General features: G+C 42.4%; 1 protein-coding gene across 2 annotated transcripts; it reads left to right on the forward strand.

The window, feature by feature from the left end:
• Positions 1-36,617: 36,617 nt before the first annotated feature.
• On the forward strand, positions 36,618-212,206 carry LOC137306421 (regulator of G-protein signaling 20-like). 2 transcript variants are annotated; one of them, XM_067975607.1, is made up of 5 exons: positions 36,618-36,734; positions 152,283-152,431; positions 184,397-184,483; positions 198,018-198,252; positions 211,237-212,206. In XM_067975607.1, the coding sequence occupies exons 1-5, from the start codon at positions 36,618-36,620 to the stop codon at positions 211,423-211,425; spliced, it is 777 nt and encodes a 258-aa protein (XP_067831708.1). In that variant the 3' UTR covers positions 211,426-212,206. The 2 variants fall into 2 exon arrangements, with proteins under 2 accessions (XP_067831708.1, XP_067831717.1); XM_067975616.1 differs by lacking the exon at positions 36,618-36,734 and having other exon boundaries at positions 152,286-152,431; positions 184,409-184,483.
• The last annotated feature ends 21,653 nt before the right edge of the window (positions 212,207-233,859 follow it).

The following is a 233,859-nucleotide window of genomic DNA, read 5'->3' on the forward strand; positions in this document are numbered from 1 at the left end:
GGATTTTGACCCAGCGACGATGAAGGAACGGTGATATATTTCTAAGTCGGGATGGTGTGTGACTTGGAGGGGAACGTGCAGGTGGTGTTGTTCCCATGTGCCTGCTGCTCTTGTCCTTCTAGGTGGTAGAGGTCGTGGGTTTTGCATTACCACTGAAGTAGAATTTCACTCCCATTATGTATAGAAACGAGAAAATCTGACCACATTGCTAGGAGTGTATCCACCAATATCCAAATCAAGTATTTATACAATTTAAAAAGCATCTTGACCCAAAAATAAAATCTGGGGCTATAAAGAAACCTACACTCTTTTATTCCAACAACAACTTGGCATTTATATAACACCTTTAACATAGAAAAATGTCCCAAGGTGCACAGAAATATAAGGAAAACAGATGCCAAGTCAAAGAAAGAGAGATTAGGAGGGTAACCAATACCTAGTTAGAGGTGGAAAGGTGGAGAGGTTTTGGGAGGGAATTTTAGAGAGTGGGACCTAGGTGGCTGAAGGCACAGCTACCAATGGTGATGGGAAGGGAGGGGGGAATGTGCAAGAAGCTTGAGTTAGAGGAATGGAGAACTGATGGAGCCATGAAGTTATGGGGCTGGTGGAGGTTACAGAGATAGAGAGGGGCAAAGCCATCAAGGGATTTAAACACGAGGATGAGAATTTTAATATTGAGACATTCAGGAACCAGGAACCAATGCAGGTCAGTGAGGACAGGGGTGATGGGTGACTGTGACTTGGTGTGGACTTGGATATAAGCAGTTCTGGATGAGCTGAAATTTATAGAGAATGGAAGAAGGGAGGCTGGGCAGGAGCGCACTGAAGTAGTTGAGTCTGGAGATGGCAAAGTGATGAATGAGGGTTTCAGCAACAGATAGGCAGAAGTAGGGACAGAGGTAGAAGGTGGAAGTATAATGTCTTTGTGATGGAAAGGTTATGAGATTGGAAGCTGACCTTGGTGTGGAACAGAATGCTGAGGTTGTGCACACTCTAGACAGTGGCCAGGGAGGGGAATAGAGTGGTGAAAAGGTAGAGCTGGGTGGCATCAGCATATATGTAGAAGCCAAACCCATGACTTCAATTGATGTTGTCAAGGGCCAGTATGTAGATGAGCAAGAAGAGGGATCCTTGGGGGACTTTGGAAGTGACAGTGCAGGAGTGGAAAGAGAAGCTATTGCTGGAGGTGCTTTGGCTATGATTGGATAAGTAAGAAGGAAACAAAGCAACGACAGTTCAATAGAGCTGGACCACGGAGGAGAGGCGTTGGAGAAGGAGCATGTGATCAATTGTGTCGAAGGCTGCAAAGAGGTTGAGGAGGCATAATGCACTATGGTCACAGTCACAGAGAATGTTGTTCCTGCTTATGGCCATTTTGGTGTTGTGGGTTAGCAACCTGATTGGAGAGATTCAAACAGGAAGTTGTGGAAGGGGTTGGCACAGATCTGGTAGGTGACAACATGTCTTGATGGTGAAAGGGAGATTAGAGGTAGGATGGTAGTTAGCATGGACAGAGGGGTCAGGTGTAGGTTTTTGAGAAGGGGATGATGAGGGCAATTTTGAAAGGTGGGGGTTCAATTGCCACGAGACAAAACCTTTTACAATATTGGCTAAAATTGGGGCCACGAAGGGAAGTTGGGTGATCAGGAGTTTAGTGGAAATGGAGTCAAGGGAGAAAGAGGTCTGTCTCATGCCTCAAATAAGCTTGGAGAGGATAGGGCAATGGGGAGACACTAGAGGGAGATGAGCAAGCAGATCTAGAGTAGGAATGGGACTGGGAAGAAGTTTAGCTTGCTTGGCAAGGAAAAGCAATGTAGACAACTGAATGGATGGTCTCTACCTTGGAGGATTTCTCCAACAAGAGAGAGTCTAACCATCTCCCCTTGACATTCAATGGCATTACCATCGCCGAATCGCCCACCATCAACATCTTGGGGGTCACCATTGACCAGAAACTTAACTGGACCAGCCACATAAATACTGTGGCTACAAGAGCAGGTCAGAGGCTGGGTATTCTGCGGCGAGTGACTCACCTCCTGACTCCCCAGAGCCTTTCCACCATCTACAAGGCACAAGTCAGGAGCGTGATGGAATACTCTCCACTTGCCTGGATGAGTGCAACTCCAACAACACTCAAGAAGCTCGACACCATCCAGGACAAAGCAGCCTGCTTGATTGGCACCCCATCCACCATCCTAAACATTCACTCCCTTCACCACTGGTGCACAGTGGCTGTAGTGTGTGCCATCCACAGGGTGCACTGCAGCAACTCGCCATACTTCTTCAACAGCACCTCCCAAACCCACGACCTCTACCACCTAGAAGGACAAGGGCAGCAGGCACATGGGAACAACACCATCTGCACGTTCCCCTCCAAATCACACACCATCCTGACTTGGAAATATATCGCCGTTCCTTCATCGTTGCTGGGTCAAAATCCTGGAACTCCCTTCCTAACAGCACTAAGCTAACCTTCACCACACGGACTGCTGCAGTTCAAGAAGGCGGCTCACCACCACCTTCTCAAGGGTAATTAGGGATGGGCAATAAATGCTGGCCTTGCCAGCTGCGCCCACATCCCATGAACGAATAAAAAAAAGATAAAGAAATCCATTAGCTCCTTACAATTGTTGTTAGAGGGGCAGGCATTGGGGTTTCAGGAGGAGGTTGGTAGTAGGGAAGAGGAGTCTGTGGTTACCTTTACTAGAATTATCCTAGAATGTGGACCATTTTGGCAGAGGAGAGTTAGGCCAGGTAGAGCTTGATGTTGTCCAGTCAGATCTGGTGATGGATGCCTGAACCAGTTATGCACCATGTATACCCTTTGGACTTAAGGAAGTGAAGATGGGAGGAACACCTTGGATGGGAGATGTTTAAGCTTTTACTGGGGACAAGGATATCAAAGAGTGGAGATGAGGCAGTAATTAAGCAAATGAGCAGCTGCAGTGGTATTATGGTGAATGAATGACTTAAGTGACTTGGGGGATAATTTTTTCCCGGAGCAGATGCAGAAGGAAATAGTGTTGAAAGAGGGTAAGGGGATATGGGTGGTAAGGGATACAAGAAAGCCTTGTCAGTGATTGAGACCATGGAGGTGGAGTGGTCACAGGAGATGGCTGTGAAAATGGATAGGAGAGTTTATATGCAGGGAGAAGTTTAGAGAGGACAGGAGGGCAGTGAACTCAAAGGAGAGAGTGCAAGGGGAGCTGAGATAGAGATTGAAATTGATGAGGAGTCGCTTGGTGCAGAGGCTAAGGGAAGAAGGGAAGATATCTCGGAGAGTAACTCGTGGTGGTGCTTGGACGGGCAGTAGACAAAGATTTGTGTACGTACACCCCCAGGCCTCTCAGTTCCTGCACTCCGTTTAAAATTGTACCATTTAGCTTATTTAAAGGAGAGTCAAGAGGGGTGGAACAAGGTGAGGTGCTTGAAGGAGGATAAAGTGCCAGAAGAGTAGGGGCAAAGTCCAAAGTGCTGATAGAGCCACTACTTAAAATATGAGCTTTGCACATAACTTGAAAGGAAGTTAATTTCTGGAGTATTGATAATGACAACATAATAAAGCTTTTAATCTGATCAAATATATTTAAAATTAAAGATTTTTAATTACAATATATTTTCTATAGCAGTTAGCTGGATAGCTACCAAGTTAAATAAGTGGAAGCTGAGGCAAAAGAAAAGTGGGACAATCTCTGTCTGAGGAAGGTTTGTGTTGGTGCGTCCAAAGCACAACATTGGAATTTTAGCTGTAATAAGTAACCTTAAACTACAATGTTAAACTTTGATACATGTTAATATTCAGACAGACATTAGCCCAAGTATCTCAGAAGATAATATATTAATTTCCCACAACAATGGCTAAACCAAAGTGTCATGTTTTTGTGATTAATTTACTGAGAAGTCATCTAATCCAAGATCTCCAAACAGCAGCTTATTTTCAGAAATGTAAACTTGGTCTATTGATAGTACTCTTGCTTTGGAATCAGAGAGCTATGGGTTCACATCTCATGCTTGTGAATTGAGCACATAGTCTAAGCTGAAACATCAGTGTTACATTGCTGGAAGTGTCATTTTTTAGCTGAGATGTTAAACTGAAACCCCATCTGCCTGTTGAGTTGGATGTAAAGGATTCCATGGCACTATTTGAAGAAGAGCGGGGGAGGTGTCGGGCCAATATTTATTCCTCTATCAACACCTCCAAAAATAGACTAATAGCTGTTTGTAGACCTTGCCATGTCCAAATTGGTTGTCATGTTTGCCTACAAAGCACTTTGGATATGAAAGATGCTGTGTAAATGAAAGTTCTTTCTTTTCCAAACTTCCAAAATGCGACCCCAGTACCAAGTGTACAAAACTAGCCTCTAAGGAAGACGACATACAGAATTTTAATAAAGCCTGGTGCTCTCCGGTGATATCAGTTTAAAATTTGAATAAAAACCATTATGTTCACAGATTACAATCTACATTGACATAATTATATACTGTAAACATTATGGGGCTGATTTTTTGGGTGCGCATCGAGGGAGAGGCAGGAGGTGCAATTGCGATGCCTACCCAATGTCCTTGTCAAGAGTCTCAAGGCATTAAAATGGTTCAGACCTCATTTCAATATGGGACTGAGAAAAGTAGAAAAGTCACCTGGTCCGGATGGAATGCAAACTAGGTTACAGAGGGAAGTAAGGGTGGGAATTGTGGAGGCTCTGGCCACAATCTTCCAATCCTCCTTAGATATGGGAGTGGTGCCAGAGGACTAGAGGATTGCAAAAGTTACACCCCTGTTCAAAAAAGGAGATAGAGATCAAACCCGGCATTACACACCAGTCAGCCTAACGTCAGTGGTGGGGAAACTTTTAGAGACAATAATCCAGGACAAAATTAATTGATACTTGGAAAAGTATGGGCTAATAAATGAAAGTCAGCATGGATTTGTTAAAGGAAAATAATCATTGACTAATTTGATTGAGTTCTTTGATGAAGTAACGGAGAGGGTTGATGAGGGTAATGCAGTTGTATATATGGACTTTCAAAAGGCATTTGATAAAGTGCCACATAATAGACTTGTTAACAAAATTAAAGCCCATGGGATTAAAGGGACAGTGGCAGCATGGATACAAAATTGGCTAAGGGACAGAAAACAGAGAATAGTGGTGAACAGTTGTTTTTCAGACTGGAGGGAGCTATCGAGTGGTGGTCCCCAGGCGTCAGTACTAGGATCACTGCTCTTTTTGATATAAATTAATGTCCTGGACTTGGCATAGAGAGTATAATTTCAAAGTTTGTAGATGACACAAAACTCGGAAATGTAGTGAACAATGTGGAGGATAGTAACAGACTTTAGGAGGACATAGACAGACTGGTGAAATGGGCAGACACATGGCAGATGAAATTTAATGCAGAGAATTGATACTTGTTGGTAGGAAGAATGAGGAGAGGCAATATAAACTAAATGGTACAATTTTAAATGGAGTGCAGGAACTGAGAGGCCTGGGTGTATACGTACACAAATCTTTGAAGGCGGCAAGACAAGTTGAGAAAGGCATTAAAAATACAAATGGGATCCTTGGCTTTATAAATAGAAGCATAGAGTACAAAATCAAGGAAGTTTTGCTAAACCTTTATAAAACACTGGTTAGGCCTCAGCTGGAGTATTGTATTCAATTCTGGGCACCACACTTTAGGAAGGATGTGAAGGCCTTAGAGAGGGTGCAGAAGAGATTTACTAGAATGGTACCAGGGATGAGGGACTTCAGTTATGTGGAGATACTGGAGAATCTGGGGTTGTTCTCCTTAGAGCAGAAAAGGTTAAGGAGAGATTTGATAGAGATGTTCAAAATCATGAAGGGTTTTGATAGAGTAAATATGGAGAAACTGTTTCCACTGGCAGAAGGGTCGGTATCAAAGGGAAAAGATGTAAGGTAATTGGCAAAAGAACCAGAGGCAATATAAGGAAATATTTTTTTACGCAGCATGTTGTTTTGATCTTGAATGCACTGCCTGAATGGGTGGTGGAAACAGATTCATCGGTAACTTTCAAAAGGGAATTGCATAAATACTTCAAGGAAAAAAATTATAGGACTATGAACATAAGAACATAAGAAATAGGAGCAGGAGAAGGCCATACGGCCCCTCAAGCCTCTCCGCCATTCAATAAGATCATGGCTGATCTTCAACTTCAACTACACTTTCTTGCCCGATCCCCATATCCCTTGATTCCCCTAGAGTTCAAATATCTATCTATCTCAGCCTTGAATATACTCAATGACTCAGCATCCACAGTCCTCTGGGGTAGAGAATTCCAAAGATTCACAATCTTCTGAGTGAAGAAATTCCTCCTCATCTCAGTCTTAAATGGCCGACCCCTTATGCTGCGACTATGCCCCCTTGTTCTAGACTCTCCAGCCAGAGGAAACAACCTCTCAGCATCTATCCTGTCAAGCCCCCTCAGAATCTTACACGTCTCAATGAGATCAACTCTCATTCTTCTAAACTTCAGGGAGTATAGGCCCATTCTACTCAACCTCTCCTCATAGGACAACTCTCTCATCCCAGGAATTAATCTAGTGAAGCTTTGTTGCACTATTTCTAAGGCAAGTATATTATTCCTTAGATAAGGAGACCAAAACTGTAATCAGTACTCCAGATGAGGTCTCACCAAAACCCGGTACAATTATAGTAAAACTTCCTTACTCTTCTATAGCAACCCCCTTGCAATAAAGGACAACATGCCATTTGCTTTCCTAATTGCCTGCTGTACCTGCATGAGAACTTTTTGGTTTTCTTGTACGAGGACATCCAAGTCTCTCTGAACACCAACATTTAATAGTTTCTCACCATTTAAAAAATATTCTGTTTTTCTATTCTTCCTACTTTCTGTTTTCTGTCCATTAATCAATCGTCTATCCATGCTAATGTGTTACCCCCAACCCCATGAGCCCTTATCTTGTGTAACAACCTTTTATGTGGCACCTTACCCAATGCCTTTTGAAAATCCAAATATACTACATCCACTGGTTCCCCTTTATCTACCCTGCTAGTTACATCCTCAAAAAACTCTAATAAGCTTGTCAAACACGATTTCCTTTTCATAAAACCATGTTGACTCTGCCTAATCATATTATGATGTTCTAAGTGTCCTGTTGCCACATCCTTAATAATGGATTCCTGCATTTTCCCGACGACTGATGTCAGGTTAACTGGCCTGTAGTTCCCTGTTTTCTTTCCGCCTCCTTTCTTGAATAGCAGGGTCACATTTGCTACCTTCCAATCCACTGGGACCATTCCAGAATCTAGAGAAGTTTGGAACATCATAACCACTGCATCCACTATCTCTGCGGCCACATCTTTTGGAACCCTCGGACGTAGGCCATCAGGTCCAGAAGATTTATCGGCTTTTAGTCCCATTAGTTTCACAGAATCATAGAAAGTTACAGCACAGAAGGAGGCCATTCGGCTCATCATGTCCGTGCCGGCTGAAAAAGAGCTATCAAGCTTAATCCCACTTTTCAGCACTTGGTCCGTAGCCCTATAGGTTATGACACTTCAAGTGCACATCCAAGTACTTTTTAAATGAGTTGAGGGTTTTTGCCTCTACCACTCTTTCAGACAGTGAGTTTGAGACCCCCACCAACCTCCAGGTGAAAATATTTCTCCTCAGCTCCCCTCTAATCATTCTACCAATTACTTTAAATCTATGTCCCCTGGTCACTGACCCCCCCCCCTGCGAAGGGAAATAGGTCCTCACTATCCACACTATCTAGTCCCATCATAATTTTATGCATCTCAATTAAATCTCCCCTCAGCCTCCTTTGTTCCAAAGAAAACAACCCCAGCCTATCTAATCTTTTCTCATAGCTAAAATTCTCCAGCTCTGGCAACATCCTCGTAAATCTCCTCTGTACCCTCTCTAGTGCAATCACATCTTTCCTGTAATGTGGTCACCAGAACTGTATGCAGTACTCAAGCTATGGCTTAACTAATGTTTTATACGGTTCTAGCATGACCTCCCTGCTCTTTTATTCTATGCCTCGGCTAATAAAGGAAAGTACCCCTTATGCCTTCTTAACCACCTTATCCAGCTGTCCTACTACCTTCAGGGATCTGTGGACATGGACTCCAAGGACACTCACTTCCTCTACACCTCTCAGTATCCTGCCATATATTGTGTACTCCCTTGCCTTGTTTGCCCTCCCAAATGCATTATCTCACACTTTTCTGGATTGAATTCCATTTGCCACTTTTCTGCCCACCTGACCAGTCCATTGATATCTTCCTGCGGTCTTCAGCTTTCCTCCTCACTATCAACCACATGGCCAATTTTTGTATCATCTGCAAACTTCTTGATCAAGCCCCCCACATTCAAGTCCAAATCATTAATATATACCACAAAAAGCAAGGGGTCTAGTACTGAACCTTGCGGGACCCCAGCCTTCCAGTTGCAAAAACACCCATCAATCATTACCCTTTGCTTCCTGCCACTGAACCAATTTTGGATCCAACTAGCCACTTTCCCTTGGATCCCATGGGCTTTTGTTTTTTTGACCAGTCTACCTTGTCAAAAGTGTTGCTAAAATCCATGTACACTACATCAAATGCGTTGCCCTCATCGACCCTTCTTGTTACCGGCTCAAAAAATTCAATCAAGTTAGTCAGACACGACCTTCCCTTAACAAATCCATGCTTACTGTTCATGATTAACCCGTGCCTTTCTAAATAATGACGTATGCTGTCCCTCTTGATTAACCCGTGCCTTTCTAAATGTTGACTTATGCTGTCCCTCAGAATCAATTCAAATAATTTGCCCACCACCAAGGTTAGACTGACTGCCATTTCCTGTTTCCCCATTATAATTTCTCCTGTCTCAGCCTCTAGGGGACCAATGTTTATTTTTGCTACGCTCTTCCTTTTTACATACTTGTAGAAGTTCTTACAATCCATTCTTATATTTCTTGCTAGTTTACTTTCATATTCTACTTTCTCCCTTTTTAATCAATTTTTTGGTCGTCCTTTGCTAGTTTCTAAAACTCTCCCAATCCCCAGGCTTACTACTCTTCTTGGCAAGATTATAGGCCTCTTCTTTTAATCTAATACTATCCTTACCTTCTTTAGTTAGCTACAAGTGGATCACTTTTCCTGTGAAGTTTTTATTTCTGAATGGAATGTATATTTGTTGAGAATATTGAAATATTTCTTTAAATGTTTGCTATTGCTTTTCAACTGTCATACGCTTTAATTTAATTTTCCAATCTACCTTAGCCAACTCACCCCTTATACCTATATAATTGGCTTTGTTTAAGTTTAAAACTCTAGTTTCTGTCTTAAGTACGTCACTCTCAAACTCAATGTGAAATTCTATCATATTATGATCACTCTTCCCCAGAGGATCCTTTACTGTGAGATTACTAATTAACCTTGTCTCATTACACATACTGATTCTACTTCCTGATCTTCCGAGCCAAGGTCCTTTTTCACCAGTCCTTATGTCATCCTTTATTATTATGGCTATACCTCCTCCTTTTCCATTCTGCCTGTCTTTTCTAAATGTCTAGTACCCTGGAATATTTATTTCCAAATCTTGGTCACTTTGCAACCATGTCTCTGTAATGACTATTAGATGAAACCTATTGATCTCTATTTGTGTAAAATAGCCTGTTCCCTGATAGTTTCCAAGAGCAATACATCATGGAACCAATCTCAAATGCATTCCATGATCTCGTCCTCCAAACTACCTTTGCCAATTTGATTTGCTCAGCCTATATGAAGATTAAAGTCCCCCATGATTATTGCATTACCTTTGTTACAAGCTCCTATTATTTCATGATTAATACTCTTTTCATACTATATAGTTACTATTAGGGGGCCTATAAACTACTCCCACCAATGTCTTCTGCCCCTTGTTATTTCTAATTTCCACCCATACTGATTCTACTTCCTGATCTTCCGAGACAAGATCCTTTCTCACCACTGTCCTTATGTCATCCTTTATTATTAGGGCTACATCCCCTCCTTTTCCATTCTGCCTGTTTTTTCTAAATGTCAAGTACCCTGGAATATTTAGTTCCCATTCTTGGTCACTTTGCAACCATGTCTCTGTAATGACTATTAGATCAAACCCATTTACCTCTATTTGTGCAACTGATTTATCTATCTTGTTATGAATGCTCCATGCATTCAGATAAAGAGCCTTTAATTTTGACTTTTTACCCTTTTGTCCTGCTTTGACCTTACTTATTGATGCTCTATTATTGGTAAACTCTCTGTCTCTTCCTGCTACACTCTGCTTATCTTTACTCAAATCACTACACTGCTTTGTTGCCTTGACTTTTCTTATTAGATTTCTAAATTTCCCTTCACCTGACCCCTCCCCCACTTTTTAGTTTAAAGCCCTATCTACAGCCCTAGTTATTCGATTCACCGGGACGCTGGTCCCAGCCTAGTTTAAGTTGAGCCTGTCCCAGTGGAACAGCTCTCTCTTTCCCCAGTACTGGTGCCAGTGCCCCATGAATCAAAATCCCTGTCTCCCACACCACTTTTTGAGCCACGCATTTAACTCTCTGATTTGTTTGTCCTTATACCATTTTGCACGTGGGTTAGGTAGTAATCCAGAGATTATTACCTTTGAGGTTCTGCTTATTAATTTAGACCCTAGCTCCTCAAACTGTCTCAGCAGCACCCCATTCTTAGTTCTACCTATGTCATTGATTCCTACGTGGACCATGACAACTGGATCCTCCCCCTCATGCTCCAAGTTCTTTTCCAGCCGCGAGGCGATGTCCTTACCCCAGTACCGGGCAGGCAACACAGCCTTTGGGACTCCCAGTCGCGGCTGCAGATAACAGTATCTATCCCCCTGACTATACTGTCACCTACCACTACCACATTCCTTTTCACTCCCCCCACTATGGGGAAAGAGCAGGGGAATAGAACTATTTGGATAGCTCTTTCAAAGATATGGCCCAGGCACGATGGGCCAAATGGCCTCCTTCAGTGCTGTACCACACTTCGATACGATGATATGGGCAGCGAACTGTGAGCACTGAACCAGAGCTCACAGCCAGCTCACCATTCAGGGGAGAGGCAGAAAATCTGCCGACTCCTATGTGAACCTCAGCCAGAAGTGATTACATAAATCGGGGTGGCAAACACAGAAAGAGAGCACAGAGGGGCAATGAATGGCTAGGAAGATTTTTGTGGGGCATGAGGAGGCAAATTCATGCTCCTCTTGGCCCCACAAAAAAAATTAAAAATTTACCTGTCACATTTTTCTGTGCAGCCTGCAGCGGTCCCTTTAAGGATCGCTGGTTAGACTGCAGTACACGCAGTGCCAATGGGCGACACACACCCGGCGTACACTCCGGCCGTTGGTACCTGTAAGAAAAGTGTGATACAAGCTTTCTATATTATTGTAAACCTTGTTAGGGAAAAGCATTATGTTAATTTTCCTGTGAACAAAAGGCTTTCTGTCTATCCAAAACAAGCTTTTTCTGACCTTCTGAAAGAGAAGGCCTCTTTCGGTAATGAGCATTTGGTGTCATCCTCATTGCCTTGTATATAAGTTAGGAAAGGGCAGTTGTCTCTAGATTTATTATGTTTTATGTGAAGATAAGAGTTATTGACATCTCGGAGGCAACTAATCATGAGGGAGGTGGTAAAGCCAAATGTTGTGTGTATAAGGGAGTAGAATTGATAGCAGCCTCATGGGACAGAGAGGGTGATTGATAGGAGGCCCATATGGAGCTAATTGTCTTTAAAACATATAAAGATGGGAGTTTTTTAGTATTGATTAGAACGTTCTTGGAGCAAGGCTGGACCACTCAACTAATCAAGACCTTCAAAAGTGCATTTCGAGGTCTTGGACAGTGATCAACTTTGTGTCAGGTTGTATTCATCTTCCCAGCATGTATTTTAATATTTTAACATCTTTTTTTTACTTATTATAACTTCTTAATAAAGCTATTATACTTTGGAACAAACCACCTTGCAGCCTTTTTGCTTCAAGACTCGAACAGTAAAATATATTACTTACATTACATACATACATCATAGCACCCCAATTTGCTTATGACAAGTAGACTCCTGCCTGAAATAGCTGGGCGCCTGGGCCACCCTTGTGAAGGGGTCAAACAAAATGGCAGAGGAAGGAGCGGGAGCGAGAATGGAGCATAAGTTCAACGCCACGATTTTAGGATAACTACCTCCCCAGTGCAGCCTGATGAAGGCCATGAAAATCAGCCCTATTTTTGATATAGTGACTTGACCCTCCACAACTGCATTGCAATTACTGTCTGTCAGGTTCGGTTCATTTGGTTAAGGGAAAATTGTCCAATTTGGGAAGTGAAGTCAAAGCCAAAGAATAATTCATTTTAATTCAGTTATCCTCAGCCTAAAACTCAAAATTAAAAAAATAAACCCATGATGAGTTTAATATTATTTTTAAAATTATTATTATGTTAGACTGTAATTTGTCTCTTTTCCATTTTTTAAATAAGTGCTCTTCCTTATTACAAAATACAACTTTGACATTAGGCAGCAGAACAAGGCCTTGAAATCACATTGTGTGAATAGTAGCATATGAATGTTTAACGCATTTATGTGACATTCCTTTGGCCTCCGTTTTAAGAGATTCGTGCCTCAATTGAAACAGCAGCCAAAAGAATTTTATACAAACAGGTTAAACATGTTCAGAAACTTTATTTTCAAGGCCCACATAGACAATAAAAAGCAAACTACAAATGTGAGAAAGTAAACGAGTTCCAAGATATTTTGTCATGCAGTTGGTGTCAGCTACTTTTGTTGCAATGTTGCGCACTGCACTTAAGGAAGTACTATAAAATTTCTTAATTTCAAACTTAGTTCATCACTTTGGGGATGAAACTGACATCAATGGAAAAGAAAATTGGACGTGGTATAAAACGGGCTGACGATTTGCTTTCAGCCTGTTTTGCGTTACCAGCGTTACCTATTTCACCCCCGTTCTGTCAAATCTAAATTTATTTTCAGATCCCAGTAAATACAACTTGTCTGCCTCCTTCCATTTAACATCAATCAAGCTTAGGGATGTGCACAAAGAGGGAACTGAGCCATTTCTAGACTACAATAAATCTATCTGTATAATTAAAAGTCTTGTGCATAGCATATCATACATTAATGATATAGCACATTAAATCTGTATCAGAAAACCAATCAAAGGGTAGAAATTGAACCTCATTCTGCGCATTTTACTGGCGTAATAGGGGCATACCAAGGCCAAATTTTGCCGACTAACGTTGCGCCCCCAGGATGCCTGAAAAACTTCCCATCCGAAACTGGGACTGACCATTTTTCAGGCCACCTGATACAGACGATAGGCCTCTTACGTACATAAATGAGAGGCTTAATGCCTGTTTCAGGACCCCCTCGCTGAAATTGGATTACGATGGTCTGCTCTGTTCAGGAATTCTTCATTGATCAGCGCGGCCTAAGCAGCGGCAGCCAAGAAAAAGTACGCTTTAAAAAATAATAATTTTGAAAAACATTTCTGTGGAGCCAGGAGGAGCAGTAGTATTCCTCCCGACTCCACAGCCTACCTGAGGGCTGCTGTTGGCCCACAATCTGACCCCCTATCATGCTCCTTTCCGCCGTCCCCCCACCCCAGGATGTACCTGAGGTCCGCTGCCGGCGAGGCAGATGGCCCAAAATTTGATTCTCCGGTCAGGCAAGCTGTGGAGGCCGAGGTATATTTAGATTACACCTGAGGCCCATATAATGGCTGTCCTTGGGCCTCCCAGTTTGGGCACGCGTTGAGGTTGCATCACCGCCTTCACGTCAGAAACCGGCCTCCGAAGAATTTCTAATCCCAGGTATCGAACGTTTTTTAATGGCTCAAATGAGGAACTTTTAATCGTGTTGACTTGTTGAACTAAAGATCAGGAAAGATTCCATAGAAAATTCAATTCAATTGCTGCAATTCAAGCAAATCACATTGGTAAATCATGATGCCAATAAAGTGAGTCATTTAATATCAGAAATTCCTGCTGGAAGTTTCCCTACATAGATCTTCCTCTCTCAGACATTTTGAACTTTGTGCCAGGATGAATAAGGAATATTTATGAGGTACCTTGATGCTAAGCTTGGACGTGGTGTCCAGAGTCAGTAAGTCAGGCAGGCCTGGGCCCAACAAATGACCACCTGTTCAAAGCCCTGGTCACTGGTCACTCAACAGAAGGAAAAATCTACCTAGTGCAATGATACACCAATAATAATACCCGTAAGAACTACTTATCCACCATGACAAAAAGAATATGTATTAACCATGTAGAGAAAAATGTGTTGGGGAGGGAGGAAGGAAGAATAACCAAATAAATAAAAGTAGTTAAGCAAATGCACTATGGGAAGTAGAGCAAAAAATAGATATTTTATCATGTAAATAATAATAATCAGAACAAGAAATGTTGTTTGTAGGTTTTGACACCAGCTGTTTTTCTTGGGTTCAGTGTCTCAGTCCTGTTCCATAGATGAGCCTACATTTCTATTACTATTTGCCCTTGTCTAGATCATTTGTGGAGACTTTGGCCTGGATATTAACGCAGAGTGGGTTCCGAGCGGGGGCAGGGGAGGGTGGAATTGCAGGCGCGAAACCCGGAAGAAATTTCAGTGGGTTGGAATGTCCGATTTCAACATGGCTGCCTAATAATAATTTTACTTCCAGGTTTCGCGCCTCCAAGCTGCGACAGCGGGCACGATGCGCACCTGCATGACGCGATCTAAACTACAGTATTTAAAGGGCCAATGCAAAAATGGCATTTGGAGAAGCTAGGAGGATTTGGAATGAGACGATAAGAGTTATTGAAGATGGATTCAGGATGAGCAAGGGCAGCACCCAGATTTAACAATACTTCCCTTGAGTTACTTGGATGCAATCAGGAGCACGAGAGAGATAATTTAACTCAGCAATGGGAGGAAGAAACCTGTTGCTCTCACCAAGAAGGCGTGGCTGGAGGTGGCTGAGGACATGCGCAGCAGAAGCATAGTGCCCCAGTCTTAGATAGTGTGCAGGAAGCACTTTAATGACCTAACCAGGTGAGGAAAAGTGAATATAATTGCTGATTCACCTACATCCTGTGGTGTACAACAACCCCCCTCTCACTCTGTCTTGCCAAGTGAACTCCATCACATAATTTCTCACACCCACTTAAGTTTCAAGAGCACCCATGGTTCACTTCTTATGCACTTCCTCACATCCCCATTTATCCATCCACCACTGTCACTCACCCAATCCTTATCCAATGTTATTCATCTGACTCATAGTCACCCTCGCTGAATGCATTGCATCCATCGGGTGAATGCGTGACCTACAGTCACTCATAGGTCTGTTCTTTCGTCCTGTATAGGAGAAGAAAGTACAAAACGCAAGTGAGAGGGAAAGGACTGGAGGTGGCCCTCCACAAATTGTGCAGCTGACAGATGCAGAGGAGGAGGCCATGGAGATTAGTGGCACATCTGAGTCCCTGGTAGTCGGACATGGAGAGACTGGCAACTCGCAGATGCCTGTTGACAGAATTAAAAATATCTCTGACACACGTTGACTTTATTTCATAAATTACTTAACTATAAGAAGCCTGACTATGCTGATCGTCAAGATTGTTACTTTGCCAGGACTAATTCATAACTGTTTCTTCTCTCTTCCAGGGCCTTCACGTGTAGAACAACTGTTTGTGGACATGCCTGACGATGATTCCTTAGAGGAGCTCATTCCTTCTGAAGGTGCACCGTCACAGGATGTACAGCCATGCACCAGCCCAGATACTGGCACTTCAGTGGGTCCAGTTATATAGTTAGTTGGGTTTTCACCTGGTGATTCACAATTCACAAGTGAGCATGAGCAGAAACTGGTGGCAGGGACAGCTGTGGAGAGGTGGCGTCAGTGGGCGCACTCCTCTCCAAACTCTGCTCAGCTGGACATGGATGCTGAATCCTGGGGCCATCTTTGAAAATGAGAACGATAGAAGGACAGGAAATATGCCACGCACACTCTTCACAGTAATGGAGAGGATGGAGGAGTCCAGCTCCAACATTAGTGGATTGTTGTCTCAGGTAATTGCGAGAATGTCTGCCATGGCAGATGGCCGCCTCCTTGGAGCTTCAAGCACGGTCTCAAATAAATCTACGCAGGCCATGACCACGGCCGTGCAGGACATGTCTGCTGCCTTAAACAGGATGACAAATATATTATCTGTGGCCTTACAATGCATCATTGATCTGCACCAAGCTGCTCCCCAGCAGAGTGGTAGGGGTGATGTGGTGCTGGCCCAGGAAAGAGATGATGGCGAAAAGGAACATGGAAGTGGGAACTCCACTCAAAGCGCTCCCACGTCTCACCCGTTTCCCCCCCGATCCAGTACCCGACATGCTGCCTCCTCTCCTGACGGCCGAATCTGCCCCTACACAGGTGTAGGTGGAGCAGTCATTGGCAGGGCTCTTACGGGCTCCAAAACCAAGAGGTCATAGGCCTAAATCATCTCAGCAGTCAGGGCAGGGATCTGAGCAGCCTGCCTCTACCTCTGCTGAAGGCACAGGGGATGTACCACATAGAAGCGGTAGAAAGTATAAGAGAAAGCAATTATAATTCACCAAGGGTATGCACATGGGCGTTTGAAGGAATGTTATGTTGTGAAGTTTCTTTTTTTTATAACGGCACATAAAATTTAATGAATTGCAACGCCTCCCTGTCTTACCCATTATTACATGCTGAGTGCCAGCTCGCCCTTTCACTTGTTTCATGATGAATGTGAATATATGATGGGACCCATTGGGGGATGTGCAATGGGTGTATGCTTGGTTGAAGGACTGTTCTGTGCAAAGTTGGGAGGCGGGAGGGTGGGGGAGAGGGTGGCGGAGGATTTCATTTTTTATTGTTTCCAGTCTGACAAACTAATTGAACCTTTGAGCTATGAGGCCATCACTGGCATCCCGAGCAGCAATATATGCGGCTGGCCGGCGATGAGTGCCCCATCTTCATATTGCTCCTCGTCCTCCTCCTCTTCTTCAATGGTCTCATCATCAGAAGAGGATTGGTGTGCACCTTCATCATCCTCCACCTCTAATCCTCTCTGCTGCGCAAAGTTGTGCGGAAAGCAGCACACCACTATCATTCTGAACACCCTCGCTGGCGAGTACTGCAGAGCGCTTCCAGACCTATCCAGGCACCTGAAGTGCATTTGCAACATGCCGATGGCTTGCTCAATGGCACACCTGGTGGTCATGTGGCTCTTGTTGCAGCCTCATTGGTGGGTTTCCTCTCAGGCGTGATAAGCCAAGTTTGAATGGGTAGCCCTTGTTTCCAATAAGCCAGCCCTTAAGTCTGTTTCCTGGTACGAAGAGGTCCGGAATGTTGGACTGCCACAGTATAAAAGAGTCATGGCAGCTCCTGGGAATCTGGCGCACACCCGCATGAACCTCTTCTTGAGGTTGCACACCAGTAGGAGTGAAATCCCTTGTGGTTGATAAATACTCCTGGTTGCTCTGGTGGTCCTCGGATTGCCACATGCGTGCAATCAATGGCACCCTGTACCCGTGGGAAGCCAGCCAGAGACGCAAATCCAACTGGCCACTCATTCTGGTTATTGTCATTGTGGGGGAAGTTTACATAAGTTGACACCTTGGCAAACAACCTACCCATGTAGCAGACTGAGAGACCCTCAACATGTCTCTGGCTCCATCCAGTGGTGCCCTGGATGGAGCCAGAGGCAAAGAAATTGAGGGCAGTGGTGACTTTTACAGTGATGGGCAATGTATGGCCACCAGGCCCAGCATGGAGCAGCTCTTCTTCTAGGAGGCTGCAGATGTCAGTGACCACCTGTTGTGTCAATCTGAGCCTGAGGAGGCACTGCTCTTTAGGATGAGGTAGCTGATCCTCAGCCTGTACACCCTGTTACGTGGGTAGTGCCTCCTGCAACCTTGGCCCCTCTGTTGCTCTCCTCTCTGCTGTTCTCCACTCTTTTCTCTTCTCTGCCATTCTCTACTCTATTCTCCTCTCTCTTGTGCAGCTGCAACTCCCACCACAGCACGACCTTGCTGCCGTGAATGGTGATTGTCTTCATTGTCCGAATTCCAATCAAAAGCACCCATCCTTATTTTGTCTGTTTGAAAGCCTCCAAACTTCTGCAACTCATGTATCATCACAAGAGCTCTCAGCAAAACATTTGCCAGAGGGAACTGAGAAAGCAACTATCAGCACTGAGCCTTTATTCGTATCAGGGAATGAGAAGTTTAAACATCCCCATGAAATGCTACTCAGTCTTGCCTCTGCTTCACTGACGAGTTTCCCGAGCCCTGGGAAACCCGTGCTGGAAACGTTAATTTTAAAACCCTGTTGAAATCTCTTCAAATGAGCCTTATTACCATATGATAATGCATGACCCACCTTCGGTGAGCAAGTTACTCACACGCACCCAAACGCGCCCCCCTTTAAAACTGGAAGTGGACGCGTTGGAGATGGGTTGGTGTCGGGTTTGAGAATTTTGAAACTTTTACCTTCCCACCTGCCCGCAACCCACCCGTCCTTGGGAGTTAAAATTCCCCCCTTTACAACCCTTTTCACTGTGTTTTCGCTATGGTTACATCTTTATTGACAATAGGGCAGTAGAATAACGTATTCATTAGACCATAGCTGAAAATTATAAACTGCCAAACAGTTTATTAAAAAGTAGATGGATAAGTGAACGGAAGCAATTGAACACTATATAACTACATTAGATACAGGTTTAACTGTCCCTCCTCGTAAGGCAGATAACGAAGAGTTGTGTCGGCTGCCTTAAAATACATGTCATCTGAACCAGACACAAAGACCATAATTTTGACATTGTGCGATAGTATTAAATGGGTAATAGTGAATCGTCAGTCTGTTTTACATCTCTCCCGATTTTTATTTGCATTGACTTCAATCAGCCCCACTCTCGAACACCTGACCAGAAAAAAAATCTGTATTATGCAACTGATGTATCAAAACACTCTGGATCATTTTCTATTAGTGTTCTTTAATCTCCCGGCCTAGAATTTCTTCTTTGGGTAAGAGTTTCAGAGGGACAATACTCACGGTTGCCCATCTGTGTCCGCCCCAGCCCAGCTCATTTTCCTAGGGTTGGGGCACATTAGACAGTGCAAAGCCCTCTTCCTCCATTTGTGTACTTACTGTTGCTTCCTGGGACCTACCACCACTTTCCATATGGCAGTCCTGGAAAGTGGCAGTAAGCATGGTGGGGAGCAGGAAAATCTGAAGCATTACCCCGTTGACCGCCATTTACATCCCAAGGGCAGAGAAGGAATGGGCAGCGACTGTGATAGGCTTCAATGCCCGAATTTTCCAATATTTTCTGCCAAATTTCTGGCGGGATCACAGAGGAGATTTCCCCACCCCCACATGCTGTGACAGAAAGGAAAAAGCCAAGATCATGATCCATCATAGACAAAAATACAAGATGTCTTGTGGTGGGAAGAACAAACCATGTTGCTTACATCTTAAGCAATTTTTAAAACTGAGAGATAAATATCACTACAAATATATCTGTAAGGCCTGTATCTTTCAATATCAATATTTTTACCTGCCGGTTGATACGTGCAAATTTGCAGTATTAAAGTGATGAACAAGTCAGTGTTTTGTCTGGTTACTGCAGAATTGTGGTAAACTACAGGTCCTGGACTACCCAGAAGCAACACCTTGGTAGATCTACTAGTAAATAATAGATAGTTGAGTTTGTTAACTAAAAGTGATGTTTACTTAAATTCTTCCAAATCAATTTTTCAGCATTACAGCACAAATTTAAAATTCAGTTTTAATGCTAGATGTGAGAACCTAACATACAGTAAGGTAACTGATGTAATCTTGTCAATATATTGTTTAGCTCTTTGTAAAGAAGCTGGCATGCCTAGAAACCACTACCACATATTTTTATAATACTGTTACATCTCCTGAGGTTTTTTAATTTTGCAATGTTTTCATCTCCTGTATATTATTTAAAAAATCAAATTCCTCATCAGCAGTTTCACAGTATCTTTTGTATAACTGTTTAGAGCTATGATGCATAAGCTATTGGTTCTTGAAGTTGTTCTGAATGTAGGAGCTCGCTATTGTCATTTTGTATTGTTTACTGTTGATTTTATGGCTTTTTTCTTGTATCTGGTTATTGTGCACAGGATAATTTATTTGATCTCCATGTCATGTCATTTACCATTTGAACTTCTTCACTTAATTCTTCTTGCCAGAAGTCTTCATCCATATTTACAAATATATTATTTTCCAATTTGATATTGAATTTTACTCGGCTATTTTTTTTTGGAGGGAGGAGAGCTTCATTTTAATAAAATCGCCTGATTCAGTTGCTCTAAATTTGCATTGTTTCAATTGGTTCCGTAGTTGTCATGGTTGTGATTTCAGAAATTGATTGGTTATTTAAAATGTGCAGCAGATTGGTAGCAATGTGGTTGCTAAGGGAATATTTATTATTTAGAACAACATTTCACCAGTAGTCAGAGGTTAATCTAAGAGCATGTTCTGTCGCACTCAAATGGAAGAAAGAATTTCTCTGTGTGCTTGGTGTAACAAAACCTGTTAATAAAGAATGGGTTTACAATGTTGTTACACATAGCACACAGAGGGAATCTTCTCCAATAGAGAATAAAAAGATTCCTGTGGCAATTATTTATGATGGGTATCATTTCATGGAGCTGAATGGTCTAATCCACAAAATAAATCATCAATCTGCTTCTATAGAGTTCTTCAAGCAACGTAAGATAGAGACATTTGTGAACATAAGAGAGCTGTGTGGATTTTGTTTCAACAGAAGTGCAGAATCCAGTCCTGAACTGCACCCCCAATTAGTTTCTAACAATTACTGCTAATACAAACCTAAGGGAGCCTTAAAGTGACTTGTCCACAGTAACACTTCAAGGAATCTTTTTGCCTGTGCTTCAGGAACAAAATCATAGTAATAAATATAATTGATTAACTAATATTTGTGATTTTGTCAGCATGGATGCCTTCTATCTGCTAATGCCTGTCTTCTTTATTCCTTTTTTACATACTAATTTCATTATTTTTCTCTATTTTGTTCAAATTCTGTGTGCAATAATATGAACCCTTGTATAAACAAACAATCAGTTGTGAAAAAATACAAATATTGGTTTGTCAACAAGAACCCAAAAACTCATTGCAGTTCTAGGAGAAGTGGAGAAATGCCTTAAAGTTTGGATGCTTAAGAATGCTCAGAAAGAGACTGCTCAAGTTGACCTTGACCAAAAGAGGATTTTTGAGACTGTCATCTTGATTTTTTTTTTGATGCACCTGTTTGAGAGTTTCAGATTGAAGGTGAAGTAAACCCTATGCTAAGCACTGCTGAAGTGCAAGAAACATAACCCGTTGCCTGGCAATATGACAGAAGGGACAGAGGTGTATCACTAGGTACCAAAGTCCTCTGTAATGACATGTACTAAAGACTGTCATTTATCTACAAACTATGACCATTCAGAGGTGAATAGGAACTGTCACGTTTGGGATTGTTGACCTTTTTTTCATCATGGAAAGGGTTTTGGGGTTGAGCTATGTTCTAAAACACAACTCACAAACAAAGAAAAAAAGAAAGACTTGCATTTATATAGCAGCTATCATGACCTCAGGACATTCCAAAGCACTTTACAGCCAATTAAGTAATGTTTTTTTATTATTATTAAGAGTAGTCACTGTTGCAATGTAGAAACTACAGCAGCCAATTTGCAGACAGCAAGATCCCACAAACAGCAATGTGATAATGACCAGATAATCTGTTTCAGTGATGTTGATTGAGGGATGAACATTAGCCAAGGAGAATTCCCTTGCTCTTCTTCGAAAATAGTGCAGCGGGATCTTCAACTTCCACCCGAGAGGGCAGACAGGGCCTTGGTTTAATGTCTTATCCGAAAGACGACAGTGCTCAGTAGTGCACTAAAGTGTCAGTCTAGATTTTGTGCTGAAGTCTCTGGTGAGGAACTTGAACTTTTTTTTAATATTTCAAAATATACTTTATTTCATAAAATGTAAAGATACACACAGTTCAATGTAAATATCACAATTATAATTCAAAACAATACAATACGGATCACATACACTACGATCCCATAATTACAATTCAAAACACAATACATACCTTATAATACATGGTGAACAATACAAAGTGGAATAGCCTTACACGGTGGCCTTTCCTCATAGAGCCTTTGTGTAGGCTGCACCTCGCTTCAGTGCGTCCCGCAGCACGTACACCTGGACCTTGGAGTGTGCCAGTCGGCAACACTCAGTCGTGGACAGCTCCTTCAGCTGGAAGACCAGCAGGTTTCGGACGGACCAAAGGGCCTCCTTCACCGAGTGGATGGACTTTCAGCTGCAGTTGATATCTGTCTCGGTGTGCGTCCCACTGAACAGCCCATAGAGCACAGTATCCTGTGTTACTGAGCTGTTGGGGATGAACTGGGACAGATACCAACGCATCTCTCTCCATACCTTCTGCGCAAAGGGGCAGTCCACTAGGAGATGGACGACGGTCTCGTCCTCGCTGCAGCCTCAAGGGCAGCTCACGATGACGCTGAGATGCCGTGCGTGCAGGAAAAACCGCTCCAGAAGGGCCCTTCTCTCTGCCATCCAAGCAAATCCTGGTGTCTGTTGGTCAGTTCCGGCGATGAGATGTTTTGCCAAATGGCTTCGACCGTCTGGTCGAGGAACTTGAACACACATCCCTCTGCCTCAGAGGCGAGAGTGCTACCACTGAGCCACAGCTTGCAGATGTTTAAAAATTAATGTCATAGGTTGCAGGCAATTGAAGCCTGTGTATTAAGGTCAGAAATGAAAACCATTACCCATGATGATCAGGGACAATAGGAGAGCTGTTATTTCATCTCAGGTGCTCCCAGAAAATATTCACACCAAAAGGGGGATGGAATGTTCCTTCCTGTTATGTTTTGCATGAAACTAGTTTCAAAGGGGGAGGGGGGAACATGGTAGCAGGTCTGATTGGCAGCACTTCTGGCCAACTTCTGGATAGATGGAGGGGTCAGTAACAAGCCCCAACCTCCTGTTGGATAGGAAACAAGAGAACAAAGACTCACATGTTGAGAGGTCAGTTAGTAAGGTTCAGCAAAGACTACAAAGTCAGTCAGGTTTTTAAAAAGCAGGGAGCTGCGCAAGCATTCAAGACCAGAAAAGGCTGTAAGAAGGTTAGCATGCAGGAAAGTAGTTAGTAATTGTGTTGTTTAAGTCAAGCAAGACAATCCACTGATGTGGGGAAGCATAGCATGATCATTATTTTGTGTTAAGTAGGAACAGTGCTAGAGGATGGAGACAAATTAATGATGCTCATGAGCATTGGCTGAGGAGGGTAAGCTAGATGGTCAGGAGCTGGGATGGGGAGTGAAAGAAAATATACTCTTCGATTAGATAAGTCTAATGAGTGCTGAAGGGGAGATGGGGCAAAATTATGGAGTATGGAGGGTCAGATAAAGGATGGGGAAAGGCTACAATCAAGATGGCAGGGAGGAGGAAGCTGAGTGGAGAGATTTGGGGCAGACATGTTTATGTAGGAGAAAGATGAGGCAGTGATCAAAGAAAACTTGCTAAAGATGTGGGGGGGCGAAATTCGATAGGGGCCATTTTTGGATGCAGGTAGCATAATGCGCTAGTACCCTGTGCCCAATGGCTCCTGCGCAGGCAGGATGCAAGTTTCGACCCACCCAAGGACTTACCTGCAACCAGCCTTCCTTTCCAGGCCTTGCATGTGGAATCAATGCAATTTGCACTATCCACCACCAGAGGGAGCTCAATCTCTTAAAGGGAGGATGTTTCTTAGAAATCTCTTAAAAAGGTAGCTGGTACCTCTTATATGCTGAAAATAACAATCTACTGTCTGCATGTAGTCTGAATGGAGATCAGACATCGCACACGTAAAACACAGATGCAAGTCTCATCCCTATGTTTACACACTGATGAGTTATGTTAAAACATTGAATAAAGGTTGCGCTCTACTAAATCCCACATCCTCCAATCTGCACACCAGACCTCACCAATCTGCCGATCTGAGTTGGTACCAGGCCTGCGAGAGTGAGTGCACCAAGGCTCTCTGATGATGCACTAGAGACCTTGGTGCAAGAGGTGGACAGAAGGAATTACATCCTATATCCACAGGGGAGGTGGGGGTGGGGGGGGGGGGGGGTAAGAGGCCATCCAGACATATACTCAAAAAGCAGTGGGAGGCAGCGGGGGACGAAGTCAATGCCAGGTGCACAGCATCATGAACATGGATCAGTGCAGGAAGAAGTTCAATGCTTTGACATGAGTGGTCAAGGTGAGTGAGGTCAACTGTCAAGTGGCGTCTCCTACCAATTGCACCATGCACTACACCCCCATCCCCCACATACCAATAAACTCTTTCCATCAACTCTTCCAATCAGATGCTTTCTCTCACCCTTACACATTACCACTGTTTCAAGCCACCCACCCACAACTCACAGGCCACACACACTGGCAGCTATTCAACCATGACAGGCACATCACCCAGACACATGCCCCGCTTTCTTGCAGGAGAAGGTGGCGCATATCAAGAGGCAGCAAGTGGCAGTGGCATTTAGCCCATCGAGCCTGTTACGCCATTCAATGAGATCATGGTGGACCTGTGACCTAACTCCACATACCTGCCTTAGCCCCATATTCCTTAATACCGTTGGTTCACAGAAATCTATCAATCTCAGATTTAACTTTCACAAGTGAGCTAGCATCAACTGCTGTCTGCAGAAGAACATTCCCAATGGCTCCCACCCTTTGCGTGTAGAAGCATTTCCTAACTTCACTCCTGCACATCCAGGCTCTGTCCCCGCATCCTAGTATTCAAGTGTAGGAGACCTCCAAAAACAGTTACAAATGTCTCGGCAGCCAGAAGCAGTAATCCAGCCACTAACCTGTAAATCTTGCACGGTCCCTTTAAATAGTGCTGGTGGAGCGTCCTCCAGGCATTCTAAGACATGTTCAGATGGTCGGGGTTAAGACTGTGCGTTGAGTTGAGCGTTAAGTCCCAAAATGTTGTCTATCACTTTAAATCAGCGTTGCACACTGATTGAAGCCATTTTCTCCCTACTTTACATGATTCCAGCGTTCGTTATCTGCGCCTGCACTAACTCCTATACCAAGATGGCATCTGGCACACGTCACGCTGGAAACGTGCGTGCGCATCCAAGACGCCATCTTGGATGTCGGAGAGGCCGTGTAGCGCCGAAACAACGGGCGCTACACGGCCCAATTTAGCGCCCAGGATCTCAAGATCATGTGTAATTTTAAGGTTATGTGGATGGTAATGTGCGTGGGTGGGGAAGTCAATGTAGAAAGTGATATTAAGGAAGGTGAGGGTAGCCGGGAAGTCAGTTGAGGTGGTGGCGGTAAGTTAATGGGAGAGAGAAATCACCAAGAATAAGGAGCCACTCAGTGCAGAGACCGACAAGAGAGATGAAATTTCAGTGAGGAAGCTGCTGGGGTGGGGGGGCCTAGAGTTGTAGTATGCATGATGAATTTTGAAGGATGGGTGGTAGAAGGTGTATTGTTCGAATGTGGAAAGGAAGTCAATAACAAGGCTGTAATGTCCTTTGAATGAAATCCTATGAAGGCAATCGGAGTTTGGAATAAGCTTCCTGGTCGAGTTCTGGGGCCAGTCAGGAAGTAGGGAGTTCTTGTTCAGCCTACGATCTAGTACATGGATTGTAGGTAATTTCTGAGAGGAGCTTTTGCATTTGGGTTAATACACATACAAGAAGACCTACCCTTGCATGCCTGGAAAGCTTTGTGGGAGCTGCCACTCTCATCATTTCTTGGCATCCTTTTTTGAATGCCATGTGTCAATGCAATGTTCAGAGGCAGCATGACCACTGCTGGAATCAGGGCAGCAGTCCCAGCTCTCAAGGACAACAACAGGAGTGAAATCTTAAATTTGAACCAGGAATTCCTGAAGCAGCAAACTTAAGAACTGAGTGCAGCTTTCTGGAGCCTTTAAGAGTTGGAGCAGTATTTTCAGGTCTAGAAACTGCATGAGAAAGTGGTTTTGCTCAGAGTGATATACTATTTGAGCATTATTTCATTCAATAGTCCAACCAGCAAACTGTGACCTTCAACTGCACTATGAGTGCTGAGACGCCCACCATCAACATACTGGGGGGTCACTATTGACCAGAAGCTTAACTGGCCAGCCATATTAACACCATGGCTACAAGAGTAGAGCAGAGTCCTGTGCAATGAGTGGCTCACTCCTAACCCCTTAAAGCCTCTTCATCATCTACTACAACAATACCTTGCATTTATATAGTGCCTTTAACGTAGTAAAACATCCCAAGGCTCTTCGCAGGAGCATTATCAAACAAAATTTGACACCCGCTCAGTGTAATGCAATACTCACCACTTGCCTAAATGGGTGCAACTACATTAATATTCAAGAAGCCTTCACATCCAGGACAAAGCAGTCCACTCGATTGATGCCCTTGCCATTCGACTCAGTATTCACTCCCTCCACTACCAGTTCACCGCGGCAGCAGTTTGTACTATCTACAGGATGCACTGCAGCAACTCGCAGCCCTATGACCTCTACCACTAAGAAGGACAAGAGCAGCAAGATTATGGAAAAGCAATCACATCTTTTTTTTTCTTTTTTTAGGCCCCCATTTTATAAGAAGGGAGGGTTAGGGTGTGTTCATGTGCAGAAAACCAATAAACCCAAAAATAAGTGTCAAATAAAAATTTTATTATATCGGTCCAGGATGTACTCCAGTCCCTGCGGAGCTCACCGGTCGCGGAAAGCCTCAAGCGTACCGGCAGACACCACGTGCTCCCTCTCCAGGGCCACCCAGGCACGCAGAACATCCAATGTTAATTGTATCCATGTGATTTATATCAATTAGTGTTAATTGTATTCAGGTGGTGGGTATCAATTAGGGACTCTCTTGTATCCATTTATAGGTGGGTGTAATGTAGAGCTCTGTGAATAAAGGCTTGAAAGCAACTGAAGACTAGGCTCTAATAGTCTATCCTTCATCACTTGGCTATCCAATTCTCCCTCCAAGTCACACACAATCCTTGGACACACATTGCCTTTCCTTCATTGTTGCTAGGTCAATATCCTGGATTTTCCTCCTAACTTCATTGTGTGAGCGCAAGGACTGCAGCAGTTCAAGGAGAAGGCCCACCATCTCCTTCTCAGGGCAGCCAAGGATAGGCTGTAAATATGGCCTTGCCAGCAATCCGAGAACAAATTTTAAAAAGGTATTATAGGTTGATCTGCCATGGCATTGCTCACAGACAGAATAAACTTCCTGTAACTGTCTTTCTGCTTCTTTATCACTCTAATTCTTTTCATATCACTTTCTCTGTCTTTGTCAGGCCAATGAAAGGAAACGAGAGAGCAGGTTGAGCCTGGCCACAGAAGGAAACATGGGGATTCAATGGAACTTCAACAGAAGCAGTGGAACCAAAACAAAGAGGAGATGGGCTTATCATGATGCGATGGACTGCAGGAAGTTGGGTGAAATCAAACCATTGGCAGAAAATAAAAGTTAAGAAAACCTAACTCAAAAGTTAAAGTTCTAGTCAATGCCCCATGGGCTTCCAACACAATAGTAGGCTGCTATGTCCGAATAATCATTTTTATTGGTGTGGAATAACTAAACTGCTTTTATTTCCAAACCCTCTAGAACATTTCTGTCAAAGAATAACAAAGGAATAGAAAAATATAATTGGTGCAACATGCTTACTCCCATCAGAGGACCATCTAGTGTTCAGTTAGCAATATGCAAGTACCATACATATCATAGGTCTCTGCAAGATTTTCTAGTCATTTACAACACTGTACAGGCAATTCTTTGCTTAAGAATATGTATTTTGTTCTGAATTGTTTAACATTTTAGGGTTTCTTCTGTGATAAATCTCACATACATGCGTATATTTCCAACTCAATGAAAAATCAATATGTTGTCTCAAACAAAGTTCACAAAAATTCTTTGAATAATTTGATTGTGCAGGTTTCTGCTGCTTGGTCATTCCTCATTGTACTTGCTAACTGAATCAAACTGCTTGGGGTCAATTTTGTCTCTGGTGCATCTTGGGCAGGCAGTGGGTGGGGTAACTGCTCTACCCGGTGACATTGCCAGGAGGTCTGATCAATTATGGTAGTTAGGCCTCATTTACCTATAAGAGACGAGTTGCCAGTGCTAATTGTGCTGCTTGTAGGCAGCTCGCAGTTTGGAAGGGTAGGAGGTCCACAGGGGCAATGTTCGTCATGGGCCTGCAGCAGGAAACATCGGAAGTGAAATGGAGCAGTGGCGGGGAAATTTTAGCAGCATCCAAAGCAGCAAGGAAATATAATTATGGAAGCCTTTAAGGCTGAAAATACTTAAGAGAATGAAGAAATAAAGAATGCCAGACCTGCTTCCAACTTTCCCCAACTGCATCTAAGGATCCTTTTAAATACCACTGGAAATGAACACCTCCCATGACATTGCTAATAGACAAGATTTGTGGGTGGATTGAGGAAGTAGTGGTGGCAGCATTTGATGAGCCAAAAATGGCATTTCCTGACAACAGAAAATGTTGGCTCATGCCTGTTTCTGTCAGGGGCGTTGGCAGCTTAAATCGAGGTCCTCCCAAAAAAGGGAATGGGGGACCTTCAGTGGTAAGTGTGGAGATTTAGTTTGGATATTTACGCCGAGCTATAGGGAAGCGTCTCACCAAGCAGTCCAAACAGAGGAATCTTTACTTAAGCGTGTCATAAAATAATTCTGTTTGAGGTATATTCCTTATTGTATTTACATTCCGTTACTGCTTGCGGGTCTCTTGGCATAGTCACAAATCATGGCTACAGCAGATAGCCCTGGTCTCCCAGCAGCCATCTTCCCAATCTATGTGAATCTTCAGGCACCATTGACTACCACATAATGAAGGCATCATGGCATTTCCCGGAAAGGGGGGAATTAACTTACATTATGACATTTCTATAGTCAGACATCACCTGCTCATTAATTAAATGAAAGCATTTTCCGTTTATGAAGATCATAGGGTCATTTGAGGAGCCTTGATGTTTATATGGGTGCCATTTACCAGTCCTTGCACCATTGGGAATCCTGGTACCTGGTGAAAGTTCTCTGCCATGTCCACTGGGAAAGTGATGAAAGTGTTGCCGCTAGCAACTTGAATATTAACTCAGAGCCGGGAAGAGAGCGGGGGGGGAGATTGTCGGACGAGAAACCCAGAAGTAAGGATCTTCCACACGTTAAGACGATTTTGACAGTAGGATGTCTTTAAAAATTTTTCAACAGGTTTCGTGCTCAACATCCAGCCAGATTGACAGGCTAGCTGCCCGTCGGGCAGGAAAGCAGCCGGGGGAGACATCGGAGTCTTCGGGGTTTGCATGGGAAAGGTTGGAGAAAGATTGGGGTCTTCAGGGTTTGGATGGGGGGGCCGGTCGCAGGGGGGTTGGGGAAGTCGGACATCGTGGGAGAGGGGCATCGGACATCGTTGCGTGGGGTGTCGGCAGATCGCGAGGTGTTTAACAGGTAAGCTTGGTAAGCCGCGGAGAAGCATTCCTGCTCCTCCTGGACCACAAGCAGTGCAATTAAGGCACTAACCTCCTGGATCCAGCCCTTCTCACCTCCGTTTACCTGCCTTGATTCCTGTGGCCCGGGAAACCCATGCAGGATGCATTAAATTCGAAGGTGTCTTAAATTCAATTTAAAATCATCTAATTAACATCTCATAATCAGGAAAATTACTCTGATAAGTACCTGCCTGCCTGCACTAATTATCGATCCAGCTCCGGCGAGTAGGTTACTCGCACGCAGCCAAACATGCTTCCGTTAAACCCGGAAGTGGGCGTATTGGAGCCAGGTTGTGGTCGTGCTGGAAAATTGTATTATTTTAACTTCCCACCCGTCCTCAGCCCACCCATTCTGGGGGGTTAAAATTTCCCCCATAGTGTCTGTCGCTTGCTTCATATATCTATGGAATGCACATATATATGAAATTAATCTATTATTTCTGCTTCCACCACAAACAAACAAGCACATTTTTCTAAATACTTTCATAGCAGGAAAGTGACTTTAAGAATCCAATCACGGCATGCTGGGCTACTGACTTACTATTACATCCATTTTACAAGGGCATGGGGAACTCTAGGGCCAGAGCTTATACTAACAGGGTGAATTTGGGATCTCATTAACCAACCTCTTCTTTCACAAGGATTCTGCTGCTGGTCGGGAGACCTGCTTCCCTTTAACCCACTTTTTTTTCCTGCCGTGAGTTGCAGCACACAACCCAAAATCCCGACCTGAACTCTTGCACATCGCAAAGTCCTGCTCTGCCAGCAGAGTCTCACAATTTCAAGGCTAATAGGGCCGATTTTACGACGTGGACGTAAAATTGTGGGGAAGCATCCCCAAAATTTCACATTATATGCTCCTGGCAAGCAAGGCTCCACACCAGAAACGTGAATTTGTAAAGTTAGGCCGATAAATAATTTACAAAGGGACCTGTGGGGTCCACCGTTTTATGAATAGTAATGATTACTCTATGGTACATGGAGCCGCAGCTGGAAAATTTGATTTGCAAACGAGTCTGAGGTGAATTATTTTCTAGGTTCATTGAGTCGAAAAATGAATGTACTCATCAGCTTGCAAGTAGCAGAAATTAGTTTAACCGTGATTCCAACACTTCACTGATTCTCTGCTTTTTTGTTGCATTTTTGTCCAATTGCAACTCTTCTGTAAACTCATCATCTGTACATAAAATAGATTTTAATGTTCTCTGTTTGAATTTCAAGTAATGGTACTTGCTAAGTGAAAAGTTAATTTCAGTACCGTGAGGGGGAAAATCCTAGATGCTAAACAGCAAGTAATTATTAACACACTTTGCAAGTGCTGCATGTAACATGGGTTCTTGTGGTAATAGTTATTGAGTAAACATTAATTAGCTATCTTTCTAGGAATTTCCCATTTGCAGAGTTATTTCAGACATGCACTACACATATCATTTTGCTTGCCATAGGAGCCAAATGAGTTCAAGGTGAAGCTGGTATGAAAATGGAAAACATTGGCAATATACAGCAGGTTAGTCAGCATCTGATCTGAGAAAGTGAGGTTAATATTTTGAGTAGGATCAAAGTGTTGTCAAAGTGTTGACAAAGGATCCCACACAAAACTTTAACCTGTCTTTCTTCATCTTGCCTGGATGAGTGCAGCTCCAACAACACTCAAGAAGCTCGACACCATCCAGGACAAAGTGGCCCGCTTGATTGGCACCCCATCCACCACCCTAAATATTCAATCCCTTCACCACCGGCGCACAGTGGCTGCAGTGTGTACCATCCACAGGATGCACTGCAGCAACTCGCCAAGGCTTCTTCGACAGCACCTCCCAAACCCACGACCTCTACCACCTAGAAGGATAAGAGCAGCAGGTACATGGGAACAACACCACCTGCACGTTCCCCTCCAAGCCACACACCATCCAGACTTGGAAATATATCGCCGTTCCTTCATCGTCGCTGGGTCAAAATCCTGGAACTCCCTACCTAACAGCACTGTGGGAGAACCTTCACCACATGGACTGCAGCGGTTCAAGAAGGCGGCTCACCACCACCTTCTCGAGGGCAATTAGGGATGGGCAATAAAAGCTGGCCTTGCCAGTGACACGCACATCCCATGAACGAATAATAAAAAAAGGTGTTTCCAGCATTTTCTGTTTTTATTTCAGATTTCTAGGATTCATAGTATTTCTTTTTATCTCATGTCACAAAAATCCACAATACTGGCTGATGTGGAGCATAAACACCGGCATAGACCTGATAGGTCGAGCGGCCTGTTCCTGAGCTGTAATTACTACGTAATCAATGGTAATAAGATGAAATCATGCAAATTAAACAGTTCAACAACAAAAGAAAACTTAACTTATGTGGACAAGTTGGCAGTAATAAAAAGAAAATGGCACAAATAATATTTTAATTACAACTTGCATCTACATTACGGGCTAGAATTCCTGTGGAGTTTTCCCGATCTCGTGCTGTAATTTCAGTAGAAGATCAGTAGAAATCCTGCAAAAATGGCATAAATGGCTGTTCACACCGTTTCTCCAGGGTTTCCTTCAATCTTCCGCTAAAATTACACAGATGATTGGGAGAACCCCTGCGAAAATTCCAGGCGAACATCTGTAACATAAGAATGCCCAAGCCACTGCATGGAGGAGGTATAGACAGGGAGCATTAGTATAAGAGTTAGGAGAGTTGACCAGAATCATAGGCGAATTTTGAATAGGAGAGGAGAGAAGTAGCAAGAAGGAAGGATTTAGGGAGGCAGTTCCAGAGAGTGGGCAAAGATAGGAGCCATAAGCAATAGGACAGGATGCATATGACAGAGTTTTGGATTAGTTGAAGTTTGTATGGAGTGAAGTTCGTTTGGCTGACAAGGACAGCATTTGAGAGTCAAGACTGGACATATGGGGGCGATTCAACTGCCGGCGAATTAACGAGCAGCACACCAGCATGTTTCCAGTGGAAGCTACTTAAATATACAAATGAATTGGTGGCCGTTCAAGAAAAGGCCCAAAAATTTCCTGGGGAGATTTTTTGTGGGGCCAGGAGGAGCAGGAGTGCTTCTCCTTACTCCACAAGAATAATGCGGACAGCTCCCCTCCCCGAGGCCCCAGCTCAGCATAGGAGCTGGCCAATTTCCCATTCTCCCACAACTGACGAGCTGTAGTGGGATGCCCGCTTGGCACCTGCAGATTTCCGGAGGTATTCAAAAGAGGCCCAAACCCAATAATGGTCAGGCCTTCAGACACTAGCTATAAGTGAGTGGCGCAGTTGCTCTTCCAGCTAAGCACCTGTTTTGGGCAGAAGTTGAAAATCAGCCCCAGAGGTTCTTAAAACCTACCTGATGTGCCGACACTAACTGGGCATTGATATACTTCAGGCAAAAAAGGCTTTAAAAATAAATATGATCTCATGGATCAAAAGGGTTTCAGAGGACTTGAGGAAACTACTTATGATCAAATCATAGAAATTACATGAGAGACGCATGCTATTTGGCCCACCATGCTTGTGCCAATGCTAGTTCTTCTACTGGAGTTAACCACTTTAATGCCATTTCCCTACCCTTTGCCTGTACCATTCTTCCTTTTCAAATATTTAGCCGATTCCCTTTTAAATGATGGTCTATGATTCAACAGCCATTATTGGTAAAGAATTCCATATTCTAATTGCTCGATGTGTGAAAAAAAATCTTCTAACTTTCCCCATCATTATTCTGGTGATAGTCTGAAATTCTGTGTCCCCTTGTTACTGATTTACCAACAAATGGAAACAATCTTTTACTATTTTCTCTCAAAACCATTCATTGTCTTGGAAACTTCTATTAGATATACCTTTAACCTCTATTCCAGTGGGAAAAGCTTCATTTATTCAACCCTTTCTTTATAACTGTAACGTTTCATTCCTGGTATAATTTCAGTAAATCTTCACTGTACCCTTTCCATGATTCTTTAAAGGGTGTCCAGAGCTCTATGCAACACACTAACTGTAGCCTAACCAACGTCTTGGACAAATTTAACAAGATTTCCTTGCTGTTATATTTAATGCCTTTATGTATAACACCCAGACTCTCATTTGCCTTTTTATTGCTTTTCCTACCTTTAATAATTTAGGTATCTGCACTCTAGAACTTTCTGTTCCTTTACTCTAATAAAAGTTACCATTTAGATCATATTTCCTTTCACTGCTCTTTTTCCCAAAATGTATTACTTCACTATCTCTGCACTGAACTACATCTGCCACCTATCTACCCAATCTATTAACCTGTCTTATGTCCTCCTGAAGTCTCCTGTATTCTTTGTTACAGATTTCATACCCACTGATTTGTTATTATCAACAAACTTCAAAATTCCTCTTACACCTATGTCCAAGTCATTCATATAAATGGAAACAGCCCTGGCATAGATTCCTTAAGCTTACTACCATCCCATCAAGCCAACCCAAAAAAACAGATACTCCAATTCGTTACTTTCTGTTCCGTGGCTGTGTCTCTATCCATGTGGCTACATTACCGTTAATGCCATAGAGCATATAATGTGGTTGCAGCACAGTGGCACTGGGACCACTGCGTTTCGGACATTGTGTGCACTTAGGGAACAAGAAGCTGATCTTGCTATAAAAATGAAATGGCGCGGTCATTGATAGATCGCAATGGTGATATGTTAACAAGTGACCAAGGGACATCAAATATGCTGAATGAATTCTTCTTTTCAATATCTTTGGCTTTTAAGTACTAAATCATGAAAACTCATTACAAGGTTAAGTATGGAGGAGGCAAGCTCATTCGAGCATAGAAACCTCCAATTTCCCCATTACAGCATCGAACTGCTTCTTGAATGATCCCAGAGATTTTTCTCTACTATTCTACCCAGAAGGCCATTCCATGAGGTAATCACACCTTGGGGTAGATCTTGACTTTGTGCGATAGTGTAAAACGGGTGATGGTGAGTCGGCAGTGCATTTACATCTCTCACGATTTTTATTTCCATTGTAGTCAAAAATAAAGGGAGGGCCAGGAACCCTCTCTCCTGCCTCATTAGTATCCTAAATGCAGGCGCAGGCCCAGTTCCGTCCATTTTGGGAACCCCCAGAACTCCTGAGGCAGCATTGTGGGGGCGGAGATTGGACGCAGTGGGTCTCTGTTGCTCAGGTGCATCGAAGAGGAAAATCTACCCTATGATGTAAGCAGGTTATTTAGCTTACAAACATATGAAAAAGGACAGGAAAAGACCCAAAATGGCAAAACTTACACAGACTATCGATTCCATGTGGCTATACTTAACATCATAATAGGACCAAAGGAGGTAAGTACAATTTTTTTCAAGTCTCCAAGTCATGAGGTAATCACACCTTGGGGTAGATCTTGACTTTGTGCGATAGTGTAAAACGGGTGATGGTGAGTCGGCAGAGCATTTACATCTCTCACGATTTTTATTTCCATTGTAGTCAAAAATAAAAGGAGGGCCAGGAACCCTCTCTGATGCCTCATTAGTATCCTAAATGCAGGCGCATTATCCAATTCCTTTTCCCCTTCATTTTTCCTTTTCCCTTTCCTCTTTATTGATATCTATTTGCTCTTTCATTGCTGTCCATTTTCCCCTAGTCAATTGCTAACCATTTATCCCCTTTCATTGGCATCCATTTTTCTCCTTCAACTGGACCAGTTGCAGGATTGTGGCCTCGATGTACTGCTGGAGGGAATTGCTGTTCTCGTGTTAGCTCCTGCCTACTGAGGCCTCAATTCCTGTCCTAGGGTTAGCAGCAGCACTGAGGAGAGCACAACCTGGTCCAGTGCATTAGCAGCCAGACGAAGGTAGATAGAGGAAGAGTGGTCCAGTTTCAGCTGATTTTTGTTAGCAAATGCTGACACCTGGATCTGGTAGCCAAAAAGCTGAGTGCTAATAGCCATGGAGCACACAACCAGTATCAGATATATAATGATCCTGATCCTGGCCTAATGCTTTGACCACTGTGGTGGGTGGAAGAGCAGTGTGGGGGTGGGGGTGGGGGTGGAGGCGATGAGGGTTCTATTGTTTCTCTTTTGTCCAGTATCTTTTAAGATGGCCAGATTGCGCTCTGCAGATAACCAGTTGTGCTGTCAGTAAAAGATCATTAAAGTTATATAACACAACAACAAATTGATACATTGATGCAGTGATCCCATCCTACTGAGTATCCATTACACAAAAGAGAAGCAATTCTAAGCCCAATGGAATAAATACAAATTACAACATAAGAGGAGATATTGTTCAGAACACTCGGTGGAAGCTTTGGTCTATGAATATATTTTTGAAATGTATATCTTTTAAAAACAAGAAAAGTGCAGTTCCTCTTTATCTGTCTGAATCAGATTGTTGTCTTATTTTTATAGCAAACTGATATTAATAGAAGGTAATTTTAGTTGGTGTGTTAAATTTAGAAGAAGCATGCTATATGTAGACACAGCTCTCACTAATTTAGTTAAGCTGAATATCTTTAATAATACTGAAAGGATTATCACGTAGACAAGACCATCTGTTCTTGGGAATGTAATAACTCCTAATACTAAAGCAAGGCATTAAAGACTCATGGAGGACAGAAATGGAGTACAGCTCATGATAAGGAGATTAATGCATCATTGTTTTTACTGATTAAACTGTATTGGACATGGCTAGATGTGAAGATAGCCTACAAAAACTCAAGTATATAGATTCAGTTGGAGGAATGTGATTCATTCTTTTATTTTGTCCACATTAAAAAGCTGTACAAAATTGTAGGTCATCTGTAAGCCTGAATGCTGTTCTAATACGCATTGGATAAGGCACATTTTCATTGACAGTAGATAATCCTTTTTTGTCATTTAAACTATAAACAGGTTATGTCGACTCAGCTGTGATATATATGAACCTTTCCTGAGAACGGAGAAAATACAAACAACTATCTACAAATGAAAATTAATGCCAAAGTGCAAGATAATTAAGTGTCCTCTTGTCGATCAAAAGAAGATTATCTGGAGTCCAAGAATACTTCCAGCTTTCTTCAATGTGGAGAAGATTCTTCACTCAGGTCAGAGCTCGGCACTATGCTGAAGGTTACCAAGCAACGGAAATCATCCAAATTGAAAATGAGCAGGAAAAAGAAGAGCTACAGCTACTTAAGGTAAATGTTGGGCAAGACCACTTTAATAATTCAGCAATGAGGTACTCTTTGTCGGTAAAAGCTAAATGGTTAGTCATATGATAATGTATTATTTTTGATATTGCTGTTTTATTTGAAGCCACTAAAATTAACATTTCACACAATATTTTACATATGCTCTCTCAGACCACTTTGTGTTTGAATAAATTGAAATGCATTTGTAAATTTACCAGAAAAAGTAGACCATACTAAGTGGACTTTAATATACTGTGGCTCAGCAGAGGAGATTATATTGTATTGTTCTGGTTGCTACTTAGAGTCATATTTTTCTCTCTTCAATAATGCTAACAAAAATGCAAATAAAAAGTGATGTAATGCTGATAGAAAGTGCTAACATAATGTTTGCCTGGGTTTAGTGCTGCTCTAAGGATTCCTCCTGAATTCATGAACTTTAGCAGTGTTTTTCATTTATTCAGGCCTTGTTATGGCCAATCATGAAAACCTTGTGCATACTTGGACAGTGATGGAAGAAAGTAGAAAAGTGAGTCTTTTACTTCAGATCAGACTTGACATTAGTGAATTTAATGAATGTGAAGATTTTGAACTGCCAGCAACAGAATTGGAAAGTACAGAGGAGTTTTTGGCTCCAGAGCATGGGGGCGGTGACTATGTTGCAGGAACAGAGCCATGCTTGCTCTATGGAGAGATCAGATGGGATAGTATGGAGCTGATAATGTGGTCCCAGCTTAGCGAATTATGTGTTGGCCATGCCTGCATCCAACTGAGTTGACCTAATGTGAGGTCATCACATTTGAATATTTTTTGACGCACCCAGTGTCTAGTGCAATGATGTATTGGGAGTGCCATGGGAATCAAGGGTCAGAGAATGGCTGCTAGTGTACTTTACAGCAACAACATTTTTTTGTTTAAGGTGGTGAACTCCGAAGTTTCTTTTCAGGTTTTGGCAATTGGAGGGCCAAAACAATTGGGGCAGCAAGACAGAGGGTGGTCCTGCAAGGGGGCCCAGGGAGGTCTATGAAGTCATTAGGCTTTTATCCATCTGTCATTGAATTTCTGTATTTCTCTGTATTTGTTGAGTTAACATCACATTATTACTGTTGCTGTATACTGGGGTCACCAGGAGTGCTTCAGCATTTGCAATGAGTCCCTGAGTGTAAGCCAATATTGATCCATGGACCATATGATAAATTGACCACATATAAAATTTTCAGAGCATCACGCTGAATGTATTTATTTTTATTGCTTACATGCAGTAACATTTTTCTGCTGATAGGGTCCATCACTTGTTCCATGTTATGTTGTACAGATATGTACTAGTTTTGCTATTAGTATAAGAGCAGTGTGGATTGAGACAAGGTGATTTGGCCCATGGGAATTTCTTCCTCCAGTACATTCTCTTTGCCACTGCAGTATTGTAGCATATACTTTATGTAATCCTGCTATTTTTGCTTGTACTACCTTACTTGCTACATTCTTGATAACATTCTTCTGTGTGACTACAACACTTTTGCATATATATTTAATGATGGCTTTCCTTCATGTCCATATATGTCATGTGACACTGCTGTAGCATAATATTGTTACCTTACTTTTCTGCTTTTTTTTAAGACATAAAATTGCTATACTTGTTGCCCCTGAATTATATTTGGAGGCTGTCCTCATGCACTAAAAATCTCAATGGGGTTAATTTTCATCTTCACCTTGGCAGTAATCTGGTGGAGCAGATCACCTACCTGTTATAGAACCTGCCTGATTTTTATTCCATTGATTTCAATGGAATGAAAATTGGTCAGGTTCTACAATGATCCACTCCACCAGACAGACAGTAAAGACAAAAATTTAGCCCATTGTATTGCTCCATCACACAAGCACTTGCTGGACCTGGTCAATAAAATTGGCTTTTATCTGTGGATGCTCAGACATTCTTGAAGTAATTTGGTCACTCCACATCTGCATTAATAAGCTTTTCAAAATTGATGTTGGTTAAGTAGCACTTTAGCTGGTTGAGCAGCATTAAACGATCATTATTGCAGGTGTCATTATTAGCTGCTAGTTTCTGAATGGCACCAACAAAATCCTGTTCTCACATCGATTTGTTAATTGTGTGAACTATGATGAACAACAGGCATCTCGCCCATCTTATCACATGATATCATAAAATGTACATCACATCGGGCATCTGAGAAAGAAATTTACGGAAAATAATTTGCATACTATGACAAAAGATGTTGCAATTTAAAGAGACACTGGGGAGGAATTCAACTCATGGTCATCCATTTTGCACGTAAAAAAAGGGCAGCCAGGAGTTGAAAGTTGGGAGGGTACCTCAGCCACCCCGTAGACGCCCAAGGCCCTCCTGATGCTGTATTTAGGCGAGCCTGTAAATGGACGAGTTGTAGGACCCCGGTACAAAATTCAGGTACAAATGGGCGGTGCTTGAGCTGCACAAGCTCTGCGTAGTTGTATCAGGTCTTGAGCAGCCTAACCACCGGTCCTTAAAGTGACCACTGGAGGCTTCACAAAAACAGCCTCAAAACTTTCTCAAAGTTTTATCTTTGTGGAGTCAGAAGGAGGAGGGAGTGTTCTGCCTGGCTCCACAAATATACAGTGGGCTATTGCCGGTCTGAGAATCCCCCCACCACATTGGCTTCACCTCCTCCACCCAACCCCCCATCCCCCGTCCCGGGACCTACCTGCAGGCTGAGCCAGCCAGAATTCATCAGGCCCTGACTGGCGAGCTGCTTTTGGTTGCCTGTTTGGTGCCTGTCGCTCACCACTTCCATTTAAATGAGGCCTGATGATGAATTTGTCTCAGGTCTCAGGCAGGCATGGATCAGTACATGGAGCAATCCCGCCAACTTGCTTGCTGCTTTTGGGCGCGAGTCGAATTTCGGCCCCATCAATTTCTAAAAATATAGGAGACAATTATAGGCATCACTTGATCTCCTGTGCTATTATGCATGGACAAAATTAATTGGCTCCAAAATGCCTCAGAGGTTCCGCCAGTCTCCTGCTGTAATATGGTGGAGTTGACAGTCTCGTGTCCAGGAGCACCACTCAGCGATAGGGCTTGGGATCTGATAGCAATTGGGTGGTTGGAAACTGGCAGTAGGGGGATACCTGGGAATTGGCAGTACTTGGGAGAGGTGTGGGGCTTGGCAGCAGTCCAAGTTCCCAGGGTCTGGTAGCACTCAGGCAGAATGGGGTCTGGGAGAAACTAGAGTCTGGAGGTAGTTGGGGAGATTGATGGAGGTAGTTGGGAGAGGGGGCTGATGGATGGCATTTGGCAGCACTCAGGGAAGGTGGGGGTGGGGGTTGCCTGGGGTCGGGCAGCACTCAGCATGCAGCTGAGCAAGGAGGAAATGGGGAGACTAGAACATATCTTATACATAGAATAAAGTGGACTTGTGTACATTCATTCTGCTGGATGCCTGACCAGGCATGGAGCTCCTGGGAATTTTAATCCCAGGTCTGTGATGAGCATTTTTTTAAATATACTGGATAGGGAAGGAAAAAATGGAGGGGTGGTGGCAGTATTGATTAAGGAGAATATTGCAGTGCTGGAGAGAGAGCATGTCCTTCAGGGGTCAAGGGCAGAATTTACTTAGTTAGAATTAAGAAACAATAGAGGCACCATTACACTACTGGGTGTATTCTATAGGCCACCAACTAGTGGGAAGGATATAGAGGAGCAAATTTGCAGGGAAATTACAGGGACGTGCAAGTACTATAGAGTAGTGATAATGGGGGATTTCAACTAGTAATAGTGTAAACGGCAAAGAGGGGGAGGAATTTCTGAAATGTGTTCAGGAGAACTTTCTTGATCAGTATGTTTCCGGCCCAACGAAGAAGGAGGCTTTGCTGAATCTGGTTCTGGGGAATGAGGTGGGTCAGGTGGAGCAAGTGTCAGTGGGGGAACATTTAGGGAACAGAGATCATAATATCATAAGGTTTAGATTAGTTATGGAAGAGGACAAGGAGCAAGCTAGTGTAAAAATACTTAATTGAAGGGCTAATTTCAGTGGGTTGAGAATGGACCTGGCCTAGGTAAATTGGAATCAAAGATTGGCAGGCAAAACTGTAATCGAACAATGGGCGACCTTTAAAGAGGAGATGGTTCGGGAACAGTCTAGGTACATTCCCACGCAGGGGAAAGGTAGGGCAACCAAAGCCAGAGCTCCCCGAATGACAAAAGAGATAGAGAGTAAGATAAAGCAAAAAATGGGGTCATATGACAGATGTCAGGTTGATAATACAAGTGAGAACCAGACTGAATACAAAAAGTACAGAGGAGAAGTGAAAAAGGAGATAAGAGAGGCAAAGAGAGAGTATGAAAATAGACTGATGGCTAACATAAAAGGGAATCCAAAAGTCTTCTATAGGCATATAAATAGTAAACGGGTAGTAACAGGAGGGATGGGGCTGATTAGGGACCAAAAAGGAGATCTACGCATGGAGGTAAAGGGCATGGCTGAGGTATTAAATGAATACTTTGCATCTGTCTTTACCAAGGAAGAAGATGCTGCCAAAGTCACAGTAAAGGAGGAGGTGGTTGCGATACTGGATGGGCTAAAAATTGGTAAAGAGGAGGTACTAGAAAGGCTAGCTGTACTTAAAGTAGATAAGTCACCCGATGCAGATGGAATGCATTCTAGGTTGCTGAGGGAAGTAAGGGTGGAAATTGCAGAGGTGCTGGCTGTAATCTTCCAATCCTCCTTAGATATGGGGGTGGTGCCAGAGGACTGGAGAATTGCAAACATTTCACCCTTGTTCAAAAAAGGGTGTAAGGATAAACCCGGACAGACCAATCAGTTTGACCTCAGTGGTGTGGAAGCTTTTAGAGACGATAATCTGGGACAAAATTATTAGTCACTTGGACAAGTGTGGATTAATAAAGGAAAGCCAGTTAAAGGCCAGTTAAAGGCAAATCATGTTTAACTAACTTGATTGAGTGTTTTGATGAGGTAACAGAGAGGGTTGATGAGGGCAATGCGGTTGACGTTGTGTATATGGACTTTCAAAAGACTTTTGATAAAGTGCCACATAGTAGGCTTGTCAGCAAAATTGAAGCACATGGAATAAAAGGGGCAGTGGCAGCATGGATACAAAATTGGCTAAGTGACAGGAAACAGAGAGTAGTGGTGAACGGTTGTTTATCGGACTGGAGGGAGGTATACAGTGGTGTTCCCCAGGGGTCGGTGTTGAGACCACTGCTTTTCTTGATATATATTACTGACTTGGACTTGGATCTACAGGGCACAATTTCAAAATTTGCAGATAACACAAAACTTGGAAGTGTAGTAAACAGTGAGGAGGATAGTGATAGACTTCAAGAGGATATAAACAAGCTGGTGGCATGGGCGGACACGGTGGCAGATGAAATTTAACGCAGAGAAGTGCAAAGTGATACATTTTGGCAGGAAGAATGAGGAGAGGCAATATAAACTAAATGGTACAATTCTAAAATGGGTGCAGGAACAGAAAGACCTGGAGGAATATGTGCACAAATCTTTGAAGGTGGCAGGACAGGTTGAGAAAGCAGTTAAGAAAGCATACGGGATCCTGGGCTTTATAAATAGAAGCATAGAGTACAAAAGCAAGGATGTTATGTTGAATATTTATAAATCACTGAGTTCGGCCAAAACTAGAGTATTGTGTCCAATTCTGGGCACCACGCTTTAGGAAGGATGTGAAGGCCTTAGAGAGGGTGCAGAAAAGATTTACTAAAATGGTTCTAGGGATGAGGGCCTTCAGTTATGTGAAGACACTGGAGAAGCTGGGGTTGTTCTCCTTAAAGCAAAGAAGGTTAAGAGGGGATTTGATAGAAGTGTTCAAAATCATGAAGGGTTTAGATAAAGTAAATAAAGAGAAACTGTTCCCATTGATGGAAGGGTCAAGAACAAGAGAACACAGATTTAAGGTGATTGGCAAAAAGAACCAAAGGCGACATGAGGAAAAACTTTTTTAAGCAGCGAGTAGTTATGATCTGGAATGCACTGCCTGAAAGGGTGGTGGAGGCAGATTCAATTGTGGCTTTCAAAAAGGAATTGTATAAATACGTGAAGGCAAAAAATTTGCAGGGCTACAGGGAAAGAGTGGGGGAATAGGATTAACTGGATTGCTCTTACAAAGAGCCAACACAGGCTCGATGGGCTGAATGGCCTCCTTCTGTGCTGTAACCATTCTATGATTCTATGATACCATTTCAACAATAAACACTTTGGAAATGGAGCAGAATGGAGAGCCAAAACAACTGAGAAAAGGGTGGATTGTGAAAGGGAAACTGGCTGGAGATATTGGAAAATGGAATGAGTAAGTTTATGGGCAAATGTTGTGATTTTTTATTTTATTATGTTAGAAACATTATGAGTATATGGTAGAATGGGTATTGAACCAACATAACTGCTTTAAAAAGGACTTTGATTTTTTATTTCATGGATTTGATTAGTTCCCTTTCTTGTGAATTTGTATTTTTGAGAGATAGTCAAGTGTACTGTGTGTGTTTGTGAGTGTTTAAAAGTTTTTTGATTGCCTCAAAATAACATTACTAAAAATCAACCAATCAAGATGCTTTGCTCTCTATGGACACAACAGACACTTTGCCACCCCTTACAAACATGTTGGACACATCAGGCACAAGACATAATTACAAAGATAGGGATAGTAGAATATATTGAATATTTACTTTTAACATTTTAAGGAGTTGATAATCCACCTGACTGTAATTTTAACACCCATCTAACATCATGTGGATGATGTCTTTAAAATAGTGATAATAATGGTGGTTTGCATTTTAAAACATGGATTTAACTTGGCATAAAATTAGGAAGCATCATGTATCAATATGAAAGATTGACAGATGTGTTTTCAAACATTGAGTTATATACTACAAACTTGCATCTTATTGCAATAGTGTTTTTCCAAAAATGTGCAAAATTACTGAATGGACGCACGTGCAACATCTTCATGACGAACATAATTCTGCTTCCACAGCTGACATAAGGCAAGGCAACCTCTACCAGATAAATTCAATATAGTGAGGAACTTAAGAGGAAAGAGTTTGAAAGGTTATGATCTGGAATGCACTGCCTGAAAGGGTAGTGGAAGCAGATTCAATAAAAACTTTCAAAAGGGAATTGGATAAATACTTGAAGTGGCAAAATTTGCAGGGCTATGGGGAAAGAGCAGGGGAATGGGACTAATTGGATAGCTCTTTCAAAGACCCAGCACAGGTACGATGGGCCAAATGGCCTCCATCTGTGCTGTATGATTCTATGATTCTTTGAAATTTGCAATCGCATTCAAAGATGACCCCAAGATGGCAGATATGGTGATTGGAGCTACTGACACTACTGCAGAACAATGTGGCTTCAGAGGTTAAAGTAAAATGTTGGGACAAAGCTGAGGTAACTTTACAAGGATACACTATTCTGTGGAAGGGAGGGGAATGGACAAAATCATTTCAAAGTAAAGTTTTTGTGTGAGTCCACAGCAGCCTCAGGCAGACCTTAGTTCTTATGAACAGGATCAGTTGCTGTATCTTTTGGGTCTAACTTAGGCTGGCTACTCTTCAGATAAAGCGTCGTTGATTTGCTTATTGCCATTGGCTACTCACTGTCTACAATCTCTTCCCAGACGTAAGTCAATGGCTCAGTACCAGGAGGTACTCAAAGCTGGAAACTGAACCATCATCTAAATGCAAACGGCAGTTGATGTTAGCTCAATTGTTAATTTTAAATCTGAGATTGATAGATTTTTGTTAACCAAAGATATTAAGGGATATGGGGCAATGGTGGGTATATGGAGTTAGGTCACAGATCAGTCATTATTTCACTGAATGGCGGAACAGGCTCGAGGGGCTAAATGGCCTACTCCTGTTCCTATGTTCCTATGTCCTGTGTTCCGATGCACCATTTCCAATCAGAAGAATCAGTATAGTGGAGTTCCATGAGCTGGACCCTATGCTACACCTGACCTTGGAGTGCTTGATACTGCCAAGTGCCAAAAATTAGAAAAACATTAGACCCAATTTTAACTCAGGGTGGGAATTGGGCATGGGTGGAGGGAGGCGGCACACCATCTTGACCTCAGCAGCATGAGGCACAGACGATTTTAAATCCCTGGCTTCATCCGCATCCCACCAGTTAGTTGCCCGCCCAAAACCAGCGGGAAGCGGCAGCTGACTGGTGAGCGGGAACTGAAAGTCGGGTAGCAGGAGGCCACTGCCAGAGAGCAAAGGAATGGCAAACAGATGGTAAATAACCAGCCTGAGGTGCTCCTCTGCTGAAGGTTTTTACCAGTGGGGTCAACAGCCATCGATGCAGAGGATAGTCCTGTTCTCCTAAGAACTGTTCTCCCAGTGTTTCCTCTCCTTCAAATACCCCACAATGAAAGCATTATTGTCACTTTCTGGGTAACAGACACTAAAGTACATGATGAGGTTTCTGTCATCAAATACCACATGAAGATTAATTGAGGGCAAACCTTTACTGTTGATGAAGGCCATAGGGTTGATATGAAGAGCCCTGATGCCAAATGGAAAATATGTTCTACTCTTTTCACTTAAGGGAACCCTGCCACTGGGTGAAAGCTGTCCAGTGGATGCTTACTTTCTATAGGATAAGTGATTAAGCTGTAGCGCCTTGCAAATACAACACATGTCACTTCACTGAAACATGTGTGCAGAAACTGTCCTCTGATATGTTCAGGTGCTGATCCCAGGGTAATGACAGTTGTGGCCAAAATGTTTGAGGAGTCGTCGTATCTGTATTTTTGAATAGTTGTGAAGTCCTCTTCCTCATTTCAATTATGCAGCACGTTCAAAATTTCCAAAGGAATACCTACCCTCACATCTTCGTAAGATGTGACATCATAGCAAACAGAAGCCAAAAGTAATAATGAAAAGTACTGGTGAGAAAAAAATTCAAAGTGCACAAAGGAGGCCTTCCCAGCAAAATCAAGTAATGTATGGACCAAAATGTAGGCAAGGGAACATAAAATACAGGAAAAATAAAAAATAAAAAAATAAAACTTACCTACTACCTGTAAGAGGCCTTCTGGAGCTGGTGAGTTCACAAAGATTGTGGTACACCCACTTTTTATGGGTAAGGCACAGGGTGGGCGGAGACTTACCCAAACTTGTAAAATTGGGCTAAAGCTGTTTAAGGGGTCATTTACATATTTTAATGAGGCCCACACACATCTGTAATGGGAGCTTCAATAAGCAACAGAACAACCCATGCATGATCTGGCATTGTGTCCTGGGACCAATTTTGCAGACCTTGCTAGCTGCATGAAAGGCCCCATTGGTAGCACAGGGTCTCATAAGATCAGGGCTAATAGGTCGTGTTGCTTTAATCTGCTGAAATTGTTTGAGGAAGTAACTAAACTGGTGTGCAAGGGTAACTTTGTGGATCTAATTTACTTGAGTTTTCAAAAGGCCTCATATTCCAGGTTTTGCTGTAATCAATTGCATTGCATGCTGCTCATTGTATCGGAGCAATGTTTTCTAGCTCTTCAAACCATTTGGAGTACCTTGTAAGCACCTGAGGCACAATCTTTCCATTGTTTACTCAGAGAAAGAAAGAATAAAGAAAGAATGTACATTTATATAGTGCCTTTCACGACTTCAGGATATCCCAAATATCCTGAAGTACTTTTCAGCCAATGAAGTACTTTTAGGTGTTGGTGAAGGGATAAAAATAGGCCAGGAACCATGGGAACACCCCAGCTCTTCTTCATACAGTGTTGTGGGGATCTTTTATATCCACCTGAGAGGGAAGACAAGGTCTCAGTTTAACACTTTATCTGAAAAACAGTGCAGAACCCTCTCAATACTGCACTGAGGTGTCAGCCTAAATTATGTGCTCAAGTTCCTGGAGCAGTACTTGAACCCATAACCCTCTGACCTAGAGGCAAGAATGCTACCACTGAGCTACAGCTGACTCCCTTTACATTACATGTTTCCAATTACAAATAGCAATAAGTATGAACTACTGGCAGATTTCTTATTTTCCCCTATTTTTAAGTGCTCGTGCTGGGATCTGTTACCGGAATCATAAGGTATAAGATCAGTTAGCAGCATGTTAAATTGGTAATACTGACCACCTTGTTCCTGTACTCCGTTGTCTTTTCGGCTCATGTTTTTCCACAAAGACAAAGCCAAATAAAAACAGGCATTGTTTTCATCTTCAGCAATAGCATTATTTATTTATATAACTGAAGCCATAATTATGATCTGAATTATGCAGCATGCCACCATTTTTTTTACAAAATTCTAATTTTTAAGAGGTTTTACATTGTCTATTTCCCCCGTAGGCTGAGAATACTAATGATAATTCTGACTGTTTTCCATAGCAACAAATGAAACAGAAGCCACACTGGGATAATAATATGCGGGGGAGGGGGGGGGAGGGGACTGATGGATTAGCAGCATTTTTGCTCACAAACAGGGGTAAATCAATCAGGAAGAAATGTCACACTATGGTCTCACAGCTGCTTAATTAATGCAACTTGTTTATGTTGTAGCTTTAAAATGCTGCATCTCAGAGTTGTAGGTTTCTCTTTTGATGCAGTCTAAGCTTCCAATTGTAACTATTGAGTAACTATAATATCCTGTAGAACTGAAATGTGGGCCTAGAAATTGGAACGTACCTGAATCGGGGCATTATCCCAGTGCAGCGATGCAGCTCGAGCCTAATGAGTCCGGCGACAGGACCACGGCAAATTGTGACCAGTACACCTGAGGCCTGGTGAAAGAAATTCTAATGATTATAGTCAGGTGTTTATTCACTATCCCTTCATTTCCTTTGCAGCTTTCAAAAATAGAAATCACAAGCATTTAACAAAGTACCAGGTTGTGAATTGGAAATTCTGAAAGTCATAAAATAGCGGAATATGTAGAATCTTTCATTCAGTAATCTTCTCAAAATTTGAAACCTTTTTCATTTTAGTGTGAAGATTGCTAATGTAGCCTTTGAGGATTAAATGAATAGGACAGCAAAATAAGAAAACACATCTATTTTTCTCTTTTATAATTTTTCTAGTTCAATGAACAGTTACAGGAGGCATTTTCTAGCTGATAAAATAATATCCTTGGGATACATAATATTCCATAAAATGCCAGCTTCACACTGTCATCAAAATATTTTGTTATTCCAGTTTTGGCTGCCAGTCGTACCAATATAATTGTACTGTCAATTTAAGTGTACAGCCTGACATTGACTGACAGTTCAACTTTAACTTTATCTAGGTTTGTTAAATTTTAAAAAATCTAATCTGAAACACCGACACACTAAAATACTGTGGACTGCGCAGTCTTAGTTCGGCGAAGCATTAGATAACGTACAACACAAAATAAGGCTACATGTTTTTATTGGTGCAGAAACCAAAAGAAAAAAATCTGTTTAGTTTACTCCACACTGCTGCAAACCTCCTCTTCTTTTTGAAATATGAGGGTAATAATTGCTGTTGGCGATGTTATTGCACAAACATTTAATGCATTCAAATACCTATCTCAGCTATTTTTAACAGAGGCATTAGTCTCTTTATTTTAAATGGATTAATACCTCCCTTAAAATATCTGAGAAATGAAGTTGAGATGAGTGTGTTAAGCATTCACATAATAATATTGCCAACAGTCATTTGTACCCTATTGTCTTAAAGTTAGAGCTTGATTTTCATAGATCTCTCTAAAAGCTACCTCATAAGCACAATTCTTACTTACAACATGACTGTTTTGAAAAATGTGCCATTTTCAACACATTGATGACTTTTAACCCATACATTGATATTAATACTTATTTAAATTAGGGTGTAACATTGTGAAAGCTGCAAGAAGGCAGTTGGTGTTATACGTTGTGGACAAGACAGGCTATCAAAATCTTCATGTCTCATCTTGTTTGTTGAAATGGGGAATGTGCATGATGTGGGGAACCTAAATAGGAGGGCAAAGCAAATAAAAATTAGATGGAAGCAAATCCTTTAAATCTATATCAGCAGCGGGCCTGCATTTTGATTTTCTTTATGAGAAGTGTGGCACTATTCCTGGACAGGACCTCCAGATGATAATAAATGTTGGAAAGATGTTGGGAACACTGACTTTAGTAACTTCAGACCTTAGCTACACCTTCTGTTTTTTTCACAGCAGTGGGTACTTGTGGTGTAGGGAGAGACTGTTTAGCAGTTTGCAGGTCATTTACCCATTAGCTCTCTCACTGTGATGGTGTATCTGTTTATTCTCTGCCCCCGCCCTTTCCCTTCCTGCCCTTTCTATATTTTTGTTCAACCTAACTAAAATGTCTGTCTATCTTTCGGTCTTCAGTTCTGATGAAGATATGTCCCAGCCTGTCTTTTCCCTTTACAGATGCTTATATTGCGGCATTTTCTGTTTTTATTTCAGATTTCCAGCATTTGCATTTTTCTTTTTTCTTTTATTCTCCAGATGACGGCAGCTGCTTTTCTGGATAGATCCTATAAAACAATACTGATTGCTTCCCAGGCAAACCTTTCTATTGTTACACATTCTGCTTTGTCCCCACAACCCTTTGCTACAAAATGCCATCTTTACCAGCAGATTCGTGCAACATGAATTCAAGTTCTTTCTTTATCTGTAATTTTTCCCTAAAATGTTAGCCTCAGATGGCGATTTTAGAGTTAAATTCTTGTTCATTTATGTAGAGATTTAAAAGGACAAATAGGCTCACTGGGAGCGATTTTGAGTCCCCACCAGGTGGAAATGGGGCGGTAGTGGCCCGAAAATGTTGGGGAATGACTTACTGCTCTGTTCCCGCCAAAGTTGCAGCTGTCCCTATCTTTCCCAAACTTAGCGTTGGGTGGCCGAGCTGCCGGTCTGAGTCAAGTGGTAGGCCCTTTTAATATACAGTGTCCTACAACATATACAGGATCCCAATTACCATTTTAGGACAGTACTGTGCAGAGCATGTGCTGCAAATGTTCTGCCCAGCATCATCTGGCAGTCCAGAGGAAGAGAAGCCCAGCAGGTAAATTTTAATTTATTTTTGTGGGGCTGGGAGGTGCATTTATGCCATTTTCCTGGGTTTCCGTAGCTCTTCTACCAAAGTTATGGAAGACAAGCGGGACAAGTATCATAGAGATTCACCCATAGTATGTCTTGCTTTCAGTGGCACTGCATGAAAGAAGGCATGTCTGAGCAATCAACAGCCAGCATACCCTGATCGGCCACACCAGCCAAGATGTAGCCCGCCATATCTGCCGTCCCTGGCACACCTATGCACCAATAACCAGGGAAACTGCCTGTTTCCAAATACGTCTGCTGCAAAGACACCTGCAGCTACCATGCAGCACAGGCTGTCACATTCAGTGATTGTAACGGGAAACTGTGGCCTGAAATTTGCAGTACTGACCTATACTGTGGAATGGCACCTTGCTCCATCATCCTTGCAGCACTAATTCAATTACAGCAGCCATCGAACTGGTTGTTAGGTTTGGCTGTTCCAACACTTACTCACAGTCTCGTGCTTGCATCTTGGATTTCCTTATCCTTTATTTTTGTCTGCCTCTTCTTAATCCCTTGCCCTTCAGCTTTGAAAAAGGCTGATAATGGGGTCAGGTGCCTTCTGAGATTCTACAAAATCTTTCCAAATTTCTGTCCCCCTATTATGACACATCCCTTTAACTCTCCCCATCCTGTTAAATTTCATTTACACACAATTTTCTTCTCCCACTTCCACTGTGCTCAATACACTATAGAAATCTGGATGTAAACAGTATACTTCCATTTGGGTTTATCTAAAACCCACCACTGGCCATTCAGGTATAAATCACATCAACAGCAAAAAATACAGACTATCATCTTTTCTGAGACAATTGTGTATCAATATAGGCAGCTGTGAGTAACCCTGTAAGTATTGTGCAAAAGAAAGAAGCCAGTAAAATGATCCACCATAAACAAAAGTGCTTAATTTTAGGCACATCAACACCCGCCACTCCCACCCCCCCAAATTTTGCATTCAAGACTCATAGAAACATAGAAAATAGGAGCAGGAGTAGGCCATTCGGCCCTTCGAGCCTGCTCCGCCATTCAATATGATCATGGCTGATCCTCTATCTCAATACCATATTCCCGCTCTCTCCCCATACCCCTTGATGCCTTTTGTGTCTAGAAATCTATCTAGCTCTTTCTTCAATATATTCAGTGACTTGGCCTCCACAGCGTTCTGTGGTAGAGGATTCCACAGGTTCACCACCCTCTGAGTGAAGAAATTTCTCCTCATCTCAGTCCTAACCCTGTATCCTGAGACTGTGACCCCTCGTTCTGGACCCCCCAGCCAGAGGAAACATCCTCCCTGCATCCAGTCTGTCTAGCCCTGTCAGAATTTTATACGTTTCAATGAGATCCCCTCTCATTCTTCTAAACTCTGGTGAATACAGGCTAGTCGACCCAATCTCTCCTCATACGACAGTCCTGCCATCCCAGGAATCAGTCTGGTGAACCTTCGCTGCACTCCCTCTATGGAAGGTGTATCCTTTCTTAGGTAAGGTGACCAAAACGGCTCACAATACTCCAGGTGTGGTCTCACCAAGGCCCTGTATAACTGCAGTAAGACATCCTTGGTCCTGTACTCAAATCCTCTTGCAATGAAAGCCAACATACCATTTGCCTTCCTAACTGCTCATGAGTGCCTTTGATGCAGTGTTTGTGCAGACCGAGGCTGCATTTATTCCAGATCGGAAAGTACATTGGCATTCTCATTCTGTGAGCCATGACAAGGTTTTTTCCCAGCCTTTGCTCAATTATAACAGATATTCATTTTTGTTATGAGTCAAATTCAACCACATTAAGGGAATGTGGGCAGAATACACAGTAAATGCAGTCCCAGTATAAATATGGTTGTAGCTTCTGCAGCACCCTGACGCTTAGGAATTCTTCAATTTCTGAATAAGGCATTTCCTATGATGGTAGCTTGTGACTCAGGTAGATGGCTGAGTTTTCCTCCCCTTGCTTATTTACTTGGTTCAGCATACCAACAACATCCCTATTCGATGCATCAGTCAACACAGGGCCTGCCATCAGAGGGCAGATTTTTCACTTTGTCACAATGGCGGTGGATCTTCAGTGGAGTAGGACTTCCATCTTATCTATTCCTGTGCCCCTCACCCTGGCCGTTTTCCCAGAGTCATGCTACCTATCACATTTTGGGAGGGTGCCAGAGGAGTTGCATCACTACCACGTCACCCACCTTAGATGGGTGGGGAGGGAAATTGCTGCAGTCCCTTGCCCAGGGCTGGCAGAATCTAAAAACATTTTTTTTTAAATTTCTCGTAGTCGATCATGGGCAAAGTGGTTACATCACAGTCACCACCAGACTTTGCAGGATGTTGTGCACAGTGTCAAATGATTCCAGTAGATGATCATGCTCAGTTAGCAAACTTCTGTTATATGAGGTCTGAATCAATGTGCGCTGCAGCTAAGGATGGATGCAAGCTGTTCCTGCGGTCAGCAGGTTTGGTTCCTGCTCCTGCACTGCCACCACCATAATTTTCTGCTTACTTATGCTTTGTAATTTACGCAGTTTTCTCTCCTTAGGGTTCATATACCTTGCCTGCTGCTTGTGACAGATGAAGTGAGTAAGGCAGGGTTGTTCCCTGGGAGATACAGCAGCTTCTTGAGGGATGCCTATAGAAACCGAAGAAGATCATATGTTAAACTCTTAACTGCAAGGCGCCCATACAAACTATGGTTACATATCAAAATATTGTGTCTCATGGTGTTTAGCTTGAGTGTATGAGAGAGAGAGAAAGAGTGACTATGGAGAGAAGAAATAAAAAGGAAAAGAATGGCACTAGGTTTCAGTTTGGGGAAACCTCCAGCTTCATCTTCCCCCATTTCCTCTGCGTTCTCAATTTCAATTATATCCAGAATGGCCTCTTTGAGGCTGACTGAGGACTGAAACTTGAGAATGCTTCTCTCGTCTGCCTTTGCTCCCTCCTGTTATAAGCCAATTTGTGCTCCAAGGCGAGGCGCGCTGTTGGGATTTTTTTAATATATTCGTTCATGGGATGTGGGCGTCGCTGGCAAGGCCAGCATTTATTGCCCATCCCTAATTGCCCTTGAGAAGATGGTGGTGAGCTGCCTTCTTGAATCACTGCAGTCCGTGTGGTGAAGGTTTTCCCACAGTGCTGTTAGGTAGGGAGGTCCAGGATTTTGACCCAGCGACGATGAAGGAACAGCGATATATTTCCAAGTCAGGATGTTGTGTGACTTGGAGGGGAACGTGCAGGTGGTGTTGTTCCCATGTGCCTGCAGATGTTGCAGTCTCAAGTACACCAAAACCCAAGAGCCAACCTTGCATTCCTGCATGCGTATGAGTAAATAAAAGTGCATCAAATGGCTAGATTTTGTTGGAAGAATTGTTCAATGTACAACTTACAAGACTGCAATAGCATGGCAAACAATGAAAGAGTGAAACTGTTGTCTATGGGCCTCATATGCAGCTGCAGGCAATGTATAATATATTGAGAGGAAACATTTTGTGTTATGGATATTTTGTCCATAATCTTACTATAGCGAAATGTTGGGTAGCTTTACTTTGGAACACTTAGGTTGCCCAAAAACCTCTTGTGCACTGCTTCCGTTTGTGCTGTGTGGTACTGTTGACATTCACAATGGCCACCACTTCCTCTCAAGCACTTTGCAATACTCTCCTGTGGTAAAGTTGCCCTAGAATGTCAAAAATGACAACCCTCCTTTCATGTACCTCTCACAATAGTAACTGCAGTTCTGCTTGCAAAAACAATTACATTTTTGGTTGGCTTGGCTCCATCACATCTTTAGCCTGTACCTCTGCAATTCTGCAATAATTAAAAATCATGGTGTAGCCCTTTAAATTCCTGTACATGTGCAGATAAACATGCTCCTTGAAAATATGTAAGCTCCCAGCAGTAGGCTCAAATTATGCTGGGAGCTTGCTCGGCATAGTCAATGAACTCCCACCCAGGAGCTGAGGTTCATTTTCATGTTCCTAATTCAGAAGTGCCAAACGAGAATAAGAATTCTTTGCTGTTTTTCCCTGGTCCAACTATTGCTTTTACTTTTCTAATCCTTCTATCTATGCAAGTGAAGTATCTGATGTTATTTTTGCTGGCATTGAAGTTTCCAATGTATTCTTTCATTAGATCTGGTGTTGCACTTTAATTCAATTTTTTTTTACTTGCATTTATATACCGTCTTTCATGACCTCAGGATGTCCCAAAGCACTTTACAGCCAATGAAGTATTTTTGAAGTGTAGTCACTGTTGTAATGTAGGAAATGCGGCAGCCAATTTGCGCACAACAAGGTCCCACAAACAGCAATGTGATAAATGGCCAGATAATCTGTTTTTGGAGGTGTTGGTTGAGTGATAAATAGAAGAACTCCCGTGCCCTTCTTCAAAAAGTGATGTGGGATCTTTTACACACACCTGTGAGGGCAGACAGGACCTGAGTTTAACGTCTCATCTGAAGGACGGCACCTCCGACAGTGCAGCACTCCCTCAGTACTGCACTGAAGTGTCAGCCTAAATTATGTGCCCAAGTCTTGGGCATGTGGCTTGAACCCACAACTTTCTAACTCAGAGGCATGGGTGCTACCACTGAGCCACGGTTGGTACTTAAAATATTATGAACATTATGCCTGATGTTCTACAAACTTTTGTAAAAAATTTGCATATTGCATAGGGGGATGTAATCACTCTGATGCATCTCTGGCCAACTTTATCCCAACAACAACTTGCATTTATACACTACCTTCTAACTTAGAAAAGCATCACAAAGGGCTTCGCCGAGGTATGAGAGAAAGGATATATTGGTGGGAGGGATAACCAAACACTTGGTGAAAAAGATAGATTTTAAGGAGGGTCTCAAAGGAGGAAAGGGAGGTCAATAGGAGGCAAGGGTTTAGGATTAAAGTAGAACACTGCGATGGGTCTTGATTTCATTATGCTGGTGATATGAGGAGGAAGAAAAGCATAAAACGCTCTATTTGTACATTGTTCCAGAGTGTGGGACCTGAAGACACAGCCACCAATGTTTGGGTGAAAGGAGTGGGGTGGATGCCCAAGAGGCTGGAGTCAAAGAATGGAAAATTCAGGAGAGTTATAGGACTGGAGGAGGTTATACAAATAGGAAGGGATGAAGCTATGGAAGGATTTAAGGAAAAGGCCAAGAATGTTAAATTAGAGGTGTTGAGGAATTTGCAACTGATGTAGGTTTGGTGATGATGGAATCCTCTGCATTGTCTCTTTAATCTCTCTTACTCCCATTGCACTTTTCATCCTTGGAAATTTGCTTGCAATCCTCTAATCCCTAATAAAAGATAACCCTCTTACTTTTTCAATTACTACCCTACTGTCCTTTCCATTGGTGCTTTCTAAAGTTATGGAAGCTGCTCTTTCACCTCTAGTTTCCAACCTCTTCTCCATCACAATCTTTCCTCTCTCTGTTCATTTTACCAATATTACCATTGAAATTTCCACCCTTGATCGTCTTGATGTACAAATAGACTGTTTTATGCTTTTCTTCCTCCTCACATCACCAGCATGATGAAATCAAGACCCATCGCAGTGTTTTACTTTAATTCTAGCAAAACTGTGGAACTCCTTATTTCCCGCAATCTTTCCATCCTCCCACAATTTTCAGTCTTTTAAAACCCAAGTGTGGCATCACCTAATTACTACATCCCAATTTGGCTCATCTCTTTTGTTTTATTCAAACTTGGTGATGTCCTAAACTATGAACCATAACCCTTCACCTTGATTTCTCAAAATAAAATATAAACTGCATGCCTGAAATGGAAAACTTTTTGGGCTCTGCCATTGACATTCCTCACCTCGATGTGCACAATATAGGGCCAATTTTTCTGACCCTTGCCCCCAGGGAATACACAGTCCCCAGGTGCAGAGGTCAGGAAAAAGGGGTGGAAATCTTTTTTGCCAGGTCTCCTCCTGTTCTACATTGCCCTGGTATTTCTGCGGTTTTCCCAGGGGCTTATAGAACTTTGCCTGCCACAAGGTTCTGATCTCGGAGGCCTGACACACAGCCACAGACCTCACATTTCTGTCCCTCCCCCCTTCCAGGGGGCAGGCCTACACAGGGGATGCCTTCGGGCCATGTAACTTGTCTGGAACATGAACTCCAGTCTGGGTCTAGACAGGAGCAGTGCACTTCAGTTGAATCCATCCTTATAAATTTCATTAAGACTTTCTCACAAATTTCTAAATTTTAATTCCAAACTTTTGCAACTTTTTAATTCTTTTCTCAAACCTTGGAGTAAACATGGCAGGTAATCATTGCAATGTGCCATTTCCAGTGCCAACAATGCTACCAATTGTGTGACAAGACCTAGATGTGTTTAGGGCTGTTTATTGTGCTATGATTGGACTGTGTGGGTTCACTAGATGAATACAAATGCCATAACAAACAACTCTGCAGTGAGAGTTGTGACTAATTTGAATTTCAGATTTTCTCTTCAGATTTCCTGGTGGTGAGCAAAAAAAACATACTTTGGAAATAAATTAATAAATAACCTTATAATTAATTTATTTATGGTTTTAATTCAAAATACACTTAATTTTTCTCCAAACCTTTTAAAATATTGTTTCAAATTATACTTTTTTCCCTAATTGTCTTCCTTTTTCTCCGAAAGATACTTGAGTCATGTGATGTGGGGCACCACCATGCCAGCAGCCCTCTGGTGTCTCACACAAGGAGCCGTACTTCATATCTGAAAGTAGACTGTGAGGTCAGGAGGCTTTTTTCCCACCCTTTTATGAGACATTCATGTATTCGCACTTCCAGTGGGGATAACATGATAGTGATCAGCAGGAACCCCTGTTGATTTCCATCCCCCTTTCTTTCCCAGAAACACTGTGGTCAACTGAAGTTCCCTAACTGCTCTCCCAGTTGAGATCAACTAACTCAGAAAATGTAGCTGGTACCTCTTATTTGATGAAAATAACAGTCTACTGTCTGCATGGAGTCTGAACCGAGATCAGACATCACACACGTAAAACACAGATGCAGATCCCATCCCAATGTTTACACACTGATGAGTTATGTTAGAACATTGAATAAAGGTTGCGCACTATTAAATCCCACATCCTCCAATCTGGACGCCAGACCTCACCAATCTGCCGATCTGAGTTGGTACGAGGCCTGCGAGAGTGAGTGCACCAAGGTTCTCTGATGATGCACTAGAGACCTGGGGTGCAAGAGGTGGACAGAAGGAGGGACATCCTATATCCGCAGGGGGGGTGGGGGGCAAGAGGCCCTCCAGATATATATTGAAAAGGCAGTGTGTGGCAGCGGGGGACGAAGTCAATGCCAGGCGCACAGCATCATGTACATGGATGCAGTGCAGGAAGAAGTTCAATGCTTTGACATGAGTGGTCAAGGTGAGCGAGGTCAACTGTCAAGTGGCGTCTCCTACCAACTGCACCACGCACTACACCCCCCTCCCACCATTCCCCACATACCAATAAACTCTTTCCATCAGCACTCAACTCTTCCAATCAGATGCTTCCTCCCGCCCTTACACATTACCACTGTTTCAAGCCACCCACCCACAGTTCACAGGCCACACACACTGGCAGCTATTCAAACATGACAGGCACATCACCCAGGCACACGTCCTGCTTTCTTGCAGGAAAAGGTGGCGCATATCAAGAGGCAGCAAGTGGCCGTGGCACCTCGAGCCTGTTCCATCATTCAATGAGATCATGGTGGACCTGTGACCTAACTCCATATACCCGTCTTAGCCCCATATCCCTTAAATCTATCAATCTCAGATTTAACATTCACAAGTGAGCTAGCATCAACTGCCGTCTGCAGAAGAGCGTTCCAAACGTCTCCCACCCTTTGTGTGTAGAAGCATTTCCCAACTTCACTCCTGCACATCCTGGCTCTAAATGTTAGGCTATGTCCCCGCATCCTAGTATTCATGTCTAGGAGACCTCCAAAAACAGTTACAAATGTCTCGACAGCTAGCAGCAATAATCCAGCCACTAACCTGTAAATCCTGCATGGTCCCTTTAAATAGCGCCGGTAGTGGGTCCTCCGGGCACTCTAAGACACGTTCAGATGGTCGGGGTTAAGACTGTGCGTTGAGTTGACCGTTAAGTGCCAAAATGGTATCTATCACTTTAAATCAGCATTGCACACTGATTGAAGCCATTTTCTCCCTACTTTACATGATTCCAGCTTTTGTTATCTGCGCCTGCGCAAACTCCTATACCAGGATGGCGTCTGGTGCACGTCACGCAGGAAACGTGCGTGCGCATCCAAGATGCCATCTTGGATGTCGGAGAGGCCATGCAGTGCCAAAACAACGGGCGCTACACAGCCCAATTTAGCGCCCTAGGGATCAACCCTGGGACCTTCCAGTTGGTATGGATCAGCACCGCACTATACAGTACATTTACACAATGAGCCATTGGGCAAGCTTAGAATATTTTTTGAGTGAAATCATCACTTGGGGATTCAAGGCTACAAACGGATCCCAGCAAGTTATGAGTTTCAAGTCATATTATTTAAAGAGTTAAAACATTTGTTATAAACCCAGAAAAAGTTATCATTTCTAATTCCATAGGGGCTGAAAGCTTTATCATACTGTTTGCATTTTCTTCTTGTTTTACAAGGTACTGTAGCTTCCTTACGTGTTGTTGGTTCTGAATTGGTCATTATGTTTTTTCTACATATTTCCAGTGGGATATTTCATTGATTTAATGACTCTATTAATATATAACAGCTGCTCTTATATTTCTGATAACTGTCCTCATCTAATCCATCTTTTATGAGCAAAGAAAACAGCAGGTCTTTCACCTGCCAGCATCATTTTTGATTATTTCCTACACAGTTAAATCCTAAAGACTGGTGCTTCTCCTGCTCCTATTTCTTATGTTCTTATGTAAACGGATCCTGGATTGTGCCTGTATTAAAATTTCTGCAAAACTGTTTATAGACATGAGGAAGAATTCTGCACAGCATACTCTGGGCTAGAATCATAATTTTGTATCTCTATGTTGTTTGACTGAATTGTGAATTTCAATAATGCCTTTCACTCGCCTCCACAAAAAAAAGCTCAACTTTTAGATTCTTTATTATTCAATGCTTTGTTTATTTTTATCTTTGGTTTCCTTTCTTTATAAGTTTTCTTTACAAGTGTTTTAGTTACAGAGAAGCATTCTGTTGAAAATGTAATTTTGACATTGGTAATTGAACTGTATAATATTTAGTTTATATTTTTTTCAACACCTACAACATCCTGCAGGAACAGTTTGATCTGTGGAACAGACATGACAAATTACCCAACAACAATGAAATGAGCCTTATGGCAAGTGGAAGGAATTTGGCGCATCACTGCCTCATTCTATTTTTTCTTAGCTATTGTCTACTCAGGTGCAAAATCTGCATTACCTCACTCAACAAGTCCAAAGATCTGTTGGAAATATCAAGGATTTTTAAAAGTTTATTATAGGGTAAGAATCATTTGAAATGGTCAGCATTTTTAGGCACACAATAATACCACTGAAAAGATGGATACTAAACATATTTAGATTCCTAGATAGGGGAATGTTTAGGTTTCCTTAGTTATGGGCTGGGTTAAAAGATCAAAACAGATAAAGTTGGTGGCCCTGAAATTTCACAGGGCTAACTGCCGTAACTGTGGCAGTAAACCGGCAGAACTCCCAAAGAGATGGCATTAATGGCTGAAAATGGCCATTTCTCTGGGGCTCCTGCTGGTCTCCTGCCATAGCTATGATAAGAGACTGGTGGTAGCTCCATCGAATTTAAGGCCAGTACCTTTGACTGATTACAAGAGTGGCTTATTATACACAGGACGAAGAGAGTCTGTTTGAACAATTGCCTCTTATTGTTTTTTTAAATTCATTCTCTGGAATTGCTTGGGCATCGCTGGCAAGGCCGGCATTTATTGTCCATCCCTAGTGTTAGAGAGCTGTGTCTCTACCTGATCCTCTTTATCAAGGAGGCACATAAACCCTAATTTGCCAAAAATGGCTTTCAAAGGACTGCAGCTCACTATTGAAGTGGAAGTTGCGGTGGTGGCAGAAAAGCGGACTAATTGTTCACAATGCCACAGAGACAGTGTGGACAGGGTTGCTCCCTTTGATGCTGAAGAATAATGAAGGAAAGTATCCACAAAGAAAAATCCCAAAAATTCAAAGATGGCAGACTACCCATCCAAACTAACTAATCCATGGAGAAAAATGCAATTGAAAATGTGAAAATAAAAGCAATTTTACCAAAAACTGAGTTGACACATCTTTTAAGAAGCCTACTTGAAGAGGCCAGTTTTCAGAATTCGCCATGTGTCCATTTTCTATGGGTGAAGTGCATGCTGTGGGAAGATCCTTGCCTGAAGTTGGGAGTTGATTTTAATATTTAAATAAGGCACACGCAAGCCAAAGTGCAGCCTCATTGGAAACAGTCAGGAATGACGCAATTCATGCTTGTGAGGAAAAGGCCCAATTTTCTGACCTGCACCTCCAGCAGACCCTCAGAGAATCAGAGCTATTGACTGAGATGAACTTTGACAATGTAACTGTCTATGCAATATATAATTCTAACTTGACTGTGAATTCACCGGCTTGTTAATATGTTAAAATAAGTGACAAGAATAATAAATACTAATGAACACCTCAAGAAAAGTCTATAAAGAATTATTTATCAGCATACAATTTAAATGTGTAACAATCCATTATGAAAATACATTTCTTAAAAAAAATCTTTGTAGGAAATAGCATAATAAATTTTGAGGAAATGAATAGACATGTCATTTGTCTTCAGAAACCTTAATCTATACCTTCATCACCTCCCATCTTGATTTCTCCATCTTGCTGACCTCCCGGGTCCTATCCTACAAAAGCTTCATTTGATTCAGAACTCTCACTTATATTCTATTCCACACTAAATGCTGCACTCCTATCACTCCGTACCGGCCTTCATTGGTTTCCTGTCTCGCAGCACATTGATTTTAAGATCCACATCCTTGTTTTCAAATTCCTCAACTTTCTTTCTCCTTCTTGCCTATGCAATTTTCTACAGCCCTACATTTTAGCTCACACCCTATGCTCTTCTAACTCTGGTGTACTGTGTCTCTCTTCTCCCTCTGTTTCATCATTGATGTGTGATTTTGTTCATAAACCCCTCTGCTTTGCTACCATTTTTGCTGACCTTCAAAAGCTTCCTCAAACTCTGCCTCTTTGACTTTGACCACCACTACCATTTCTCTCCCTCTTTATGCTCTTTCCCCATATCCCTCTGTAAAGTGCTTTAAAAGGTTTCATTTCATGAAAGGCACTGTAAACAGTAAATTGTTGTTATTAGAGATTGTAAAAATGTTTCCTTTTCCTTGATACCACTGCCCTTGATCACAGTGTAATAAAATACTTAGGTCTGGCAATCCTGCCTCTCTGCATGAACACAGTCAACTGCAAGCATCTCCTGATACCTAAACATTCTTCAAAGGCATTGTCTATTGCAAATGCTTTATTTAGAATGTTTTCAATGGGTTCCCAATACAGGAAGTAATTTCATTACATCCCCTGACTCAACAGGTCTACATGACAAATAACCCGTAACTTGCAAATTCGGCAATATTGCACAGCTGAGTATGAACCTGTGACATGACCTTTCACTGATGATTTTAATAGAGTTAAAGTTTCTCTTTCACGTACTTCATATTCAGAACCAATTAGTGGCATGTATTCAAGGATTTTTGGTTGCAATTACATAAAGAATTGACAGGGCCAAATTTTATTCGACATGAACATATGGACAAGAGATCACAGTGAAAGACCAACAGAATGACATCAGACATATGACTGAAAAGGTCAACCTTAAGTAAAGACCATTGCTTAACAGTATGAGATTCCCCACCAAGTTTATGACACAAAAAGCTCATGGCAACACATCACACTGTACCAAATCAAGAAAACTAATTGGATGGAAATAAAAACTCTCCTGACGACGTGAAATTTAGATAATTTAAAATATTTTTTCTATGCATAATTGACTCCTCATTTACATTAATATTAAAATTACATAGTTCTGAGGAAAAATGATAACCACCCCAAGCATATAGCTATACATACAAATTCACAACCACGCACAGAATCCTCAGGAGAGTTCAGACCCCCACCCGTGCACAGGCAAATGTTAATGCAAACATTTATTACAACCAGATGTAAGTGAAGAGTTTACTCACACACCCAGTCCTCAGGAAAGTTCGCACAGGAATGATCTGAGCAGGACTGGATGCAAGTCCTAAGGCCTATTTCTACTGGGTGCACTTCCCAACGAGCGCGCACCAATGAGACAGGAAAATGAGGCAGGAAGGTGATGTTACATCCTCCCACTCCATTTGCATAGTATTTTCATGCTTATGCCTGCTGTAGTCTTGAGTGCACCCCCCACCCTGCCCCTGGGGGATCCCAAGAAAATTCCCGGTAATGCAAAAAGACCTCTGCCCTTTTTTCCTTTGCTTTACACCCAGGAATTACATTGAATTACATAGAATTTACAGCACAGAAACAGGCCATTTGGCCCAACTGGTCTATGCTGTTGTTTATGCTCCACACGAATCTCCTCCCACCTTACTTCATCTAACACTATCACTATATATATTCCTTTCTCCCTCATGTACTCATTTAGCTTTCCCTTAAATGCATCTATGCTATTTGCTTCAACTATTCCATGTGGTAGCAAGTTCCACATTCTAACCACTCTCTTAAAGAAGTTTCTCTTGAATTCCTTATTGGATTTATTGATGACTATCTTATATTTATGACCCTTAGTATTGGATTCCCCACAAGTGGAAACATTTTCTCTACTTCTACCCATCAAACCCCTTCATAATTTTAAAGACCTCTATTTGGTCACCCTTCAGCCTTCTCTTTTCTAGAGAAAAGAGCCCCAGCTTGTTCAGTTTTTCCTGATAGTTATAACCTCTCAGTTCTGGTATCATCCTTGTAAATCGTTTTTGCACCTTCTCCTGTGCCTCTATATCCTTTTTGTAATATGGGGACCAAAACTGTGAACTGTACTCTAATAAGTGTTCTCTGGGCGCAAAGTAGAGGAAAATTGGCCCGTATGTTTCTAAGTACCCTTTGCAAACTCCTCTCAAATACTTGAAAAGGAGGATTGGGTAGATACAACATAAAAACAATAATGATGTTTATTTTGAATAGATATACTAATTGACCCAATCTTAATATTAATCAATATGTAGAATGTCTTTTAATTTGATGCATTCCTGGACAAACTATAGTAAACCCTCTCTGCTCACAGCAGAAGGAAGGTTTATGCATGGTGTTGGGAAAGAGTTAATTCATCAAGTATGTAACCATATCTTCACTCTTACAGGCAAAAATATAACATAGTTGACATAACTTTGTGATTTCTAGACTATTTCAATCAGCCTTGAACAGTAATTGAAGGTCTGTGAGGGGCAAGAATCAGAACTGAACATTCGTACATTCAATGCTGCTCCAGAACTGCCCAAAGGCGCAGAACAAAAAGTAAATTCAGATACAGCAGTTTGCAGTGAAGGTGCCAGAATTCATTATGCAGGAATTTAGTGAACCTGGGAAAAACTGAAGGGCTGCAACAGTTTCTGAAAATGATTGATATAGTTGGATTTTCTTTCCAGTGCTGGTGTATCTGCAAGGAAGTTATAAAGGGACATAGACAGACTAAGGGAGTTCCATGTGAGGAAGTGCAAGATCATCCACTTTGGATCTGAGAAAGACAAATCAGTACATTTTATTAATGGTGAGAGACTAGGAACTGAGGAAGAGCAAAGGGATTTGGGTGTCCATGTGCAAAACTCATTAAAACCTAGTGCACAAGTACAATAAGTAATCAAAAAGGCTAATGGAATGTTGACCTTTATCTTAAGGGGGTTGGAATACAAAAGTGAAGAAGTGATACTTCAGTTGTATAGAACCTTGGTCAGACCCCATCTGGAGTACTGCGTTCAGTTTTGGGCATCGAACCAAAGGAAATATATATTGGCCTTAGTAAGGGTACAGTGCAAATTCACCAGAATGATACCAGGGTTTAAAGGGTTAAATTATGAAGACAGGTTGCATAGCTTGGCTTGTATTCCCTTGAGTTTAGAGGGTTGAAGGGTGATCTAATCGAGGTGTTTAAAATCATAAAGGGATTTGATAGGGCAGATATAGAAACTGTATCCTTTGGTGGGTGAATCAAGAACAAGAAGGCATAATCTTAAAATTCGAGCTAGGCCATTTAGGAGTAAAATCAGGAAGCATTTTTTTACACAAAGATAGTGGAAATGTGGAAATGGCTCAAGATTAAAAATCTCATCCTTGTATTTAAATTCCTCAGTGGTCTGGCATCTCCCTATCTCTGTAGCCTCCTCCAATGTTACAATCCTGCCACTCGAATTCTCTGTTCCTCTGATGTCGTCCCTTGAGCAACATCCTTCTCCCTTCACTCTGTCATCTGCAGCAATGGGAATCTAAGGGAAAAACTGAGGAGAAAATGTTTTGATAAATTATTGAATAATTTTTAAAAATAACAACGAGATATCAATCGTTATTAACATGCTGAAATTGATAACAGTGGGAGCAGTCACTTTCGTGTATGGAAACAGCCTTGAACCTGGTGCTTACTCAGAATAGGTACATGAAGCCAGTCTGAAGGTTAATACAATATGGTGTCACATTTATTTTTGTGGGAGAAAATTATATATGGGACAAGTTAGGAGATAAACGCATATGTGTCAGAGGCAAAATGCTGCCACCCGCTGATCTAATTATCCATATAAAAACCTTATGTCACACATGCCTGTGTTGGTCCCACCTCAGATATTACATTTTGGCATTACATCTTTATACATGCAAATTTTTGTCACAATTGAACAAATTCATATTCATAAAACAGCGGCAAGTCATAACTGAACAGGTATGGAACATCTAAAGAAAACACAAGAAAACCAAAGCAGCAAAACTCCTCTAAAGACATATGAAAATAACAAATCAAGCATCAGCAGCTAGCAAAAGCTATCAATAAAGAGTAAGCTGAATCAATCAATTCACTGCAACATTTTGTGAATTGGTTTGAGATGCTGAAATTCTAGTCATGCCCAAGATTTGTGAGTGGGCCGATCGCTCACATGCATCCAGAATTTGGGGTTGTGGAACCATTTCCGCTGGGATTCCAACCTGCATTTTAGTACCCGCCATTTCCCAGTGATTGAGGGGCATGGGTAGATCTTTCAACCATTCCCCTCCCCATAAGAAGGGATGTTTCTGGGGGAGTTACCAGGTCACCTAGGGAATTTCACCCAGCCTCAGTGGAGCTCTCGCCTGCTAAGACCTGGTGTGAATCCCGTTGAAGCTTTCTGAATGGTCTCAAACCTGGAGGAGATCGATTACTTTAAGCAGAAGCCCTGCTGTCTCCATTGAGAGTTGAAGAAAGCAAGACTTCCTTCTGGTTGGATTTCTCTCTTGGAAGGACATGGAGCCAATCCAAGTTTTTGAGCCTTCAATGGCACATCAGCAGCAACCCCCCCACCCCCACCACCTCCAAATTATGTAGATAACCCCATCCCAGGATTTGGGACAGAGTCTGCCTCATTGAGTCTAGACTGCCTGGCAATCTACTCGGCCAAAATTTCACCAGAGGAGCAGAACTCCCAGAATTGTGGCCCTTTAATACTGGAAATAAGATTTTCAACATAACAAAGACATAAAAAAATTACAAAAACAACAAGAAAATAATTAAACTTTTCTGTGCAGTTGCTTTTTGTGTGTTTAAAATATCTCCAGCAACATTTTCCACTGTAGACATGGGAAGTATGGGCTTGAGCTCATGGAGCTTCTCATTCTGTCATCTGGATGAAGTGACTCAATGAGGTGCCAGACAACAACTCCCAGAATGTGCCAGTGTCACAGTGTAAACACGTTGTGGGCAGTGTAAACACGTGGCCAATGTCATTCTCTGCCAGCAATCCGTGCACCACAATTCTAGCATGCAATGAAGATTTAGGTTAATGAACAACATTGCATTTTGGAGTGGTGGGGGGAGGGGGAGTGCTGCTTAGTATACTAGGATTTATATTGTTTTGTGATTATCAAGGTGAGGGGTGTTCGTGGTGGAGAACGGAACCCTGCCTATTTTAGGGAGCCAGCATCAGCTTCACACACTTCCAGAAAAGGTATAGCATAGCCAGATGCAGAGTAAAGCTCCCTCTCCTCTGTGACAACAACACGTTTCAGCTCTAACCTCAGAAGAGTATCTGTGCAATATTTTATAAATTTTCCAAACCAGCCATCCTGCAATCTCTCTTCGTGAGGTTGCCAATTAAGGGACCATTTTGTGCTGTAGGCCCATTAGGAACTGGATTGATGTTGCCCAAATTCATTTCTTATAGAATCCTTACAGTGAGTAGAAAGTGAAGACTTTTATCCTATTCGTCTGGGCTCGATTGAACCCAAATCCCAAAGATGAAAGATCAGTATTTAATCCACTGCATTATCCAGTATTCCAAGTTCTTTTTACAACTGACAGCAAACTAGCCATTCACAGGTTGTGTCAGGACTCACAGTTTGTAAACCCCATCTCCTCTCTCCTCTCCCCCCTCTTCTCTCCAGTGATGGAAAAGGATTGACAGCACAGAAACCAGGGAAGCCATTATTAGGACTGTGAAGTTAAATGTGAATTTATTTTACTTTTGTATCAAAACAAAGTGAACTTTGTCTTGGGTAATTTTGACAAGAAAATTAATGCAACTAACTATCCTCAAGGGGTTGTTTATTTATGCATGCTACATGCACAGATTTATTAATTTATGTATTTAACTGTGGTGAATAAGAGGAACAAGTTTATTTCTTTGTTTATCTACTTGCAATGGGCAGAGAAACACTATTTATATATTCAATTTAAAAGAATGTATCCATGATCAATGCTATGTGATATACACTACAGATACACAAATAAACACAAGAGTCCAGTTCAGATAAGTAAACAAAAGACGCACTGTCATTTCAAATATTTCTCATCACCTAAATATTAGTTTCACAGAAGGACAAAAGCCATGTGTCATGAAATAGTTTTAAGACATAAAATTATTTCCATGATAACTCATATTATTTAGGCACTAATAGTCCTATTTATTTAGATGGTTGCTGCTGATTCTTCGGTATGCAGCCTCTGAAGACACTAAATGTTATGTTGAAATCATGCTCTATGGTATTCGTAATTAATACCTGAACATGTTCACATGAAATGTCTTTGACTGTTATTTTAGTCCATTACCAGTTAACACCTATGTCAAAAATAAGAACCAGACACTTTAAATGGATAGGTTAAAAGATTATTTGTCAACAGGACCGGGTGCAATTTCAACTAATCAGTGTTTCATTGGTTAAGCTGTTTCATGAGCTGTTTCACATATTTTCAATTTGTTTGAGCTTCTATCTTGGTACTTGTGATTCATCTTTTAATATTTCACTGATAACTATAACCACTGGATGTATTATATGTAATTTACAGTTAGTTAAAAGCCTAAGACAGTATTGAAATTGCATCAATTTATGAAACATTTAGAAAATCTGGGTAATACAGTACTCTAGCCCAACAAAATAAAGGAATCCTTTATCGTCTATTTTAGGATATCATGGTATAAACTATAAAATGTATTTAGGATGATTGCTATAATATATGCAAGAACTGATAATTGACAGGATTGTATTATAATAGTAATAATGGGATATCAATATAAAAATGGTTTGCTTAACAGGAGTTTACACTAAGGGATTTCTTTGTTAGTCATTTGTGTGATTTTATTGATTGTTGCCACATCTTTTTATAATTGATCAAAACATAAATTTAAATTGGAAACCACACTGATCTTTTTAATCTTTGTAGATTTATATCTACAGTTGAAATGCTACTTCAAATTCAGACAATAAACAATTAATAACAGTTGCTCACCTTTGTTATTTTCCATGGCAACAACACCTGTTAAACAGCAACCCTGTAATCACCACCTGGGCCAATATAAATGTAAAGCACTGTGTTGCATTGCCACCTTCTGGTAAACTGGGGCAACTGCATTTCTGACAAATTCATTGCACTATAGGAACATAGGAACAAGAGTAGGCCATTCAGCCCCTCGAGCCTGTTCCACCATTCAATTAGATCATGGCTGATCTGTACCCTAACTCAATTTACCCGCCTTGATTCCATATTTCTTGGCTAGCAAAAATCTATCATTCTCACATTTAAAATTATTAATTGAGCCAGCAGCAACTGCTTTTTGTGGGAGGGAGTTCCATATTTCTGCCACCCTTTGCATGAGGGAGTGTTTCCTAACTTCTCTCCTGAATGACCTGGCTCTTATTTTAAGTGTTTGCCCCCTTGTCCCAAACTCCCCCACCAGCAGAAAAAGTTTCTCTCTATCTACCCTATCAATTCCTTTCAAAATCCTAAAAACCTCAGTCAAATCACCACTTAACCTTCTATATTCCAGGGAATACAAGCCTGGTTTATGTAATCTCTCCTCATCTCTACCCATGGTAACATTATATTGAATCTGTGCTGCACACTTTCCAAGGCCAATATATCCTTTTACGGTGCGGTGCCCAGAGCTGTACAAAGTACTCCAGATGTGGTCTATCCAGGGCTTTGTATAGCTGTCGCAAAATTTCCTCCCCTTTATATTCTAGCCCTCTAGACATAAAGGCTGACGTTCCATTAGCCTTTTTGATTATTTTTGTACCTGACCACTACATTTCAGTGATCTATGTACATGGACCTCTAAATCTCTTTGGACCTCTGCTGTTCTTAGCTTTTCACCATTTAAAAAATACTTGGATCTATCCTTTTTTTATAAGAGTGGTTCCATGCTGCCCCTCAGTGACATCATCTGAAAACACAACGTCAGATTCCATACGTACGCTGACGACACCCAGCTCTACCTCACCACCACCTCTCTCAATGCCTCCACTGTCTCTTATTTGTCACACTGCTTTTCTGACATCCAGTACTGGATTAGCAAAAATTTCCTGCAACTAAATATTGGGAAAACCGAAGCCATTGTCTTTGGTCCCCGCTGCAAACTTCCTTCCCTTGCCGCTGACTCCATCCCTTTCCCTGGCCACTATCTGATGCTGGACCAGACTGTTCGCAATGTTGGCATCCTATCTGACCCTGAGATGAGCTTCCGACCACATATCTGCTCCATCATCAAGACCGCCTACTTCCACCTCCGTAACATCACCCCTCTCTGCCCCGCCTCAGTTCATCTGCTGCTGAAACCCTTATCCATCTCAACGAGCCTTTGTCACCTCAAGACTAGACTATTCCAATGCTCTCCTGGCCGGCCTCCCATCATCCCCCCCTCCATAAACTTGAGCTCATCCCAAACTCTGCTGCCCAGATCCTAACTCGCACCAAGTCCCATTCTCCAATCACCCCTGTTTTTTTTATTCGTTCATGAGATGTGGGCGCATTGGCGAGGCCGGCATTTATTGCCCATCCCTAATTGCCCTTGAGAAGGTGGTGGTGAGCCGCCTCCTTGAACCACTGCAGTCTGTGAGGTGAAGATTCTCCCACATTGCTGTTAGGAAGGGAGTTCCAGGATTTTGACCCAGCGACGATGAAGGAACGGCAATATATTTCCAAGTCGGGATGGGTGTGTGACTTGGAGGGGAACGTGCAGGTGGTGTTTTTCCCATGTGCCTGCTGCCCTTGTCCTTCTAGGTGGTGGAGGTCGCAGGTTTGGGGGGTGCTGTCGAAGAAGCTTTGGCGAGTTGCTGCAGTGCATCCTGTGGATGGTACACATTGCAGCCACAGTGTGCCGGTGGTGAAGGGAGTGAATGCTTAGGGTGGTGGATGGGGTGCCAATCAAGCGGGCTGCTTTGTCCTGAATGGTGTCGAGCTTCTTGAGTGTTGTTGGAGCTGCACTCATCCAGGCAAGTGGAGAGTATTCCATCACACTCCTGACTTGTGCCTTGTAGATGGTGGAAAGGCTTTGTGGAGTCAGGAGGTGAGTCACTTGCCGCAGAATACCCAGCCTCTGACCTGCTCTTGTAGCCACAGTATTTATATGGCTCGTCCAGTTATGTTTCTGATCAATGGTGACCCCCCCTGGATGTTGATGGTGGGGGATTCGGTGATAGTAATGCCGTTGAATGTAATAGGAGGTGGTTAGACTCGCTCTTGTTGGAGATGGTCATTGCCTGGCACTTGTCTGGCACGAATGTTACTTACCACTTATCAGCCCAAGCCTGGATGTTGTCCAGGTCTTGCTGCATCTGGGCTCGGACTGCATCATTATTTGAGGGGTTGCGAATGGAACTGAACACTGTGCAATCATCAGCGAACATCCCCATTTCTGACCTTGTGATGGAGGGAAAGTCATTGATGAAGCAGTTGAAGATGATTGTGCCTAGGACACTGCCCTGAGGAACTCCTGCAGCAATGTCCTGGGGCGGAGATGATTGGCCTCCAACAACCACTACCATCTTCCTTTGTGCTAGGTATGACTCCAGCCACTGGAGAGTTTGCCCGCTGATTTCCATTGACTTCAATTTTACTAGGGCTCCTTGGTGCCACACTTGGTCAAATGCTGCCTTGATGTCAAGGGCAGTCACTCTCACCTCACTTCTGGAATTCAGCTCTTTTGTCCATGTTTGGACCAAGACTGTAATGAGGTCTGAAGCCGAGTGGTCCTGGTGGAACCCAAACTGAGAATTGGTGGGCAGCTTATTGGTGAGTAAGTGCCGCTTGATAGCACTGTCGACGACACCTTCCATCACTTTGCTGATGATTGAGAGTAGACTGATGGGGCGGTAATTGGCCGGATTGGATTTGTCCTGCTTTTTGTGGACAGGACATACCTGGGCAATTTTCCACATTATCGGGTAGATGCCAGTGTTGTAACTGCACTGGAACAGCTTGGCTAGAGGTGCAGCTAGTTCTGGAGCACAAGTCTTCAGCACTACAGCCGGGATGTTGTCGGGGCCCATAGCCTTTGCTGTATCCAGTGCACTCAGCCGTTTCTTGATATCACGTGGAGTGAATCGAATTGGCTGAAGACTGGCTTCTGTGATGGTGGGGATATCGGGAGGAGGCCGAGATGGACCATCAACTCGGCACTTCTGGCTGAAGATGGTTGAAAACGCTTCAGCCTTGTCTTTTGCACTCACGTGCTGGACTCCGCCATCACTGAGGATGGGGATGTTTACAGAGCCTCCTCCTCCCGTTAGTTGGTTAATTGTCCACTACCATTCACGACTGGATGTGGCAGGATTGCAGAGCTTTGATCTGATCCATTGGTTGTGGAATCGCTTAGCTCTGTCTATAGCATGTTGCTTCAGCTGTTTAGGTTGCATGTAGTCCTGAGTTGTAGCTTCACCGGGTTGGCACCTCATTTTTAGGTATGCCTGGTGCTGCTTCTGGCATGCTCTTCTACACTCCTCATTCAACCAGGGTTGATCCCCTGGCTTGTTGGTAATGGTAGAGTGAGGGATATGCCGGGCCATGAGGTTACAGATTGTGCTGGACTAATAATCTGAAGTCATGAGTTCAAATTCCACCACGCCAGCTGGGGAATTTAAACTCAATTAATTAAATAAAATCTGGAATTTAAAAAAACTAGTACCAGTAATGGTGGCCATGAAACTACCGGATTGTCGTAAAACCCATCTGGTTCAATAATGTCCTTTAGAGAAGGAAAACTGCCGTCCTTACCCGGTCTGGCCTATATGTGACTCCAGACCCACAGCAATGTGGTTAATTCTGAATTGCCCTCTGAAATGGCCTAGCAAGCCACTCAGTTGTAAAATCTCATTAAAAAAAGTCATAATAAGAATAAAACCGGATGGACCACCCGGCATCGGACCACTAGGCACTGGACACGACAAAGGCAAACCAAGCCCAGTCGACCCTGCAAAGTCCTCCTCACTAACATCTGGGTACATGTGCCAAAATTGGGAGAGCTGTCCCACAGACTAGTCAAGCAACAGCCTGACATAGCCATACTCACAGAATCATACCTTTCAGCCATCGTCCCAGACTCTTCCATCACCATCCCTGGGGATGTCCTGTCCCACCGGCAGGACAGACAGACCAGAGGTGGCGGTACAGAGATATACAGTCAGGAGGAAGTGGCCCTGGGAGTCCTCAATATTGACTCCGGACCCCATGAAATCTCATGGCATCAGGTCAAACATGGGCAAGGAAACCTCCTGCTGATTACCACCTACCGCCCTCCCTCAGCTGATGAATCAGTCCTCCTCCATGTTGAACACCACTTGGAGGAAGCACTGAGGGTAGCAAGGGCACAGAATGTACTCTGGGTGGGGGACTTCAATGTCCATCACCAAGAGTGGCTCGGTAGCACCACTACTGACCGAGCTGGCCGAGTCCTGAAGGACATAGCTGCCAGACTGGGCCTGCGGCAGGTGGTGAGTGAACCAACACGAGGGAAAAACTTACTTGACCTCGTCCTCACCAATCTACCTATCGCAAATGCATCTGTCCATGACAGTATTGGTAGGAGTGACCAATGCACAGTCCTCGTGGAGATGATGTCCCGTCTTCGCACTGAGGATACCATCCAACGTATTGTGTGGCACTACCACCGTGCTAAATGGGATAGATTCAGAACAGATCTAGCAGCTCAAAACTGGGCATCCATGAGGTGCTGTGGGCCATCAGCAGCAGCAGAATTGTATCACCCCTGTGCTCGCTGACCGACATTGGCTCCCAGTCCGAGAATGTCTCGATTTTAAAATTCTTATCCTTGTTTTCAAATCCTTCCATGGCCTCGCCCCTGCCTATCTCTGTAACCTCCTCCAGATCTACAACCCTCCGAGATCTCTGCGTTCCTCCAATTCTAGTGTCTTGAGCATTCTCAATTTTAATCGCTCCGCTGCAGCCGGGCCTTCAGCTACCTAGGCCCGAAGGTCTGGAAATCCCTCCCTAAACCTTTCTGCCTCTCTGCCTCTCTCGCCTCCTTCAAGACGCTCCTTAAAACCTACCTCTTTGACCAAGCTTTTGGGCACCTGTCCTAATATCGCCTTATGAGGCTCGATGTCAAATTTTGTTTGGTAATGCTCCTGTGATGCGCCTTGGGATATTTTACCATGTTAAAGGCGCTATATAAATGCAAGTTGTTGTTTTTTTGGTCCAAAATTGATGACCTCACATGGACCTGTGTTGAAATCCATCTGCCACAGTTTTGTCCACTCACTTAATCACTTGATCCAGCTACATCTTCCATCTTAAGTGAAGTCATTATCATAAGTAAATAATCTCCAAAGTATATTAACAATAAAATGTGCTTTCTTATCATATCTACTTGCAAAATGCAGTAAACTTCAAATGCAAACAAAAATATATAAACAGCATGATTAGATACAGGTATTAACTATTTTTCTATTATTACAATTGTGAGTTTCAATTTCTTCTGTTAATGTATATTTTCTTTATGTATAATCTTGTTATCATCTAACTTGTGCCCAACATCTTTTATTTAAAATGAGGAATGTTTTGGCAGCTAATTAATTTATTGCAATCACCCAAAATAATAAAAGTACAATAGGGGAGATGAGGTCATACTGCAATGATTCCAACATGTTCACACATTATCCATGAAATGCCTGAATAGGTACAATCTTTTGAAATAATTGAATACTTATTGTTAACAAATTAACCTCTTAAAGGACATTAAACAAAAGGTTGTATATTCACAAAAGACGAATACACAATTTACTGTATTATTGCTGCTATGTATTGATGTAATGATGGAGTGGTCAACACAGCGGATCAGTACCTGTTCTTTTACTTCGAGAAAATCTGTTTCTACAATAGCCAAACTCAGGATCCAGTATCAACTCAGTAAATCATTAGGTATGTCTTTGTAGTTGGAAGTAGATTAATGGATCAACATCTTGAATAATATATTTTGACAAGAACTAATTTGGAAAACAACCCTTCTTGTTTTTTTTCTACCTTTAAAATGAAAGGGATCTGAGCTCCCCGAAAGCTCGGGCTGGGGGGCAGGGGAGTGTGGGGAGGGGGGGTTAGATTTTTCACTTCATTGCCTGGCCAGTAATCTGGGGGAGCAGATCACCCACCCGTTAAAATCAATGGAATGAAAATCAGGCGGGTTCTATACTGCCCACGTAGTGAAGGCAACAATCTTTTTTTTTATTCGTTCATGGGATGTGGGCGTCACTGGCAACGCCAGCATTTATTGCCCATCCCTAATTGCCCTTGAGAAGGTGGTGGTGAGCCGCCTTCTTGAACTGCTGCAGTCCGTGTGGTAAAGGTTCTCCCACAGTGCTGTTAGGAAGGGAGTTCCAGGATTTTGACCCAGCGACGATGAAGGAACGGCAATATATTTCCAAGTCGGGATGGTGTGTGACTTGGAGGGGAACGTGCAGGTGGTGTTGTTCCCATGTGTCTGCTGCCCTTGTCCTTCTAGGTGGTAGAGGTCGCGGGTTTGGGAGGTGTTGTCGAAGAAGCCTTGGCGAGTTGCTGCAGTGCATCCTGTGGATGGTACACACTGCATCCACAGTGCACCGGTGGTGAAGAGAGTGAATGTTTAGGGTGGTGGATGGGGTCCCAATCAAGCGGGCTGCTTTGTCTTGGATGGTGTCGAGCTTCTTGAGTGTTGTTGGAGCTGCACTCATCCAGGCAAGTGGACAGTATTCCATCACACTCCTGACTTATGCCTTGCAGATGGTGGAAAGGCTTTAGGGAGTCAGGAGATGAGTCACTCGCCGCAGAATACCCAGCCTCTGACCTGCTCTTGTAGCTACAGTATTTATGTGGCTGGTCCAGTTAAGTTTCTGGTCAGTGGTGACCCCCAAGATGTTGATTGTAGGGGATTCGGCGATGGTAATGCCGTTGAATGTCAAGGGGAAGTGGTTAGACTCTCTCTTATTGGACATGGTCATTGCCTGGCACTTGTCTGGTGCGAATGTTATTTGCCACTTAGCAGCCCAAGCCTGGATGTTGTCCAGATCGTGCTGCATGCGAGCACAGACTGCTTCATTATCTGAGGGGTTGCGAATGGAATCTGCCCCAGTAAGTTAATCCGGTAAGTAGTTGAGACACATAAACTAGAAAGATCTTAGGTTCGATCTGTGGTCTATGCTGAAATAATGAAAAAATTGATTTAAAAACAAAAGAGACATGAGAGAACAATACAAAGATAGCTTCAGTCTAAAAGTTGGAAATAGCCGCCTTTCTTAAATACTTATACATACTAAATGGTGTTTGTTGCATTAACCGCACTGAAATTAAAAGGGTTCATGTTTAAATTTGGACGAAGCAAACATCTATTTTATGTACTAAACCTAGTACATAACTAATACAAGCTTCAAATTTTGAAACAGGCATGGATCCACTTTACATCACGGGACAGTTCTGTGGCAAAAAGAGAAACCGTACATGTGGATTTGCATCATAATCCTGCACATCAAAATTAAGGGTCTTTGCTTCCCCAACTGTCCTCGCCCTCCTGTAACCAGCTTGAACTCCTGTGCAGTGGCTTTCTCTCCACCTACCACTAATTGTGCTTCTTCACATTTTTCTTCCACATATTATATTCAGCCATTTTACAGTTTACATGACGTGGGAGGACAGCAGTGTTCACCTGCTGTTTTGTGAAACAGCCCTTGTAAAAAGTATATAAGGCAGCTTCATGAGGAAGAGCTTGGAAGCTGGATTCACACAATAAAGTGTCAATGTTCATGGGCTCGATTTTCGCACCCCCGAGCGGGTGCGTTCGTGGCGGGGGGACTGCGAAAATCGGGGATTCCCGGGGCAGGTCTGGAGCTCGGCTCCAACCCGCCCACTTCCGGGTTCCCCAGTGACGCGCTGACATGCGCACGCAGCCCCCGCATGTGGGACTCCCGCCGGCAATTAAAGCCAGCGGGGTGCCACTTAAAGTAATCATTACGATATTTCAGGTCATTTACAGACTGATTAACATAACATTTTAGAAGGGATGGGATATTGCAATGAACTGAGACTGTTTCCCATACTGGGGGAAACACTCCCAGTTCAAATGGACGTGTTGCAGCCATCAGCCTGTGGCAGCTGCAAAGGTCCATTTGACAGGTGGGGGGGGAGACCCTCACTCATTGCAGGAGGCCACTCTGTCACTTTTGGACAAAGTTTGGCCTCCACCACCCTCCTCCTAACAATAAAATTCACAAATTTGCACACTTACCCCGGTGTCCAGACACATTTACCTACCTTGCGGACCCCCTCAAATGTACATCTTCCAGATGGGGGCCGCCGTAGCTGCAGTCATGACCTACTCAGAGGACGAACAGCCTCACCAGCCTCACCAGCCACGTTGTCCATCTCTGACACGTGGAGCCCCACAATACAGTGCTGTGACACATCCACCTGCACAGCAGGAGGGAGGGCAACGGCAGAGAGAGATGCGTCACAGAGGGCACTACCCTCGCCACAGGGTCCACAGACCGAGGCTCAGCTTCCTGGACCTCTCTGAGCAGCAGTGCACACGGAGGCTCAGAGTCACTCGACATGTAGTCGTGGACATCTGCAGCCTCCTTCATGCCGAGCTGCTCCCGTCTGGCCCGAGCACCATCTTCTTACCTGTTGCTGTCAAAGTCACCCTGCCCTCAATAACTTCTCCTTCGAAACCTTCCAGGGTGCCACCAGGGACATTGCCGACCTCTCTCACAAAAGAGCCCTGCAAATACACCTACACCCACTCTGCAGTGGCACAATGGGTGGCATCAGTTGTGGGTCTTCATAGTGATCCTCAGGAAAGGGCATTATTGCACAAACTATACAAGATTCGCAAAGACGTCGCAGTAGTGGTGACAATATAATATGTTATGTGAGTTGATCAGAAATCAAATATAGGTAAACACCATGACAAACACCATTGTGCATCCCCTTCATGCTCACAACATGTTTGCCTTACGCTTCCTACTGCACAAATGTGATGCATGCCTTGTGGCTACAGCACAGGAAGTGGCAGGTTGGGTGAGGCTGACCGTGAAAAAGATGCATGAGAGGGTGAGTATGAGATGGAGCCATGAGATTGTTTGAGGATTGGGTTGAGTGGTAGTGGTGGGATGAGTACTGGCGAGGTGAGTAAGTGCAGGTAAGATTAGGATGAGCTTTGAGTGGGTGTGAGGAGTGATGTGATAGAGTAGTGTTGGCAGTGCAGAAGGAGATGTGGCGTGGGGGTGGTGATGTGGCAGACGGAGTGTAGGGGAATGAGTAAGTGTACTCACTTCGGCTGACCTACTTAGGTCATTGAAGCACCTCCTGTACTGTATGCAGGTGCGCAATATGTTGGCGGTGCAGGTGACCTCCTCTGCCACCTCAAGCCAGGCTTTCTTGGTGGCAGAGGCAGGCCACTTCCTCCCGCCCACCGGGGGGAAGATCTCTGTCCTCCCTCTCCTCCTCACCCCATCCAATAATACCTGGAGTGAGGCATCATTAAACCTGGGAGCAGCCTTCCCCCTGGGCTGCTCCATGCTGTAATTTTTTCTATTTCCTGCAGCCAGTGGAGGACTGCCCCTTTAAATAGGGTTCCTCCAGCTGACAGTCTATGCTGCGCATGCGCAGTCCACCCGCTGTGCAGCTTTCCAGCGTGAAACCCGGAAGCACAGGTAAGTGGATCCAATTAGCCTGCGATTCCGTGCGGAGCACCCTGATTTCACGCGCCCAGTCGACCCCCCGCCGCGAACCCGCCTCCCTCCTAATATCGGGCCCCATGTCTCTGCTAAATACGACATATGGGGCTCAATATTCAAACGGAACCTGGAAGGGGACAGCGGGGGGGGTCAATTTGAGGTTGGGAAATCCATTTGTACGGGTTTCCCAGCCGTCCTTACAATTTTGACATAAGGACGTATTTTTCTTTGTCGGTTTCCCGTCCGATTGACCAGCTGATTGACAGGCTGGTCTCAGTCGGACAGGAGACCAGCCAGGGAGAGGACCTCTGCAGGTAAATCTGCAGGTAAGTCTTTGTTTGCATGGATGGGGGGACGGGGGACGGGGACGGGGGGCATGGGTGGGCACGAGGGAATGGGTGGGCAAGAGGCATGGATGGATAAATGGCATAGGTGGGCAAGGGGCACGGATGGGCAATGGGCATAGGTGGGCACAGGTGGGCCTGGGGGTTGGGAGTCATGGGGGATGGGATCGGGGGTCAGTCATGGGGAGGCAGGATCGGGGGTTAACACGGGGGTCCATGATCGTTGAGGGAGAGGGTAGGGGGTCGGATGATCGGGGTCGGGGTCGCAGGGTCGGGATCGGGGTCAGAGGAATGGGGTCAAGGTCGGAGGATCAGGGTTGGAGGATCGGGATAGGGGCCGGACGTTCGGGGTCGGAGGATCGGGGTCGAGGTTAGGGGGTCAGGGTCGGAGGATCGAGGTTGGGGTCGCAGGGTCGGGATCGGGGTCAGAGGAATGGGGTCAAGGTCGGAGGATCAGGGTTGGAGGATCGGGATCGGGGCCGGAGGATCGGGGTCGGGGTCAGAGGGTCGGGGTCGGAGGATCGGGGTCGAGGTTGGGGGGTCAGGGTCGGAGGATCGGGGTCAGGGTTGGAAGATCGGGGTCAGGGTTGGAGGGGTAGGATCAGGGTCGGCGCTCCATGATCGGGGCGGGGGGGGCGGGTCCGCGATCGGGTGGGGGGGGGGCGGTGCAGGTAGGCTTGTTGGGCCTTTCACGAGGCGTAAAACAGAAGGCCCAGGAATCCTGGCCCCCCCAGGGTTGAAATGGGGAATTAGTTAAAAATGGAGGCCTGAAGCCTCCTTGAAAGGTTTTAAGGCCTGACCTGCCTCTTGAGAGTGGGTTGGTCTCCCACCCCTCGTCCTGCCCCCATGAAAACCAGAAATGGGCGAGTTGGCGGCGGGTTTGAAATGGTGGCAGTTTTCAATGCCCACCTCTCCCAAACCAACCGTTTTTTACTTTTAAAATTGAACCCATGATGTCTGGCTTTCCTTTTGTCTGACTGACTCTGACTCTGTCTCGTCTCTGTCTCTGTCTCGTCTCTGTCTCTGTCTCGTCTCTGTCTCTGTTTATGTCTCTGCCCCTGTTGTTCTCTGTGTTTTTGTCTATACAAATGACCAGTCAAAAGGTATTATAAAACAATGATTGTCATTTGAAGCAGTAATATTAAAAGCTGCTTTGCGGCTTTTTCAATATGTCATTTTCAGGAGCAGTCGCTGTTTTTACGTTACTGAACATCTTGCTCACCATTCACATTACTTTATGCTTGTCTCATGCCTCATATACACTTGGTTTCAAGCAACACTTTTTGGTTGAGAAGCTGGATAAATGAGCTGTGAACAGCTGTGTGACTTCCAGCACTGGTGCTACTGTTTGCTGAGCTGAAGGAAACTAAATGCTGTTAGACCAGATGATTGAAGTGTCAAGGTTCCCCCTCGGGGGAGGGAGGAAGGGTAGGTTACACATCCATCTGATATTCCACCCACAGGCTCAGTTTAAAAACTGATGTTTGTCGCTGGCAGGCTCAACCTTCAACCCCGCTGCCTTTCGATTGGAGTATAATCACCTGGCAATACTCAGTGTTGCCACAGGCCAAAAAGTGCATTCAATGCGCTGTGTGAGAATTACACTATAGAGTTAAAAACACTCACCATTGTCCCAGTGGTTCAGAGAACGAATACGCCAACTAACATGGTATTGAGTCATACAGGCCGGGCAAGATCCAGACCACAGGATTTAAGGAAGCTTTGGAAGGTTGGGAGAGTCTTCGCAACATGGAAGGATTTTAGAAGAGAATTCCAGAATGCATAAAAAGGAAGAAAACCTTGTATTTATATAATGCTTTATCACATTATTAGCACTGAATAATTACAGCGATAAAAAAATATTTCCAGGATAGGTTCTGTTAGTAAAAATAGTGAAAATTGTTGCATGCAAAAATTCATGTATTTTACAGAATATTGGTGCCAACGAGCTAAATAAGCCCAATAACAATCTTTAAACATTTGGAAGGCTGGAGCATTTTTATAATTCCTGTATTATCTAAAACAATGTCAAATTTTACTTGATGCTGCCTCAATAGAGTCTTCAACATGTTAAATTGGTGAGCTACTTAATCTATTTGATCCCTTAAAATTTCAGAGAAGATAACAGAATTAATGTTGATGTTGGACAGGCAGCTGGAATTATAAGAGAAGGTTTCAAGTAGGAATTACAAGTAGGAATGGAACCAGAAGAGGGCGGGGAGGATATACAGTAGACCTGATTCAGCAGAGCAGAGGGTGCGGGTAGGGATGCAGCTGATATCAGAGACCAGGATGGTGGTTAAAGAAGGTGGCTTGATGTGGAAAAGAGAAGTTTGTGTTGCCTTGACCTTCTGGATGATCCTGGAGGTTTAAGAGAAATTGACCAGGAAGAGGGAGAGGAGATGTTATCTGAAGTGGTCGGTAACAAGGCCAGTTATACTCCACATGTGCTCAAGTTACCAAGTGTCCCGTTAGGTGAGCATGGGATCAAGCTCAGCTAAATTGCTCCTCCCCACGTAGTCAGCCCACAAACTCACTGTCCAGCCCCGGGCACGAAGAAAAATATTAAAGGAAAACTGAAAATACATAGTATGTCAGTCAACACATGTAAACAGAAAATATAGATTAGGACATTTAGGGTGTGTACCCTTCATCTGAACTGAAAGCTGCAAAATAGGCAGACATTTTAATACGGTTGGAAAACATGAAGAGAAAAAGGAGTGAGGTGACTGTAAGAGAAGCAACAGTAATCAGAGAGAGGGTGTGGGTTAAATAGTGGCTGTGAAATTCCTCAGAGCTGCTCCCACTTCGCGGCGTTACTTTGCCAGAAGTGCGGTGAAACCCCGTCTACACATGAAAACGGGGTTTCTGATACACATTCGGTGAAATAACGCCGGCAGAACGAGTGCAACTCTGAGGAATCTCCCAGCCGATCAGTGAGATGATGCAATGTCATAAAAAGGACAAATTGCTGTGCAAATAGTGGGGGAGGGGAGATGAAATGATACAGGAGTGGTCGGTACAAATGAAAGCAAGAGAAAATCAGGACAAATAAAGAGGAGGGGAGAAAGCAAGCTGCAACTGCAGCAACAATGAAATTAAAACAGAAAATACAAGCAAAACATGGTGGATCTCATCAGTTTCAAGAGAAAAAGTATAAGTGCACACCATGGCTCACCCGTTTACAGATGCTGAGTGACCTGCTGTGTATTTCTAGTATCTTCTGTTTTAATGAAGAATGCACACCTGATTAAGGTACCAGAAGCCTCCAGGTGCCTCTGCAGCCTTACCCCAGCATGACTTATCACCTTCATGAGAAAAGGGAAACAAGCTGAGGGGGAGAAAACACTGTTGATCACTATTGTTCATAGACCTAGAATATGAGAGAGCAAACACTCTGAAGGTGAATACAGTGTACAGTGCGGTATTGCTTTAATGTGCTGTACCTCGGAGAGGTATGTTATAGATTTGTGCCTGAGATTCACCATGCAGCAAGTCCTCGGTCTCAACTATGTTGTCAGGACTGTCCTCTTACACAACAACACTGGCCACTTTCCAATAGGGAGGAAGAGAAAATGAGAGGATATTATTCTGAAGTTATGCTAAATCTAGCTCAAAAATGGCACTGCACTGGGAACAGATGACCTGCCCACATTATCAGTTGTGGGAGGTGAAGAGAAGGAAAGAACGGACGGAAAAGACGGACGGGGAAAGACCAGCTAGTCCATCGGGCCTGTCCCATACAGTCATGTTGCAATCAAGCATCATGACCTGAATGAACCCACGCCCCAGCAGCCATGTCGTCCCCTGGGAGAGGCAAAAAAAAAGAAAACAAAAGAAAACCCTAGGCCAATTCTGGAAAAAACAATTCTGAGAAATGACTCTCGACTCCCAAAGGAGATCAAAACGAGTTCCAGGAGACCACATGAGACACATTTCCCAACATCCCACCAAACTTTTGTACACAGTAATATCAGCCAGGAACTCATCCAGCTCCCTTTTGAATGTTTATAATAAATCCACACCCACTGGATGAGTTGGCAACTTGTTCCAGAGACTGACGACTCTCTGCGAAAAGAAAGCTCTCCTGAGATCTAGCCTAGTTCTATGCTTACGTATCTTATACATGAGTCCCCGGTTCTCCCTAACCTATCTAATTCAAATATCTACGCACCTGGACGCAGTCCTTTATTTTAAAGACCTCAATCAAATCTCCCTGAGGTCGGTGTTTTTCTGGAGTAAAAAGGCCCGGCTCTTTAAGCCTATTGTGATAACTAAGGGCTTTTAAACTAGGTATCATTCTAGTGGCCCTCCTCTGAACCTTCTCCAGGGCCTCTATATCACTAACCAGGTGAGAGGACTAAAACTGGATACAGAATTATAAATGAGGCCTAACCTGGGTCCTGCACAAGGACATTATAATGCTCTTGTTTTATATTGGATCATCCTTGCAAAACATCCCAGTTCTCTAATAGCCATTACTATAGCCTCACGCACAGGCCGTGAACCTTTAGAGAGTCATGTACTATAACACCCAGGTCTATTTCCCGCCCAACAGACTTTAATTTAGAAGCCTGTGTGGTGTGCATATGTTTGATGCTGCCCCTATCCATGCGCATAACGGTTAAATGTCATCTGCCAGATGTAGTTTTTTTTCTCATCCAAGGTTCTAAAACCAGCACAAATCTTTGCATCATCTACAAACTTACTGACAGTTCACCAACATCTTCATCCAGATCATTAATATAGACAGTGACGAGCAACGGTCCTCGCATTGATTCCTGGCGGGACTCCACTAGTAACCGGTCTCCACGCAGAATTGTGACCATTAGTAACAACCCTCTGCCTACGGCAATACAACCAATTCCTAATGCACCCTCCAATCCCATAGGAAAATTAAAATAGATTTTAAAATAGTAAAAAGCAAAGAATTGCCACACATGTAAACATATTTGCACAGTTACAATGGCTCTTTGTATTGGTTCACACATATAATACCCAGCTAACTAAACAACTTGTTGTTGAATCTCATTTGAAATAGAAAGTAAAGATTGGCTGGCTTGACCAAACAGAAATAATGCTAACAACATCTGCCAACTATTGGCAAAATCTAAATGGTGGATCCAGATAAAGTTCACAAGTGTACCCCAAGACCAAGTTAATCCCTTCACTGTTAAAGATTTTTTGCAACATTCAAAATGCAGAATCAGAGTAAATACTCAAAAAGGAGCTTCTATAAATTCAGAGCTCAGTTTTAACTACCGGGCAGGAATGCAGTAAAATGTGAACAGCCTGTTCATCCGGGAGCGGTAGTAGGGAGGCACGGCTGGTTTTCATGGCTGAGCCTCATTCGCATTCCGCTTGCCACCTTCCTGACCAACACGGCTGGGAAGTTGGCGGAAAGTGACTGCCTGGTCATTAAAATTAGGCAGCAGGATGCCGTTTCCAGGGGTCCAGGCTTCGTTCCCTGGCACAAGGGAAGTTGGGGGAGGAGGGAAAGCCATGGCAGTGGCGGCCCAAGGTTTCCTTCTGGGGAACAGGGGAGCACTCCTGCTCCTCCTGGCCCACCAGGAAAGTAAAAAAAAATGTTTTTTAACTTACCTTGATGGGCCGGTCCTGGCTGCTGTTCCCGGCAGGTTTAGCCTGCAAGAGATACCAGCTTTGCTGCCCCGCTGAGGCTCAGGTTAAATTGATTGGGCCCCGATTATGTCATCAGAGCTCAATCTGCATATTTAAAGAAAACACTGCGGCCTTGGGCCAGGTATCCTTGCCACCTGTAATTTAAAGTTGGGATCAATTTGAATTCGGGGCAGGATTGATGCATGGGGATTCCAAAACAGGTGGCACACACGTAAGTCTGAAAGCTTGCAAGGCCTGGCCGATTTTAGCAACAGTGTCTCGTTTTAATATCTGAAATCAGTCTCCCACCCAAAACCGGCGAGAATGACTTCAAGGCTGGAAACCAGGAGTGTGAATTGTGGTGGGAGGCGGTTGCCACCAGGGACCCAAGCATGAGGTGAGTGCTTGGGGGGAATTTCCAAAAAGGTGCCGGTGTACGGAAGGCTGGACCACGGGAGGCCCAAGAACTCCTCCTCCTCCTAGCCCACAAGGAATCAGCCCGAGGAATAAAAAATGTTACTTCTCTTGGCCTCTTCTGGCCACTAGCCTGCATCCCATCAGGTTTCTCTGGCGGGTTTGACACCACACAAGCCTTCCCCCCAGTCATCGTTAAAATCACGTTGCGACGTCGATGACATAATCGGGCCGCAACTTTTAGATTTAAATTAGGCCCCCATCTGCTTTCAGCAGGAGCCTCGGCCGACATCAAAGCCCAGTTTAGTCTCTCCCATGCACCAATCCCGCCGGTGGGAAGGGGTTAAAATCAATCCCTCGAGTGTGGAATTTGAGAAATTTAGAGGGTAACAGAGAACAATTGGATTGTCAGTTTATGGATAAAATGTTTTTATTCAGAAATAATGCTGCCACATAAAATTGTCAGTTGTAAACTAGTTATAATATGTTAAAGTGTTATATAATGATTATAAATTGTATCACTCTGATGACCTGGGAGTTATTTTTACCAATGTGGGAAGACATTATCAAATCATTGATAGTAGCCACCTATGAATTGCGAACAATTTAGCAGATCCTGTGGGTGGTTATAATTTCCATTGTATAGAGACTCATGAATAAGCCGTTTTGTCTTAACCCAGAATTAGTAAGACTTGGTAGTTTGACCTCCAGCCTTACATTGATCATGCCACTGAAGAGATAAGTTTTGACTTATTTCCATAACTGTATTTATTCCGAATTGTCCAAAGGACTCATTCTTGTGTTGGATATATTAATATATACTTGTGGATCTCACTTGGCATTATTCACAATAAGATAGAGGATATGTTGTTTTATAAGGACAAAGAGTATTATGCTGTGTTATGCACAAAGTGCCATTCTGCTGGGTCTTTTTAACCCCACAAGGCCTAATTGCTGTAAATAAATCCTGAAGTCAATTGTTTCTTTGTACAGCGAGCGGTAATTACTTGGCTCCTCCCCAAGGTCAGAAAACGTAGGTCAGGAAACTCCCAGAGCTTCTCCCACTCCACTAGTGCTACTTCACCAGATTATTTTCACCTGTAACAAAGTGTGATGGACACTGCCAGCTTACAGAGAGATAGATAAATAGATGAATGGATAGACGGATGGATGGGCGGGTGGAAGGATGGCTGGCCAGCCAGACGGAAGAATAGTAGTGCAAAATGGGCGATAGCAAATTGACTTCAATGGAAAAGAAAATTGGGCAAGGAGTCACGTATCATTCCAAAGCTGATTTCACCCCCATGTAGTCATTTTATATATATAGTCATTTTATAAGTATATATATTTACAAAATCACTCTCCTGGCCAGGGCCCTTGCTCGCTGGGAGTGCATATCAGGATTTTGAACATGCACTCGCCACAATTTTCCACCCATCAATTTATAGAAGACAAGAGAAAAGTGAATTGTAATCTAATAGAAAACATCTATTTGAGCACAAAAAGGGATCAGAATAAATGTTTTTACAATGTAGTTATGTGAGAACTAAATGAAGTGATAAGTTGGGTAGAAAATATGATGGAACAGATGACGATAAATGTATTAAATGAGCTCTTTGCATTTATCATAAATGAAGATCATGGAAAAATTTGAGATTTTGTTATCTCAAGAATCTGTACAGATTGGTAAAAGAAGTTTACAAAGAAATTGAATTTTTAGTATATGTGGACTAAATGAGACACATCAAGTTACATCAAAACTATAGGCACAGAAATAGGCCATTCGGCCCAACTGGTCTATGCCGGCGTTTATGCTCCACACTTCCACCCTCCCTACTTCATCTAACCCTATCAGCATATCCTTCTATTCCTTTCTCCCCCATGTACTTATCTAGCTTCCCCTTAAATGTATCTATACTATTTGCCTCAATTACTCCTTGTGGTAGCAAGTTCCGCATTCTTACCACTCTTTGGATAAAGAAGTTTCTCCTGAATTACCTATTGGATTTATTCACAACTATTTTATATTTATGACTTCTGGTTTTGGACTCCCCCACAAGTGGAAACATTTTCTCTATGTCTACCCTATCAAGCCCTTTCATTATCTTAAAGACCTCCATCAGGTCGCCCCTCAGCCTTCTCTTTTCTAGAGAAAAGAACCCCAGCCTGTTCAGCCTTTCCTGATAAGTATATCCTCTCAGTTCTGCTATCATCCTTGTGAATTTTTTTTGCACCCTCTCCAATGCCTCTATATCCTTTCTATGGTATGGAGACCGGAACTGTGCATAATACTCCAAGTGTGGTCTAAACAAGGATCTATACAAGTATAACATAACTTCTCTGATTTTCAATTCTATCCCTCTAAAAATGAACTCCAGTGCTTGATTTGCCTTTTTATGGCCTTATTAACCTGCGTCACTACTTTTAGTGATTTGTGTATCTGTACCCCTAGATCCCTTTGCTCCTCTATCCCATTTAGACTCTTAGGGGGAAAAATTGGATAAGGGTCCGTTTTGGGCGGTGTTAGTGATGCGCTACCACCCCGCGCCCAATGGACCCTACGCAGGCAGGACACAAGTTTGGACCCACCGGAGCACTTACCTGCAATCAGTGTTCCTTTCCGGGCCTTGTACATGGAATCAATGCAATTCACACTTTCCACCACCAGAGGGAGCTCTATCTCTTAAAGGGAGGATGTGTCTTAGAAATCTCTTAAAGGTAGCTGGTACCTGTTGTTTGCTGAAAATAACAGTCTACTGTCTGCACGGAGTCTGAATAGAGATCAGACATTGCACACGTAAAACACAGATGCAAGTCCCATCCCAATGTTTACACACTGATGAGTTATGTTAAAACATTGAATAAAGGTTGCGCACTACTAAATCCCACATCCTCCAATCTGCACACCAGACCTCACAAATCTGCCAATCTGAGTTGGTACCAGGCCTGCGAGATTGTATGGCTACAGATGGTCGGGGTTAAGACCGTGCGTTGAGTTGAGCTTTAAGTCCCAAAATGGTGTCTATCACTTTAAATCAGCCTTGCACACTGATTGAAGCCATTTTCTCCCTAATTTACATGATTCCAACGTTCATTATCTGCACCTGCACAAACTCCGATACCAAGATGGCGTTTGGCGGACGTCACACAGGAAACGTTCGTGCGCATCCAAGACTACATCTTGGATGTCGGAGAGGCTATGTAGCGTCGAAACAATGGACGCTACACGGCCCAATTTAGCACTCTTATTATCCAAGCAGTATGTGGCCTCCTTATTCTTCCTAACAAAATACACCACCTCACATTTATCTCTATTGAAATTCATTTGCCAATTACATGTCCATTCTGCAAGTTTATTAATGTCCTCTTGCATTTTGACGCATTCCTTCTTTGTATTAACTATAACCCCAATTTGGTGTCGTCTGCAAATTTTGAATTTATACTTCCGATTCCCAAATCCAAATCGTTAATGTAAATTGTGAATAACAGTGGTCCTAGCACTGATCCATGTGGAACACCATTTTCTGCTATTTGCCAGTCTGAGTAGATACCCTTAACCCCTACTCTCTGTTTTCTGTTTTGTAGCCAACTTGCTATCCATTCTGCTACATGTCCCCGACCCCACATGCACTGACCTTAGTCATGAATATACTATGCGGTACCTTATTGTAGGCCTTTTGAAAATCCACATATATTACATCTACTACATTACCCTTGTTTACCTTTTCTGATACTTCTTCAAAGAATTCAATATGGTTGCTCAGGCATGACTTTCCCTTCTGAAATCCATGCTGACTATTCTTTATTATATTTTCGTTTTCTAGACGTTTTTCTATTAGATCTTTGAGTAATTATTTCATTATCTTTCTTACCACCGACATGAAGCTAATTGATCTATAGTTCCCTAGATTTGTTCTATCTCCCTTTTTAAATATAGGAATAACATTTGCTGTCCACGAGTCCTCCAGCACTATTCCCTTTTCTAATGAATTTATATATATATATATATATATATATATATGTAATAGTGCCTCTGCTATCTCCTCCCTAACTTCTTTTAATATTCATGGATGCAATCCATCCGCACCAGGGGTTTCATCCTCTTTAAGTTTGATTAGTTTATCAATTATCTCCCCCCTTTCTATCATAAATGTTGTTAATATTTTTTTGATCTCTTCTTCTAAGGTCATGCCCACCTTGTTAGTCTCTCTAGTAAATACTGAGATACCCCAACACTCTTCAATGAAATAAGCAAGTAAATAAGTAAGGCTCTAGCTAATATCTTTGGGGAAATGCCTGAGGATTAGTAGACTGTATTATCTCAGATTCGATTAAGGAGAGAGGCATGGATTGATAAGCCAGTTACTCTGACATCAGTAGTAGGGAAATGCACTGCATAGGATGTTCTCACTCGTTATATAAAGAGTACTGAGGTCTTAAGGTGTAGTCAGGATGAATTTAGTCATGCCTATAAGTCATGCCTCATGAATCTACTAGAATTCGTTGAGGAGGCAACTAAATTAAAGACCAAGGGATATTTAACAGATAACATTGGTATCCATCATTCTCTAAGCCTCAATGAAGCGCCTTTGGATAGTTTTCTATGTCGAAGGTGTTATATATAGTTGCAAGTTATTGTTTCTGGTGTCAGCCAGTGGTAATACTCTCGCCTCTGGATTAGAAGGTTGTGGGTTCATAGTCCCACTGCAGAGACTTGAGTACATAATCTAGGCTGACTCTATAGTGCAGTACTGAGAGTGCTGCACTGTCAGAGGTTCCATCTTTTGGATGAGATGTTAAACCAAGGCCCTGTCTACCCTCTCAGGTGGACGTAAAAGATCCCATGTCACTATTCGAAGAAGAGCAAGGGAGATCTCCCCGGTGTCCTGGCCAATATTTATCCCTCAACCAACATCACTAAAACAGATTATCTGCTCATTTATCTCATTGCTGCTTGTGGGACCTTCCTATGCGAAAATTGGCTGCGGCATTTCCCTACATTACAACAGTGATTACACTTCAAAAGTACTTAATTGGCTATAAAGCACTTTGGGACATCCTGAGGTTGTGAAAGGCACTATATAAATAATATATCACTGCCTGGTGTTCCAGATTCAGACCCAATCTGTCTCAGCATCACTTGATTCCTTAACTTCTCCCAGTTTAAAAACTTATTTTGTCAGAGACTCACTCAACCTCTCACAACTCTCAAAGCCCCTCATTGTATCACATGGGTCTAACGGAGATCACTGAGATGCTGAGGACCCAAAACAATCACAATAGTATCAGAATCAGAGCTATTTTTGCTGATGTACAGCTGTAATATTACTGGTAAATTCTGCTAAGAACAGAAATGAATAGCTTATCTAAATTCATTGTTTGTTTAAATACATCTCTCTTAGTTTACCAAGATACAACTATATGATATAATGGGGCTGATTTTTGTCTACTAGTGCAAATTAAGTCTAAATGGTTAAACACTGTTGCTAATCACATCAAAATGGTAAAGTGCTAATAGCACTCACATTTTCCTGATCAACTGATTTGCATAATTATTCACAGATCCAGGGCCATACTTGGGAAGGTGTAGGGAGAACATCAGTGGTGGGAGTGGAAAAATGCATGTAAGTGAAATTTAATCGGATAGGGACAATTAAAGAGAAGTGTCACACTAGAGTTCTAGGGATATGTAGCAAGGTACTTTATTGTCCACCCCTTGTTGCCTTGAGAAGGTAATAATGGGCCTTCCTCTTGAACCACTGCAGTCTTTGTGGTAATGATGCTGCCATAATGGTGTTAAGTGGCACTGCTGCAGGCTGGCATGGGCTGCTTCATTATTGTAGGAGATATGAATGGAGCTGAACACTGAGGAATTATCAGTAAACAGGCCCATTCCCGACTTTATGATGGAGGGAAGACTTTTGATGAAGCAGCTGAAGATGGTTGGACAAAAGATGCATCCCTGAAGAATCCTGCAGCGATGTGCTGGGACTATGATGATTGGCCTTCAACAACCATGACCATCTTTCATGTCAAGTATAATTCTAGCCATTGGTTTTCCCTTTGAACCCATTGACCTTAAATTTGCTAGGGCTACTTAGTGCCATACTCAGTTGAATACTGCCTTGATGTTGAGGACAGTTATTCTCACCTCTCCTCTGGAAGTCCCCATGTCTTCACCATACTCTTCTTCAAAACACAAGAACAGTGATCTCCAGAATTATAGTAGTTTGCTATATCCTTCATAATTTGGCCATTACAACAGGATTGGGCCTTCCACTCATAGATGAAGAGGAAGATGCTTTTTTAACAGCCTTCTCAACTTGTCTTGTTAGCTCCAAAGATTTGTGTACGTACACCCTCAGGTCTCTCTGTTCCTGCACCCCCTTTAAAATTGTACCATTTAGTTTATATTGCCTCTTCTCATTCATCCTACCAAAATGCACCATTTCACACTCCTCTGAGTTAAATTGCATCTGCCATGTGCTGCCCATTTCACCAGTCTGTTTATGTCCTTCTGAAGTCTGTTACTATCCTCCTCACTGTTTACTACAATTCTGATTTTTGTGTCTTCTGCAAACTTTGAAATCATGCCCAGTACACTCAAGTACAGGTCATTAATATATATCAAAAAAAGCAAAGGTCCTAGTACCGACCCCTGGGGGACACCACTTCCTCCAGTATGAAAAACAACCATTCACCACTACTCTTTGCTTTCTGCTCTTAGCCAATTTCGAATCCACACAGCCACTGCCCCTTTAATCCCATGGGCTTCAATTTTGTTAACAAGTCTATTAGGTGGTACCTTTGAAAGTCCATATACACAACAACAGCTGCACTACCTTCATCAACCCTCTCCGTTACTTCATCAAAGGATATTGATAAGATAATGGAATGTTCAGACAAGTGGTAGATGGAATTCATTGTCAGTAAGTGTGAGATGGTACATGTTAGTAAAAAAAATTAACACTTTGAATGGGGAAAGGATGGATCATGTGGAAGAGCAGAGGGATTTGGGGATTCAAGTATACAAGACATAAAAGCAGCACTTCATAAAAAAACTATTGGGTTTCCTGGCAAGAAGTATAGCATATAAAAGGTGAGATGAAATGGTGTACTGATGCAATGATGTAATCTATATAAAACTTTAATAAGGCCACAGTTTGAGTACTGTGTTCCGTTTTGGGCTCCACGCTACAGGAAGGATGCTGAGCATATAAAGAGGATACAGCACAGATTCACCAGGATTTGCCTGGTATGAGGAAGTACAAATACAGAGAAAGACTTGAAAAATTGGGGCTGTTTCAGTTGGAACAGTGGAGATTATGGCATAATTGATAGAGGTGCTTAAAATTATGATGGAATGGAACAGAGTGGGTAGGAACAGACTATTTACAGTGATTAAGGGTTAAAGATTAAAGGGTAATAAGATTAAATGTAAGAGATCTAGAATGGAGAGTAGGAGAAATCTTTTATACAGAAGTTTGTGAGGCTGTGGAATGCACTGCCAGAGTTAGTGATTGAAGCAGAGACCGTGTCAACATTTAAGAATAGGTGGTCAGGGCTACTGTTTGTATGGAGGATAAACACCAATATGGATTGGTTGGGCCATAGGTTTGCTTCCATGTTGCAATTTCTATGTAATTCTATACTATCCTATGTTGTGTTACCTCAGGGTCAGGACATTGTGATGTTTGTGGCTTAGATTATACTGTTGGAGCCTTCAAGGACATAAGTGGCACTCATCTCAATGATGCGGATGTCCTTGCAGGACCTGCTTCCAGTGTTGTATAGTATGTGCGTCCAGTGCCTATTAGACCCAGACAAGTAGTTCCCTGCTGCCATTGGAGGAATCTACATTGATACAGCCACATTGTAACTATCATGAAAAACAGCAACATCTGTGACCACTCCTTGCAGCCCATTAGTGCTGAGCACGGGCTCAGTTAGGCTAATGGCCAGCTTGAAAGCAGGCAGAATAGTTCTAATTAAGTCATGAAAGCCCTGAGCTATAAGGGCATCAATGGAAGCAGTCATTACTGCAACTCTGGAAGCAACAATTGCCTTAGGACTGCAGAAATCTCCTAGACTGCAAAACTCAACAGGGTGCTCTGCACGTCATGGTGTTGTAGATGTGGTACATGCTCCCAAATCATAGATCTTTTAAAGACTGGGCTCGTCACCTTAGGATAGTTGTTTCTGCCACCTCTCGAACGAGATGGCTATTTCCTCATCAATCCCTTCCAGCTTCTCCTGCTCACTGGTGCTTTGTGATTCACCCTGTGATATACACTCTGTCTTACTGTTTACCTTCTTCCGAGTGGGTGTATTTGGGCTGGTGTTTGAATAAGTAAGATGTTGTGACAGAGTCAGCGTATAGCAATGGGATCTGTGCAGCTGCCAGGCTGCTCATTAGATCTTTCATTCTCTAAACATTTAGCACTTGTGGGGGATACAAAGAACTTTCAATTTAGGAGGGCTCACTCTAATTTGCAAATCAGAAGATGTGACTGAACAAGGATAGGAGACCTTCCATGTAAATGGCAACAATTGACAGTACCATCCCATAACCAACTTAAACCTTTGTAAACAATTTTACAACTACAAGTTATAGTCCAGCAATTTTATTTGAAATTCACAAGCTTTCGGAGGCTTCCTCCTTCCTCAGGTGAGTGTGGAAATGAAACCTTTCAATTTACGATTGCATTTAGATTAAACATTTGGATACACAGGCCTGGGTTTTCCTGAGCCCAGGAAATTACCTATCTCAATTTGCATGTGTAGCATGTATACATGCTTGACATTTGTCAAAAATAATTTGACAGATGTCAGGTGTGTGTATATATGTGGTACCCAAGAATAGGAATATTTGCAAGAGTACACCCTCTGAAATATTTGATTACAGATAAGATACCACCATATCCTATGTAAAGGTTTAGGTATCCACTTCCAGGAACTATATCCTCCAGGTGACACTAATGCCTTCTATTGCTATTGGGATGTCCGATGCCATTGTCTTGGCCCCGCAGCACTAACTCTGTACGCTTACCATCAACTCCATCCCAGCAAAATATGCTCATTTGGGAAGTGAAATTCCCCTTTAAATGACAAAATGTGTGTCTTTCTCAGTAATTATTGAGCCAAGAAGTAACCATGGGGATAGATGGCTTTGAAACTTGTGATTTCTGAGAATACAATTTTTGTAAGTGGGCTAGTTATTGTGTAGAAAAACAGGCATTTTTTTTCGTTAAAATAGGAACTTCACATCAATGAAATAATAATCAATTATCTTTTAGTGCAGTATCAGGAACTGGAATGACTCATCATGCAATCACTAGTGTTTGTCAGTGGACAGATTCTTTACGGAATGATTAAGAACCACGCTAAAGGTTGTAGGATAGATTATGAATTTGTGTTCTCCCAGCTCGGAATTTTGCACACCAGAAGTGAAAATTGGGAATTTGGTGATAGAGATGAACAGGCCCTGCAGAATTTTATATTCATTAAAATTAATGGATGGAAAATCCTGTGGGGCACCCTGACCACCGGGTTAAAATTCCCCATATGTGCTTCCAATATATAAAGCCCATAAAATCTACCCTTGATCTCAGAGGAACTCTGATTTTCAAGTCCATGCATGCACCCAGCATGAGGTCGGTGTGGCAGGATTAGCACCTGTCTGATTGGATGAGTTCTGATCCCTGAAGAACTTTTGGAGGCCACCTCATTTTAATAAATGGAGCAAGCACCTGGCCCATATTGGGAGAAATTGGGCACAGGTCGTGATGGGAAACTTTAAAGAGATGCAACAGTTAAATTCTTAGGTCTTTTCTACTTTTCTTTATTCTCGATTTTTCAACTCTGGTATCTAGATCAGTATCGTGAGTCCCATGTCCCTGTGTCTTTGGGAGTTTCTTCACTAGCCTTAATATCTAGGTAATCTTTGGGTAACACACCCAAGATGAAATAGTAATGTTATTAATAACAACTTATATGGTGCCTTAAACATAAAAATATGTGAAATAGTGTTCAACATGGAGGAGTATTGATTCATCAATTGAGGTGCTCGTAATTAGCAGAGGTTACCTTGGTCTTGTTTGACCTGAAGCCATGAGATTTCATAGGGTCCAGAGTCAATGTTGGGAACAGCCAGGGCCACACCCATATGACTATATATCACTCTGTCACCATCTCTGGTGGGTCTATCTTGTCAGTGGGACTGAACATACACAGGGCTAGTGAAGGAGCAGTCTGAGATGTTGGCTGAAATGTATGACTCTGTGAGTGTAACTATGTCAGGTTGTTGATTGACTAGTGTGTAGGACAGTTCTCCCAACTTGGGAACCAGTTAGTGAGGAGGACTTTGCAGGGACAACTAGGCTGGGATTTCCTGAGCCTTGTCCTGATCCAATGCCTGGGTCATTTCCGATGGGTCCATCCGATATTTCTCTTGTTATTCTGTTCAGTAGCAGTAGTTTTACAACAGAGTGGCTTGCTAGGCCACTTCAGAGGGTGGGTAAGGGTCACCCACTTTTTATGGGACTTCAGTCCATGTAGGCTATATCAGGTGAGGGGAGTGGAGGGTGGGAGGGTGGGGGCAGGTTTCTGTCCCCGAAGGACATGAGTGAACATGCTGGGTTTTTACAACAGTCCGACAGCTTTGGTGATCATTTTTCATGATGCTAGCTTATAAATGATCAGAATTACTGAATTTAAATGTAGTCAGCATGGATTTCAAAAGAAGAGATCATGCCTGATAATCTTCATAGAATTCTTTGAGGAGGTAACAGATATGATAGATTGGGGAAATTAAATGGATGTAGTGTGCATGGACTTTAGGAAAGCATTTTAAGTGTAGGAGTTAAGTATGGTTTTTCAGAGTGCTTGTAAGTGGGTGGTGGTGTCCCACAGGGTTCAGTTCTGGGACCACTTCTGTTCACTGTGTTTATCAATGATTTTGATAGAGGCCTAGAGGGATTGGTGTCCAGATTTTCAGATCATACCAAATAAGACAAAAGGAAGCTGCAAAGGGATGTTGATAAGATGGGGGAATTAGCTAAAAATGGCAAATGGAATTCAATATCAGTAAATGTCTGGTAATTTATTTTAGTGAAAAACATAACAGCAGTAATTATACTCAGAATGAGAAGTAGGCTCAGTGCTGTGGAAGGGGAGGAATTTGGGGGTACAAGTTCACGGGACATTAATGGCAGCACTTCAGGTTGATAAGGCTGTAAGAAAAGCTAATGAAATTCTAGGTTTTATTTCAAGAGATATAGAATATAAATGCCAAGAGGTAATGATGAACCCATATAAAACCTTAATAAGATCTTAGTCAGAGTATTATGTGTAGTATTGGGCTACACACTACAGGAAGAATATTGAGACCTCAGAGAGGGTACAATGCTAGGATGCTGCCTGGTATGAGGAAATACAAATACAGAGAAAGACTTGAAAGTTGGGTCTTTTTTCATTGCAACAATGCAAATTGCTGGGTAATATGATAGAAATGTTTAAAATTATGAAAGATGGGACAGGGTACATAGAAGCAGACTGTTTCCAGTAGTTGAGAGTTCAAAAATGAGGGGCCATAGGTGCAAGGTTAAATGTAAGATATTTAGAAAAGAGAAAAGGAGAAACTTCTTTAATAGAGAGTTGTGAGGCTATGGAATTCATTTCCAGGGTTAGTGGTTGAAGCAGAACCTATGGCCGAATATTTCTTCAGAACTGTTCTCGCTCTGCTGCCATAACTTTGCTGGAAGTGTGGCAGAAACTCAATTTATGCGCATAAATAGGGTTTCTGCAACACTTCCGTCAAAATTTCCATGGCGGAGCAGGAGCAGCTCTGAGGAAATTCCCAGCTGTTGTCAACATTCAAGATTTGATTGGATAGGTGGATGAAGGAAAAGAGGTTGAAGGTATATAGGAAAATGGAGGGTAAACAACGACATGGACTGGTTGGGCCAAATGGCCTGTTTCCATGTTGTAACTTGTATGTATTCTATTTAACTCACAACCTCTGAGTTGCTAGTCCAGTAACATAACTACTAAGCTACTACACCCTTATGACAGCACCCGTGCAGATATCAAACCCAGGACCCATACAAACAGAAAAGGCTTCCATTCAACTAATGTGTAGATGGTTTCTGACCATAGAAACATTGTGATGCAAGCCAATGCCCATTATCCAAGAAGTACCCATGATGACTTCATTATGCAATAGTCAATGGTGCCTGCATTATTTGAAGACTCACGTTGATTGGGTCGATGGATGCTGGAAGGCCAGAGCTATCCTTTGCAGCCTTGGTTGATGGTCACAACAAGAAACCCCCGAGCAGCAGAGGAATTTAAATACAATGAGGCACATTCCACAATCAGAAATGACTGTAGAGTACACTGTTGGCATGGTCAAACAAAGATTCCGCTGTTTGGACTGCTTGGATGGGACTGCTTCTCTATAGCCATGAGTAGGGGTTCAAATTAATCATCGTCTGCTGCATGTTTCATAACTTTGCTGTACAAAGAAGTATCATCATGCAGCAAGTCAAAGAGGAAGCCCATGGAGAATCAACAGCAGAGCAGGAGGAAAATGAGACAGAGGAGGGGGAAATAGAGAAAGTCGAGATGCAGCCTGGAAGATTAGTGAAAATTGGCTTGGAAGCAGTTTCCAGATCTGAGCCCAGCACAATTATTGCAAATGAACGAAACTACTTAGAGTGCACTCAGAGACAACATGCTATACATTTGTATCCACAGTAACTTAACTGCTACCTCACATCATCTTACTGTCTGTTGCAGTCTTAATATGACCAACAGAAACATCTGCACTAAGGAGAAATAAAATGCTCCAAATTTATTAGATGATATTTACATAATGACATGCTTCTATTGCCTACCACCATGGTTTCCTTTTGACCATATGAGATATGCTTCTTCTCGTTTCAACCTTACTACTCCATCTAACTGCTCACTGAGTAGGATGAGTAAGGGCGATGGCAAGCTTGCGTTAGTCAATGCAGGTCTCAAGAAATGGATATTGCATTGCACCTCTGGGTCATGAGATGACCTTGCTATGGTTGAAGTCAAACTGGGAAGGCAGTCGCTGCCAGCGCTTGCCCACTAAAAGGCTTTTCTTTAATCCTCTGTGGGGGAAGGCTGAGTTGAAATGAAGTGTGGTCATCATAAAAGGAAGATGCCTCAGCTGCCCTTTCCCCTGCTTTGTCGATGTGTTGAGCACGCTACAGGAAAACTGGCTAAATGAAAGCAGACCTTAGGATACCTCCAAGGAGTGTGAAGTCTGATATCCTGGCACTCTCAAGCCAGTCCCTCTGCCTATGAAATCCAGCAGTGACAGATTCTTGTAAGTTGGAGCCCAAGATCTGGGGTCCCGGGCACAAAGTTTGTGAGAGAAATTGTCTGGGCTTGGTCCTTCTTTTCTCTGGGACTCCTCTGAAGGTGTCAGTGAAGTAGTCACTTGTTGCATGGTGCACTGGAGTTGTGAAAATCCTTCACCCATTGTTGCAGAGATGTTGCAGGTGAACTGCTACACATTTGCCATCTACCCCTGCAGGGTGTTCAGCACTGCTCCCAAAGGATTTCTATTACATATTTGGGTTTTACACAATATTTTACTTCGGTTCAGTGTCAGTGACTACTCCTGTAAATGGACCTTGCATCCCCTACAAATCAGAGGGTGTCTTTATCTTCCCAATAGCTAGGTAAATGCGACCCAGGGGTCGAACAGAGAACCCTTGTCACAATAATCCTGCTTACTGGAATATATTGTGCAATCTCTTCATATTCCGTTGGTGGATGAATGAACATTCTATCAGACCAAGGTTCAGGCTATAAACCTACAGACAAAATTATTTAATAGTAAAACAGGTAAATGGATAGTAGTCAGTACAAACAGTGTACTTACAGCGGTTACGACCTTTACTGATCTCCTCAAAATGTCAAAACACCAATACTTCTCCAGCACTACATATCAACACAAACAATTGCTCAGTTCTTAAATGGTGAAACTTCACTGCCTAGCTCAGTAGCTCTGCTGGCTTCAGACCAACAGGGATAAAGTCAGCCGCAGATATATAATTCAAAATTCTTTGAAAATAAGCTGAAGCAAAAGACATTAAAACTGTTCCTTTCAACTACCTTTCAAGATCCTTAAATACCTGGAAGAGAGTCAACTGAATATCCTCAGATACTGCTCTGTATAATTTGCAATGCAGTTGACATTGACCTCTCCAGACGGTTTCCCCTTCATTCAGTGCCTCCGCATTGAGTTGACTGACTTTCCTGCATCTCTCATGGAGCAGGAGAAGGTTTGCAAATGCTCCTACAGTTGCCACTTTCTCCAGGCTACCCTGCATTGAGTTGAACCCCTCTCAGAAATTGGTGCACAGCAGGGCAGTGGACTCCACCACTATCCCAGCTATTTGTTGCACATCTTGGGAGACAACCATGTAAAACCTCCATATATATCTGATGCTCTGCTAGTGTCCTTTTCATCATCGCAGGGCCATTTTGACCATCATCCATTTTCTCTGCAGCCAAGATCAGACATGTCTTATGTCTCTGGTCAACTACATCAGGCTCCTCTGGCTTCCTTGTGCTCTATATCTCACCATGTGTCAATTCCTCATCTACACTATCTTTACCCCCTTGCATTAGTGAAAGGGAGAGTGTGAACGAGTGGTCGCCATTGTTGCCAGAGGTAGAGGGACTGCAAGGTCTTGCACTTCAGCAATCTTTTCCGTTGTATCCTGGCTTGCAGTTTCTGGAGGAAAAACAGTACTGTTAACTTTGGTCTGTTTGAGCAGTATTCTAGCTTAATCAGCTACTTTATAGATTTCTTATGAGGAAAGTGGTAGCTGGTGAAGAGATTAAAGATACATAGAAATGTTAAATAAGAAAAGGTATACATTCTCAAGAACACACTGAAGGGACAGAGAATCCTATCTCTCCATCCATAACTACCAGGCCAGAGTTAAAGCCAATTATTGCCATTGCTTCCTTTTCACCTGCTGTTAAATGTCAGATCTTGGCACGTGGTCCTCCAGTGGCCTGACGTTCCCTAGCATTGTGTGTTGTCTTCTTCTGCTGGAGGAATGCACAGTGTTAACTGGCTGCTGCAGTCTCCAGATCCTGCAGTCAGCCAGTCAGGCTTTGTGGAATGGATGGAGCAATCATAATTGTAAGGGAGCAAGGACCTAGGTTGTGAGACTTTAATGTGTTAGCATGCATTACAGAATGTGACACACTTGGCATGACTGCTTCCAGATGATTTTGCTTCTGAGACAAGGAACATGGCACCATGTGATACCCTAAAGGGCAATGCTTGACTATTACTCTTATTGTGTTAACTGGCTGCTGCAGTCTCCAGATCCTGCAGTCAGTCAGTCAGGATTTGTGGAATGGATGACTGAGTACCGCATCAAAAAGTACTAGCAAAACTGAGGTCAAAGGGAAAATCCCCCAGTGGCTGGAGCTGTACCTGATACAAAGGAAGACTAATTGTGGTTGTCAGAGGCCAATCATCGCAGCCACAGGACATCAGTGCAAGAGATCCTCAGGTAAGTACATCCGGTCCAATCATTTCCAGCTGCTTCACCAATGACCTTTCCTCTGTCATAAACAGGAGTAGAGCTGTTTGCTGAAGGTTCCACAGTGATCAGCTCCATTCACAACTCCTCTGATAATGAAGCAGTTCATGGCAGTTTACAGCTGGACCTGGATAACATACAAGCTTAGGCTGACAAGTGGCAAGTAACATTTGTGCCACATGAGCCACATACTAGGTAATTACCATGTCCAACAAGAAAAGGCCCAATCACCTCCCTCTGACCTTCAGTGGCACCATAATTGCTGAGTCCCACATCATCAACATCTAGGGGATTACCATTTACCAGAAACTTAACTCGACCAGTCATATCAACAATGTGACTACAGGAGTAGTGCACAGGCTGAATACCCTGCGATAAGTGGCTCACTTCCTGACCTCTCAATGCTTCTCCATCATTTTCAAGACTTATCAGAAATGTCTTGGAATATTCATCACTTGCCTGGATGGGTGTAGCTGCAAGAACATTTAAGAAGGTCAACACCATCCAGGACAGAGCAGTCCACTTGATTGGTACTCCTGTTACTGGACTCAATATCCACTCCCTCCACCATCAGTTCACTTCGGCTCCAGAAAGTGGCTACAGGGTGCACTATAGCAACTCACCAAGATTACTTCACCAGCACCTCCCAAACACATGCCCTTTATACCAAAAAAGACAAGAGCAGTAAGATCATTGCCTGCTAATTGCCCTCCAAGTAACATGCTATCCTCTCTTGGGTATATATTGTCAATTCTTGATCATCACTGGGTCAAAATCCTGGAATTCCCACCCAACACCAATTTGGAAGTATAAGGACTGCAGCAGTTCAAGGAGAAGTCTCTCCATCTCTTTTTCAGATAAACTGGGAATGTCAATAAAAATGCAGCTTTGCCAGTGTCACCCACATCTTGAGAACAAATTTAAACAAAAAGCTATGGAAAATCTGTAACCAGCTCTGTAATAACCCAAAACTATTTCTCTAAGTCTTTTTTTGATTCCAGTGACCACCGGGAATCAAATCTATGAGATACGTGTTCACATTATTGTTGACTGCGATTAGACCCTATTGTCCTGCGACCTGATCTAAAAAATCAGTAGACACAATAATTAACCAAAGATAGTTCAGACTCAGCTATGTGTTAATTTAGTTCTTGAACACGGTTGCATTCTGTTGCTGCATTTATACTGGTCTGAGACCAGTAACTGCAGTAGAGGTTCCAGCCATAACCTGTTACACTACCTGGCTGAAGCTCTATTTCTTATGCTCAGGAGACAGCTCTGCACATACATGGTTACACATATGCACAGAGTTCCTCTCCCAGCAGTTAATATTTAAAAGCTTTGTGAGCACAGGGGGCAGTGCCCACATTGTCCAAATATTTTCATTAACTAGGTAGGATCAAAAAGTGTCCACGATTTACAAGGCGCCCCAGGCATTTTTTCCCTTGTTTTGACACTTCACTGGAGTTATACTCCATGTGGTGTCAAATCCAAGTAGCAAGAGACCACCTCTCCAGGCTGCCTCACTCTTGCTTTCTCCAGATTTGGGTCAGGATTTATATTGTATCTTTAGCATTGATACGAACTGCTTTGCAGTGACAATACAACTATAGTGTAAACACATCCAGTAACTTCTCCACAGTTATCTTTTTGTTATCAGGACTCATAGGGGCCAATTTTACTCCTCCCCTCCACCCCAGCATAAATCAAGCGGTATGCTTCTGGAAGTCACCCAACTTGAAGAGACCTGAACCATCCATACTTCAGTTTATATCATTCAGATATTATGGGCGAGGACTGAGCCAGCCTAGTGCCTAGGTCTGGGCGCTCACCCAATAGAGGGAAGGAATTCATGTGCTGTTACTAGCCTTAAAGTCCTGCCGCAGATTACAGAAAAAATGGCAGTTTGTAATATTGGCTGCAGAAATTATCTGTGCAGCTGAAGTCATGTCTAATAGCAGTTTGGGGAAAATCAGAGCACCCTGCTTTGATGAGGAGGCCAGGATCCATTCCTTGACTTGCTGGGTATCAGCAGATAATGTTGGACAATCATAAAATGAATGCATCATGACTTGTTGAGGAATCTGGTGTTTACTTGCAGTATCCGATGGAAACGGGAACGCACAAGCTGAATGTGGAGGGTATAAAAGCACTTACGGTTCATGTATAGGGCATTCTTATGTGTATGGTTACATAAGGTTATATGAATGCCAAAGGTGATAGCCTGGACTTTTGGGAATCCTGCCTTTTGAAAAAAAAAAGCTAGGCTCTGTTCTGCTGCTTCATTTATTTAGAATGCAATTTGCGCCGTGCAGCCTTGCTTGTTTCTACTGCAATTTTTATGACCCCCCCCCCCTGATCTATGACTGGAAGTGTACATCAACTACAAACGGAGTGGAGACTGAGCCCAACAGGTCTCACCCTAGATATAGGTACACATGGGATATTAGGGAGCAGAAAATTGGCCCCATTATTTTTTTCTATAAAGGCTCATTGAAACATATAAGGCTCTGAGGGAACTTGACAGGGTAGATGCTGAGAGGTTGTTTCCCCTGGCTGGAGAGTCTAGAACTATGGAGCACAGTTTCAGGATAAGGGGTCGGTCATTTAAGACTGAAATGAGGAGGAATTTCTTCACTCAGAGGGTTGTGAATCTTTGGAATTCTCTACCCCAAAGGGCTGTGGATGCTAAGTCATTGAGTATATTCAAGGCTGAGATCGATAGATTTTTGGACTCTAAGGGAATCAAGGGATATGGGGATCGGTCGGGAAAGTGGAGTTATGAACATAAGAACATAAGAAATAGGAGCAGGAGTAGGCCATCCGGCCCCTCGAGCCTGCTCCGCCATTCAACAAGATCATGGCTGATCTTCTACCTCAACGCCATTTTCCTGCACTATCCCCATATCCCTTGATGCCTTTAATATCTAGAAATCTATCGATTTCTGTTTTGAATGTTCTCAATGACTGGGCTAGAGAATTCCAAAGATTCACCACTCTCTGAGTGAAGAAATTTCTCCTCATCTCAGTCCTATATGGCCTACCCCTTATTCTGAGACTGTGAACCTTGCTTCTAGACCCTCCAGCCAGGGGAAACATCCTCCCTGCATCTACCCTGTCGAGTCCTGTAGGAATTTTGTATGTTTCAATGAGATCATCTCTCATTCTTCTAAATTCTAGAGAAAAGAAGACTATCTCTCCTCATACTCAATCTCTCCTCAAACGACAATCTCGCCATCCCAGGAATCAGCCTGGTGAACCTTTGCTGCACTCCCTCTATGGCAAGTGTATCCTTTCTTAGGTAAGGAGACCAAAATTGTACACAATACTCCAGGTGCAATCTCACCAAGGCCCTATATAGTTGTAGTAAGACATCTTTACTCCTGTACTCAAATCCTCTTGTAATAAAGGCCAACATACCATTTGCCTTCCAAATTGCTTGTTGCATCTGCATGTTAGCTTTCAGTGACTCATGTATAAGGACACTCAGGTCCCTTTGAACATCAACATTTCCAAATCTCTCACCATTTAAAAAATACTCAATATTTCTGTTTTTCCTACCAAAGTGGATAACATCACATTTTTCCATATTATATTCCATCTGCCATGTTCTTGCCCACTCACTTAGCCTGTCTATATCCCCTTGAAGCCTCTTTGCATCCTCCTCACAACTCACATTCCCACCTAGTTTTGTGTCATCAGCAAACTTGGAAATGTTACATTTGGTCCCCTCATCCAAATCATTGATATAGATTGTGAATAACTGGGGCCCAAGCACCGATCCCTGCGGTACCCCACTAGTCACATTCTGCCAACCTGAAAAAGACCCATTTATTCCTACTCTCTGTTTTCTGCCTGTTAACCAATTCTCAATCCATACCAGTATATTACCCCCAATTCCATGTGAAATAACTTTGTTCACCAACCTCCTGTGTGGGACCTTATCGAAAGCCTTCTGAAAATCCAAGTACACCACATCCACTGATTCCCCCTTATTTATTCTACTAGTTACATCCTCAAAGAACTCCAATAGGTTTGTCAAATATGATTTTCCTTTCATAAATCCATGTTGACTCTGCCAAATCCTATTATTATTTTCTAAGTGTCCTGTTATCACATCCTTTACAATAGATTCTACCATTTTTCCTACTACTGATGTCAGACTAATAGATCTGTAGTTCTTTGTTTTCTCTCTCCCTCCTTTCTTAAATAGTGGGGTTACATTTGCTACCCTCCAATCTGCAGGAAGCATTCCAGAATCTATAAAATTTTGGAAGATGACAACCAATACATCCACTATCTCTATAGCCACCTCTTTCAAAACCCTGGGATGTAGATCATCAGGTCTTTGGGATTTATCGTCTTTCAGTCCCATTAATTTCTCTAGTACTATTTTTTTACTAATACTAATTTCTTTCAGTTCCTTATTCTCCTCAGACTCTGGGCCTAGTGAGAATAAGGTTGTAGATCAGCCATGATCATATTGAATGGCAGAGCATGCTCGAGGGGCCTTATGGCCTACTCCTGATTCTAATTCTTATGTTCTCCCCAGATAGCTTAGATGGCCAAGGCAGTGAATAGTTCCACCAGGAAGGTTACAGGTTTGTATCCCCAGTCTGTGCTGAGTTAGCTGATCGCAGCAAGGTACAACAGTATAGGTGCTGCAATTGAATTCAGCATTTTGGTTAGGGAGGGGAATATTAGGTTTGGTTCCTGCTTCTAATCCCTATCCAGCAACCTCTGCACCTCTGTAGACCTTGGCTGTGGTCCATGGTCAAAAGCCCCGGAACACTTGAGGGGTTGGCTTTATCAATGCACACTCTTGATGCAGAGCCTCACTCAACAAGAATGCGTATCGAAAACTCACAGGTACATTCCCCATAATTTTCCATCAATTCATTTTAATGGACAGAGTTATGCAGAGCGCACCTGTGATTTCCCGATATGTTCTCCTGCAAGGCGAGGCTCCCTCATCGGCAGCGCGTTTTCATAAAATTGGCCCTTTACCGTCGAAGTTCATAACACGAAGAATGGCGAGTTGAAGGGTTTCCCTGCCATTGGGTCTGTACCCCAGCGCATACTCAATGAGAAGATCGAAAAAAATGGAGGGGGGGACCCAAGATAAGCAGAAAGAGTAAAATTATATTAAAGTTAACCTTAATTCTACAGAGAAATCCTGTGGCTATATATGCAATTAATGGATGAATTGCTGGATTCGCCAGTATTCACTGAGCCCGGAACTTGTCATTTGGCAAACGTTGGTTTATACCTGATTTGCATAGGAAGAGATTCACCCGGGAGATGTTGAAAGAGGAAAAGGGAAAGGCGTATATAAACCTGATGGACTTTATCACATATTTGTGTACATTTCCGTATTTGGCGCAGGAAAGATAAGTCCTGTGTACAGCGCATGTACTAATCAAATAATAAATGCGCTGAATAAATTGATGATTTGAATGGTTAAGGTGTTTTGCTGAAGACGGCTTGTGTTGTCAGTGAGAAAGCTATTTTTTTCGCCTGCTGTAAAAACACTGCAGGTTCCACTCGGCATTAATAACGACCAAGCATCAAAAGGCGCTGCCAGGCAACCACACGGCAGCACCTCGTCCTCTTATTTCTTGATGTGAGATTTCCGAGACCAAACAAATAGCGATTCCCCTTCTGGAGGCGCTGGCCACTCGATCCGTGAGCGTCCCAACCCACCAGTCGGGTGAAAAAATAAAATAAAAACACTTAGGAAATGTAGTCTCCCTGACCACCTGTACGATGCATGGTTAATTTTCACACTGTTTGTGTTGGTGTGATTGTACATCAAAATGTGTTTAGAAATATAATGTTGATAAATTATTATTGACTGATCGCCCAGCTGTTGCAATATTGACATATACCTTGAGCTCTAACTGGTAATGTGCTCACTGGGCAGATACGGAAAGGTTCCTTGGGTATGTACTGAAGATTTTTACGTTATGCTGATCGCTGTTACTAAAGAATAAGGGGAGGTGGGAGGAACAGCTACATCGCCTTTCTCTGGATATTGCGAACTCCCAGACGGTGACGGTCTCTCTTGAACCATGCATTATTGCCGGATGATCTGACTTTTCGCTGGTGCAATCCCCGCTCTTAATTTTTTTTAAAAAGGGGGAAGATACCCTCCAGGCGAGGTGCCCTGTATTCATTGACGAGTGAACGCAGAGAGAAATCTGTCAATTTAAAGAGAGCTCATGTGCTGAGCGCTTTCGCCGGGCGATATAAATCAAACCAGAGGTGAGTATAGGATTAGACATCTATTCATTTCAGGACTATTCTCGCCTCCATTTCTCGTTTGAACTTCCATTGCTGTTGATATTTAAAAGGCTGCTCGGAATAATATAAAATCAGTCAGTGATTTTACATCTCATGGTGTGTATATTTTGGATCTGATACTATTTAATTTGACATTTGCTTGGTTCTGTCATTAGGTCTGTAACTTGTAACTCTCAGGGTCTGATCTTTGCACTACTAGTGATTGTGTATATATTCTTTTCCTTTTTTTACTGAAATGATCAGCACACAGAGACTCACACAATAGAGAGCAGGTTAGTGAACAGGCTGCTCGGGTCCCAGGCTGGGCTTTGCGTTATCTCTGTAACCAGGGAGCCCCGATCCTAACTCGGGCGAACTCAAGGAAGTGACGTGAGTGTTATTCATGTATCGGGTCAAATTTTTGCCTAAGGAAATATCCTATCATTCTTATATACGTAACTATTTGCCACAGCAACACCCAGGAACAAACGCTGCCCTGAGTCCCACACCGTCCATTTTATGGTTGCCATGTGCCCACCTTTCTGTTCGCGTGGACCACTTGACTGTATTTTCAGTTACATTTTAATTCAGCGGATTTTTGTTGTTGTTGTGATTTTTCAGTTCTGATTTGACAACTGAATGAAAATGTATAATCAAATTAAAAATCCTGCAGTAAAAGGCAGAAACCAGACGCCTGCACTGTTTTGTGTTATGCTGCTGAGCTATTTGTAGAAAATGGCAGGGAGACTCCAATGGATCAGAGCTCTTCAGTTATTTTATTTTGTGAGGGGGCGATATTAATACCAAACACGACATTAGAATGGGACTTCGCCCACACCAGATAGCCACAACATCCGTGCAATATATTTTGGCTGTTCGCAGTTTTTAGTATAATCCTAATAAATTCGATTCTGTCCATGTTTAAACAGCTCGCCTTTAGACAGCTGTTTAAATATGGACAGGTCGCGTAATAATAAACAAGTCTCATCATTTCCAAATACAGGTTGGTCATTGAGATTTGATTTATGTTTGTTTTTGTTTGTGTGAGCTTATTTAGCCTCGCATCAGGTCGGGATGCGATTTGTGAATATTGTTGTTTCAGATTTCCATACATCCCTTACACACAAATAACTACACTGACACCTCAAATATAAAATGCACACAGTTGGGCAATGTAATGAGAAATTCACATAACTTAAGAGAGAAAAAAAAATCTGCGGATACTAACTGAGGGGATTGTAGTCCCAGGGGGTGTGGAATAGATAGTACGATGCTGCGTGGATGTACGAGTGGAGTTGGAGCAGTTTGAATCGGTGTCGATGGCATTCACGGTTCATTTGCCATTTTATTCCCGAGTAGATGGCTGGTTTTAAAGAGACCCGGTTAGGATGCGGAAACATGTTTTATTTAGCAAGCCGTGGACTACATTTCTACAAGAAGAAAGGTTTTGAGATGTAACAAAAAAAGAGAGAAAATATACATGTTTTATTTTGAAAACAGAAAAAGAACCAAATCGGTTTTTGGACCGAAAGAGATTTTACTGTAAAATCCAATGATATTATTTGTAACAACCCGTGCGCATGCGCAGCCGCCGGCCCTGAGCGAGGATCCCGCTGGAAACAGATGTGAGCCGAGGGGGAGAGCCGGCTGCAGCTCCTCGCATTGGTGGTCGGACCGTGAGTACCGCTCACACCTTCACATTTTAAAATCACTGATCGGTAGAAGCCGAGGGCGGTGATGTGCAGGGGGTCGGGACCGGGTGGAAGAGCGCTCCGTGCCGTCTCCAGCTTGTGTCTGGAGCGCCCGGCTGGGAAGGGGCCAGGAGGGGAGGGATGGAGAGGAAGGTGGGAGGTGTTTGCCGCCTTAAAACTGTAACGAAACGGCATGGAAATAGTCGCCGTTAACTGCGCTTTAGCTGTTGTTTACCCCCCTCTGTTTGCGCCTAACTCGGTCTTCAGACCTCAGCTCAAGGTGTTGTGAAGATTGCAGCATGGACCAGTGTGTTGGTGCATGTGGTCCTGGGGGTTGAACTCAATTAAATATGATTTCGTTTCTTTTAACTGCCCTAATGGTTGTTAACGAATCGGATTGCGTAGATAGCCCAGAATGGTGCAACCAGTCTATTGCTTTTGGGAGTGGAGTTGAGCCCGCGTTCAGCGCTGCTTCCCACCGGCTCCCACTTGGTGGAATGGACGTGGTATCAGCGGCTCTTCGACCTTGTGTGGCGAGCAGTTTTTTCCTCCTCTTTAACTCCGGAGGCGCAGTTTTCTCAGATCTGCTGATTCACTTGGTTATATCATCTCAGACGTTGCAGGTGGGCAATCCTTAAGCTTTTCCCCCCTGCTGCAATATTGTAAATATTTGAAGCCGTCCAGTTATAGATTGAATTTCCCCATTCTATTTGTTTATTTATAGCGTTGTCGCCGCGGGAAGCAATTGCGTGCGAAACGCGGACAGCACCCCTTTTCGAGCGCCTTCTATCCAAGGCATGGTAAAATGGTGCAAATCTGTATTTCAAAACAAAAAAAAGAACTTTACTTGAATTACTGTTGCAGCCTAACAATCTATTCTTGATGGAAATCTGAACCCCTGAAAGTGTATTTTCATTTGTGTAAAAGATTCGAGGAGTCTAAGGGGGAAGCGCCTTAGTATTGGAAATCTCCTTGGTTGGGTGGTGTATACTGCACTTCAGAGCGTATTACAGCGCAAGGTCTTAAAATGCTTAGAGACAATCCCTTTTGTGATTACGAAACTTCATCAGTGGTCTCTTCTAAATACCCTACATTAACATCATATATGTCTTGTGAATCAATTGTGCGCATCATCGACGATTGTATTTGAGTTTTCAGATAGAACTGCGATGTAACGCGAAACAGAGCAATCGATGCGGCGGTGGCTTCCATTTCAGTCCCTGGACGCAGAGCGGGTTGGGGTTTGTGTACATTGTAAAAGTCGCATTCCACAGTTCCATGGAAGATGCCTGGGGGCAGAGATATCTGACAGACAGCTTTCCGTGGGTTGGGAGGATGGTGTCAGGTATAACTGTAACTGACACACGTCTGCGAGACAGGGAGGTTGGGGTATTTCTGTCTTTGGGATGAAATACCTGCGAATGCCCTTTATCTCCCAGCTATTGGAAAATTAGGGAACCATCCCATTATCATTTCTATCCAACAGGATTAAACTTGGAACTAATAGTAATCAAACATAGCAGATGTGTGACACTTAAATGTACTGAACCTAAATAATGCATCGAGAACAATTCCCTACCAAAAGCAAATTGTGACCGATCCTCTTTATCAGGGCAGAGATTATTGCAGATTTTAGTGTTTATATATAAATATATACATTTTTCCCAAATCGAGACTTAGTTTATTCCTTACTTAGTAGGTGCTGGCGTGTCAATCATATTTTTGGATATGATACATTCCCACTATATCAGTGGATCAAAATACTAAATAAGATGGGTTAAAAGGTCTTCATGTGTTACATCTGGACTTCAGGGCAGAGATTATTACAGATTTCAGTAAGATGATCTAGTGCACAGCCTACTATTCCCCCATGTAAATGGTAAAAAAAACTTCCACTTTTTAATTAACTTCAGCCAAGGATAAAATAAAATTCGTATGGACTGTAACTTTCAAATTATAATTGGATAACTATTTCAACGATGAACTCTCATTCAAACCGGCCCGATTAGTACTTCATTGCTACAGCAATTAAAAGTAGCTAATATATCAAGGAGGGGGGTTATGTAGCTAATACATTGTGGGTTTTGCAATACACTCTTGCCTTGAAGGCTACAAGAGCATTCATACGATTGAAAACTAATATCTAATGGAAGGGTAGTTAACCAGTTCTAGGTTTAAATTTACAAGCAGATAATAAATATGGACTAAATAATTTTCATTTTAAAGCTCTGACCTATCAAGATGAACAGCCATCAGTAGGTAATTCACCATCTTCTATTGCCTATTGATCTCATTTACTGTTGCCCGTTGGCCTCTGTTACCAGGAATCGGAGAGTACTCTTCTAAAGGAATGGATCTTCAGCCAACCAATTTAGCATTTTGGTAGATAGATAGATAGATAGATAGATAGATATAGAAAACTGGACAGACACGCAGATAGACTGTTATAGACGTAAATGCTGATACTGTAAATGAAAATAAGGAAATAGCGGACATGTTAAATAATTACTTTGCAACTGTATTTACAGTAGAGGAAGAGGATAGCATGTCGAACACCCCAAGGAAACTAATTTTGAATCAGGGACTCACCATAATTAACTTAAGCAAATTAACAGTAATGAAGAAAATAATGGCACTAAAGAATGATAAATCCCCAGGACCAGATGGTTTCCATCTCAGTGTTTTCAAGGAAGTAGGTGAGAACATTGCAGAAACCCTAACTATAATCTTCCAAAGTTCTCTCGATTCAGGAACCGTTCCTTTAGATTGGAAAATTACATGTGTCACTCTGCTATTTAAGAAAGGTGAGAGAGGGAAACCAGGAATTATAGACCAGTTAGCCTAACATCTGTTGTTGGGAAATTACTAGAGTCTATAATTAAGGATAGAGTGACGGAACACCTTGAAAATTTTCAGCTGAGAGAGCCATCATGGATATATAAAGGGTAGGTCGTGCCTGATGAACCTGATTGAATTTTTGAAGAGGTGACTAAAGTAATGGACAGGGGAATATCTATGGATGTTGTTTTTATGGACTTCCAGAAGGCATTCGATGAAGTCCCTCATAAGAGACTGTCAGCTAAAGTTGAAGCTCGTGGAACTGAGGGCAAATTATTGACCTGGTTAGGAAATTGGCTGAACAGCAGGGGACGGAGAGTAGGGATAATCGGCAGGTAGTCAAATTGGCAGGATGTGACTAGTGGTGTCCCACAGGGATCTGTGTTGGAGCCTCAACTATTAACTGTATTTATTAACTACTTAGATGACGGGATAGAGAGCTACATATCCAAGTTTGCTGATGACACAAAGATAGGCAGCATTGTAAGCAGTGTAGATGGAAGCATAAAATTACAGAGAGATATTAATAGATTAAGTGAATGGGCAAAACTGGCAGATGGATTTCAATGTAGGCAAGTGTGAGGTCATCCACTTTGGACCTAAAAAAAAGATCAGAGTACTTTCTAAATGGTAAAATGCTCAAAACAGTAGAGGTCCAAAGAGACATAGGGGTCCATGTACATAGATCATTAAAATGTCATGGTCAGGTACAGAAAATAATCAAAAAGGCTAATGGAATGTTGGGCTTTATATCTAGAGGAATAGAATACAATGGAGTAAAAGTTATGCTACAGCTATACAAAGCCCTGGTTAGACCACACCTGGAGTACTGGGTTCAGTTTTGGGCACCGCACCTTAGGAAGGATATATTGGCCATGGAAGGAGTGCAGTATGGATTTACTAGAATGATACCTGGACTCCGAGGGTTAAATTACGAGGAGAGATTACACAAACTAGAGTTGTATTCCCTGGAATTTAGAAGATTAAGGGGTTATTTGATCGAAGTTTTCAAGATATTAAGGGGAACTGATAGGGTAGATAGAGAGAAACTATTTCTGTTAATTGGGGAGTCTAGGACTAGGGGACATAGCCTAAAAATTAGAGCCAGGACTTTCAGGAGTGAAGTTAGGAAACACATCTACATGCAAAGTGTGGTAGAAGTTTGGAACTCTCTTCCACAAACGGCAGTTGATGCTAGCTCAATTGTTAATTTTAAATCTGAGATTGATAGATTTTTGTTAACCAAAGGTATTAAGGGATATGGGATTAAGTCATAGATCAGCCATGATCTCATTGAATGATGGAACAGGCTTGAGGGGCTAAATGGCCTACTCCTGTTCCTATATTCCTATGTTTCTAGAAAGATAGAGGCAGCTAGAAAGTCAGGCAGATTGGTAGAAAAATAAAGAAATAGATACACTAATGTGCAGTCTTATGGCTACAGTATCATCCATATTATTTTCCAGCTGCTGTGGACTAATATAAGAATTGCACTGAATGTTATTTTGTTGATCACATATTTAATTGATATTAAGTTCATATTTTCTGATGGTGTCCACCTGCTATATACATACTGAGACAGGGGCATTACAGTATAATAGGGTAGGGATAGAGAAGTCCAAGAGATAAATTAATGGTATTCAAAAATCTTGATTATGGACCATTACAGTCTTTAACTTAATTTTTTGGTTGGTACATGTGTCAAAGATATTCAGCTATACTCATTCCCTCACAGTGCAAGTGAAATTAAGCAATCACTTTCAGCAGTGCTGAGGGTGGTAGAACTGATCTGCTGCTAGTGGCAGCAGAGTTTGCAGAAAAGGTAGATGCTTCATGGACAGGCCAGTGGAAAGCTTTTGGCAAATAAGGATGGGCATTCAGGATGGTTGAAGAATGTACAGGTGGGAGGGAGGGCAGGGGAAATTTTGGGGAAACTGTGAAGCAAAAACATGAACGGGATAGTCAAAGTTGGAAGGAGTTTTTTTAATTCCATGGAAATGAGAAGAGATTTTTGAGGTAGAGAGCGAGGGAGAATTCAGATAAGGACTGGGTGAAGGATCAGTTATAGACACGAGAACTGAGTTTCAACTCTGGTGTGATCACCAGCAGAAGCATGATTCCGATTAAGTTTCCAGGGGTAGCATTATAACTGTTTTTGGCAGGCTCCCAGCAGTATTGCTGCCTGCACTTGGGATATGGCTCAATGGAGAGAGATGGGAAATGGCTGCAGGCTTCAGATCCTTGCACAGCAGTTTAAAGAACCTAGCAGCCTCCAGGAAAAAGTTGTGTTTGTTGCCTTCAAATCATATCTAATAATAAAGCTATGTGGCTCTGCACATCAATAGTCCTATGACTGAGTTGATGTCCTGATTTGTCATCTTTAAATATTTTGTGGCATAACCCTTGCTCGGCAAAACTGAATGCCTGTTGCATACAGACCTTTCTAACATCTAGCATTGTCAAGGTGGTAATGTTGGAAAATGTGATGTTTGCATCCACTCTGTTGCTACCAGCTAAAAATAATACTCCCCCATATTTGAATGGGTGTATCTGACATTCCCCATTACTCTTAGTGCAAAATACAATGAGTGCAAAATTTTCCACCCAGTACAAGTATAAAACAATCAAAGAGTGAGAGGAAAAGTCCTGACAAGTATGGGAGATTTTGGATACATGGATAGCTTAGAGAAAACCTGAAAAGGGTGGAGGTGAAAGTCTGCAATATGGAGCAGACAAGGGATCTTAGAGATTCAAGGGTAGATGCAGTTCAGAGAAATTGAGAGGATGGGGATGGGAGATAGAAGAGGGTGGAAGGGATATAACAGACATGAAGGGAGTAGGAATTTTGGAAACACAGGGGGCTGAACCCTGCAGACATCAGAAGATAAGAATGCAGATCTTGAAGGCAGAAAACAGGAGGATTTTAAAAGCATGGAGCAGACAGCAGGAAGATCTTGGAGACGTAGAAAAAGAGGCAGGAGAAGAGATTTTCAAGACATGGAGCAGGCTAGACAAAGGGCTTGGAGATGTAGAGAAAGCAAGCAAGGTGATTTTCAAGACTGGAGCAGACTGGAAGAGGACATTGGATAAATGGAAAAGAAATAAAGATTCCAAAGCACTTCACATGAATGAATAACATTGTGCAGCTTCTGTGGTTATTGGGTAGATGGGAGGGAGAAAATAGTTGTTTTTTGGGTCGCAGCCGCAACCCGGCTTTATTTCCGGGTTTAACGTCGGCGTGTAAAATTACAGGCTTCCCATTGGGAATGCAAAGTCCAAAAATTTTGCGGTTGTGACCCAAAAAACAAATATTTTCAACTCCCACCCGTCCCCAACCCATCCGTTCTTGGGGTTTAAAATCACCCCCTAAGTGCCTGTGTGTGAAAGAGAGGGAAAAATGGAAAGTAAGACTACAGAGAGACACAGCATTCTGGATTAATTAGAATCAATTTTTCTATTCTAGTCCTGTGACTATTCAAATGTATTTAATCATTGGAAAATGGTACAACTAATGTGTTATTCATGTGTTGAACAGACCTGAAGCTCATTATTTTTGCATTTTCCTAGTGATAAACTTAAGACAGAAAATAAATGGCCATTTCCTTCTATCTCAATAAAGTTAGTTGCATGCTGCAGAACTGGATTGAGTCACGCGCTTTGTGCAATAGGTCTTGCTAGTGGATCCACTAACATCCTGTTGAATCCAGTTCTTCCATGTAACTACTTTCAAACACAACACAACAAACACCAGAAAAATAAGGACCTATAGAATGAAAAAAGGGTGTTTGGTCTTTCAAGTCTTTTCCTTTTACACACTATGCATAATCTTTTCTAACCAATGAATTTCAGCTCCCAAGAAAAGTTTTACAAAATTTCTTACTCAAATGTGTATCAGTATCTAATTAATTCTATATCCTACAGCATATATCTTTGACTGGTTCCCTTCCATGATGTAAAACCTATCTGGTCGCAGCAACACACAAAAGCATCATGTTCCACATAGCATTTATAAAACCTGGAGCACACCTCACTCAATAAAGCTCGAACAGTTTGGCTGTATGCATTTGCTTCCTTAGACAGTTTCAACTACTATAAAAAGAAAATACACAGTTGCAGTTCCTTGCTCCACTACTTGATTGTATTGCTCCCCAACTCTGTTGGGTCTTCCTTCATGATCCAGTACATTTTTGTTATCTGACCCAGTGTAATCTCACTTTTCTGTGGTTGAAAACAACTTAGGACGCCCACAAAACACTTTCACTCCATGAATGTAATCAACTTACCTCATACATGCCTCTTTAGGCGACCAATGTGGTAAGTCCTACAGCATATATATTTACAGGATGAGCAGGAGATATGTTAAATAACTACTTCTTGGAGGTTTATAATTGAGAAGAGACTAACAATGTCCAACATCAAATACACATTAGCAAAGCAGAGGTTGTAAATAAGCTCAAGTAGCTGACACAAGGGAAAAGATTTGTGAAGCATTGACCATCATTTGAGGGAAGTTCTGACAGACTGAAACTAGGCAAATGTAGTTTCCTTATTCAGGTAAGGCACCAGAAGCATGCCTCACAACTACAGATCCACTAGATCGACCTCGATAACTGGAAAACTAATGGAATCAATAATCAAGCAAAATGGAAGAGGAATGTATGAAAACATAATAACTAACAGCCAATTTGGCTTCAGAAGAAGTAGATTTTGTTTGACGAATTTTGAGGAAATAACATTTCAAACTGATCACCAGAAGGCATATGATATAGTATACTTAGACATTCCAAATGGTCTTTGATAAAGTACCTTATTATAGACTAATTTCCAAACTAAGGTCAGTGGCTATCAAAGGTAAGACATAGACATGGATTAGTAACTGGTTAAAGGAAAGAAGGTAGAAAACAGTAAGAAGGAGATCCAGGATGAAATGGGAGGAACTATTGAGTGCAGTGCTCCAGACGCCCATGCTGGGAGCCCTTGTGTTTCCGATACACATGAATGTCCTGGATTTGCAAGATAGTTACATTTGCAGATGACACCAAACCAGGCTGAACTGTGGACTCAGAGGAAGCAACCAAGATCTACACTTGGGCTGATCAGTAACAAATTACATTCTTCAAAGCTCATCCTTCTAACGTCAGAGCACTGCTTATATTGGAAATAAAAATAGGTGGTGCATGTATTCTATGGTTGGACATTGGCAAGAAGAAAATGGCACTTAGGGTTGTTGGCTGACTTGTTGTCCAAATAATGTGAGACAGCAATAAGAAAGCAAACATGATACTGGATTATACTACCAAATTATTAATTTCCCCTAGGTTATAGTGAATCTGTACAGTGCACTGGTCAGACCACAACTCGACCACTGTGTATAGTTCTGGTTACTGCAACATTGGGGAGGGGGGCAATCAGATCTTCACGATGGGTGCAGAAAGGAGCAACAAGGCTGATCCCCAGTGTTATAAGGATGAGCTATGAAGAACAACTTTATGAGTTGGCTCTCTCGTTTCAAAAAGAGATATTTCAGAAAGGATTTTGTATGTACTGCAGTGGTTTCGGACTTATACAGAGCTGTTGTGCTGAAAGTGTCTTTGGTCTAAATAATTTCTGTCCACTTTAAAACTGAGAACACATATCATAGTATCATAGTAGGTACAGCACAGAAGGAGGCCATTTGGCCCATCGTGCCTGTGCCGGCTCTTTGGAAGAGCTTTCCAATTAGTCTCATTTCCCTGCTCTTTCCCCATAGGCCTGTAAATTTTTTCCCTTAAAGTATTTATTCAATTCCCTTTTGAAAGTTACTATTAAATCTGCTTCCGCCACCCTTTCAGACAGTGCATTCCAGATCATTACAACTCGCTGCGTTAAAAACTGTTTCCTCATGTCACCTCTGGCTCTTTTGCCAATCACCTTAAATCTCTGTCCGCTGGAAACAGTTTCTCATTATTTACTCTGTCAAAACCATTCATGATTTTGAACACCTCTATCAATCTCTCCTTAACCTTCTCTATTCTAAGGAGAACAACTGCAGCTTCTCTTGTCTCTCCACTTAACTGAAGTCCCTCATCTCTGGCACCATTCTAGTAAATCTCTTCTGCACTCTCTCCAAGGCCTTGTCATCCTTCCTAAAGTGCAGTGCCCAGAATTGAACACAATACTCCAGCTGAGGCCGAACCAGTGTCTTATAAAGGTTTAACATAACTTCCTTGCTTTTGTACTCTATGCCTCTATTAATATAGCCCGGGAGCCCCTATGCTTTTTTAACAGCCTTCTAAACTTGTTCTGCAACCTTCAAAGATTTGAGTATGTGCACTCCCAGTTATCTCTGTTCCTGCACCCCCTTTAAAATTGTACCATTTAGTTTATATTGTCTCCCCTCATTCTTCCTACCAAAATGCATCACTTCACATTTCTCTGCATTAAATTTCATCCGCCATTTGTCTGCCCATTTCACTAGTCTGTCTCTGTCCTCCTGAAGTCTGTTACTATCCTCCACACTGTTTGCTACATTTCCGAGTTTCATGTCATCTGCATACTTTGAAATTATACCCTCTATATGCAAGTCCAGGTCATTAATATATATCAAAAAGAGCAGTAGTCCTAATACTGACCCCTGGGAAACACCACTGTGTACTTCCCTTCAGTCTGAAAAACAACCGTTCACCACTACTTTTTGTTTTCTGTCCCTTAGCCAATTTTGATTCCACGCTGCCACAGTTCCTTTAATCCCATGGGTGTTTATTTTGCTAACAAGTCTATTATGTGGTATTTTATCAAATGTCTTTTGAAAGTCCATATACACAACATCAACCGCACTACCTTCATCGACCTTCTCCGTTACTTCGTCAAAGAACTCCAGCAAGTTAGTCAAACACAATTTTCCTTTAATTTGACTTTCATTTATTAGCCCATACTTTTCCAAGTGTCAATTAATTTTGTCCCGGATTGTTGTCTCTAAAAGTTTCCACATCACCAACGTTAGGCTGATTGGAGTGTAACATTTGCAATCCTTCAGTTCTCAGGCAATGTCCCCATATCTAAGGAGGATTGGAAGATTGTGGCCAGAGCATCTGCAATTTCCATCCTTACTTCCCTCAGTAATCTAGGATGAATCCCATCTGGACCGGGTGACTTTTCTATTTTGAGTACTGCCAATCTTTTAAGTACCTCCCCTTTATCTATTTTTATCCTATGCAGTATCGCTACTACCTCCCCCTTTACTGCTACAATGGCAAGCATCCACTTTTCTAGTGAAGACGGATGCGAAGTATTCATTTAGTGCCTCAGTCATCCCTAATCAGTCCCATGCTTCCTTTGACTACCCTTTTACTATTGTATGTTTATTAAACACTTTTGAGTTCCCTTTTATGTTAGCTGCTAATCTATTCTCATGCTCTCTCTTTGCCCCTTTTATCCCTTTTTTTAGATCTCCTCTGTACTTTCTGTATTCAGCCTGGTTCTCTACTGTATTATGAACCTTACATTCATCATAAGCCTTCTTTTTCTGTTTCATTTTAATCTCTATATTTTTAGTCATCCAGGGAGCTTTAGTTTTGGGTGCCCTTCCTTTCCCCATTGTAGGGATGGGTCTACTCTGTACCCAAACCAACACCTCCTTGAAGGCCTACCATTGTTCAATTTCTGTTTTGCCTACCAATTTCTGATTCCAATCCATCTGGGCAAGATCCCTTTTTAACTAACTGAAGTTTGCCCTCCTCCAGTTAAATATTTTCACATTTGATTGTTCCTTGTACTTTTCCATAACTATTCTAAACCTAATGATATTATGATCACTGATATTAATTATATATATATAACTAAATAATTTATTTGGGTACTGTACCTGAGAATATGTTACATTTGTTGGATAAAAACTATTTTGTTTATCCATAGAAAAGATGTATGATATAAAATAATTATAATTCTCTGGACACAAACAAGACTGCACTCTTTATGGTTATGGTTATCCTAACACTGCACTTCACAGAGTGTCAGACAACAACAAACTTTTCAATCAGTACCCAGCAGCTTAATGCGTACATTTATAATGTAATTTCAATGAATAATGCCAGAACATTTATATCAAATATTGTTAGATAACTAAGTCTAGTTGGAGAACTACTTTCTTAGTGAATTTCATACTGGTGAATTGTGTGAAAATAAGAAATTATGGAACAAGAAAAGATAGTTGGCCCATCAAGCCTGCTACTTCTATGTATAAATGTCACTGTTATGGGCTCTCCTCAATTTATTTGATGTCTTGAGAAAGGTGAACTACCACAAACAAAACTTCCAAGAGCAAACTCTGACATTTTTACTTGATCTCAAAATAATTACACATAAACTGGTGGCTTTATGTTACAATCTAGAATACTTAACCAGGTTCATGTATATCATAGATATGATTGCTATGGCCCATTGAGTATTTGATCATCATGACTATGCTCATCCTTATACTTGTCAATCCTGCTCATAATCAGATGTTTATTCATTTCAAAGAGTTAAATAAAATAGCACTGACTGCATTTGATGGGACTCTGTTCTAATATCTATTCTCACTTGAGACTAATCATTTTTTTACTTATGTCAATATTTTGTTTACAAGATTTATGCCTTTCAACAGATCATGGGCTCGATTTTAGGATCGTGTTTCTGGCGGGTTCCCAGCGGGGTGGCCCCGAAAATCCCGATATCCGGTCACGTGACCGGATCGCGACGAAATCCCGGCCACTTCCGGGTACCGCGCTGACGTGCGGGGCTGCGCGCGCAAGCCCCGCTGGTGGGAATCCCGCAGGCAATTAAAGCCAGCGGGGTTCCACTTGAGAGTACTTACCTTGCTCGTTGTGGTCAGTTAATGAGCTGAAGCAGCTGTCAAAAGAGGAAGTGTGGGATTTTCGGTTCAAGGCAGTGAGTTTCCCACACTGGGGGAAACAGTCTCCCTCCAACCAGGCGTGTTGCAGCCAGCAGCCTGTGGCAGGTGCCAAGGTGCGCTCCACGGGGGAGAGCCCTCACCCACGCAGGAGGCCACCGCGTCACATAGGGCAACCCCTGCCCTCCACCACCCCCTGCCAAGCCAGAGGACAGACCGACAAGAAACCGCAGCCCCAGTCCGAGGAACCACACACCTACCCTGCACAACCCCTCAGACCAACACCTGCCAGTTGGGTGGTGTGTGGAGACCCTCGGAGGACGAAGAGCATGACCAGCACCAGCAGCCTCGCAGTCCACGCCGTCCGCCGCAGAGACGTGGATCCCCCCAACACGGTGTTGTTGCACGCCCACCTGCACAGCAGGAGGGAGGGCTACCGCAGAGAGAGACGCGTCGCAGAGGGCACTACCCTCGCCATAGGGTCCACAGACCGAGGCGCAGCTCCCCGGACCTCTCCGAGCAGCAGTGCAGAGGGAGGCGCAGATTCGCTCGACATGTAGTCGTGGAGATCTGCAGCCTCTTTCATGCCGAGCTGCTCCTGGCTGGCCCCAGCACCAACTGCTTACCTGTCGCTGGCAAAGTCACCACTGCCCTCCACACCTTCTCCTCCGCATCCTTCCAGGGTGCAGCCGGCTACACCGCCGATGTCTCTCAGTCGTCTGCGCGGACGAGCCCTGCAAATACACCTGCACCTACTCTGCAGTAACACGATGGGTGGCATCAGTGGTGGGTCCTCATAGTGATACCCAGGAGCGGGCATTATTGGACACAACGGACAGGATTCGCGGAGACATGGCAGTGGTGGTGTCAATATAATGTGTGCTGTTTGTTGCTCTGAAATTCAATATGGGTAACACCCATGACAAACCCTCAGACACCCTTGTGCACCCCCTTCATGCTGACGAGACGTTTGCCTTACGCTGCCTACTGCACATATGTGATGCATGCCCTGTGGCTGCAGCACAGGTGGTGGCAGGTTGAGTGAGGCTGGCCGTGAGGGAGATGCACGAGAGGGTGAGTATGGGATGGAGCAATGAGATTGTATGAGGATTGGGTTGCGTGTTAGTGGCAGGGTGAGTACTGGCGAGGTGAGTAGGTGGAGGTAAGATGAGGATGGGGTGTGAGTGGGTATGAAGGGTGATGTGACAGAATAGTGTTGGCGGTGCCGAAGGAGATGTGGGGTGGGGGCAGTGTTGTGGCAGACGGAGTGTAGGGGAAAGACTTCGTGTTCTCACTGCGGCTGACCTACTGCGGTCATTGCAGCGCCTCCTGCACTGTATGCAGGTGGGCGATATGTTGGTGGCGCAGGTGACCCCCTCTGCCACCTCGAGCCAGGCCTTCTTGGTGGCAGAGGCAGACCGCTTCCTCCCGCCCGCCGGGGGGAAGATCTGTGTCCTCCCCCTCCTCCTCACCCCATCTGATGATAGCTGGGGTGAGGCATCATTAAACTGGGAGCAGCCTTCCCCCTGGGCTGGTCCGTGCTGCAATTTGTCCCATTGGTTGCAGCATCTGTCAGTGGAGGACTGCCCCTTTAACTAGAGAGCCTCCAGCTGACAGATCGTACTGCGCATGCGCAGCCCGACCGACGCGCAGGCCAGCGCCGTGGACCCCGGAGGAGCAGGTAATTGATTCCTATTAGTGGGTTGCCTGCTACGATCGCGTGGGCAACCCACTAATTTCGCCGTCCGCGTTTTCGACGCTCCCGGAGGACCACCCGCTGGGAACCCGCAGGCCTGCTAAATTCGAGCCCCATGTCTTCTGTCAAAATCCTGGAACTACCTATCTAACAGTATTGTGGCAACACCTTCACCACACAGACTGCAGTGGTTCAAGAAGAAGGCCCACTACCATCTTCTCAAGGGCAAAAAGGGATATAAATGATGGCCTTGCCAGCAATGCCCACATAAAAGATTAAATAAAAATAATACTAAAAGGTGAGTTCCTGTGTACTTAATGCAAAGGAAACCTTAACTCACCCAACATCCCTAAGTTTTACATCATGCATGAGGCAGAACAGCAGTGAGGCAGAATGTCTTGGATAAACAACTCCTCCTCCAGCAGTCTACTGCTGCACATTCACTGAGGTGAGAAAAAGTTCACTTCTTTCAGGCTAACCTCATGACATAAAATATTGAGTTTTGAAAAATCAATATTATAACATTATAGAAACAATTAATGTTATAGCACTATAGAAAGCAGAACAATTGATTTCACTATATATAATGGGCACAAGTGAGTTAGAATTAATTTGCAAATGAATTATCATGAATTGCCTTATTGGCAGATTAAAGTGTGCAGTTCTTCAATATCTAGCTAAATTTCATTTCTGCTGTATGTAAAAGGTACATTTTATAGAATCCCTGTGAAGAACTCCCATAGCCTCAGTGAATGTGCAGCAGTAGACTGCTGGAGGAGGTGTTGTTTATCCAAGACATTCTGCCTCACTGCTGTTCTGCCTCATACATGATGTAAAACTTAGGGATGTTGGGTGAGTTAAGGTTTCCTTTGCATTCAGTACACAGGAACTCACCTTTTTAGTATTATTTTTATTTAATCTTGTATGTGGGCATCGCTGGGAAGGCCACCATTTATATCCCTTTTTACCCTTGAGAAGATGGTAGTGGGCCTTCTTCTTGAACCACTGAAGTCCGTGCGGTGAAGGTGTTGCCACAGTGCTGTTAGATAGGTAGTTCCAGGATTTTGATGCAGCAATGATGAAGAAATGGTGCTATATGTCCAAGTCAGGATGGTGCGTGATTTAGAGGAGAGCTTGGAGATGATAGTGTTCCCATGCATCTGCTGCCCTTGTCCTTTTAGATAGTGGAGGTCATAGGTTTGAGAGGTGTTGATGAAGAAATATAATGTTTGGGATGATGAACTGTGACATTTGAACTTCTCTGTGACATCAGGGAATGCAGTAATGTTTTTATGAGTGGCTCTTTTGCTGAAATATATTATATATAATTATCTCAGTAATGATTTACTATCTTTATAGTAATGGTAATCAGTATTGTCCTAATGTCATACATTAACAATTACTAGATCAATTGTAGACCCCAGAATAAATGCAATTTTCATTCAGCTTAAGAAACATTCATTTTTCTATGTGAAAGCTGATGTTATGAAGTCAAGAAAATGAAAACAATGGAAAATAAAATTCAAATTTAAGGGAAAAAACAAGCAATAAATTATATATTAGCATAATAAAGTGGTAATGATAAACTCAAAACAGTGTATGTATCACAGCCTTAGCACACTAGAGCCTCTTTTATACTCATCAGTGCATCATTGCTAAACAGTTGTTATTGTACCAAACTCACAGCTTTTCATTTAGTATTACCTAATTCTCCTGTGGGAATGCTACAGTCACTAATATTTTGTATGCAGAAAAAATCAATAATAATAATTTACCTGAGTGAAATAACATTTAACAGGATATACAGCTCTCCCTTAATATAGTGCTACTGTTGGGAGCCAAGGAAATATACCGTTGTAATGAGGGGATCATTCTATGTGGAATCCATTAAAAAGAAGTACAGTACTATACATCAAAATCAAGTGTGTTCTTCAGAAGTGACCTTACAGGTTAATTTATTGAAAAGTAAAGCAGAATTCCACAGAGCAATAATTGCACAGGTATGATGGGCCGAATGGCCTCTACCTGTGCTGTATCTACTGTGATACTATGAACTCCACAGAGTAGGAGAGTTAAGATGGAAAATACTTAGTTTAATCTAACACAGCTAAATCATTATCAATTATTTGTTCATTGTAATTGATCAGTTGCAAATGGAATAAGACTTTTGAGTTACAAAATGCTCTGTTTAATTTGTTAAACTGCTTAACTGAAAAAAACTTTCAGTGCCTATTTTAAAACTGAAAAATTGTAGAAAATACTCTAATTTTGGGACCATTTTAAAGTTGAAAACAGTGGAAAATATACTGTAAATTTGGGAGCAAAGCAAAAATAGCATTGCATCCAAAATAGTGCTTTAAGAGAGGGTGTTGTATCTAGGGAAAGCTGCATTAGATATTTAATTGAAGATGGATGATCATAGAACAAACAGAGCATCTCACAGTTCCTGTTGATTTCACTTATACGTCAGTTGTAATAGGTTCTTTGAGTTATGAGTTTTTGTGTTCAAAGACCTGCTGAAACTCACTGGGGTCAATATTTGTCTCTATTATGCCCACAAAACAGGAGAAGATGGAAAGTGACGGAGCGATAAATTTGGCATAGATCAATTCTGCTTGATCTCTGCCTATTTGTGGCCGTGTTGGATTTCCCTGTCAGACAGTGTCCAAAGCTCCCATCCAAAAAAGGCTTCATTAGGATAATCAAAAGAGGTGGGATGTCCTGCAACCCATTTCTTGATATGCAGTATACAGGACATCAAGTGCAACCCATGCCGAGGACAGCTGGCATTCAGTGTTGCTAGGGATTGACAGGTCAGGTGGGAATTGATGTAAAGTTCACTGAATGGAAAAGTAGGGTTTTTTTTAGGCCATTTCTGGTGTTTTTATTTTTAAAACATTTGCTGGCACTAAGGCTGTTCTGAGCCTTTGTGCCAATTGTTCTTAACAATTATTTTCCCCAGCACCATTATTAGCACCAATAAGTTTTCCAATGGGAACCTTTAAGCTGATGTGTTTGGAAGAAGAGGCCCATGGAGAGATGCAGGTTAGGTTCCCTAACACATGCTCTGCATTCTCACTGGCACCCACAGACCCACATTTGCAGACAGAGATGAAGTTACTTCACTTTGGCAGACATAGAGGCTCCTCTTTCCAAAGATAGCTGTGATAACAGATCCCTGATGGCATCACCAAGCTATGTGAAAACCTGACTATCTATTATACTGGATGGTTCTTCAGAAGCACCTGAATCACAGCATATCATGCTTTAGGTGGTACTGCATGATAAAGGCATACTAGAAAGGAATTCTTGAAATGTGTACAAGGGAACTTTCTTGATCAGCTCAACGAGAAAAGAAGTAGTGCTGGATTTAATTCTGGGTAATGAAGTGGGGCAAGTGGAGTATGTATCTGTAAGGGAGCATTTGGGGAACAGTGATCATAATATCATCAGGTTTAGAATAGTTATGGAAAAGGAATAATCAAGTGTAAAAATACTTAACTGGAGGAAGGCTAACTTCAGTGAATTAAAAAGGGATCTTGCCCAGGTGGATTGGAATTAAAAATTGGTAGGCAAAACAGTAATTGAACAATGGGAGGCTTTCAAAGAGGAGATAGTTTGGGAACAGAGTAGGTACAATCCCATGAGGAAGATAAGAAGGGCATCCAAAGCTAGAGCTCCCTGGATGACTAAAGATATCGAGATTAAAATGAAACAGAAAAAGGAGGCTTATGACAAATGTAAGGTTCGTAACACAGTAGAGAACCAAGATGAATACAGAAAGTACAGAGGAGATCTAAAAAAAGGAATCAGAGGGGCAAAGAGAGAGTATGAGAATACATTAGAAGCTAGCATTAAAGGCAACCCAAAAGTATTTTATAAACATCTAAATGGTAAAAGGGTAGTCAAAGGAAGGGTGGGGGCGATTAGGGACAAAAAGGGAGATTATCTTGTGGAGGGAGAGGCCATGGCAGAGGTACTAAATGAATACTTCGCATCGGTCTTCACTAGAGAAGAGGATGCTGTAAATATGTAGCAATAAAGGAGAAGGTAGTAGCGATATTGAATAGGATAAAAATATGATAGAGAGGAGGTACTTAAGAGATTGGCAGTACTTAAAGTAGAAAAGTCAACCGGTCCAGATGGGATTCATCCTAGGTTACTGAGTGAAGTAAGGGTGGAAATTGCAGAGGCTCTGGCCACAATCTTCCAATCCTCCTTAGATATGGGGGCGGTGCCAGTGGACTAGAGGATTACAAATGTTACACCCCTGTTCAAAAATGGGGTAAATCCAGCAATTACAGGCCAGTCAGCCTAGCGTCTGTGCTGAGGAAACTTTTAGAGACAATAATCCGGGACAAAATTAATTGGTACTTGCAAAAGTATGGACGAATAAATGAAAGTCGGCATGGATTTGTTAAAGGAAAATTGTGTTCGACTAATTTGACTGAGTTCTTTGATGAAGTAACAGAAAGGGTTAATGAGGCTAGTATGGCTGATGTTGTGCATATATGGACTTTCGAAAGGCATTTTATAAAGTATCACATAATAGACTTGTAGCAAAATTAACGCCCATGAGATTAAAGGGACAGTGGCAGCATGGATCAATATTGGCTAAATGACAGAAAGCAGAGAGTAGCGATGAACGGTTGTTTTTCAGACTGGTGGGAAGTATACAGTGGTGTTCCCCAGGGGTCGGTATTCGGATCACTGCTGCTTTTGATATATATTAATGGCATGGACTTCAATATATAGGGTATAATTTCAAAGTTTGCAGATGACATGTAACTCGGAAATGTAGTAAACAGTGTGGAGAATAGTAACAGCCTTCAGAAGGACATAATCAGACTGGTGAAAGGGTCAGACACATGGCAGATAAAATTTAATGCAGAGAAGTGTGAAGTGATACATTTTGGTAGGAAGAATGAAGAGAGACAATATAAACTAAATGATAGAATTTTAAAGGGAGTGCAGGAACAGAGAGACCTGGGGGTGTACGTACACAAATCTTTGAAAGTGGCAGGATAAATTAAGAAGGCTGTTAAAAAAGCGTATGGGATCCTGGGCTTTATTAATAGAGGCAAGGAAGTTATGCTAAATGTTTATAAAACACTGGTTAGCCTCAACTGGAGTATTGTGTTCAATTCTGGGCACCACACTTTAGGAAGGATGTGAAGACCTTAGAGAGGGTGCAGAAGAGATTTATTAGAATGGTACTAGGGATGAGGGACTGCAGTTATGTGGAGAGACTGGAGAAGCTGTGGTTGTTCTCCTTAGAGCAGAGAAGGGTAAGATTTTATGGAGGTGTTCAAAATCATGAAGGGCTTTGATAGAGTAAATAAGGAGAAACTGTTTCCAGTGGCAGAAGGGTCGGTAACCAGTGGACACAGATTTAAGGTGATTGGCAATAGAACCAAAGGCGACATGAGGAAACATTTTTTTATGCAGAGATTTGTTATGATCTGGAATGCACTGCCTGAAAGGGTGGAGGAAGCAAATTTATTGGTAATTTTCAAAAGGGAATTGGATAAATGCTTTAAGGGAAAACATTTACAGGGCAATGGGGAAAGAGCAAGGGATTGGGACTATTTGGATAGCTCTTTCAAAGAGCCGGCACAGGCACATTGTGCCGAATGGCGAACTCCTGTGCTGTGCCCATACATGATACTATGATTTCAGTACTATGGATAGTTCCAGCATTGATTCTATTAGCAATCTTTGACCATGTTCCATTTCTATAGCGTTGTCTCTCTTAGTAGTACAGACAAGTCCCTCTGGTTATTATTCAACAACACACTTTTGAAACAACTGGGGTTTATTAAAAGGGCAGTATCTTCAAGAAAAGGTGTTTGGAAAACATTTTTAAAAATGTCTTCATAAGCTTACAATGTGATGTGGTAAATCATATTGAAACTCATCGCCTTTTAACTAGCAAGGGATGTCATTATGATAAGATGATGCACAGCTCTTATGGCAATTCATTCTCCCCAGACTAAAAAAGTATTTATCTCATTATGTTCATGAAGACAGTGCCTCTTTAAGAAGTTGGAAAAAGTGATTCATTAATTTATTCATGTAAACAAGGGGACAAAAGACATCGATATAACACTTTGGGAGGCCTTTAAGTACCGAGGAGCAGAAAAGATGATTGTACATTAAAGAATTACAAGAAGAACAACAGATGTGCTAAAGGAATGAAAAGGAAAACCCGAAGGATATTAAGATTCCTATTCATAGCTCAAGCAGAATTTTCATTTCAAAGCAACCAGCAATGTTGCTATGGGAAAGAAAATGCAGCAGGGAAATTGCTGACCGCTTAAAGAAATCTGTTAGTGTCACTGCATGCCAAGAATTTACAAACTAAGAAACAGGTGTTGGGGGGGGGGGGGGGGTCACAAATAACCCTAAGGAAAATAATTGCTACCTACTGGGATATCAATGAAAGTTTTTATGGCTCTGAATTAAAATTAGAGAGTGACAGACAAGGTGAAGGAATTATTTGAGAAGTTAGAAATCCATAGAATATCAGAATCACAATGAATGAGAAAAAAAGAAAGTGAAGAAACAGATTTGCATTCATATTGCATCGATATATAGGTCATGTATATGAAATAAGAAAAATTTTGAACAGAGATGACATAATAAGTACCCATTGGATATGCATTATATCCCAGAAGTCTGCTAACCTGATAACTCAGTCAAAACTTGAATATATATTGTGCCTTATTTGATCTCTCAAAAACACCTCAAATTGCCTTGAGGTCCAATGGCTGTTGTTATGTAGGTAAACGTTGTAACATATTTTGCATGTAGCAAGACTCCACAAACAGCAGTGACATGAATGACCAAATTTTTTAGTGATTTGGTTGAGGGAGGTATGTTGGTTGGGACATTGTCTGCATTTATTTGAATAGTGCCATGAGGTATTTAACATCCATCAGAACAGGCAAATGGAGCCTAGGTTTAATGTCTCTGACAATGGGATTGCCGGAATAACTGATGAGGAACTGAAAGGTCTGAAGAATGATGAAGTACCTGAGAATAATTATTGCACTATAGGATCTTATAGGTACTTCATACCGTGGATAAGGAAATGCTGTAGGGTGTTTACAATCAGAAACTATCAGGGAAGATGCACAACTTCTTAAATTCAGCTTTCATCTCAACCTTTAAAACAATAAAGACCCTAAAACCTGTGGGAGCTAGTGATTCCTATCATGCTAAATTGTGACAAAGTGGTTCAATGCAGACAATGGCGAGGTTTCTGAAAATGAGACCTGGAATATGAGATGCTTATTTTGCATCTTCCATAAAGCCCAACATTCAACATTGGCCAAATCTTAATTAATATGGAGATAATAGTTGATCTTCATTGGTCACCCAAAGGAAGGAACTACTCGGGACAAAAATAACTGCACCCTAGAGAAGTGATGGACACTCATTACAAATTTCGTTTTTAAAAAAAATAATTGCTCAGATGGAATTTATTACCTTTTCATTTAAAGTACCAGGATTTCTACTTAATTGATTGTTCAGGCTATTCTTGTGAAATGAGAAATCTCCTAAACTGAGCTTAGTCAAAATTGTATGACCATAAATGGAAGGAAAGTCTTGGGATACTTAACCACATGTTATTTCCTACATTGTTAATTAGACATTTATCCAAATGGTTTATCCCTCTGCTTTAAAATTTTCATAGAAGTGTTGGGGGGGGGGGGGAATGTTTCTCCTTAGTTATTTTATATGGAGTCAAGGAAGGGGAAACTGAATGTTGCAGTGCTAGAAGCATGGAAACATCTAATTGAGATTGTGTAAATCACAAACTTGGATTTAGATTCCCTGCGTTACTGATTAACTTATATTTGTTACTGAAAATACCAGATTGATTAGAGAAGGAAATTGACAGTTTGGGAAACCAATTCAAAGACCAAAATCCTTTGAGGAGATGAGGGAAAACATACATTTCAGATTCTTACTTCCTCAAATATTACAAGTGCAGCACGCACATAACGAACAGTGTAATAAAAGGCACAATGTTCTGGGGACTGTATCTAGAAACCTTTCTGGCATTGTGACAAGGGAAAGATCACTTGTCAGCAAGAATCTACTCATTCTTCTAGAATTTGAAAGATAATAAAGTTTAGAGAAGATACAAGTAAAATGCAAGGAAAAGATAGGAGAGATGTTGGGAACAAAGAAATAGGCTACTGTATGCATACTACTACATCTGTATGTAAACCATGCAATTCAATCTCTATCAAACATATCTCATTTGAAATGACTTTTCATTGTATGATATGATGAGAATAATTTGTATTGGAGATAGGAATTACAATAAAGGGAATGGGACTCCTACATTTGTTTAGGGAATGTTGACAGGCTAGAACTTTTGTCATAATCAACAAAACCAATTCCAAACACTTAAGGGCAGAGGTATCATTGAACTTCACCATTATGGAGTCTGGGGTGACTGGCAGTTTGCAACTCCCTGGCCCAGCCACAAGAATGATTGGGACTGTTAGGATATTTTTATTTGCCAAAAAGTGTGTTTTGATAAAGTGAAGGATGGAGGCGCGTGAATACAAGAATGGCTTTCCAGGACTGGGCAATATGGAAAAGGTATCTATGGATTGCTTGGGCTTCCAAAACAAATTTGAAAGCCTATGGTGTTCAGAAGTATGAGAATGGAGTCAAGTCATATTTACTTGTGCTGGCAGAGTTAATGAATTATCGTCAGGTTCATTAAATGGTTTTGATATAATTACTGGTATAATGTTTTACATTTATTATATAAGGATGGCAGGAATTTTGGGTGAAATTGTGACAAACGTTTTTCACTCTAGTGAAGGAAGTAATCTTTCCTAAATTGCAGCACATGATACTGTGTTTAAAAGCCCTTCAAAAACAGAACAGACCCCTTTTTTGTTTTGTTGCTGATTTTTATTTGAACTTATTTCAATCATAAAAATATTTTTTTATGGCCTTTGCGCTCCTGAAGTAAAAATCAGAATTATGCTTCCAAGTGTGTATTATCTTCTCCATCTCCCCCGTCTTAGTAAGCAACTTTCAACAGCAAAGACTGAGTCATCTGTCTGTCACATTTTTGAATAAACACTGAGTCACCACCACTGGTGAAGCATCCTTTAGAAAGTCTTACAATCAGTACACACAGTTTATCAGGGAAAAAAGTGAAAAATTGAGTGAAAGCAGATTGAAGGGGAACTATTTTGATATAATTATTAATTTTAACACTATCTGAAGTAAGAGTACTACCTAAAGTGTCATAAATTATTGGATAATAAGGAGATTCATATTTGTATATTTTGTATTGATTATTATGTTGACCTACTTACTGATCGTGCATAATTTCATAAAAACTTGATTCATATCTACATTTACTCAAACTAACAACACTGTAGGATCTGTATAACTAATATGAATCTGATTTTTTTGTAATTTGAAAATTTTCATTGTACAATTAAACTTATGACTTTCTGGTATTCTTTTAAAAATATGACAGACAGATGTTTCAGGGAGACTCTTCTCTTCATGAATGAAGGAGCATCTGGCACTAACAATGATTAATGACGAATAGAGCATAACAGGAATGGAATTCTTTATTTTGTAAACTTCCATATTGATAGTTTTGGTGTTCAATAATTCCCTAAATGGAAATTTTCCTATGGTATAAATATACAATACTTTATAGGGTACATTTTATGAATTTTCGTTCCCACTGCAGAGCTTCACCTGGTAACAGCGCATACAATGAATTTGGGTGTGGAGTCAGCAGGCCCTAGAGGGATTTTTGTACATTCACTTTAATAGCCAATATGCGCTCCTGGTGGGCGAAGCTGTGCACTCGGAGTGCAAATTTGTGGGGTGCACTTCGTATTCCCATGGGGAAACCTTGCCCATTGGAAATTTGCATATAGGAAATTTGAGCACATGCTACACAAGGATTTGCCAAGGTTCACTGCTGGAAGCCAAAGTCAGTAAATTGTCCCTTCATTACTTAAGTAAATAAAATATTGTAAAGAAAGCCAAGTAGAAATAATATAAAATTCATCTGAGGGGTACCTGAAATGGGAAGTATTCCATTCCCCAACATTAACATCCCACACCCTGATGATCACAAAAAAATGACTCTCTTTACATAAAGTCTATGTATATGGCAGATATATATACTCTAATGAAAACCATTAGTGTACATTAATGCACAATTTTTGTTTTCAAGTGGTCCTTCCAGCGTACTCCCACCTAAACCCCACAGGAGTGCAGCGGAAGGATTGCAAATTAAGTTAGGACCCAGATATTTTGGGTTACTAACAAGCCCGGGAGTTTCCTGTGGCCTTTGTTGAGTATGGAGCCTTCCTGCATCCTAAGCAATGCCATTGACACAAAGGGGGAGAGGCCGGGTGCAAGGACTCCAAGGCCCAGGAATTCCTACATTCTGTATCTCCCAGTGAAAGGAGGCATAATGGCCACTTCAGCAGCACATGGGGTTCAGAACTGGATCATGGCCTCAACTCCCCCCGCCCAAAGAAAAATGGTGAGTTTTCTAAAAGTACTTTTGTTTAATATAGTTCCGTTACAAAGGGAGGGTAAAGGGGTACTTTTGATTTGTTTCCGGAGGACTCCGTGCACTAATCCCCAGATTTGCCAGCAGTGAGTCCATTGTTCTGCATCTTCAATATGGTGGGCACCCGAGATGCACCCTCAGTCATACCGGCATCCGCCATGGCCATGTAAATAAAGTGGCCTCCACCAAACCATATGAACTTTGGCAGAGCCAATGGTGGAGGTCCCCAGAGGAAGTGATCCTAGCATAATTGCAGGGATTGCAGGCCTATGTATTTTCAGGGTTGCTAATTGTGATCTACTGAAGTCTATCATACTTACTATTCATCTATCCACCTACCTGTCTATCTGTATATATGAATCTCGGAATTTCTTATATTAGCATCTGTTATTAGTATACTGAAATCTACATAATTTGAGATAAAATTAGCAGGTATTTCAAAATGCATGGGTTAATCAAGGACAGCCAGCATGGATTTGTTAAAGGAATTGTAATTGACAAATTCAATAGTGTTTTTTGAAGAAATAGCTGATCGAATAGATAAAGGCATTTGATCAGAAGGCATTTGAGAGGTGCATTGTTAGAAAAATTCAGACATATATAAGGGGAAATTTAGTAGCATGGGCAGAAAGTTGGTTGACAGGCAGGAAACTAAGAATTGGGTTAAATAAGCATTGCTTGGATTGGAGATAGGTTGGAAATGGTGTACCCTAAGGGTCAGTGCTGGGTCCAAATTTGTTCCAGGTACATATAGATGATTTGGACTTGCTATAGGAAACACAATCTTAAAATTTGCGTATGTCACAAAATTGAAAGTTTGGCTAACAATGATGAAGAGGACGGTAAAAGATGTATGGAAGACAGAGACAGGTGGCAGATACAATTTAATGTGGATAACTGTGAGGTAAATATTTTGGGAGAAAAACAAGGAATGGAAGTATACACCTAATGGAAACACACTGAAGGGTGTGAATGAAGGCAAAGACTTAGGGATACAAATATATAATTCCCTGATAAAGCCATAAAAAGGCCAATAGAATTTTGAGTTTATAGGGGCATAGAGTACAAGCATAAAGAAGTACAACAACAATAGCTTGCATTTATATAGCACTTTTCACAGAGAAAAATATCCAAAAGCGCTTCACGGAGGCGTAATCGCACAAAAATGGATACTGAAGCAAAGAAGGAGATATTAGAGGGGTAACCTAAAGCCTGGTCAAATAGGTGGATTTTAAGCAGGATCTTGAAGGAGCTGGGGAAAGTGGCGAGATGGAGCTGTTTAGAGAGGGGATTCTAGATTGTGTGGCCTAGATAGCTAAAGGCACTGCCACCAATGGTTGGGAAAAGGTGGGGGGGATGCACAAGAGGCCAGAATCAGAGGAATGGAGAGTTCTGGGGAATTGTAGGGATGGAGGAGGTTACAAAGATAGTGAGAAGTAAGGCATTTAAACACAAGGATAGGAATTTTAAATTGGAGGAGTTGAGGGACCAGGGGCCAATGTAGGTCAGCAAAGAAAGGGGTAATGGGTGAGCAGGACTTGGTGTGGGATAAGATATGGGCATCAAAATTCTTAAGGAACTTACCTAAATTATTATATTCTTAGACTGAAATTCTAAATATGATTGTCTGAAAAACCATGACATTAGAAATCTATGTTTGCTATTGTCCATTAGCTTATACCAGTAAAGAGCAGTCTTCAATAAGTAATATCAGTGGGAAAATATACCGACTGTTGGTCATTTACATCACGAGGCACAGGATCTAGTTTGTATAAAGTGATTTTTTTTAAAGATAAATTTAGTCTAAATGTACTTTATAGAAAAACTGACTGCATTTGTGGAACTTTGAAGTGATCTATTAGGCTGATTGCCATATTGTTAACAGCCTATTTGCACTAGTTCATGGGTTGTAACAACACAGAAATAGGCAGTAGCTTCATAATATAATAATGATGCAGAAGTTTTGTAATTACAGATACTGCAACAATTTCCAGTCATCGCACTGAGTCAGCACCAGGTGTAAATCTCGTCTATATATAATGTACACATAAATGCACAGGGTTGCTCCACATTGAGTTGCATACACCTGTTAGTTTAAAAGGCCTAATAAAAAGATTCATTCAACAGTTTTACAGCCATACCTGACTGATTTTAACACCACTGGAGGGATGCTGGGCAGTTCAGGTTGCATGAGCTGCACCCTGAGCCCACCTGCCAGTACTCACTCATGCATATCTGCAAACAGAGGTGACCACACCTTGTTTTAGCAGACAATTATTGGATGTAAAGGCTTAAGGCTGTGATGCAGACCTGATGTCACTACTAAGGTTTGTGAATGCATGATTAGCTGTAATGTTGAATGGTCCTACAGAGCACCCCACTAACAGTATGCCATGCTTTCAATGGTACTGCTTGAAAGAAGACTTGCCAGGATGAATATCAACCAGCAACGGTATTGTCACACCTACCTTGCAACAACTGTGGGGAATTGTTGTCACAAGGTCCAGGCCAGCAGAGAGCCAGATACAGAACTGTGCCATCTGCTGCAATGACATCTGCAGCTTACATGCAGTACAGAGGTGGTACAGAAAGTTGCAGACTCAAACTTTCCTTCACTTCCATCAAAGCAAAGAGAAATGTTGATTTTGGGGATTAGCCCTGTGGAGTTGCACAGAGGAAAACGCTCTTTACAACCACCTCATACAGCACTACCTCCACTTCAGCAGACAACAAACATATACCTCCAGTCTCATGCCTGCATATTGGGTTTCCTTGCTCTTATTTTTGTCTGTTGCCTCTTAGCCCGCTCCATCTCCCGCTTCAGCCTTGGCAAAGAGTGCCAATGGGCTTTGATGCATTTTAAGTCTTTCAAAGGCTTCAAAGAATTCTTCTCCCCTTATTCTGCCACTTCCTTTTAATTTTCCACATCCCATTAAATTTCAGCTGCTTACAATTCTCCAGTCCCACCACTACCGTGCTCCCTGCATCCATGCAAATCCGCACCTGGAACTGTGAAGAATTACGCAAATGAACTAAGCCCTGACAATTGAGTGTTATTAGTGCATTACAATTCTGGCAAGATTAGCACCAGTTCTTAACCATTTAGAACTAACTTACAGTAATACATGAAAATCAGTCCCATTGTGCACTGGTTCCTGATACTCTAACATTCATCCATTCCCATAATCCTCAGGTCATGAAACATAAGAAAATTTGATGCCAGTAAATGCCATTCAGCCCATCAAGTATGCTTCATCTAGAGTCCATGTATAATTATACTAGCATGGACATCCTCATTCCTCCCTCCTCCATCACTACCGTGGTTGATCTCCTATAAAGAATTCTAATTCCCTCTCCCCAGCTTCCCTGAAAACAAACAAGCAGTGCTATTAATAGCTCAGTGATCCTCAATCCCCTTTCTCAGCAGATTTTAATCTAACTTCCTTTTAAATGTGTCAATTGACCTTGAATTGACCTCAACTATTTTCACTGGGAGTCTGTTCCACATTGCCCACTATCTTGTGGGAAGAAAGTCTTCTGATCTCTAATCTTGCTGAAGACTTATCAATTTCGTACTTGGCTTATGCTAATTTTGGAAAATTTGCAGGGCTATGGGGAAAGAGCAGGGGAGTGGGATTAATTGGATAGCTCTTACAAAGAGCCGACATGGGCACGATGGGCCAGATGGCCTCCTTCTGTGCTGTAGCTTTCTATAATTCTATGATTTTTAATTAAGTAGCTTGCTTACTTCAACTTTATCTAAATCTTTAATTATTTTAAAGACTTTTCTCATTAGTTTATTGACCACCAAAGTAAGTTTAATCACTTGAGTCTTTCTTCATAACTTGGTATGGTAAGGTCTGGAATAATCCTGCTCACTTTTCTTTGAACCCTTTCTAGTTCATCTATATCTTTTTGAGGTAGGGTGCCCTAATTTATCCACATTTAAATCCATTTGCCATATCTCAACTCAACTATAATTTGCTTCAATTCTCTCTGAAGATAATTCATTTTCTTTCTACTCATTATCTGCCCAGATAACTTTGTACCATCAGAAATTTTTATAATACTACCACAACCCCGTGTTCTATATCACTCACAAATATTGTGAACAGTAGGCCCAGAACAGATCCATGTAGAACATCACTAGTTACTTTTTCCCAGGCAGAATATTTTCCATTTATCATCCCTCTCTGTCTTCTACTGCTAATCCAATTCTCAATCCAAGATCAATGGTTTACTTCCATGCTTTCAGTGCAGTTAATTAGAAACGTAAACCTAGCAATTGCTGTTGGTACAAAGCATTATGTCGCTGACAATTCAGCAATACTGACCAGCAATATGTGGTGTCCGTTGTTTTGTCTGATGTTTGTATGCCAGGAAGTTTCTGTTTCATTATTGAGTTTTGGGCCACATCAGTGATTAGACTGTGGATTAGCCTTGTTTGCTCATCAATATCAGAATTGTTGCTTGTTTAAGAGGAGAGGCCACAAAATTCTAATCTCTATGCAATGTGTGAATTCCACTCATATGAAATACGCTGAGACAGTTTCTCACATGTTGGGATTCAGAAGGGCACTGCTGCAATCTCACACAGTTTGTACAGACAGAAAATTCAGCATAATGGCGATTGCTCTCAGTACTTCCCTAGCTTAGTGCAGGAGGATGGCAGAAGCAGAGAAGGGTTGGCAGAGATGTCAAGTAGCACTGAAGGTGTACTGTTCACACACAATGCTATGTTACTCATCACATCTACAGGGCCTGGAAGTGACTGATGAGCACTATCTCCAAAGGCTTAGATTTAACAGGAAGGTAGCTACAGAGTGGTGCCATCTGCTTCAGAAAGGCCTACATAACTTTGAAAATAGGTATGGTCCTACCAGCGTCTTTCAAGGTGATTAAGCTCTGAATTTGTATATTTCCTTCCAGACTAGCACAGGGAACATCAGCGATATCAGCCAATTTGTTGTTCATATATGTATTAAACAGGTAACTGATGCATTTTTCAGAAGGGATATTATCTTCATCCCCTTTTCCACTGACCAGCGACAGCAACGATCCACTGGACTGCTGGCTTTCCAAAAGCAAAGCAGATGACTGATTGCACCCATTTCGCCATTTGGGCTTCTAGCCTAATATAATGGTCCACATAAATAGAAAGGAGGTCTACTTCATTAATCTGTAGCTATTCGGTCATCATCAGCACCATATCATGCAGGTCAATTCACTCTTCCCAGGCAGCACCATAATGCTTTCATTTGTTCCAGTCATCTTTGCGAAGCTTATTTGAAGGTGAAGGAAGAGTGGAATATGGCTTCTTGGAGACCAAGACTACCGTCTTCATCCCTGGCTGATGAACCTTGCAGCAGCTACTGACAGAAGAAGAACACAAACAAATGAAGCCCATATTACCACCAGGATCATTATTGAGCATACCACTGGGATCTAGAAGCAGTGCTTCAGATGTCTGAAAAGACCAAGGCTTCTTACAGTACAGCCCCAGGATCTCCACATTCATCATTGTGTGCTATATTCTTTGCTATACAAAGAGTTCTCACCATGGAGGAGGAGGCCAAATTCAAGGGCAGGGTGGGATGAGAACATTGACCAAGAGCATGTAGCCTTTGAACACCAATGCAACCAGGAGCAGTGATGACCAGGTGCTTATACAAAGCACATTCAGCTAAGGCCCACACTGCCATTTAAGGAATTCCCTTGGTCCTCATGTGAACAATAAAATGGGCCAAAACATCTTCAGTAACACTTTCTTCTGCACTTTTAGAACCAACATCAACACTCATCCTTTACTGTGGTGCTGTTATTCTCCACAGTTAGAGAGAAAAAAAACTCTGTGGACAAAGTTCAAATACAATGCAACAAATTTATTGCCCTAATTTGTGTGACCAATAAGTCATATCATTATCTTATCTCACAGTGCTTCCCCATATTGTTGGTGAACTGACAATACCAGCTAACTCCTAGCTTGCAATTTCTTGCTTCCCGTGTGGTAAGAATAAGTATGTTAGCTGGCTGCAGGGTTTCAGTGGCAGAAATTTGGGATCAGATGGCCTTGTACCTCCATGTACTGGTTCATGAGATTGCCCTGCAACTAATTCAGCCACACACCCTGCTACAGTGGCTAGCTTATCCTGCCCTTTTTCTGGCACATCTACTGATACTTGCTGTATGTGTGGATGCCAGCTCTTTGAAATAACTATCCAATTAGTCCCATTCTCCTGCTCTTTCTCCATAGCCCTTGGAAATGTTTTCTTTTCAAGTATATATCCAGTTCCCTTTTGAAAGTTACTATTGAATCTGCTTCCACCACCCTTTCATTCCAAATCATAACAACTCGCTGCATAAAAAATGTTCTCCTAATCTTTTGCCAGTTATCTTAAATCTGTGTCCTGTGGTTACCGATCCTCCTGCCAGTGGAAACAGTTTCTCCCTGTCTACTCTATCAAAATCCCTCATAATTAAATCTCCCCTTAACCTACTCTGGTCTAAGGAGAACAATCCCAGCTTTTGTAGTCTTTTCACATAACTGAAGTCTGTCCATCCCTGGTACCATTCTAATAAATCCCTGCTGCACCCTCTCCAAGGCCTTGACAATCTTCCTAAAATGTGGTGCCCAGATTTGGACACAAACTCCAGCTGAAGCCTAACCAGTGATTTATAAAGGTTTACCATAACTTCCTTGCTTTTGTACTCTATGCCTCTATTTATAAATCTAAGGATCCTGGATGATTTTTTAACAGCCTATCAAGTTGTCCTGCCACCTTCAAAGATTTGTGTACGTGAACCCCCAGGCCTCTCTGTTCCTGCACCCCCTTTAAAATTGTACTGTTTAGTTTGTATGACCTCGCCTCATTCTTCCAAAATGCTTTAAATCTAATCTGCCATGTATCTGCCCATTTCACCAGACTATCTATGCCTTCCTGAAGTCTATCCTCCTCACTGTTTACTACATTTCCAAGTTTTGTGTCATCTGCAAACTTTGAAATTATGCCGTCTATACCCAAGACCAGGTCATTAATATATATGAAAAAGAACAGTGGTCCTAATACCGACCCTAGGGAGAAACCACTGTATATTTCCATTCAGTCTGAAAAACAACCATTCACCACTACTCTCTGCTTTCTGCCTCAGCCAATTCTGTATCCATGCTGCCCACTGCCCTTTTAATCCCAGGGGCCTAACAAGTCTATTATATGGCACTTTATGAAATGCCTATTGAAGGTCCATCTAGCTAGTGGAAGACCTCCAGCTTTTTCATTCCCTACGCTCTTGATGGTATCATGGCCAATGATGTCCAAGTTGATCTCCTCAAACAGTGTTGAGGGCTTGTAATGCCTAGGTCTTCCTCCTGTTTTGCTGTTTCCTCATTATTATGTTCCATTTTTCCTCGAGGCAGATAAGTAGTCTTGAGATGTTGCAAGTTTAGGGATCATAGACAATAACATACATGCTCTCTATCCTGTCTCATAGTAAATAAACATGCATCACATAACTAAGCTATTTTACAAAGATCTTTGTAAGATCAATTAGTCATAAGTTGCTGCTTGTATTTATCCCATGCTGCATTATGGTTAGTACAGAAAGCAATCAGTTTATCTCATGGAAGAACTGCACATGATAAGCTTCTGATAATGCTTAGGAAGGTGCAGCAAGAAATGATTTTCAGGTTACGTGGGTACGATTTGTGAATTACATAGGCTGTACAGCACAAAAACAGGCCATTCAGCCCAACAGGTCTATGCCGGTGTTTATGCTCCACACAAGCCTCCTCCCTTCCTACTTCATCTAACCCCATCAGCATATCCTTCTATTCCTTTCTCCCTCATGTTTATCTAGCTTCCCCTTAAATGCATCTATACTAGTCGCCTCAATTACTCCTTGTGGTGGCGAGTTCCACATTCTAACCACTCTCTGGGTAAAGAAGTTTCTCCTGAATTTCCCATTGGATTTATTAGTGACTATCTTAGATTTATGGCCCCTAGTTCTGGTCTTCCCCACAAGTGAAAACATCTTCTCCATGTCCACCGTATCAAACCCTTTCATTATCTTAAAAACCTCTATCAGGTCACCTTTCAGTATTTTCTTTTCTAGAGAAAAGACCCTCAGTCTATTCAATCTTTCCTGATAGGTATAACCTCTCAGTTCTGGTTATCATCCTAGTAAATCTTTTTTGCACTTTCTCCAGTGCCTCTATATCCTTTTTATAATATGAAGACCAGAACTGTTCACAGTACTCCAAGTGTGGTCTAACCAAGGTGCTCTACAAGTTTAACATAACTTCTCTGTTCTTCAATTCTATCCCTCTAGAAAAGAACCCCAGTGCCTGGTTTGCTTTTTTATGGTCTTATTAAACTGCGTCGCTACTTTTACTGATTTGTGTATCTGTACCCCTAGATCTCTTTGCTCCTCTACCCCATTTATACTTATTACCCAAGCAGTATGTGGCCCCCTTATCCTTCCTACCAAAATGTAATACCTCACACTTATCCATATTGAAATTCATTTGCCAATTACACACCCATTCTGCAAGTTTATTAATGTCTTCCTGTATCTTGTCGCAGTCCTGCTCGGTATTAACTACACCCCCCAATTTGGTGTCGTCCGCAAATTTTGAAATTGTACTTCCTATTCCCGAGTCCAAATCGTTAATGTAAATGGTGAACAACAGTGGTCCCAGCACTTCCCATCTTTTGCCAATCTGAGCAACTACCTTTAACCCCTACTCTCCATTTTTTGTAGCCAGCATGCTATCCATTCTGCTGCTTGTCCCCTGACTCCACATGCTCTGACCATAGTAGGGGTTAAAGGTAGTTGCTCAGGGTAATGCAGTAGATGTAATATATTTGGATTTTCAAAAGCCCTTGGATAAGGTGCTGCATGGTAGACGCGTGACTATGGTCTACCTCTTCTTGCCAGTTTATTTGGGGATAGTTAAAATCTCCCATTATTATTATTCTATGTCCTGTACTCATTTCACATATTTGCTTACCTATTTCTTCCTCCACCTCTTTTCCACTATTAGGTGGTCTGTAGTGTACCCCTAGGAGCATATACGGGAACTTGGTATTGAAAGCTGCACTTTAACCATATCTTAGCAGTCATCTTGGTGATCTGTATCCTCGATATTCTGCAGACAACATTCATTTTCTCAGCAATCTTACCCAAGATTGTTGAATGAGCTTTTTTTGAGGACGGTGTCAGTGTGCCTCATTCTGGATAGCCCTCCTTTCCCACATCATTAATCAGGACACCCTGTGCATGGTCTTTGAAGCATGTCATTCCAGTTTCCATTCTACAGCAAAATTGTAGAGTAACTGTTCGCTATTTTTTCCGTGCAGATACAGGGACTTAAATGCCTACTCAAGCATTGTAACTTCTGCTTTGCATGTCAATCAATGCTGACGTTTCGTTGGGCAGCCCAATGCAGCAATGAAAGATCGCAAGATTTACACATGCAACTAAAAACGATGTCGGGGTTTAATTGGCAGACAAGAACTCGCCCGAGAAAAACATTAATAATCCATAGTTGGCTCCTGAATAGTGCATCAATTTCTAGCCGTTGGGCAGGTGGAGAGATAGATTAAATGAATTGTTTGTTTGGATGGACATACGTGAATATATTAGAGAGGAGGCAATAGCTGTGAATGGCATTGACAAATCCAAAAGAGAAATTGATCTTTATTTGGCACAGAAACTGATTGAGAAATTGAGTGGTGTATCCACAGCTCTTATGTGCGTTATTAACGTGTCACTAAAAGGCTGATTACTGGAGAACAAAAAGAAGTCGTGGCAGGAACATATGAAAGTACAGAAAAAGAAAGATAAGTTCGTGGATTAATTCCATTCCTTCCTACAGACCGTGTACAGTTTGCACCGTTATAGACCCTACCCAATTTATTTAACCTTAAAGGAGGTGACTAATCACTGGTAAAATGTCCAACAGATAGACCCGATGAAATGTCTCCCTAAACTCTGCACGTAATCTGTTATCAATACAGGATATCAATCTAACATTGCAATCTGCATTATTCCGCTCTGACCAACTGCAATCCACAGATGGTAATTCCGTAGCTTCAGTAGCAGAAGGGGAACCATTCTGATCGGTAGTTTATTTTATCATCTGTGTGTCTAAAAGAATCCTTCTAACCTTCAATACTCCTCGAGTCAAATTCTCAAATAGTTGTATTTTGAGTAATATTTTAACAATCCAGTTTACAGCGAACCTGTGTCTCCTATTGACTGCTATATTCTGTAATGTATTGCATCTGACGAAGTAAATCACATTAACCCAACTTGCCCTAATACATTAGCACCTTGGGGATAGGATATCTTTCATTCGGAACCATAGTCTGTAATTAATATTTTTAGAAAATACTTGATCCAAAAACATCTGTGCCCCAACCTTTGGATATTGCTTTTGAGCCACTTAGCCTTCATAATTGGAATAATGAACAGTAATTAGGCCTTAGGAGGGGAGGTCTCTGGAGAGTGAACTGGATCTATTTCTCTTCTGCCCCTACATTAGGGAAAATAAAGAGAAACATGAATCTTAATTAACTGCCAATCCCTCGCAGCTCTTGCCTTACATAAACCAACTACGAAGTATTTGAATCTTTGTTGTTTTCTATTTAAAACAAATCTTGACAAAGTTTGACATTTTAAAACCATTTCCCAAAAATTGTTGAATACGAAAATCTCCTGATGAACAAACGTAACATTTGTGTGTTTGATGATATTTTACTCTTAATTCGCGTTACCCGTTAATCGTTGACCAATTTTAATAGGATTTCTTAAATTAAAGCGTTAGTGCAGTAATATATTCTGTATGTGTCCAGGCTAGCATGAAAAATAAATCAATAACCTCCTTAGGTGTTTTTAACGAAGGTTATAATGTAGTAAGGAATTCACTTTTTTCAGTTATTGATGAATGCCTGCAGTTTTGCTATTGCAATTTAAAGAGAACATAAGAACATAAGAAATAGGAGCAGGAGTAGGCCAATCGGCCCCTCGAGCCGAGCCCCTCGAAACGGAATGTTTTACCTGTAAGTGAGGGAGAAGTGAGAAATTTCATCATTTATGACCTTGCAAAGAGAATGAGATTTTGAGATTCTCAAAGCAGTTAGAAGCAAATGAAAAACGTTAAATACAAGAAATCCAAAGCAAATGGAATAAATATACTAATCGAAATACGGATGTACTCGGAGCTCCTTTCTGGAGCTTTGCGTCAATGGGTGGACATCGTCAAAACGTCTACAGGGTGGTTTGTTTTTCTCGTCTTTCATAACAGGCTAAATACTCGCCTTGATACATGCACAGTGTAAGATTTCGATATCAACTATTTGAATAAATCTCATTTTCAATATAAATAACCTAATATAGCGTGAACATGGGCAACTAGCAACGAGTCACACCGCAGGCTTTTATTCTTGTTGTTGTGTTATGCGAGGCATGTTGATATAAACCAATATTAAACTATCATATTTACTAATTATTGTCTTTTTCACAGTCTGGTTTCCTGTGGCAGATTGCCGGAAATTCTCTTGTTAAAATGCCGTTTGGCTTTATTTGTTCGATTTTCCACACAGAGTGGCCAGATCCCTCGGGTTAGATCTTTATTTCGAGCTCACTTGGCCTTATTTTGACGCATGGCAATATTTGTCTTATCCGAATCAGCAGCTGCGGGGCAGCAAAACGGCAAACCGTACCCAAGTGTCTGATTTTCAGGGAGAAGAAATCACAGCTTGCAAATGGTCTCAATACATGACTTGTTTTACTGATCTGATTCGATCGCTGATGGAGCGACAACATGGTTCTGTTTGTTCATCAGAACCCAAGGAGATTGCACAACCCAAACAGATACAACCCGCAAGTTAGAAAGAACTATTTCCAGGTGATACCTAGAGGCTTTATAACACAGAAAAACCGTCTTTTACTTTATTAGATTTAATTCATTTTTAACCTGTAAAAAACGAGATGGATTTGTCGATTATGGTGGAAAGTTTGGAAAGGTGTAAAGGAACTTAGCGCCATACCCTTTGAACAAATACTTCTGTCTTCTCAATAGATTTAACTAGATATTTAAAACAGCCAGGGTGCATTGGCAAAGTATCTTCCAAGACCTTTCACGTCTATTAAGGACAGTACATCACAACCGTGACTTTCTTTCAAAAGTGTTTGATAGGGTAGATTTAGAGAAGATGTTTCCACTTGCAGGGGAGACCAGAACTAGGGACATAAATATAAGATAGTCACTAATAAATCCAATAGGGAATTCAGGAGAAACGTCTTTACCCAGAGAGTGGTGAGAATGTGGAACTCGCTACCATAATGGGTAATTGAGGTGACTAGCATAGCTGCATTTAAGGGGAAGCTAGATAAAGACATGAGGAAGAAAGGAATAGAAAGATGTGCTGATAAGGTTAGATGAAGTAGGGAGGGAGGAGGCTGGTATGGAGCATAAACACCAGCCTGGTGGACCTGTTGGGCTGAATGGCCTGCTTCTGTGTTGTACATTCTATGTAATTCTATGTAAACGTGAAACAATGCTATATAAATTCATTTTGTTTTTTACAATGATATGTTGCCTACACAAGGACATAACAGAGTTCATTACATCCAGTACTACAAAGCTTATTATTTTATCTTATAGTCTTAATAACAATTTTTGAAATGAAAATCAGATTGCAAACGGTTCTCATACTTTCAGATACAAGACAGAGTTTTCAGAATACACCCAGCTGTTTCAGGAAGAGATTCCATAAACACCCCAACACCACCCCTTTAAGCAAAGGTTCATTGTAATTTCTATGTCTTAATCATCGAGTACATATAAAAACTGGGCATGATAGTTCACCAACTACAGCAAGAAAAACTAATGGATGTTAACCATTACAATTTGAGGTCAGAAGCACTGATTGTAGAAAGTAAATTCGCTTTTAAAATTATGCATCGTTAAAGAGACAATATCAATGTTTTGAGGAATTTTCCGACAGGTTGTGTTCCTTTCTTATCCCTATTAAAACAACAGCTGAATGTAAAAAGGTGAGGTAAATTGCTGTTTAAAATTTTTATTTTTTTACTTTTTCTTTCTGTCTCTTTTATCTCAGTCTTTTAATCTTACCCTCTCTTTATTTTGCTTTCTCTATCTGATTTTATAGTACATTTACTAATCTTAACTGACAATTTCTAGTTCTCACTCTGCGCAGTTTATGAATTAGATTTGCTTCATGGTTCTCACAAGCATGGCTTGCTTCAAGCTGATTGGTGGAGGGGACAGAGCGATCCTTTCCCCACTCACACAGCCCGGGAAAGAACGCTGCAGTTTTTTGAACTCGCATTTGAAATAAGTTGCTGCCAAAAAGACCACGGTAACTTAGTGGGTGAGTTCAAGTCTAAGGAGTGGCGGGCACCGTTGGTTCGCCACTCAGAGCAATTTCTGGGCCATTGTTTTTATGCAACAGGATTCCCAGGGTACCGCAGAGGACATCCATCAGATAGCCAGTCTGCAGTTCATTCCTATACAAAGGAAGTGACTGATGCTCAGTTTGCGGAGGGAACACGTTTATCATTTTTCCATTGGAAAGAAACATACAGAACATTCAGAGAGGGTTCAGAACTTTTACTGTCTGGCAGATTTGCCAGGGGTCCAGGGCATTACAAGTGGAACCCATGTGACCATCACAGGGCTCCACATGTCAAACCAAGGGGAGGGGCTTGCCTCACAAAATTCAGTAAGGCCAACAATCCCTGCTGCCATTATATGCATGCGTGCACTACAGGAACCACAGTTCCAATTTTGTCAGACTCAGAAAATCACGTTTCTAGGACCAGTGCGTTGTAAAACATTCGCACAACTTTTGTAAACTTGTATTCTACTATTTTGGTTGCATATCCTCGTATTCTATTAGCTTTTTAATTACTTTACTGGACATTTAAAACAACATTTTTTTGGGGGATATTACCGTTGCTGGCAAGGCTGGCATTTATTCCCCATCCCATCCCTTCCCTAATTGCCCTGAGGAGGTGGTGGTGGGCTTTCTTCTTAAAACGCTGCAGTCCGCGTCATGTAGGTACTCCCACAATGCTATTAGGTAGGGAGTTCCAGGATTTTGACCCGGGGACAATGAAGGAACAGCAATGCATTTACTATTATTTGCAGGTACTTTCTAAGTGTCCCTATGCTCATTTTTAATTTTTAAAAAATATATATTTTTTCTCAGGATGTGGGCAATGCAACATTACCCATCTCTAACTGTCCTGAGGGCTTTATGAGTCAACCCTTAGTGTGAGTCCCAGGTAGACGTGGCAAGTTCCTGAAGGACATTAGTGATCTAGTTGTTTTTTTAATAACAATCTGGCACCTTTCATGGTTATTTTATCTAGTACCTGTAAATTACCAGATTAATTCAATTTCCCAACTTTCCATGGTGGGAGTTAAACTCACCACCTGTGGCTGCTAGTCCAATACCACAACCACTAGGCTACCATACCCAATTTAGTTCTAATCATTGTATTTATTACCAGGAAACCCTTATTATGACCTTGTAACACACACCATACATCTATTATTTTCTATGCATTGAATATTTTGGATACGTAGCTAAAATATTATCAATAACTTTAAGGAATTAGGCACAAATATATAAAATGAATGTGTTGCTATCTTTCTCTTGTGCCTCAGTTGTACTGCACTGGTCGGTGAAGTATTAGGGCACGTTTAGCAGTGGTGTCAGTTATACTGCCCACTTGCATCGCTGTTGACCAGGAGAAATGGCACATGTAGCCAAATGCATGCACAAAGCTCCATTCACCAGCCTCCAATGGCCAGTGAAATTTCTAATAAAGAACCAACAAGATAATCAGCTCTTTTCAGTTGTTAGAAATGTTAAGATGGTTCCCCATTCCACCTAAGGATTTTTCAATTTAACTTAAAAAAAAGCAGTTGCATAGCGAGTCACATTGGAGGGTGCCAAATGCTGCCTTTATATTGTTCCTCTTGAGTCAAAGTCACGGTTTTTCCACATGCATCTCATGACAGCATTCATCACTCTGAGGACAGTTATAATACGTATCACACAGAGCTTTCCTTACATCACACTGGCAATGGAAAAACATTTCCAATTTCCATAATTTCTAACAGATCTGCAAAGTAAAACTCAGTAGAAATGTCAATCACTAATTTTAGTTTGAGAATATAACTTATTTTATGTATTGTCACTCCTAAATAGAAACAAATCATTGACTCTGAAATCATGCTGTAATACTAGTGTATGAATATGGTTATCTGAAATTTCACTCACCTCCATTTTACCGAAGGCATTTCAAATAAATAAATAGGTTTGAATAAACTAGCAGAGAGAGGAGCTTCAGATAGTTATCTACAGTAAAATTTCAGGGCCCAATTTATTTAAATAGGTTTGCAATCTGTGTCACTCTTTTTTCATTATAATTCTCACTCTTAAACTTTCCTAGATGTTGACAGCTCTGCCTCTAATATTCTGACCTCTGAGCTGGGTTGTGGGCTATAAAAAGGGAAAATAAATTCCTCTGTGCCTTACTTTTATCTCACAGACAGAGTGATGTAACCAGTTTTTCAGAGAAGTATTAAACCGGAGAGTTCTTTTAGGCTGCAGACTCGAGTTTACTGAGTTCAATTATGCAAACTTGCATATTACATATTATATGTGTCTCTTCCTATAATTGGCTGCAAAGTGGCAGGTGCTGTCACCAGATGCACGTGGAAAATTCTTTTCATTCCCAGGTACTTTTATCCCTCAGTTAAAACCTTTTAAAGCAAACAGAGAGATGACCTTCAGCTCCTATCTGTGTGGGCTGGATTTAAGCCCAGTACTCAGAGGTAGGAAAGGGCAATGTTATTAACAAGATGTACCACCCATTGCTCCTTCTATCATCTTTCCTATTTTACATGTCTGTTGGACAGGAATAATAATACAAAACAATAAATACTATTTGAAAACACACTTATTTTAAATCAAAATGATGCAATTTAGTTGGACAATGCAGGAGCCATGGTTTCAATTTTGGCACATGAAACAGAAGGTGAAGATTTCCTCTTTCATCGTTGTTAAAGTCGTCAAAGGAATGGTGGAATATCCAGTTTAATCCACCAGTGAAATCTTGGTAGCTCACCTGTGATCTCCTTCTCGCACTCAGAATAAGATCAATATTCCCATTCATCCTTATTGTGTATCTTCTATATACAACAAGAACAATATGAATAAAAGGCAAAAACGGCAAGCGCTAGAAATCTGAGACAAAAACAGAAAATGCTGGAAATATTCAGTCAGTCAGCATCTATGGAGAGAACAGAACAAGTTAACATTTTAGATGTAACCCCCTTTATCAGAACTGGAACAAATTACATACAAACAGTATTTAAAAGGAACGGAACAAAGGGAAGAGTGAAGGAAAAAACACATGCACCTGTAAGAGGGGAAATGACCTGTAAAATGCTTAAAAAGGAAAACAGGATATGGTTAAATGGATGAAATAATATTAACATGAGATTACAGGAAGAAGCATAATAAAAAAATGAGAGAACATATGTCTAATTGAGGTGGTGGGGGAGGGATAAGCAGGTCTGAAATGGAAACAGGAAAAGGTGGCTAAGTGGAACTGAACCAAGCAGCCTGACAAAAAAAAAACTAGGCTGACACCAAGGATGAGGACTGCCCCACCAGCAGTGTTCCAATGGAGGGTCCCCATCCCAGGCACTGACCCCTCTCTCCCCTACCCCCTGCAAACACCAAAACAACCATCCCACATCACCACCATCCCCTGTCATAAAGAAAGTGGCAGCTAAGACCCTACATTGAAACACTAAGTTAGTGGACCATTTTGGCAGAGAACAAGGCCTGGTAGAGATTAATATAGTCATGCCATATTTGGTGATGGATAGGTAAGTCAGTTCTGCCAGGTATATTCATATTTGTGCCCCTTGTATTTGAGGGAGTGAAGATGGGGAGGCACCGGGGGAACAACTGGGATGGGAAATGGTGAAGGTTTTGCTAGGAATTAGGGCATCATAGGTAGAGATAAAGGAGTGATTAAGCAAATCAATAACTGCAGAGGTATCATGGTGAATGGAGGGCCAGAGGCTAGGCAGTATAGAGTTTGAGAGTGCAGTTGTAAGTGACTTGGATATACTCCAAGGATAGTCCTTTGCTCTGCTGCTCAATGGAAATGCAGTAATAGAAACATTGAACTTTATCTTATGTCATATGTCTTAATTCTAGGGTGTGTTTTAGTGGACGAGTCCATCTCACAGCAAAGCTGTAGTATAAGTCTGGAATCGAGGCTCAATCTGAAATCTGGAGAGAAGTGGTGTGAGAATCCTGGAGGAGCTGCCTCAGACTGCTTCAGTTTACATTCTTTTAAGCTTTGAACTTAATTTAAATGTTTACAGAGTGGTACGTTGCTATCCACACTCCCTTAACATATAAATTTTAACTGCTGGGAAAAGAGTGTTTAACTACATATAAGCAAAGCTCTCTCTGGACAGGAGAATTGGAGTTCCAAGCCAGGCAATGTAAATGGGCTACTGCTAGGCTAGAACACATACTGCATCTGTAGGTCCGAGAAGGTAAAATAGCTGCAGTATACAAATAGCATTAGCCTCTCCCTGAAGAGACAGTTCAAAGGGATAAATGCAAATGTTTTTTTTATAAAGAATTTTGTTGTGAATGTTCAAACCTTAAATGTTGCACAGAATGCAGATGCAAAACAACATCATTTGAAAAAAAGCAATGCAGTGTTGAATTATGTCATACAAGTTCTAAAATTCCTGCAAATTAAATTTGCAATACCAGTAAAAGACAAACCTGTTTACAAGCACTGCCAGGTTATTCACTAATTCTAATTAGAACAGATCTAGCAGCTCAAAACTGGGCATCCATGAGGCACTGTGGGCCATCAGCAGCAGCAGAATTGTATTGCAGCACAATCTGTAACCTCATGGCCCGGCATATTCCTCACTGTACCATTACCAACAAGCCAGGGGATCATCCTTGGTTCAATGAGGAGTGTAGAAGAGCATGCCAGGAGCAGGACCAGGCATAACTAAAATGAGGTGCCAACATGATGAAGCTACAACACAGGACTATATGCATGCTAAACAGCTGAAGCAACATGCTATAGACAGAGCTAAGCGATTCCATAACCAACAGATCAGATCAAAGCTCTGCAGTCCTGCCACATCCAGTCGTGAATGATGGTGGACAATTAAACAACTAACGTGAGGAGGAGGCTCTGTGAACATCCTCATCCTCAGTGATGGCAGAGTCCAGCATGTGAGTGCAAAAGACAAGGCTGAAGCGTTTGCAACCATCTTCAACCAGAACTGCTGAGTGGATGATCCATTTTGGGTTCCTCCCGATATCCCCACCATCACAGAAGCCAGTCTTCAACCATTTCGATTCACTCCACGTGATATTGAGAAATGGCTGAGTGCACTGGATACAACAAAGGCTTTGGGCCCCGACAACATCCCGGCTGTAATGCTGAAGTCTTGTGCTCCAGAACTAGCCGCGCCTCTAGCCAAACTGTTCCAGTACAGCTACAACACTGGCATCTACCTGACAATGTGCAAAATTGCCCAGGTATGTCCTGTCCACAAAATGCAGGACAAATCCAATCCAGCCAATTACTGCCCCATCAGCCTACTCTCAATCATCAGCAAAGTGATGGAAGGTGTCGTCGACAGTGCTATCAAGCAGCACTTACTCACCAACAAACTGCTCACCGATGCTCAGTTTGGGTTCCGCCAGGACCACTCGGCTCCAGACCTCATTAGAACCTTGGTCCAAACATGGACAAAAGAGCTGAATTCCAGAGGTGAGGTGAGAGTGACTGCCCTTGACATCATGGCAGCATTTGACCAAGTGTGGCACCATGGAGCCCTATTAAAATTGAAGTCAATGGGAATCAGGGGTAAAACTCTCCAGTGGCTGGAGTCATACCTAGCAGAGAGGAAGATGGTAGTGGTTGTTGGAGGCCAATCATCCCATCCCCAGGACATCGCTGCAGGAGGTCCTCAGGGCAGTGACTTGGCTCAAACATCTTCAGCTGCTTCATCAATGACCTTCCCTCCATCATAAGGTCAGAAATGGGGATGTTCGCTGATGATTGCACAGTGTTCAGTTCCATTCGCAACCCCCCAGATAATGAAGCAGTCCGTGCCCACATGCAGCAAGACGTGGACAACATCCAGGCTTGGGCTGATAAGTGGCAAGTAACATTCGCACCAGAAAAGTGCCAGGCAATGATCATCTCCAACAAGAGAGAGTCTAACCACCTCCCCTTGACATTCAATGGCATTACCATCACCAAATTCCCCACCATTAACATCCTGGGGGTCACCATTGACCAGAAACTTAACTGGACCAGCCACATAAATACTGTGGCTACAAGAGCAGGTCAGAGGCTGGGTATTCTGCGGCGAGTGACTCACCTCCTGACTCCCCAAAGTCTTTCCACCATCTACAAGGCACAAGTCAGGAGTGTGATGGAATACTCTCCACTTGCCTGGGTGAGTGCAGCTCCAACAACGCTCAAGAAGCTCAACACCATCCAGGACAAAGCAGCCTACTTGATTGGCACCCCATCCACCACTCCAAACATTCATTCCCTTCACCACCAGCGCATCATGGCTGCAGTGTGTACCATCCACAGGATGCACTGCAGCAACTCGCCAAGGCTTCTTCGACAGCATCTATCAAACCCGCAGCCTCTACCACCTAGAAGGACAAGGGTAGCAGGCACATGGGAACACCACCAACTGCACGTTCCCCTCCAAGTCACACACCATCCCGACTTGGAAATATATTGCCGTTCCTTCATCGTCGCTGGGTCAAAATCCTAGAACTCCCTTCCTAACAGCACTGTGGGAGAACCTTCACCACACGGACTGCACGGTTCAAGAAGGCGGCTCACCACCACCTTCTCAAGGGCAATTATGGATGGGCAATAAATGCTGGCCTCGCCAGTGACGCCTACATCCCATGAACGAATAAAAAAAACTTTCCAACCAGTTATTTTGAACACTCAAGTGGAATGGGGGTCTTTGAAACCTGAGGTTTTTGAAAGCAGGAAAATAGCGTATGGAAGTGAAACAGGAAAGGACCAAATGGAAAGAAGTTACAAATTACATGAGTTACTTATTCAACATCATTCTAATTGTTCCTCAGTACTGTTCAGAAAGTAAGCTTGTGGTATTTAGTTGGGTGCTTTATGAACCAAAATATGGGACATCATAGGGTAGCATATCCCTTTAACGAGCAGAGCTGGCTTTAGGCATCAGTGAAACCTGCAGCTAGAGCTTGCGGCTGGGGTAGAGGACAGGTTTGACTCGTATGTGGTGCCGGCCTGCCAGCTCAGATTGAAGAACCATCACTATACTCCTTGGCCTTTTACTGCACCTCTCATTCAGTCATTCGTTCATCATCACTTTCAGAATCACCTATGTTCTCTATGGAAGGAAGACAATATGAATGCTTGCCCAACTTAATATAAGGTTGTCAACATCGAGGAAACATTAGGGGAAGATTTATGATTATAAAGTGTCAAATATTCCAAACTCATTTAAACAAATAGAGATGTGTTTTTAAGAATGATTTACATCAAGGTAGATTACAGTTTTAAATCTAAAATATTGTAATTCCTGAAGATTAACAGCTAAGGAGTTTACAAAGAGAAGAACATAGAGATAAAGTAGATTTCTTTTACATCAGAAGCCTCAGCTTCCAACTTTTTCTATTTTGTTGCGAGTCATTGGTGTATTCAAGAATAAGAATTTGTTATTAGTCTTCAGCTGTGCTGTTCCCACTCTTTAAAGCCTTCTCTTTTCACATCTTGCTTTCTCCACAGCCCATGGGATCGGAGCGAATGGAGATGCGTAAGCGGCAGACATCGGTGCAGCAGGAGATGCCGGGCTCTGCGCAGGCACAGCAGGGTGCTGAGAACCGTGGCTCGAATGCCTGCTGCTTCTGCTGGTGCTGCTGCTGCAGCTGCTCATGGTACGTCTTTCTGTCTATTTTCTCCCAACTCTGAAGAGTGGCTGGAAGGTAAATACCAGCGCACAGATCTACACTCACATGACTGTAGGCATCAGCTGTCAGACTCCCCTTGAAACCAGTGCTTAAACAAAATATGTATAATTATTCTTTTAATCAAAAAGCATTTTGTGTTCCATTAGTCTAAGATTACACACTGTCCTGTGGGAACCCACTGTTAAACTAAACTAGAATCAGTCAGGAAACAAAATGCAGAAAGGTCTTATTTTTATTTGTTTCTAACAATTGGCTACTGAAATACTCAAACTACAAAAGGAAGGACTGGAATTTAAAAAAAAACGTTCCCATTCCACCAAAGGACCAGACAGGGATGCCACTATCTCTTCTCCTCTTTCCTCTGGTCATAGAATCCCCAGTGATAGGTGACTGGATGAACCCAGGTATCCATGGAGTAAAGACAGGAGGGGCTGAACACAAAATATCCCTGTATGCTGATGACACACTGTTGTACATAACCAAACCAGCCACCTCACCCCCAGCATCTTCCAAATTACGAAAGAATTTAGATAACTCTCCAGCTAAAAACTCAAATATTTTTAAACAAAAGGTGCCCCCCTCGCGCAAGACATCTCCACACAAATACAGGAGTCCTACAACTTTGCAGGCCAGGGTCTGGCTTTAAATATCTTGGTATGCATGTTACCTTGAAATTGGCCACCCTGTACAAAAGGAACTTTCTTACCCCTCTTAATCATCATATACACCCACCTAACTGGATGAAAAACCTGCCCATTTCACGCTCGGTTAGGGTGAACACAGTGAAGATGAATATCCGCCCCAGCTCCTTTACCCATTAAAGATGCAGTTTGTAAACATACCAGCCCAACAATTTCTGGAAGTGACAGATGCATCTTCAAATTCCTTTGGACAGAGACAATGTATATGCCACTGGTGTCTTCAGTTCCAAACAAGAAGGTGACCCAGCCTGCCAAAGATGGACACCATTACTGGGCAGTCCAGATCCAAGTGACTGTGATATAGGCCCTGGTCTCTCAGCAAAACCAATGATTAGGAATGAGACCAAGTCTGCCCTACCAACCCTCCCCCATCCCCAACCCGGCTAAGATACCATTCATACCTCCTCAGAAAAGACCGACAGAGAGCTGGAAGCACCTCATCATCACTGCAATCCTCTCAGCCCGGAAGAACATACGTGCTCTCCTGAAGATTCTAACATGTTTCTGTCCTCTCTCCAGTTTGGACAAAATGGGGAATTCCTAGGAAGGCTTATCCAAGGTGAATTCCCTTACCCCTCAACAGTCTCCTGAAAACACATTTCCACCCTGTGCATCATGCTTCACCTCCATGACCAAAGTTAGGCCAGGCAACCTGAGAGTAAGGTGGGAATGAGATTGCGCTGTTGAAGGAGGAATGGTCGTCAACACAGCCACCTTTTTTTATTTGGTCATGGGATGTGGGCGTCGCTGGCAAGGCCAGCATTTATTGCCCATCCCTAATTGCCCATCCCTAATTGCCCATCCCTAATTGCCCATCCCTAATTGCCCTTGAGAAGGTGGTGGTGAGCCGCCTTCTTGAACCGCTGCAGTCCGTGCGGTGAAGGTGCTCCCACAGTGCTGTTAGGAAGGGAGTTCCAGGATTTTGACCCAGCGACGATGAAGGAACAGCAATATATTTCCAAGTCGGGATGGTGTGTGATTTGGAGGGGAACGTGCAGGTGGTGTTGTTCCCATGTACCTGCTGCCCTTGTCCTTCTAGGTGGTAGAGGTCGTGGGTTTGGGAGGTGCTGTCAAAGAAGCCTTGGCGGGTTGCTGCAGTGCATCTTGTGGATGGTACACACTGCAGCCACTGTGAAGGGAGTGAATGTTTAGGGTGGTGGATGGGGTGCCAATCAAGCGGGCTGCTTTTTCCTGGGTGGTGTTGAGCTTCTTGAGTGTTGTTGGAGCTGCACTCATCCAGGCAAGTGGAGAGTATTCCATCACATTCCTGACTTGTGCCTTGTAGATGGTGGAAAGGCTTTGGGGTGTTGGGAGGTGAGTCACTCACCACATAATACCCAGCCTCTGACCTGCTCTTATAGCCACAGTATTTATGTGGCTGGTCCAGTTAAGTTTCTGGCCAATGGTGACCCCCAAGATGTTAATGGTGGGGGATTCGGTGATGGTAATGCCATTGAATGTCAAGGGGAGCTGGTTAGATTCTCTCTTGTTCAAGATAATCATTGCCTGGCACTTGTCTGGCGCGAATGTTACTTGCCACTTATCAGCCCAAGCCTGGATGTTGTCCAGGTCTTGCTGCATGCGGGCATGGACTGCTTCATTATCTGAGGGGTTGCGAATGGAGCTGAACACTGTGCAATCATCAGCAAACATCCCCATTTCTGACCTTATGATGGAGGGAAGGTCATTGCTGAAGCAGCTGAAGATGGTTGGGCCTAGGACACTGCCCTAAGGAACTCCTGCAGCAATGTTCTGGGGCTGAGATGATTGGCCCCCAACAACCACTACCATCTTCCTTTGTGCTAGGTACGACTCCAGCCACTGGAGAGCTTTCCCCCTGATTCCCATTGACTTCAATTTTACTAGGGCTCCTTGGTGCCACACTCGGTCAAATGCTGCCTTGATGTCAAGGGCAGTTACTCTCACCTCACCTCTGGAATTCAGTTCTTTTATTCATGTTTAGACCAAGGCTGTAATGAGGTCTGGAGCCGAGTGGTCCTGGCGGAACCCAAACTGAGCATCAATGAGCAGGTTATTGGTGAGCAAGTGCTGCTTGATAGCAGTGTCGACGACACCTTCCATCACTTTGCTGATGATTGAGAGTAGGCTGATGGGGCGGTAATTGGCTGGATTGGATTTGTCCTGTTTTTTGTGGACAGGACATATCTGGGCAATTTTGCACATTGTCGGGTAGATGCCAGTGTTGTAGCTGTACTGGAACAGTTTGGCTAGAGGCGCGGCTAGTTCTGGAGCACAAGACTTCAGCACTACAGCTGAGATGTTGTCGGGGCCCATAGCCTTTGCTGTATCCAGTGCACTCAGCCGTTTCTTGATATCACGTGGAGTGAATCGAATTGGCTGAAGACTGGCTTCTGTGATGGTGGGGATATCGAGAGGAGGCCGAGATGGATCATCTACTCGGCACTTCTGGCTGAAGATGGTTGCAAACGCTTCAGCCTTGTCTTTTGCACTCACCTGCTGGACTCTGCCATCATTGAGGATGGGGATGTTTACAGAGCCTCCTCCTCTCAGTAGTTGTTTAACTGTCCACCACCATTCACGACTGGATGTGGCAGGACTGCAGAGCTTTGATCTGATCCGTTGGTTGTGGAATCGTTTAGCTCCGTCTATAGCATGTTGCTTCCGCTGTTTAGCATGCATGTAGTCCTGTGTTGTAGCTTCACCAGGTTGGCACCTCATTTTTAGGTATGTCTGGTGCTGGTCCTGGCATGCTCTTCTACACTCCTCATTGAACCAAGGTTGATCTCCTGGCTTGTTGGTAATGGTAGAGTGAGGAATATGCCGGGCCATGAGTTACAGATTGTGCTGGAATACAATTCTTCTGCTGCTGATGGCCCACAGCACCTCATGGATGTTTTGAGCTGCTAGATCTGTTCTGAATGTATCCCATTTAGCACGGTGATAGTGCCACACAACACATTGGATGGTGTCCTCAGTGCGAAGACGGGACTTCGTCTCCACGAGGTCTGTGCGGTGGTCACTCCTACCAATACTGTCATGGACAGATGCATTTGCGACAGGTAGATTTGTGAGGATGAGGTCAAGTAGGTTTTTCCCTCGTGTTGGTTCGCTCACCACCTGCCGCAGGCTCTGTCTGGCAGCTATGTCCTTCAGGACTCGGCCAGTTCGGTCACTCGTGGTGCTACCGAGCCACCCTTGGTGATGGACATTGAAGTCCCCCACCCAGAGTACATTCTGTGCCCTTGCTACCCTCAGTGCTTCCACCAAGTGATGCTCAACATGGAGGAGGACTGATTCATCAGCTGAGGGAGGCTGGTAGGTAGTAATCAGCAGGAGGTTTCCTTGCCCATGTTTGACATGATGCCATGAGAGTTCATGGGGTCCGGAGTCAATGTTGAGGACTCCCAAGGCCACTCCCTCCTGACTGTATATCATTGTACCGCCACCTCGGGTAGGTCTGTGCTGCCAGTGGGACAGGACATACCCAGGGATGGTGATGGAAGAGTCTGGGACGTTGGCTGAAAGGTATGATTCTGTGAGTATGGCTAAGTCGGCCTGTTGCTTGACTAGTCTGTGGGACAGCTCTCCCAATTTTGGCACATGTCCCCAGATGTTAGTGAGGAGGACTTTGCAGGGTCGACTGGGCTTGATTTGCCTTTGTCGTGTCCGGTGCCTAGTGGTCCGAAGCCGGGTGGTCAGTCCGGTTTTATTCCTATTATGACTTTCTGTTGCGAGATTTTACAACTGAGCGGCTTGCTCGGCCATTTCAGAGGGCGATTAAGAATGAACCACATTGCTGTGGGTCTGGAGTCACATATAGGCCAGACTGGGTAAGCACCTGCAGCAAGATGCATGAAGACCAACTCGAAATCTTACATTGCGCAAAATGTATTGCACACAAGGTCTACAAATGTCATCCCTTTTCCGAGACAGCTGCACTCTGGATACTAGTTTGAGAGACCACCAGGACCATAACCAGTCTTGCATTTCCAGAGGACCTAGCTCAGTGCTTGCAAGGCCAACCCACTGTGAGCAGGCTAGTATAACTCCCTCTACTGGCTGCAGAAGGTGCATCCCTGCCTTTGTGGAGCAGTCCAGCCCTCTCCACAACAAATGTGCTGGAGCATATGTGGGACATGTTCCATTGAGAATGAGTGATACTTGGCCTTTGAAGAAATACCAAGGCATTTGGACCCATTCTTGGAAGCTCACTCAACACAAACCCCCCTCACCAAAGCACAGCAATCCACCCACTGACCTTGAAGAACAACAACCCCAATCGAAATGACCACTTCTGTGCAGGACCTCCCCTCCCCCCATTCCCAGACCAAAAAAAGAAGCCAAAACCAAACAAGTTGCTTCAACTCTTTGATCCCATTACAAGTAGTCATGACATGTTCCCGGTAGGAACAAAAGAACAGGAATACACGAATAAGCTCTAATTTTAAGGTTAAGCCTTCTTGTTCTGAATTCCCCCAACAGAGGAAATAGTTTCTCTATATCTACCCTATCGAATCCCTTTATCATTTTAAAGACCTTGATTAGATTACCCCTCTACCTTCTAAACTCAAGGCAAGTTTATGCAACCTGTCCTCATAATTGAATGCTTTAAGGCCCAGTATAATTCTGGTGAATCTGCACAGTACCCCCTCCAAGGCCAGTATATCTTTCCTGAGATTCAGTACCCAAAACTGAGTGTAGTACTCCCAATGGGGTCTGGCCAAGGCTCTGTATATCTGAAGCATCACTTCCTCATTTTTGAATTCCAGCCCCCTTGAGATAAAGCTAACATTCCATTAGCCTTTGTGATTATTTTTTGTACCTGAGAACTAGCTTTTAGTGATTTGTATACAGGGACACCTAAATCCCTTTGCTCTTCCACAGCACCTAGTCTCTCATCATTAAGAAAATATTCTGATTTCATTGATCTCCATCTGCCGTAGTTTTGTCCACTCACTTAGTCTGTTTATGTCCTTTTGTAACTTCCTGCTTCCATCTACGCAACTTACTTTGTCTCCTAATTTAGTGTTATCTGAAAACTTGGATATAAAACTCTATTTCTTCATCCAAGTCATTAATATATATGTTAAAAAGCTGAGGCCCTAGTACAGATCCCTGAGGAACACCACTTGCCACATCCCGCCAATCAGAGAACGTTCCCTTTATCCCTATTTTACATCTCCTACCTCTCAACCTATTATCGACCCATGTCATAAGGTTACCTCCAATTCCGTGCGCTCTCATTTTTTCAAATAATCTTTTGTGCAGAACCTTATCAAATGCCTTCAGGAAGTCCATGTAGACAACATTCAAAGACACTCACCTATCCACCATGCTGGTGACCGGCTCAAAATTCAACTAGATTAGTCAGACATCACCTACTTTTCACAAATATATGCTGACTCCCTTTGATCAACTGATACTTCTCCAAGTGCTCAATAACTCCATCTCGAATAATAGATTCCAGTGACTTCCCCACAATTGACGTTGAACCGACAGGTCTGTAGTTATCTGGTTTCTCCTTCCCTCACTTCTTAAATAATGGAGTGACATTTGCAATTTTCCAAGCCAAAGAGACTATTCCTGAATCTAGAGAGCTTTGGAAAATTAATGCATCTGCAATTTCCTCACCTATTTCTTTTAATATCCTGGGATAGAAACCATCAAGAGCTGGAGGCTTGTCTCATTATTTTCTCCATTACCATTTTTTACTTGTATCAATGCGCCCTCCCACAAGCACTTTGTAATTAAAATATATAATAGCTGTATAATATATATTTTATATCTATATATGTGTGAATGTACATTTTTGAAATTTCTATTAAAAAGTCACAGTGGTGGATAAAAACATTAATTGGCATTTTATATCCATAATTAAAATATGTTTCATATTGGTCAGTGGAAGTAATAGATAGGAATAATATTTGTATCACTGGTTAGACAGAGTAACATTCTAAATTATCTTTCATTCCTCTTGAACTGTAAAATTGCTTAATTGAGGTAAGTTAAATATTGCAAAATGAATACTGATTTGATAAGATGCGCACATCAGCTTAGAAGATATATTAAATATACTTGAGCCTAAAATCCCAAAGTGATACGACGTCAGCAATTACGCCGGAATTGCACCCGCCCATGGCCTCCGCCAATGACCCTGCTGGAGTATGCAGAAGCAATGGGAAGTCACCCTATTTAAATATTGCCGCTGGGTGTCCGCGTCATGTGGGGCACATCTCATGTTGCAAGGTAGATCCGCTGTGGTTTTCCATTTAAATTTATATAAGCAGCCTCCCTTTCAACATACATTCCCAAAAAATGAATCATTCTATATTTAGAATGATATTGTGTTTAATCAGTGATACAAATATTAATCCTATCTATTACTTCCACTGACCAATATGAAACATATTTTAATTATGTATGATGCCTATGTGTGGAGGCAGAAGATGTGGGTATGGTTCTTAATAAAAACTTTGCATCTGTCTTCACAAAAGAGGGGGACGATGCAGAGATTGTAGTTAAGGAGGAGAAGTGTGAAATATTGGATGGGATAAACATAGTGAGAGGAAGTAGTAAGGGGATTAGCATCTTTGAAAGTAGATAAATCACCAGGCCCAGATGAAATGTATCCCAGGCTGTTAAAAGAAGCAAGAGAGGAAATAGCAGAGGCTCTGACCGTCATTTTCCAATCCTCCCTGGCTACAGGCATGGTGCCGGAGGATTAGAGGAGTGCTAACATTGTACCGTTGTTTAAAAAGGGAGAAAAGGATAGACCTAGTAATTACAGGCCAGTCAGTCTAACCTCGGTGGTGGGTAAATTAATTCTGAGGGACAGTATAAACCGTCATTTAGAAAGGCACGGATTAATCAAGGACAGTCAACATGGATTTGTTAAGGGAAGGTCGTGTCTGACTAACTTAATTGAATTTTTTGAGGAGGTAACAAGGAGGGCCGATGAGGGTAGTGTGTTTGATGTAGTCTGCATTTTAGCAAGGCTTTTGACAAGGTCCCACATGGCAGACTGGTCAAAAAAGTAAAATCCAAGGGAAAGTGGCAAGTTAAATCCAAAATTCGCTCAGTGGCAGGAAGCAAAGGATAATGGTCAACGGGTGTTTTTGTGACTGGAAGGCTGTTTCCAGTGGGGTTCCACAGAGCTCAGTACAAGGTCCCTTGCTTTTTGTGGTATATATCAATGATTTAGACTTAAATGTAGGGGGCATGATTAAGAAGTTTGCAGTTGATACAAAATTGGCCATGTGGTTGATAGTGAGGAGGAAAGCTGTAGACTGCAGGAAGATATCAATGGACTGGTCAGGTGGGCAAAAAAATGGCAAATGGAATTCAATCCGGAGAAGTGTGAGGTAGTGCATTTGGGGAGTGCAAACAAGGCAAGGGAGTACACAATAAATGGGAGGATACAGAGAGACGTAGAGGAAGAGAGGGAGCTTGGAGTGCATGTTCACAGATCCCTGAAGGTAGCAGGACAGGTAGATAAAGTGGTTGAGAAGGCATATGGAATACTTTCCTTTACTAGCCGAGGCATAAAATATAAGAGCAGGGAGGTTATGCTAGAACTGTATAAAATACTAATTAGGCCACAGGTTGAGTACCGCATAGAGTTCTGGTCACCACATTACAGGAAAGATGTAATTGCACTAGAGAGGGTACAGAGGAGATTTACAAGGATGTTGACAGGACTGGAGAATTTTTGCTATGAGGAAAGATTGGATAGGCTGGGGTTGTTTTCTTTGGAACAGAGGAAGCTGAGGGGTGATTTAACTGAGGTGTATAAAATTATGAGGGGCCAAATAGAGTTGATAGGAAGGACCTATTTCCCTTAGCAGACAGGTCAATAACCAGAGGGCATATATTTAAAGTAATTAATAGAGGATTAGATGGGAGTTGAGGAAAGATTTTTTCACACAGAGGGCAGTAGGGATCTGGAACTCACTACCTGAAAGAGTGGTAGAGACAGAAACCCTCATCGCATTTAAAAGGTACTTGGATATGCACTTGAAGTGCCATAACCTACAAGGCTACGGACCAAGTGCTGAATTAGGCTGGGTAGCTCTATTTCGACCGGCACAAACACGATGGGCCAAATGGCCCCCTTCTGCGCCCTAAATTTTCTATGTTTCTATCTCAGGCACCCGTCAGCCCACACAGGCTGGAATGTGCAACACCTGCTGCTATCTGCTGGGGTGACTAGTTCCTTCCCTTCAGAAAGAATATTTTGTGGCAACCTTTGGCCCCATTTGTAAGGGGGATGATAATATCAGTTTTAATAAAACAATCCTGGATGACGTATCTTCAGTCACAACCCAAGATTGGGACCCCTAATTGGAACCCACTTCTACCAGAGCTGCAGCCGCTACCTCTCTTCTCACCAGACTGTTCTTCCAGGCCTCTGAAAGGCGACGGTTACAGGAATTCCCAATGAAGGGAGCCCCTGCTCCCAGCCCCTCCCAATCCATGTCATTGGCCTTGAAAGGGATGGGTAGAGCCTCTGCCCATACAAGGCCACTTGTAAACTCAGTGTGAGGGTCCCAGCTTAGTTTGCAGCCCTTCTGTTGGAATTGTGGCAGGAGCGCACAGGAAGGACATTGGAATTTTGGCCCCATTAAAGTTACATTTCATTACTAGATTAATTAGAGCAATGCTGTAGGGGATCATTCTCCCTCCCCCACACCCACAAAAAAACACACACACACAGAAAAGTTCATGCCATTGCTGTTTTTGTATTTACAAGCTGACCTGTGTGACACTAAGTTGATACCCGCTACTGTGGCCCCATTTTTCTAATGTAACTACTTAGTTATAATGGTTTGTACATCAAAAGCAATGTGACAGGGTTTCACCACTCAACAAAATGAGCAGGACATCTCCATCCATCTAAGATCATATAATGGACAATTAAAATACCCAGACCCTAAAAGTTTCCACTCCTAAGACCAAAGTCTCAAACTGACTTCGTAACCACCTAAATTTGTTTGGTGTATGATTGAAAAGACGTAAATATCAAAATGTATTTCTTGCATGTTTTTTAATTTGTCATTTGATAGATTTTAAATCAGAATTTTAGTTTCAAAAGTGCCCATTTCTACAATTCACATGGAAATTAATGTCCACAATTTCTTTGGAGCCGCTCCTGCTCTGCTATCAGAGTGCGACGGAAACCCCCACACTTCTGGCGAAGTTACAGCAGCAGAGCAGGTGCAGCTCCGAGGTAATTCTGGGCTAATATGTTGGATACAGCCTCACGCGATGGAATGGGCAAAAACAGTGGCAGATGGAATTCACTGTCAGTAAGCGTGAGGTGATACATTTTGTTAAAAAAAATAATAATAATACTTTGAATGGGGGATGGTTGGGCAATGTACAAAATCATAGGGATTTGGGGATCCGGGTTCACAAGATAGTAAAAGCATAGTAAATTTCAAAGAAAGCAAAGTTAACTGAGAAGTATTGTCGAAGTGTACCCGAGTTGAGGGAAAAATGAGCAGATGGGATATATGATAGAGGTGTTTAACGTTATGAAGGGATGGGGTAGATAGAAACTGTTTCCAGTGATTGAGGCATCTAGACCAAGGGGACATAGATATAAGGTTAAATGTAAAAGATTTAGGACAGAGAGCAAGAGAAACTTATTTACATAGAACATTTTAAGGTAGTTTAATGTACTACTGAAGTTAGTGAATGAAGCAGAGACCGTGTCACAATTTAAGAATAGGTTAGATAGTGGTTGAAGGATGGGGGGGATAAAGGAACATAGGAACATGGGAACAGGGAAGATACATGGGATTAGGACTACTGCTCGTGTGGAGGATGAACACCAACATGGACTAGTTGGGCCGTTTTCATGTTGTAATTTCTGTGTAATTCAATGTAATTAAAGGTTACTAAATTACACCTCTCTGCTGTCCGTTTCATTCAGCCTAATTAACCTTTCTAGCAAACCAGGAAGACACTCCAATGTTTTACAACATCACCACGATCGTCAACTGGTTGCTACTCATGACTGCGAGTTTGATCCATTAAGCACAGGACACCTCAGGGTGGTGGGTCTACAGTAGCCTTTTCACATCATGCAGTTTGGGTTTGTGGACTTCTTAGAATCATAGACTGCTTTACAGCACAGAAGGAGGCCATTCGACCCTTGGAGTCCTTATCAGCTCTTTGTAAGAGCAATCCAGTTAGACCTATTCCACCGCTCTTTCCCTGTAGCTCCTTTCCCTTCAAGTATTTATCCAATTCCTTTTTGAAAGCCATGATTGAATTTGCTTCCACCACCCTTTCAGGCAGTGCATTCCAGATCATAACTACATGCTGCATAAAAAAGTTTTTCCTCATGTCACCTTTGGTTCTTTTGCCAATCACCTTAAATCTGTGTCCTCTGGTTCTCAACCCTTCTGCCAATGGGAACAGTTTCTCTTTATTTACTTTATCTAAACCCTTCATGATTTTGGACACTTCTTTCAAATCTCCTCTTAACCGTCTCTGCTGTAAGGAGAACAACCCCAGCTTCTCCAGTCTGTTCACATAACTGAAGTCCCTCATCCCTGGAACCGTTCTAGTAAATCTTTTCTGCACCCTCTCTAAGGCCTTCACATCCTTCCTAAAGTGCGGTGCCCAGAATTGGACACAATACTCCAGCTGTGGCCAAACCAGTGTTTTATAAAGGTTCAACATGACATGTACTCTTTGCCTCTATTTATAAAGCCCAGGATCTCGTATACTTTTTTTAACTGTTTTTTCAACTTGTCCTGCCACCTTCAAAGATTTGTGCACATATACTCCCAGGTCTCTCTGTTCCTGCACCCCCTTTAGAATTGTACCATTTAGTTTATATTGTCTCTCCTCATTCTTCCTGTCAAAATGTATCACTTTGCACTTCTCTGCGTTAAATTTCATCTGTCATGTGTCCGCCCATTCCAGCAGCCTGTCTATGTCCTCTTGAAGTCTATTAATATCCTCCTTACAGTTTACTGCACTTCCAAGTTTTGTGTCATCTGCAAATTTTGAAATTGTGCCCTGTACACCCAAGTGCAAGTCATTAATATATATCAAAAAAAGCAGTGGTCCTAGTACCGACCCCTGGGGAACACCACTGTATACCTTCCTCCAGTCCGATAAAATACCGTTCACCACTACTCTCTGTCACTTTGCCAATTTCGTATCCATGCTGCCACTTGCCTTTGATTCCATGGGCTTCCACTTTGCTGACAGGCCTATTATGTGGCACTTTATCAAACGCCTTTTGAAAGTCCATATACACAACAGCAACCGTATTGCCCTCATCAACCCTCTCTGTTACCTCATCAAAAAACTCAATCAAGTCAGTTAAACACAATTTGTCTTTAACAAATCTGTGCTGACTTCCTATGTTAAATTAATGCCAAATCCACACAGATTCCATTTCTGCATGGGCAATAGATGGCAATGAATGAGTCAATGGATGGCAATGAAGAGAAGAAAGTAGGAATGGAGATGGAAGGAAGAAATGGTTGGCAATAAAGAGGGTGAATGAATGGCAACCGTGGGGGAATTAGATGGCAATGAAAGGGCTTTGGACCTGCTTTTGACTCTGTGGGAGTGTGATAACCTTGGAATACGCTCACCCATCACAATGCTTCTTAGGAGCAAATAGAGCATTCCTTATGGGCATACCTTTGAATATCATTATCATGCAGGATCAGCAGGAAAGAATAGAGGAAAGAAGAGTAAAGCTGTGTTTAAGGAGGATGCACCCCAAAAGATATTACTCTGCTCCTAAAAAATATACAGGCAATGCAAGTCCTGTGCAGATCTAAGATACCAGGGCTTAAAGTGTTAAATTATGAGGACAGGTTGCATTAACTTGGTTTGTAATGCCTTGAGTTTAGAAGATTGAGGGGTGATCTAATCGTGGAATTTAAAACGATAAGGGGATTTGAAAGAGTATGTACAGAGAAACTATGTTGTGGCCAACATGTATTCCACAACCAACATCGCTAAAAAAATAGATTATCTGGTCATTATCTCATTGCTGTTCGTGCTGTGCACAAATTGGCTGACGCTTTTCCTACAAAAGTACTTCAATGGCTGTAAAGCGCTGTACGACACCCTGAACTCATGAAAATGCTATATAAATGCAAGTTCTTTCTTCCTTTCTTTCTAGTGGGAGAATCCAGAATAAAGAGGCACAATCTTAAAATTAGAACTAAGCCATTTAGAAGTGAAATCAGGAAGCACTTTTTCCACAGGAAGGGTTAATGGAAATTTGGAATTAGTTGCCCGCAAAAGGCCATGGATGCTGGGTCAATTGAAATTTTCAAGACTGAGATCGACAGCTTTTTATTAGGTAATGGTATCAAGGGATATGAAGTAAAGGCAGAAAGATAGAGGTAAGGTACAGATCAGCCATGATCTAACTGAATGACGGAACAGGCTTGAGAGGCTGAATAGCCTACTCCTGTCCCTTTGTATGCTCCAAGTTCCTTAGTGAGGAAATGTGTATCAGAAGAGTGCACTTCACCAAAGAATTAATAAGGGAGATGTACCAGTTTCTGCATAAGGACCTACAGTGACCAATCATCTGCCTGGACGGCTCTCTATGGCTATGAAAGTGTTGATCACACTCAACTCTTATGTCAACAGGCAACCACAGAGGATCTCTGTAATATCAACCAGGGTGCTGGTTGAGGCTGCATTTGTTAGGTGACTGACTGACATACTTTTCCACAGAACTAAAGAATTTATCCAATTTGGCATCACAGTAAGGCAGCAGCGAGAGTGGGCTATCCAGTTTTATGGGGCTGCTGGCTTTCCCAAGGTCCATGGTGGAATAGACAGCTCCCACAATGCTTTGTGAACTCTTACTATTAAACCACCTCAAGTTCCTCAACACCACTTGAATGTCCAGATTGTGGGTGACAAGATGTAAAGGATCCTACACATCAGTGTGAGATTTGCTGGAAGTTGCAATGATACATTCAATCTTAGAAATTCAGTCCTCCCTGAGCTCTTGATTGAAGAAAATCATGTCAATGGATGGCTTATTAATGACAAGACCTATCTCCGCTCCCAAGGATAATGACTTCACTAAGAATTGCCCGAACGGCAGCAATGGAGCACTACAACGAGGCACATGTCTGTACTAGAGTTGTCATCGAGAGGACCATCGGGGTTTTAAAAGTGTTTTTGCTACCTTGACAGGTCAGAAAGGGCTGTACAATTTGCTCCCGCTCAAGTGTCCCGCATATTGTAGCCTGTCGAGCCATGCACAACTTTGCCAACCAAAAAGGCCTGGATGTAAACATTCCAGGGGAGGTGGCCTTGCAGCTGTAGAACCAGAAGTACATGGAGGAGAGTGTCAGGACGATTTTCACTTGGAGGATTCTTCAGTGAGTGCTGCAAGGGGCATCAGAGCACAACAGATTACTGAACTCTTCTCATCTGTTTAACACAGTCTACCTTTGTTGCCACTGCAAGTCTGGTGGGGCAGAAAGAATTCCTGGCCAGCACATTCAAATTAAAGGGATGTGCACATCTAAAGCTAAGTATGGGGACAAAAATTTTATTAAGCCTTTATTAAGCTCCAAAATGAATTTCAGCCTTAGCGAAGGCTGGGAAGGGGGAGGGGGAGGAGTAGGGGGAGGGGAAGAAGTGTAAAACATAAATCATTGAATCACAGAATCATAGAAAGGTTACAGCACGGAAGAAGGCCATTTGGCCCATTGAGTCCGCGCCGGCTCTATGCAAGAGCAATCCAGCTAGTTCCGTTCCCCCGTCCTATCCCCATAGCCCTGCAAATTTTTTCCTTTCAAATACTTATCCAGTTCCCTTTTGAAGGCCATGATTGAATCTGCCTCCACCACCCCCTCAAGCAGTGGATTTCAGATCCTAACCACTCGCTGCGTAAAAAGGTTTTTTTCTTCATGTCACCTTTGGACTGTTTGCCAATTACTTTAAATCTATGTTCTCTGGTTCTTGACCCTTCCGCCATTGGGAACAGTTTCTCTATATCTATTTTGTCTAGAACCTTCATGATTTTAAATACCTCTATCAAATCTCCTCTCAACCTTCTCTGTTCCAAGGAGAACAACCCCAGCTTCTCCAGTCTATCCATTTAACTAAAGTCCCTCATCCCTATAATCATTCTAGTAAATCTCTTCTGCACCCTCTCTAAGGCCTTCACATCCTTCCTAAATTGCAGTGCCCAGAACTGGACACAATACTCCAGTTGTGGTTGAACCAGTGTTTTATAAAGGCTCATCATGACTTCCTTGCTTTTGTACTCTATGCCTCTATTTATAAAGCCCAGCATCCCGTATGCTTTTTTAACCGCTTTCTCAACCTGCCCTGCCACTTTCAACAATTTGTGCCAATATACCTGCAGATCTGTCTGTTCCTGTACCCCTTTTAGAGTTGTGCCCTCTAGTTTATATTGCGTCTCCTCGTTCTTCTTACCGAAATGTATCACTTCGCATTTTTCTGCGTTAAATTTCAACTGCCACGTGTCTGCCCATACCACCAGTCTGTCTATATCCTCTTGAAGTCTATCACTATCCTCCTCACTGTTCACTACACTTCCAATTTTTGTAGAACCTATTAGAATTCCAGCCCCAAGACCTAGCGTAAGTAGCAGGTCTGTGCAGAGGAAAGCTGTTGCAAGGATTTACAACATAAAATTAGGTAGGCTTATGGCTAAATTTAGAGATTTATTTGAGAATTTTTCAACGTATATAGTCAATGACTTAAGCAACATGGCCATCAAAAAGAATTGGAGCAAAACTCTTTGAGCAATTTGATTGTTTATTTGCTGGCTTGTGATGGTAGCTTTGGAAAGAAAAAGCGTGACTTCATCACGCCGTGTTGTGCTGATTAACTTGTTGATTTGTAGCTTTTGATACCTGCCTCATGAATGGAATTGCTTTGATTGGCTCAAGCCAATCAGGAAGCTAACTTAACAGGTATGGGGAATTGATCCAATCATGATTTTTTGAGAGATGTGAGTCTATGGACACGTGCTGGACATGACTTTTAATTACATAAATATATCATGGCACCTGCATAAAGTAACCATCAACTACCTGTATTTACAAATGAGGTTAGTTTTTAAATAAATGCTAAATAAAATGTTGTAATGCCATTAAGATTTGCATGATTACATCACTCGAGTTCTTGCAATTTTCTTCACACAACAGCTAAACCTAATTAATGATTAGAGTGATCATTCAGCTCATTCCCTAACAGTAGCCATAACCAGTAGAAATTGTATATAATGGTGTAGCTGAAGACAAGAAGATGCTCCTGTAAACATCTCCTGTGACAGTTTGATACTTGCTGCAATTGCTTTCCATCTCACCTCTTCCTGCCTTAAATGATTTTTTTTCAAAGCATGACAAGCAATTTTAAAACTGAAAAAATAATCCGCAGATTTGGCTGGTAATCTCCAGTACAGAAAAAAATTACTGGAACTTCCAGTAATATTTTATCATCACCCTAAAGGGAAAGCACAATGATAAAAGTCTAATTAGGTTACATGCAATTTGCTCGCATCAGCACCATTGCTTGGAATTGGATATGCAGGTGTAGTTAATACCAGCTTGGAGTTTGCCTCTTTAAATTCATATTTTGCTTCATGAAAGGAAAGGTTAATAGACATAAAATGAAGTCAATGGAAATCAAACAAAAGGGGAATTACGTCTGAGCTACAAAACAGATGCTTCTTTATAATAGAAATCATAGTCCTGTTCTCCTCAGCTAATACAGCACAGAGTCTAGCCTTTAAAGATCAAGTCAAAAATAAAAACTGAAAAGCACATTCATCATATAAAGGGGAATAAGAATATGGATTTTTTTTTAAAGTATCATAGAAAGTTATGTGTTTACACTTCAAATGCTTATCTCCTTCTTCTGCCTTTTTTAAAATCACCAACTTTCCCTCCATTCTACCAAGCAACTTAGTTTCATTGGGTAAGGTCTCCTCCAAAACACTATTCCAATAAGAAATTAAATAGGTAATCTGTGATCAAACCACACAAACTAGTTATCAGGTGATCTCACAAGAGCACCCTGGGTTGACTTGGCCTCTGGACTTACTGATCTGCTTCTAGCAATGTACCCACCTTCACAGACACCTCCTGCAAATTTTTCTCAGCGTTATTTTCTACTTGGAAAACCAGTACCGAACACTACGGTAAAAAAAGTATCCATTGTAAAATATGAAGGACACAATAAACCTGTTCATAAAAATGAATTCATCATTTTGAAAGAGTGATGACACACTGGATGATTTCTTAAATCCTTGTGAGAGCTTCAGATAACAAATTTATTCATATGTGAACATTCATAAATAGCAAAAAAAATTCAGATGAGGGGGAACATCGATACAGGGTAAGTTTTCAAAATTCTGCACAAAGTCCGACAGAACTAGTCTGTATCACCTTTTTCAGCCTTTCTATCTCAGCTAATATTGCGTTCAGTCCACAGCGGTGACCTATGCTCCATAGAATTTACACAGCTCCATGGTGTATCAGACTTGTGTCAAAGAGCACTCTTGTCTAATTTAATGTTCAATGTCGAGTCTAGCCAGCATTGTACTGCACACAGCTAACAGGACTTACCCTAAAAATGATGACATGATGCTTAAATGTATTTCTGTTGAAATAATGAGTTGTTTGATGAAAATAAAATAGTTTGTTCAGTGGCTCAGTGCATTGGTGCACCAATGTCAAAGTTAATGGGAAGGTTGCTTGTATCAGAAGGAGTTCTGGATTGTGGCTTTACTATTTAGGAGAGGTGCCAGGCACAAATGATGAGGAAAAAACAGATTCTTTAGATAAGTAGGAGTGACCCTCTCTATAAGGGATGGATAAATGGACAAGCAGCTGCATGAGGTGCTAGGAGAATTGCCCAATTTGGCAACCCTCCCCAGAGGACATCAGGGCACCATTCTTGACATTAATGGTAAGCAGGCCTAACACTGTGTACATTACCCGCAGGTGGGAACAGATGGAGAAGACGATGGCTCACTTAAAGGTATTTGGCAAGAAAACAACACCCAACAGTAATATGCGTCTCTTGGGCAGCCCAAAACTTGATTTTTGCAAAGAGTAGCCTGTTCTACATGTACTACTCATCTCACACAACCTTACAGCTCGTTCTTTGCCTCTCATGCATATCCATACCCCAGGATGGCATCCCATCAAGATGCAGTGTAGAATAGTAAATCCTGCCACTTTCAATCTTTCATCTTGGATCTTTCAAGGCCACAACACCTCAAGTAACTTAAATCAACCTAGCTGCATAAGCACTTACTGACAGCCAGGTTAGCTGTCACTGTGCATGTGCGTCTTCACCTTCCAACCTCTCATGATGACTTTCCTGCTGATACAACCTTGAGGGCTCAATTCCAACCTGGAGAATAGCCTCCTTCATCAAATCTCTTACGACATGCCCAAGGAGCACTGGCAGAATCAACTTTCTGGCTTTCTGGTTAATGGTGGGTCTGTGCCTCCTGCCTCAGGTACAGCCAGATGTCAGACATCCCTCTGACGAATTCTCTGGAAATCCTCCAAGGGTTGGGAATGGGTCAGGGAGCTGGAGGTTGGGATCGGGGTGCCTGGAATCGCAAGCGGACCTGGATTATGGTCGGTGGGCCGGGGATCTAGGGGCCAGGGGTCAGGAGCATGGGGGATCAGGGGTTGGGGCCGGGGCCGGTGGGGGAGGGAGACCGGCGGGAGGGGCCAGGAGAGGAGGCAGGGCAGTGGGGGTGAGATTTGCCTCAGGGCAAACCAATCTTGGAGAGAGCACCTCAAGCAGGCATTAGTCCCCTTATTTTCATATGCAAAGGGAAAAATGGCTAATTCAGGTGTGGATAAAGGACACCTCTTGTATATCCTTACCCAATATGGTAGGCGGCGCATTTCCAGCCGTAAGTGTCCATGTGCTTCCTGCCCGCCTTTCCCAGGCCTTCAGAGTCCACGCAGCGCCCAATAAACAGGGACGGCGCGATGTAGTTTGCAGGCCATCCTCTTTTTCATGTCCAATATTTTCTCTTCAGTGTATTTGAGTGATAGCGTCCATTGTGATTACTCACCTGAAACATTTTCTGTCTAAATATAATGCTGGAAGTAAATGGGAGTTGATATTTAACTCATTAATTGTATAAAGGGATCAATCATTGTAGTTTATTGAAGGTGCTTTCAGAGAAGAGTTTAAAGGCTTTATTGATGATGAGTTTATAACTGAATGCCAAGCGTCTGAAAAGAAATAACTTGCATTTAAGTAGCACCTTTCACAATCTCAGGACCTCACAAATCATTTCACAGCCAATGAAGTACTTTTAAAGTGTAGTCCCTGTTACAATGTAGGAAACGCGGCAGCTAATTTGCACAGAGCATGGTCCGAAAAGCAATGTGATAAATAACCAGTTAAGCTATTTAAGTGATGATGGTTGAGGGATAAATGTTGGCCAAGACACTCCCCTTAGCTCTTACCTTCTGCAATTGATTGCCATGTGATCACGCCAAGGCTAAGGCAGTCTTTTAATTTTTAAATCCCCTGCCAGCATACCAACCCTGGACACCAGGAACATACACATGTTGCTAGGTCAGTAATGACAGGAAATACATTGAATGACATATTCCTATCATTTACATCATTACACTACACCTTCCCATATTTGGGCAGTCCTATTTACGGCCCCTGTCATTTCCAGTTTAAAATCTCAGAAGTGGCAGAGGACAGCATGGAAGCAAAGAACGGCTTCCAAAATTCTTCCGCAACATTCCATTGGTCTTACCAGCATAGTTGTAATGAAAAATCCTGCCCCTTGCTTTGCAAATTTGTAATATTAAGAAGAGTGAGAAATCAAAGTTGCTTATTGATGCATTGTGATATGTTCTTTTATGATTGTGGAATGGGCATAAAGTTGCACAATAGGCAAATTTTCAAGAAGTTGAGCATTGCACCTGAACCATGTATAAATGCAGCTGATGCTGCTGGTTGATAATAGGTGAAATATATTTATTCATTTATTTTTACTTATTTTCCGTGGCTGTATATATTATATTTTATTTGTATATATATAATTTATTTTCCAATGGAGGCGTAAACATATAAATGCCATTCTCGCCAGGTGTATTATGTTAAAATCAAGGCTTAGAGTTTTGCAATACATGAACAAATAAAAGATAAACATGGTGTAGATAGTAGTTCCATCTCAGTAGTCATAGCTTCATATTTCTTGTATTCTAATACTGCCCCATTGTATTTGCTGTATTTCATTGGACATTCCTTTCAGTTAAATATATCAAATTATGTTCCATTACTTACAATTGACAACTGATTTCAAGAGGAATTGCTACAAACAAACCAAATAGCACCCATCTATTTGATCTGGAATAAACTGGATATGGTTTGATTTAAAAGAGGCAAAATTGAGAGTAAATGGAATTATCAATAATGATACTGTAGCAAATTGTAACTGAAGAAGTGTAATAAAACTGCACCCTTGTAATTGCTTCAAAAGAAATTGGCAGCATTTCTGTCTCAGTCCCATGTGGGTATCAGATAGCAAAAATCAATATTTGTGGCTTGTATTTTCTAAAAGATATCTAATAACTTCTAAACAAAAAAACATATAAAAACAAATACTGATAGCTTCAATATGTGACACTGTATTCCAATGACTGGATGTTATTTACAATTTTACTTTCCAAATATCACAGCTTAGCAACATTTCAAGTAACAAACAGGTATATGTTTGTAAATTTAGAAAGAATTCTCTGCTTTTCTCTCCAGTTTTTCCTGTTCAGCCTGATCACTATATATTGGAATCAAACTACCATAATATATCTAAGGTTAGTATTACACAGGAGAAATGTATCTAAAAATAGTTCCCTTAAATTTCAATATTGAATGGTACAAAAAAGCAAGTAATCATAATAAAAACATAATATACTTTTTGTACACAGCGGAAAATTGTTACCTTTAAAATAGTAACATATACGTAAAATGCGGATTTAACAGACTACAACATTATGACATTTTTTCTATTCACAGGATTTATTTCTTCTAAATATATATTGATGTATTAACAAAAAGTACTGAGGCAATATCACTGTAAAGTAACTCTTAGATATATGTGGGGTGGGGGAGGCAGGTAGAGAATATTAAAAAGTCAACATATTATGATAAATAGTCCATTCATATTAAACAGAAGAAAATGGCAGATAATCCAAAAATATATTTCCTTTTGCCTTGACATCTAGAAATTTCATGTATATCATTGAATTAGCTGACACAGCTGGAGATAATAATGATGCTAATTTTCTTCCCTCCCCACTTACAATTTTTGCAAACACCCTACCTGACCTCCACTGAACCCAGCTGTTTATCTGGGTTCAGCTAATTTAAATGGCTGGACGAGCACTGGGTAAGACTATCACTTTGGAGCTTGCTGTAAATCGTGAACAGGAAGATGTGCACTGCAGCATAAAGTGGCATCACAATTTTGTGTCAGAAACAGCAGCAAAATTTACCTCACCTACACATTGCAGTCCTGTGACACGGAAGATTTTGAAAGATGAACCCCCTAATCAACCTGAAAGTTGCTAGTTGCCCCTTTGAAGATCCCTCAAACTCAAAGTGCAGCCTAGCAATGCTTAATGCCGAATATGCATTGACATTCTTCAATAATACTGGACTCTACTCCTATTTCTTTCCCTCAACGACCTTGAGAACTGATCCACATGAGGTGTAGAGGAAAATTGGCCCCAAAGTGTTAGCTCCCTTCCTCTCGTCTCTGTTACTTTAACTAACTATAGGCCTCCACAGATAAAGCCACCACATTACCTGCAACCTGTTGATACAATACTTATGCACTAAAAGATTAATCCCACCTTTTGCTAGTTGTACTGTTGTACAGTAACCAAGCAGTTGTGTTATTTACTTATAGCACCCAGCACCAAGCATCCTCGGATCAATAAGAGTTCTTTCTCCCTGCCCCAATATGCCTTAACCTCAAATTCAGAAGTGGACTCTCATTATACCACTGTGACATTTTTCATACTGGCCAAGCCAAGCATTCCTTGGAATTCCCCCTTTCCACTGAAGAAATTACTTTTACCCCAACACCACATCATATATTTCTATCACATAGAATAAATGTTGCTATGATGACTCAATTGGCAAAGGCACTGCCAAATGTGGAACTTAGAAAGAAAAAGAAAACTGAATAAAAAGGTCATTTAAAATAAGAGCTCTTAAAAATGAAAGTGTACAGCAGTTTTACAGGCATTTTACATTTCTTACTGAGGCCCTGAAACATTGAAATTTTTTTGGATCAATTTTTTTTACAATGGTTTACTTAAAGTTGTGGCTTTCTGTATCACAAATAGCTATTGGAAAACAATTGCTGTACTAGAAATCTCAGCACTCACTTGTAAGTAATCTGATTGAAATTGAGACAACATCAAAATAATAACCACAACCAGTGGGGATGGGAGTAATAACCATTTAACTTCAGGTGTATTTACATACAGGAAGAACTGGCTGATATTGGGATATAAGCGCACTAAATTAATTTGATATATACAAGGTGATTCTAAGCAGCGCCAAAGGGAGAAAAGGACCGCAGAATACTCACTTTTGAATGATATTAAAACACCTGCTCATTTATAAGTACTTTTAACTTGATCCCATGTTATCAGTGCCCCCACATGGCCATCTCCAACGACAATAACTTGCTTTATATAATACTCCTCACATGTTGGTAGACATCTCAGAATGCTTGACAATAAAGAGGAAAAGGATATGTTGGACACCAAGCATGAGGAAAAGACAAAAAATGGAGAGAGTAGGATTGTAATCTGATGGCACAGTTGAAAAGGAACATTTTGTGAAGATTTCTGAAAGCAAGAAGGGTGGTGGCAAGTTGGAGGGAACTGAGTAGAGTTCCAGAGGGCAGCACTGCAGGGGCCAAATGAGCATCCTACAATGATGGAAGTGGACAAAGCGAAGGGTGAGGCGAAGTCTGTTGTTAAAAGAATGGAGGGAGTGTACAGGGACATGGGCAGGAGGAATCTTGTGCAGGGTTGAAGTGAGGTCAGCAGCTAGAAGGGCATCAGAGAAGTCAGATCTTGAGATGAAGATGATATGGACCACAATTTTAACAGCAGAAAGAGAAAGACGGGTTGAAACCAGGCAATCCTATGGTGGTGGAAGAAACCATTTGGTAATAGAGCAGCTATGAGGGAAGAAGCTGAGGCCAGGGTCAAGCAGAATCAGTGCACCTCTTAGCGGTTGATGGAATCTAGGCCATAGACATGGAGGAGCTGACAGGAGCCAAAGAGGATAGCCTCAGTTTTGTCAACGTTCAGTTGAAGGAAATTCAGTTAATTTTTGACAAGAATAAGGAGAAATTGGTCATCACCAGTAGTGCAAATCAGGCTGATAGCGAAATGACTGCCCGTTTGACTTTAATGCAAACAAAAACTGGGCATTGTGTGAAACGGGCTGTCAATTCGCTATCAGCCCGTTTTGCACTTCTGGCAATGACCAATTTTAACACCCCAAGAGGCTAAATAGAATAAAAATAATGAAACTCCAAGCTCCCATTTGCCCTATATGTTGGGTGTCTTCTTTATTTTTGAGGTAGATACCTGTCAAAAAGCATTTAGTAATCCATCATTACTGAAGATAAACAGTGAAAACAAGTCAAACTGAATTTCAATGATCTGAAAAGTGGTAACATAAATAAGGCATGTACACAAGGCATGTACACAAGTCTGCACACTGTGGACCTCAAACATGTTCTTAGATGATCCTTTGAATCTGAAAATCTAAGTAAATTATAACCACTGAATTTCCATCATCCACTAAGTTAGTTGCCTCCTCATAGAATTCCAGTAGATTTGTGAGGCATAATCTAGGGCTGCTGAAGCCCTGCTGATTATCCTTTGGATGAACGTTAACAGTGTCCATAAACAGCTCCTGAGGGTTTTCCCCTTAGTAGTATATTACCTGGGCTGTAATTTCTGATTCTTGCCTAATTATATTTTTCAATACTTTGATAACATTCGCTCAGATACAGCCCTTACAGAAATACAGAAGTGTAAAAATCTCGACAGCCGAACTTCGACCTGCCACAACCCAGTCCCGAATCTGAACAACATGGTCACTAACATAATTTGGGTTGGGCACCTGCGCTTGTAATGATGTCTGTACATTGTGAAACTAGAAACTCAGGTGCACCCTGCTACTCCAAGAGGGGGAGCCAAAGACTGGATCAACTATTCCAGGTTGCATGTTCGTTATTGTGACTAAGTCAATCATTTGACAAATATATAAGGTTACTCCAAATGGGTGTCATAGAGATTCTGCCACTGATTGTAAAGTCAGCTTTGCAGTAACTTCTGCTCCATTGCAGTAGTCAACAATACCTTGAGGGGCATTTCTATTCACCAACAAATACTAATGCAGGGCACAATATTTGTCTCACTGACCACTGATTTATGCCAGTTCTATGTATAGTTTTAGAAATTCAGTACACTTTAAAATACACTGAATGATTCTCATTTAAAAACAAATTATACTTACACAGGACAGAAGGTCATGTGGTCATTATCATATTTATAATACCCCTCCAGTACATTTTGTATTAGAGTTGATTGGTTACTTATTTTCTGGATGAACTTCTTACTGTGTAAAGAAGAACATTACTGAACAGTTACAGAGTGATATAAAGAAAGAACTTGAATTTATACAGTAGCTTATGTCCTGAGGATGTCCCAAAGTGCATTGCAATCAGTGGGTTACTTCTTTTACTGAATTGTAGTCGATGTTGTTGCATAGGCAAATGCACAGCTAATTTATGCACCACAAGGTTCCACAAACAATATATTAGATGAGTGACCTGATAACCTGGTTTTGGTGATGCCGGTTGAGGGAGGAATATTGGCCAGTGGGCGAACTCCCTGCTTTTCTTCAAATAGTGCCATGTGACCTTCTACGTTCACTTAAGTAGGCATCTGGGGCCTTGGTCTAATATCGCATTTGAAGGACAGCATCTCTAACAATGCAGCACCACCTCAGTACTGCACAGAAATGATATGAAATGAAATAGGGGCCAAAATTCTGACTGGACCTTGAGCACTTCTCTGGTGGAACTGCCAAATAGGGTGCAGAAAATGGGGCAGAACCCAGTGCTACCAGAATTCTGTCCCGTTTCCAGATCTGACATTCTCCAGTGAAGGTAGAAGGCAAATCTCAAGCAAGTCCTGAATATACAGATGACCCCATCCCCATAACTTGGCACAGGGTCTGGTGCTTCCTCCATCGGACGTGTCAGGGGAATTCCCAGTCTACCCTGGGAATTCAACCCATTCAGCCACTTCAAGTGCATATCTAAGTACTTTTTAAATGCTACAAGGGTTTCTGCCTCTACCACCCTTTCAGGCAGCGAGTTCCAGACTCCCACCACTCTCTGGGTGAAAGAATTTCTCCTCAGCTCCCCTCTAATCCTTCTACCAATTACTTTAATTCTATGCCACCTGGTTATTAACCCCTCTGCTAAGGGAAATAGGTCCTTCCTATCCACGCTATGTAGGCCCCTATTGAGTGAATAAATTTGACAAGAATAATAACTCAATTAGCAGTATGTAAGTATTGAAAGTTAAAGTAAACAAGGTTGGTGAGCTGCAGGCACAAATAGCCACATGGGAATACGATGTTGTGATAATAATGGGGACCTGGCTCAAAAAAGGGCAGGATTGGGTACTAAATAGTCCTGGATTCAAGGTGTTCGGGAAAGATAAGGAAGGAAAGAAATGAGGGGGGTGGGGGTGGCAGTATTGATTAAGAAGAATATTGCAGTACTGAAGAGAGAGGATGTCCTGGAGGGGTCAAGGACAGAATCTATTTGGTTAGAGTTAAGAAATAAAAGAGGTGTCATTACACTACTGGGTTTATTCTTTAAGCCACCAACTATTGGGAATGATTTGGAGGAGCAAATTTGCAGGGAAATTACAGAGAAGTGCAAAAGCTATAGAGAAGTGATAACTGGGGACTTCAACTATCCTAATATAGACTGGGATAACAAAAATAATATAAGGGGCAAAGAGGGGGAGGAATTTTTGAAATGTGTTCAGGATAACTTTCTTAACCAATACGTTTTCAGCCCAATGAGGAAGGAGGCATTGCTGGACCTAGTTCTAGGGAATGAGATGGGCCAAGTGGAGCAAGTGTCAATGGAGGAGCATTTAGGGAGCAGCGATCAGAGTATCATGAGGTTCAGAATAGCAATGGAAAAGGACATGGACCACTCTAAAGCAAAAATACTCAATTGGAGGAGGGCCAATTTCAGTGGGATGAGAACAGATCTGGCCCGGGTAAATTGGAATCAAAGATTGGCAGGCAAAACTTTAATTGAACAGTGGGCAGCCTTTAAAGAGGAGATGGTTCAGGTACAGTCTAGGCACATTCCCACGAGGCAGAAAGGTAGGGCAACTAAAGCCAGAGCTCCCTGAGAATAGACTGGCGGCCAACATAAAAGGGAATCCAAAAGTCTTCTACAGGCATGTAAACGGGTAATAAGAGGAGGGGTGGGGCCGATTAGGGACCATAAAAGAGATCAACTCATGGAGGCAGAGGGAATGGCTGAAGTACTAAATGCACCCGTCTTTACCAAGGAAGAAAATGCTGCCAGAGTCTCCGTAAAGGAAGATATAGTTGAGATACTGGATGGGCTAAAAATTGATAAAGAAGAGGTATTTGAAAGGCTAGCTGTACTTAAAGTAGATCAGTCACCTGGTCTGATGGGATGCATCTTAGGTTGCTGAGGGAAGCAAGGGTGGAAATTGCCGAGGTACTGGCCATAATCTTCCAAACATCCGTAGATACAAGGGTGGTGCCAGAGGACTGGAGAATTGCAAATGTTACACCCTTGTTCAAAAAAAGGTGTAAGGATAAACCCAGCAACTATAGGCCAGTCAGTTTAACCTCAGTGGTGGGGAAACTTCTAGAAACGATAATCTGGGACAGAATTAACAGTCACTTGGACGAGGGTGGATTGATTAGGGAAAGCCAGCACGGATTTGTTAAAGGCAAATTGTTAACTAACTTCATAAAGTTTTTTGATGAGGTAACAGAGAAGGTAGATGAGGGCAATGCAGTTGATGTGGTGCATATGAACTTTCAAAAGGCGTTTGATAAAGTGCTGCATGGTAGCCTTATGATCAAGATTGTGGCCCATGGAATAAAGGGGGCAGCAGCAACATGGATACAGAGTTCGCTAAGTGACAGGAAACAGAGAGTAGTGGTGAATGATTGTTTTTCAGACTGGAGAGAGGTGTACAGTGGCATTCCCCAGGGGTCGGTGCTGGGACCACTGCTTTCCTTGATATATATTAATGACTTGGACTTGGGTGTACAGGGCACAATTTCAAAATTTGCAGATGATACAAAACTTGGAGGGTAGTAAACAGTAAGGAGGATAGTGATAGACTTCAAGAAGATATAGACAGGCCGGTGGCATGGGCGGACACGTGGCAGATGAAATTTAACGCAGAAAAATGCAAAGTGATACATTTCGGTAGAAAGAACGAGGAAAGGCAATATAAACTAGAGGGCACAACTCTAAAAGGGGTACAGGAACAGAGAGATCTAGGGGTATATGTGCACAAATCGTTGAAGGTGACAGGGCAGGTTGAGAAAACGGTCAAAAAAGCATAGGGGCTTTATAAATAGAGGCATAGAGTACAAAAGTATGGAAGTCATGATGAAACTTTATAAAACGCTGGTTCGGCCACAACAGGAGTATTGTGTCCAATTCTGGGCACCCCACAATAGGAAAGATGTGAAGACCTTAGAGAGGGTGCTGAAGAGATTGACTAGAATGATTCCAGGGATGAGGGGCTTTAGTTACGTGGATAGACTGGAGAAGCTGGGGTTGTTCTCCTTGGAACAGAGACGGTTGAGAGGAGATTTGACAGAGGTATTCAAAATCATGAAGAGTGTAGACAGAGTAGATATAGAGAAACTGTTCCCATTGGCGGAAGGGTCAAGATCCAGAGGACATGGAGTTAAGGTGATTGGCAAAAGAACCACAGGTGATATGAGGAAAATCTTCTTTACACAGCGAGGGAGTGGGACTAGCAGGATTGCTCTTGCATAGAGCTGGCGCGGACTCGATGGGCCGAATGACCTCCTTCTGTGCTGTAACCTTGCTATGAAAATATGAGTGGTTAGGATCTGGAATGCACTGCCCGAGGGGTGATGGAGGCAGGTTCAATCATGGCCTTCAGAAGGGGACTGGGTAAGTACTTGAAAGGAAAAAATTTGCAGGGCTACAGGGATAGGGCGGGAGAGCAGGACTAGCTGGATTGCTCTCGTATAGAGTCGGCACGGACTCAATGGGCCGAATGGCCTCCTTTTGTGCTGTAACCTTTCTATGATTCTATGATTCCAAATTGTTTAATAGATTTGGTGTAGTGACAGAATTAATAATCGAGGCTACAAAGGCAATTTGGGACAGGATCTAACGCTTTCTCCATCGGTGCACTAAAGTCTCGCCCCACTGCACTACTGCCGTAGAGCAGGGATATCCGAGTAGAATTTAAAAAGAAAACATTCTATTCTTGAGAAATGTTGCTTGCTTCTTATAGATTTTAAAATTTTTAGGTTTGAAGCATAACTGCTGGCATCTGGCTACTAATATTGATTAGTAGCAGCCTCATTCCAGCAGGCTGTTTTTGTTTTATTAGTGCAATCAAAAAGAAAAGCTTTAATTCAGTAATATTTTCAAGTTAGCATACATTTATAATATCAGAAACATGACAGCCATCAATTTGGTTCCATGTTGTAAAAATGTGTTATGTTAATAATTGAGATAGAAAAGCCTGTGGTAGGCACAGAATGGTAGGACACGGTTCGATGTTAGGTTTGGTAGGGATTTGAAGGAGAGGATGAGGAATTCATTGATTTTAAGATTCTTGCCCTCACCTACATATACCCCTATGGCTTTACCCCACCCCATCTCTGCTCCTCCGATATTGGTTTACTCCTTGTTCCCACTTCCTTTGCTCCATCAGCTGCCGCTCCTGCAGCTACTACACCTCCACCCTCTGGAAAGCCTTCCCTTAACAAGTCTGCCTTGTTATCTCTCTGCCTGGTGTCTAAAATCTGTTAGAGCCTTCACCTTGATTGTGCTTTCGCCCTTCTTCCCTTTTCTCCCTCTTGTTCAGTGTTAATTTTTTGTTCATCGGACCATAAAGCACTCTGACATGTCATAGGAACATAGGAACAGGAGTAGGCCATTTAGCCCTTCGAGCATGTTCTGCCATTCAATGAGATAATAGCTGAACTGTGACCTAACTCCATATACCCGCCTTAGCCCCATAGCCCTTAATACCTTTTGTTAACAAAAATCTATCAATCTCAGATTTAAAATTAACAATTGAGCTAGCATCAACTGTCGTTTGCGGAAGAGAGTCCCAAACTTATACCACCCTTTGCATGTAGAAGTCTTTCCTAACTTCGCTCCTGAAAGTCCTGGCTCTCATTTTTAGGCCATGTCCCCTAGTCCTAGACTCCCCAACCAGCGGAAATAGCTTCTCTCTATCTACCCTATCAGTTCCCCTTAATATCTTGAAAACTTTGATCAAATCACCCCTTAATCTTCTAAATTCTAGGGACTACAACCCTAGTTTGTGTAATCTCTCCTCGTAATTTAACCTTTGGAGTCCAGGTATCATTCTAGTAAATCTACGCTGCACTCCCTCCTAGGCCAATATATCCTTCCTAAGGTGCGGTGCCCAGAACTGAACACAATACTCCAGGTGTGGTCTAACCAGGGCTTTGTATATCTGTAGCAAAACTTCTATCCCCTTGTATTCTAGCTCTCTAGATATAAAGGCCAGCATTTCATTAGCCTTTTTGATTATTTTCTGTACCTGCCCATGACATTTTAATGATCTATGTACATGGACCCCTAAGTCTCTTTTGACCTCCACAGTCTTTCTGTATGTGAACAGCACTGTAGAAATGCTAATATATCCCTACACAATGAAGTAACAGTGAGGCGCTAAACAAGCAGAAAAAAATAGTCACAGGGCAGGTTGTCATGAATCACTTGCTTATGCACCTCTTCAATCTCCAGTGACAATGGCATTGGCAAAGGCTGTCCATTTCCTTGGCCAGGAATGGCATTTAATTTGGAGGTTGGAAGATTTAAAGAATGGAGAAAATAACAAAAGAAGTCATTTAATTTAGGAGCTAAAATTTTGTGAAAGTTCAGGATGCACCAGAAAGTAGTCAGTTCACCGAAATTAAACAAATCGAGTCACAAGCACTCCAGGAAACAAGTATGAACTTGCAATATGTATGTGCAATGTGGACCATTTGAGAGGTCCAGTTGTTTCTGTAAAATTAAGAATTGTAGTGCTGTCGAATGGAATCAAGAATTTCAATGAAGATTTTTTGAAGTTCGCTATGAAAGGATCACAAGTTAAAAATGAAAAAGAAATCAAAAAGTGAAGCCTTCTCCATTATCAAATTCCCATCTAACAACATTAACCAATTTTCTTGTTATTGTTTTGCCAGAACAAACCTTTACATGTGTATACTGGCTGAACTGGATAATCAGTGAAGCACTAAAAAGAATCAGGCTGCTGCCCCACAATAGTTAAAAGAATCACATGGCAAGTCATCGAGTAACTTGCTTATGCAACTCATCAATCTCCCATGAAAATTTGAAAGTTTATTATTCCAGTATTGCCGTTGCTCCATACTAATTGTGTGATCATATAGTTACCACCTATACTAATGAATGATTAAGCTGTAGTTAGAATACTTTGTCCAGTTTTGAACACTATACTTTAGGAAGGATGTCAAGGTCATGGAGAATGTACAGAAGACATATTAGGATATCAGGGATGAGAGGCTTTAGTTATAAAAAGACACGGGGTATAAATTCATCGGCTCCCGGATTCAGGTGCAAAGACAGCAATAGGGCCACAACACACACCCGAACAGGGAGGCCGGAGGCCAGCCCAGAATTATGTCTTAATATTAATTGGGAAAGCTGCCGGCACTTGTCGTATCACCACAGGCAGCTTGCCCATTTGAAGAAATGAATTTCAGGCAGCTTGCCTTGCTGGTCATGGCCCGAAGGTAAGTCCTGCGGTGGTGGGGGGGGGGGTGGAGTGGCAACAGGTGGGGTGGTGATCGGTATACTGTGGAGTCGGGGGAACACCGGAATGATTTTATTGGGTTTTTTTGTATTTGTTTGTAATAACACTGACCTTTTGGTGGCAGTCACCCAGCGACCGCTTAGGAATCCCGAGCAGAGCAGGTCTGGCTCCTGATAAGATAAATAAGGGATAATTATTACCACCAGTTGGTGAGTCAGTAACTAGAGGGCATGAATTTAAGATCATCATCAAAAGAACATAAGGGCAAAGTTAGGAGAATTTCTTTATACAGAGGGTTGTTAGGACGTGGAATGCCCTCCCAGAAACATTGGGGGCAACAAAATCTATGCTAGCTTTTAGAACTTAGGTGGATAACAATTTGAAAAAGAAAAATGTAAAAGAGCAGGGGAATGTGACTGAGTGGATAGCTTTGTCAGACAGCAAGTACAGACACTATTGACTGAATAGTCTTCTGTGATGTTAAATTCTATGATTCTATGATTTTAAAGACATAAAGGCAGACAGAGAAAGAGAGACGCGCAAAGAATGACAGGAATTCATAGAGTTGGAGATGTACAGAAGAGAGAGAAGACTGAGGGAAGGACAACCTTGTGCAAAGTGGGAGACAGAAAGTGGAAGACATAGAGACAACAATAGAAAATGAGCGAGTCACAAGAGATCATTACTAGAAGAGGAAGCGAGAGATAGACATAACTATTTTTCCTTTTGTCTGTGAGCAAAGCCAAGGGAGATCAATTAATGCATATTACAAATAATAAAGCTGCTTCCAATTGGCTAGCTTGCTATTATCACAACTGGTAATAAATGATTACTATTTGCAATTAAATTTTTCTTGTACTAACATCAAGGCCAGATAAAATCGCCGATGATTGTTTTTGATTTTGCAAACAATTGCATTAGCCTAGAAAAAACACTTTGGAGATCCCTCCCTATCCTAATTTTCAGTAATCAAGAAGATTACTATTGATCAGCCTGAATTTCTTTTGTGAGTAACACACCATTGCCATCTGCTCCTGTACCTAGATAAAATGATTTTATTTACTACCTTGCAGTCTTACTGTTAGGAATGAAGATGATGAACGAGCAAGAAGAATGTCTCAGGAAGCTAGAGGAGAAAGCCTGCCAAACTGTGAAGAAAGGTACATTATTCTTTAACCAATTTCTACTTGCACTGAAACTATTGTCTTTGTTCTGTGCTCAGTGCTATTAAAACAGAATGAAGTGAAAACAGGTGTATTTTTACACCAGACCGCAAATATTTTATGATGTTGACTGTGTTACAGAAAGTCTACAATGTTTCCCTGAAGCTAAAGCTCCAACTAAATACAGTGAGTAGACATTAACTTTTGGTGGGGGCAGAAAATGGGTGGTAGCCGATCGACCGCCTGTTATATACCTGGCTCGATGTCCCTTTCCATTGACTTCAAGAAAAAGTAAAAAATCTACCCCAGTGTTTCTGTAATGAAAACAGAAAACGCTAGAACTATACAGCACCTGAAAGAGATAAATAGGTTCATATTTTGAGTAGGATCTTTCATCATAACTTGATTTTCAGCCTTTATGTTTCTTTGTATGTCTAGAGTGCTTCTCTGTTATGGCACAATGCTCTTCACTTAGCAGCACCACAGTTACTTGAATGTTTTACTCCCATTCCTTTGTCAAACAGGCAACAGCTCAGAGGAACAAACATGCCTTCCTCAATTTACTTTTCATTTGTTATTACTGATTAGTACTCGTTAGTACTGATCGTGCAGTTTTATTATTTTGTTAACTGCTCTCAACAAGCTGCAATTGGCAGCAGTCAAGATGTTGGGTTCAGAGGTGATATTATAATGGGTGTATATTAAACTGGGTGATGGAGAGAGTCAGTGAGAACAACATTACATAGAGGTCGATTTTAACTTTCGGCGGTGGCAGAATACCACCTCTGAGAAACAATAGAAAGGCCCCTGATACATCCTGCCTGATTTTCCTTTACCGCCCGTTTCCCGTCACTGCCGAAAATGAAAATTGACCCCATTGACTTCAATGGAAAGGAGAATAGAACAGGGTGTATAATGGGCGGCCCATCCACCGCCGCCTGCTTTCCGTGCTTGCTGACAGTTAAAATCTACCCCTATAGCTCCCAAATGTGGCTGAACTGTAATTGGTGGTACAATGAGTGATCAGTGTGAAACATCACATTAAAAACTGAGCATTTTATGTTATATTTTACATGTGTGTATTTTAGTAGTCGGGTAAAAATTAAAAGGTTGTTTTAACTTTCGATGGTGGTGGAAAATAGGTGGTAGCGGATCACGGATGGTAGCGGAACAGCCTCCCATTATACACCTCACCTAGTTTTCCTTTCCATTGTGGAAAATAGGACGGGGTGTATAACGGGCGGTAGAGCCACTACCACTCATTTTCCACTACCACTGAAAGTTAAAATCAGCCCGCAATTGTTTTAATTTGGTATGAAAAATGGCTAATTTTAATGGGTGAAATTTCTCAATAACACGGGGCATAAAATCTTATCTTAAATTATTAGTAAAATATTACCATGGCAAAATCTCATGTAAACATCTGTTGGTAGAAATTTTTAGCTCAGTCAAAACTACTGATTTATTTACTGTGGACTAACTTATTTACTCCGGTAAAATGTGTTTACTTTTTTACCAACTTCCTCAATAAAACTTGTGTTCAGATACACAAGTTTATTTTATTGATGTTCTGGGGGAAACTACTGTTTCCAGGACATCACTGAACAGCCAATACAAATAAGGCATTAGATAAATGGGATACTGTATTCAGGATATAGAAATTTTGAAAAGGTTCACTCGGTTAATCCCGGGGATGAGGGGCGGACATATGAGGAGAGGTTGAGTAGATTGGGACTCTACTCATTGGAGTTCAGAAGAATGAGAGGCGATCTTATTGAAACATATAAGATTGTGAAGGGGCTTGATCGGGTGGATGTTCGAAACTAGAACTAGGGGGCATAATCTTAGAATAAGGGGCTGCTCCTTCAAAACTGAGATGAGGGGAAACTTCTTCACTCAGAGGGTGGTAGGTCTGTGGAATTTGCTGCCCCAGGAAGCTGTGGAAGCTACATCATTGAATAAATTCAAAACAGAAATAGACAGTTTCCTAGAAGTAAAGGGAATTAGGGGTTACGGGGAGCGGGCAGGAAATTGGACATGAATTTAGATTTGAGGTTAGGATCAGATCAGCCATGATCTTATTGAATGGCGGAGCAGGCTCGAAGAGCCGATTGGCCTACTCCTGCTCCTATTTCTTATGTTCTTATGTTCTTAATTAGTGAGGTATAGTAATCTACATTCTTTGTTTGTTATAGATCTGGATCCAACAGAACTAAAGAGAATGATTCAATTATCCTTTTACATTCTGTGTTGCAAGTACCTTCAAGTTATATATGCAACTTAAATAGGATTCCACCGCTAATGGTCCAGTATCATTAATTTTACTTTAACCCAAGTTAATTAACTTCTTTCTTAACCAAGGCTGATGAGGAAGCTTGTGGGAAAGTCAACATAAAAGAAGGCTATAGTATATAATGATAAACATAGAGGTAATTTTCTTTTTCCTTCACACTCCACTCCTTGAAGTATTCTATGGAACCAGCAAGAAATCTATGGAAATCTATATCCTGGCATGGATTTTTCCAGGCCAGATGTCCTGAATGAGGAACATGGAATACAATATGCTTTGTTTGCCAATTCATAAAATCACAGGCTGATTTCATTTTGTTTATATAAAATCATACAGTAGCTCCTGGGAGTATAAAGAAATTAGGTATTGCTAATTACACATGAATAAATTACAAAACAAATGTTAGTGTTTTAATTGTATTAATCATAAAACAGGCAAGTGTGTTTCTTCAATAATGTGGAATTTCAAAGTTATGCAGTATGTAATAGCGACTTTCAATGGCCCAGTTTGAAAATAGTCACTTTTCTTGTCTTCAGAAAATATTTAGTTTCTGTTAGGGTGATGCATAATTGTCTGAAATCAAAGATTGTTAATAAGGTAGCATTTCAACATTGATTTACAAAGTAGAGTAAGTTGGAAGAATAAAGATGCAAAAAAAGCGAATATGCATGAAGCGAATATGCCACAAGTGATAAAAATTAAGTGAGTTAGAAAGATCACTTTTATATGTAGTGTACACTCAATATTCTATTATTTACCACTGTGTATTAAAAACAAATATATAATTTTTATTCAATTTCAGTTAGCCCATAGTAAGCACAGAGTTCAATTTCATATTATGCAAGTCAGTTGTCACTCTCTTCGGGGGTGTTTGATCATCCTAAGGAAGGATTTAAGGAACAGAGAAAAGTTGGGACTATTGCAACTGAAAAGACAGATAATTATTACACCTAAAAGTGAATAATTGTGTATTTTCAAATAAAAATATGCTGCACATACCAAAGCAGTTAATCATCTAAGTAAGTCAAATGATTTCAAAGGCAGAGGCATTTTAGTGACGAGACCATTCAGGTTCAATTTCAACTATGAAATTAACAGAACATCTAATCAACAAATTACACAAAAAAGATATTTTTTAAAATTAAATTTGGCACAGTTAATATACAACATTTTATAAGGGGAAGAAAGAAGTCATTGATCCAATTAGTTTCAGAAATACAAGATCACATAGAATATTAGACCTGATTCAGAGCTACTAGTAGGGTGCAATGCTTGTACGGAGCGAGTTGTGGGTAAGCAGCCCATGATTTCCCAACCATTAAAATTAATGGGTAAAAAAATTAAAGGCCACCTTCGCATGATTTCCAACAATGCACTCCCTGCCAGTACAGGTCCCCACTTAGAGCACAGGATTGCAGAATCTGCCCTTTTTGCTCCTTTTCCCACTGTAGTCCTCCCAGTTAATTCCTGTTAGATTAAAATCCCCATGACAGTTATATTCATGTTCAAATATACCTCCATATTCTGGTCGCATTGTTCAGCATCCTTAGCCTCACTCTGACTTGGTGACTTGTGATCAACAAATAGCTTCTTCAATGTCTTTTCATTTATCTCAATCCATAATGTCTCTACCTTGACCCTACTAACTCCAGATTAAGTTGTTTCCCTTACCTTCAATTCTTCTTTTACATACAAAGTAACAGCCCCTCCTGGCAAAGCATTTAAAGCGCCTTAATATGTTATGAAGGGAGGTCATTGGAGTTGTCAAACATACAAAGTAGGGTATATTCTTAAACTATGTGGTGGATTCCTTACATTGCCTGGCCTGGTTAGGTTATTAAACTTCCTGCGCTGAGAAGGTGTGGGGTTGTGGAGTTCATAGTGTATGCATTGGCCACTGACTTCCACTGGTCTCTAGCTGCCCTCATTGTTGCACTCTGTCTCTCCATTACACAGAAGGCCTCCCTCTTGTGCCTGTCCTCCTGTGGGAGTGCTTGCACATCTCCATCAGTCAATTGAAGGGCTTTGTACCCTGCAAAAAATGTTTCCGATATTGTATGAAATACATTGTTGTTGTGGTCATTAGCAAAAAATCCCCTGATAATGCTAGCACCTTTAAGCTGCTGCAGGTAATTAAAGCCTGGATGAGCACACTATTTCCCACCTCTAACAGATGAGCTCACCCACATTATTCAGGTAAGCGTAGACCCAGAAATCAGAGCAGGATCAGCACTCATCACATTAGACAAACAAAAATTCCTTCTTTCCACACTTCTGGTGGGGATAGTGCCTCCGCAAAATATATGGACAGATGTCTGTCCAGTTTTGAAGCTATAGATAGAAGTACAGTATTGTCAGGCTAATGTCCGCATTTACAATCTTACAATTTACTGATTTAATGGGGGAAGAGTAGAACTTTAATGGTCTGTTTATATCTTTCTCTAAGAATCATGGAATCATAGAAAATTTATGGCACAGAAGGAGGCCATTCGGCCCATGGTGTCCTCGCCGGCCGAAAATGAGCTCCCAGCCAAATCCCACTTTCCAGCATTTGGTCCATAGCCTTGTAGGTTATGGCACTTCAGGTGCATATCCAGGTACTTTTTAAATGTGATGAGGGTTTCTGCCTCTATCACCCTTTCAGGCAGTGAGTTCCAGACCCCCACCACCCCCTGGGTGAAAAAATTTTTCCTCAGCTCCCCTCTAATCCTTCTTTTAATCACATTAAATCTATCCCCCCGGTTATTGATCCCTCTGTTAAGGCAAATAGGTCCTTCCTATCCACTCTATTTAGGCCCTTCATAATTTTGTACGCCTCAATTAAATCACCCCTCAGCCTCCTCTGTTCCAAAGAAAACAACCCCAGCCTATCCAATCTTTCCTCATAGCTAAAATTATCCAGTGCTGGCAACATCCTCGTAAATCTCCTCTGTATCCTCTCTAGCGCAATTACATCCTTCCTGTAATGCGGTGACCAGAACTGTACACAGTACTCAAGCTGTGGCCTAATTAGTGTTTTATACAGTTCTAGCATAACCTCTCTGCTCTTATATTCTGTGCCTCGGCTAATAAAGGAAAGGATCCCGTATGCCTTCTTAATCACCTTATCAACCTGTCCTGCTATCTTTAGGGATCTGTGGACATGCACTCCAAGATCCCTCACTTCCACTACACCTCTCAGTATCCTCCCATTTATTGTGTATTCCCTTGCCTTGTTTGCCCTCCCCAAATGCATTACCTCACACTTCTCCGGATTGAATTCCATTTGCTACTTTTCTGCCCACCTGACCAGTCCATTGATATCTTCCTGCAGTCTACAGCTTTCCTCCTCACTATCAACCACATGGCCAATTTTTGTAGCATCTGCAAACTTCTTATTCATGCCCCCTACATTTAAGTCCAAATCATTAATATATAGCACAAAAAGCAAGGGACCTAGTACTGAGCCCTGCGGAACCCCACTGGAAACAGCTTTCCAGTCACAAAAACACCCGTCGACCATTACCTTTTATTTCCTGCCACTGTGCCAATTTTGGATCCAACTTGCCACTTTCCCTTGGATCCCAAGGGCTTTTACTTTCTTGACCAGTCTGCCACGTGGGACTTTGTCAAAAGCCTTGCTAAAATCCATGTAGACTATATCAAATGCACTACCCTCGTCGACCCTCCCTGTTATCTCCTCAAAAAATTCAATCAAGTTAGTTAGACACAACCTTCCCTTAATAAATCCATGCTGACTGTCCTTGATTAATCTGTGCCTTTCTCAGTGACGGTTTATCCTGTCCCTCAGAATTGATTCCAATAATTTGCCCACCACCGAGGTTAGACTAACTGGCCTGTAATTTCTTGATCTATCCTTCTCTCCCTTTTTAAACAACGGTACAGTGTTAGCAGTCCTCCAATCCTCCGGCACCACGCCTGTATCCAGTGAGGATTGGAAAATAATGGTCAGAGCCTCCGTTATTTCCTCCCTTGCTTCTTTTAACAGCCTGGGATACATTTCATCTGGGCCTGGTGATTTATCTACTTTCAAAGATGCTATTCCCCTACTACTTCCTCTCTCACTAAGTTTTTCCCATCCAATATTTCAGACTCCTCCTCCTTAACTACAATGTCTGCATCATCCCTCTCTTTTGTGAAGACAGATGCAAAGTATTCATTAAGAACCATACCAACATCTTCTGCCTCAACACATGGGTTATCTCTTTGGTCTCTAATAGGCCCTACTCTTTCCTTAGTTATCCTCTTGCTCGTAATGTTTATAAAACATCTTTGGATTTTCCTTGATTTTACTTGCCAATATTTTTTCATGCCCTATCTTTGCTTTCCTAATTTTCTTTTTAATTTCACCCCTGCACATTCTATACTCCTCTAGGCTTTCTGTAGTATTGCGCTCTCGGTGTCTGACATAAGCTTTCCTTTTCTGCCTTATCTTACCCTGTATGTTCCTTGATATCCAGGGGGCTCTAGATTTGGCAGTCCCACCCTTTTTCTTTGTGGGAACATGTTTACTCTGAACCCCTTGAATCTCCCCCTGCTCTGACACTGATTTACCTTCAAGTAGCTGTTTCCAGTCCATTTTTGCCAAATCACTTCTCAGCTTAGTAAAATTGGCCTTTCCCCAATTGAGAACTCCTGTTCTATCTTTGTCCTTTTCCATAACTATGCTAAATCAACTGAGTTATGATCACTAGCACCAAATGCTCTCCCACTGATACTCCTTCCACGTGCCCAGCTTCATTTCCTAAAACTAAATCCAGAACTGCCTCCTCTCTTGTTGGACTTGCTATATGCTGGCTAAAAAAGTTCTCCTGAATGCAATTTAAGAATTTTGTGCCCCCTATACTCTTCACACTATTTGTATCCCAGTTAATATTAGAGTAGTTGAAATCCCCTACTATTACTGCCATATTGTTTTTGCACTTCTCAGAAATTTGCCTACATATTTGCCTCCCTCTGACTGTTTGGGAGTCTATAGTTCACTCCCAGTAGTAAGACTGCCCCTTTTTTGTTCCTTAGCTCAAACCATATGGCCTCATTTGATGATCCTTCTAACTTATCAACCCTCCTCACAACCGTAATTGTTTCTTTAATCAATATTGCCTGATAAAAGAAGATTTTAGAGTCACTTTGAATGTTAGATCCTCGATAGGGACTGCCTTCTGCTTATTTCCATGAATTCAAGAAGAGAAAAACTGACTCAGTTCCTTTGGAAGGGTTGTTTACATCTGCCATCTCCATTGAAATGATAGATGACCAATACTGAGCATTTTTATTTTCTCCTGTTCTAGAAGTCAACATAAATTACACATCGCAAGACAGATATAGAAGAGGAAGGCCATTTGGCCTATATTAACTCATTCATCCAGAAATAATCTACTGTGCGTGCATCATAGAAGTAACTATTTCCTAACTGATTCCACCATTCTGCCCATAGGTCCATTTGTCCATAGGTCCACTTTGTCTAAAGATCTTCCTGACGTAAAGCCCTAAATTTGTTTTTTTACTAGTTTGAATCTTGTCTTCCTATCACAATTTAAGTTTGGAGGAGTGTTCCAGATTTACCTTTTTTATTGCCATCTACTATCTTCTATATATCTATTAGGTCACATTGGTGTTACCTCCTCTCAAGAAAGACTTGCATTTATATAGCGTCTTTAACGACCTCAGGACCTCCCAAAGTGCTTTGCAGCCAATTAAGTACTTTTAAAAAAAAAAGTTTAGTCACTGTTGTAATGTAGGAAACATGGCAGCCAATTTGTGCACAGCAAGCATAGCAATGTAATAATGACCTGATAATCTGTTTTAGTGGTGTTGGTTGAGGGATAAATGTTGGCTAGGTTGTCGGGGATAACTCCCCTGCTCTTATTCGAAATAGTGCCATGGGACTTTTTACGTCCACCTGAGAAGGCAGATAGGGCCTTGGTATAACATCCAACAGTGCAGCATTTCCTTAGTACTGCACTGGAGAGTCAGCCTAGATTTTGTGCTCAAGTCTCTGGAGTGGTACTTGAACCTATAACCTTCTGACTCAGAGATAAGAGTGCTACCAACCAAGCTATGGCTGACTTAGACTCAAGGGTGAAAAGCCCAACTTTCTTCAGTTTCTACTCATAACCCAATCCTTTGATGCTAGGGATCAGCCTTGTGCCTTTTCTCTGCATCAACTCCGGGGCTTGACTGTCTCTTTTGTATTTAGGCAATCATAATTCTGGGGTTTGATTGTCCCCCACTGTGCCTGAGAAACCAGGGGCGTGAATTTCCTTGGAGCTTCTTCTGCTTCACCACCATAACTTCAGCAGACGTGTGGCAGAAATCACGTTTTCATGGTCAGGGTATGTGGAGTCAGGGATCAGGTAGCTGAATGGATTGAAAGATGACTACACAACAGAAAACCGAGGGTAGGAGTTAAGGTTTAAGGTTATGTTTCTCGGGCTGCCAGAAGGTGGGAACTGGTGCCCCGCAGAGATCCATGCTGAGACCACTGTTGCTTACCATATATAGAAATTGGAAGTATGGTGTCAAAATTTGCAGGTGATACCAAATTGGTGGGTACAACTAATAATGTGGAAGAGTGCACCAAAATACAGGAAGATATAAACAGGCTTGCAGAGTGGTTGGATAAATGGCAAATTAATTTCATCATAGTGAAGTGTGAGATGGTTCATTTTGGTAGGAGGAATAAGGAAGTCACTTGTTCCTTAGAAGGTAAGAAACTAAATGAGGTAGAGGAGCAAAGAGATCAGGGAGTACATATACATAAATCACTAAAAGTAGATTAGCAAGTTGATAAGCCCCTAAAAAAATGTAAACAAAGTACTGGGATTCTGGAGGAATAAAATGCAAGTAAATGGAAAGTAATGTTACATTTATATAGAACCTAGGTTAGACCACACTTGGAGTACTGAGTGCAGTTCTGGTCTCCATACTACACACAAGATATTGAAACACTGGAGAAAGTGCAGAAAAAAAATTACAATCAATGTTACCAGAATTGAGAGGATGCAACTATCACAAAAGATTGAGCAGGCTGGGGCTTTTTTCTCTGGAAAGGACAAAACTGAGAGGAGACCAGATAGAGGTCTTTAAAATTATTAAGGGTCTCGATAGGGCGGACATGAAGAAATTGTTTCCACTTGTGGGTGAGTCCAGGATAAGACAGCATAAATATAAGATAGCCATTAACAGATCACATAAATTCATCACACAAAGAGTGGTGAGAATGTGGATCTCACTGCCACATGGAGTAGTTGAAGCAGATAGCATTAACACATTCACATGATGCAAAAATGAGCGAGATGGGAAGAGAGAGATTTGGGGGCAGGGTGGAAAGAGGTCATTAGAGTGAGAGGAGACTTATGCAGAGAACCGGCACGGACTTGATGAGCCGAATGGCCTGTTTCTGTGTAATACTTTCATCTTATACCCTTAGCTCCTTCAACGCTGTTCATGGAATGCTTATGTCATCCACTTTTTCCTCCCATGTGCAGTACTTTAGGTAGGGCATATTCTAGGGTTTGCCACCGTCCACTTGGGATGTCAATTCCTCAAAAGAAAATCAAGGTGGTTGGATCTTCCCCTTCTGAATACATGTTGGCTGCTATTTATCAGGTTATTAACATACATGTAATACTTAAATTTACTCTTATAATCAATTCCACTATTTTACCGGATACTGATACGAGGCTGGTGGGTCGGTTGTTTTCTGTATCTGTTTTGATCTCTTTGAAAACGGTTCACACTTTATGCTGTTTCCAATCTGGCAAGACATTCGCAGCATTCATAACTATCATCAAGACCTGATGGCTGGAATTTTCTGCTTCTGCACTCACCATCCCGGGATTTTCCACCCATACCTTTTAACGAGAGGAAAATTGCAGGCTGGCAAGCACAAAAATGAAAATCTTGGCCTACAAATCTCTTCCTTTTTTTCTCGTAGTATCCCTGGGAATTTATTTGTTTAAATCCCTGTTAAACTGTCTACGACCTCCAATTCATTGACATTGAAGGCATTAATTCTACTTGGATTATCAGTAATTGTGGCAGGCATGTTGCTGTTGTGTTCCTTACTGAATACCTGGAGAAAGTAAGCACTTATGGGGTCATTTTCCATATATTAATTTTAATTCCTAGGGGCATCAAAATAGAAAATCTCCCCTTTAGTACTCAAAGAACTTAGGTGTCCCAATTTATATTCAATTGGTTGACGCCCTCTATTAAAATAGCCTTCCTGTTATCTTGCATCATTCGTATCCCTGCATGGGTGTCAGGATTGGCTCATTGGTAGCACCTGTGACCCAGAAGGTTTCGGGTTCAAGCCTCACCCCAGAGACTTCAGCACATAAGCTAGGTTGAGATTCCAGTGCAGTACTGAGGGGATGCTACAGTGACAAAATGCTGTCTTTTGGATGAGATATTAAATTGAGGCCCTGTCTGCTTGCTCAAGTGAATGCAAAAGATCCTATTGTACTCTTTGAAGAAGAGCAGGGCAGGGGAGTTGTCCTGGCTAACATTTATCCCTCAACTGACACAGCTAAAACAGATTATCTGGTCCTTTACCTCATTGCTGTTTGTGAGACCTTGTTGCACACAAATTGGCTGCCATGTTTGCCTTCATTAAAGCAGTGACTACACTTCAAAAGTACTTTTTTTTTAAGCTGTGAAGCACTTTGAAACATCCTGAGGACATGAAAGGTGCTATATAATATAAGTTATTTCATTCATAGAATAAACTGACTTCTTAGTCTGATCAGGTTGTCCGTGGCAAACTCTAGTGTTAGTTTTTTTCCTATGTTAAATATGTCCAATGGGAGTAGTTCATTGTATAACTTTCCACCTCCCATCGGATCAACTTCTTTAACCTCCCAAGTATTCCTGAGGTATAGAGCCTAAACCACCTTCTTTCCTGTTTACTTTACTAGGCGAATTCACTGAAGCCACAATTACAAGGAGAATCAGGCTTGCAGTGTCAACTTGGCTTAGCTGGTAGCACTCTTGCCTCTGAGTTAGAAAATTGTGAGTTCAAATACTACTCCGGGATTTGAGCATGTAATCTAACAGAATTTGAGAACATAATCTAAGCTGATACTTCAGTGTGGTAGTGAGAGGTTGCTTCATTATTAGTGGTGCTGTCCTTTAAATGAGACATCAAACCAAGACCCTGTCTGGCTGTTCAGGTGCATGTTAAAGATCCTTTGGCATTACGCAAAGAAGACTGGAAGAACTCCCAGTGTTGTGGCCTACATTCTTGCCTCAAAAAATATCAAACTAGTCATTCATCTTATTGCTGCCTGTAAAATCTTGCTGTGCACAAATTGGTTGCCATGTTTGTCACCACATTTCAAAAATGAATTTGTGTGAAGCATTTGAGAAATGTGAAAAAGCATCATACAAATTGAAGTTTTTTTTTCTTACAGTGTTATAGCCCTATTATCTACTCACACTCCCTTTAAACACAATTCCCCAACCCCTTTAAGCACAGCTTTCCAATGGGAGCACAGGATTGGTGAATTTCCATTGATATTTCCTGAACACTCTGTGGGATAAGTTCACTGATCCCACGCTGTCAGTCAAGAGGCAAACCCGAAAGAAGTGTGGGTTCGAGAATCGACACGGTAGAGTTCATTTCCTACCCACGCTTCCTTCGAGCACGACTCTCGCTGGCAGCACAGAATCAGTGAATTTACCTTTACAGTCCTGCAAGCTTCATTTATTAGGTGACATTTTTATGATTAAGTGCAAGGTACCGAAAACAACCACTTTAAGCCTATCAATAACAGCAAAGTTCTGCAATCAAATTCAGAGTTTGAAATCCAACATCAATTTGCAAAAATATTTAACAAACTCAGTTTAAAACATAATACATTGTATTGAGATGATGGTTAGATGACCTAGTCCTACCACATGGAATTTAAAGAAAAAAAACTTCTTTGTTCCACAAATCCCATCATTACATGTGAATTTTATTCAGTGGGCAGGATTTGCACTGGCATAAATCCAGTGGATGGGGGCGAGAAATTAGGTGGGAAGCTGCAACACTGGCTGCTCATGCCCCCCTCCCCCTATCACATGAGTTTTCTGTCAGAACATGCAACAGTGTAGAATATGACTGCCCTAATGTGGGTGCATTTCTCGTAATTCACACCATAGCAACAGCAGGTGCTAGGAATGCTAGTGCATTCCTAATGTCCAGGGTTGCTAGGGGGGCAGATGGGGTTTTAAAAGCTGCTAGTGAGAGTCATGCTCGAAGGAAGCGTGGGTAGGAAATGAATCATGGGGCAAGACCCAAAGGCTGCCAGCCCCGTTATGCTACTGTAAGTGTCCATGGCCTACCACAGCCTTTCCTTTCTCCTCAGGAAGGCTCTCCTTTGGAGCTCTTTGACAATATTCAAGTTACTTTGGCCCCAAAAATCTTCCAGACCTTTTATAAAAAACAGTGAGTATGTTTCTTTCCAATCATCACAGCTGTGACTGGACCTTCTTATGCTGACATGCCTAGGCTTATAACTGCGGATGTACTCTCTTATCGCATTGCATTACATAATGGTATAATCCACAGTCGTAGCAGATTTTACAGCCACAAGACTTAGAAAGATAACCAAAGCACCATATAAATTATGGGGACTCTAACACAACATTTTGTATATTAAAAACATTGTTTTGAAGAAACATGCAAAAACATACATAGGAAATTTTATATAGTCCATCTACTGAAGTTGGAGGAAAAACACCATGTATTATTTTAGAGGATTATTGCGAGGAGCAAACACATACTAACAGTTGAAGGTCAAATCTGCTTATATTGAGTCTTTACTAAGTCCCAATTTTTCTCCTGACTTAATCATCACACATATAGCCATACCCATTATGCAAAAATAGCAACCATCAGGATTTTCCATTATATGACGGGGAATGTTCATTTTCCCTCTTCATTTCCCACTAAAGGTATTTCCTCTCCATGCATTTTCTTTCAGTTCAATGTGTTATATTGACCAAGATCCATGTTGTCCTTGATTGCAGGCAGAGTGATACAGTAGTGTTGTGTTAATTCAGTAAAATTAGCATCCACCAAATTTTGACAATCTTATTTATGAAATTAACTATGTAGTTCTAATTTGTGAATATTTTTAGTTTTTATCTAAAACATTGCCTTTGACTTTCATGCTGTTTTCTGGAATGTTCATAAAAAAGTTTCCCTGAGGTAACCAATACCTTCCTTCACTTGTGATTTTGCTTATACAGTCCAAAGCCAACACTTGAAGAAGTGCAGTCCTGGGGTCAGTCTTTCGACAGGTTAATGAAAAGTCCTGCAGGAAGAAATGCATTCCGAGAATTTTTACGAACAGAATACAGTGAGGAGAATATACTGTTCTGGCTAGCCTGTGAGGACCTTAAGAAAGAAGTCAACAAAAATCTTGTTGCGGAGAAAGCAAGATTAATATATGAGGATTATATATCCATCCTTTCACCTAAAGAGGTGAGTTTATGTTACAATAAATATTTTTGGGTCATTGAACAAAATATAGCAACAATGGAAACCCAGTCCTGTTCAGAACATCTGGTTCAATCATTTTAAACCTTATAAACTCCCTTTACAATGCCGAAATGCAATGGTGAATAGTCAACTTAGTGACAACAATCTAGTAACACAAAAAAAACATAATTTTCCCTTTCGTCCAGGAAAGTGCATCACAGTTGGAAAGGACAGAATACAGCTGTTGATACAGATGGGGATAGATCACAGCTGGCTTTGGGATATTGTAGGCAGTATAGGTCATGGATAGAATAAGGTTGAACCATAGAACTATAACTGGACCAAAGCCGAATGAGTATGGATGGTCATAGACATAAAAAAAATCTAACAGAGATAACTACAGGTGAGTGGTACATCTATTTATAAAGCAGATAATAAACTCTGCTGTATTTGACTTTGGTAGTGAGGTGCATTACATGTCTTTAGTTCCCAAAGGGCAAATTTTAGGTATGAAACAAGAAAAGGCTGTTTTTCCCATTGAGCCCATTCCCTCCACAAATCAAGTACAATTTGATCTCTCATGGACTTTAACCAACTCAATCTCCTGATAGTGCAAGAAACCACAAAATCTCTAAGAAGATAAAGCTTTTGAAATTTCTCCCTAACCCCCAAAGCTAATTGACTGAAATGCTAGCATATCAACCAACCTGCATGCAATGGCTCAGCCCTCGCTCAGCTGATCAATATCATCAACAGTCAGCCTCATGCTCAAAGGAGCTGGGGTGAGATGTTGTAGCACTGTGTCTGGTCCTTCAACTTAGATGCTGCTGCTCCCTTTTATCTTCTGAGGCTTGGGATTTTTGCGAGGCCTAAATCTCTGATTTCTGAGACAAATACTGAAAGGTGAGGTTGAGATCAGAGGCTGGGACCACTGGGGCCACTATTACACATGTCCTAGAAAGTATTGATCACTTATGTCTACACGTATTCTTAAAACCTTTAATCCAGTTCACAAATTGATATTTATCAGGCTCTTTTTTTGTTAAAAGAGTTAACAATATAACATTAAAGGTGTGGGCATGAGGGGGAAAGCAGGGGATTCTTGTAATCACTATCCAGCTAATCCCTTAAATACTCTTTCTACTGATGCAAAACTTTGCTACAGAAGGTCAACAGGGTAATGGTCTGTCAACGTTTTTAAATGTAAGGAGTCGCACAACACCAGGTTATAGTCCAACAGCTTTATTTGAAATCACAAGCTTTCGGAGCTTTGCTCCTTCGTCAGGTGAAGCAGGCTGTTCCAGAAACTAAGCCTATCCAGAAATTCACAATTGAAGCCTCTTTAATTCAAATGCTCCAACTTAGAAACAAAAAAATACCCAGATGCCACTGAAACATTCAAAAAATACTATGATTGTGAAAATTAAAGTGATACCATTAAAGGACCAGGGAGCCTCAATGTGGAATTGTTAGTGAGAGAATTAATTGCTAATATTGTTAACGCTCTACCAAATCATTTTTCAATTGGCTTTAAAAAAAAAGAGTAACCTTCCTGCCCTTTCAGTCTGGGTAGAATGAGGTAGCTGCTGCTATACATTCACTTCCCACCCAGTTTCTCAGACAGAACATGGGTGTAGTACTGACATAACAGAAATAATTGATGCATCCACCGCTGTACTTGACCCAGTGACAAGATAGAGAGCAGCAGCACAGGCTGAGTTGCTGGTATACTAGCAAAACTGTTTAAAAAATTTGAAAAACAAACACACATTTGTAAAATAGAACCAGAAGGAATGAAGGTACACTTAAAGATTTTAAACTGTAAAATAAAACTGCTCTTCCAATCTACACAGCACTTATGACTGGCTGTGTGATAAAACTCTGCCCACCCTCAATAAAGATTTCCTTTTGGCAAATGTGGATGACATTACTCACAGCTGTACCTGTTTAATTAAGAAATATCATTCTTATTTCTTTACTGAGTGCAAGTAATTTAGGAACATGATTTCCTGGATAGCACTTATGCAGAAATTACGCCAAAATTTACACCAGTTTCTGCGGCAAAATCTCAGAATAATGTTATATCCTCTCATATTCCATTTTCCCCATATCTGACACATTCTTAAATACCCTTTTCTATATGTTTTACTCTACTTCAAAGTTGCCCTTTCTCCACTGTTAGAAATATTGCTCTGTGATTCGAATAGGGGAAGATGCTTCTATTGGATGAGATTGGTTCAGTTTTTTCTTCCGTTTGAGGTCTGAAACGAGGAGTATTCAACAGACAGGCATAGCTGGGTCCCATTCATGTTCCCATGGTGACACCTTTTATCTGGAGGAAGTGTGTGGAGTCAAAGGAGAAGTTGTTCAAAGTAAGAACAAGTTCAGCCAGGCAGAGGAGTGTATTGGTGTAAAGAGATTGGTTGGGCCGTTGTTCAAGGAAGAAGCGGAAGGCCCACAGGTCCCAGCTATACCTATCTTTTTGGAGGATATGTTGAATCTCTGATCCAGTCCTACTTGTGCCTCCTTCCTGACCTCTTGAGGACTGTGTTGGTGTTGCTTCCTGCTCTTGCTCTGATTTGGAGAATTTCATTAACTGTGCTTCCAATTTCCACCCATCCCTTACCTTTATGTAGTCCATCTCTGACCCTTCCTTTCTCTTCTGGACTTTTCTCTCTATATATCTAGCGTTGAACTTTTCACAAACATCTATTCCAAGCCCACTAACACTGACAAAGACTTGGATTATACTTCCACCCCACTTTCTGTACGGACACCATTCCTTTCTCGCTGTTTCACTGTCTCTGTTGGATCTGCTCTAATGACTCTACTTTCCACCAGAGCTACTGAAATATCCTCTTTTTTCCTCAGTTGAGGATTCCCCACCACCATCAAAGACAGTAAACTCAATCAGGTCTGTCCCATTTCCCGTGCATCAGCTCTTGGACCTTCTCCCCCCTCACAACTGTCCTCCTGGTCTTCACCTCGTATGTGTGTGTTTTTTTTCCTTAAACTTTCCTGTTCTTTTCCTTTTTTATATACTGTTCATCTTTCATTTTTTCCAATCTTGATGAAGGTTTACACCTGAAACATTAACTTGTCTATTTCTTCCACAGATACTGACTGACCTGCTTCCATCATTTTCTGTTATTGTTTCAGATTTCCAGCATTTGCAGTTTTTGCTTTTTGTTCTTTTGTAAATATGTAAATAATCTCGTGATATAGAAGTCAATGTTTCATACGTTAGACTTAATGGAACGATCTCAGCATGGGTACTCCATTTAAAAATCAAACTGTGAGAAAGAGCTTGCAATTAATGCCAATGTAAACACATTTTTTCTATTAGTTGACTTTTCTTTAAAACAATGCGCTGAAGACATTGGTGAAACTGTCTTGCAGGAGTTACTGACCCTACCTGTGAGAGCTGAATTAACATCAAGATCAGGAAAGACATCATTAACACAGTGTGCTTCAATAACCATGATATTAAACTGTCTGTGCTAATTCAGCCTTTTCATACTGCTGGGTATAGCAACCCATTCAAGCCAGTATTCCATCTGCCATCAGGAGTCACCAATTAAACGAACATATTCAAAAAAATGACAGAAATAGATCAAAACAACATATCATGTTTAAAGTGTAGTGGTATCATATATTGTGTTCTACAGAGTAGTTTTCCTTTGTTTGATTCTAAGGCACTTCCCAAAATAACCACAAGTTAGAAACAAAACAAGCTACATTCCAATGAGCTATTGAAATATAGCACAGTACAGACTTTTTGGTTGTTTAACTTTAGAGATTTGTGTTAATCATCTGGGTGTTGATACAACCACAGGATCAGTCATGCTTACATTGTTACCTAAAGACTGCATAGTCTTTCGACACTAAAATGAAAAGTATAACAAGATTTTTTTTAAACTTCAATACAAGAGGTGGATTACTTACTATCAGGAGCTGAATTTAAAGAATGCCTTATTGTGAGTAATGCACCTTTTTCTTATATCCCCAAAATTGACTTTTTGCAAAATTCAGTGCAATAAAAGTATATATCATATATTCTATGACTGGATCACCTATCAACTGGACAAAAGGGAAATCATAGGGACAATCTTCCATCTAAGAGCATTGAAGAGAAACTATGTGATCTTCCCAATGAAGCCATTAATACAAGGTCATCAATAGCCACAATAAGGACACCAATACCTCAATAATTGAAAAAATACTTTTATGTTAATATGTATATATATTCAAAGATGACTACCTGATTAGAATCAGATCAAATAAGATACATACCCACATACCCAAGCCACTCAAGGGAGAATGATAAACCATCAATTCAACGGGAAGATAAGAATTACGGTATGTTAAAGATAAGTAATGTACCTTCCGTCTCCACTTCTTATAATGCATATCACATGGTTAACCACAGTAATGTCTCAGGAGGCAAGAGAAACTATTTTGGAAGTGCCTGGGGCTAATATGTGTGTAGCCCTGCCACTAAAAGTTCTGCATCCTATGAACGAGCAATGTATGGCAAAAGCCAGACTGCCTGTAGTCCCAATCCATTAAATGCTAGGCTGGTAAGGCATTGGCTTCATGGCCTTTGGCGAACCAGGTATAACCTTCATAGCTTGTCTATAGTGGCTAGAATGTGGAACTCACTACCACAGGGAGTAGATGAGGCAAATAGCATAGATGCATTTAAGTGGAAGCTAGATAAGTACATGAGGGAGAAAGGGTACAGTAGCGTAGTGATTATGTTACTGGGCTAGTAATCCAGAGGCCTGGACTAAAATCCAGAGTCACGAGTTCCAATCCCGCCAAGGCGGCTGGCGAATTTAAATTCAATTAATTAAATAAAAATCTGGAATTAAAATACTAGTATCAGTAATGATAGCCATGAAACTACCGGATTGTCGTAAAAACCCATCTGGTTCACTAATGTCCTTTAGGGAAGGAAACCTGCCGTCCTTACCCGGTCTGGCCTATATGTGACTCCAGACCCACAGCAATGTGGTTGATTCTTAATTGCCCTCTTAGGGATGGGCAATAAATGCCGGCCTTGCCAGCGACGCCCACATCCCGTGAACGAATAAAAAAAAAAATCCCTACTCTCTGTCACCTTTCGCTCAGCCAACTTCCTAACCAAGTCAGTACTTTTCCCTTGATTCCATGGGTTTCTATCTTAGCTAACAGTCTCTTATGTGGGACCTTATCAAATGCCTTCTGGAAGTCCATGTAAGTAACATCCATTGACATTCCCCTGTCCACTACTTTAGTCACCTCTTCAAAAAATTCAATCAGTATAGACCAATTGTGCCGAATGGCCTGTTTCTATGCTGTAAATTCTATGTAATTCTATTGTTCCCAAATTTTATCTAACTTGCTGCCATAAAAGAACAAATTAATTCATGGTCTGGATATCTGCAATTTATAGTCAAGATCAGGGATATGGAGCTCAAATTTCAAATAGAAGTCCGGGTGCATGGGGGGCAGGGGTGCATCCAAAATTGGGAGAATCTGGACTGGGTAAGGAAGCTGGCTCCAACCCACCGACTTCCGTGTTTCACACAAACGCATCTGTGTGTGCGTGCGGTTCAGGAATCTGGAAGTCCCGCTGGCAATTAAAGCCGGCAGGATGATATTTAAAGCAGTCATTAAGATATTTAAACTTGTTAAAGTACTTAATATTATGTGATTGAAGCAGATTTTCATTCTGCCTTGACATGTTTCCTGTGCTCTGTGAAACACTCCATGTTGAAGGAGACGTGTTTCAGCCAGCAGCCATTTGGACATTTAAATCCCTGTTGGACAGATGGGGATAAAAGGTGAGTTATTGCAGCAGGGCACTCAGTTCTCTCAGACAAACTTTCGTCTGGGACATCTTTGTGTTTAGACTGAAAATTCTTGGTTTCCACTTGGAATTGTTCTGTTTACACATAATGACCAACTGTATGGACACCCTCAAACTGTCACCATCAGGATTGGGGGGGGGGTGGGGGGCGCGATGGCTGCATTCACCTCTACATCCGAGGAGGAGGAACATCACCATCCTTGCCAGGCACAGCGTGCACTTCCGCCACTTGGAGCTCCACAACACAGTGCTGCGCCACAGGCACCTGCACAAGAGCACAGAGGGGAACGACAGAGGGAGTGACATCGCAGGAGGCACTACCCTCGTGAGAGGGTCTACAGACCAAGGCTCAACTTCCTGGACCTCTCTGAGGAGCAGTGCATACGGAGGCTGAGAGTGAGTCGTCAGGTGGTCGCAGACATCTGCAGCCACTTTCATGCCGAGCTGCTCCCGGCTGGGCCTTGTGGTATCTCATAACCCGTCGCTGTTAAAGTCACCACTGCCCTCAACTTCTTCACCTCCAAATCATTCCAGGGTGCCACTGGTGACATCGCTGGGGTCTCTCAATCGTCTGCGTACAAGTGCATAAGGCAGGTCACCAACGGCTTGTTTCACAGGGCCTCGCAATCCGTCAACTTCCCCATGGATGACCTCAGCCAGACGGAAAGGATAGTAAGATTCCACTCTGTGGCTGGCTTCCCATGGGTACAGGGTGCAATCGATTGCATGCATATAGCACCTCCACACGAGCCAGGACTATTCATCAACAGGAAGGGCTATCACTCCATCAACACAGCTCGTTTGTGACCACCGCAAAAAGTTCTTTCACATGTGCGCCAGATTCCCTGGCAGCTGCCATGATTCCTTCATTCTGAAGGAATCCAACATCCCGGGCCTCTTCCACGCACCGAACACCCATAAGGGCTGGCTCCTTGGGGACAATGGATACCCTCTGCACACATGGCTCATGACACCTCTGAGGAACCCCATCAGCGAACAACAGCGTCGATACAACGACAGCCACATCGCCACCAGGTCTATAATCGAACATGCGATAGGGCTGCTCAAGATGCGATTTCGGTGCTTCGATCGTTCCGGGGGAACGCTTCAATACGCACCAGCAAGAATGAGTCACATTATAGTAGCATGTTGTGTCCTGCACACATGGTGCTACAGAGAAAGGTACCAGTTGAGGAGGCCCCATCCCCTCATTCACCACCCACATCTGCCATCCCCATTGAGGAGGAGGAGGACGACGAACCCATGGGCAGAACAGCAGCTCACCTGGCTGCTCGCGAGGCCAGGTAGTCACTCATATGTGATCGGATCTCGTAAGATCAGAAAGTGAGAAGAGTCCAGTCCTTGCACCACCTGGAAAGAGCAGTGCCAACACCAGTAACCCTACCCCCGCCCCCGCACAAAACAGTTCCACAACTACACATACACCTACTGTAAAGTGACCCATTGGGTGACATCAAATGTCGCTGTTCATGATGAAGCACATGAAAGGGCGCTATCAGAAAAGCCAGTCAAGAATGGGCAAGACGTGGCAGTAGTGATGAGAATGATAACATTTAATGTGACTTTAACAAACACCAAATATAAATGAAAAACATGACAGTCTGTCAGACACCCTTGTGCATACCCTTCGTGATCACAAATCCTTAGCCTTTCTCTTCCTACTACTTCCATGTGGTGCATCCCCTGTGGCTGCAGCAGAGGTAGTGGCAGGTTGCTCATGTTCATGCCTTGATTGACTACACCCTCTGGGCTTTGGAGCCCGTGAGGGCTCCTCCAAAGACTGCTCCACCTGCACCTGTGCAGGGGCTGACTCGGCCACCTGGATAGGAGGCAGCTTTGCGGGTACTGGTTGAGGGGGGGGGGGCAACGGGTGAGAGGTAGGAGCACTTTGAGTGGCGTCCCCACTTCCATGTCCCCTTTCGCCATCATCCCTCTCCTGGGCCAGACCCACATCACTCCTACCATTCTGCTGGACAACTATTTGGAGGACATGCGTGATGCCTTGTAAAGCCAGTGCTAATGTATCTGTCTGCCTTTCTAAGGCAGCAGAATGTTGTCCACCCTGAGTCCGCACAGCCATAGTCAGGGCCTGAATGGACTCATTTGTGAGCCGTGCTTGAAGCTCAATGGAGGCTAGCCTTCTCTCCATCACAGACATTCCTGCACTTACCTGCGACACTATCTCAGATATTTCAGCAGTTACGTGCGACACTATCTCAGACAGTTGCTCACGTCCCTGTGACTCTATCTCAGAGATTCCCTCAAATACCTGTGCCACATTCCACTCATGCAGGAGTTGGACTCCTCCACCCTCTGCGCTATTGTGGAGAGTGTGCGTGGCACCTGTTCCAGTACCTCGCAAATGTGCTGCTGTCCCTCGATCGTTCTCCTTTTAAAGGATGGCCCCCGGGGTTCAGTACCTGCGTCCAGCTGAGCAGAGCCTGGAGAGGAGAGCGCCCACCGACGCGGACTCTCCACAATTGCCCCTGCCACCAGTGTCTGCTCGTGCTCACGTGTGTGGTGACTCACCATGTGCCAACCCAAGTAACTAGGACCCGCCAAGGTGTGAGTATCTGCGCTGGTGGATGGCTCGCTAAGATGTGACGGTGCATCCTCAGAGGCCTGGAGTTCCTTGGAGGAATTGCCCTCTGCCATCACTGCGGTCGTTGAATGGCCTGTAAGAGAACAGAAGGCAATATTAAGCATCATTACAGATGTGTATTGTTGTGATGAGCATACTGAGGTGATCAACATGCCAAGCATTGTTAACATCTATTCGTGTTGTGTGTGATGAATGTTAAAGTTGTGTCACCAGACGTTTGTGGGATGCCAGTCTCGGCGTCCCCGACGGACAGGCACTCGAGGTACAGCTGATCTCCAGGGCCGCCTCCTCCTCGTCTGTGAGGACCACTAATTCTGGAGGCTCCTCTCCAGTCCTTGCCCTCTCGCATGCATTCTGAGCTCTCTTCTCCTAGAAGGGGAGAAAGTACAGACATGTGAGTGAGTGAGGGTGAAGTGGTCAGCCAGTGAATGCATTGCTTTAGGTCAGGCTGACCGTGAAAGAGGTGCATCAGCGGGTGAGTATGAGACAGAGACATCACATTGGATGAGGATTGGGGTGAGTGGTAGTAGTGGGGTGACAAATGGGGAGGTGAGGAAGTGCTGAGAAAGTGCAGGTGAATTGATGATGAGCGTGAGTAGGTGTGAGGAGTGATGTAATGGAGTAGCATTGGCAGATTGAGTTGTGGGGTGGGGGGGGGGCGGGTGGTGATGTGGAACACGGAATGCAGGAGAATCAGTGAGTGTACTCACTTTTGCTGACCCAATTAGGTCTTTGAAGCGCTTCCTGCACTGGATCCAGGTGCGGCAGATGTTGCTACTGCTGGTGACCCCCTTTGTCACCTCGAGCCAGGCCTTCTTGGTGGCCGAGGCAGGGCACTCCCTCCTGTCAGCTGTGTAAAAAATTTCCCTCCTCCTCCTCAGCTGGGCCTGGAGTGAGGCATTGTAAAGTCTTGGAGCAGCCTTGCCCCTGTGCTGCTCCAAATTGTGTGTTCTTGATCTTTGCTCCAGCAAAAGCCATTGGAGCAAAGGCCTCTGCGTAGATGAAAACATAAAATTACAAAGGGATATTGATAGATTAGGTGAATGGGCAAAACTGTGGCAAATAGAATTCAATGCAGACAAATATGAGGTCATCCACTTTGGATCAAAAAAGGATAGAACAGGGTACTTTCTAAATGGTAAAAAGTTAAAAACAGTGAATGTCCAAAGGGACTTAGGGGGTTCAGGTACACAGATCATTGAAGTGCCATGAACAGGTGCAGAAAATAATCAAGAAGGCTAATGGAATGCTGGCCTTTATATCTAGAGGACTAGAGTACAAGGGGGCAGAAGTTATGCTGCAGCTATACAAAACCCTGGTTAGACCGCACCTGGAGTACTGTGAGCAGTTCTGGGCACCGCACCTTCGGAAGGACATATTGGCCTTGGAGGGAGTGCAGCGTAGGTTTAATAGAATGATACCCGGACTTCAAGTTACGAGGAGAGATTACACAAATTGGGGTTGTATTCTCTGGAGTTTCGAAGGTTAAGGGGTGATCTGATCGAAGTTTAAAAGATATTAAGGGGAACAGATAGGGTGGATAGAGAGAAACTATTTCCGCTGGTTGGGGATTCTAGGAGTAGGGGGGCACAGTCTAAAAATTAGAGCCAGACCTTTCAGGAGCGAGATTAGAAAACATTTCTACACACAAAGGGTGGTAGAAGTTTGGAACTCTCTTCCGCAAACGGCAATTGATACTAGCTCAATTGCTAAATTTAAATGTGAGATAGATAGCTTTTTGGCAACCAAAGGTATTAAGGGATATGGGCCAAAGGCAGGTATATGGAGCTAGATCACAGATCAGCCATGATCTTATCAAATGGCGGAGCAGGCACGAGGGGCTGAATGGCCTACTCCTGTTCCTATGTTCCTATGTAGATGCTCCAGCTGACAGCCTGTCATGCGGGTGCGCAGTCCGCCCACTGCGCAGCTTTCGGACTGCAAACCCGGAAGCCATGTTAAGGGCCACCAATTAACTCGCGATCGCTTGGGGAACGGTAAGTTTTTATTATCCGGGTTTGCTGCGCGCCCATTGACCCCCCCCCCACCGCTGCCATCCCGCTACCCGTTGAAAATTGAGCCCATGATGTCACTGAGGGTAGACCAAACTTCTGTATTGCTGGAATTAGTGCACAATTGTAGCCAGGCCATAAGAGTCTCTGTATGGGACTCAATTGTCCTACCTAGTATATATTATGCACCTGACAGTGATACAAACTCTCAAAGTAGCTTGCAACCCACATTTTTTGTCCTTCAGATACATTTCATAGCTTACTGAATCTGGGAATGTAGATTCTTTCTTGGGGTTGAGAGCACCTTGCTGGTAATTACTCTATGAAAAAACAGTTTGAATCAGTTTTCAAAGTTTAAATACAGCTGCTCTACCCACACAAATTATCAAGGGTAGCTCAGAGGGAAACTGGCCACGGGTGTAGATGGCTCAGGAGAACTGCAAAGTTTTGTATTGGTAAGTATAAAGGTTTGAAATATTTTCTTTTCCTAGAGGAGATTCTGTGGAGTCATTCTTGCGTTGCATACATCAAATAAAATTTGACTTGTGTTACAAATAAAACATTCAGTTCCTGGTCTGATGTTTATAGTGTATTTTTTGTCTTTGTTTTGTGAGGGATGAGTTCCTTAAGGAATGCTCAAGAGCTTATATGTTGGATGGGGTGGATAAAGGTTCTATTCCATGTGGGGAGAAAAGTGAGAGACTGTCTCAGTGCTTCTAGTACAGGTGCCAAAAGCTGAGAATCCTTCAATGACAATGTCTGGGTAATTTGCCTTGTAAAAGTAAGGATTTCAAATACTCATACCACATAGACTTTAAAGGTTAATTCTTTTATAGCTATATCTCTCTCTAGTTTCTCTCCTATCTCCCCTCATGCCCTCTCCGAGCTCATCTTGACCATGAGACCCACCTCCTGCTCCCTCAACCCTATTCCCACTAAACTGCTGACCACCCAACTTCCCTTCCTGGCTCGCATGTTAGCTGATATTGTTAACGGTTTCCTCTCCTCAGGTACTGTCCACCTCCCCTTCAAATCAGTCATCATCACCCCCCTCCTAAGCCCAAGCTCTGGAATTCCCTCCCTAAACCTCTCCCCCTCTCTACCTCTCTCCTCCTTTAAGCCGCTCCTTAGAACGTACCTCTTTGACCACCTGTCCTAATATCTCCTTACGTGGATTGGTGTCAAATTTTGTTTGATAACACTCCTGTGAAGTGCCTTGGGACGTTTTACTACGTTAAAGGTGCTATATAAATGCAAGTTGTTGTTGTTGTATATATTATGGTTTATATCTCTGCACTTAGCTCCATTCAATCTAATATGTACTAGTCCAAGAATTAGAAATGGAAGCATTGAGGCAGCATAGATTTGGTTAAACCACTTCTATGTTGAGTAGAGGCCTTAATCATTTAGGTCCTGGAGCAACAAGAAAGAACATGATTTTAATCAGGATAGAACAGAAAGCTGTCCTTGAATAAGCACATCTAATCATTCTCAAGGCCCTGGTGCAAAACACAGTGGTAATTTAGGAGAGAGGAATGATTGGTCCTCAGCTGATTCAGAAATCTTATTTTCCTGAGCTTTGACTGGCACCAAAAGGCTTAATATATCTTCTTCCACATTTTTCCCTCAGTGACCTACATTGGATCCCTGCCCCCAATGCATTCAATTCAAAATCCATGTCCTTGTCTATAAATCATTCCATGGCCTTACCCCATCCTATCTCTGCAATCTGCTCCAGTTCTATACCCCTCCCAAACTCACTGTTATTCTGATTATAGCTTTTGTGCTCACACCCTTCCCCCCCACCCTTTGACCCACCATTGGTGTGGCAGAGTCTTCAACCATCTCAGTCTTACTTTTTGGAACTCCATTCCTAAATCTCTTCACCTCTGCTCCTCTGACTCTAACTTTAAAACTCTCCTCAAAACCCATCTCTTTGACCTAGCCTTAGGTCACCCATCCTAATCTTCTCCTTCCTGGTTTGATATCTAATTGGAAAACCTGTTTTTTTATATTAATAATATGTAAATAAATAATATGTATAATAAGATGTTCTTATTGAGATCATCTATGCCAGTCTTTTATTACCTGACAGAAGACCCCCAAGGTCTAATAAGTTCATCTATTAGCCAAACATTTCTGCTGTAAGAAAGGGCAAGAGCCAGCCATTTGAGCTATTTGTTTCACCCTTTTTATCGGACTATGCAAGAAGGCAAGGTTATGACCAGGAGGTAGGAATCTAAAAGAACAGCAAGTTTCCTACTGTCTATACAGAACACAAAACCTAGCAAAATGGGGAATGATCATGTGGATCTACCCCAAAACAAACTTTTACTTGTGCTGTATGTTTAGCCAATTTACCAAGGAATTTTCAGTAAAATGCTTTTGCAGATATGTAATAGAAGTAAATTCTGAAAATGAATATTTCACTAGTTAATATGAATAGCACATTATACTCTCAAATAGCTGATCCTTATTTTATATTATTCTAAATATAGGTCAGCCTTGATTCCAGAGTTCGTGAGGTCATCAACAGAAACATGCTTGAACCTACCCCTCACACATTTGATGATGCACAGCTTCAGATTTACACATTAATGCACAGAGACTCTTACCCAAGATTCATGAACTCTGCAGTCTACAAAGCCCTGCTTCAATCCTTAACTGATACATCGTCAGAATCTTAGGTCTTCTCGGCTATGTTTCTGAAAATAAAAATTGGAAATGTCTGTGGGCTATTACTACTCACAGGGACACTGGAGCTCTATGATCTTCACCAGAAAGTAATACTCAGGCATATTTTACTAAGGATTTTAATGTCTATCTGCAGAGGGCTGTGAACACAGGCCAAAACGCAGCTTCAGATCAACACAGCAAGATTCTCCAAAGGATGACTGATGAAATGTTAGTCGTTTTAAAAGCCTGTAGTTGTATTTTTTACATAAAATAGTAATAAGATGTACTCGAAGACAAGAGTTTGATAGCGGAAGTGCCTTGATGTTCCTCTAATGACATCCTCACCTGAGCTACATATGCTATGATACAGTTTAAAAATCTCCTACCATTCCATACTATGACAATGATGCCACAGCCACAATCAGCATCGTTTCGGGTGGTACTTCTACTTGTCTTGGAGTATATATACTTGATATATGTAAACATAATGCTGATGGAAACAATATGGATCAACTTCAAGTATCTAAGCCAACGGTTTGGAAAAATACTGCCTATAAAACATGTTCTGTTGTAAAACTTCTATTATTTTAATTTCAGAGTTTTGCTTAAAATGCAATTTTTTTTAGTTACAATTTGTGAATGTTTAAAAAACTTTATTTTAAAGAATTTATCACCGGTTTTATTTTGCAAATGGAAAACGGACAAAGTGTGGGCATTTCAATTCTTTAAAAAAAAAATAAAGCACAATCATTTTAATTGACGGTTGTTAGTGATCTGTCTAAACTAAATTAATGTACACAGTGTGATTAACATCCTTTAAAAAGAAATATACTGGCAATGTATTGTACATGGTACGGATACTCTACACCTTAACCCACCTTCCATTTGGGAGAAAACTTGGTATTGCTCTCCTTGTTCTGCTAGATGTACACCTCCATTTTGGCTGATCTTAAAGCGGTATTGACAAAAATCTTGAAGAAAAGCATAACCTGGATCATCTTTCCTTCCCAGTTTCAGTAAGCCATGTGGAGCCAAATGGCCATGTGAGGACGTAATAGGGGAAAATGTATATAATGCTTTTGAAGTATGCTCTTATTTTTAAATCAATTGCTTTTATCCTTTGAACAATGACCGACTTGTTTATAAAAAGCACCTGAAAATGCATTTAGCATATAAGTCATACTGACAAAATAAATGCCAAAAATAAAATGTATTACTCTTACAGGTAAAATAATTGACAACAGTTTAATTCCACTACAAGGTAATGAGGTGTACATGCACAAGACAGTTTTGTATACTGACAATAGGGAGAAACCCAATAAAAAAGATAAATTCACAACTTAGTGAGTAATAAAAAGTGACAGTAAGTGGACTCCACAGTTTTCAGTAATATTTTGTGAACAGAACCTCCACTAAAGAGGTTACAAGGTCAAAGTATATTCTATACAAGGCATGGAATAAATTGTTCAGCATAAAAATGCTATGCAATATAAGATCCTGTTAATATTTAGCTACCATTTGCTGTAACCAGTTAAAATTGTTGTGATAGCAAGCTGCTGCCTAATTAATGTGCTTCAGTTCTAAAAAAACCAATTTCCATACTTCCATCCATGAGGTTTTCAATAGCAGTAACCTAGCAAAAGTCGCTATACTTTTAAAAAAATTTCATGTCCTTGTTAACACATTATAACTCTTATAGATAAACATAGAAAAAAAACTAAACACAAGCTCATCACTAACCATTGAAATAGTTTTCATGTTAAATGTTTTTGCAGCTTACATAATAAGCATGTGTTTTCACTGACATCTGGAAAAATGATTGTCTGTAAACTTATAATGCTGACTAGGTAAAAGGAAACACTTTGAATCACAACATTTATTAATTCACAGTATTCTCTGAATAAAATATTTTGGAGTGCCATCTGGTTATATTTTTGACTCTCAGATAGGAGTGCTGCTGGAGTGTTCAGAGGATTAACTCAATATGTGATCATCTTACCTCTTGGATAAAGATAAATCTTCTTGATTTCATTTCATCTTTTCAGTGTTACGGCTAACAAAGCAGGATCTGGATATCCAGATTCCAACACATTACGGTACATTCATTTGGATTGGTCTTTGCAGTTGTAAGCCATAACCATAAAACAAAATTCCTTAAAAAACAGGAATAATGAACTCGATGTCCTGCATAGTTAAGGGAGTTTGTTATACCAATGATGTGGTACAAGGCCCAAAATATATACTTGCTTTTTGTTGATCGAAGCCAGTAGACTATAATTCAAATATTTTCTCAAGCCTATTTCTGTTTTAGCATCTTTATAATTTCAGTCCATAACAGATTTAAGACTTTTAAATTGAAGTGTCAGTTATGAGCTACAATAGTTGAGAAATTAGATTACCTCAATATTTTTCTTTTTCTTCAAATGCTTATCCTTCACAGACCAATGAATAATTCCAGTTACCCAGTGGGGGATATCACAAGGATAACGTCCCCATTAAGAGGTTGGATTTCAGGTAATCCTCTTCCCATGCCATTTACAAACTCCACCTTTCGGCAACTGCTCAGTTATTTTCAAATAAGGAAGTGGGCTAGATAGTATGCAAGTTAACAGCTAAGCAAATGTAAAACTAACTTTACACCTTCTTTCCTCCTTTTCATGTCTGAAGAATAAACATTTGAAGTAAGAGGAAAGCCCTTTCAAAAATAAGAAATTATTCACCATATATTAATGAATACTAACATAGCAATATTCTAAGAGGAGGTGTGAACTCTTGAGTTGGACCCAAGGCTCTGTATTCTCCAGTGGGTAAATGCAAACAACAGCATTCAGTTACAAAAGTACTCCCAAGTACCGTACATATATAAGTAGTAAAAGATTGATCTCAATATTAGCCCAAGAGGTTGCTGCAAATCCTTTAATTCTCACAGAATATTTCCTACCTGCTAAATGGTATCAATGAAGAGCTAGATCTGATAATCTATTCATCACACAGTATTTACCCCTGCAAGAAATAAAAGATTGCCTCAACTTAGATCAAGGTCCACAAATTGAGATGTTCTTTCTACTTCACAAACATATAGGGCTCGAATTTAGCAGGCCTGCGGGTTCCCAGCGGGTGGTCCTCCGGGAGCGTGGAAAACGCGGACGGCTAATCGTGTGCGTCCCCCACGCGATCGCGGGATAATTGGACCGATTAAGCCCTGCTTCCGGGTTCTGCGCTCCCCAGCTGCGTGCCGGCCGGCTGCGCATGCGCAGTACCGTCGACGCGATGTAGGAGCTCCAGTTAAAGGGGCAGTCTCCCAAAGCCCCTCCTGCTACAAGCAAGCGGTTTGAGACGATGGCTCAGCAAAGGGGAAAGGCTGCGCCCCGTTTTTCAGACCTGGCACTGCAGCTGATGCTGGAGGGCGTGAGGAGGAGGAGGGAAACACTCTTCCCAGAAGATGGACGCAAGTTCCCTGCCGCCGCAACCAGGAAGGCATGGGCAGAGGTGGCGGCGGAGGTGAGCAGCAGGGGCAACACCCCAAGGACTTGGGAGCAGTGCCGCAAGCGCTTCAATGACCTGACTAGGTCTGGCAAGGTGAGTACACCAACGCACCCTCCCACATCCCGTCCCCACCATCACGCCAAGCAGATCACAACCCCCTCCTGCACAGCCACCACTGCGCTCCATCAGCAATCCTCACAGCCACTCATTCACCATCCTCGCCGTGCACGCAAGTACCCACCGTCCCTGACCCCACCCGAACACTACCACACACCCCAATCCCCATGCAATGGGATGGGCACGTGGCCCACGCTTCCTCCCATCCGTTCCGCACCACGCTCAACCCAACCACACCGATGCTCGATGCGTCTCACGATGCAAGACGCACCCACTCACACATCTGTGTTTTGCCTTCACAGGAGAAGAGAAGCAAGAACAATAGGGAAAGGGCACGCACCGGAGGTGGGCCGTCGCAAGTGGTGGAGCTCACCGACGCAGAGGTGGAGGCGCTCGACCTCGCCCGCACGCGACATTGCCTGTCGGTGGCCGATGGCGAGTGTGTCGCTGCCGAAACGGCCGGTAAGGGAAAGCTGACACTCAACACCCATGATCGCGAGTTACCGTCTCATCACCTGCCATCAGGCGCACTGTCAAGTTGGTCCACATGCCTCAAAGTGCCCTCTGTTCTCTTGCAGGTCCGTCTTTGGGTGAAGCGATCGTGGAGGGCGATTCCTCAGAGGACATGGCGGTCTCTGAGGGTGCATCGTCACATCAGAGCCAACCATCCACCAGCGCAGAGACACGCACCTCGGTGGGTCCCCCTCGCCAATTAGTTGGGGTAGCACTTGGTGAGTCACCGCGCACGAGTGAGCATTAGCAGACCCTGGTGGCAGGGGCAGCCGCGGAGGGTCCGCGACGGAGGGAGCACTCATCTCCAGGCTCTGCTCAGCCGGACCCAGATGCTGAACCCAGGGGGCCACCAGTGAAAAGGAGAGTCGTTGAGGGCCACCAGCTCATTGCTGAGGTACTGGCAGAGGTGCCGCGCGCATTGTCCACAATAGCGCAGGCGATGGAGGAGTCCACCTCCTGCATGTGGGCATTGGTGGCGCAGGCACAGGAGGGTACCGGCGACACAGTGTCGCAGGTAGGTGCGGGACTGTCTGCGGTGGAGGACAGGCTGGCCTCCCTCGAGCGTCACGCACAGCTCCAGATCGAGTCCATGCAGGCCCTGACAACGTCTGTACGGATTCAGGGTGAGCAACATTCCGACGCCATCAACAGGCTGAGGGATACACTAGGGGTGGCCTTGCAAGGCCTCACACATGCCATCCAAACTGCCGTCCAGCAGGGTGGAAGGGGTGATGTGGGCCGAGGCCAAGAGAGGGATGATGGTGACCGGGGACATGGAAGCGGGGACGCCTCTCAAGGCGCCCCCACGTCCCACCTGTCGCCCACCTCTCAACCAGTACCCGCAATGGTGCCTCCTCTCCAGGTGGCCGAGTCTGCCCCTGCCCCGGTGCAGGAGGAGCAGTCTGTGGAGGTGCCCTCACGGGCACCGAAACCCAGGGGCCGTCCGCCAAAAGCATCTACCCGGTCAAGGCAAGAAGACGAGCAACCTGCCACTACCTCTGCTGGAGCCACAGGGGTAGCACCACGTAGGGGTTCCCGGAAAAGAATTGCAAAGGCCTTATAATCACAAAGGGAAAACACCAGGGTGTGTATTATTTCGTACTTTTTTTCTTATATAATGTCACATTCGAGATATTAAATAGTCTATTCTCACCACTCCTGCCACCTCTCGTCCATTCTTCCGCGGCTTGTGCAATAGGTGCGTTCCGTGGAGGCCATCATGACGGCGAACACCTGCTGCCACCCATTGGGCACACTGCTGTGGGTGCAGGATTACTGGCAGCACTCTTCAGTGGAGGGGGCTGGTATGGCCGCTCGCATGTGCAGGTGAGGAGATGCGAGCGCCTCGCAGTGTGTGACTCTAGGAGAACCGTTGACGTATGAGTGCCTCCCTGGCCCGGCGACCATCCCGGTGAGTCGCGGCTCGGCGCATGGGTCGTCCAACATCCTCTGGCGCGTCCTCCTCCTCCGCCTCCTCCTCCTCCTCCTCCTCGCCCTCGCCTTCCTCAATGTGGGTGGCGGGTGTGGATGGGGCCTCCTCCAGCAGCACCCCTCTCTGTTGGGCCATGTTGTGCAGGGCACAGCAGACAACTATGATTCGTCCCACTCTGAATGGTGTGTATTGCAGCACTCCCCCAGAACGATCAAGGCACCTGAAGCGCATCTTGAGAAGCCCTATGGTCTGCTCAATTGTACACCTGGTAGCAGTGTGGCTGTCATTGTACCGACGCTCCGGCTCGGTGATGGGGTTCCTCAGAGGTGTCATGAGCCACGTGTGGAGGGGATACCCCTTGTCGCCGAGGAGCCAGCCGTTGCCGGCGTTGGGTGCCTGCAGGATGGGCGGGACGGCGGACTCCCTGAGGACGAAGGCATCGTGGCAGCTGCCGGGGTATCTGGTGCACACGTGTAGGAATCTCTGGCGGTGGTCACAGATGAGCTGGGCGTTCATGGAGTGATACCCCTTCCTGTTGATGAACAGCCCTGGCTCATGCGGAGGTGCCCGTATTGCGATGTGGGTGCAGTCGATTACACCCTGCACCCGTGGGAAGCCGGCCATGGCATGGAATCCAACCGCCCTCTCCATCTGGCTGCGCTCGTCCATGGCGAAGTTGATGTAGTGGGAGGCCCTGCGGAACAACCCATCGGTGACCTGCCTTATGCACTTGTGTGCAGAGGACTGACAGACCCCGGTGATGTCCCCGGTGGCACCCTGGAAGGAACCGGATGCGAAGAAGTTGAGGGCAGTGGTGACTTTGACGGCGACAGGTAAGAAGATGCTGCTTGGTCCATCAGGGAGCAGCTCGTCGTTAAGGAGGCTGCAGATGTCGGCGACTACCTGGCGATTGACTCTGAGCCTCCGTATGCACTGCTCCTCGGAGAGGTCCATGAAGCTGAGCCTCGCTCTGTACACCCTGTGCGGAGGGTAGTGCCTCCTGCGACGCATCTCTCTCTGCGGTTGCCCTCCCTCCTGCTGTGCAGGTGGGTGTGCCGCAGCACCGTGTTGGGGGGCCCCACGTCTCCGAGGCGGACGGCGTGGACTGCGAGGCTGCTGGGGCTGGTCATCCTGTTCGTTCTCCGACGATGTCAACGCACCACCCATCTGGCAGGTGTTGGTCTGAGGGGTTGTGCAGGGTAGGTGGGTGGGTCCTCGGACTGGGGCTGCGGTTTTGTGTCGGTCTGTCCTCTGGCTTGGCGGGGGTTGGTGGAGGGCAGGGGTTGCCCTATGTGATGCGGTGGCCTCCTGCGTGGGTGAGGGCTCTCCCCCGTGGAGCGCACCTTGGCACCTGCCACAGGCTGCTGGCTGCAACACGCCTGGTTTGAAAGGTACTGTTTCCCCCAGTGTGGGAAACTGACTGCGTTGAACCTAAAATCCCACACTTCCTCTTTTGACAGCTGCTTCAGCTCATTAACTGACCACAACGAGCAAGTTAAGTGCTCTCAAGTGGAACCCCGCTGGCTTTAATTGCCTGCGGGATTCCCACCAGCGGGGCTTGCGCGCGCAGCCCCGCATGTCAGCGCGGTACCCGGAAGTGGCCGGGATTTCGTCGCGATCCGGTCACGTGACCGGATATCGGGATTTTCGGGGCCAACCCGCTGGGAACCCGCCGGAAACGCGATCGCAAAATCGAGCCCATAGTTAAGTCAAGGGTAGCCTATAACAAATTTAATTTAGAAGTGCCAAGGAGCTTGAAGACACGTACCATTCCTGTGGTATTGCCTGTAGATCTCTCATTCTTTTCACTGACATCGAGGTCAGAAGGCTATTTTCCCAAACAAGAATTATACCTTTCACAAATGTATTGGCTAAAATTGTGCACTAAATTAAGATTCCAAGCAAGCAATTACAGGATGAAGAAAAGATTTTATTTCCATGTTTCATTCAGAAAGCCTGTTATGGTTTCTTAATGGGCCAATAGAAAACTGCAGTAGCCACCACACACACAAACATATAAAACTAAATGTCAGATTTTCACTCAATAGGTGCTACAATGTTCCAAATTAATATGTCACAAATAGTGGAATAAATCTTCTTAATCTATGTACCACAGCATGAGCTTTAGCATTACTTTGCACATCCTACTTTGTGGGCGCACTGTGATACCGATATGGTCTTCCTTCATAGATACTAGGCCTCAAGTTTAATATATCTGTTTTGATGGTTAAACAAAGGATTTGCATTCATAAAGTGCTTTTCATAACCTTAGGACATCCCATAGCGCTTTACAGCCAACAAAGTACTTTTGAATGCAGTCACTGTTTTAATATAGGAAAACACAGCAACCAAGTTTGCACACAGCAAGGTCCCACAAACAGCAATGAGATAATGACTAGATAATCTGTTTTTTAGTGAAATTGGATGAGGAATAAATATTAGCCAGCACACCAGGAGAACTCCACTGCTCTTCTTCAAATAGTGGCATGGGATCTTTTACATCCACCTGAGAGGGCAAACAGGGCCCTGGTTTAAAATCTCATTCGAAAGACGGCACCACCAACAGTGCAGCACGCCCTCAGTAGTCCACTGAAGTGTCAGCTTGGATTATGTGTTCAAATCTCTGGAGTAGGACTTGAACCCACGACCTTATGACTCAGAGGCGAGAGTGTTACCACTGAGCCAAGAATAAAACCTTAGCAAAGAAAAATTGGGTAAAATGTTACAGTATACCTGGAGTAGATTCAAGAACCATAATGTTCATGGCTAGGAAGGAATACCAAATGGATCTCTCCTCCGTCCATCCGAATCTTTTATGAAATCCTAGTATGAGGAGATATGGAGGGGAGACATATGTGACTCTCCCTTTTCAGGATACACAGAAGATTTTTGCAGTAAATGCTCCAAAGTTGATGTCCCATGCTGAATTTCCGTAGCCTCTTGTTATACAAGATTACCAATAGATTGAACTCTGGATAAATCATATTCTAGAAAGAGTTGCAGTCTGAGTGGAGTTTATTGTGTGGATAAACAATTCCACTTACATAATCTGCCACACTGTCCACTCCCAATAGATGGGTTGAGTGCAATTTGGTGGTCTGAACATAGAAAAATTAATTCACTGCCCAGCTTTCACTGTGAAACTCATGTCTTCTCCTCTTTCTCACAGGAGAAGGTAGCCCATAACCACTGGGAATCTCAGGCCACAGGTTCCCCCAAGAATAGATTTCTGACCTTTCAAGAGGAAGAAGCCTTGGAGATCCTGAGATGCCATGCGCTGAACCTGTTAGCGACGGAAACATAGGAGGATTAGTGGCAGCTGCAGGTTTGTCTAGACCATCTGCAGCTTACCTGTATAATGGTTTGGAAACACAAACACATTAGCAAGCTACACGAACAGAGAGCTTCAAAAGCCATGGTATTATAACATTATAGGCATTTGTTATATTTTCTTCTCCACTAGATAAAAAGCAAGATGCCACTGATGAGGAGGAGGAAGAAAGGGGCAAGCAACCTTCGGCCTCTGCCCTACCAGCTATATCCTCACCCTCTCTCACTCACCAGTCCAGAGAATTCCACTTGGGGGTATGTAGATAGTTCTAACAAAACATTTTCACTGGGTGAGACACAACACACATGGGTGCTGGAAGAGTCAGAGGTGAAAGTGGGACCTGACGGTGGGGAGCAGAGATCCCACTGAAGTTAGTTCCTGGCTCAAAAGCCTGCGGACTCAGATCTTTGGGCTCCTGCTCTAAAAAAGGAGGCAGAATGAGCATCACACATACATGGAGATACTGAGAACTAACTCAGAGGAAATGAGATAGATGGCAGAGATCATTGCATAGTCCAATGGCATCCTCAGTACCACTATCTGATAAGGACTCATAAGAACATAAGAAATAGGAGCAGGAGTAGGCCATACGGCCCCTCGAACCTGCTCCGCCATTCAATAAGATCATGGCTGATCTTCTACCTCAACTCCACTTTCCCGCCCGATCCCCATATCCCTTGATTCCCCTAGAGTCCAAAAATTTATCTATCTCAGTCTTGAATATACTCAACGACTGGAGTACTGTGTGCAGTTCTGGTCGCCACACTACAGGAAGGATGTGATCGCTTTGGAGGGGGTGCAGAGGAGATTCACCAGGATGTTACCAGGGCTGGAGCGCTTCAGCTATGATGAGAGACTGGGAAGATTGGGTTTGTTTTCCTTGGAGCAGAGGAGGCTGAGGGGGGACATGATTGAGGTGTACAAAATTATGAGGGGCACAGATAGGATGGATACTAAGGAGCTTTTTCCCTTCGTTGAGGGTTCTATAACAAGGGGGCATAGATTCAAGGTAAAAGGCGGGAGGTTTAGAGGGGATTTGAGAAAGAACTTTTTCACCCAGAGGGTGGTTGGAGTCTGGAACTCACTGCCTGAAAGGGTTGTGGAGGCAGGAACCCTCACAACATTCAAGAAGTATTTGGATGAGCACTTGAAATGCCATAGCATACAAGGCTACGGACCAAATGCTGGAATATGGGATTAGATTAGACAGGGCTTGATGGCCGGCGTGGACACGATGGGCCGAAGGGCCTCTATCCGTGCTGTATAACTCTATGACTCTATGACTGAGCATCCTCAGCCCTCTGTGGTAGAGAATTCCAAAGATTCACAACCCCGAGTGAAGAAATTTCTCCTCATCTCAGTCCTAAATGGCCAACCTCTTATCTTGAGACTATGACCCCTAGTTCCAGACTCTCCAGCCAGGGGAAACACCCTCTCATCATCTACCCTGTCAAGCCCTCTCAGAATCTTATATGTTTCAATGAGATTACCTCTCATTCTTCTAAACTCCAGAAAGTATTGGCCCATTCTACTCAATCTCTCCTCATAAGACAACACTCTTATCCCAGGAATCAATCTAGTGAACCTTCGTTGCACCACCTCTAAGGTAAGTATATTCTTCTTTAAGTAAGGAGACCAAAACTGTACACAGTACTCCAGGTGTGGTCCCACCAAAGCCCTGTACAATTACTTTAAGGCTTCTTAACTCAAACTCAAACCCCCTTGCAATAAAGGCCAACATACCATTTGCCTTTCTTATTGCTTGCTGTACCTGCATGTTAACTTCTGCATTTCATATACAAGGACACCCAAATCCCTCTCAACACCAACATTTAATAGTTTCTTACCATTTAAAAAATATTCTGCTTTTCTACGCTTCCTACCAAAGTGAATAACCTCACATTTCCCTACATTATACTCCATCTGCCACCTTCTTGGCCACTCACTTAACCTGTCTATATCCCTTTGCAGACTCTTTGTGTCCTTCTCACTGCTTACTTTCCCACCTAGCTTTGTATAGTCAACAAACTTGGATACATTACATTCAGTCCCTTCATCTAAGTCATTAATATAGATTGTAAATAGCTGAGGCCCCAGCACTGATCCTTGCGGCACCCCTCTAGATACAGCCTGCCAACCTGAAAGTGACCCGTTTATTCCTACACTCTGGTTTCTGTCCGTTAACCAATCCTCTATCCATGCTAATATGCTGCCCCTAACCCCATGAGCACTTATCTTCTGTAACAACCTTTTGTGTGGCACCTTATCGAATGCCTTTTGAAAATCCAAATACACTACATCCACTGGTTCCCCTTTATCTACCCTACTTGCTACATCCTCAAAAAACTCTAATAGATTTGTCAGTTCCCTTTCATTAAATCATGTTGACACTGCCTAATTATATTCTGATTTTCTAAATGCCCTGTTACCACGTCCTTAATAATCAATTCCAACATTTTACCGACGACTGATGTCAGGCTAACTGGCCTGTTGTTCCCTGTTTTCTCTCTCCCTCCTTTCTTGAATAGCGGGGTTACATTTGCTACCTTCTAATCCACTGGGACCATTCTAGAATCTAGGGAATTTTGGAAGATCACAACCAATGCATCCACTATCTCTGCAGCCACCTCTTTTAGAACCCTAGGGTGTAGGCCATCAGGTCCACAGGATTTGTCGGATTTTAGTCCCATTCATTTCTCCAGTACTTTTTCTTTACTAATATTAATTACTTTAAGTTCCTCACTCTCATTTACCCTTGGTTCCCCACTATTTCTGGTACGTTATTTGTGTCTTCTACTGTGAAGACAGATACAAAATATTTGTTTTTTGAGGATGTAACTAGTAGAATAGATAGGGGAGAATCAGTGGATGTAGTGTATTTGGATTTTCAAAAGGCTTTTTATAAGGTCCCACACAAGAGGTTAGTGTGCAAAATTAAAGCGCATGGGATTGGGGGGAATATACTGGCATGGATTGAGAATTGGTTGACAGACAGGAAACAGAGAGTAGGAATAAATGGGTCTTTTTCTGGGTGGCAGGCAGTGACTAGTGGGGTACCATAGGGATCAGTGCTTGGGCCCTAGCTATTCACAATATATATTAATGATTTGGATGAGGGAACTAAATGTAACATTTTCAAGTTTGCAGACGACACAAAGCTGGGGTGGAATGTGAGCTGTAAGGAGAAAGCAAAGAGGCTCCAATGTGATTTGGACAAGTTGGGTGAGTGGGCAAGAACATGGCAGATGCAGTATAACGTGGATAAATGTGAGGTTATCCACTTTGGTTGTAAAAACAGAAAGGCAGATTATTATCTGAATGGTGATAGATTGGGAAAAGGGGAGGTGCAACGAGACTTGGGTGTCCTTATACACAAGTCGCTGAAAGCGAGCATTCAGGTGCAGCAAGCAGTTAGGAAGGCGAATGGTATGTTGGCCTTCATTGCAAGAGGATTTGAGTACAGGAGCAGGGATGTCTTACTGCAGTTATACAGGGCCTTGGTGAGACCACATCTGAAGTATTGTGTGCAGTTTTCATCATCTTATCTGAGAAAGGATGTCCTTGCCATGGAGGGAGTGCAACAAAGGTTTACCAGACTGATTCCTGGGATGGCAGGACTGACTTATGAGGAGAGATTGGGTGGACCAGGCCTATATTCACTAGAGTTTAGAAGAATGAGAGGTGATATCATCGAAATATATAAAATTCTAACAGGACTAGGCAGACGAGATGCAGGGAGGATGTTCCCGATGGCTGGGGAGTCCAGAACCAGGGGTCACAGTCTCAGGATATGGGGAATGGCATTTAGAACAGAGATGAGGAGAAATTTCTTCATTCATAGGGTGGTGAACCTGTGGAATTCTCTACCACAGAAGGCAGTGGAGGCCATTAGATGTATTCAAGAAGGAGATAGATATATTTCTTAATGTTAAAGGGATCAAGGGATATGGGGAAAAAGCGGGAACAGGGTACTGAGTTAGACGATCAGCCATGATCATTTTGAATGGCGGAGCAGGCCCGAAGGGCCGAATGGCCTACTCTTGCTCCTATTTTCTATGTTTCTATGTTTAACATCCCTGCCATTTTTTTATTCCTCATTATAATTTCTCCTATCTCAGCCTCTAAGGGACCCACATTTACTTTTGCTACTCTCTTCCTTTTTACATACTTGTAGAAGCTCTTACAATCTGTGTTTATATTTCTTGCTAGTTTATTCTCATTCTATTTTCTCCCCCTTCATCAATTTTTTGGTCATCCTTTGCTGGTTTCTAAAACTCTCCCCATTCTCAGTCTTACTACTCTTCTTGGCAACATTATAAGCCTCTTCTTTTAATCTAATACTATCCTTAATTTCTTTAGTTAGCCACAAATGGATCACTTTTCCCATGGAATTTTTATTTCTCAATAGAATGTATATTTGTTGAGAATTATGAAATTTTTCTTTAAAGGTTCGCCATTGCTTATCTACCGTCACATCTTTTAATCTAATTTCCCAATCGACCTTAGCCAACTTGCCCCTCATACCTATGTAATTGGTTTTGTTTAAATTTAAGACTCTAGTTTCGGACTTAAGTATGTCACTCTCGAACTCGATATGAAATTCTATCATATTGTGATCGCTCTTCCCCAGAGGATCCCTTACTATGAGATTACTAATTAACTGTGTCTCATTACACAAAACAAGATCTAAAATAGCCTGTTCCCTGGTTGGTTCCACGACGTATTGTTCCAGGAAACTGTCTCAAATGCATTCCATGAACTCGTCCTCCAAACTACTTTTGCCAATTTGATTTGCCCAGTCTGTATGAAGATTAAAGTCCCTCATGATTACTGCATTACCTTTGTTACAAACTCCTCTTATTTCTTGTTTAATGCTTTGTCCAACTGTATAACTACTGTTGTGGGAGTAATTTATCGGCCCCCTTAGTGTTTTCTGCCCCTTGTTATTTCTTATTTCCACTTCCTGATCTTCCGTGCCAAGATCCTTTCTCAATACTGTCCTTTAATCATCCTTTTCTATCTGGGCTACCCACCCCCCACCGACCAACTTTTCCATTTTATCTGTATTTTTGAAAAGTCAACTACCCAGGAATATTTAGTTCCCAAACCTGGTCACCTGGCAACCAGGTCTAAGTAACGTCTACTAGATCAAATCCATTTACCTCTATTTGTGCCATTAATTCATCTATCTTGTTCCGAATGCTTCATGCACTCAGATAAAGCACCTTTAATATTAGAATTTTTACTATTTTTCCCTGATTTGACCTTGTTCACTCATGCACTATTACTGTTAAATGTTCTGTCCCTTCCTGTCACACTCTGCTTATCTTTACCCAAATCGCTACACTGCTCTATAGCCTTGATTTTTCTCTTTAGATTTATAAATTTCTCCTCACCTGAACCCTCTCTCCCCCTCCCCTTTTTTAGTTTAAAGCCCCATGTAGAGCCCCAGATATTTGATTCGCCAGGACGTTGGTCCCAGTCAGGTTTAAGTAGAGCCCGTCCTAACGGAACAACTCCCAGACTCGAAACAATGTAGCGATACCTGGACTAGGTGGTGGCATGAAGAACATCTGCATTTGTCCTTCCAGACACAGAGCCTCCAGACCAAAGGAGATTCTTTGACCACTGGCCTGGGGGAGTAATGAAAACCAATCTCCATGAGATTTAGGGCACCATCTCCCTGGGTCTTCAGGATCTAACTGATACCATCAGGTTTGACCTTCCGTTGATCAATGGGCACTCAGATCCAGGACCCAGCACAAGTGGCGTTACTAGAATCTGCCTTCATGATTCTGTCCTCTTTCCTGGTGACAGTTCATGCGACCTTTCTAGCCAGGCCCCTCAGGACCAGGCTGCCCATGCACCTGAAGTGGCTTCCTCCTGAGACTTAGAAGCCCTGTAACAAGGCCACTTCAGTCCCAAGAGGCTCATTATACCACAGCACAGCAAAGCACCTCTCGCATCCCTGATCCTCAGATAAGACCTTGGCACAGCACCAGGAGAGGTATAAGAACAGCATAAACAGGCACCAGGAATAGGGATGGTGGTAAAAAGCAGCTGTTGCAAATATATATATGCACAGTAAAACCACTTTGTGATGTGAAGTTCAGTATTCTGAAATAAGTCTGTTCTTTATTTGATTTTTGTGTGTGAGAGGATTTTGGAGTCAATTTCCAACAGAAAATGCAATTCCTTCTATGCCTCTTTAATGAACAGTTAGTTGCCTCCACAGGCAACTGCCTCTGCCAAGACATTCTGGAGGGAGCAGCACGGTCTGTAGAGTCTGTTGGAAAGGTATGTCCTAGTTAGTCTTTTTCTTTGGTGTAATCTTATCCTGCGCATCACTGTTATTTCCTCTTCCTCCTGCTCCTGTTCAGTCTCCACCTTAAGAACAAATATCCATGTCCATATTAAGAACATAAGAAATAGGAGCAGGAGTAGGCCAATCGGCCCTTCGAGCCTGTTCCGCCATTTAATAAGATCATGGCTGATCTGATCCCAACCTCAAATCTAAATTCATGTCCACTTTCCTGCCCGCTTCCCATAACCCCTAATTCCCTTCACTTCTAGGAAACTGTCTATTTCTGCTTTGAATTTATTCAATGATGTAGCTTCCACAGCTTCCTGGGGCAGCAAATTCCACAGACCTACCACCCTCTGAGTGAAGAAGTTTCCCCTCATCTCAGTTTTGAAGGAGCAGCCCCTTATTCTAAGATTATGCCCCCTAGTTCTAGTTTCATCCAACCTTGGGAACAACCTCACCGCATCCACCCGATCAAGCCCCTTCACAATCTTATATGTTTCAATAAGATCGCCTCTCATCCTTCTGAACTCCAATGAGTAGAGTCCCAATCTACTCAACCTCTCCTCAAATGTCCGCCCCCTCATCCCTGGGATTAACTGAGTGAACCTTCTCTGTACTGCCTCGAGAGCAAGTATGTCTTTTCTTAAGTATGGAGACCAAAACTGTATGCAGTATTCCAGGTGTGGTCTCACCAATACTTTATATAACCGCAGCAATACCTCCCTGTTTTTATATTCTATCCCCCTAGCGATAAACGCCAACATTCCGTTGGCCTTCTTGATCACCTGCTGCACCTGCATACTAGCTTTTTGATTTTCTTGCACTAGGACCCCCAGATCCCTTTGTACTGCAGTACTTTCCAGTCTCTTGCCATCAAGAAAATAACTTGCTCTCTGGTTTTTCCTGCCAAAGTGCATAACCTCACATTTTCCAATATTGTATTTCATCTGCCAAATCTCCGCCCACTCACCCAGCCTGTCTATATCCCCTTGTAGGTTTTTTATGTCCTCCTCACTTTCTACTTTGCCTCCCATCTTTGTATCATCTGCAAACTTCGATATGTTGCACTCGGTCCCCTCCTCCAAATCGTTAATATAGATTGTAAAGAGTTGGGGACCCAGCACCGACCCCTGTGGAACACCACTGGCCGCCAGTCCGAGAATGAACCATTTATCCCAACTCTCTGCTTCCTGTTAGATAACCAATCCTCCACCCATGCCAGAATATTACCTCCAATCCAGTGATTCTTTATCTTGAGCAATAATCTTTTATGTGGCACCTTGTCGAATGCCTTCTGGAAGTCTAAATACAATACGTCCACTGGTTCCCCTTTATCCACCCTGTACGTTATGTCCTCAAAGAACTCAAGCAAATTTGTCAGACATGACTTCCCCTTCGTAAAGCCATGCTGACTTTGTCCTATTAAATTAAGTTTGTCCAAATGTTCTGCTACTGTCTCCTTAATAATAGACTCCAAAATTTTACCCACCACAGATGTTAGGCTAACTGGTCTATAATTTCCAGCCTTCTGTCTACTACCCTTTTTAAATAAGGGTGTTACATTAGCAGTTTTCCAATCTGCCGGGACCTTTGCCGAGTCCAGAGAATTTTGGAAAATTATTACCAAAGCATCCACAATCCCCACTGCCACTTCCCTCAAGACCCTAGGATGTAAGTCATCAGGTCCAGGGGATTTATCCGTCTTGAGTCCCATTAATTTACTGAGTACCAATTCCTTAGTGATTTTAATCGTATTTAGCTCCTCCCCCCCTAGAGCCCCCTGTTTGTCCAGTGTTGGGATATTCTTAGTGTCCTCTACTGTAAAGACTGAAACAAAATATTTGTTCAGCATTTTTGCCATCTCCATGTTTCCCACCATTAATTTCCCAGTCTCATCCTCTAAGGGACCTACGTTTGCCTTAGCCACCCTTTTTCTTTTTATATAACGATAGAAACTCTTGCTATCTGTTTTTATATTTTTTTGCTAATTTATTTTCATAATCTATCTTCCCTTTCTTCATCAATCCTTTAGTTACTTTTTGCTGTCTTTTGAAGACTTCCCAATCTTCTATCCTCCCACTAAGTTTGGCTACCATATATGTCCTTGTTTTTAGTCGGATACTATCCTTAATTTCTTTACTTAGCCACGGATGGCTGTCATTTCTTTTACACTCTTTTTTCCTCAGTGGAATAAATATTGAACCCCATAGTAAGACGATAAAAAGATTTCTCTTCCCGAAACTGCTGAAAGGCAGTTTGCAGAATCCTTTCTTGGTTGTATAGCTGAGAAAAGATTTTTTCTAATCACTCCAGTCAAAGCTGATGTTTCAGACAAAGTTTGTGGACATTCAGAGGCTGTGACTCAACCACATCCTGGTTTGACAAGTTATGCACATAACTTGCCCCTCTTTTCTACAGGCTTAACTTAAGACAGTTGAAATTTTGGTATAAATGGTAGAATTGCTGGGACAGCAGCTTTTGTCTTCATTATTCAGTCATTTGAAGCATACACCATTTTGGGGGTGGGCACATTTTTTGCCAGGAATCAATTCTGCCAGAACTTAAATTATAGAATAGATGGAACTTTGGCATATCTGACCTATGTCCCAAATTACAGATTCCGGGCCAGAATAACACAATTTTTGCTCCAAAAAGAATACAGAATTTCGGGCCCTGAATTTGTTGATAGTGGTCGTGCCCCACAAAAGTTTGAGAACGATGAAATATTTTTGGTGTTATTTATTGTCAAAGATTAACACTGCATGAGTAAGCCACAGGCAAAGGCAGGCTTAAACATATAAAAATAAAGGGGCTGAATTTCTGTGAGGATTCTCCTGTTTATCCATCGTAACTTCAGTGAAAGATCTGTGGAAACCCTGCGTTTACACCGTTTGTGGGATTTCTGCTGATCTGCTGAAATTCCGGAGGACGATTGGGACAATGCCGCAGAAATTCGACCCCAAAATATTTTGCTCCAGAGCTTCAGAATTTTGGACCAAGAAATGGGTTGACTACACCTTAATGACCTACACCTCAGTCTCCTCTGACGCTCTTCTGACTGAAAACATCCTCACAACCTGTTCAGCTGTGACATCCTTCACCTGATGCTTCTGGATTCTCATAATGCACCAACTTTGCTGAGCTTTGGGATCTGAGCTGGTGTCCTTTACTGTTCCTAGCCCCAGCACTTACTAAACCCAGTCGCCTTGGCCCCATCTCTTTCCTTAGTGCTTCCAATCTCCAGTTCTCCTGTCAGTTCTTCCAGCTCCTCCCCCACTGCTCCCAGAAGCCATCTTGTCACATTATTGCTCCTGGAACCCTCAAAGCTTCCAGTCATCATCTCCAAGGCTTCTTTGCCATGAAAGGTCAAAGGTCTCAGTGCACCCTCACTCCCCCTCCAGTCCACCTCTCTCCTCCTCCAGTACCTCTACTTCCCAGTCCACCCATCCAACTCCTCCCATCCCTTACTGCCTCCTACTGATCCTACATATTAGCACATCCAGTGTTCTTTAGTATCCTTCAATTCCCTTAGACACTTCCCGAGTCTCCCAGTCTTCACACTCCTGCTTGAGTGCTCTACTATCCTTAAGGGTACAGTGTCAGTACTCCCAAGCCTCATAAATCACCCACAACTAATACCATGTCACACAGCCCCAACATTTTCCCCATTCTCTTGAAGGCTACAGCCTCCTCCAACTCTAACCCTTTGTTTCTACCTGGCCACAGCCCAAACTGTAGACCTACCTGCTAGACCCTTAGCTGCATCTTCACTCTCAACCGTTCATATTGCAGCACCTCTTCAATAGCCTCTCACACTCCACCTCCATTCTGGTTTATATCGTCTCCTGTCTTCGTGCATACCATAGGCTTTAAACAAAGTGAGATAGAAATCAGAGCAAATTTTTCACAGCCTTGCTTTACAGGAATGCAGATCAGCAAATCAACTGTATAATAGAACATTATGTATTAGGTAATATAATGCTCCCATCATAAAATAGTGTACCTTCTGACTCACAGTAAACAATGCCACACAAGATCCACTAGTAATGTTAAAAAAATTGCAGCATTCTGAAGGAAAAAGAAAAAACATAAAATGCAATCAATTGAGGAATGAAATATTTTGCATAAGGTATTTTAAATTGAGCAGGAAATTTAAAGGGGGGACTGGTTGGCACAATACGCTTTCGTCTCTGGGAGGCAAGTTGAAATCTAGCCCGATTGTATCAATGAATTCTCCATTTTGCTGATTAAGTTTTAAGCAAATTAGATTGGGCTGTCCCCTAGTGGACATGGGCTCAAAACACAAAACCATTCAGAATTCAGCAAAATCTCTCTCGGAAAAGTCACAGGAATAGTCAGTGCAGGAAATGGAAAACAAAAATAACACTGCTGCTGTAGAGATTCTTTTCTAAGACTGGATTGAAAGAACAATGTTGGACTGATTAGGGTCATCGTCGTTCTTGGAATGACAATATCGCTCACACAGTAGGAACTTGTCCATTTCTTGATTGGTTCTAGGGAATCACTTTTTTTTGTCATTGGGTTCATCCACCCTGAATGAAAGCTCGGTACCTGAACAACAGCTGTTCTAAAAGTGACTTTCGACGAAACTCCCTGGCCATAAAACAACGAGGACTCCAACAAAGCCCAAAAGATCAGGAGGGATTGAGATGTTTACAGAGAGATGCTATCAGTCAAAGACTTTACAAAGTAGGTAATGTTATCAAATATTATCAGTTGGTAGCACACTTGTCTCTGAATCAGCAGGTTGTGGGTTCAAGCCCCACTCCAGGACTTGATAATCTAGGATGATACTTCAGTGTAGTACTGAGGGACTGCTGCACTATCAGAGGTGCTGTCTTTCAGAAGAGATGTTAAACTCTGTCTGTTCTCTCAGATGGATATAAAAGACCCCATGGTGCTATTTGGAGAAGGCAGGGGAGCTTTCCTGGTGTCCTGGGCAACATTTGGCTCTCAACATAGGTAGAGAGAAAGTGTTCTCAGTGGCAAAAGGGTCAAGAACCAGAGGACATAGATTTAAGGTGATTGGCAAAAAAAACAAAGGTGACAAGAGGGAAAACTTTTTTATACAGCGAGTGGGTATGATCTGGAATGCACTGCCAGAGGGGATGGTGGAGACAGATTCAATCACTGCTTTCAAAAGGGAACTGGATAAGTACTTGAAAGGAAAAAATTTGCAAGGCTACGGGGATATGGCGGGGGAGTGGGACTAGCTGGATTGCTTTTGCATAGAGCCAGCATGGATTCAATGGGCCGAATGGCCTCCTTCCATGCTGTAACCTTTCTATGATTCTAACATCATTAAAACAGATTGCTGTTTGTGGGACCTTGCGGTGCACAAAATTGGCCTTACCACATCCAGTTGAGAACGATGGTGCACACTAAGCATCTAACAGAAGGAGGCTCCTCATCCTCAATCATACTGGAGCCCAACACATGAGTTCAAGAGAAAAGGCTAAAGTGCTTGCAAGTGTTTTCATGCAAAAGTCCAGTTCTACTCAGCTTCCTCCCAAGGCTGGTTGGCAGGCCACTGGTCTGGGTACATTCTCCCATTGGCTGGAAGACAGACTAAATAGTCTCCATCAGAGCTGAGACTCACCTATCTATGCAGCTGGCAATTAAGTGTCCACTCACTTAATCTATCAATGTATCTTGCAAACTAAAATGTTATTCCTGCCTTGCAACTATGATGCATATATTTGAATTGGAGTGACCACTGAATACTAATAGATGTCACAAAATACAAAAATGATGTTAATAAGCACTAATTTAATGATTATAGAATAGCAATGATTAAGCCACATCAAACATGGTCCAATTGTTTGTAATATTACTGCTGACTTGTGGAAAATCCTTCTATTCACCATTAGTCTCACCCACCTTAATGGGGGGGGGGGGAACGAAAGAGAGGAGATTAAGGCACCAATTTATCTCATTACTTTAAGAAAAAAAGACAATTTCATAACTGCCTCACTCTAGTTTATGAATCAACTCACAAACTTATGCAACAGTGGAAAGTTTTCTAACTTTATCAGGGGACCTTAATCAATAAAGAAGACAGTACAATTCTATTTACAATGGGGATGACTCCGTTAGATTCTCTGAATGTTCCTTATTGGTGAGGAGTTCATCACATATTGAAATTATGGTGATTAAGATCATTTCAATAGTGGTGTTCCAAAAATAGATGACAGAAGCCAAGCAATTCAACCAGGTATGTTCTGCATCACATTGGGGATGATCCATTAGGGAAAGCACTTCTGCTTCCTGGACTGACATTTCTAATATATAATTCCCAGACTTGAGACAGTATGTGTACAGTTCCATGCCCAGCGGTGTGGGCTTCCCCAGCTCATTGATCACATAATGATACATCAGCAGGGAAGAACTCTGCTTTGACACAACCGAGTACAAAGGGGTTTGCTTTGGTCAATCATGTGTGATTGTGTCTCAGATACCAGCATGGTAGATTGGAAAGGGAGCAGATATGGAGTGTTTCAATATGTTATTGAAAAATGGTACAGTTTGGTTTACATAAAGATGCTGCTTTTTGTCTGTTGGGTGCATAGCAGCATGCTTAATTAAATTGTTGTCTCTCCATAAGGCAAGGTTCTAAGCAATACCAAAGGCCACTTCCACTCTAAGTCATCTTCTGTTCATTTTACAAAACAAAATTTTTAAAAATTCTCTCCCTATCTGCATGCTGTTCTTTTCTGCCCGATTTAAAAACGCATTACAAAATGGGGACAATTGATCAAAAATTGAAACTGTGGCCTAAATTTTAACGGAGCCGTTTCCCGGGCACCCATACGATTTTGGCATAAGCACGTCTTTTTTTTTGTTGGTTTCCCACCCGACTGGCCATCAGTCGGACAGGAGAAGAGGCAGGAAGTGGATGCGAGAGGCAAGTCTTAGGTGGGGGGGGGGGCAGAGTAATCGGGGGCCAGAGATCGTGGGGGGAGGGGGGAAGTCAGAGATCGTGGTGGTGGCAGGGGGATTGCAACAAGTAGGCTTGTTGGGCCTGAGGGAAGTATTCCTGCTCCTCCTGGCCCACAAGCAGTGCGATAAAGGCATTTACCTGCTATTTCGGGCCTTCTTGCCTCCTCTAACATGGAGTGAAATAGAAGACCCGGGAATCCCTGTCCACAGGGGTTAAAAATTAAAAAGCTGTAAAAATGGAGGCTGCAGCTTCCTTGAAAGCTTTCAGTGACTGACCCGCCTTCTAAGAGCAGATTGGT

The sequence above is a fragment of the Heptranchias perlo genome, chromosome 3 (assembly GCF_035084215.1).
Source record: "Heptranchias perlo isolate sHepPer1 chromosome 3, sHepPer1.hap1, whole genome shotgun sequence".
Classification (NCBI taxonomy): Eukaryota; Metazoa; Chordata; class Chondrichthyes; order Hexanchiformes; family Hexanchidae; genus Heptranchias; species Heptranchias perlo.

Bases quoted from the DNA above. Each gene is read 5' to 3' on its own strand.
- LOC137306421 (XM_067975607.1), top strand. From the start codon at position 36,618: ATGTGGAGAAGATTCTTCACTCAGGTCAGAGCTCGGCACTATGCTGAA. The intron at 184,484-198,017 runs GTACATTATTCT...TTGCTTATACAG, and splicing joins CTGCCAAACTGTGAAGAAAG to TCCAAAGCCAACACTTGAAG. The intron at 198,253-211,236 runs GTGAGTTTATGT...TTCTAAATATAG, and splicing joins CCATCCTTTCACCTAAAGAG to GTCAGCCTTGATTCCAGAGT.